Raw genomic sequence first — 284,112 nt, forward strand, 5'->3', positions numbered from 1 at the left:
GCTGATGTGCCTCCCCCATCCCTGCCCCATCCCCAAGCTTCACTAGGCAATCTGGGGACCTGGGGTGCTCTGCTCTGTTGAGGCTGAAGTTGGTGCCACTGATATGCGGTCTGTATCCCTGCCTTTGTCTGGTAGAACCTCTGGGAATTGATGATCTGCAGCCTTTTACTCTGGCTCCTCCTGCTCCTCCAGGGCTCATCCACCCTGGCAGGTAGAAGGCCTCGAAGACTTCCCAGGCTGGCCTTTGCTGGGACTCCCCCAAGGACTTCCCTGAGGAGGGCTGGCCAAACTGTCTGAGCCCCTCGTCCTGGGAGCCTGCTGTCTACCCTACTCATGGCTTGGTTAAGAATCTATCCCTTTGGGCCTGGCGGCATGGCCTAGCGGCTAAAGTCCTCGCCTTGAACGCGCCAGGATCCCATATGGGCGCCGGTTCTAATCCTGGCAGCTCCACTTCCCATCCAGCTCCCTGCTTGTGGCCTGGGAAAGCGGTTGAGGATGGCCCAATGCTTTGGGACACTGCACCCGCGTGGGAGACCCGGAAGAGGTTCCAGGCTCCCGGCTTCGGATTGGCACGTACCGGCCCTTTGCGGCTCACTTGGGGAGTGAATCATCGGATGGAAGATCTTCCTCTCTGTCTCTCCTCCCCTCTGTATATCTGACTTTGTAATGAAATAAATAAATCTTTAAAAAAAAAAAAAAAGAATCTATCCCCTTACCAAGAAATGGGCCAGGGCCCCTGCCTATCTGCTAGTTGTTCTGGCTTGTCTGCCTGACCCTGACCAGCTCGTCTCTCCCTTTGATGTCCTCGCAATGCCCGGCAGAGCAGGGGCAGCTAGTTAGCGCCCTAAAGTCAAATCCACCATTCTCATCCTCCACAAGGGGCATTGACTTTGTTTACAGAAGTGCAGGCCATGCCCCTACTCAAAGCAGGCAGACCTCTTCCCCACAGCCCCGAAGTGGGAGCTAGAAGGGGGTGATGTGTTAGGCAGAGTGGCCCAGAAGTCACTGGATGTCACCAGCAGCTCGGGGTGCTTCTTGGAAGACAGAACAGGGAGCCTGCCAATGAAACACTCGGGGTCTAGGTCCCTGGCTTTTATGCTGCCTGCTTGTGGCAAACAGGGACCCAGCCGCTTATCTCCTTATAACTTTTCTTTTTAAGGTTTACTTATCTACTAGAAAGAGTTATGGAGAGAAGAGTCTTCCTTCTTCCCCAGATGACCACAATGGCCAATACTGAGCCAGGGCAAAGCCAAGAGCTAGGAACTTCTACTGGGGCTCCTATGTGGGTATAGGCATTCGAACATTTGGGCCATCTTCTGCTTTTCTAGGACATTAGCAGGGAGCTGGATTGCAAGTGGAGCAGCTGGGACTTGAATCGACACCCATATGGGATGCAGACACCACAGGTGGTGGCTTTACCTGCTATGCCTCACTGCCAGCCCCTCTATATCACTTTTGTGTCAGAGGTCCCCCAGAACTTCTAGTGGAAGCTGCTCGTCTAGTGAGAGAAAAATCTGTGCTCTCACCAGGGCCTTGGTAGGTGTCTGATGAGTAAAACAGATGCTTGCAAGGCCCGAGTCTTTTCCTTGACTATTTGCTGGAAGACAGCCCACCCAGTGCAGCCTTGTGTCAGGTACCTGGGATGTGAGGAGAATGAGACTGGCTCTCTGCCCCTGGTACTCACTGTTTAGGGGGTGTCCAGGTGAGGGGGGACTTCTGTTTCTTTTAGGCGACCAGATTGATATCAGTAATAAAGACTATGAGGGTATGATTTGTGGGAGGCCAGAAAAGTAGCCTAACAGCCTGGGGCAGCGGGGAGAGCTCCCTGGAAGAGATATCCCTTGAGCTGGGTTAGCAGGAGTTAACCAGGCTGAGTCAATAGCAGGAAAGTGACACAGGCAGAGCATCAGCTTGAGCCAGACAGCCTGGTGTACCTGGGGGTGGGGCTGCAAGGCATGATGGGAAATTCCAGGTAGCCAAACCAGTGGCGGAGCTTTGTACCTCCCCAGGCTGGGGGATGAGCTGCAGGTTGGCTGTCCCTGACCTAAGCCTGCCATCCTAGGGTCTGCAGGCCACCCCTTCTGCTGGTAGAGTCTGTCCATGTTGGAAGGATTCTGAGGACAAAGGGGAAAACCATGAGCAGCCAATGTGAACTGGAGCCCGGGGCTCTCGAAGGAAACATATAAGTGATTTCTTATTTGTGTTTATTTCATGGGAGAGTGGAAGAGAAAGGTCTTCTGTCCCCTGATTTATACTCTATAAATATTCAGTACAGGGCTTGGTGAAGCTAAAGCTGGTAGCCCAGAAACCAACTAGGATCTCCCCTTGGATGTCAGGGACCCAGGTACGTGGGTTGTTTCCTGCTGCCTCTCTGGGTGTGCGTCAGCAGCAAGCTGGAATCAGAAGTGGAGCCATGCCTCTAACCTAGATACTCGGGAATGGGGTGTGGGTACCCAGAGCATGGTGTTAGCCTCTGTGTCCCGTGCTGGCCCCATACATAAAGTTAAAGACTCATTCCTTATAAAGCTTCATAAAGCCAGTGACAGGTGAGCGTGAGGAGGTCCCCAGTGGCATCTCAGCAGGGTGCCAGAACCTTGGAGGTGGCAGGAGATGGCTTGAAGGCCTCTTTGTTTCCTTCTTCAGTTGGTGTCACCTTTCTGAGTTTGTAGAGTTGGCAAGGACTGCCGTTGTGGTTAGAAGCATTGAGGTTTAGGACACATTCTACAGAAAAAAAAAAAAAACCCAAATCATATCTGTAACAAAAACCTAGCTTTCAAATAAAATATAGGAGCTGATATTGTATTAAAACCAGTAAAGCTGTCAGCATTCCAGATAAGTGTTGGTTTGAATCCCAGCTATTCTACTCCCAATCCTGCTTCCTGCTCAGTGCCTGGGAAAGCAGCAGAAGATGGCCCAAATGTTTGGGTTCTTGCACCCATAAGGGAGACCCGGAAGCAGCTCCTGTCTCCAGACTTGCTCAGTTCTGGCCATTGCAACCATCTGGGAAGTAAATCAACAGATGGAAGATTAACTTGCTCCCTTCCTTTCTCCTTTTCTCTCTCTTTCTCTAACGCTACCTTTCAAGTAAATAAATACATATTTTAAAATAAACAAGTAAATAGATAAGTTAATAAAATAGGTATGGAAAGAAATGCATAAAGTGTCAGTGGCTGAGGCCTGGAGCCGTCTGACAGCTTGCACTTTCTGTCTTGGTGGTGTTTGGTACATTCACAACCAGTCGTTCCTGGGATGTGTGGGCCGTTCCTCCGACAGCCTGCTCATTCGTTTCTGCTTCTATCCCCACCTGCACCCCACAGAAGCTTCTTCTAGGCAAAGTCCCTGCCACCTGTGTCCACTTAACCATGCTCATTTGCAGCAGTTGCTGGGATGCGCCACTTGGGTGCCACTTTCAGAAACTGCCCCCTTGTAGCCCAGCTGCCAGGAGTGGGGGAGGCAGACACTCACAGCTACTTCTACCCCTAGGTAAGGCGTCACCAGGTCTGCTGCAGGAGTGGGGGATGGAGAAAGCAAGGCCCAGGCTTCTGGCCTTATGTCAGGGTGCCTTGAAGGCCGTCTCCTCCGTAGAGCTCCCTGTGGGACTGGAGTACTTGTAGGAATCTCTCCAGCCACCTGGTCCTGCTCCCTAAGCCCTCTCATAGTGCTGGTCCCGAAAGAGGTTCCCTAGGCAGGGTCACTGTCTCTGGCATTCCAGCCTGGGTGGACTCCATCACTGTCTGCTCCAGCATGGGTGTATCTTCCTGTGGACGTGTGTCCATGCCCCGTGCCTACCCCTCCAGCGGCTGTGGCAGCCCCAGGGCCAGGAAGCATCTCTGATTATATTCTTTCTGCGTTCTGCCGTGCCAGCACATGGTGTAGAAATGTTTCTGGAGTGAACAAACAATCCCATGAGCCACCTAATCCCATCCCTGAGGAGGCCATCAGCTCTATGGAGTGACCACAGACTGTCACAGTCCTGCGTTCGATAAATATTTACCAACAGAAACAGGATCCCTGCTTCTCACCACGGAAGTCGTTCCAGATGGTGCAGAGCCAACTGTGTGTGAAAAAAAGAGAAGCAGCAAAGTTCTAGAGAAAAGATGCTTCCATTTTAGAAGATGAATTGGGAATTGCGAGGCCTCTGTAACCATGATAGGCAAAATTTGGAGACACAGTCACTACACCTGGCCACAGACTTCTAAGCATTTATTTTTAAAAAAGATTAATTTATTTTAAGGCAGATTTGCAGAAAAAAATGAAAGGGACACACAGAGAGCTAGATCTTCTATCTGCTAGTTCATGCCGCAAATGGCTGCAATGGTTAGCTGAAGTCAGGAGCTTCATCCAGGTCTCCCATGTGGGTGGCAGGAGCCCCAATATTTGGGCCACCTTCTGGTTTTCCAGGCCATCAGCAAGGAACTGAATTGAAAGTGGGAAAGCTGAGACTTGACTGATGCCTATTTGGGCACAGGCATCACAGCATGCCAAAATACTGGCCCTCCACATTCCGGAACTTTATAAAGCAAAAGAAAGATAAACCAAGTAGTAAATAGTGGTAACATCTACGCTAAGACAGGAAGCTAATGTACCTACCACATCAGGAACACTTACAAATCAAAATCAATCTTTAAAATTGAAAAATGGGCAGAGAGCATAGAAAATTGCAAGAAGCCTTATTTATAGCCTATGAAATGCAAATTAAAACAATAACACAAGATAATTTCTCTTCCCAAATTAGCTGATTGTCAATACCCCATCTTGGCAAAAGGGTGCATTCGTAAGGAATTTCACTCACTTTTATTGGCAAAAATGGTCTGTGATATGAAAAATCTGTGATATGAAAAGCCTTTACCTCTTTTGACCCTACAATCTTACTTCCAGGAAGCTGGCCAAGGGCGTGGTTCGCATGGAAGGTACAAAGCCAAGCAAATGCCGCATGGTTGCTGCCGGCAGGAGCAGAGGGCATGCTCCCTCAGTGGGGATGAGACCAAGAAGCTGGGACCACACTGCCCAGTGGCACTCTCAGGGAGACACCTCGCCCTACGCTGTGCCGATGTCCTCTGGTATACCAGCAGGTGCTCGTACGCTTGCACGGGACAGGTCCTGCCTGTGCTTGTTGTGTGAGGTGGGCTTGTCCCTTTGGCCATGGAGAGGGTGGGCATAGAGGTGTGAGAAACTGTGTTGTCCTCCCAGAAACCCCTCTGCAGCCCGTGGCCCCCACACAGTCAGCCGAGGAGTCAGGAATTACAGGAAGTCTTTGCTTCTCAAGTGATGTGTTTCCATCACGTTTTGCTTACTGATAAAGAGTTGACCTTCCTCCGGTAACCTTGAAGTGAAGCCATGCATCAAGGTCTGGAGCACATGGGATGTGGCTGGGGAAAGGCTCCAAGGGCCTGGCCAGGGAGGCAGGAAAAGATGAGGTTGGAGAGCCCCTTGTCCCAATGGGAAAGTGGGGGTCTCTTGGAGACAGTGCCCCTTGGTCTCAGTGCTGCCTCCTCTGCTTGGCCCACCTCTGGCTATGGGACTTTCTGGGGTTCAGTGTTTCCACCTTGGCTCTTGGCTCTGACTTCATGTATATTGCATGTTGGTCATGATCTCTCCATCTTCTCTCCTGCCTGGTCTGCCTCCCAGCACAGGCGTGGGGACATTACTGCCTTCTCAGCACCCCCACCTCACTGCAGCCTAGACGCAGCATGGCAAAACGCCTCTCTCAACATCCCTACTCCATCAGGCTGCTCTTCCTGCTGCCTTCATCCAGTAAACGGTGCTACCCACGCCTTCCCCACCCCCCATGCTGGGCCACACGCTTCAGAGTCCTGTTTGCTGCTCTGTATCCCCATCCAATCCACAAACAAGGTCACCTTGTTTAATTTCTAAGGTAGACCTTAAGTTGTTCCCTGATTTCTACCACGTTTGTGACTCTCAGTTCCAAGTGAGGAACTAATCGATGAAGGACACTCAAAGGAGAGACAGCAGAAACTCTGCCTACCGTTTAAACAACTCTGCAGGAGCACTCCCTCCACCTGCTCACAGCCCTCCCCCTGTGGCTGCTCTGGGACTGCCTTTGTCTCCTGCCCCACCTTTGTGTCCAGCACCCTACCTCGGGAGACCCACCCACACCCCGCCCCTCGTTTGCCCTTGCCTCAGAGACTGTATCTTCACAGTCCCTTCTGCCCAAGTGTCCACCCTTCCCACCTTCCTTTTAAAGATTTATTTTTATTGGAAAGTCAGATATACAGAGAAGAGGAAAGACAGAGAGGAAGATCTTTCATCTGATGATTCACTCCCCAAGCGGCTGCAATGGCCAGTGCTGAGCTGGTCTGAAGTCAAGAACCTGGAGCTTGTTCTAGATCTCCTACACAGGTGCAGGATCCCTGTGCAGGGCCAACCTTCAGTGCTTTCCCAGGCCACAAGCAGGGAGCTGGATGGGAAGCGGGGCCCATGTGGGATCCCTGAGCGTGCAAGGCGAGGACTTTAGCCACTAGGCTACCACGCTGGGCTCTGTTACCTCAGTTTTAATACTGACTATTGAGGGAGCATGCATAGCACTTAAAATTTAAAAATGTGGTCTCAGGCCAGTGCTGTGACCCAATAGGTAAAGCTGCTCTTCGTGGCATTAGAATTCCATATGGATGCCAGACTGTCTGACACTGTCTGTACCAGCAATGTTGGGGCACACTTAGATAAGAGACTGATGGAATTATGACTCCTTATGAAGGACCATACCATACAGAGGAAAACCTGCCAGGGGAGGGGGGCGAAAGCTGGGGGTGGGAATCCCCCCCAAAAAAGAAAGAATCCCATATGGACACTGGTTCAAGTCCCAACTGCTCTACTTGGGATCCATGTCTTTGCTACGTGCCTGGGAAAGCAGAAGAGGATAGCCCAAGGCCTTAAGTCTCTGCACCCACATTGGAGACCTGGAAGAGACTCTGGGCTCCTGGCTTTGGCCTGATTCAGCTCCAGCCATTACAGCCATCTGGGGAGTGACTCCGTGGATAGAAGATTCTGTTCTCTCTCACATATACACTCTCTCTCTGGCTCTACTTTTCAAATAAATAGATAATTCTTTTTTAAAATATTCATTTGTTTTTATTGGAAAAGCAGATTTTCATAGAGGAGAGATGAAGATCTTCCATCCACCGGAATGTCTTTATATATCTATATGTAGATATATATATATAGACATTCTATATATAGATATACATAGATAGATAGAATGAAAATATATCCATTTACTGACTCACTCTTTAAGTGGCTATAACAACTAGGCCTGAAGTTAGAAGCCAGGAACTCAGTCAAGATCTCACACATGGGTGCAGGAACTGCCCTGAGCTACCACCTGCTGTCTTTCAGGTTGATCTTTAGCAAGGAGCGAACAGGAAACAGAGGGACCAGGACTTCAAGCAGGTGTTTCAGTACGGGATGCAGGCAGTCCAAGTTAACATTACACCAAATTCCTGCCCTGAATTTCCATTGCTTGTCATTTTATCTTTAGAAATGTAGAAGTTTCAAGCTTTGGATGAATTTATTGTGTGTATTTTATTGTTGCATGTATCGGTGTGTCACTGGCAGAATTGCTCATGGAGTAAAGCCACAGGGGAGGGAGTAATGATGGACTCCAGTGTGTTTGAGCAGATGGAAGGGTGGTGCTGCCATCCCCTGAGATGGGGACCACTGCGGGGGCACTGAGGTGGGGGAGTCACCCTTGGATGGGGGGTGGTCAGGAGCCTGGGCCATGGAGAGTTTGTATTTGCCTGCTACACAAAGATGTCAAGGGGCAGGTGGTCTCTGTAGATGAAGGGGCTGGGGGAGCCCTGGAGACACCCAGGGGTGGCAAGGTCTGCTCAGGGGCCTCTGCAGCGAGAGGCTGGGCAAGGAGGACCAGCAGTTGGAGCTGAGGATTGGCTGGTGAGGTGCTGTTGGTCTTCCTAAAGAACAGTTTCCCCATAATACCTAGGGATTGGCAGGTGGGAGCCCTTTCCTCCCCAGGCAGGGCAAAGAATGTCCCAGTGTGCCCTGGCAGTGCTAAGAGAGTGCAGCAAGCACTTAGAACACTGAGCAACATCACTAAACTTTGCTTGCCACTCCTAGCTGAGAGGTCAGAGCATCTATGGCAGGGATTAAGCCTGATGATCAGGTAGCCTGGGCTGTGCAGAACCTGCCTGTTAAGCTGGAGCGCTGGGCACTGCCGCAAGAGTGTAGCATGGAGCATGGCACATTGCTAAGCCAGCAGACTGGAGGACGCCTAGACGTCCTGGAGGACAGGGCCTGGAGCAAAAACTGTGATGATAGAGGGTAAGTTTCCAGTCTTCACAAGGTCATGGTTTTAACAGAAATATGGCCTTGTGTTGAACTCCTGAGCCTTGCATTCTGGCTGTGAGAATGGGTCCTCTGGGGTGTGGGTCCTAGCCCTAGGACTATGATGGCATTTGTGGGACCCTGTGCAAAATGCCAATTGTGGGTCCTAGACCATGGAGACTCAGTTATAGGGGCTGCAGTGGACCCTGATTGGTTTGCATCTGCAATGGCGGGCCAGGGGAATCCTGCAGGCCTTGAGGAGGGAGGTGATTGGGCTTCAGAAAGGACATTCAGGCTCATGAAGGACAGGGAGTGAAGCAGAGCAGGGCTGATCAGGGCTCCTGTAGCTGCCTGAGGGGACGGGATGAGGCTTTCCGTGGCTGCCCCCATCCCCGCCAAAGCAGCCAGAGAAGGGATGGGAGGGGGAGTGCGACCCTCTCTGAGGCCATTCTTCATAGCCCCTCTGGTTCTTACTCTCTAGGCCCTCACTGCTTCCCAGGCAGATATTCCCCTGGGACAACTGCTCTGTGCTGCTGGTGGTTCTGCATACCACGCCCTCTGGCAGGAAGGCACACCTGCCCTGGTTCTCGTGTGGACAGCCTTGGCCTCGCTGCACCCTCACCCACGGGATGACTCCTAGCAAGCCGGGCCTGGTGAATCATTCCACCAAAATGCTCACCAGCAGGCCTGGCATGCTGAATCTGTGCCAATCAAAGACAGAAGAAAAGAAAAGAACAATGCAACTTTAAAGAAGGTCATGAGAACCACATCACCCACATTTTGGCAGAAGTGGCTTGGGTACTGGGTGATTGAGCCCTGGGAGTTAGGGGAGGTGGGTGGCGCAGCGAGATGTAGGTGTGCCATCTCCCTGACTCTCTCAGGAGTTGTAGGAGTGGCAGGTGTGTGAACAGTCACAGGAGCAGGTGTCTTTAACAACCCCATTCCCGCCCCGGCATATGCCTACCCGCTGCTCCTACCCCAGCTCTCTGGGGAAAGACAATGGACTGTGGTGGAATCCTAGGCTCTGTGGTGACTGCAATGGGCAAGGCGGAGGTCTGTGGAATCCCAAGCTCTGTGGTGATCTAGATGGGCACGGGGTCTGTGGGTAGTGGCGGAAGAGAGCTTTACCAAGTCTTTGTCTTCTGCCTGGGATAAGATTGACAGGGCCTCCACTTCTGGGAAAACAAGTCCTCCCAGGGTATTCTGTCCAGCCCATGAAAGATCTGTATGTGACCTTGGCACACCCAAATCCTGCACAAATCGTGAGGTCTTTTGGAGTCCTGGGCTAGTAAGGAAGTCCCACGCCTCAGAAAGCCCTCAGTCTAGTGCAAGAAGCATAGAGGACCCAATGGGTTTTGAAGTAGGGATGTGCCATGGTGCAGGAATGAGCACGGGGTACTTGGGCCAGCCTGGAGGTGAAGAAGGGCCGAGGTGACACCTACACCTGGATGCTGAGTGATAAGCTAAATGCTTGGCACCGAAGGTGAGTGGGTGGTCTCCAGGCAAAGGGGCAGTTGGAAAGTCAGTAGCTTTGTGATTCTTCAGGTCTAGTGACCCAGGCTGCATTTCTGGTTCTGCCAGGAGCAAAACCCACAGGTTTTTGCTGACTGCTGTCTGACTCCCAAGGGGTGGGGTTCCAGTGAGCTGATAATGTAGGTGAAAGGACTTCGAAGAGTTTGGAGAACAATAGGATAATGGATACAGCGTGCATGCATCCTAGCACAGGTGTGGGAAGCATCCGGGCACTCAGATCCTCCAAGTGTTGGAACTGGGGACATGCTGGGTGGCCTGCAGGCCGGCCTCGAATCAAGGCCTCTGGAAAAACCAAGGGGAGAGCTTGTCATGGCTTTATCTAGGACTGTATGCTCTGAACATCTGCGAAGAGGATACTCTTGTTAGGCCATACATACAAATTTTATGTTTTGTGGATTTTAGTGTCATTTTTGTTTTGACTCATGTTTGTGGGAATAGATAGCATGCTCTCTTTGGAGCTTTGTCCCTGGAAAGGACATTACATCATCTTTCATTTCTAGTCACTCCCTGCCTTCTTCCAAATAACTTGCCAGAAACAGCCGCCAGCCCTCAGCTCTGTGCCCCGACCCCCATCCGTCACTCCCTTCTGCAGCCTCTGATCCCTGGGAAGCTTCTAGGTTTGGAAAATCCTATAATAACCATGGAAACATTGGCTGCGGTCACAGTGTGCTCACAGGCGCCAGCCACAGAGGCTGAGCCTGGTCTGCATGACAGCCTGTGCTGGCCAATTGCACAGGAACCCCCTGAGGTTCAGAGAGATAAGGTGACTTGGTCAAGGTCACCCTGTGAATGAAGGTCAGAAAGGAAAAATTAAAACCCAGTTTTTGTCTTGGCCACAGCCCTGGCCCTCAAGCTTTTCCTGGGCTGCCTTGTAGAGGCCAGACCCTGAGGAACAAAGAATTTATCTCGTGTAGAGTCTCCTCCTTGCAGAATTGTTTGACAATCACGTGGGACTTCGTATCCTCCTAGATCCTCCACTCAGGTTGCCTTCACAAATCTGTGCAACACCTGGGAGCATAATTTAGCCAGAAAAGAAGTTCCCTTCAAAAGACCCAGCATAAGGGGCTGCCAGAGTGTTAGGCTGCTGCTTGTAACACCAGCATTCCCATATTAGAGCTGCTCTGCTTACCAGTCCAGCTCTCTGCGAGTGTACCTGGGAAAACAGCAGGAGATGGCACAGGTGCTGGGCCCCTGCTACCCACATGGGGTTCCAGGTTCCTGGCTTTGGCTTGTCCTAACCTTCAGTCACTAGTCATTTAGGAAGTGAATCAGTGGATAGAAGATCTGTCTCTCTCTCACTCTGCCTTTAAAATAAACAAATCAGCAACAGTAAAGACCTAATAGAATATTTAAGTAAAATTGCTTCCTTTTTTTTTAATTTGAAAGGGAGATTTTTCAAAGAGGAGACATAAAAATCTTCCTCTGCTGGTTTACTTCCCAAATTGCCTCAGTGGCTGGAACTGGGCTGACCCAAAACCAGGAACCTCCTCTGGGTCTCCCATACAGGGGTAGGGGCCCAAGGATCTGGGCCGTCCTCCACTGCTTCCCAGGCCATAAGCAGGGAGCTGGATGGGAAGTGAAGCAGCCAGGACACAAACTGGCTCTGTTGCTTTGCAGGTAAAGATTAGCCTGTTGAACCACAAATTGGGCCCCAAACTGTGCTCACTAGACTTTATCTTTTTATGCAACATTTGCAAAGCCTTTTCTATCCATTCACTGGACAACTATTCATTTAGTACCTGCTACACATCAAGCACCATTCTGAGTCCTAGGGATACAAGACAACTGGAGAACAGATGAGCAAGCAGACGGTGATGGAGTCAGTGAAGGGATCAAATGAGATGACAAGGTAGTGACAAGAGCCAAGGGGGGGAGGGGGAGAGAGATGTTAGAGAGTCGGGCTGAGCCTATCACCTGCAGAGGTGATACTGGTGTAGGGACGTGAAGGATCAGATAGATTAGAGTGTCTGGTTGGGGCCACCCCAGAGAGAAGTCCCTGGACTTTGTGCCCTGGAGGCGCCTAGTGATTGTCTGAGGAGGGACTGAAGCATGTGAGGCGGCACGTGAGAGGTTAGTGGACAGAGACCAACGGCAGACTGCCTTCCAAGCAGCCAGGCTGTGACTATTCTGCATGGCAGCAGGGCGGCCCTGGGAGGGAACTGGGGACAAGACAGGGTGTGGTGGACAACCACTCCTGCCCCCACACCATCGGGTCCTGTTCTGTGGCCTGGGAGAGCAATACTTTTTTTTTCTTTTCTCACTTTATTTGAAGACAGAAATGGGGAAAGATCTGTCATTCCCTGGTTGGCTGCTCAAATGCCCAGAACAGCCAAGCTTGGGCCAGGTTGAAGTTGGGAGCCCAGACCCCAGGTGAGGTCTCCTACATGAGTGGCATAAGCCCAAGGCATCCCCTGCTGCCTCCCAGGGTGTGCATTCGCAGGAAGCTGGAATCGAAAGAGGAGTAATGGGGACTGACCTGGACTCTGATATAAAATTAGAGTGTTCCAAATGTCCACTTAACTGTTGTGCCAGGGAGCCAGGCTTGAGGCATAATGTCTAAAGCTGCCAACCTGTAATGTTAGCAGCCTACACAGGCACCAATTCAAGTCCCCATTGCTCCATTTCTTTTTTTTTTTTTTTTTAAGATTTTATTATTATTGGAAAGCCAGATATACAGAGAGGAGGAGAGACAGAGAGGAAGATCTTCCATCCGATGTTTCACTCCCCAAGTGAGCCGCAACGGGCCGGTATGCGCCAATCCAATGCCGGGAACCAGGAACCTCTTCCGGGTCTCCCACGCGGGTGCAGGGTCCCAAAGCATTGGGCCGTCCTCAACTGCTTTCCCAGGCCACAAGCAGGGAGCTGGATGGGAAGTGGAGCTGCCGGGATTAGAACCGGTGCCCATATGGGATCCCAGGGCTTTCAAGGCAAGGGCTTTAGCCGCTAGGCCATGCCGCCGGGCCCCCATTGCTCCATTTCTTATCCAGCTTCCTCCTAATGTACCCGGGAAAAGCAGCAGAGGATGCCAAAGTCCTTGGACTCCTGCCACTCCATGTGGGAGAGCTGGATAAAGCGCCAAGGCTGCTGACTCTTACCCAGTCTAGCCCTGGCCATTGTGACTATTTGGGAAGTGAAGCAGTGAATGGAAGATCTCTTTCTTTCATCTCTCCTCTCTCTGTAATTCTACCTTTCAAATCAATAAAAGAATTCTAAATAAAACTAAGCAAAACTGCTGCATCAGGTGCTCACCTCTGTGAGCCATCCTTTGTGCAGCCTCACCCCGGCCTCTGGCGAGAAGGCCTCCAGCCGGCGTCAGCCAAGGGGAGGAAGAGGCAGAAGAGCTGAAGGCTAGAGAGGTTGGCATTGCCCTCTGCCACTCTGGGCTGCAGGGCTGAGTTCTGGGCAGCACCCATGTCCCTGCACAGCTGCCTGCTGGCTGGCTGCCCACTCTGTTCCCTGGCTCACATGAAATGGTTTCCTCCTCCTGGCCCTTTCTGCTCTAGGAGTTACCACTGCCACCCACCATTTCCTTTCTCTCTGGGCACCCTTAACTTTGTAAGTGACCTTTACTTTGAGATCAGAGAACCATCTGAGCGGGCTCTGGTGTTGCCAGGACCCTAACTGCTCACTCATGCTCTCTCTCCCCCACCCCCCGCCCGAACACAGTGGTGTGCACATGAGAGTAACAGGACAGGAAGGGAGAAGATGGCACTGCAGAACTGCAGGCTGATTGCTGGAGTAGAAGCTTTGAACATGAGCCTGCATGAGGGGTGGGATGGAGTCCCTGCCCTAGGCTCCAAGTGGAGAATTCTCCATGGCATGGGAAGAGAGCACAGGGGCGGGAGAGTGCAGATCCTGTCCGATGACTTCTCATTTCTCCATGAAGGATAAGCCAGAACCTCTGCTGAGAGGAGTGCATGGGAGTCTGCAGAAGTAGAAGGAAGGTAGGGAGCGACCTCTGAGCCAATGGGCAAGGGAACTGGGCTGCCAGGCATGAGGCGTGCCACTCTGAGGTTTGTGGACATGCATTTAGAGAGCAGCCGCCAGCAGTGCTGTAGGCTTTTCCAGCCCCGATCAGTGGCTGCACGGACAGCTGAGTTTTACGAGGACTGGGATTTAGCCAGATTCCTCGAATGGTCAGAAAGAGAGAGAGAACAGGTTTACTGTGCATGTCGTCCAGGGAGAGATGCTTACGATGGAGTGTGGGTCTACACAAAGCAGGGAGGGAAGGAAGATGTGAGTCGTTTGTTTTCAGTGATCATCCAAGTGGGAGTGGGGCAGGTGTTTAACCAGTGAATAAAATGCCCATATTCCTGGAAGGCCTGGGTTTCGTTCTGGGCTCCAGCTCCTGAATACCAGCTTCCTGCAAATGCATACCCTGGAAGGCAGCAGGGGGTGGTTCAAGTTATTAGGTCCCTGCTACTCACGTGGGAGACCTGCGTGGTGTTCTCAGCTTTGCTCTGGCTCGAACTTTGCAAATGTGGGCATTTGGGCAGTGAATCATCAAATAGGAGCCATCTTATTCTGTCTCTCTCAAATAGAGGGTTGTTAAAAGTTTACTGTGCAAAATTCTAGGGGAACACAAAAGTTAGAAAGATGAGCTGGGTTGTGGGTGAGGAGGTGGGATTCCATGTGAGCTGGTCCTCCTCCATGAATCGCAATCTTCCTGGGGAGATGCACAGGCAAGGTAGAAATGACAGCCTGTGCCAAGACACCAGGGCAGGAACTCCAGGGGGGGACCCAAGTCTGCAGAGTGAGATGGGGTTCCTAAAACTTATCCATGGCCTGAGGGCTCAAAGATGGCTTGAAGGGGTCTCACAACCATGGAATCATGGGGAATCTGTATCATGTTTTTTTTTCTGGAAAGAGGTTTATTTACTTATTTATTTTTATTATTTTTTAAAATCAGATCCTTACATGGGGACATGAACTCAAAACAGCCTTGGGTAGCAGATAAGCCGGGAGCCCTGTCAGCAGGTCTGGGGCTGAAGGACTTTGTATGGCTTGTTTGGGAATTCAGACTGCATTCTGAGGTCAGCAGGGAGCCTGTGGGGGTTGTTCAGCACTGGGCCTCTGAAGACAGAACACTTCCTATGAGCTCCAGGAGAAGGAATTCCTTCCAGAGATTATAGGGCAAAGGGTGGGCAGCTGTGGGTTCCACAGCCACGAATGGGAAATCTTTGAACATACAGTATCTGTGTGGAACATGGACACGTGGTTTCTCAGCCATCATTTCCTAAACCAGACAGCATAGCCACCATTTGCATGGTGTGAGGTACTGTGAGTAACCTAGAGCTGATACAACATGTGTGGGAATGATAGGCAGTTTCCATGTAATTTATGTAAAGAACCGATCCATCCATGGAGTTTGGCCCTAAGAGGAGTGTTCTGGAAAGAGTCCCTGTGGGTCTAGAGGGGTGCCTGTGCCGAGTACTGCTGCTTGCCCCACAGCTGGGCTCAGTGTGCAACACTTACTGGGGACTCCACAGACAGGCTGAATGAATGGGTGCGCACAGGGGTCAATGAAAATGCATCTTAGAAAAAACAAAACCGTGCATCAATTTCGAAGTTGTTTTTGTGCCAAAATAAACTTATCTCTCTCTTTTAAAGATTTATTTTTTTTAACTGGAAAGGCAGATTTATAGTGAAAAGGAGAGACAGAGAGAAGGCTGACTTACCTGCTGGTTCACTCCTCAAGTGGCCGCAACAGCTGGAGCTAAGCCAATTTGAAGCCAGGAGCCAGGAGCTTCTTCTGGGTCTCCCATGTGGCTGCAGGGTCCCAAGGCTTTGGGCCGTCCTCGACTGCTTTCCCAGGCCACAGCCAGGGAGCTGGATGGGAAGTGGAGTAGCCAGGATATGAACAGACGCCCCTATGGGATCCCACTGCATGCGAAGTGATGACTTTAGACAGGCAGGCAGGTCTTCCATCCCTGGTTCACTCTCTAAATGCCTGCAGCAGCCAGGATGAGACAAGGCCATGCATGTCTCCCGTGTGCATGGCCAAGTATTTTGGGTCATTCTCTGCTGCCTTCCAGGATGCACTCGGTCAAGAATCCGGATTAGAAAAGAAGCTGAGACTTGACTCCAGGCATTCTGATATGGGAGGCAATGTCCCAAACTGGCTCTTAACCACTGTTTAAATGCTTGACTGTCCATGCCCTTAAAAGAAAAAAAAAATGTATTTGTTTGGAAGACAGAGTGACAGAACAAACGAGAAGGAGAGAGAAAGAGGGAGAGGGGCAGGGGGGGATCTTTCATCCACTAGTTCACTGCCCAGACGGTTGCAACAGACAGGTCTGGGCCAGGCCCCCAGGAAGTGAGAGATTCATTCAACTGTTACTACATATAAGGGAACTTCAAGTCCATGGATAAGAAGCTGGTGCTGCGGAGTAAGCTGTTGTGACAGTTGTGATGCTGATCTGGCCATCCTGCTTCAGATCCAGTTTCCTGCTAACACACCTGGGAGGACAACAGAAGACAGCCCACGTACCTGGACTCCTTCCACCCACGTGGGATCCCAGATGTAGGTCCTGGCTCCTGATTGCAGCCTAGCCCATCCCTGGCTGTTGCATGCATCTGGTGGTGAACCAGCAAATAGAATATCTCTGTCTCTCTGTCTTTCAAGTAAAAAAAAAAATGACAAGAAAGGAATAAAACACATCTCCTGCAAAAAAACAAAAAATGTGTTTTCCCCCATGTACTTAGAGAGCTGTGCTTCTAAAACTTGACTATATCCTTTGGGTTGTGTGGGAATTTGGCCAACATATAGGGTATGACTCAGTTGATCTGGTGTGGCGCCTGAGACCGCCTTTCAAGCAAACTTTTGAAAGCCCTGCAGTCGCTACTGTTCCTGGACCACGCTAGCAGTAACAAAGACTTAGAGAAAAATCTAAATTTTCTTCCCATGTCCTACTTTGCCCGGCCCCTGCCCAGCTCTGCCTCATCATCTACCTTTGCCTCTCTCTCTCTCTCTCTCTCTCTCTCTCTCTCTCTCTCTCTCTCTCTCTCTCTCTCTCTCTCTTTTCTGTAGCTGCCATGTCCTTCATTCCATTCCTGGGGTCGGCCAGGAGGCTCCTGCCTTGGGGCCTTGGCGTGTCCTGTTCCTCCCGCCGGGAATGCCCCTTTGCTGGAGCGCTGCAGGGCTGGCTGCTTTGCTTTCCTCTGCTCTTCATTCAAGCTCCGTCAGAGAGCACTTCTCCGACCCCTTATCTAAGGAATGACCTCATCTTCCCAGGCCTACCAGCCACCTGCTTTGTTTTCATCTTTCTCCTCCTCCCAGCATCTGTCACTCTCTGAATTTATCTGGTAACACATTTATTGGCTTGTGAATTTCCTGTCTCCACGTATGCTCCATGTGTTTATGGATTTGATTTCCTTTACTCCGAGCCGCTCCCAAGCTCTCACCACGTGGTAGATACCCTTCTCCGATATGTTGGGCCCTGGCATGTCCATACTTCCAGTGACTGTTGGGACACTGAACTACATTCCAAGCTGGAGGAACTTAAAGTGACTCTAATGGAGATGCATGATTCAGGATGAGGGAATGGGAAGGGAGCAGTGTCTATGCTGAGAAGGATGCTGGAAAAAAAGCCTCAAGCACATCCCAGTTGTAGGCAACGGCTTAGGTTGCCTTGTACCTAGGAAAGTGTTACACTGCTGGGAGAAAAGCAGCCAATAGCTGCTGGGCATCCTGGGCCTGGTTAATGCCAAATTTCTGCTAACTACAGAATAGCTGTTTATTCTATATGTTTTTTAAAGATATGTGTGTGTGGAGGGGGCAGATGCTGGTATGTCAATAGACATAGTCTGGGAACCCGCATGAGAGTGTGTGTGGATCCTGGTTAGGTAGGCAGGGCCCCAGGCTGGTATGGCACACCACCAGTGGACCAGGCATGGGAGGCTGTGGATTGCTCAGGGAAGCGTGTCTGAAGATGTATGGGAGGGAGGATGGCTGAGGGAGACTGTGACAGGTGAGGAGTGACTTCTGGAGGAGTTCCACCAACCTGGCTACTGCACTCACAGGTAAATAAGGGGCAGAGACCAGGTGGTTTAGTGGAGGGAAACTGGAGGATCTTTGGGGGGCCAAACAGATACACCCATCCACAAGGGGGAGCCTGAGCTGGGATTGTTGGTATTAACTACTACCTATAGGTGCATACGTAAGCCATGGCTGGGGTGCCTGCCTGGCAGGGCTTGACCACAGTACCTGCTAGTGAGTGTTGGGCATGGGGTAGACCATGTCAGACTGAGCCATGACACTAACCAGTACTCAAGAGAACTGGGTCTGGGAGCAGATTCTTTTGGAGAACATGGAATCACCCCTGCGAGACTGTCATACAAGCTGGCTTGCTTGAGGGCTGGGGTGGTAATGGGCTGAGCTATGCTTGATCATGGAACTCAATATCACTCATGGGTGCTGGGGTTGGGAACAAGCCGGGCTGGTACTGGCTGAAACATCTACAGACACACCCAAGAATTAGGTATGGGGTGGGCTGGGCCACAACATCCACCAACACACACAAAGGCCAACACTGGGGGACAGACTGCTGGGTAAGGGCCTAGCACCTGCTGGCGTGTGTGAGATCTGCGTCTGGGAAAGGGCCTAGTGGGTTAACTTGGGGAACTCTCCTAATGGGCCATCACTCCCGCTGGTAAGCATGTGATTCAGGCCTGGGTGTTGGTCAGGCCAAGTAGGGTTGCCTCACTTGTCAGCAGGTATGTGCCATGGCTCTGCAGGGGGCAGGGCCAGGCCAAACCATAGCACACTAGCACACACAGGAGCCAGGATGGGGAACAGGTCATGCCAGGCTAGGCTAGGCTAGGCTAGGCTAGGCTATCATACCTACCAATTTGCATGAAAGCTGGGGATGGGGGCAGGCTGGGCAGGGCTAATTGCAGCAACCACTAGTGAGAGTTGGGACTGGGGAGCAGGTCAGCCCAGGCTGGGCTGCAGCATCTAATGGCAAAGGCTAAGCTGGGTTTTGGGTTATGCTGGGCTGGGTCAGAGCAAACACTGGCATGTGCAAGATCTGTGTTGGGAGTGAGCTTGGCTGAGGAGCTAAGGTGATGCCCCTGCTGAGCTCCAGTTCTCACTGGTGAGCATGAAAGCTGGAATGGGGATGGCAAACTAGGCTGGACATGGCTGTAACATCCCTCGGCATGAGTGTGGACTGGGTCTGGGGTATGTCAGACTGGATTAGGCTCTAGCACCAGCTGGTGCTCACAAGAGCCAGGGTGGGTGTAGGACATGCTGGGTTAGGTCTTGGTTCTTGCTGAAATCCCATGAGAGCTGGGTCTGGGGTGGACCAGGTATGACTGGGTTGTAGCACTCAACAGTAACAGCCAGAATGGGCGTGGGCTGGTCATGCATGACTGCTATTCCTGCCAGGACAGGAGGTAGGCCAAGACAAGCTGGACCATGGACCCACTGGTGTGTGTGAGATCTGCCACTCGGGGGTTACCTGTTAGAGGAGATTGGGAAACTCCTCTGTTAGGATGCAGTCCCTGCAGGTGAGCACAAGAACCAAGGCTGGGAGCAGCTCAGACCAAGCCATGTTACAGTACCCGCTGGTATGTATATGGGTCAGGTCTGGGGTCAGGCCAGGCTGGGTCAGTTAACAGCACCCATTGGCAGATGTGAGGACCAGAATAGGGTGCAGGACAGGCTGAGTTGGGCCACAACACCAGCCAATTTACATTAGGGCCAGGACTTGGGGCTGGCTGGGCTGAGCTAGCTGCAGTACCCACCAGCATGAGCTGGAACTGAGGGGCAGGCCAGGCCAAACCAGGCTGAAGCTCCCACCAGCACATGTAAGACCCAGAATGGGTGAAGGGGTGAGCCCAGTGGGGCTTCTTGCTGGTGATAATGAGAGCTGGAACTGGGAGCAGACCAGACTGGTCAAGCCCACAACACCCATTGGTCAATGTGTGAGCTGGGTTAGGGGAACAGATAGGCTGGGCTAAGGCACCATATCCGCTGGTGCATACATGAGCCAGAGTAAGTGCAGATTGATTGGGCTTTGCCACAGCATCAGCTGAAAAGTGCTAGGACTGGGGGCAAGTCCTATCACGCTAGACTATAGAACCACCTGGAAAGGGTAAGATTCAGGGCTGGGAGTAGGCCCAGTATGGAAACTGTGGGTACCTTTCTGATGTTCTGCAACTCCCACTGGTAAGCATGACAACCATGGCTGGGGGTAGGCCTGGCTAGACAGGTGGTGGCACCCGCCAGCATGAGTGTAGGCTGGATAATGAGATTGGTTGGGTTGAGCTAAGTTTCAACATCTGTTGATATGTAGAACTGAATGGGATGTGGGATAGACTGGAATAGTCTGTTGCACACACTGGCATGCAGAAGAAGCAGGGTGGGCCAGTTGGGGTTATTGGGGGTCACCCTGGCTAGGTTGCAGTTCTTGTTGGTATACGTGGGGGCAGAGTGTGTGGTGGGCAGGGTTAGTCCTCAGCATCCATTGGTTTGCATAGGAGAGGTGCTGGGGACAGGACTGATCAGGTGACTGCAACTACTAGTGTGGGTGTAGGTTGATGTGGGTGATGGACTGACCTGGACCCCACACTGGCTGGCACACACAGGAATCAGCTTGGGGTCACCTCTGGCAAGGTTTCTTTGGGCACCCCCCAATTGGATCACTGCATTCAACACCAACCATGGTGAAAATCACAGTCTGACCATAGAGTGCTTGTGCCACAACTGGGTTTCCATGGTTGCTGAGGCCTGTGTAGTGGATGGCATGCTCAAATGCTCATGAGACACATGTCAACCAATTCGTTGAGGCTTGCAAAGGACATCTAGTACCATGGAGGGCAGAATAAATTGTACAGCTCTCCTGGACAAGTATCTGGGCAAATCGAAACTCTCAGGTGGACTATGTCAGCCGGTGGACTTGCAGCAATGAAATCAACAGCATCTCAGAACTATCAAAACCACTTAAGCAGTATCCTCAGAACATGCTCCACATCAGGGACCCTGGGATGACATCAGGTGGACATTCCTCATTCACAGGTGCTGATGCAGTTGGGTTGCTGGGAGTGGTCCTTTCCTCTTCTGTCTCCACTTTCCCCAGATGCCAGAAGAAAAAGGGAGATTGGAGGGAATTGTCTCATCCACTTTCTCCCTTTCCTTGACCCTCCCCGTCCTAATGTGTGGTCCACATTGGGCATGTATCCCTCTCAACTATGTAAACATCACCAAAATAAATTGAATTATTTTTAAAAGTTTTTTTTTAAGTCTCAAGCACCTTGAGATGCTGGGGAGCCTAAGAGTCATCACCTGACCAATCAACTACAGACTCACCCTGGGAGGCTGGGGAGAAAGTAACTAAGAGGAGTTAATACCTTCCTGGATAAACCCTTTGGCAATATGAGCACATGGGAACTGCTAATTGACTAAATAAGTAAACATGCGGAACTTGTTTTGTGACTATCTCTTTGCACAGTTGTCTATCTTTCTCACACATGATCACTGCCTTGGAAATAAGGAGCGGACTCTGAGATTAGGAGACCTGCCCAAGGCCATTGAGCAACTGAGGGATGGAGCTGACAGGGCTGCTTCCTAAAAGAGCCAGGTCAAAGTTGAAGACACCCCTTCCCCCCTCCCTGGCTTAGCTGCCCATGCCACTTTCATTTTATGCCCTTGTCTGTCTGTTGGTTGCTGCCAGGGGGTTGCTTTCCTGGGGTCAGGAGTTCTGTTTCTTCACTAGTGTTTCAGGAGCCCACATGGGCAGGTGCTTAGTGGATCTCGCTGAAGGCTAAGGGCATGAACGATGGGATTATTTTGAAATCCTGTCTTTCTCCATCTCTGAGAGGGAATGCTACAGGCTGGCATTTGCCTGCCCTGAGCTGGGAAGGCAGCTATGGGTCCCTGAATGCTTCGGGCCATCACTGGAAGGCTGGTTTTATCAGCGGGACTGGCCGCTGGGGCCTGGCAGGAGAGCAGCCAGGAAACTGGCATTTGCCCCATCTCCAGGCCTGGTACCACCACCATGGTGGCATGTGTAGGTGTGGATGCCACAGGCTAGTTTTTCAGAACTTGACTGCTCGCATTAAGTGGCCCTGGAGGGACAAGATGCTGACTGGTGGTGATGACAAGCTTGATATAAGTGCACAAATAGGCACTTATCAGGAAATCTCTTGCAAATTGAGTTACTGTGAGTCATTTGCAGAAGCCTGGCAGTTCTGGTTGCTGGACAGATGGAGGGTGTGAGCCAGCCAGGGTGAGCCAAGGCTCATCCCTCAGGCTGGCACTCTGACTGCCCTCTGCCCCATAGCATCAGCACCATCTGAGAACTTGATAGAAATGCACTTTCCCCGGCCCCATCCTCTGACCTGTGGAACAGGAAACCAGGCGCAGTGCCGGGAATGATGTGTTCCCGGTGATTCTGATGCAAGGTCAAGTTTGAGAACCTTGATTACAGGTTCGCTTTCAGGGCAGCTGTCACACTGCTGCAAGGGGCAGGGTGGAGCAGAGGGAACAGACAGAGGTGAGGAGAATCCAAGAATTCACAGGTCCAAGCAGGGATTCTGTTGCAAATCAGTGAAGACTGGGTCAGACACTCCTTGGGGAAGGGGCAAGGAAACCCCTCACATTTCAGAAAAATCTCAGAAGAGGGGTTAGTTTGTAAAAGGAAACTTCACACATGTCATACTTTTTTTTTAAAGATTCATTTGTTTTTATTGGAAAGGCAGAAAGAAAGGTCTTCTACCTGTTGGTTCACTCCCCAGTGGCTGCAATGGCTGGAGCTGAGCTGATCCAAAGCCAGGAGCCAGGAGCTCCTTCTGGGTCTTCCATGTGGGTGCAAGGTCCCAAGACTTTGGGCCATCTTCCATTGCTTTCCTAGGTCATAAGCAAGGTGCTGGATCGGAATTGGAACAGTTGGAACATAAGCTGGTTGCATATGGGACCTCGGCACTTACACAAGGAGGATTAGTGAGTTGAGCCATTGTGTTCAGTTTCAAAGATTTATTTATTTGAAAGGCAAGGTGATGGGAATGGGAGATGAGAAAACAGAGAGGTATCTTCCATCTGCTGGTTCATTCCCCAAATCGCCACAGTAACAGTGTCTGAGCCAGGCTGAAGCCAGAAGCTCCATTCTGGCTTCAGACTTGATATTTATTTTTAAATGTCAAATAACATTAAAAGAATGTTTATTTACTTTAAAGCAGAAAGATGGAGTGACACAGGGAATTCTTCTGTTCCCTGGTTCACACCCCAAATGTCTGCAACAAAAGGCATGGAGTCAAGTTGAAGCCAGGAGACTGGAACTCAATCCAGGTCTCTCATATGGGTGGCAGGCACCCGCGTACTCGAGCCATCCTCTGTTGCCTCCCAGGGTGTGCATGAGCAGGAAGCTGGTATTGGACAGGGAGTCAGGACTCCAACCCAGGCATGCCAAGATGGTAGTTTTCCCAAGTGGTGAGGGCTGTTATGCCAAGCGCCTGTCCTTGAAGAAAGGGTAATGCAAACTGCCACCTGGTACTGAATGCTTTAATGTTTGTCTGTGCTCAAGGGAGAATATGCTTGGGTCCCACCCCCTGTCCAATCCTCACACCAAAGAAAGCTGTCCATGCACACACATACACATCCCCCCTCCCCACATACATATGTGCACATACATGTGTGCACACACACCCTTCCCCCTCACATATATGCAAACACACCCTGCTTACATACACTGGGACACACACACACATTCCCCATACACACACGTGCCTAGACCTTAGCTGTTCTCAGAGATAAGGGGCCTGAGGGCTCTAAGACTCCTACCTAGCGTCCCAGGGCCCCCATCGTGGGCCATGGTAAGTGAGGACCTAGCTATGTGAGGACGAATTAGGGACCTCTGCCATCTAGGAGCTTCCAGAACATTCACAGGGGGAGACACACCTTCTGGTTGGCAAATCTTGCCTCTAAGCAGAGTCTGGCGGCACTGCTGATCCACGCACCTCTACCTGCGCGTTGACGCTCTCGCCTCTTAGGAAGCCCAGGCTCTGGTAGTGCTCTAATCGCCTGCGGGGAGAAACAGGTGCGCGCCTGAGGCCGCACCCCAGGCCTTGTGGGAGCCACCCTCTAAGCCCAGGCTGTGTGCTTGCTGCAGGGCACCGCCAGCCCGGCCAGGGCACCTCCAAGCCTCCGGGCTCGCTGAGCTGCGGAAACGGCTTCCAGAACAAAGTCGGTTCGGCTTTCTTCAGGCCTGAGGGTTCCCATCCGCGCAAATTCAAAGGAAAAGTACTTCAAGCCCCTTCCCACTAGATGGCGGCCCCTAAACCCTCTTACCAACTCAGGGGAACCTCCCCTGCCCCGGGGCTCCAGGGTTCGGCTACCGCAGGGCAACAGTGGGATGTACACCCTCCTCTGCTCTATGGGGCCATGGGCCTCTCCCGGGCCAGACGCGGGAGTGGCGGGAAGAGGAGGCTCCCACCGACCGACCCTGGCGCCGGGGGCGGGGTGCAGGCAGGGGCGGCGCGGAGCAGCCCCTCCCGGAAGGAGTGCTCCCTTCTTCCCACGCCCGCCCGGAGGAGAAGAGCTCGCTGCGCCGTGCGGGGTGGCGGGCCCCGAGGGCGCGGAGCGCGGCAGGTGCACGGTGCGGACTACAAGTCCCAGCATGCCCCGCCGCCCTGACCCGGCCCCCGCGGCCACTTAAAGGCTCCCCCGGGAGCTGCAGCCGTCGGGTCGCCGCGGCTTTCGCTTTGCTGCCGCGGCTGGGCGGGCGGGAGGAGCGAACTCGCCGGCCGGCGCTCGCGGCGTCCCGGCTCGGGCCACGCCGAGGAGCTGTCCTCGCGCAGCCCTCCGGGCTCAGGGCTTGCCTGCCGAGGCGCCCCCCGCCCCGGGCTCCTCGCCTCGGCCCGCGGCGGCCCCGATGCCGAGGCATGGATAGAGCGGCGCTGCGCGGGTCGGCGATGGGCGAGAAGAAGGAGGGCGGCGGTGCGGATGCCGCGGCGGATGGGAGCGCCCGGGCCGCGGCCAGCCGGGCGCTGCAGCAGTGCGGGCAGCTGCAGAAGCTCATCGACATCTCCATCGGCAGCCTGCGCGGGCTGCGCACCAAGTGCGCGGTGTCCAACGACCTCACCCAGCAGGAGATCCGCACCCTGGAGGTAAGGGGCCCGCGGCGCCGGGCTGGAACCCTGCCTGAGCCGGGACAGCCGCCGCCTCCACGCCTCTCTTCCAGCCCCAGCCTCATCCTCGAGCCGGCTCGCCCCTACCCGCCCCTCCTTGCCTCGCCTCGCCTCGCCTCGCCTAGCCTCGCCTCGGAGGCGTCCCCTCCCTCGGCCGCCGGCTGCTGCGGCCCCTGGAGGACCCAGGACCGCCCTCCCCAGGGACAGCGTTTGTGGGGGCGGGGGTGCATGGTGCGGACTGGGATGGAGGTTCGAGGAGCCGGAGGCGGGATGGGCAGCTCGGGGACACCCTTGCCTCTGTCCGCCTCCACCGCATTTTCCAGTTTGCGGGGCCGCAGGGATCGGGTTTACCCCGCCCGGAGTCACGCGCTGGACTTTCCCTCGCGCGCCGGGCACCGGCCGGGTCCCCCTCAAGTGCGAGCGCCGGCCCGCCCTCCTCTCCTTTCCCCTCACGCCGCAGACCCGGTCCTGGCCCTTGTTCTCTCCATCTCCTCCTGCGGGTCTGGTCTGCCGCCTTTCAGAAAGTGCTTGCTCAAGCTGCATTTTTTGCTATTCAGTCGTTCAGTGCTTGCCACAGCGCTTCCCTACTCCAAATGCTGAGAACTCACAGGCTCTCCCCCCCTTCCCCCCCCCCTCCGCCTCCCTCAAACACTGGGTTTTGGCTTAGAAAGGATTATGCCGGGAAAGACAGCCTTGGGTGGGAAGGTGACACTGTCCCAGGGGTGGTGATGGAGGAGATGGCCTGGGAGTGTGAGGACGAAAGGGGATTTGGGGTAACCCCCCCCCGGGGAGGGCCATATTAAAAGGATTTGGAAGAACCAGCTGGAGAAGTGGTTGGGGTCTCAGAACCCCAGACACAGCAGATGGAAGCTGGTGCGGCCCAGTTTTGTCCAGAGACTCAGAGGCCTGTGAGATTCTGGGGACCGCTGAACAGTTTTGAAGGGATGGGGGTGGGGGCGCTCGCTGCACCTGACGGTTGTGTGGCTACTTCTGCAGGTGTCCTCCTGCAGGTGTGGGATGTTTGGTTTTATTAGATCATCACCACCACCACCACCCCCTTGCTAATTGTCTCTGCCAGCTGTCGCAGGGCCAACCCGTGATTGCAGTAATTGTTCACAAGACCAGTCCTCCCTCCTCCACTCACGCGGCAAGACTGACTGCTCCTGTTATCTCGAAGGTGCAAGGGTGACGGTTCCTCGCTCAAATTTTTCTCCAAAGAAGCCAAGCCAGGGGCATGGGCAGGAATGCAGGCCATGCTGGCTGTGAACTGTTGTTATTTTATTACAGTTGCTATAACAGAGCTGACCAGAGCTTTGCTTGAAAAGCAAACTAACAGACCCATACTTCCCACCCGTCCTTCTGTCTGCCCATCGCTTTTTTCCGACTGCTATCGATTTCTCAAACACAGCTGAGCATGTTTGCCCAATGAAGTTGATGTTTCAGCACACACAATAGGGGGCCTGTATAGCTTGGATCTGCGAGGAGGGGGTCGCTGTGCTTGTGAGGCCCTGAGACTACTTGCTGGTGTGGCCTCTGCCCAGTGGCTGTGAAGTGCTTCTGGCTCCCAGGGTGTGATGTAGGAGAGCCGCTGCCTGGCCTTGCTTGGGATGTGCGATGTCTCGATACCACAGGGCCCCATAGCTGGTACCCAAGGGTGCATGCGAAGAGGGCTCCTGGGTGACAGGCTGCGTAAGGCTCTCTGTGCCACAACAGCAGAAGCTGAGTCATTTACTGGGGTGGGAGCCTAGGTGCATCTGAGTGCCCCCAACTAGCTAGAGTGAACTGTGGAGGCCGTGACATCCTTGCCTGCAAACACGCAGCTTGGGAAATTCTGCCAGCCCTCTCAGTGCCCGGGGGTTCCGTGAAGGCGACTTGGGCTGAATGCTTGTGATTGCTTTTAGTCACACCCCTGTTTTGGAGTTGTTTTAAAATCTGGACTTACCAAAATGCTAAGAAAGGGGTTAAGAATGTCAACAGAAAGTTCCCCTCTCCCCCAGCTTTGAAGTTGGTCCTGGTTCCATGTATATGAGCCTCGGGCAAGCTGCATGACTTCTGTCGGGCTTCTCTCTGACATGAGAAAGACCGCACTCATTCCTGTAGCATGCTGGTATCTTGTTGGTCCACGCAGCTACTATGCTCAGATCCTGCTGTTGAGTTTGCCCTCCGGTGAGGGAGCTTCTACCTCTGGCCCCCGTGGCCTAGGGGTGGGCGGCAGGGGCCAGAAGACGGCTCTGGCAGGCAGAGCGGGGGCATCTGGTCCCCAGCAGCATCTTGTGGGGCTGGGCTGGCCAGTGGCTGTGTCCTCTGGCTCACAGAGCCAGGCTCCCCAGAGACGGTGCTTGCAACATTGGATTCCCAAGCTTTGAAGAAGGGCTGGGTTTGCACAACCACAGCCGACTTCTGCCAGCCTCTTAGGAGGCTGGCCCTGATGGAGTGAGCACTCAGGCAGGAAGCCCCTGAGGTGTCCCTGGACTGGGTGCCTGTAATGGCTTTGCTCTGTAGTGGTCTGTCTGGACTTAGCGTGGAAGGGTCAGAGGCTTCATGTTTGTTTCCTGCCTGCCAGGCGGTGTGCTGGTCCCCAGCTTTCAGCTCTCACACGTTGAATGTGCCTGCTCTCCAGGTGTGCTCACAGAGCCGCACACCAACTGACTCCTTCCACCCCCTGGGTCCTCTTGGTGGCCTGCCTGTGCTGGGGAGACAGATGTGCAGAAGCACGCCTTGTGGCAAATCACACTTTGGGGACATGGCAGCTTGGCCTTCTTGCTAGTTTCCCCAGCATCCTGGGAACAGGCTCTACTCCCCGGGGTAGTCGTGCCAGCTTGCACTTGTTCTAGAGGAAAGTCCCCAGGCAAGCCAGCCTGGGAAGACGGGTTCCCCAAGACTCTTGTCCATGAGGTCTCACTGGGGAAGGGCGCAGGGTAGTTGTGGTGATGGCAGTTCCCGGTTCAGCAGGTGCCCTGGAGCCATGAGTCGTCACAAGGAGGTCCTACTGCTGTTCCCAAGGTCAGAGAGGCTGACCAGAGGTCAGGTCAAGTGGGAACTGGCCTGTGCTGGATCCTGGGACTGCTGGGGTGAAGACAGGGCTGCCACCTATACTGGGATCAGGCCCCTCATGGGTGAGGCGTGGACGTAGTCACTTCATACTGATTGGCTTCCTGGGCTTGTCGCTGGCAGCTGCAATGTCCCGAGTTAGGTGGGTGCCATCCCAATCTTTGGGCTCTAGGGGCGGTTTGGGTCTGAGGGGTGAGCCAGGCGGGTGACTGGCAGAACCCATGTTAGGCATCCCACTGACCCCCTGACTGGTCCAGCCTCTGGTTTTCTGGGAAACATTTCTAGAGTGTTGGTGACTTCTCCCGACTCGCCTATTCTTGGCAGCACTGAGACTGAAGGCTGACTTTCCTCTCCCCACCCAGCTGGAGAGTGGTGTTCCTCTGGTTTAAACCGTGCCACGGTGACTTGCCCTGGACTCTGTCCCTTTGGAGTCTGCTGTCGCCTAGGCAGATTTTCCCATGGTCACACTTGCTTTCTGAGTATTCCCCAGAGCCTGTCTGGACGGGGTGGCTGTGGGCCTGGGGAGGACTAGCTGGTGCTGGAGGGTGAGGCTGCATCAGATGTGCAGCCCAGGTTGGTTAGTGGCAGGGAGGCTCTCTGATCTGCTGCCTGGGGATGTTGATGGGTGCGCAGGGCCCTCCCTCTTCCTCCCTCTCCTCCGATGGGTCTGGGTTGGCTCAGAATCCTGGAAAGCAGCATTCCACACTGGCAGCCTTCTGGTCCTGCCTCCTGGCTGTGGTTTAGAGAGGAACCAAAGATCGGCAAGCGCTGGGCTGCAGTGACACAGTGCCTGCACAGGTGGAGGGCAGTAGCAGTCTCATGGCCGGGTCTCTGAGCTGTGCTTTCTAAAAAAGTTGCCTTTTCAAACAGGCTGGTTAAAGGTTTTTTTTTTCCCTGCCTTCAGGTTCAGAGAGAAAGCTGCAGAGGTACATTTGAGGTTATGGACATGGCCTTGGCAGAGAGAAGGCAGCATTGTTGGTTTCCTGTGGTACAGAGTGCTCTGCCGGGCTCTTGGCATGCATGGCTCCAGTGAACACTCACAGTGGCCCTATGAGGCATGCCTCTGCCTTGCAGGTGGGGAGGTTGTAGCTAATGGCTGGAGAGGTTGAGGCCCTAGATGTTGGAGTCTGGGTTAGCTGGTGATGCGCTGAACTCCAGGGTTGTGGGTAGAAACTGGGCTGCTGGTAGGGATTCTGGTCAAGGTCATGGTTACTGAGGATGAGGACAAGGCCTAGAACAGAAAGGGCTGGCCTAGGGGTGTGTAGTGGCTCAAATGATGATTGCTTGGGCTGTGTGGCTTCAGAGTTCAGGCATGGGGCTGCTTCTCTTAATGTCCAGCCTTGCACATCCTCAAAGACCGGGCTCCATCAGCCAACTGTGACGCACCCAGCTCTGTGTTCTGAGAAATGAGAAGCTGCCCCGAGATCAACTTACTCATAATTTTTTCAATGGCCACCTGCTGCCTTTCTGATAAACGGGATAGTCTTTATCTTTTAATTAAAACATTTTAAAAATAAACTGTGATAATGCATTCACTGCTAAGACAAATGGAGGATGGACTACAGAAATCACCCCCAGTGTCCCTTTTCAGAGTTCATTGCCATGAATGTTTAGTTGTGTGTGCATCTGGTCTTTGTGTTCATGTACATAGTACACAGGTAGACTTGTGGGGCATCCTGTGTGCATGGCTTGTCACTATCTTGAGTCCACATCAGCATGGTCACAAAGGCAGCATATCATGTGGTCGGACCATGAAGTCATCCAACTGGTCTGCTATTGGGTCATCTAGGCTGTTTCTAAGTCTTGTTTTTGTCAATCATGCAGCAAGAAGCATGTTCCTAGAAGTGGAATTTTCTGGGTTGAAGTATAAGAACACATTTACTATCAGAACTATTGAGTTTTTTTTAAAGATTATTTGAATAAGTTATGGAGAGACAAATCATCTGTTCATTGGTTTATCCCCAAATGGCTGCTGTTTGTGTAATAATAATTTATTTATTTGAAAAGCAATTAGATTTATGGAGAGAGGGAGAGACAAAGATATTTCATCCACTAGTTCACTCCCTAGATGGCTGCAATGGTCAGAGCTGATCTGAAGCCAGGAACACGGATATTCTTCTGGGTCTCCCATGTGGGTGCAGGGTCCCAAGGACTTCGGCTTTGCTGCTTTCCCAGGCTGTAAGCAGAGAGCTGGATGGGAAGTGGAGCAACTGGGACATGAACTGGTGCTTATATGGGTTGCTGGCATTGAAGGTGGCAGTTTTACCTGCTGTACTATAGTGCTGGCTTCAACACTCAATTCTTTGGGTCTTTCTCCCTCCCGGCAGGACTGTCAGTGTTTATAATGTGACAGCCTCAAGTGTTTATCTTGTATCCCGCTGGATCTGCAGCCATAGTAGCCATAGTAGAGGGACAGGCAGGAGTTTCAGCAGGAGGCAGGCTGGGCGTAGGGCCTGAAGTTTGGGATGTGTGGCAGGAATTAGGAGTCTCAGTTTTGTGGCTGCTTGTGTCTGAGGTTCTGGGTAGTGTGTCGGGGATGGGCAAGCTCTAGCGCTGAGGCTGTCCACAGGGGTGTCCTGCAGCAGGGGAGGGTGCTCGGACTGGCCGGCTTGGGAGACAGCTGTGGCCATAGCCTGGTGGCTTCCGGGCGGTGCCACATCTTGAGCTCTTGAGGCTCAGGAACGGCTCTTCTCGTAACTGTTGTCTTGTTTTGTGACTAACCACAAAGACCCAGCAAAGAACTAGCTATTTGGGGTGCCTGGCTTTGGGTTGATTGGGTCGAGATGTGGGTCCCTAAGGACTGCAGGGGCTTTTGGGTTTTCCATCTGTCCAGCCTTTTGGAGGCAACTGAAGACTTGCAAGTGAAGTGGTTTGTCAACCTGTTTCAGGAAGGTTGGCACAGGGCTGGGGTCAGAGCTGGACCCACACTCGTGAGACAGGCACAGTGCCACCTGGGGCCAGGTCTGCTTGCTGAAGGGAACCAGCAGCTCACCAGTTCCACCCTCTCTGGGATGCAGGATCTCCACCTCCAGGGTCTCCTGTGAGAGGAAGCCGTGGGTTTGCTTTCCCAGCTCCATCTGAAGACTTGGGGCTCTTGACTGGAGAGGTGTTTGGAGACCCCTCTGGGGTTTTGTAGGGGTGCAGTTTTTTTCAGAGTAACTCAATGTGCTGGCTTGGCTTGAATCTATTTCTTTTAAACAAAGTGTTTATTTGAAGGGTAGAATAACAAGGAGGAAAGGAAAGTCAGAGACAGAGACAGGGATTAATCTTCCATCTGCTGATTCATTCCCCAAATGGCTGCAACAGCCGGGGCTGGGACAGGCTATACCAGGAACACAGAACTCCACCTGGGTCTCTCATGTGGACATCTGGGACCCAAGGACATGAGCCAGCACCTGTCACCTCTCAAGGTGTGGTTAGCAGGAAGTGGGATCAGAGACTTAGGAGCCGGGGCTGGAACCACACATTCAGATGGAATATTGTGGGGGTTTTAAGCAATGGCTTACCTACTACACCTAAGCCCACTCTCTGCTCTCTAACTTCGAGAATGCTGTAAGACTTTGTTGTTGTTGTTGTTAAGGACAGATGCCGAGTGTAATGCAGTTATGGACTTGACTGGCCAAGAGCACAGACTCCCGAGTTAGATTGTCATTGTTTTCATCTTGACGGTTTTGCTTTCTGTCGATCTAATGAGAGAAGCTGCTTATGGGAATGTGGGCTTTCTCTGCATGGGACCTGGAATATTTGACTTCTATTTTAGCCAGATAATTTAGTTAGTTTGGTATTATACTCATCATGGGGGTACATGCGCATACAGAGTTTTACAGATGAGAAAAAAACGATGTGGTAAGTGATCCTTCTTATTTTCACTTATTTGATAGGCAGAGATAGATGTGCATCTGTCGGTTCACTCCCCAAATGCCTGTCACCTGAAGACCGAACCAAGAGCTCAGCCTGGTTTATCCTGTGGGTATCAGGGAGCCAAGTCCTTGAGCAGCTCCTGCTATCTCCCAGGGTGTGCCTTAGCAGTCGCTGGAATCAGGAGTGGAGCTGGGACTTGAACCCAGAGACTCCAGCATGGATTGTGGACACCCCAGGCGGCATCTTAAGTGCTGTGCCAAATAAGTGAGTTTTAAAAACAGTCCAAGTGTTCTCATTCGATCATCACCCTTAGTCTGAGACCCTTACAGTAATGCAGTGGTTCCCAGAATGCATTCTGCAAGATGCTCCTTCTGGAGGTTTCTAGGAGGTGACCCCATGCTGCGTTAACCAGGCCCCCTTCTGGAGATCCCACTCTTAAGGTCCTGAGAAGGCCTGCAGCACACTCCTTGTTCAAGGGGGCTACGTAACCCCTGAATGTGATTGGGGAAACACTGCCATTAGCTTCAAGCAGGCTGAGTTTCAGCTGCTGCTGCTGTCTTAATGTCTTAGGCTTTGGTGAAACTGAGGTCCGTTTGTGGCACCAGGTAAAGTCAGGTGGATCAAGCAGAGCCCCGTGTCCCCCAGACTTCCCATCTGGAGAGCTTGCCTTTTGCTGAGGGAGGGTCTTCCCAAAGGGAGGCCCGGCATCCTGTAGGTACAAGGCTCATGGTTCAGGATGATGTCACTGATGCCTTCCCGGGAGAAGAGGACAATGGTCTCCGAAGGGTTGTCACCTCCTAGCTCTGCATGTTGTGGCTAGTGTTCAGGACTGGCTCCGCTCAGGGTCTACCAGGAGCCCGGCTGTCCTGTTGCTGTCAGGCCAGGGTCATGAGGGAGGCTGCTGGCTGTGGAGCCCCGGCTGCCTAGGGGGAGGGCCAAGGCTGTGCTGCACATGAGGAATGCATTTTCAAACAAAAAAGGAAATGCTGGCTGGGAAAGGAAAGGAAGCGGCTTCCTGTCTCTGGTGGGGCTTTCTGAGAGGAGGAGCTCTTTCTGGCTCCTGTGCCCACCACGGGTGCACAGCCGTTGCAGCTCCCACGTGCTCCCAAGGGTCCGGAAACAGGGTGTCAGTTCCACCCCAGTCTATCTTCCCCAGATCACCATGTCAAAGGGATGTGTGGTCTCCAAAACAGACGTCTGCTCCAGCTGTGAGTGGATGTGCTGTGAAAGCCGGCATGGACCACTGCGCTGGAGGAGGGCTGCCCAGCAGCCCCGTTTTACAGATGGGCAAGCTGAGATGCTGAGAGGTTAAGGAGAATTTGAGCTGTGATTTCAACCGGGTGGTCTCATCTCACTTGGGTTTGCAGACTCCTGTCTCCTGCAGCTGGACAGGCTGTTAGTGCCCTGATCCTTGCTGGCCGTGAGACTCTGGGCAGGTTCCTTGGCTCTGTGAGCTTTAGCGTGCTTGTTAGTTAACAGGATCTAAGTTAGGATCTTATGAGGGGTTAACGAGCTATGGGAGCAGTGCTGGGCAGTGCCCGGTGCTTAGAAGGAATCCAGAATGTTGTTTCAGACCCCCCTCTCCCTTTAGCTTGACTCTCAAAGGCTTCCACGTTTTGCTGTTTGGATTGCTGCCGACAGACACTCCAGTGATTCGCCAGAGCATTTTCCGTACTGGGTGTTCTGGTGGTTTCCAGGTTTCTACTGTTAGAAAACCTGTGGCTGGAATCCTTTTTTGGATGTATTTCTTTGTGAAAATTCCCAGGAATAAAATTCCTGGATCAAAGTAAGTGTGTGTGTGTGTGTGAAAGAGAGAGAGAAAGTTGCTGAATTGTTCTCCATTTTAAGATTTTTTTGAATACTGACTATCTTAAAAATTGTGCTTCTGAGTAAATGTCTTAAGTATTTAGTCCTTTTTCAAATAAAAAAAATAATTTCTAAAGAGTGAGCAGGCTCCTGCACACTGATTCACTCCCCCAGATGCTTGCTATGGTAGAAGACAGGATCACAAAGCAGGTCTCCTGTGTGTATGGTGGTGGGAAGCCAAGCACTTGAGCGAACACCCCTGCTGCCTTGATGTGTGTGACCAGGAAGCTGGAGTCAGGAGCCTCAGCTGGGAGCCTAACCCAGGTCCCCTGGTGTGGCCTATGGATGTCTTAATCACTCGACTCAACACCTACATGCGTGCAAATGCCTCTATCTGAAACCGTTTTTGGAATTCCTTTTGGTCCCAGTGCCTTTATTCCCCATACTGCTCCATTTTCTTTTTCCTGCCTTCTTTTCTGTTTTTCCCTGCCTTCCTGCCACCTTTCAGCAAGTGCATCCCCTCTCTTGAACTTGCTGTGTACATCTGTTGGTTGGTTTAGAGGGTGTTGATTGAACCTCTGCAGCATACCTAGCACTGGGGAAAGGGCCACCCCTGTCAGGGAATGGGAAGGATGGTGAAGGATGGGTAGCCTGCAGACAGGTGCAGGCTGGCCAAGGGACACAGAGGGCTGGAGGCAGGATAAGGGCGCTGTTGTGGGTTGGCTGCTTGGGAAGGAAGCGTCTTCTTCCCAGAGATGGAGACGCGTGAGCTACAGGTGAGGAAGCAGCTGTAGCCTGCGAGGCTATCCTGGGCAGAGGGACTAGTACACACCTGCATGTGAGCCCTGAGACAGAGATGAGCTTGGTGCATTTCAGGGTCCAGAGAGGAGGCTCACAGACCTGGGGTGCGATGGGAGGGGGAGGAAGTGGTCAGCCACGAGGTCAGGGAGACAGGCAGGGACCCTGGAGTGCCCTGTGTGAGGCTCTGCACACCTCGCAGCGTGTGCTTGGTAGTGTTCTAGGATGGGCATGAGTAAGGTGTGTTAGGAACCGAGGCAGCCTGGCGGGGGAGTTTGTGGATGAGTAAACCGTAGAAGGTGCTGGGGAGGGGATGGGGGTGTGAAGGAGGGCTCGGCAGGCTGCAGGGCTGACTCATGCCTGCCCTGGGAAACGCGCCTTGATCTGCACCAAGCCACAAGCTGCTGCCAGCCTCTGCCTTGGTAACTGAAACTCGGTTCTCTGAGGCAGCCCTGCATGGTCGGGGGCACCTGGACCTCTGCCAGGCAGGCGGGGGGCGGTGGCGGCGACCTGAGAGCTGAGGTGCCAGCTCTGATGTGGGGCAACTGAGGCCTGCCATGAGTATCGAGGCGCCCACTTCTGGGAAACTGGCCCGAGAAGTAGTGTGGGAAACCCCAGTTCTTCCCAGCCTGCTGTGCCTCTGCCACCCTGATCTGTTGTTAGGAATGTACACTTGGGGCCACTCTGGGGCTTCTTTCCCTCTGGGTAGGCAGGGAGGAGGTGTATCCAGATCCTTCTGGGACAGCTTTAGGATGTAGCGAAGACTGCAAGCAGGTGGGCCTGGAGAGTGTCACCTGGCCCATGAATAGAGGACCAGAGGCAGCATGGTGGGGAGTTTGTGGATGAGTAAACCATAGAAGGTGCTAGAGTGCCCTGATGCCTTTGGATTCAGGACCCGAGTGAACCAGCTCCTTGGATCCCTTGGACCAGAACTTGTGGCTGCATGGGAAGGCCTTTGCCCAGATCCTAGTGGTGGGATCACTCAGGTTCCCATCCCGCCATAGCTAAGGCTAACCTGAGACCTGCCTACCGCAACACAGTTTTAAAGTGTTTTACTGGAGTTTGCTTGGTGAGCGCCTGGGTCACGATAACCTCATGAGCCTGCTTTGGACGAAGAAACCAGGCCACTAATCACACACTCGCAGGTAGAGCCAGGGCTGAATTTGGAACTGCCTGAATTTGTATTTTTGTTCATTTTATTGTATTCTCACTGACCTGGGGAGGGTGGGATGGGCAGGGATTGTGGTGCAGGGAGTGAAGCCCCCACTTGGGACGCCTGCACCCCTTATCGGAGTGCCCTGGGATCGGGTCCTGCTTCCGTTCCTGATCCAGTTTCCTGCGAATGCAGCAGATGATGGTTCAAAAAGTTGCGTCTTTGCCAACAACTTGGGAGACCTAGATGAGAGAGTTCCTGGTTCCTGGATTAGGCCTGGCCCAGCCTTGGCTGTTGCAAGAATGGATGGAAGACATCTCTCTTTCTCCCTCCCCTCCCTGTCCTCTCTTCCCCTCTCTCCCTCCCTGCTGCCCACATTGCTCTGTTTTTCAAATAAACATAAAAGAAACAACACTGCTGACCTTGGGTCCTGTTGGGGGCAGAGTCACTGAGGGTTTTGGTAGCGCTGAGCATTGTGGAAGAGTCATGCTGTGGACAGGGGCTGAAAGTTCCCCTTGGCAGGTCACTTGAAGGGTGGTGTCTGGGCAGGATGGGAGAGCAGAGGGCTCGCCTCTGCGGAACAGGTTGTGGAAGAGAGGAGGTGGAGCCAGAGGTGGTGGTTCCTGGTTGAGAAGGAAAGTGGGGGGAATGGGACCTGTGGATTCTGAGGGCCAGGACCTCTTGTCTGATCCCTCGAGTGCAGTGTCTTTGCCCAGAGGAGTTCACAGCTTCAGAGAGTTCTGGCTAGAAAGGCCATTCAGCGGGTACAGTGTGGGCCCAGTGGGAACAAGACCCCGTGTAGGTGCAGTTGTATTTTGAATGTTGATGACTTAGAGGAGAAAGGAGGTGACAGTTCCTTGGGGGAGATTCCCCTTGATGGCCCTGACTCACCCTGGCCGAAGAGGATGGAACAGGGAGAGGAAGAACCATCGGAGAATGGAAACTGGTCTTTTCTGGGGACAGGAAACCTTTGCTGTGTGGTTGACTTGGTGGTTGCTGAGCAGGGCTGAGTCTTTGAGACAAAGCCCTGGGCCTGTCTTGCAACTGTGGTATTTGACAATTCTGTTTTAGGAAGCCGCTTGAGAAAAAAAAAAGAACAAGAAAAAGCGAAAAAAGAAGCCCAAAGCTCCTGGCTGTGGTGACCATGTATTGCCCTGTGCAGGCTGCTGTTTGGACCACAGCTGGCTCCATGACTAGTGGGTGCCTGCTTCCAACCCCTAAACCAGAGGGGTTTCTGACTGTTCTTAGAAAAGGACTTAAGTGGCCTCAGATGACCGGCCCTCATCTCAGCATTTAACAGCTTAAACCAGACTTCCTCTCTGGCCCCGGTTCCTTTAAGCAGCTTCCTGGCCTGACAGGATTTGTCGTCTAAGTACCCGGGCTGTCAAAGCACCATCCCAGTAGCAGCAGCCGGGCTATATCCCTTTGCTTCTGCCAGACCTGGCTGTGCCTGGGGTGTGCAGGTCAACCCTGCCTCCCCCGGGGCAGGGGGCAGAGGTGGGCTCCCAGGGCCTGCTGCCTGGCCTCAGCATCCCTGCCACCTTTTCCTGCTGTCAGAGTCCATGATGGACACTGGCTTGGCCTTGTTCTGGAAAGCCCTGCTGGACCCTGGCTGCTTCTGTGTTTGCAGGTAGGGCACGGTTCGGCACGGGTTCTCCCACTCGACAACTTGGGTTCAAGATCTGTTTCCCCAATCCGGTAGGCTGTGTATCATTGGATGAGTCAACTGGCCTGCCTGGACAACAGTTTCTCCTCTGTAAAATGGGAAGGACAGGATGAGCACATGAAGCACACTTCTTTGTACTGCCACTGTTGATGTTTTCAAGCATTTAGTGGGCACTGGCTATGGGCTGGGTGCTGTTTTAAGTTCTGGTGAAATATCAGTAAGCAAATAGATATACAAGCAGGCTTTATGCAGAGTGGAGTTGACCGTCCGGCTCATGGTGGGGAAAGGGTGGTGGAGAAGCCGGAGGCAGGAGGAGGTGCTGTTGAATGAGACCCAGAGGGCTTTGCAGAGAAGCAACTTCTGAGTAAGGAGCTGGGAGTGGGAGGGAGGCCACCCTGGGGCTGGAACATAGCTTTACAGGCTGAGGGACGGCAGGTGCCGAGAGCTGAGGGGAGGGAGCCTGGTTGTTGGCATGAGGTGTCCTGAGCATCCCTTTTAAGCAGGTACCCTTGGTGTTCACCTGCCTGCACATAACCTTGAGCCTAGGACCGAGGAAGGGACATGGTGATGAGAAAAGCAGGTTTTAGGTGCTGGTTACATGGGCGCTTCAGCAGCTCATCTAACAGGGATTTCGAAGCTCAGCTCTCGGAGCTTGGGGATCAGTCCACAGACCACTATGAAAGACCATGTTCCTGACTGAGAAAGTTCACTTTCTGATTAGGCGGGCCTGGCCTGCAGCAAACCCTGGCTGTGCCACACACTGAGGGCACCATGGGCAAGTCGCAGGTGGTGGGAGAATCTGGCTGCCCCTGCCTGGGGCCACTTTCCTTCTGTGCCACACGAGGACAGCACAGATCCTTGGCTTTGGCCCATCCTTCCCCAGGCAGGCACTCAACAGGAAAGAGAAGTGGCACTTGGCCAGGTGTTTGCATCAACAATGACGTAGGCACACAGGAGCCAGGGGAAGGGGGAGCCAGGCCATGGCCCAGCATGCTGGGGTTTGGGGTGCACATGGGTGCCAGCACCACACTTTGGATGTCACCATTCATGGTTACATGCAGGTATCCAAGGTGAAATTACGTGCAGCACATGTCATCATGTTATCCTGGGAGACAACTCCGAGTGTGATGAGTGCTGCCAGGGGAGGTTCTTGTGAAAACCCCTGTCTCATGGTTAGACTTTTCATTCATTCACTGAGGAAATGATTGGCATTTAGTGGCTCCAGGACTTAAGGCACTAAGCTGGCTCCACACGTAGATGGGGCAGCCTAGGCCCCGCTCTGGGGTGCCCGGGCCCCCTTGCCTTCTCCCTGTTCTGAGATGGAAGGCTAGTGATGGGATGCACAACTCACCATTTCTGGAATAAAGTGGAGACTTGGCCCTGCAGGTTCTCCCCAAGCTCATCAGGTCTCTATGGAGTCAGTCTCGGATTGCACAAAGAGAAGTTTCCAGAATCGCTGAGGATAGGGAGCTGTTCCTGGGCAGCAGGCCTGTGGAAGCAGGGCCCCAGGTCTTAGCCACCCCAGTGCTGGGTGCTGTGTTCGGGTTCTGGTGGACCTACCAAGGGAGTCCGCAGTGTGAGGGTCTTCCCAGTGGCAGACCCTTCTCCTGCATGTTTGATACTCACAGTGGAGAAGCTGGGCCAGGGTGGGCCCCAGGAAGCTCTTGGTAGACACTGTGGAAACCCAGACAACTGCTCTGGCCTCTGCTACCTGCACTGTGACTGTGTGGCATTGGTGGTGGGAGGAGCTGGGGGACAGCCAGTTGTGGACTCTAATTGACAACTGTGGGACGAGTTCTCGTACAGTGCCGAGAGCACCCTGCCTGGACAGGCCTCACGGAGTAGCTGGAGCACAGGTGTCAGCTCTACTGAGCAGGAAGGAACCAAGGCCCTGGGAGCTGAGTCAGCCTCTGAGAGTGGCAACCACGGTGACAGGCTGGGTTCACGACAGGGTTGGCTGATCCCACTCCAGGTTCTACAGCACAGCGCACTGGGCATGGAGAACAAGTTCCAATGTGGGCTACCCAGGGAGGAACCTCAAGGCAGGGGCCATCTCTGCCTCCCACCCATAGCCCAGCCCGTCACCTGCTCAGGGCCTGCCTGCTCCGAGTCTCTCAGGGCGGGTACTGGAGCCTTTTAGTTGTAAGAGGAAGATTGAGTCTCTCTCTTTAAGGACATAGATTGTGTCTTGAGCTTCTTATGGGGGAGTTGCGGGGCCAAGGGCTGGGGTCTGGAACAGGGTCCATGCCTTCCATGCCTGTGCAGAAGACCTTCCCAGGGAGGGGCCAGAGGTGTGGCCTCGGGGTGGGGCAGCTGCCTTTGAGCCCCAGGGTGCCTGGGCCAGCAACTCTTCCTGGCCTGTGTCAGGTATTTTGCCTCTCTGGGGGCAAGGTGCTGTATCTGCATGCAGCCGGACAGGCGCAGCACCTACGGGGTAGGACTATCAGGAGGATTAAGTGAGTCAGCACGTGGATAAGCTTGGTGCCCAGGAAGCACTTGATCCAGGTGAGTTGTCATTGTCATTTACTGTGACTGTTGTCATTGTGTTTGAGGTTACAGGGAGTGAAGCTTCCAGGGAGAATCCCCCACCTCCGTGGTGGGTGTTCACACTGTGTGTGGCTTCAGTGTCCAGACCAGATGCCCCCACCCTCTGCCTGCCCCACCATGCCCTGGAGCCCCGTGAGGATGCATTTGTTTCACACCCAGAGGAATGAAGGCAGCTCTCATGTCTTTTATTCACCGACTGTCAGAATACCTGACCAGTGTTAATCCTTCCATAATTCTCACTCAACCCAACAGAGTACGTTAAGAAGAAAGCAGCCAAGAGCCAGGACCCACTGAGCAGTTTCAAGAAGTTGGTCACTGTAACCTGTGTGTGTGCTTGTGTGCATACCTGCGTGCCCTCTTTTGTGTGGGCCAGGATAATCCTGGGTGTGTCCCAGGCATCTGTGATTAAGGCTGCAGAACAAAACTAACTAACTTCGATCCAAACAGTTTGTCATGTCTTCAGCTGTTGCTGGCAGTAGTTACTTGATGTTGTTGTTGTTGTTGTTGTTGTTGTTGTTAGGGGTTGAGGGTGGGAATCAAACATGCTAGGGATGGCAGGCTTTCTCTTAAACTGGTGTTTTAACTTTGAGATCTTCAGTGGGAGTCCCATAAGTCTTGAACGTTGTATGCTGCTGGGACTTCTCTGTCAGACCCCCGGGTTGGGATGTGTGGGCCTGGGTCTGCTTTAACTGGCTTTGTGACCCAGTTTCCTGGGCCTTGGTGTCCTTGTGTGTGGGCTCACTTCCTTTGGGAACCGTTTCACCTCTGTGAGTCGGCCTCTGGTGGGCAAGTAGGTCAAGTTGGGAGCTTATGAGCAGTGTGTTCTAGCTAGTAGAGCACATTGCACTTCCACATGCAGAGAGACCCCCTGTATCATGGGTTTGCCTCATGCCTTCCTGCCGTGTGGCCAGAGCCCATGGAACCCTGGCCTTCCTGTTTGGTGCCCTGCTAGCTGACAGCATGATGGTGCCCCAGGGTTAGGAGCGGGTGTATCACTGTCTCCATCTCCTGGTGACCTACCTATACCAGGCTTCAGCATCACTCTGATGCTTGCACCACAGTGACAGGTTTTACTGCCAAGATGTGAACCTGGTGACTTCGGGCTCTGAGTTGCCTTTGTTGAGTCATGAGTGTTGTCTTGCTAGCTGTGTGCATTGGGTGGATTCCTTGTGTTGCACATTATCCTTCCAACTTGTGAAATAAGGCCAAGAGTCTCTCCCAGAATAACTTCAAAGATCTATTTACTTTTTAGGAACTATTTATGTATTTAAAAGATGGAGTTAGAAGCAGAGGCGGAGAGAGAGCTCTTCCATCCACAGGCTTATTCCCCAGTGGCCACCATGGCCAGAACTGGGTCAAATTGAAGCCGGAAGATTCTTGTGGGTCTCATACGTGGATACAGGGCTGCAGGGACTTGGGCCATCCTGCACTGCCTTCCCAACACATTAGCAAGGAGCTGGATCATAAGTGGAGCATCTGGTACTTGGAACAGTACCCATAGGGGATGCTGACACTGAAGCCATAGCTTAATCTGTTGTACTATAGTACTGACCCCTTTTCACAGTTTTCAGATTTTTCTTTTTAATTTGAAAAGTATAGTTACACAGAGAAGAGACAGGGATCCTCCATTGGCTTGTACACTTCTCAAGTGGCTGAAATAGTCAGGTTGAACCCAGAAGCTTCTTCCAGATCTCCCACCTGGGTGTAGGGGCCCAAGCTTCTTCCAGGTCTTCCACTTGGGCCGTCTTCCTCTGCGCACTAGCTAAGAGCTGGACTAGAAGTGGAGTACCCACCCAAGGCATGGCACCCATACAGGATGTCAGTGTCACAGGTGGTTGTTTAGCTAGCTGTACCACGGGGATAGCCCCTATTACTTATTTATTTGAAATAGCAGCAGAAGAGGAGGAGGAGGGAGAGAATTCTTCCTTCTGTTGATTTGTTCCCTAAATGACTGCACTAGGGCTGGACCAGGCTGTAGTCAGGAATTTGGAACTATCTGGGTCTCCAAAATGGGTGACAGGAGCTTGGTCCATCTTCTGCCTTCCCAGGCACATTAACAGGAGCTGAATCAGAAGCAGAGCAGCTACAACTTAAAGTGGCACTCCATTATAGAATGGTAGCATTGCAAAGTGCACCCATTGTGCCACAAAGCTCACTTCTGAATTTAAAGGACTTAGGCTTAATGGAGTATCATTTAGATATCAAACAGACAAAAATATCAGATGTTTCCAAGGTAACCTGAGAAGCAGTGTTCTGTTGTTTGAACAGGTGCCTCAGCATACATGACCCTCATGGGTGAAAGATGTAGCTTTGGGTAGAGTTTAGCCCATCAGCCCTCCTGGGTCAGCAGGGATAGGGGCTGGCTGAGACGTAGTAGGCCTGTGTTTGTCCTGTACTGCAGGCTTATGGAATCCATTACTTAGGTCCAGAAGATCCAAGTTGATAGCATGAGTGTAGGCACTGGGGAATTATGTTAAAGACCAATGAGGATTGAAAAAGGATTTGCAAGTATGGTCAGCATGGTGGGGCAGCACGTTAAGCCACTGCCTGCAATGCCAGCATTTTCTGTGGTTATTTGGGTGCATCCTTGGTGCTTCATTTCTGATCCAGTTCCCGGTCTGCAAAGGTAGTAGAAGGCAGCCCAAGTGCTTGGGTGTCCCTGCTGTTCATGTTGGAGACCTAGGTGAAGCTCCTGATTTTGGCCTGGCCTAGTCCCAACTTTTGCAGACGTGGGGAGTAAACCAGTGGGTAGAATACCAATCTCTCTCTGCATTTCACAGGAATACATACATAGGAGCACGTTCACAAATCACACCTGTGTCCCCTTTGTGTCCTGACTTCAGACTTCTGCTCAGGCAGTCCCCAGTGGTGTCTGAGTGACGGGGTTCCTGCCACGCTTGCTCCCCACATTGCCCCAACAGTCACAGGCATTTAGGCAGGTGAATGCTCTTGGTATCTCTCAAATGAATCAGTAAAACTTTAAATGAGTTGGGAAGATGTTGAGTGACCAACTGCATGGTTGCTAAAATGTGGTCAGTTCATGGGAAAATGGAATGAAAAGATGAGTGTCGCCTGGCGCAGAACTCTCTGAAGTGCACACCTGGCTGTTCCCCATACGCCTTTGTGTGACCTTGAAGTCCCCTGAAGTGCGTGGACTGTCCTTGGGGTGCCATCCTTTCCCTTCCCTGTCGTCCCTCTGTAAACTTTCATTTCTCCTGTGCGGGTAAAGGAGGCAGAGGGTCCCTGATGGGCTTCCATGTATTTGAAATGTGACTTCTCCCATCTCATTTGTGCACAGTGTGACGCTTTAGCCATTCCATGGCCCAGGTCGTGTCCCCAGCCAGTGTCGGCTTACCTGATGTGGCTTTGAGTCTTCACATTGAAAAACCGTGTTTTGCTTCAATCGTGAGAATGAGGGGGGAAAATCTACAGAGTGACTCTGGGGCAGGTGTTTTTGAAGTGAAATGACGTATTCGTTAAGATCATCTGAGACCAGGAAAGAGAACGTTAGATCCTATCAGCACTGTTGTGAATGACATGGCGATAACCGAGGGCGCTTCACCTCCGTGGCTTCCGTGTCACTCCGGAGATGGCTGGACTGATCTTGTGTTGCAGATGAGACCTGAGGTATGACCATCTGAGGAGGCTGTGAGGGGCACCCCAGACCCACAAATCCCTTTAACACCATGGCTGGTCCTGACAGTGTGTCTGTGGGGAGGGTGGGTCATGCCTGCCCCAGCAGTTGCCTTCAGCTGAAGGGAACAACCTCTCCCACGATAGCCCTCTTGCCACCCAAAGTCTGGGGTGCAAAGGCTGACCCATGGCTCTGTTTGGGACATTTCCAAGGCGCCCGTTCCATGCTTGAGTGCCCGTGGACTTGGCCAAGGCCTGGACCACCGGCACACCCCTTGGGGTGTTGGTGCTCCCCTGCATGTGGGTGTCCTTCTTGGGAAACCCTTGCAGTTTTGTGGGGAAGGCAGTGGAGCACCCCTTACTGGCCTCAGAGCTGTGCCTCCATTGAGAGGCGAGCAGATAGCAGCCTGCGGTCTCCTTGCCTGCTTGCCCCGTCCAGAGTATGTAACAGATTCTCAGGTGTGAGATCACATCTTCAGGCTGCAGACAGTGGAGGGGGACCTGTGCCACACCTACTGCTCTGCCCGCCTGCCACGGCTGCTCCTAGAGTGTGATCCTGACCTTTACGGGTTTGTGGATGCCGAGCAGAGGGTCTCCCCTGTGCCCAGGGCAGATGTGTGCAGCCCCTGGGCTGATGGTGCCCCCATCTCAAAATGTCACCACACTCTGTGGCCTCTTGTTAATGGGCAGATGGACCAGGGGAGGATAGGTGCTGGCTTAGCATTTGACTGGAGCTGCTCCTAGGGTGTGCAAGATGGAGTGATACCTCTTCCACGTGGCCTGGCGCTGTACTTCTCCAGCCATCCAGCCCCTGGAGTGTAGGTCTGCAGCCCTGCTGAGCTGTGGTCTGGTGGGGGCAGGCCTGCTGTGGGCTCCTCTCCCTGTAGGGCTGGAAATCCCTCCTCATCTCCCTGGCTACCCCTCATTTCCTTCCTGTTTCCTGTCCTGTCTTTCCCTGGCAGAGAACATGCTGGGTCTTCTAGGCCCTGAGCAGCCATTCTGAAATATTTTTATTTATTTATGTTCACTTTGCTTTGAAAGGCGGAGGGTGTGAGCGAGAGAGCATGAGATGCATGCTGCCACCCATTGGCTCACTCCCCAAATGCCCGCAACAGCTAGGGCTGGGTGAGACTGAAGCCAGGAGTTTAGAACTCGGTCTCATCCCCTGCATGCCTGGCATGGGCCCAAGCACTGTAGCGTCAACTGTGGCCTCCTGGAGTGTACATGAGCAGGAAGCTGGAAGGGAAGTGGAGAAGCGGGGACTGGAACTGGACACTCTTAATAAGGAGGCAGGCATCCCAAGTGGAGAGTTAGCAGCTGTGCCAGACAGCCGCCTGAGCGTGTCCCTAGGGAGCCTTTCCCCATCTCTAGCCTTTGTGTCCCTTCTTTGAAAGTGTTGGGACCCTGTCCTGATCCCTCTTTCACTGTGTGGCCTGGTGTGTGTTCCCAGCCCGCTGTTTTCCCATGCAGATTGCAGACACGTATTCCCGTGCTGCTGTTCCACACAGGGTCCATCACAGTGACACGCCTGCATGGACATCCCCTGGAAGGCGGCCAGCAGGAGGGCTCTGTCGTCTTCACCTGGTGATCTCCTGGTGTGTACGTGGAGGGAGCTTGGCTGGCATCCCCTGCGAGTCCTCGGGGCCAGACCCACAAGGGCCTGACTTGGGGAGCTGACAGAGTGGAGAGCTTCAAGTGGGCTCATCTATCTTTGGGTTGGAGCAACACCCGAGGGGTCCTGTCCAGTTTGTGGATTCTGGAACGTGCTAATAATTCTACCTGCCATTCAGGTAGTGAACGGGTATTGAGCACCTAGTGTATGCCTGGTGTGTGTGTATGTGTGTGTGTGTGTGTGTATATATATATATACACATATGGAGTACTGAAGGAGCCCACCTCTCAAGGAGACTGACCTGTGGTTGTGAGTGAGGGGGAGGACTCCCGGGTTAAGGAGCAGATCGCAGCCTTTGCAGCTCCTGGGGCATCAAGACAGCCAGGCACATGGTGGGCATCCAGGAGCTGCCCAGGGCTGGCAGAGGCTGGGGTATGCAGGGAGTGGTACCTTCGCTGTCTCCCTGTGGGACTTGGAGGTGGCATCACCCCATATGTGCAAGTTGGGACACCTCCCTCAGAGAGGGTTTGTGGTTGAGTCTGGATTCAAACCCAGCTTCTCATGCCCTGCCCACTTCCCCAGTCCAGCAGCACTGCCTGTGCCTGCTTGGAGGGCTGATGCAGCCTTCTTGGCAGCTCAGGAAAGCCACCCTCCTGACCCTTGGACTGTCATGGGGCTGGTTCCATCAGTGAAGGCAAATGTGCCCATCCCAGTCTGTTTTCATCTCTTACTGAAACCTCCTCACAGGCTGTGAGCTTGGTATGGTGATGTGTGTGAGGCTTACCAGAGCTGCCATGGACAGGGCGTGCCACGGATGGGCACTGGGCTCTTGCAAATGCACTCCCTTGCTGTGTTGTCCGCCAGGCTGGCCCCCCTTGGAGAGCCTCCAGAACCGTGGAAAGAAGGCAACTAGGTTGTCGACCTGAGGGCAGAGGTGGGCCCGAGAGCAGAGCTCCTTGCAGGCAGGGGTTGCCTATGCCCATTGGGTGGGGATGGGTTTTGGAGCCCATCAATGGGCCACCTGGTGGCTGTGTTGTCGTGGGTGAGTTTCTTAGCCCCCAAGCCTCAATTCCTCCCTCTGAAAAATGGGTCTTTCCCCATAGGGCTGCTGGGAGGACCCCCTGGGGTTTTGTGTATGGCACCAGCTGCATGCCTAAGGTACATTCAGCCATGCTGTCAGGGTTTCTCAGCATTCTCCTACATACTATCTTTGCTCCCAGTGGAGAGTAGTGTTAGAAACCAACCAACTCAGATTTGTTGGGCATTCAGTAAATAAGGAAACATTTAAGTGTGGAGAGAGTGCTTTCTGGTCAGCCATAAATTCAGCCAGCATGGTGGATTTGGACCGCTGTGAAACCATCCTGTTTTCTTACCTCTCCTGAACTCTGAGGTTTCATGGTTCTCCTGCCCAGCCCAGCAAGAAATTGCCTTCCAGGTCAACATGCTCACTGGGGCAGGGAGGCTGATGGCTCAAGTCTGGTTTGGCTTGGGTGACCACCTGTTTGTTTGGATCTGGCATTTGAGGCCATGGGGATGTCCAGGCCAGTGCTTGGCTGCTAATGCGAAGGCCTTGAGTAAGTACCTGTCACCCCTCAGATTCAGTGATGGCCACTCGTGACCATTCATGGAAATGCCCCACACAGATTTTCTGGGCAGTGATGGGCAGGAAATATCCTGGCCAAGGATGCAGAAATGGCCAACCAGGCTGTCTGTGCAGGGCAGATGGGGGGTGGGAGCTTGCTCCTGAGGAAGGGCCTGGGGCTGTTCCCTGATTCTGCCTGCCTGGTCTGCACCTGCAGTGGGGAGAGGGGCTACAGGTGGGTATGAGCTGGTGGGTGGGTGCTCTACAGGCTGGGCTGCCTTGGGTCTCTGGTGGAAGGTGCAGGAGGTAGGGTCCCACAGGCACCTGTGTGTTGGAGACACAGCTGCCCCCTCCTTGGCCACCGCCTGCTGGCTTGGTGACCTCAGACAGGATACTTGGGCCCTGGGGGCCTTGGCTCCTTCAGCTGTGAAATGAGGAAACTGGCCCCTGGGTACTTTCCTGCTGTGTGATGCTGAAACACCCTGGAGAATTGCCAGCGGCATTTTTTTTTTTTTAAAGATGGGCTGTTCTTGTGTGTGGTCAGAGACTTTGGTTATAAAAGGATCTAGAGTAGAAGGGGGACCTCCCTCTACCCCCACCCCAGCTCCCCTGCTTCTGAGGCATGCCCAGCAGTTTTGAGAGGCTTTCTGTATACCCACACCCATTGCTGTGTGGAACAAATGGATAGGTTGAAGGGTATATGCCCATGCAGCTGTTACTCAAGTTAACAAATGGAACCTTCAGTGCCCAGTGTGCGCAGCCTTCTGCTTGGCTGGGAAGGCACCTATCTGTGCTGTTCCAGCACTTCCTGTGTGTCCGTCTGCCCCCCACCCCCGCCCGAGGGACCTCTAGGGTGTTTCCAGGATCTGGCTATCGCCCACGATGTTGCAATTGATTTTCTGGCTTCCATTGAAATGTGCTGCCACTGCCCTGGCCTCCCGAGCTGTCCATCTTGTCCAGACCAGGGAGGTGACTTGGGGCTCATTACTCAGGGATGTCCTGTGTTCTCAGCCCTACCCCTGCAGTGCCACACCTTTGTGGAAGCCCCATGGGCCATGTCTCTGGGGAAGTACAGGGTCCTGGCTGGGGCTGGATCCCAGGCTAGACCCCTGCCTGGGTGCGCTCATGGGCAGCGTGCCAATGGGAGCTGGGCACAGGCAGGCCCCACTCTAAGGGGGAAGGTTCCTTTTCTTGGATTACGCAGTGTCTCTTCCAGGACCGTTTGCTGTTCTGCTTTTCTCGTGTCTCTGCAGACTCAGTAGTGGGTTCAGGGCCAGGCTGCTGCCTACCAGGGGAGCCTCCTAGGCTTCCTTGTTTCCACTTTCCCTTTTCTCTGTCTTTGATTCTTTCTCCTTTTCTCTTCTTTGTCCCCATGGTAGACTCCACTTCCCCGTAGCCTAGCTCCTCCTGCCATCCATGCGAGCACAATTCTGGCCTCTTGTTTCCCCTCTCAGCTTCTTCTCATTGTCGGTGTTCCCTGAGGTGAAGATGCGGGTGGTGGGCCGAGGTTAGAGGTCAGTGACTCATAGGCGTGGGGCTAGGTCCCCTCTGCAGCTCCTGTCTCTTGTGGGCTGATTCTGTGCCCTTAGCATCAGACTCTCTCTTCTTTGGGGTGTGTGGCTGAGGAGGGGAAGGGCAGATGTGCCCAGGAGGGTTGAGGGGTGGCTGACAGGGGCTTTGAAGGGGAGGCGGGGCAGCCACTTCTCGAAATGACAGTGTTCCCTCAGCTCACCAGTCAGAGCAGAAAGGGGAAACCCAGAGCTTGTTCCCCAGCATGAGTTCAAAGAGGCCAATGGGCTGAGGTCGGGAAGCATTTGTGTGTGAGTGTGATGTGTGTTGAGGCTTGTGTCTGTATGTATGTGTTGTGTGTTGAGTCCTACATCTCTGTGCATATATATATGTGTGTGTCTTTCTGTGTGTGTATCTGTATGCCCAGGCTCCAGTGGCATGTGGTCAGGGGCAGGTGAGTGTGTGGATTCCAGGATTAGCACTCAGGTGGGAACTTGATAAGAATTGCTGCTGGAAGGCTGACCTGTGGGGCAGTGGTTCAGTCACCCGTTTGTTGGGACTTCCATGTCTCCTCTCAGCGTGTCTGGGTTCAGGTTCTAGCCCTGCTCCCAATTTCTGCTCCCTGCTTATCTGCACCCTGGAGGCAGCAGGTGATGGCTTAAGTCATTGGGCTGCTGCCACTGTGATGATACTGAGTTTGTAGTTCCTGGCTTTCATCTGGCCCAGCGCTAGCTGATGCAGGAGTTTGGGAGTAGAACCAGCCGATGGAAAATTTTTCTCTCAACACCCCCTCACTCAGCCTTTCAGCTAGATGAATAAATAAAAATGTGTAAAGGTCACTGCTTGAATTTGTAGCCTTTCTGTTTGTGAGGTGGGAGTGTTGAGAGGGTCCTGGGAAGTATTGTTAGCTCAGTGCTGACAGTGTGTCTTTGGGTAGTCTTGGGAAAGGACTGTAATGGACCAGCTCGCTTGTCATGGAAAGTGAGGCTGTGTGTGTGATGTGTGTGTGTGAGAAATGACTCAAAAGTTTCATGTGAAAGGAACTAATTATCTCCCCCATTATTCAATAATGCAGGGGAAGTGAACCTTAGGGTTTCATTCCATGGTTTTCAGATACGCTGGCTAGAGCAGTCGCCCTGTCGCCCTGTCTGTCTCACCTGGAAACTTAAAGAAAAAGCCAGTATACAAAGATGATAAACTGGAGGCTGCCCAGGTTGACAGGGTGGCGTGAAGGTTGCAGAAGGCAGGCAATGGAGGCCCAGAGGTGTGCCTGTTTTGTGGCAGGGCCCTAAGCACTTGGGTCAGCCTCAGCTGCTCTCCCAGGCACATTAGCAGGGAGCTGGATCAGACGTGGAGCAGCTGGGACTTGAACCAGTGCCCATAGGGGATACTTGTGTTGCAGGCTGCAACTTACCCCCAGTGCACCATGGTGTTACGCCCAACCCAACGAAGCATATGTATGTATATGTGCTTGCATACACTTGTGGACACATAGCGGGGGACTCAGCTGGGAGGGATCTGGACCAGACACTGGCGGCAGTCAGCTTCCTGGGGTACAGAGGAGATAGTCTTGCCTGTACACAGAGGCTAGTCTTTTGGATAGTTTTAGTTTCTAGCTGGTATCTTTATTTTTTCCGATTAGAAAGAAAGAAAGAAAAGGGAATTAGAATTTACCTACTGGTCATCTCAGGGGTAGGAGACAATTTGCAAGAAGGTGGTGGGTGTTGTCCAGGCCTGTGGCTGTGTTCAGAGGAAGAACAACTGCTGGGTGTGTGCAGGAGGAGAGCTGCGGGGACCTAGAGGTGCTGAAGCTGCCTGCTGGAGACAGGTCCTCTGTTGCCGCCTGGGTTTTGCCCCTGGCCGGCTAACTGTGGGTGGTGTCCTGCCAGGCTCTGCTCACCATCTGCTGAGGAAGCATTGTTAGGCTGTTAGCAGTACCTCCCTCCCATGTCTAATTCAGCAGCCTCCGTTCTCTCAATAAGCACCCCCCCAACCCGCCAAGGCTATGGGACCACCCTTTAATTATGTACAAGGGTCAGACAGGGAGGAGGGAGGAGCCTGGGGGTGAAAACAACAGCTCAGAGTGGGTAGCTTCAAAATAGAAGTGCGTGAAGCTGCTAGGAGGGGAATTGGAAGCGCTGATCATCCAGAGCCCGCGGTGTGGTTCAGGGTAAGCGAAGCTGAAGGCAGATGTGTACAGCCTGCTGCTGGCACCTGGGAGCTGGTGGGGGGGCGGTCCGCTCGCTCACCTCAGCAGGCCTCAGACCCCAGCATCTGTGCAAAGTGACACCTGCTTGCTCCCTCTGTTCACGCGGTTCTCAGGGAACTGTTGGCATTTGTTGGAGAGAGATTTTCCTGGCATCAACAAACCTGAGCTCCAGTCAGTCCTGCTGCTGACCCTACCATGTGCCGCTGAGCAAGCCACTTTCCATCTCCTGGGCTGAATTTGAAACACTGTCTCTACCCCTTGAAGAAAAAAAAAAAAAAAGATGTATTTGTTTAAAAGGCAGAGTGACAGAGGAGGGGAGATCTTCCATCTGTTGGGTCACTCCCCAAATGGCCTTAGCAGCTGGGACTGAGCTTGGCTGAAGCCAGGGGCCTGGAACTCATCTATGTCTTCTACATGGGGCCCAAGAACTTGGGCCATCTTCTGCTTTCCCAGGTGTATTAGCAGAGGGCTGGGATGGGCAGCAGAGCAGCCAAGACTGAAACCTGTGCTTTGATCTGAGATGCTGGCATCCCAAACAGTGGCTTAACCTGCTGCCCTAGAATGTTGGCCTCTCATCAAGGGCTCAGAAGAGGTCAGTCCTTGGGTTTCTGACAGCCCTGGCACATGCCATGAGTAACATGGCCATCTGTGCCGTTGGCAGGGAGAAGGTGTAGGAGTAGACAAAGCTGCAGCATTTGAGTTGCCATGCCTTCGTGCTGGTCACTAGCAGCTGTGACTGTGGCCCTGACCTGTGGCTCTTCTACATGGGGACCATGGTCTGGAGCCAGGAGGTGGGACGGGTCTCAGGCCTGGGTCCCTGTCTGCAAAATGGGACAAGCAATCCTTGCCTGGCCGAGTGGTGAGGATTCGTGACAATGTGGGGCAGTTCTTGGTGAGGACTCAGTGGATGGTGGTGTGCGGGTGGTACTGGGCCCTTGCCTCTGTTCCCTAGAGACTATAAATGTCAGGAGGGAAATGGGGGCCACCCTGCTTTACAAATGGTCTTCATAGAAGGCCTCGGCGCTGTACTTGCTGGCCTCTCCCGAAGCTATGCGCATGCTGCTTCATGGTTCTGACAGGGATGAACGTTTGCCCAGCAGCAGCTGTGCCGTGCCTGTGATGACCCTGCCCCTGTCAGCCCTGTGGATACGGACGGCCATTGTTTCACTTGAATTACCAGTGAGGAAGTCTAGGCCCACAAGGTTAAGCGATGTGCCCAGGGTCACGGTGTCAGTCAACGAAAAAGCTAGGACTGGAGCCACATCTTTCAGATTTTAAGAGTCCTTGTTAAAAGTACTTATTCAAAAGGCAGAGAGAGCAGTAGATCTCCCATCTGGTGGTTTACTCCCCAGATGCCTACAGCTGCCAGCACTGGGCCAATTCCAGGAGCCCGGAACTCCAGGACTTGAGCCATCACCTTATGAGGATGCAGGTTAGCCAGGGAAGTTTTGGATTCTGGACATGAGTTCAGTGCTACAATTAGGCCAAATGCTTGCTCACTGAGAGTCCTCTTTGGGTAGCCTAAGACCGTGGGCCTCTGTAACCACATGGGAGATGCAGGGAAACTCTGGCTCCTGCCTGGCCCAGCCTCAACTTCTGCAGCCATTTGGGGAGTAGACCAGTGGTGGAGGATCCCTTCTCTCTCCCCAACTCTGCCTTTCAAATAAATAAAAATAAATGTTGAAAAAAGAGTCCTACTTGTTAATGTTCCTGTGCACTGCCCAGGCCAGGCTGGCTAGGCATAGCTGCAGTTGTAAGGGCAGGACTGTGAAACCCCCGCATGAACTCCTGAGCCAGGTCAGTTTTCGCAGACATGGTCCGCTCCACACGGTGTTAAGGCCTGTCTGGCCCTGTGAGCTGGTGGTGGAGCCTGGGTGGCAGATGGTTTCGTTAGCTGTCTTGTTTATCGCTGGTGACCTTGAATTACCTAAAAGCCAGGAAAATGTGTTCTTAATTTGCCCTTTTCACAATGCAGATTTTCCCCTTCTGACTTGGATTTAAATAACCTTCCTTCTGTGTTGTTACAGGCTTAAAAAAATGGAGCAGCATTGTAGGGAAAAAAAAAAAATCTCAGTTCTTAACTCTCTAATTAGGGGGTCTGGTGAAGAGGGCTGGGCCCTGGGCACGAAATAATGGGCTCTTAGCTGCTGGAGGTTGCACTGGCCTGCTGTTGGTGATGGTCACCACCACGGCCTGGGGGTGTTTGCTGGTGGGAAAGTTAGGAAGCAAACAACCCCACCTCCTGCTGCCTCTGGGCTCTTGTTCGGCTGGGTTTCCACTATCTCTCCCTCCCTCTGCCTGACCGGAACACACCCCAGGAACCCTCAGCAGTTTGCTCCATCGCTTGACCTTGTGTGCTGTGGTTTATTGCAGAGACCTGGAAGGTGCTTCATGGTCTCCATGAACTGGACACAGAGCACCTTCTCTGTGCTCTGTGACAGCCTGTGGGAGGGTGGGAGTAAGAGGGATTTTACTCGTAAAACTCCTTCAGGGAAGACTTAAGTGAAGATGCAAGGGGGTTGGGAGTGAGCGTGGAGGGTTCCTTGGGAGGCAACTGGGCCCTGGATGGAGAGATGTGAGGGGTGGTTTTGCCTGGCAGGCCCACCAGGTGAGATTTCTGGAAGAAAGGGAAAGGAACAGCAGGTGGCAGTAGCTGGAAACTTACCTGGGAGTGAGGTGTGTCCAGGCTTTCTGAAAGTGAAAGGGACAGATTCAGATTTACCTGGGGTTCGAAGTTTGCCTCACAAGGACCCCTCCTGACTTGCTATTAACGTCTTCTGCCAGGACACCACCAGTTACTGCTTTTCTGGAGACTGGTGGAGGGGAAGGACTGATTTTGGGGGGGGGTTGGATTCCAGAGACAAGCATTAAATGGCAATAAAGAGCAGGAAGGAGCTTTCTGGCATTTGCAAGACCAACACTGATCTAAAAAGATCTGTCTGGAGCTGTTGCCCGGCTCTGGCAGGCGATACTGGTCCCTGTGGATGTCCTGATAATGAAGGCTTCCCTAAGCGTGCCCTTGGGCGGGGACTCATCCCAGCCCTCCAGGAAGCTGATTCTGGACCCTGGCCGCTGACTCAGTGTGGCTGGCTTGGTGACTCCCGGCGCTCAGGAGGCGGCCCTGGCAGCAGCCCTGGGCCCAGCCCACAAGCAGGTGCCCCAGGTGAGCCTGCTCAGCCGGCGAGACAGACACAGCACAGGGGTCCCAGGTGCAGCCGAAAGTGGATTGCCGAGCAAGGTCTCAGGTATGTGGAGCGGACGTGAGTCCCTTGTACGGCCCGAGCTGGGAGGCAGCATCTGGCTGTCACCTTTACCTGTGTGGCAAGGACAAAAGCGGGAGTAGCTGCTTGGGAGGAGGCTCCTATGGGAAATTTGATTTCTGCCCTTTATGGGAGAGCCGTACTTGGTGGAGGGGGACTCCTCTTTTCTCCCACATCTCTTCCCTGGCCTCCCCATTATCTGACTTGGCAGAAACATGGTGTTCATACATGTGGCATCTTTGGATGAGATTGTGTGTTTGGTGTTTGTGTGTGAGAGAGGAAGGTAACATCTATGGGTGCATTTTTAATTCAAGAGCCAGGAGTCTTTCACATGGAGGAGGAGGGCTTGTTGTGTAATGGTTTCCCTGGCCCAGGAGCTGGAGGACCTGGGTCCTAGTGCCTGTCATCTCCTTGTGACACTGCCCCCTCTGCTGCCCCCACAGTGAAGCCAGACAGCTTGGGTGGCCATGCCAGGGTCTCTTCTAGCTCTGAAGTCCCATGAGCCATGCCGTGGAGACGGCCATCCCCGCCCGAACTGCAGGGCTGCCGGGCAGGTGCTGGAGCAGCCGGGCAAGTCTCCTTCCTTGAACGGCTCGCGGCCTCATCCATCTTGTGGTCTCCATGGAGCCCAAGCTTGCACTTATGTTTGCCCATGACCGCCTGCCACTGGCCAGGCACATTCTCAGCCTGCAGTCATGGTTTTTGGGTGGAATGCCACTCACCCCTGATGCTTGGTGAGAGTCTACTTGCTAGTCCCAAGGGAACTGTTGGGATGATGCTTTTGGGGGAATGCGAGCGGGCACACAATACTTATAGTTATGACACCCCAGTTTTCCCTCCAGCTAGTGATTGTGACGTTCATGTTGATTGGAAAACCTGGGCAAGTTGTTGAGTTCTCTCTCAGTTTTTCCCAGGTTGGGTCTCTCGAGTCTGCCATGGTCAGGTTTACTGGCTCCCTTACTCACCTGCTGCCTCAGAGGGGAGGTCCCAGTCGGAGTGCTTGTCTAGGTGGTTTCCTGGCTGATGGAGTTGGAGAGGGAGGATCTGAGAGGCAGGTTACAGGTGCCATGGTAACCAGTGGGCAAGGCAGGGTGAACTGCAGGTCCAGCAGGAAGCTCTGTGCCCTCCATGCAGGTTCAGGCGGGGGCAGTGACCCTTAGGATCCCCCAGCCCCTGAAAGGTGCCTTGGAACTCTGGACATAGCTGCCTAGGTCTGCCCTGAGGGTCAGCTTCTGAGAGTGACCCAGAAAGCCATACAGGCCACTTTTGTTTTCATTTTGTGTCAGCAGGAAGCCTCAGGTCCCAGGACTGTGCTGTTAGCTGAGGGTGGCAGCTCAGAACTTTTCCTCCCTCCCGGTAGAAACACGGGGCGGCAGAGCTGCTTGCTGAGGTCAGCAGATGAGGGATTGGGTCATCTGCTGTTTCAGTTTTACTGTGTGCAGTTTGGACAGCAGCCATTGGTCCAGGGCTTGCAGTAACTCTTCTAGGAAGGACAGGGATCAGCCACATTGGTCAAGGACGCCCAGTACCCGGTGCGGGGGGTGGGATGCTATCTTTCGACCATGAGACTAATTGTGCTGATATCCTGGGCCTCTCAGGGCTGCTGGCCCTCCTGGAGAGCCCAGCCTTGGGTAGACCACAAGATTCCTTACTTTAAATCCTGAATGGAAGAAGCTCACTTTTCAGCCCCCTTCCAGTCCTTGAATGGCCTCAAGGACAAAGTCTAAACGCCACTCTCCCTTGGCATTTAAACAATTTTTTTTCATTTGGAAGGCAGAGACAGGTGGAGAAAGATCTTTCATGTGCTAGTTCACTCCCCAGGTACCTTCAACAGTCAAACCTGGGCCAGGCTAAAAACCCAAGTGGCTGGCTGACACTCAAGTGCCTTTTATCTGCCTGCCAGGTGTATTAGCAGGAAGCTGGATCACAAATGGAGTAGGGGGGACTTGAACCAGGCACCCCATTTATGGGCTAGCTCCTCACGCCAGGCAGTGTGACTTGACAGTCACACTAAAAATCTCCCTCTTTTAAATAAGCAGTGTATGGGACCCAAAGCAAATTGACCTCAGCTTTTCAGTTCCTGCAGGCAACAGGGCCCAAGAAACGCAATCACAATTGTTTTGCTCTGGTGGCTTTTGCTTTTCTGGCAGTCTTTGGACAAATCCTGTCCTTGGGTCTCCCCCACTATCCATAATAAAGATACGAAATTTCTTCCAGAGCCTGGTGCTATAGCCTTAATGGCTGAAGCCCTCGCCTTGAATGTGCCCAGATCCCATATGGACGCTGGTTCTAATCCCGGCAGCCCTGCTTCCCATCCAACTCTCTGCTTGTGGCCTGGGAAAGCAGTAAGGATGGCCCAAGGCCTTGGGACCCTGCACCCATGTGGGAGACCTGGAAGAAGCTCCAGGTCCTGGCTTTGGTTCGGCACCGCTCTAGCTGTTGCGGCCACTTGGGGAGTGAATCATCGGACAGAAGATCTTCTGTCTGTCCTCTCTGTATATCTGACTTCGCAATAAAAAATAAATCTTTAAAAAAAATTTCTTCCCTCAGAGAGGGAGTAGATTGAAGGTGAAATATGAGGTAATCGTATTGGCAGCAAGTGCCAAAAGCACCGGAAAGCAATGTGTGAGAAACTCTGCTTGGCTCTTGCAACACATGAACAATGAGGAAGGGCGGCACTTTGGGAAGCCAGTGGCTGGCAGGGAGTGGTGTCTTCCCTCCAGGCCTGGCAGCGCCGCCCACCCACATGCACGCATGCACAGGGCTGTCGCCGTGGCAGCTTCTTTCTGGGACGGGCAGGCAGGTTGCTACAGGTTTTGCCCCACAGATGGGAATGCGTGCATGCCGCCGGCCACTGCCTTCATCTGCAGCAGCAATTAGACCTTGAACCACTGGCTGTGCTTGCACCCAGCTCAGTCTGCAGCACTGCTGAGGGAATTTACAAGCAAGTGTCAGAGAAGTAGGGATCTCCAGGCCATTAGTGGACTACCCAAACCCCCCAAGGTGTGTGGGCTGAAGCCAGGGTTGGGAAACTCAATGTGGGTCTCCCAGGTAGGTGTGAGGGTCCCAGACCCTGAGCCATCACTTACTGCCTCTTAGAGGACCATGAGCAGAAAGCTGGATTCAAACTCAGGCCCTATGATGAGGGTACAGGCATCCTACCTGGTATTCTAACCGCCAGGCCCAATGCCCACTCCAATTTGGGGGATTTTAACTGTCGGGAAGGAGCCTGGGGATTTTGAAGGCAAAACCTATTGGCCAACTCCTTTTTTCCAAATGGCTTGATAGCACATTTTCCAGACAGTGTTTCTCAGGCCACTGGTGGTCAGGGTGACCTGGGACCACCAGGCTCAGGACCTGCTCCGTCCACTTACTGATCTTATTTGCTATGTAGGTGATTTGGATTCCGGTGTACCCAGGGTTGGGAAAAGTGGTTTGGGTGCTGGACCCCAGCTCTGGAGGCCGCTACAATGACCCAGACAGTTTTTAGTGCTGTGGAGGCCTGGACTCTCCTAGAGACTGGGGTGGGGCCTGAGCCCTGCCTGGGTCTTTGAAGATGCTCCTCAGGTGATAGTGCTGTGTAGGCAAAGACCCAGGGACCCTTAGGGAAACCTCGTGTGTGTGTGTGTGTGTGTGTGTGTGTGTGTGTGTGTTTCTTGATGAACAAGCAGAGGGGCCCATAGGGCACTTGAAGGAATGAGTGTGGCTGCAGGGGCCAGCCTGTCATCTGAGCTCAGGCTGTGGAGACCTGTGACGAGGTGGACTCAGGAAGCAATGAACACAGGGGGGCCAGAGAGTGGCCCCAGCTTGTTGGGATGGGATTGGGAGTATGTAAATGGACCCAAAGAGCTCTGGGAGGTTTGTCCAGAGCAAGAGGAGCAAGGCTGTGATAAGCCTGCATCCCTGCAGGGCCATGTACTTTGACCTCTGGAATGTGGAGGCCAGCAGGGCTGTTTGCTGTTAGGCCCCTGGGCAGCTTGGGTCACCAGGGCCAGGGCAAGAGGAAATTGAGGCTGAGATGGACAGAGGCACTGAAGCGCAGGTGGCCTTGATCAGGCCCTTGGAGTCCTTGGGAACCAGGTCCTTGTCATGGGGGCTGTGACAGGTCATTGCAGGGGCTGTGAGGGTAGATGGAGGCTCTGTTTGACTGCAGCGCCAGATTTGCCCAGCTCTTCAGAAGTTAGGAGAAAGTGAATTCCTGATACTATAGTCTATTGAGCTGGACTTCCATTTCCAAGAAACTCCCAGGAAGCACACGAAAGCACTGTCTAATTTCAGAAGGGGCATGCCTGGCTCACCATGCCTGTGCTGGAAGCGGCAGCGCATGCCTGAAAGCACTAGTGATGTCTTCGTGCACTTCCCAGAACGAGTCCAGCCCTGGCTCAGGTAGACACCTGAGAACATCTGTGAAAATCCTTGTGGAAAGACGTTCTCCGAAGTGGAGGCACCTGGTGATATTTGACATAGGGCAGGTACACCTACCTTTGCCTTTCTGTGTTGTGGCAGTACCTAGGATAAAGGCATGTTTTCTGAAGACCCAGGTTTGGAAGGGCTGGGTCAGGCCAGATTACCAGCAGGCTTAACACAGAGTGCAGGGCCAAGGGACTGGTGAGCCAGAAGCCATGTGGTGCAGTGGGTAGAAAGCTGTGCACCTGGTAAGGGACCCCTAGAAGTAATGTCCTTGAAGGCGTCCCCTGGTGTCAGCATCAGAAGGGGGGTCCCAGGGACCTGTGCTGTAACATTGAGGGTGAAGCCCCTGGCTGCCAACACCAGCAACCCCTAACAGAGTACTTGTTTGAGTCCTGGCTGCTCTGCCTCCCATCCCGCTCCCTGAGAAGGAAAGTGGCCCAGGTACTTGGGTTTCTGCTCCTCACGCCTCCCCCGCAACTTAGGGGCACCCAGATGAAGTTCAGGGCTCCTGGTTTTTTCAGTCTCATCCAATCTCGGCTGTTGTGGTCATTTGGGGAGTGAACCAGCAGGTGGAGGTTCACTCTTTGTCTCTTTCTCGGTCACTCTGCTTTTGAAATGAGTAAAATTAGAATAAAAAGTGGCCCCCATGGTCTGAGCACTATGCAGGATGACGCTGGCAGTGGCATTCTGCAGGCTGCTTGGCTGGTGAGTGGCAGGTGTGCAAGCACCGGCCTGTCTAGGTTTGTTGGTGTGGAGAGGACTTGGACCTGAGTTGCTGCTATGCTTCAGGTGACTGCCCGGGGCTGTGGCTACTGGGCAAGCTGAGAACTTGGGGCGGGGGATGGAGGCTGTTCAGACTCCACTGGGGGTCCTTAGCTGGACCAGCCAGGCCCTGTTGGGGTGCCCTGTTCTGAGTGCTGCACTTTATTTTTAGCTTCATTTGGTTAAGTGAACAATCTTTATTTTCAAAGATTATTTTAAAGCAGCAACATGGTAACCAAGAATGTCGGAGTCCCAGGGGCACTTGGGGGAGAGGTCATAAACTTGTAGGCATTTTGGGTGCGGAGATTGGAGGAATGGGAGGAGGGTGACGGTCACCATCTCAGGGATCCTGGGTCTTTTTCTGCCAAGGGGAGGGCAAAGGAGCTGTCGGGTCTGCCCCCCAGCCCGGCCAGGCCCAGCACTACTGCTCCCATAGATTTGTCCCATGTCCTGAGCACGGCTTCCCTAAGAGGAAGGAAGCTCCAGGGTGCAGGATTCATACCTGAGGACAGGCTACTACATGACAGTACAGTGGCCATGATGCTCCAGCCCTGTCCCTGTGCCTGGCATCGTGCTGAGGCTGGACACGTGTGAATCTATGATGAATGGCTGATGTTCAGCAAGCCCCCGTGGGGCTAACCTCATCCTTCCCTCCTCTCATTTACGCCATGTTACAGCCCCTGAGGCAGCATCTAGGCTGTTTCAGTTGCTTTGGGGGCAGGATCCGGACCAAGGCTATTATTAGGCCATCCTCCTCCTCCTCGGGCGATATCCATCATTTCCGCTATGATGGTCATTGTGCCAGGCTCTGTGACACTCATTCACACCCCTAAACAGTCTGGAGATCTGAGGATTGTGGTTCCAGTCTGCAGTTGGAGAACCTGGGGAACAGGTAAACTTCATGGAAGTTACTGAAAGGCGCTCTGTAAGGCAGACCATGCTGGCCAGGAAGCCGGGTTTGGGGAGATTGTGTGGGCTGGGTTCTGCCCACCATGCCTTTCCCCTCAATGGGCACTTACATGCAGTGCTGAGATCATGCAGCCACAGGTAATGGCCCTGAAGGCTGAGGAAGTCAGAGATCTTGGCAGAGTTGCCAGCCAGGAAATGGCAGAGCTGGGATTCCAAGCCAGCTGGTGATTCTGGCATGTGTACACTGAGGCTAAGAGAGAACCGTACGCCCACCAGTACTATCCAGTGTGGCCTGAATCGTCCTAGACCTTGCCTGGGAGGTGGCCCACTCTCAGCTATGCAGGAGGTATTCTTGAGCAGGTGGAGCAAGGGGGGTCCTCCATGGCTCCCAGCAGTCTGGCAGGTGGTTCTGAGGCCCCTGCTCCCAAGGCAGGTATCTCTGAGAACCTGACACTTTCAATTCTGACGTGTCTCTCTATACATTCTTGGCCTTTTTTCTGCTTACTGACTTTAAACGGACACCATCTTTGCCTTGCTGCCAGCCTTGGGTGGAAAGGCAGGGTGGGGATATGGAGAGGGGCGGAGCCCGCCTGGCCACGTGCAGCTTCACAAGCAGTCATTGTTGGCTTTGTGTGTGACCAAGTCCCTTGTCAGGAGACCTCCGGGGCCAGTGTGCTTCTCCGTCATCTTTCTGTGCTTGTCTGCAGCACTAACACGCGCCAGGACCTACCCACAGGGCCTGTGTGATCACTGCACAGCCTTGGCCTTTAGTGTTGGTGGCTGGGGTGCAAATGCAGGCGACATGCTGCAGCTTTTCAGGCTTGGGCATGGGCCAAGTGAGTGGCTCCCTGGCTCTCTGGAAGAATTCTCTGCCTGACTGTGCCCTCTCTTCCACAGGAAAGCAAAGCAGGCAGCACAGAGAAAGGACCACAGTGAGTCCTAACCACTTGTCGGCAAGGATCCGTGGCGGCTCAGGCTCCCATGTGCCACATCCTATGCTGAGTGCTTTGCTGCTATTTGCCTTTTTGCAATTTTCAAGATTTATTATTTATCTGATAGGCAGAGTTCCTGAAAGAGTAGGAGGAAAAGACAGAGCTCTAGCATTCATTGATTCTCTCCCTGCCCCCACACCAAAATGGTTGCAATGGCTGCGGCCGAGCAAGGCCAAAGCCAGGAGTTGGGAGGCCCATGTCACTCATGTAGGCGCAGAGCCCCAAGAACTTAGGCCACCTTCTATTGTTTTCCTGGCACATTAGCACAGAACTGGATCACAAGTAAAGCAGCCGGGACTCGAACCTGTGCAGTTGGCTAAGCTGCCACCTACACTGTAACCCTGTGACATTTGCTTTTCATCCTCACAACCCTTCAAGGTGGAACCAATAGCATATCCCCCATATCCAAGTGCTTGGGTTCAAGTCCCAGCTCTGTTTTCATTCCAGCTTCCTGCTATTGTACGCTCTGGGAGGCAGCAGGTGGTGGCAAAAGTACTTGGATCTCTGCCACTCATATGGGTTTTCTAGAACAAGTTCCTGGCTCTCTGCTTCAGCAAGGTGCAGCCCCTGGCAGGGGGACGGTGGTAAGCCAGCAGGTGGAAGCTCGCCATTTCTCTGCCTTTCAGATACAATAAACAGAAGTTTTAGGAAAGGTGATTCTGAGTAAGTGATCTCGAGGGAAGCAAATGATGTCATCATTTTCTATGCTGCTTCAGAGATGTTATTAGACTTCTTATAAGTCTGTAAGTGGAGGCTCTCCATCAACAGCTGTTTTGTTCCCCAGGGGATGTCTAGAAATGTCTAGAGGCAATTCTGATCATCACAGTCTGGAGGGGAAGGCGTCGCTGGTATCTCAGAGGGAGTGGCCAGGGGTGCAGCTCCATGTGCTGCACTCCTGGTGATGCCCCCGCAGCAGAGAGGGACCTGACCCCAGATGTTGACTATGTGAGATTGAGGAACTCTAGAGCGAATCAGAAACCATGTTCAAGCTTCCATCCCCTTTGGCCTCACCAGCCTCCGCTCGAACCCCACTAAGGAGGGTGGCACTACAGGGCTGTGAAGTCCTGGCTGCCACTTAAGATCCCCACAACCGACGTCAGAGCACCTGCTCTGTTGTAGCTCCACCTGCGCTTGGAGCCAGCTTCCTGTTGGTGCACACTCTGGGAGGAAGCAGACAGTGGCTCATGTGCTTGGGTCCCTGGCATCCAGCTCCTGGCTTCAGCCTGGCAGTGTCCATCTGATGTGGCCATTTGGAGAGTGACATAGCAGCTGGAAGATCCATCTCTGTCTTCCCCTCTCCACCTTTCAAATAAATGCAAAAGTTATAAACTGGAAAAAAAAAGAAAGAAAGAAAAACCCTGCTAAACCACCTATTCCTGGTTCTCTTTGAACACATGGTAAGATTGCACTTTCCTACCTCCTCCAAGTTAGGTGTGAACACATGACTCGTGTCAGCCAATAAGCAGGAAGTCGTGTGACACTTTGGGGAGGAAGCCTTTGAGAGCTGGTATGTCTTGCCATATTCTTTCCTGGGTACTCCCAGTAGATGCAGGTATAAGGCAATGTAGGTAAGGCTGAGCACCTGGTCAACATTCAGTGTGTTAGGCAGGATGAGGCATTACCTCTGCCATCCAACCATCAAGATTTGGGGGTGGTTTGTTCCCATGGCCTTGCCTGTCCATTCCTGCGTGACATTCCCTAGGGTAGAGCCAAGTCGAGGGCAGTTGGGATCTGGAGCAGGCAGCTTGGTGGGAGGGTGTACCCTGTGGCCTAGAGTCCAAATGTTTTGCGGTGAAGAGGCTGTGGGAGTTCAGAGATGATGACCGATCGCCTCACGGTAGAACCAGAAGGGAACTGAACTCACACAGCCCTGTGTGGACCCTCTGAGTCTTCAGGGGCTCACTGAGTTACCCACTCCTTTGTGAGCCCCTGCCAGATCCCATTAGTTATACCAGCCTGTGTGGCTCTGGGAGGCTGCCCACATCAGCCAGACACCTTACCTGGTTGGCAAGTGGCTTACAACACTTGGCTGGTCTGTTTTCAGGGCAGTGTCTACCTTGACTTTCTTGGGCCTCTGGCAGTATCTGCCATAGTGGTGTTTGTGCAGTGAGTCTGGGTCAGGGGAGAGGGTAGGTGGTGAGGGGCATTGTGATGGGGTGCAGTTCAGAGGCGGGGGCTGGGTAACCAAACGACACCACTGTCCTCTGCATTCCAGAAGTGCACACAGCACCCCAGTCACAGGAGACTCTGGGAAGCAGGAAGACACTGGAGAAGAGGTCTTCCCTTAGCAGGCTCCAGCCAGCACCTGTGATCTTCCCCTACCCCCATGGCCATCTTCCTCGAGCAGGCGGGGCCTTCCCTGTAGCACGCACCTGTGAGAGTGACTGTCCCTGCACAAGAAGCACTCTGGAGCCTTATGAATTCTGCTCCTCTTCCTCTGAGGTTCCAGGATGATCATTTAGGGCCAGGAGCATACATTCTGGCACAGAGCCACATTGTTCCCAGCATTGCAAAGTTGGCTTGACTCATGCTCCTGGGCAGCTCTGTGTTCCCGTCTGCCTTCCCCATGGTCAGCAGGGAGATGGCTCTGTCCTGCAGAATCAGCAATGGGAGTTCATTTCCAGCTCAGGAGTTCTTACCTGGGGACAGCTCTGGTGGCACCTGCCCAGCAAGGATGTAGTGGGTAAGACACTGGTTGGTTAAGTGTCCCGTGTCAGAGTGTTCAGCTTCCAGTCTTGGCTCTGCTGTCAGTTCCAGTTTCCTGCTAAAACGAACCCTGGGAGGCAACATACGATGGTTCAAGTGACCGGGCTCCTGCTGCCCAAGTGGGAGGTCTGGATAGAGTTCCTGGCTTTTGGGGGCAGCACTTCCTGGCCATTTTTGGCATTTGGGGAGTGAAATTACTGATGGGAAAGAGCTTACACTCTGTCCCCTCTTTCCTCTTTCTGAACAAACAACAAAAAAGGCCAGGAACTTGTGGAAGTAGGTTGCCTGGAGGAGCCTGTCCTTACACTTCCCTGGTGTGTGAACTTCTGGCTCAGGGCCATCCTAGCTGTGGGCTCACAGTGCACTGCCTTGCCCTGCCAGACAGCCTTGCCCAGTCCCTGCAGGCCTGCATGCCCACATGTGTGTTTCTTGCACGTCTTCTCCCATGACCCTGATGAGTCTAGAGGGATTGGTTCTTTATCCAAGTAGGTGCCAGCAGCCCCTGCCTCCACTGGATGATTCATTCAGATGCTTGCAGCCCTGAGAGGCGCTGCACCACCAAGGGGCTAGGGGCCTTGTGTGCAGCCAGGAGACCTGGGTTTGCCTCCCTGCCTTGCCACTTCATGGCTGTGTGATCTTGAGCAAGTCACTAAGGCTCCCGGGCACAGTCATCTTATCATTGGAATGGGGGTGATGGTAGGGCCTCCCTTCCCAGGGCTGTCACGTGTGGTCACGAGCTAACATAGACACCCTGCTTCCACCAGCACATTGTAAGCTGTTTCTGTTGTGGCTGCCATTCTGCACCAGGAATGTCATCAAGGGGTGGCCATCAACCAGGCTGCCTCCTGGTTCTTCCAGCTAAACAGTTGCTGTGTTTTCGTTCTTACTTGAAGCACCATGCTCATCTAGTTCAAGTCTCACCCACCTACTGTGGGAGGTGTTGAATCCTGTTGCCAAACAACACCCCAAGCTAGTAGGAGGCGTTGCTGTAGCACCCCAAACCTGGGTCCGTCGCTTGGTGTGCAGAAAACCCATCAAGACACTGGGTGGTGGAAGACGAGTAGGTGCTTATTGGGAAGCACAGAGCAATGAGGTGGGCAGCTGTGGCTTAATTCCTGGATTCCCCAAGTTGTGCAGGTTCTTAGCCACCGGAGCTGGGGCTGAGGGGAACATGATTGGCTTGTGCCCAGGTTCCTGCTGGGTCAGTGCTGCTCATGGCCTTCCTTTGATTGGCCAGTGATGCTGTACTCTAGGGAATTTGTGAGGGTCCTTGGCAAATCTGGCACTTTTCCTAATTTCAGCATGACAGTAATGCCATTCTGGCTCACATCTTTGCCATGCTGATGACGAGTGCCTGCAGAGAAGGCTCTGGCTCAGCATGGTTAATGGCCCAAGCCTGCTGCTCACTCCTGGTTATGTGTGTTCACTGGGGAGGTGACAGTTGCTTGGCTGTGTGGATGTAGGTGAATTCCTCCAACCTGCTTGTGAGGTTTGGAGCTTTGGTTATTTCCTGTCCTCTGCTGGAGTGGGGGCAGATGGTGGTGGTGGCAGCTGGGAGTCCCCTGGGGTGAACCCTACCCTTTGCAGCAAGTGTTTGGTCTGGAGCCCTGCTGAGGGTCAGCCTTCACCCAGCCCCATCCTGCTACCTGGGTTTTCCTCTTCAGTGGCCCAGGTATTCATTGAGTGAGCTCCCTAAGGCATAGCACTCTTGGCTCTACAGGTTTCATGGGACCAGCCCTGCCCAAGAAGGAGGAAGAAACTTTTTCAAGCTAGACAAACAGGTATTTCCTGTCGGCACCCCTCTGTGGGAGAAACCAGCCCCTGTGTAATGCAGAGAAGAGCCCCACCCTTGCTCTTGCCCATCCCACATGACCAAGACGTAATCAAGGTGGGCAGCGGCACCATGTTCCCCAAGCCGCTGCAGGGAAATGTGCAGCTCACCTTTTCCAGCAGGGTCGGCATTAGCCATAGGTGGCTGTTACCAAAGCACAGGACTAGTCTGAATCACGTTGTACACTAAAGATAAGAAGCCCTGGCAAATTTATAGCAAAACAGGAACCCTGCTGGATTTTTTTAATGTCGACTTTATGTTGTACATGTTTAATCATGTGTTACAGTAATACTTTGTGTAGGTTTGGGTAGGTCAAATATAGTCACATACCATGTTGGTGATGTTCTGGTTACCAGTGGACAGCATACATCATGGTGGTCCCAAAGATGTTCTCCTGTAGTGACTTGGCTGCTACTGTGGTCCCCATTAACATAAGGCCTAGGCTCTGTGACAGCCACTGTCCCGGAGTCCCAGATACAAGAGTTGCTACAAGGAGGCAGATGTGTTCAGGTGGCCACATGGTAGGGGAAGAAGAGCGGATGCCAGTCTCATATACAGGAGGACTTAAAATGGAAGAAGGGGTGTTGGGGGAGGTCATCAGACAGGTTCCCGGGGCTGACGCTGAGGCTACTTGAGCAGACATGCCTTTAAAGTGAAACTGGGTCTGGCCCTATGGCTCCCTGCAGCCAGCAACTGAATCCTTAGAGCCCCCTCTGCCTGAGCCAACATTTTGGTGTGCATGGGTTAGCAACTTGTTTTGATTCATCTGAATGTGAAAAGGAAAGGAAGATGAACTCCTTAGGTCAGCATGTATGTGGCTGGTGGTGAGGTCATACTGGGAGAGGCGGAGAGGGAAGCTGGGAGGGTCAGGATTTTGGCTCCTGCCAGTTTGCCCTGAGACATCTGCACAACACAGTCGCCTAATGACCCATTTCTTAGAATGCGTCTCCTTGGTGAGTGACACATGACCATGTAGCATCATGATTCATGGCATCTGTTTCTTTGGAATTTTCCGGTGGCTGTTGGAAAATACAACCTCGCCCAGGACTTCCCTTATGTGTCTGTTGGACCACGCTGTTCTGGAGAGTGTGGGCCAGTTTCTTATGCCTGTGCCCCAAGGGCCAGCCTGGCTCAGGGCAGAAGTGAAACTTAACAGGGCCACTCTCCCAACCCCCAGGTCTGCCCACTGTGTTCAAGACCAAGTGCCCCAAAGAAGGTTGTCCACCTTGACTGCTGCCCTGCTGACACACTTGGAGTCCTAGCATCAGGACGTGGGATCACCAAAGGAACTTCTCTCTGGGGGTGGAGTGTCTGGCTTTGAGTAGACTTTAGGGGTGTGGACATGGACATGAGGGCGTCATAACTGGACAGAGGAATCATGAGCCCTGGCAGGCATCCTGGCTCTGGGCAGTTACAGTAATGGTCACATGCCAAACCCTGTGCAGAGCACTTCATCATCCTGCTGAAGTCTCCTACTTGTCCGGGGTTAGAACTGGCACCCATATGGGATCCTTGTGCATGCAAAGTGAAGACTTTACCACTAGGTTACTGTGCCGGGCCCACCAGCTTTAACATTCTTAAAGGGAAAGGGATTGGGAAGGGTGGAAGGTCGCCTGGATCTTCTTTCAGCAGGTATATGTGCTCTCTGCAAGCATCATGATGCAGGTTGTTTCTGTGATCCAGTCCTGGCAGTCCACCTGCCTACCTGTCTATCCTCAGAGTGCCTGTTGCCTCCTGGACACGCAGAGCCTACCCTGGCTAGGCCTTCCCAGCTGCCTAGGGGGATAAACACCTGCATTCATTGCCAACCTTCCATGTTGACCAGTTGACTGGGAAGAGGCTGGCCAGAGTAGAAACAGCCCATGAGGGCAGGAGAGCATGCAAGACCCCCAACTCTGTCCCAGTGGGAAAGGCCTCTTTCTCAGTGCTAGGTGATAGCAGAGGGCAGGTGACACCCTGCCTGCAGTAGGACATGCAGATCACCCTTCTTGCTTGTGCGGTGTGAGCAGTGAGGCACAATGGCCCCAGGGGTGGGGTAGCGCGTCCAGAGTCACATGGTCTAGAAAGGACAGGGCTGGCACTCCCCCGGGCTTGCGTGACCCTGGAGCCCTGGGCTGAACCCTCACACCTGGGTCTTGCAGAACCCCGGCAGGTGTAACAGGCAATTCCATCTGGTTGGGTAAGGCCACACTCAACTAGTGGCTTCTGGTGGCCTACGTGCAGACGACTTCCGTGTGGGTCCCTTGCAGAGGAAGTTTCTGTTCTGTCAAGATCGTGGGTAGATTACTTGAGCAGCCCCACCCCTCTACGTGAGACGGTGGGAGTAGGGGCTGGGTTCCCACTCTCCAAGGGCAACCAATGGGAAAGGACCTCTGACTCAAGCAGGGGATGGCACTGGGGTTGAATCTGCTACTGCCTTAGGGCTCCCAGGGGTGGAGGGATAGGAAATCCCTCCCACCCCAGACCTTCCCTGTATCCATTTGACAGCTGAAGAAGCAGAGGTGCCTTCAACCGTCACTATTTGTTTTTTCTTTCAAGGTTTATTATTTGGAAGACAGAGTTACAGAGAAAGGGAGGGAGAGGCAGAAAAAGATCTTCCATCTGCTGGTTCACTCCCCAAATGGCTGCAATAGCTGGGGCTGAACCAGGCCAGAGCCAGGAGCCAAGAGCTTCTTGAGGGTCTCCCATGGTGGTGTAGGGGCCCATACCCTAGGATCATCTTCCACTGCTTTCCCAGGCACATTAGTAGGGAGTTGGATCAGAAGTGGAGCAGCTGGGACGTGAACCAGTGCCTATAGGGGATGCCAGCATTGCAGGTGATGACTGAACTCATTACATCACAGTGTCAGCCTTCTGCATTGGGTGGTTCTGTGCTGTTGGCATGACTTCCTCTCTAACCTGGGATATGGCAGCTTTGATATCAAGAATACGTAGCCAGGGTGGTGGCAGCTAGTGTGTGTCACATTGGAAATCACAGAACCCTAACTGTCCCCCTAGATGGGCTCTCCTTGGAATAATTTTGTTTTGGAGCCTGGCCCTGTGGGTCCCTCCTGGGAGACTTTGGGTCTGCCAGGTTGTAGGGGGAGTTGCCACTGTGATCCCCTAACCCAGCCATGGATGAGAGTGTACACCCTGCTGATGTCTGTAAATGTGCAATCTCAGAGCCCTAGTGCAGGTAGACACCCTAAGACACCAGAGGGAGGAACCAGGACAGAGGCTTTGGCACAGTCTTGAACCTGGGCTCACCTCCCAAGAGCTCTGCCGTGAGAGTCCACTCTGCATCTGGTTGAGCCCCAGTCCCCCCCACCCCCCGTCCTGGGAGAAGGGGTCAGTAGTCCTTGCTCTGGCAGGCTGCTGGGATATCACAGGTGCACAGATGCAGGCTGGCTATGCACTGTGCAGGGGAGAGGGACTGTAGTGTCAGGCCCTTTGCATGGCATTCCCCACCCCCCCAAAGGCAGAGAAAGAGACTAATTTCCCACGTTCTGCAGATACCCACAACAGCTGGGGTTGGGCCCTGCTGAAGCCAGGAGCTGAATCCAGGTTTCCCACATGGGTGGCAGTGGTCCTGTGACTTTGAGCCATCGCTGCTGCCTCCTAAGGTGCACATTAGCATGAATCTGCTTTTAGGAGCAGAGTTGAGACTCACACCCAGGCCCTTGTATATGGGATGCAGCAGGGGTGTGGTGGGGTGGTAGTGGTGGTTCTGAGCCGTGTTTTAACTGCTGCACCCAGGGTGGAATGTCCAACTGTGCTGGTGCAATCTTTTGGTCTGGCCCTTTCAAGGTAACCACAGGCAGGACTCAAAATGCAGTATGTCTACAGCAGGCTGGTTTGTAAGTCTGTAACTATATGCACTGTGAGTGATGTTACAGATATACGCATGGCCCGGGGCTGCACAAGATTCCCTGTCCCTGGGCCTGGCGGCATGGCCTAGCGGCTAAAGTCCTCACCTTGAACACGCCGGATCCCATATGGATGCCAGTTCTAATCCCGGCAGCTCCACTTCCCATCCAGCTCTCTGCTTGTGGCCTGGGAAAGCGGTCGAGGACGGCCCAAAGCTTTGGGACCCTGCACCCGCGTGGGAGACCTGGAAGAGGTTCCAGGTTCCCGGCTTCGGATTGGCGCGCACCAGCCCGTTGCGGCTCACTTGGGGAGTGAATCATCGGATGGAAGATCTTCCTCTCTGTCTCTCCTCTCTGTATATCCGGCTTTCCAATAATAATAAAATCTTAAAAAAAAAAAAAAAGATTCTCTGTCCCTGCCCCCTCGGAGATAGCTGCACTGCTGCCATTTCCCAGACCTCAAGACAAGGCTCCAGATTCCAGAACTTGTCCTTAGTCACTTCTGAGAGGTGGCCTGGCCTGTGTGGCAATGAAGGGATGTAAGTGATGGCCTGGGGCATGGCCCTCTGCCCGGGTAGTGCCTGTGTCTTGTTAGTGACCAGATGGCCGGGGGTTGGGGAGAATTCTGCTCACCCCCACAGTCCTGTAGCTGTTCACCTGGAAGACTCCCACTTCTGAGCATGCAGCGGGGGGATGTTTAGAAATCACGAGTTCACATTTGGAAACGGCTCAGAGCCCTGCTTGGCACCCGCAGTAAGTGCAATGTCACTAGGGTGTTTGTTAGAATGAAAATAAATAAATAAGTGGAATGTTAATGATGCCCTTGCGGGGCCCAGAGCTGCACCCTGCCCCTGCCCGGCCTCTGCTGGCTATCCTCTTGCCAGGGCACAGTGGGGCTTTGTTCTTCGGTCCCTTTGTCCCAGAGAGGCCTCTCAGAGGCTGTGGCCTGCTTGCTGGCCTCCTGTCCTGAGGGTGGGGGAGCATGCACCCTCTGTATCTCTCTGGGCGAGGGAAGGGGGTGTGAAGGGAAGTCAAGACTCAGTCCTGAGGGCCGTGGAGGTGGCCGGGAGCAAGCAGAGAAAGACCGAGCTTTGGAGACGGTGTGACTCCCCGAGAGTCTGTCATCCTTGGGATCTTCCTGAAATCTGTCCTGTGCCCCGCAAAGAGAGCAGGCTGATAGAGGCAGGTTGGCCTCAGGCCACCTCCCACCTTGGACAAGTTCCACGCCAGTCTCCAACATGGGATTATTGGCCTGGAGACAGTAACAGCCTCCATAAGATAGCCTCTGCTCAGGTTATTGGTTCTCTTGGTCTCCCAGGTGGCGAGCCTTCTTCTACTGCGTTCCCAAGTGCATTATTAGCAGGGGGCTGGATCAGAAGTGGAGCAACTGATTCTTGAATTGGCTGTCATATGGGTGGTGTCATCACAGGTCACAGCTTAACCCTCTACATGCTGGCCCCCAGAATACTGGTTCTTAACCCTGTCTGCACATTTGCATCATGTAAGATCATTTTTTTTTCTCAATAGGTGTATTTTATCTATTTGAGAGGCAGAGTGACCAAGAGAGAAGGAAGGAAAGAGGGAGCAAGGCAGAGAGATAGAGGAAGGGAGGGACAGAGAGAAAGAGAGAGGGAGAGAGGGAGAGAGAGAGAGAGAGATCTTCTTTCCATGGTACTTCAACAGCTTGACCTGGGCTGGTCAGAAGCCAGGAGCCAGGGCCGCCTTCTGGGTCTCCCACATGCATGCAGGGGCTCAAGCACTTGGGCCATCCTCCACAGCTTTCCCAGGTCGTTAACAGGGAGCAGGATCAGAAGTGGTGAAGTTGGATCTTGAACCAGTGCCCATATGGGATGCCAGCACCTCAGGCAATAGTTTTACTCACTACATCATAGCACTAGTCCTGATTTTTTAAATTTAATATATACATTTAAATTTTTATTTGTATGAAAAACAGAAAAAGACAAATCTTACAGTCAACTGCTTTGCTCCCCAGGGCTGCGCTGGGCAGATTCTCATATGGGTGGTAGGAATCCACCTGTTTGAGCCTTACTTGCTGCCTTCCAGGTCTGCGGTAGCAGGAGGCTGGGATTGGATGCAGGGCCAGGTTGCAAATCCAGGCACAGTGATATGAGAGGCAGGCATCCCAAACAGCAGCTTAACCCACTGTGCCAAGCAGCTGTCCTGGAGTGCTGATAGAACACTCCAGATTGACTAACTTAACATTGTGAGCTGGCCTCGGGCCAGGCAACTGTTTGTGTCCTTCCTACACCGCTTTGTGTTGGCACCATGAGTGGGGGAGGCATGGTCGGGAGGTGTGGCCTGGGCTGCTTGTCCCTCCCAAGGCCCCCTTCAGACGGAGGCCACTCTGATAGAGGTGGGGGGGTGAGAACAGGGGCTCCAGATAGGAAGCCTGACCAGAGCCCTGCTGCCTTCTTACTCATGGTCATCGTTGTGAGAAAACAGGCAAAAGGCACGTGGTACTTGTAGGGAAACCAAGTCTAGTTGGCCTGTAACTTCCCCCTGCTCTGTGCACCCTTCATCTTACCATGTCTTCGCTACTGTTTCTTTCCACATAGCCTAGCAAATGCCTGTTTTCCAGGCTGTGAGATTCTTGGAGGAAGTTTCTGGGTTGTGCATAGAAGCGTGGATAGAGTAGGCGCTCACACAGGCTGTGGAATGAAGAGGTGTGGAACAGCAAGGGAGGAGCACTGGGCTCCCCTCCCGGCCCCTGGTTAAGTGGGTCAGGGCAGCCACTCCCCTGCTGTGCTGAAAGTGCACTGCCAGGCGGAGTCGGGAGAACACGAGGACCGGGATGTGGCTGTGAACATGATCCTGGGAATATGGGGCGTACCTAAAAATAAATAAGGTTGCTCACCCCAACCCGCTCTGATCCTGCTGGCTTTTGCAGTGAGCTGGAATCTGCTTCATGCTTGGCAATAAACACAACAGCCCCTTCTTTACCCGAAACTTGCCTTTATCGGGAGACACACAGGCGTCACCACCCGAGATGACATGTTTGTCTTGCATGAGGACTGTGGGGAGAGGAGGAAGGGCACCGTGAGCCTTGGTCCTCTTCTGCCTTGATGTTGCCAAGGAGAACAGAGAGAATCCTGCTACCACCATACTGGGCAGAAATTTGAAGATTCAGATGAAATGCGAGGTACCCTGGAGGCAGTGCAAAATGGGGCAGGTGTTTGGCACTTCCAGCGCCACTTGGGATGCCTGCGTCTCATATTGCAGTGGCTGGTTCAAGCCCCAGCTACTCTTTTTTCCATCTGGCAGCCTACTAAGGTGCAGCCTAAGGGGCAGCAGGTGATGGGTGACTCAAATGCGTGGGTCCTCGCCACTCCATGGGAGACCTGAATGGAGTTCAAGGCTCCTGGTTTTTGCTTGACTCAACCCTGAATGTTGGGGCCGTTTGGGGAGTGAACCAATGGATGGAAGATCTGTCTTTTAAAGTGAAAGTCAGTAAATAAATAAATACATAATGGTTTTAAATGAGTAAAAAATAGAACCAAGAAGTGAGTGGAGGGAGCACATTTAGCTTCATGGTGAAGATGTCAGTTGAGGTGTGTGAGTCTCAGGTAGGAATACTTTACCTCTGTCCTTTGCTGCAGTCCCGTTTTTGTGCTTGTGTGGACCCTGGGAGGCAGGTGACTGACTTCCTGCTACCCATGTAAATTGAGTTCTTGGCTCTTAGCTTAGGCCTTGGCTCTTGCAAGCATTTGGGGAGTGAACTAGGAGATGGATGGGAGTGCCTGCTCTCTCTTTACCTCTAAGTTTTAAAAAAGATTTACTTATTTGAAAGGGGGTGGGGACTGTCATTGTAGAACAGCAGGTAAGGCTGCCGCCTGCAGTACTACATTCCATGGTGTGGGCACTGGCTTGAGTCCTGGCTGCTCCACTTCTGATCCAGTTTCCTGATAATGGCCTGGGAAAAGCGTTTTGTGCCCTCTCTCCATGTGGGAGACACCGATGAAGCTCCTGGCATGAACTCTCACTGTTGAGGTCACCTGGGGGAGTGGACTGGTGAATGAAAGATTTCTCTGTTTCTCTCCCTCTCTCTCTACCTCTGACTTTCAAATAAATAATTTTGTAAAATACAGAGTTAGAGAAGAAGAGAGAGAGAGAGAGATGGAGAGAGGTCTCTTCCGTCTGCTTGTTCATTTCTTCCATAACCACATGGCTAGAGCTGTGCTACTCCAAAACCAGGAGCCAGGAGCTTCCTCTGGAGCATCCAAGAGGCCCCAGAGCATTTGGGCCAGCCTCACAGGCAGTATTTTAACCCTCTTCCACTACGCTGGCTTGAAGAAATATTTTAAAATTTTGTAAAGAGAAGTATTTTGCAAAATAATGAGAAATCTGGGTGTGATTTCTCATAATATGCGTCTTCTGTGAGCCTGTTGGAAGTCTCTCACATGCCTTGGCCAGGGAGAAGGTTGCTGTCTCATCTCACGCTGGGCCTGGTGGGGGGAAGGGGTGCAGAGTGACACAGCCACTCCCCAGGGGGACTTGACCTTATCTGGTAAGTTTAGGGGTGCCCATCTCCAGTGTTTGTGTTGGAAAGGTGACCCCGTTAATGCTTGGAGGCCAAGGTTGGGGGTGTACCCTTAATGCTTTCATTGACTGGAAGGGGGAAGCTCCTGCATGCTCGTCCACAGGACACATGTCACTAGATGATGGGCTGTTCTCACAGCATGGTGCTGTTCAGCACTTCACGGATGGGTGTGAGTTGGCCTGGCTGCCTTAAAGAATTGGTAGATAGTCAAGTAGCAGACTATCTCTAGGAATATTACCATTTCTGTGAGTTAAAATAGAATACTTAGAAGAAGTGTAAACTATTCAATAGAATGAGTATTGTTTTTACATATTTGAGTTGTTTATTTAGGGATGGCCTTGTGGCACGTGGGTTAGATTCCCGCTTGCAGTGACGGTATCATTTATGTGCGTGCCAATTTGAGTCCTGGCTGCTCTGCTTCTAGCAGCTCCTTGCTAATGTGCCTGGGAAAGAAGCAAGAAGATGGCCCAAGAGCTTGATCCCCTGTCCCCAGCATGGGAGGCTTGGAGATGCCTCCACAATCCTTGCCTTGGCCTGGCAGAACTTTGGTCATTGCAGCCACTGGAGGAATGAATCAATAGTGGCAAGATTTCTTTCTCCCTGCCTCTTCTTTCTATATGTCCCTCTCTCTGCCTTTCAAATAAATAGAAACTTTTGAAAAGTCAATTATTGAAAAATGAGGAATGTGTTTCCTCGTCAACTTGTTCATAGTGTGATTGGGAACTGACAGATGAACAGCTGTGGCTTCCAGACAGTCAAGGTTGATGTTACTGGCTGCAGGAGACCAGTGTGGACAGAATGCTAGTTGAAATGAGGTCACATAGCAGTAGCTCAGACAAGTCAATGTTCTTCATGCATACATTATTCCTAAGGTGTGTTCACAGGGTTACCAGGAAATCAAGACTGCTTCCAGCTTACCCCTCTGCCATCCGTGTCCTTATGTTCCAAGGTGGCTGCTGGAGCTCCGGTGACTCTTCAGCATCCCAGACAATAGGCCGGTTAGACGTCAGCCTCCTGTTAGGAAGGAAGGAGGCTGTGAGGCAGGAGGGGACTCTGATGGCGGGTGGAAGGCAGTAAATTGGCTTAGACCTGTTGAAATTGAGGTGACCCTGGGCATGCATTCGGGAGTTGGGTCTGGATTGGCAAAAGGGCTAATTTCAGAGTTTCTGGGTTGGAGGAGTGTGTTGATATGGGTTGTAGGAGAGGAATCCTGAGCTGCCAGCAAGAGGTGAGGGAGGCCTGGAAAGTTGGGCAGGCACGATGTCTGGGAAGAGAGATTGTGTGAACACCCTGGTGAGGTCACGCAGGATGAGGTCGGGACCCAAGCCTGGGGGACTCTCACCACAGCACCTTGGGGAGCGGAAAGGCTGGGCAGCGGAGTGCTCCATAACTTTCTGCTCAAAAAGAGGGAGGGAAGGGCTTGAAAGCTAGAGGGACTGGGGGAACAGTGGTCCCACCTGCTCCCTCCTCTTGAGGAGAAGGAGGTGTCAGAGTGCCAGGTGGGGGATGAGTGAGTGGAGGGGGAGGAGACCGGTGACCACCACCATCCGGTAGGGCAGGAAACTGGCAGGAGGTCAGATGGGAGCAAGCAGAGGAGCTGCTCTGTGCCGAGCGGCCCAATCCACCTGCACATGTAGTTTTCTCCAGTAGCAAGTACAGGGACCAGGACGCTGCAGACTGGCTGGCAGGGAAAGACAGAAGGCTCAGACAGGTGTTGGGAGCCAGATGGGCTGGGTCCCCACTGCAGCTCTGCCTATGACAGACTCTCCCGTGGCTGGCAGTAAACAGTTGAGCAGGTTGTGCATTGCACCAAGGGGTGAGGGGCTACAGAGACCCAGTCTGGGCCGGGGGTGGGGCTGTGCTGGGTCAGTGCAGGAAGTGATACTCTCTTCCAGCTTGCGGACGGGCACTGCACGAGCTGCTTCTGCCCTTGACCTTGGACCAGATGCTTAGCCTCTGTGTGCTGGGTTTCTCTAGGAGGCACATGGACCATCACATGTTAAGTGCTTGGGTGACCAGCCCAAGGTGAGGACTGTGGTCAGGGTCAAGTGCTAGGACTGTGTTAGTAAGGGTGTGAGTGTGGCACCCTGGCTCTCTGCCTCTGAGCTCATGCAGGCTGTGCTAAAGCCGGCTGTTAGTGAAGACTTGGCCCAGATGCTGCTCCTGGAGGGTTCATGCTAAACTTCAGGCTTTGCCAGGGTGCAGTTTTCTACTCAGGTGGCATCTGACTTTGCTGTTCCTGATGCCCTCTGTGTCTAGGGAGAGCAGGGTGCTTAGGGTCAGGGACACCCCAGGGGTCAGTGACAGCCCAGGCTTGGCCTCAGTTCTCTCCCCAAGTGTGGGACTGGAGGTGTGCCATGGGTGTCCAGGAGAGTGAGGCAGCACTGTACCGTCCTGAAGTGTTTCCGTGGGAGATGGGGCCACTCCCCTGCGTCCTGCAGGCCTGTGTGGGAGTGCAACCCAGCTTTCTGTGGGTTTCCTCATTTAGGGCACACTGCAACCCCCGTAGAAGGCACGGAATATTGCTCACGTCTCGGGCTGTGACCCAATGTCATTGCCACATTAGAAGACATTTCCTACACCGTTGATTTGGAGTAGATGTGTTGGCTGGTTCAGCATTTCTGATTTCAGGATGTAGCAGCTTGTATGTCTCTAACTGGATACTGCTCTTGTTTTCCCGGGACCCTCCTATTGCATCCATGGCCAGTTCCCACCTAAGCATCCCTACCTCACCTGTGTGTGTCCTGCTGGATCTTTGTTCCATAGAAAGGGCTCTCAGTTTAATAACTCTGGAGAGTCCATGGCTCCTGGCCAGTGTCTTGGGCAGGTGCTCTGAGTCGTCGAATGATGCTGAAGTTCAGGGCATGTGGGAAGAGCTGGGTCAGGGGGTGGCGCTCTGCTCTCTCCGACAGAGCACATCAGCTGCTTGGCTCTGCCTTCCGCAGTTTGCTACCTTTCACTCTGAGTAACGTTTTAGGGTCACACAAAGGCCCTTTATAGAAAGCACAGAAAAGTAGAAACACTAAGTACACATCCTCTGGTTCCAGTGTCAACATTTTGATATGTTTATTTTGCTTTCAAATGTAAATTGACCTCTGTGAAGTTTAAAAAAAAAAAAAAAAGATATATTGAGAGGGCAGGCCCTTGGCTTATAGGCTAAGAAACTGGTTAACATCCTTACATCCAGGGCCTGGTGCAGTAGCCTAGTGGCTAAAGTCCTCACCTTGCATGGGCTTGGATCACATATGAGTGCCAGTTCTTATTCCTGCAGCCCTGCTTTCCATCCAGCTCCCTGCTTGTGGCCTGGAAAAGCAGTTGAGGACAGCCCAAAGTCTTGGGACCCTGCAAGAGGCTGCTGGCTTCATAGCTCTGGCTGTTGCAGCCACTTGGGGAGTGAATCAGCAGATGGAAGATCTTCCTCTCTGTCTCTCCTCCTCTCTGTATATCTGACTTTCCAATAAAAAATACATAAATCTTTTAAAAAATATTTTAAATAATAATTACTAATAAAAAAAAAGGTTCTTACACCCAGGGTCTGGTGTGATATCCTAGTGGCTGAATCCTTACCTTGCATCTGCCAGGATCTCATATGGGCACCAGATTGTATCCCAGCTGCTCCACTTCCCATCAAGCTCCCTGCTTGTGGCCTGGGAAAGCAATAGAAGACAGCCCAAGGCCTTGGGACCCTGCAGCTGTGTGGGAGACCTGGAAGAAGCTCCTGGCTTCGGATCAGCTCAGCTCTGGCTGTTGCAACCACTTGGGGAATGAACCAGCAGATGAAAGATCTTTCAGTCTGTCCTCTTCTCTGTATATCAGTCTTTCCATTGAAAAATAAAATAAATCTTAAAAAAAAAATCCTTACATCCAGGGTCCGGTGCTGTTACATACCTGGCAAAGCCAATACCACCTGTGGCACCAGCACCCCATATAGTTACTAGTTCCAGTCCTAGCTGCTGTACTGATCCGGATGCTGAGGGTCTGGGAGAGCTGCAGCGGAGGGCCATCCCTGTAAGTCTGCCATTCAAATAAATAAAATCTTGGGGAAAGAAAGAGGCAGGGCAGTTAGGATACCACCGTAGGGTAATCATCTGTCCGTGGCACTGGCGTACCATATGTGCGCTGATTCATGTCCTGGCTGCTCCATTTATGACGCAGCTTCCTGCATATGGCCTGGGAGAATGGCTCAAGCCCTTGGGCCCCTGCACCCACGTGGGAGACCCAGAAGAAGTTCTAGGCCCAGCTCTGGCCAACATGGACATTTGGAGAGTAGACCAGTGGATAGAAGTTCTTTCTGTCTCTCTTTTTCTCTGTAATTCTGCCTTTCAAATAAAGGTAAAATAAATAGAGAGAGGTGCTTACGTTTTTGCATGGGCATGCCTGAATTCCTGTCTGTTCCAGCTTCGGGCTGCTGCACAGCCCCAGATGCAGCAGGTGGTGGACTGAGGAGTTGGGCCCCCTGTGTTTGTTGCAGGCATCTGGGATGTGAATTAGCACATAGGAGCTGCTGTCTTTTTGCCTTTCCTATAAATTTCCTATATATCAGCAATTTTTTTCTAATATTGAGATTTTATCCTAAATGCAGCTTTTTTCCTCTGGAGTGATGAACTTACTCTCACATCATGGGCATTGCCTCATCATTAAGCAGTCTTGTAAAGTGAGATTTTTTTTTCTGCCTTGCTACTTCTGTGTGTGGCTGTGTGACTCCATGAACAGCCTTAGGCACATGCCTCGTTATGTTTCTTCGGGACTGATTCCTGAAAGTGGAATCACTGGCTCAAAGCACATGAACCATGTTGTCAACCCTCTGACTTCCTGTTTCTCTGGCACTCTCTGGGGAGCTGCACCCCTCGGCGCTCCCAGCTCGCTCTAAGCTGCCCCAGGGACCGCACAGAATCTGCCCTGTGCTGCCAAAAGTCTCGGCCTGTTTGCCATTGATTTCTCGTTCCTGGGTCATTCCTATGGTGGAGGGGCCTGACCTGACAACTGGATTGATGACTCAATTTCAACAGGAAGTGGATATGTCTCCTCAGGCTGTCTCCGTGCCCTCTTCGTGATTCCTGCTCGTTCTTCAAGACCCGCCTTTCCCACAAGCCCTTTCCTGATACCTGGATTTAATCTGAAGTCACACTTAAAAATACATTTATTTATTTGGAAAGCAAAATGATAGAGGAAGAGAGAGCACTTTCCATCTACAGATTGCTTTTCAAATTGGCTACACTGGCCACGTCTAGACCAGGCCGACGCCAGCAGCCCCGCCTCTGTCTGGATCTCCCGTGTAGGTGGCAGGGACCCAAGCACTTGGGCTGTCTTCTGCTGCTTTCCCAGGAGCATTAGCAGCAAGCTGGGTTAGAAGTGAAGCGTCAGGCCACCACTTTGGTATGGAATTCCGGCATTGCAAGACACAGCTTAACCCGCTACACAAGCATGCCTCAGCGGCAAGTCTGTTAAAATTTGCATCCAACGCCCTGTGTGTTGCAACTGGGCCTTACTGGTTTCTGTCTTACCCACAGGGTTCTGGGCTGAGTAATCCCCAGGCACTTTGGAAGGGATGGGTAGAAAGATGCAGTGCTCACAGAGGGAACACGTTTCAGCAGCGCAACTTGGACCATCTGAGCAGGTGTTTTTCTTCCCTTCCTCCTCTTTCCCTTTCAAATTAGTGCTATTTGGCTCCATTTGCAGATCATACAGGGCAGGGGAAGCTGCCAGCACAGCCAGCCTTGGTGGGAAGCCTGGGTCCATCCCCAGCCCCAGCCCCAGCAGGGCTGCTGGCTCCCCAGACCTGCACACCTTGCCGACAGCTCAAAGCGTGTTATTCTCAGTAACAGCCTCATGAAATCAGCACGTGGCAGTTGCAGAACATTTGGAAAACAGAAGTAGAAGAAAGAAAATGATCACCTGCCATCTTCCCATTCAAACCCCACTCCCTCGTGATTGACATGTCTTTCAGTGGCATTTTGTTGCTGAAAAGCTGAGTTCCTCCCCCTGACACACACCCAAACACACGCACATAATTGTTGCTATCAATTGATTGTGCCATTTTCTTGTTCCGGCTTTGTCACTCTGGAAGAGCTGGGGACACTGGCTGTGCTTTTGTAAGTTTGTTCTGTGGTCTGGTGAGATGGTCCCTGGTGGTGGGCCCTAACCAACTCAGCAGCCCTTCTGCAGTGAGCAGCCTCCACCATGTCACTCTTGCCAGCCCAGGATGGTGGGCCCGTGTGGGGCGCCGCGATCTCTCCCACTCTGCCCCCTGCATGCTGCTCCCCTTGGGGAGCCTTGCCTCGTGGCTTGCGTTTCTCAGCATCTGCATGTAGCAACCTGTTGAGAAACAGCTTCCTTTTTCTGGAACATGATGCACGTTTTCAAGCCTTGGGGAGGTTGCGCACTAGAGTACAGAATCGTGTTGTGAGGCCAGGGTATTGGCATTACACGGCCGGCTCCACCTCCCTTCATGACCCAAGACTGTGGGCAGACAGTGGCTGCTGGCCGGGTCCCTGGCCATGTCACCCTTTACTGGCATCAAGGGAGGTGGGTCCCTACAAGTATGGAGAGTGCGAACACCTTGATCTATTTCTATGTTAACGTGTATTTCTTTACTCGGAACGCAGAGTTAGAGAAAGGGAGGGGGAGAAAGATAGAGACCTTCCACCTGCTGGCTCACTCCCCTGCAGGGCCACAGTGAACCAAAGCCAGAAGCCTGAAGCTCAGTCACTATCTCCCACGTGGGTGGGGGGCCCAAGCCTTTGGGTCATCCTCCTGCTGTTTCCCCAGGTGTGTTGACAGGGAGCTGGGTCCCAGACATGGCTTCTTGGTGGCAGATGGACTCTGAGTTCTGATTGTGAGTCTCAGAATGAAAACCTTCCTGTGGGGGCTGTTAGGGTGCACTACTCTGGAGTTGTCTTCAGCCACCACTGTGGGGGACTCTAGGGAGCATGGTGGGCTGGCTGGCAGCTGCCCCCCCTCCCGAGGGGCTTAGGGAAGGGAGCAGCAGCACCTGGGGTCACAGCCTACCCCGACACTTCCTCCATCTCCTGTCTGACTTGCATTTCCACGTGGGCCTTGGTAATGACACTGATCTCCCTGGATGAGATGACTCAATACTCGTACACTTTTTAAGGCAATCTCTGAGGTGTTCGATAAGATCAGGCAGCCCACAGGCCAGCTCAGCGGCTTCTCACCCAGTGGGGTTGAAGCCAGGCCTGTGCCATCCAGCGGGGCGAGGGCTGGGGCTGTCCCAGAACTGCCCTTGACTCTGTGGAATGTGACTTGACTGCTGCCCCTCCTGGGGCCCCAGTGTCCCCGCTTGATGTTCATCTTTGAGATGACCTTGGAGGAACTTTTATTCTTAGGACATTTTTGGATTTTTGTGATGGCAGGGTATTTCAAGGATGTCAGCCTTGTGGAGCACAGCAGGTTTGTGACACTTGCATACCATGAGGGCACCATTTTGTGTCCCAACTCTTCTACTTCCAATCCAGCTCCCTGGTAATGCATCTGCGAAAGCAGCAAAGGAAGGCCCAGGCACTTGGGCACCTGCACCCACACTGGGGACCTGGATGGAGCTATTTGGGGTTCTCAGATGGACTCAGTTTTGTTGGCAGCCCTTGCTGGGAATGTCAAGACAGACAACAGGAGATGCCCAGCCCTTTGGGGTTCACAGGTGAGCTGTCTGCCCCTGAAATGCTCATTAGTGCCTCTGGAACGCACAGGAATGGGCTGTGGGAGAGCTGGACACTGCGGGTGGGAACGTGACATGTGTGCCATCCTGCATGGCAGGGCACAGCCAACCATGCCAGCTACAGTGTGGCATGGCTCCCCTGGGCTTCCTGCATGTTCCCCCGCCATTCCCTGCCGAGGTCTGTATAGAAGAGAAACCAAGACTTGGGCAAGGTAGAGAGCCTGTCTTCTCATTCAAGCTGTTAGACCAGACAGTTCAATACACACAGCACCTGTTCATGGGACATAAAACAAAACTGATCTTCCTGCTAATGCGGCCAAGTGTGGGAGGGGGCCAGCAGGTCCTCTGCCCAGGCTCCTCTGACCCCCTGAGCCACTGAGGTGGCACAGCAGCCTGAGTTTGTGTAGTGGTGTTGAGTCCTCCTGCCCTGTTGCTGGCCGAGTACAGCAGCGATGGTCTCCTGGGCACCAGGGCCTGGCAGGGGGTGTGGCCGAACTCAGGCTAACCCAGGGTCTGGAGCTGGGAGCAACCACCTGGGGTTCACTCTCTGCAAAAGTGCAAGTTGGTTGTGGTATGTACCAGCTGCTGGTGATGCATTGGCTCTTGGCCTTTGAGATCCTTGATCATAGGTGTGAATGCTGGGACCAAGATGCCAGGCACTGGCCCTGGCACAGCAGGTGCCCCATATATGTCATTCCTTTGAAGCGGTAGCTGTAGTCTCTGTGACCGCCAAAACCATGTGGGCCGCAGTTCTCCCTGCCACTTGCCAACTGTGGGACTTGGAACTGTTCCTGGTCCTCAGTTTGCCCCTCTGTGAGTGAGTTGGTGGCAGGGCGGCCTGTCTTCCAGACTCGTTGCAAGGAGTCAGCAGAGTCATGCGTGTGGAGCCTGCGAGGTTGTGCTTGGCACCTGACCAGCACCTTGTCTGTGGGGCCTGCTAGGGTTGTGTTTCTTCAGTGGATGTGGTCATGCTGGCGTCTGGGAAGGCCTGCTGCCCTCTGAGGCTTTGTTTTTGTTTGAAATGGGTCCCCTGGACACAGCTGCGTATGTTTGTGGTATGCGTGCACGCATGCGTGTCTGAGCTGTGCCTAACCCCACCCCGGACCCGGAGAGGAGCTCCCGTTACAACCCCACAGCCTGGGCCCTCCTCGGGTTGCGCTGTCTCTGTAGCTGTCCCGGTTTTCCTGGCTCTTCTGCTCACCGTCTGGTTTGGGACTGACCTGCTCTTGACCTCCTAGGAGTGAAACTAGGGCTGGGAGAATGTCTGCCAGAATGGGTGTGTTCACCATGGCAGGCCTCATCTGCACTGGCTCTGTTTCAGGGAATACACGGGCATCGCTTGTGATTTACGGTGTCTGTGAGTTTATCCTGTGGGCCCATGCTTAGGAATCTTAAAGGAATACTCAAATCAGGTCCTAACTGCTTTCAGAGATGACCAGGTGATGGGATTTTCATGAAGGAGAGGACTGAGAGTGAAGTTCTTAACTTGCCAGGGCTTGTCTCTCTCGACCCCCATTCTACAGATTGGGAAGCTAAGGCACCAGTAGGTTGAAGGACTGACTGTAAGTCAGCAGAGCTGGGCTTTGACTCTGGACCCCAGCACCAGAGCATCCCTCACTTGTTCACGTCAATGTCATCCTGTTGGTGACCTTAGCCTGTGGTGACTATGTCTTTCGAGGTGCCCAGGGCACAGACTGGTGCTCTATTTCTTCCAGAGCTGATGTTGCCTCAAGTCACCTATCCTGCCTTCCCTGCATGGGACTACTGCCTGTTTGCATCATCAGGTGCTGTGTTGCCTTGCAGAGCAGATGGGCCCCTAGGGGGAGGGTGGTAAGGATGTTCGCATGGAGCAGGCTGTGGCTCATCTGTAGCCTCGGTGACTCTGCATCTGGCATCCAGGTCAGACTGCCTCAACTGCCTTTCCCACGGGGCGTGTGGGGCCCCTGAGGTCACAGGCAAGAGTGACCTGGGTGGTGTTCACTATTCAGGATTGTTTGGTTTGTTCTACAAACTTAAAGTCATACTTCCTTTTACAGGGTTGATGGGGAAGGATGGCGGCCTTGGAGTGGGTGCCACTGAGTGGCTAGGTTTGCTGCTTCTGATCTTGGTTACCCATCACTATAGCCCACCAGGGTGTGTGTGTGGATGGGGGTCCGGGGAAGTGCCATCTGACGGAGTGCTCTGTCAGCTGTGAAATGCCATGGCCAGGCATCCACTGGGGTACAGTCAGGACATGTCTGCATGTGCCTTGTGGCAAGAAGAGGAGGCTGCACCACCAGGGGGTCACCATGGTTCCTGGGGCCACTGCTTGGTGGCTTGGCACAGGGGTGTGCCCTGTGGACTGTGAATGAGTTAGGGTCAGGGCTGGGCTGGCTGCTCACCTCCCAGTGCCATCCTTCACTTACAAGTCCCCCCGCCAGTCACCTTGTTCCCTGCCCTTTGCCAGGATTCAGGATTCAGCATAGGAAACAGGCTCTGAGAGATTGCACAGTGGTCCTGGTCCTTAGCTGGTCGGAGACGGGTGAGATTCGAACTGAGGTCCTTGTAACTCTAATCCCCATGATCTTTCCAGTTAAGATTGCTCCCTTTCATTGGCAGTAGATAGGGAGGAGGACAGAACCCGCAATCCCAGCTGGCTACAGGTCTGGCTGTCTCCCCTGCCTTTCCCTTCATTCTCTGGGATGTACCTGCAGGGTCATGGGAAGAGCTGGAGTCCACCTGTCAGAATGCGGGGCTCCCCTCTGCCTGGGAGGCAGAGCAGGCACAGCACCCTGGAGTGAGGCAACAGTTGGCCTGGGAGCTAGCTGCTGGCTAAGGCACTCTCCCTGGTGTGGACCTTCAGCACGAGGACTCCGCCCCCACGAAGTGCCAAGTTCTAGAAAATCAAACAACCGAAGACCCAGCCCTTCAGCTTCCTGCATTCCAGGCTGCTGGTATGCCAGCAATGCCCGGGCCAGGCAGTAAGGGAAGTCTTGGCTTTCTTGCAGAAATGCTAATAAAACAGCTCTTGAATATACTCCTTCCTTTCCGCCCACACTGCCACTGACTGCATTACCTTTTGTTCTCAGCTTTTGCTGAATTGCCATGGCTTCTTAATTGATTTTCCTGTGTCCCCCACACCCACTTCAATCTGTCCTCCACATGGTTTCCAGAACGTCAGTTGCTCAAAACTGAAGATATGATCACGTTTCTGCCTTCACTGCCCTCCCCACGCCTGCAAGATTGAGTGCAGATGCCTCACAGTGGCTTTCCAGGACCTTCCAGAACTTTCCAGAACTTTCCGGAACCTGTGTCAGCTGGCCCTGGGCCCTGGGTGAGACTTAAGTCTCCTGCCCCTCCCTGTCTGGCCTACAGCTATTCGCTGTTCCCTTTGAATAAGAAAGATGTTTTATGACTTTGGTCCGGTGCACATGCCACACCCCACCTACAGCACTGTCCCAACCCTCTTATCTTTGTCTGCATGCCATGCCCTTGGTCTAGCTCCTTGAATCATCTCGAGGATTGCCTCTTCTGGGCTGTGGGTCTGTCCCAGCTGTTCTGCCTCACAGAGGGTCTGTGTCCCAATGTCCTGCTTTGGGGAACTCAGCAGGCCCCATTCCAGCACTTGGCACCTTGTTGAGGCACTCTGTGTGGCCTCTGGCTGAGTAGTTGGACTTTGGGAGATGCTGCACTCTTAGGCCTGTAGCCTGGAAGAGTGTGAGATGCCTTACAGCCATGGTGAACCCACCGTGGCCACTGCCCAGTGGGGAAGGTTGCCTGTCCATGGGGTGGGCTGGAAGGGGTTCTCAGGTGTCCCAATATCTTTTTCCAAGTCTGGCTAGCCCTGGTTTTCTGTGGGTTTCACAATTGCAGAGTCTACCAACTGTGGACTAAAAGTACCATCCCCCTCCCCAGAACTGTACCTGTATTGAGAATGTACGCATTTTCTTTCCCCCAGCAGCACCGAATCACAGCTGTGTTGCATTCGGTATGATGAGTAATCTGGATAGGAAGGTGTGAACAGGTCACATCCAAGTATTACAGCACTGTACAGAAGGCTGGGAGGGCGGGGGGAGGTCCTGCAGCCCGAGCCCTGCGGGTCCTCAATGACAACTCTGCATGTCTACGTGACACTCTAAAAAAATGGGATTATTCATGATAGCACCTGTTGGAGAATGGATGTTTTAGATGAGATGATCCATGTAGGGTACTTGCATTAAAGCACACACACACATTCTCTCTCTCTCTCGGAGGGAACAGTCCTGGAATACAAACACCAATTGAAAATGAATCATGGACCTAAACAAACAAACAAAAATCAGAACTTTAAAATTTTTAGAACTTAGAGCAACTCTGTGAATGAGACCTTGGGGAAGATTTCTTAGGAAATAAAATGCACAAACTAAAAAAAAAAAGTTGAGAAAGTGGACTTGGCTAACACATTAGCTCTGGGAAATTCAGAAGGACTTTTGGAAGGCCTCTGGTTCCAGGGGAGGAGGAAGAGGCACCTTGCTTTTCCCCTTGTTGGTTTTCCAGAAGCTGACAGAAAGTCTTAATGTGAGCTTTGGAAGGAGGCTCGGAACAACTCAGGCAAGTCCTCTGTTAGGCGGGGTGGCTGCAGGTCGCAGGTAAAGGCACAGGTGGCGGGATCTGACAGTCGTGTTTCTGCCATGAGGAGGTTGGAGTTGGGTGTGCTAGCTCAACTGGCATCTGTGATTTTCTGGGCACCTGTTGGCCATTCTGAAAGTTCTAGACAACTGCTGCAGCCTGTCCCTCTTTAGAGCAGCCAGGGCATGCCCAGAGGCTGTCCTCCACTTTGCCAGCAATGAGACACAAAGTGTAGACCGAGACCGGGTCATCATGGCAGCATGCTGGACCCTCTCCTGGGGCTATAATGTGAAAGCAAGTTGAGAACCCCCAGCCTGAACAAGTTCATTTCCAGCAGTGTGTCAAACCCATGTGAAACTGGGTTCTGTGAGCCAGGACGAGGCCTGGGTAGATATTTGGGATGTGGGGAGCAGTGCCTAGCACGGGACTTGGCAGGAAGTGCTGGCATCCATCATCATTCTAGGGGGAAGTCTGCCATTGGACAACTTGCCCCTCTTGTCCAAAGTGCCCATCTGCCTTTGACCGCTGGCTCCTTGCACAGCCCTGCATCCTTTACCATGATGGTCTGGGCTCCTAGGCCAAGTCATATGTTTTCAATGGAAAGCCGTTTGCTAGGGTTAGCATTGTGATGCAGCAAGTGAAAGCTGCTGGTGCTGCCTGTGAGTCCGGCATTCCATATGAGCACTGCTTTGAGTCCTGACTGCTCTGCCTCCCATTCAACTTGCTGCTAATGTACATTGGAAGGCGGTGGAAGATGGCCCAAGTCCTTGAGCCCTTGTACCCATATGGGACACTGGATGTAGTGCCAGGCCCATTGCCCAGTTCCAGCTGTTGTGGTCTTTCCAAGAGTGATGCTGTGTGTGGAAGATCTCCCTTCTCTTTGTCTTTGCCTGTTGTGTACATTCTGCCTTCCAAATATGTGTGTGTGTGTGTGTGTGTGTGTGTATAAAGCCCAGTTCTCCTGCAGCACCTGGCACAGCCTCCTGCTTGCTGCACATGCTCATAGATCAGTGTAAAGTGGGGTCCCCACCCTACCCCCTCCCTCCCTGTGCCTTCCAGGGTTCAGGTCTTAAGGAGCTGGGGAATGGGGGTGTATCTGTTGGCAGGAGTCCGCATTTGCCATTGGATGTGGCCTCTGCCTGTTCTGAGGGCCCCTGCTTTATAATTCCCAACCAGGTGTCTCCCAGAGTATGGTACCGGGGCTGCTCCAGGATTGCCTGTTGTAATGGGGCTGTTGAGGGGTAGGCTTCAGTAGACTCTGCCCTGGAGGCCCACTGCACTTCAGATAGGCACAGGGAGTCTTTGAACTTGGATGCAGGCTGTGTTGATGTGGGGTCAGGCTTGTGGGCAGTACCACCCCCATCCATGGCTGCAACCCCTGGACTGGCTCTGCCCTTGGTTCCCAGCTAATGCTGCCACCACTGGGGCCGCTGTGTGAGGGATACTCAGGGATGGGCACTGCTGTTTTTATATCCTGAGGCAGGGGTGTCTGTGGCTACTTCTGTCCCTCCTGCGTCACTACGACCGTGTCCTCTGTGCTCACATGGAGTTTCTTGCATGTTGATTGGATGACTTGATGGTAACCAAAGTTCTTTTCTGTCGCCTGTGTGAGGGCCAGGGCAGCTGTCATGGAACTAAAGTGGGTTTCTTGACTTCTCATGATGTAGTCCTCTGTGTACAGCTGGCTCTGAGAACCCTCAGCATGCTGAAGGATTGCAGTCTTGAACTGAGGCAGGAAGCAATCCAAAAGGGCAGAACTGAGAGAGGTCACTCGTTGATTGACAAGCTAAGGCTTGTTTTCTGCAGAGCCCCTTTCTCTGCATGACTCACCCGGCTGCCCAGGTGGGAGCTGAGTCAGACTGTGGAGGTCAGGGGGACACCTCCTTCTCGAAGGATCTGCATGGAGCATGATGGGTCCATAGGTGTCTGTGAGAAAGGCAGGGAAGGCCCTGAGCTGCTCACGCTGGTCCGTCTGTAAGCCCTGTGTGGTGCAGAAAAGCTCTATGAGCTCTTCCAACTGCCTCATGGCTTCACCTCTCCTCCTCCAGCCATGGGCTCAGTACTAGGGTCAGGAAGTGTCATGTTGTCAGGAAGTGTGGTCAGTTGCATGCTGGAGCAGGCCAACCTGTCAGTGCTTGGGGCAGGGTTTCCCACCACCCCATGGGCACCCACTGCAGAGGCTGGAGACTGGACTTGTTTGGTCCACACTAGGGCTGCAGCCCCACACCAACCCCCATATGCAGTGTGGTGTCAGGTCCCTGGAAGCTGTGGCTGTGGTGGAGCTGAGGCCAGGGCAGGCAGCCCTGAGTTCCCAGCTTCAGCTGCACTCAGCCCTGGCCTCCTTGGGAACTGCTCCACTTGCGGTCTGGGGCAGACTTGTTTGTTTGTGTTTGAAGTTCCCCGACTCCAAGTTTGACGTCAAGGCAGGAGGGCTGGTGCGGAGTCTGGCGGGGAGGTTGTCTGTGACCTGGCAGCCGCCCCAGCCAAATGCCTAGCTCAGGATTGAGGTCACCTGCACTTTCTCCTCTCCTGGCCCCACTTGCCCTGGACCTCTGTCTCCCGCTGCCCCTTGCACGCTGCTGTCAGCATACCCCAACCTGTCCCCTCCTGCCTCCCCTGCAGCTGCCCTGGAGCCGAATACTGAGCTTAGCCTGTGCAGGGAGCTGTCAGCGACCAGTGCCTCCTTGCGTTCTTAAAAATGATTTTGCAACAAGTTGGCCATGACAGCCAGGCCCAACTGCTTAACTGGCTGACTTGACAGGAAGTCCCTAGAGGCACACTCAAGCCTTCGGAAGGAGGTAGTGGAAGGGGACTGTCCCAAGGCCAGAGCAGAGGAGCCAGGAGGAGAGAGGAATGGCAGCTCTAAGGAGGAGAGAGGGTAGGCTGAACTGTCAGGAGGTGTTGGGTGACTTCCTCTAGTTTGGGATGGCCTGGATGAGGAGTTGACCCTCACAGGGACTGCCTGTGGGTGACCACCTGAGAGTCCAATGTGGGCTAGCATTGTGGTGTGACAGGTCGAACCGCTACCTGTGACACTGGCATCCCATATCTTAGCAAAGGTACAAGTCCTGGCTACTCCACTTGTGATCCAGCTCCCGGCTAATGCACCTGGGAAAGCAGAAAGCAGGGCCCAAGGGCTTGGGCTCCTGGACCCACATGGGAAACCCAAATGTAGTTGCTGGTTCTTGGCTTTGACCTGGTCCAATCCTGGCTTTGGTGGCTATTTGGGAAGTGGGACAGCAAATGGAAGAGTTCAGTTCCTCTCTCTTACTCAGCCTTTCTAAAATAATAATAATAATAATAATAATAATAATAATAATAATACCTAACCTTTGAAAATGAAAACAGTTCAGTGCTGCCCCCCTCACAAGCAGGAGCCAGGGCCCTGGGGGTGTTGGTGGGTGGGACCTGTTTGCAGAGCTGTGACTGCCAGCTGCAGTCTCCCCAAGGCTGGAGGAAAGGGGCAGTCAGTGCCTTGGCCTTCCAGGTGCTTCATTACCTGTGCAAAGCATGCTGGGACCTTCTTGAAAGGGGTGCCCCTAGGGACTGGGCAGGGTGGGGCTGGTTTTACTGCACTGAGTGCTGGTTTCGAGCCAGGGTGCCATGTAGCCTGAGGGTGAGTTATTGCAAAGTGGGATCAGAGGCCATGGCCCTGGTGGTAATTCAGCAAGGAAGCCTGTGCTGGAAATCATGGGATTCACTGCCCAGGACAGTCTGAGAGATTGACTCTGCCCACTGCCGTACTGCTGGTACCAGTGGGGCAGCCTTAGTGGGCTAAGTGGGGTGGGCAGCAGGAGCCTCTATTTGGGGCAATGATACAAGGCTGTATGTGGGAGTGAGCCTCTTCCTAATGCATGTGGATTCCAGGAGGTTGTCAAGCTCTTGAGGGGCCTTGTGGACAAGAAGCAAGATGAGAGAGATGATGCACTGTGACATGGGTGTAACATGTGGTTCCCTGTTTGAGGGGGACATTGATGAGCACTGACTGTCCCTGCTGCTTACAGGCCAGGCAGGCATCCTAAGCCCCAAATGAGGCCAGCTGGCCACCTGGCAGCCCCCCTGTGCTCAACACTGGGTACTCAATGCTGCCCAGCAGAGGCCTGGGAGGACCTGCAGTGCTCCCTGCTGGACATGGCTGTTCAGTGAATGGAGTGTTACGACTCAGAGCCAGCTTGGGGCTTTGTGCGTGACACTGCCCATGATTCCTGCCTCCTGGGATTTCTGCTGAGCACCCAGGGAGGGCAGGTGATCAGGTACAAGTGGGAGAGGCTAGTGACAGCAGGTAGATGGTCATCAGTGTTGTTTCCATCACTGAGGGAGCCTGTGCCACGCTTGGGGGCTGCTCTCCATCTTAGCCTACGCTTTGGGCTCCATTTGTCCATTTATAGCTCATCATGGGTCTGTCTGCCTCTGTGCACTTAACCTCCTGCCCTGCTTTGAATACGTGAAGACCTGGGCGGCCAACTTCCAGGTGAGTGTTAGGGTAGTAAGTGCCTTGGCCCCTGGCCACTCACATAACCCTGCATGGATTTGGGGGTCACCTACGGAAGGGATCACTCCTTTTCAGATCCTGGAATTGTAGGGGTGGAGCAAAGTCCATTTTCTGGAAAGAGATGTTTTCTGCAAAAGTGCAAAGAAGCTGAGGGAAGGCGAAGTCTTAATGGCACCTCCTCTCCCAGGCGGCTCTCATATGGTCCCGTGTGGCAAGTCCTTCAAGTGTTCTGCGCAATGGGCTAAGTGTTGGTAGGTGTGATTCTGTAGTGACTTCAGGAATGCTGTGTAGCCCATGCTACCTTCTCCACCTTGCGGGTAGAGAAACTACAAGGAAATAAATGAGCTTTAGCCACACTGCCACGTGGTGGCACCTGCCAGACTGATGCTTCCTGTCAGAGGTGGAACGGTTAACTCCTGGGCATTGCCCCTGACCCCTGTGAGCAGGTGTTCATAGTAGACAGGAGGTGTTGGCATGTGGTGTGCATGGGTGGGATGTTTGGCCAGCGTTCACTCCTGTACTGCTCAGTTAGTCCATCACAATGGCTGGCCCCAGGCCAGCGCCCCTGGAGACCTCTGTGAGAAGTTTTGCTTGGAGCTGGCAGTGCCCTTTCTCTCTCTCTTGGGGAAGAAAGGCAGCTCCTCTGTGGCAGTTTCTGGGGATGAGTGGTTCTGTGGGTGCAGGAGGGCCTGGGGTTCCAGTTCGACCTGGCCTGCAGGTGCCTGGGTGGCAGTGGGGTGGCAGCTTTGGGGAATCAGGTTTTGAAAAAAGTGAAGGAAGAATGACAGGGGAAGGCCTTCCCTCTGTGAGGGTTTGGTCTCTGCAATGTCACTGTGCTAGGCCTCATGTTCCCTGGCCTCCCCGGGGTTCTGGAAGCCATCTGCCCCTCTCAGTCAGGGGCATGTGCTTTTTAAGATTTGCTTATTTATTTGAAAGAATTACAGAGAGGGAGAGATCTCCCATCCACTGGTTGACTTTCCCAAACGGCTGCAGTGGCTGCTGGAACTGAGCTAAGAGCCAGGAGATTCCTCCAGGACTGACACGTCTGTGCAGGGGACTAAACACTTGGCCATCTCCCATAGTTTCCCCAGGTGCATTAACAGGGACCTGGGTCAGAAATGAAACGGCGCCCAAATGGGAGGTTAGCATTGCAGTTGGTGGCACTGCCCACTGCGCCATGGTGCTGACCCCTGGCATGCGCTCCTGAGACCAGACCTGTTCACCCTGCACAGCATTTGCTGTGTGCCCTTTGGGGCTGGCAGGCCTCACCACTGTCAAAGAGATGCTTCTGGCAGCCTTATTTGATGTCAGCATTTGACCTTGATCAGGATGCTTGGGGTTCACCTGGGCACACCACATTCCTGGAGTTGGTGCCACCCTCCTCTGGGGTCTTATTGGCGATTTCCCCCAAGATCCTGGACCTTTAGTTATATATGCATTTTCTTAAGGTTTATTTATTTTTATTACAAAGTCAGATATACAGAGAGGAGGAGAGACAGAGAGGAAGATCTTCCATCCGATGATTCACTCCCCAAGTGAGCACAACGGCCAGTGCTGTGCCGATCCGAAGCCGGGAACCAGGAACTTCTTCTAGGTCTCCCACACGGGTGCAGGATCCCAAAGCCTTGGGCCATCCTCGACTGACTTCCCAGGTCACAAGCAGAGAGTTGGATAGGAAGTGGAGCTGCCGGGATTAGAACCGGCGCCCATATGGGATCCGGGCACGTTCAGGGCGAGGACTTTAGCCGCTAGGCCAATCCGCCAGGCCTATATATGCATTTTCAATTAACTTGAAAGGCAGAGTGAGAGCTCGCATCCACTAGTTCACTCTCCAAATGGCCACAGTGGGCAGTTCTGAGCCAGGCAAAAACCAGGAGACAGGAGTCTCTTCTGGGTCTGTCATGTTAGGGGGCAGAAACCCAAGGAACTAGGGTTATCATCTACTGCTTTCCCAGGCTTATTAACAAGGAGCTGCATGGGAAATGGAACAGCCAGGACATGATCCGTGCTCATACCAGATGTGGGTGTTACGGGGGGTGCTGAACCTGCCATGCTTATTCTTAAACGCTGGACTGGGAGCCTGGGTCTTTGAGTCTGGGACAGTTAGTGTGCGCCTGCTGTGTACAGTGTTTCTGTAAGCACCCATCCACTGGGGGCTGCCTTGGTGTTTTCCTCTTCTTTCTTTACTGCATCCCCTGTCCAGGCATGGTGGGGCACACAGGCAGGGAGCCCCAGAACGTTGCTGGGGGAGCCTTCAGCATGCTCAGGGCCCTGCTTGTTGTGGCCTGCTTCCTAATGGCCCTCTTGGTCACGCTGCCGCTCCCGTCTCGGAAACCCCAGGTGCTTTCCTATTCCGGAAAATTTGTATCTTGTGGTTTTTGTGGTTAAAAGAAAATGACACCACTAATGTGAACTGTCCCCTTGGAGGCCCTCGGGGCTGAGCTGGCCGACCTGCTGTGGTTAGGCTGGGAAGGTAGCTCCGGTGCTCCTGGGACTGCAACCAACTTTCCGAAAAGCATGAGTGGCCTTCTCTCGCCCTGGTGGGAGCCATTTCACCCTGGGGCCTCACTTGTTCTCAACTCCACTCTACTCCACGCAGATCCCAAGCCTGTTGCAGTTCCTTTTGGGTACCCTCGCTACCCTTACAGAGACAACAGCTTGCCAGCTCACCGGGAAGCAGGTCCAACATATGGGCTCCTCTCCCTTTCTGGTCTTAGGCACAAGCTGCCTGTTTTGGGAGCCAGGTCCTGGGTGCAAGAGGCGGCCCTTTGGGTGATCTGGTGGAGCTCTTCAGTGGCCTTGAACTCCAAACCTGCTCCCTCCTCCTGTCCAAGACGCTGGGCCTCCTAACTCAACACTTGCCATGCAGGTGTCTGCTTTCCCACTCTGGCTTTGATAAATGCCCAGCTAGACTGTGTTGTGTGTGCATTTGTGCTTCTGTGAACAAAGCTTTGAAAAATCCAACACTGTGCCTCTTCATGGTGACAAGAAGCGCAGACTGGGATGCTGGCCTCACGGAGTTTATGGTGAACAAGGAAACAGCAAAATCCCTAAGTGTAAGGGCTGGAGCTGTGGTACAGCCAGTTAAGCTGCTGCCTACACCGCCAGCAATCCATATGGCTGCTGTTTCAAGTCCTGGGCTGTTCCACTTCTGATCCAGTTACTTGCTAATGGCCTGGGAAAGCAGTGCAAGATGACCAAAGTGCTTGGGCCTCTGCTACATCCACATGGCAGACCTGAGTTAAGCTCCTGGCTTCAGCCTGGCCTAGTCCCAGACATTGTAGTATTGAGGATGGCCCAGCAGATGGAAGATCTCCCTGTCACTCCTTCTCTCGCGCGCGTTCTCTGTCACTCTACTTTTCAAATAAATAAATCTCTTTAACAACAGTTTACAAGTATGGTATGAGGTTTGAGCTGGACACTGCCCAGCTAGGGGAAGGCTTCCTAGAGGAAGGACTATTGAAGCTGAGCTGTGCAGACCCAGTGGTCACTAGCAAGAGCCCGCTTGCTGGAGGGACAAGAGCCCTGAGCTAGCAAGGGCTGGCCAGGTTGGAGGGGACTGGAGATGCCCTGGTGCTGGCCCAGGCTGAGGCCAGGTTGGCCATCTCTGCGGGCTGAAGCCTTGTGTAGAAGGATGTGTTGTGAATCACTCCCAGAGGTGTGGCCCCCGCATTGCTGACAGATGGTCTTGATTGCTGTTGCTGTGTCGTGAGCCCAGCCTCCTCTGCTGAGGTGGAAAACAGTGGCTTTTGAGTTTGCACAGCTGTTTGGTTTGTGGTCCTGTCTTTGATCAGCCCTTTGAAGCTGTGGTCTGAGTCCTTAGGGTTGGAAGGAAGGACCATCCGTGGGGCGCTGGAGGCGGTGGGGGGGCAGTTCTAAGTGTGTCCTGGGCCATGTGCAGTAGCAGGTGGAGGTGTGGTACAGAGCAAGGGGAATCAGGGTCCCTGTCCCAGGCTGCTATGACAGGGGAGCTCACCTGTTCCCCCAAACTTCCAGGCTGTGGCTCTAGGGGAGCTAGTCCTTCCCTTCACAGATGAGGGACCCCAGTCTGGATCAAAGGAAGTACCTCGAGGTTACAGCTAGTTTGTGGGGTGTTCAAACCTGCTTCTGTTCAGCTTGGAGGCCTGTCCAGGCACTGGGTCTCCATCTGTTGAACAAGACCCTAATCACAAGTGCCCGCCTTGGGTGCAAGGCACCCTGTGGCCTACAATATTCGTAAACCACATGTTGGGAGTGGAGAAGGGGGCCTGATGCAATGTGGGGAGTCTGGGTGCGGGAGGGCCTGCTAGCCGGAAGTCTGAACAGGGGCTTGGGGTGGAGAACTACAGAAGGGCTCTGGTAGGCACTAGCTGTGGGTGTGTGTTTGAGGGCAGGGCCGTACCCGGAGCAGAGCGGGCTGGCAATGAGCCCGGGCTAGCAAGGTGGGGCCCTGATTTGGGAATTTGCCTCTGGTCATTCCCTGGGGGTGGGGATGGCAATCAGTGTGGGGTGAGCCTGGGTGAGGGAGAGGAGTGTCTGCTTTTACCTGTGGGGTTAGATCCTATTTGTGAGCAGAGCACCAGGTTCTGTGACAGCCGACTTCAGAGCTGTGAGCCTCAGCGGGGTATGCATGATTGATCGATTAGCAATGCCTGCCATGGGTGCCAGAGGGGTATGCAGTTGCAGGTGTGGCCCTGGATTGGCCCTTGTGTGCCTGATTTCCCCAGACTGTCTGCAGTAGGAGGATTCTGATTCCCAGCAGGGTTGGCTCTCTAGTGGTCGTCATCGCTTACCTCTCAGCCCCCTGGCAACCATGAGTGCACAGGACCCACACGAAGGGGCCAGTAACCCTGGGTGGGAAGAATCTGGCTCCATCAGCTTGTGAGTGAGCCTGGAAGGCTTCAGAAGGGCGTCGAGGAAGCAGGTGCTGTCATTGTGAGTCTGATAGTACCCTTGCATCTCTCCGGCCATGCATGGGCGGGTGGGGAGTAGTGCCTGTGGACAGAATTCAGGGAGACCCGGGCTGGATGGGTTGAAGTGTTGCTTTGTTCCCACCAGTTTCCGCTGGAGTTTGTTATGTGGTTCAGTTGGGTTTAGACAGGTCACATCCATCTTTGCAAGGACCAATGGCTCCGTCTCCAGTGTGAATCACAGCTATTGTCTTATCACGTTGATACCAATCAGCTTTTTGTTACTTGAAATTACCCCAGGGAGGGGCTGGCATTGTGGTGGAATGGGGAAGGCTGCCACCTACTGTGCACACATTCTGTGTGTGCACTGGTGTGTGTTCTGGCTGCTCTGCTTCTGAGCCCTGTCAGTGCACCTGGGAAAGCAGTGCAGGACAACCCAAGTGTTTGGGCCCTTATGCTCCTGTGGGAGACGTGCAAAAAGCTCCTGGCTATGGCCCAGTGTTGGCCGTTGCTGCCATCTAGGGGGAACAAACAGCAGATATAAGATTTCTCTTGCTGTCTCCCTCTCTCTCTCTTTCTCTCTTCCTTGCTGCATAAATCTGACTTTCAAATAAATAAATAAATAGCCCATGGGAGGTTTTTTGGAAAGCAAAGATTTGTTTGAGCTCACAGTCCAAGACAAAGTTCAATGGCCCCAGAGTCCTGCAACTGGTGGAGGCTTCTCCAGGCGGGGCCACCCAGTGAGGCAGGAAGGAGCCAAGGCCTCTGATGAGAACCAGCCTCTGAGGCCCCACCTGTTGGAGGGTCCTCCCTGTCTCCGTTGAGCATTGTCATGAAGACATTGGAGTACGAGCAACTGTGTGAGTTTTAGGGAGACTAGCCCTGCTATGCTTGTCACCACAGGAAGGTTGTTGGTTGTCAGAGCCACTGCTAGTTTTATTCATACTTTATAAATAAGGTTCATTGCTATTGTCACAGTAAGTGGCATTTCCATCAGTGCATTTAAGCATAATTGATGCCTTTGTCCTCTTCTGCTTTGTTTTACGTGCACAGTAGCCTTGTTCTGGAGAGACTGTGGGATTCCCCAGAAACTGCAGTGTTTCCAAGGGGGCTGAGTGACTTCTCCAAGGTAGGGACTGAGCCTAGCCCAGGAAGGCAGGAAGCGTTGTCTTGAGAGGAGGGCTGCCTACCTGCTGTGGACCCCCACATCTTCCCCATTCATATTTCTGCTGAGACCCCAGCAGTGAGGTCTCTGTTGGCCTGCACAGCCCATTACTTTCTTTGGTCCTTGTGGTCCTAGGATTGGGCGGTGACTCCCAGGCTCCTTGCTTGCCCTGTTCCTGCCCTGTTCCGGGGAGTCTGCCGCATACCAGTTTGTTGTCTGTGTGGGAATGCCCCCATAGCTGGCTTGGGTGGCCGTGTGCTTGCGTGCTGCGCCATGACTGAGGTTATTCCTTCTTCTCCCACAGGCCAAGCTGGTGCGGTATATCTGCAAGCAGCGGCAGTGCAAGCTCAGTGTGGCTGCCAGTGAGCGGACCCCAGAGCTTGACAGCTACCCCCGCTTCAGTGACTGGCTCTACATCTTCAATGTGAAGCCCGAGGTGGTGCAGGTATGTGGGCCAGGATGCAGGTGGGGCTGGGGCCATGAAGGGCTGGGTAGAGGAACCAGCCAAGGTCTGGCTTCACCACAGCTGAGACCCGGGGATGTGTGCTTAGAGGGGGGCGTGTGAGAGGGGAGCAGACAGCAAGCAGGACTAGCCTGGGAGCTGCCACTGTCTTAGCCAGATCTGCCTGACCACTGAGCACTCGACAGACAGCGGCCAGATTTTCCAGAAGCACAGGCTGGGTGACAAAACACAGCCTGGATAATCTTACTTCCGGCAAAATCCTACATAATGCTTACTGCTATTTGGCATTTTAAGCTTAAGGAAATGACAGCACAGAATGGTTAAGTACTTTCGATGATGCAGCTAGTTGGAGATGCCCCTGTTACACTCACGTCCTGTAGCAGAACGGGTGGGTTTGCGACCCAGCTCCGCTTTGGGTTCCATCTTCAGGCTATTACACGCCCTGCGAGGCAGCAGCAATGGCTCACACAGGTCAGTCTCTGCCAGCTGCATGGGAGACCTAAATTCAGTTCCAAGTTTCTGACTTCGACCTGGCCCAGCCATCACTGCTGTGGGCATTTGTGGGGAGTGAACCAGCAGATGGAAGATCTCTATGTCTTTGCTTTTCAAATCAATACATAAAAATTATACAAATCCTTTTGTAAATTGAAAGTCATACAACTAGTGAGTGGTAACTTTGGACAGAAAGAATGAGAATTTAGTTTAAAATGTGTCATTTTTCTTCCTTTTGTTTTCTCTCCCATCCATCTCTGCTACCCATTACCACCTGTCCAACCTGTTGTCGGTGAACATGAGGGTATGCAGTGCCAGGCTCCCAGTCGCTGGTTAATTGGCACCTGGGGTGGCTTGCTTTGTCCATCTGGTAAATCCACTCCTTCCAGGCTGAACTCCGAAGGCCAAGTTCAGGCTATGGTGTAGAAATGTGAATGCGTTCTAGCTGGACCCCCTACAGAACTAAAAAGGCAGGGGCAGTCATTGCATACCCAGCACTCAAGGAAGACTCACAACCATTGAGCTTTCTGTGTTCCCTCCTAGTCTTTTTCTCAGTTTCCTAATGCAGGAATCTTTTTTGAAATTGCTGCTAGCTTAGTGCTGGGCTGTCCCATGAGGTCAGCACTGGCTGTGTGCGGATCAGCACTGGGTGCAGGACTTGTCCACACGGAGACGTGCTGGAACACCGGCCGTGTGCTGGGAGATGTGCCCGGCTCTGACATTTATGCATTCCTTTATTTGAAAGAGCAACAAAGAGGGAGAAGAAGGTGTTGCATTCACCACACACTCTTCATGGCTACAGTATCCAGGGCTGGGCCAGATCAGGCCAAAACCAGGTGTCTGGAACTCCACCTGGTCCCCCACGTGGGTGGCCAGGCACACAGACAGGCACAGTAACAGGGAACTGAGTTGGAAGCAGAGCAGCCAGGACTCAGATGTGGGATTCTGGTGTCGCAAGCAGTGGCTTGACCCGTTGTATCACATGCCTCATCCCTCTCATTTAAAAAAGAAAAAAAAAACCTTTTTGAAATACGGCAGCCTAAAAATTAAAATGTTAAGTATGTGGCTTGCACTAGATTTCTGTTGGGCAGCCTTGATTTAAACCATCCTGAAAAAATAATTTCATGTTTTGTTCTTGTCATTTGGCTTGCTAGTCAGCGCATTTTTCTGTTTCATGTTGTATTTATTATTTACTCATGTTTTATTGAGCACATATGATGCAGTCACCAGGCCTGGGTTAATTCCAGCTGTGGCTTTTAGCTCTAACCCAGAAGTGAATATCATCTATGGAGCTATTTGTATACTTAAGAATTTTCCCTGGCAGAGATTCCTGGGCAGCAAATGACATCAGCATCAAAAGTTCCTGTCACGGGGAGTGAGAGGGTTAAGTGAGGGCCCCATGGGGAAACTCAGCACCCAGAACACTTGGCACCTCAGACTTGCCTGGAGCTTCCCCAGTCCCAAAGGACCCTCCCATCTGTGACACACGCCAGCTGCCAAGCAGCAGGTGGGGACACCGTGAAGGTGACCAGGAAATGGTGCCCAGCAAGACAGGTCCCATGAGCCCTAGTAAGCAGCCCCACACATGCCCGTTTGGGCCCATGTGGGGAGCAGCGATCCCGCGCTCGCTACCCAGCTGCCTGCCTCCTTGTACCCTGTGTGAGAAAGATGCTGACGCTGCAGTGGCGAGACCCTGGCTACAGATCTGTAATCCTGGACTTTGGAGACTAGGAAGAACTGGGCGGCCTCCCAGCCCGGTCCCACTCACCACCTCCCCTCCCTAGAATGCCAGAGAGAAAACAGCTTCTCACAGTCACATCTTTGGCCTCCCACGGCCCGTCAGAGCCAGTAGTAATGAGAGCTGTGGGGCCCAGGCCCCAGCATGCTGGGCTCCAAGCTGTGGCACACTGGTGTTCTTGGCCTTCAGGCATCTGTGGCCAGTGACCTTGCTCCTCAAGGGTTTTTCCTTCCTAATGTAAAGCATGCATGTGGAGTAACACAGCTCCATCCAAGCACCTCTAAGGAGGTTGGCTGTCAGGGCTGTTTGGGCCCTGGAAAGCTGTGTGGTGACAGCTGGGACCTGGGTCTTCCAGCCAGGCCCAGGGCTGTAGTAGATGCTGAATCAGGCATGTTGGTTGCACCAAGTCACATGTAATAAAGTGGAACCAGTGATCAGAGTAAGCGGTCAGCAAGCTCATTTGTATCCAGGGGCCAGGCAGGCAGGACGACCGAACAGCCAGACAGAGTCTAGGAGCCAGGGGCTATCCTAGCGTGGGGAAGTCAGCAGAGAGCTCCAAGCTCAGGGCATGGCAACAGGAGCATCCCCAGCTGCCCTATAGTCTATGCTTAGAGACAGTGAGGCAGCTCAGGCAGGGCTCCAGATCTTTCCTGGCAGGCGGGCAGACATTTGTGCACTCTCTCTCTCCTCTCTCTCCCCTACATCATCCCCCACCTTTGTACATGGTCACAGCACTCTGCCAGCGGCTCAAGCTACAAGCCCTCCCTGTCTGTCCCGTTGCCCTCACTCTGCACAACCTGTGGCTCTCCTCCTGAGACATTGTCCACCTGTCCATCTCTGTCTGCATCAGCACAGCACGGTGGTCCAGGCTGCCCTTGTCTGTGGCCCCAACCCTTGCAGCAGCCTTTCCCCCTCTCTCCGTGCTGTGTACCCCCTCATTCCGTTTCATTGAACAGACGAACGCTCGCTTTCAACCCTGATCCGGTCTCGTGATTTCCCCTCTTGTTTCTGCCAGAGTGCCAGGGGCCTCACACAGTGTAGCTGCTGTTGAGGCTTGCTCACTGCTTCTCTGCTCTCGGGTCCCACCCTGGCTCCCACCACTCTCCCGGGAGTCCTCTCGATGACGCATTCATGGACACCCTCCTCGTGTCAGGTCCATTGTCTTCCTCCAGCAGGCTTCCCTGTGGATGCTAGTGAAGATCACCCCACCCTTGAGTCTCTGCTAGTGCACCATGCTTTATCCGTTCAGTGACCTTGAGTGCTGTCTGGGAGTGTCTGGCTTGCTCCTTGTATCTGGTCTGCTTGTCAGTCGTGGAGTCAGCTCCTTGAGACAGAACGCTCACAGCTGGGGTTTGTTTGACCCAAGGTGGCCTCTGGATATTGGGCCTGTAGGACAATCCCTTGACTGAGATTCAAACACAGATGTTTACCTACAGAATGAGTGACTGTCTTGTCACTGTGGGTGTGGTTCTGTGAGAGTGGTGGCAGGTTCCTCTTGACTTTGGCTTTGAGCCCTGCAGGAGTGGCCGCTGGAGGCACCATGGCCCCAAAAGGCTGCCTTCCTGCCTGTGCCCTGATGCTCTTTGGCTACCTCCAGGAGGAGCCTGGGAAAAGTTGCTGGTTTCTGAGCTGTGCCTGTGTGGGATCTGGGGCCCTCCAAGCCACCTGCTCATTCCACCTGCAACCTGACACGTGGCTCACATCTGGTGCGTGGTGTGAGGTGCTCTGACGTTCCACATTGCTGTCCTATCAGCAGGTCCCACTTCCTCCACTCCACAGTTATAGAAATGGGTCCAAGGGGTGTGTAATAACTCACCCAGGCCCTCAGAGACAGTGAAGGACAGAGCCAGATGCACTCACCTGCCCCTCCAGGGAGATGTGACTGCAAGTCCTGTCTCTCGCCATCTCTGCCTCCCTCCTCTTAGGGTACCTGTATTCTGAGCCTGGCTCTGGGAACCTGGCACATCCTTCCACCAGCCTCCCCCAGTGCCAGGCGCCTCACACTGTTTAGCTTCTGGTAAGCTTGCTTACCTGTTCTCTGCTCTCTCAGATTCCAGCCTTGCACCAGCCCCAGTTTCCACCTCTGGAAGAGAGGAGAGAATTCATCACCACCTGCTGGTCCCCGATTCGGAGGGTGGAGTACTCCAAGGCACAGACATAGTCACTGGGGTGAAGAAGGCAAAGTGAGGCGGTATGCCCACCCTCAGCTGCGGTCCATCCCAAGCGAGCACAGACCCTGTGGGAGACATGAGAGGAGTGGGCTGGGCTGCCAGGCTTCTGAGCTGGGGACAGTGGGAATGGGAATGGGCTGAGCAGGGGACAGTGGGAGTCAGACCCAAGCCGAGGACAGCAGGCTGAGCGTTCACTTCCTGTCGCCTCACCACTGCCAAAGGCATCTTCCCACATAGCATCCTCACTTGTAGGGCTGGAGGGGATGGCCCCAGCATCCTTGGCCCGCAAGGACCCACTGGCTGTGTGTCTGTCTCCTCCCCCCCCCCCCCAGATTTCTTGACTGGTTATGTGGAATGTACTACTGAGCTGCTTGCCTTGTTGCCCAGGTGGCTTCAGCTTTGGCTGCTGGGCGCTCTCTCTCTCGGGTGGGTCCCTGTGTCCCTTCACACGCTCTCATCTCTGACCCTGCGAGGTGGTCCAGCCTCTTCCTTTGTTTCAGTCCATCTGAGAACCAGCTCCATCCCCAGCGAGCCATGGCTTCACTGTACCTGTCGGTATGTTTTCAAAAACACCTGTGACATGAAATGTGCCATTTTAGTCATCTCTAAGCTTGCGGATCAGTGGTGTTGGGCACATTGGCATGGTACTGGGCTGTCATCACCACCAGAACTTTCTTCCCAAATGAACCATTGCTTTTTTCTTTCTTTCTTTTTTTTTTATTAAATGTATTCATTAATTACATTGTGTTGTAATTACATAGAATCTGGGATTCTCCCCCCCACTCTCCCCCCATGGTGGGTTCCTCCACCCCGCTGCATAACCATAGTTCAAGTTTAGTTGAAATTCCCTCCCTGCAAGTATTTGCCAAGCATAGAGTCCAACATCCCATAGTCCAGACAAGTCCAACTACTTATTGGGAAGACTCTCTCTGGTCTGAGGGCAGAGTCAGCAGAGTATCTTCCCGGTCAAATAAAAGCACTAATATACCATCTGCAACAATTAACATCGTTATGGAATTAATTGACATGATATTGAGCAGTCAACATGTTAAAAATAAATGCGATTTCTTAACCACTTTCTGTGACCCCCCCATTCACAGTTCAATTTTAGTTTATATATAGTACAAATGACATAATATCCATAACATAACATGATATGCTTAACATCATATCATATTAAATTAAGCCAAACATGTGGTATCTAACCTTTTGGGATTGGTTCATTTCCCTTAGCATTATGAACCATTGCTTTTTAAAGTGTCAGTTTTGTCAGAAAAATAGGTGTTGATCATGTGGGTGGAGGGGAGTTTTGAGAAAGAAGAGGAAGAAGTTATGCACCGCCATTTCGTGGCACCTGTGTGTCCTTACAGCCTGGTCTGGTTCTTCTTCGTCTTCTCTCTCTGACCCGTTTTGCACATAGGAGAGGCTGCGTCAGGTGAGGTGGGCTGGGGAGGAGTCCTGCCCGTCTCCTTTGGCCCCCTGACTTTGCTGGGTCTGTTCTCTTAGCAGTGGTGGCACTGCTGTCCCCGTGGGAGGGATTTCCTAGCGCAATGCTTCTGCCACCAGCCACGGGCATCACATCTGTGTCCCACACGCCAGTGAGCAGCCCTGCCTGCTGTTGCTGGTGATGCTGCTTGCTGTTCCCTGGGCCCCCGAGTCAGGTTTCTCTCCCGTGAATTTGGGGCACATCTGCCTGTGTGTGCTCCCTCACTGGTTTCAGCCTGCTCGGGGAGGGATCAGGAGCTATAAACCGTTTGCTATAACAACCACACTTGCGTGTGTTACAATTCAGAGGAAGCCCTGCTCCCCCATCCCAGTCCCACTCTCAGGGGTAGGTGCCATGTGGTCAGAGTTTCTCAGGAGTAGCCATGTTTGAGGAGTGCCTGCCTGCCTCTATGGATGCACCCGATGCTGTATGCATTTGCTGAGTGAAGGTGTGGCTGAGGAGCCGATGGAAGTCACTGTGGGCTGGAAGCTGGTTGTGCTGGACTTCAGTAGTCTGCTCCAAGTGGCAGCTCTCTGTCATGCTGTGAAGGACTGCAAATCTACAAGCTCTGTTTCCTTTGGTTCAGCCGTCCTTGCTGAAGGACCCGGCCGGGAGTGGAGGGGGCAGTCAGCCCCAGGGCGGCACCTTGCTGCCCCTCAGGGAGAGCCACCTGCAGCTCTCTTTGTCCTTTGGGCCTCTCCAGGTTTGCTCACCTGTGCTCTTTGGCTTGCTGATGGGACCCTGGTTTTATCCCCCCTCTTAGGAAGATACATGCCAACCATACAGGTGTGAAGGTGTGTGTGTGTCACCCACCGCCTCCGGGGCTGTCAGTCTGTGTCCTCCAGGAACCACCTCACAGGCAGGATGGCCACAGGACACATCTGATGCATCAGTGGTACCCAGACATCCTCACATCAACCTTGCACCATTTTCAATGTTAGCAAGAGTCACTTCTCTGATTGCCTTCCGTAAGCAAAAAGTCAGCCCTTGGGTTTCAGTGGGCCCTGCTTCCTCTGGGCAGGCAGCAGGGGTGGATGCTGGGAGTAGATGGTTCAGGATGTGGCCTTGGAAGGTGGACAGAGCCTAGCCCTCCCCTGCAGAGTGGCCTTGGCCAGGGCCTTCACTGCTCTCTGCCCACTGCTGCTGCCGGGAGCCTGGTGTTATTCCTCCCTGTGTCCTCAGCCACACCTTCGGCCAATTGGCAAACCCCTCAGGTTCTATCCTAGTCAGCCACGTGGTATCCATCACTGCCACCTCCCTACCCTGCTCTTGCTCTCCTTATGTGTCACTGATCATGTACTGGGAGTCATTTTATTTTTCTTAAAACCCACATCCACGCATCATGTTTCTCTGAGTTAAATCTTCAGTTGGTGTCCTGACATGATTAATATGAAACTCAGACCTTTCCTTGTGGCCTTCAGGGCCCCTAGTTCTACACCTGCTAGTTCTGCCTCAGCTCCCCCCTCCCCTCCCTGTGCCCCTCGCAGGGATGAGGTGGGCTGTTTCCTGTCTCAGGTATGTTTGCTCAGCCTGGAAAGCTCTCTGCCTGCAGGGTTGGCACCTCCTCCTGCCCTGATGGGACTAGGGGGGTCGCCTCTTCAGAGAGGCCCCCCACAACCCAGGCCTGCTGCTTCGGTGCAGCAGGTGCTCGCCTTGCTGCTGATTCCCAAGCGTCAGTGGCATAGTTTAGTTATTATTTTTTAGTCCCATGGTTCTTCCTAGAGTGTGAGGGAAAAGGCTGTTGTGTTTATTGCTGCATCCCAGGGCCCAGTCAGGTGCCTGCCTGGCACGTATGTGGTTGGCACTCAGTGGCTGCTGACTGACTGGCTGAAGAAAGGAGGTAGTAGTGGGATGTAGTGTAACCAGTTGTAACCACTTTCTAAGTCAAAGCTGTTACATTCTGCAGGAATGGGCAACCGTCTTTCTGTCAAGGGCCACTAGGATATTCATAACATTACTCACAGCCCATTCGTAGTTATCAACTCAGAATGCAGCCTTCTGTGCAGGTTTTGAATGTCTAGTCCCACTTGCCGTTGCCTTGAGAGACCCAGACCAGATGATTTCGTAGCTCTTAACCGACCTTGTGGGCTGTGGGCTGGATGGTCCCCACCCCAGACTTACAGTCATTGCAGCCTGGGAGGCCCAGCCAGTGCTGTTGGCACCCACTCCCTGCGGGCGTGCTCCACCTGGCAGATGGCAGACACATCAGCAGCCACGCCTCTTTCCCTTCCTCTCTAGTGAATGGTGGCTTCCCCCAGGAGGAGGCCTTTGATTGGCTGGACCTTGGTCACATGCTCCTAATGTAACCAATCCCAGGAGGCTAGAGCTGCATGGCTGACTCTTGGGGCTCAGCCATGGTGGAGGGCCACTGTTGCTGAAACACCAGGAGCTGATCCCTGCCTGCCCAGAGAGGTGGGCGTGCCCCCTCCCTCGGGTGGTGCCATTGCTGCCACATTGCCTGGGGACAGGGGTCCCCTGGGGGTCTTGAGGAGGCTCTTCTGCTTGTCAGGGACGAACTCCTTGAGCTGGAGATCTGTGTGTGGGTGCAGAGACCCTGTTTCTAGAAGTCAGCAGGGCAGCTGATTCCCCCCAGCTTTTGCTTTAATAATGTTTTCCATTCTATTACTGAAGGAACGGTGACTTTAGAAGACAGAGGAAAGGGAAGAAGATGAATGTCCCCAAATCCTGCTAAGTCACCAACTGTTGACATTTCAGTTTTTTTCTTAATAGCCAAGTACAGAAATGATGGAAAGCAAAGGTAGCTACCTCTTACTGATGGCTTATTCCATGATCCTGCTACTCAGCAAACTTTAAACATTTGGGTGCATTTCCATCCAGTGTCTGTCTGATTCCCACTCCCACCCTCACTCCCCTCCTTCCTCACTGCCTCTCTCTTCCTTTCTTCTTCTCCCCTCCTCTCCCTTCCCTTCTTTCTTGTGGTTGAGTCATGAATTTATTTACACCATGATCAGTTAGTGGGATTCCCAGTATGGCCAGGACAGAACTGGCAGCTTCACCTGCAGTATCTCATCCAACCCTCGCATAGCTGTGGGGCAGCATGGCTTTCCTGTTCAGGCTGCCGTGGAGGCGGAGAAACTAGGGGATGATGTCACTAGCCTGAGGTTCCCTTATGGTCAGTGGTGGAGCCAGGGTTCATGTCTCCCTCTGAGCCCATCCTGCCAGAGCTCAGGGCCATCTTGTGCATTGCCTCTGTAATGCCTGAGCACGTTCCTCTTAATTTTTTTTATTAGCTGCTTTCTGAATGTAATTATAATGCAGAAAACTCAAAGAATGCAGGCCCTGTCTGATCACCCTCCCCCTCCGGCCCCAATGGCCAGTATTTAGTAGTTTTTACCCTTTGTACTGGAGTCTTGAAGTGTGACCATGGCCTGTCCTTTTGTCCATGTTCCAGGGGCTCTTCCTGGGGATCTACAAACCACCTAGGCCCAACCGACTGTAAGACTGCTACTGGGCACTGGGCACTGGGCCTGGCGTGGAGGTGGGGGCTCCCCGCGTGATTCCCTGGGAGAACTGAGATGACTCAGGTCCTGCTCTTTGGAGGGAGGCAGCGAGGCAGGGAGAACCCCTGTCCGTGCCCCGGCTGGCAGGTCCCAGCCCCTGCCACGAGGCCGGCCTCTCACACCCAGCACCTGCTGCCACAGCTATGTGCTGGCGCCCCAGCTCCCAGGCATGGACTATTTTTGGCTGTGGTGACTGTTCACTAGTCATGAAAACAGACAGCCCTCTCCCAGCCTCACTGTGTTGGGCCGCCGTGCACCGACCACTGGGGCTGCTGGGGCCCTGGGCTCAGGCCTCTTGGCCATGGATTGCCTGTTTAGCTGGGTGCCAGCCAAGGCCTCCAGGGGCACAGGGGTCCAACTGCCTGGGATGCTGAGAGAAGTTCACGGCCTGAGATACTCTGGGAATGGCCAGGTAGGCACCAGGGCTGGGCGAAGGAATGGGCACATTGGGCCACGCTCGGTCGCTGCTGTGCCCGCTGACATGGAACAATCTGGACAAGTATGCATGACTCTGTTCCTTTGTCCCATGGCTTGTCCTAACGATATGGTGGCCGGGAAGCTCCTGAACTAGGTTCTCCCCCTTCCTGCTGGGGAATGGCCCTGGGGTTTCTTCCTGCTTTTGTGGGCACAGAATGTGTTTTACATGGGCCTCCTAGCCCGTGGCAGGGACAGAGTGGGCTGAGCCAGCCCTGCCTGTCCATGCCTTTGGCTGGCCAGGCCAGGGGGCCACCATGCATAAATTCTGAGTGCTGACTTCGGAGTTCATGGACTCGGCTGCAAGTACATGCGCTGTTGCTGTGTCATCAGACGAGTGATTTCATCTCTGTGGACTTGGGTTTCGTGGCTCCCAGCCTACTACATGGCAGTGAGTGGTACCAGGGGCTGTTGTTGTGATCACACTCTGGTTGTGAGCTAAGGAAGCATGTGGAGAGCTGTGTGGGAGTCCAGGGCTGCAGCCCCGAGACTCAGGTGGAACCTGCATGTCTGGGTGTCACCGATGATGTGGGCTTTGCTTCTTCCATTCAAAAAGAAGAAAAGTTGGGGATGGGCAGTGGGGGGAGAGTTGGTCCAGAACATGGGGGAGAGTGTCTTCCCACCCCTGGTCTTCTGGGGTTCTGGACAAGGCCAGGCATGCAGCTCTCTGTGACTTCCGGACTTCTTGGGGCTCTGGCCCACGAGGCTGGCACATGGCTTCCCACAGACCCTTGGCAATGACTCAGGGCAGACCTCAGGGGAATTCCCACCTTGGTGGCTCAGGAAAGCTGGCAGGAACAAAGCCTTTCCCTTGGGGTACCTGAAGCTACGGGAAACCCGGGGTGTCCCCCCAAGGGCACTGTATGTCTGATGTTGGTTGCTGGTCCTGGCACTGGTTCCATTGTTTGGAGTGACCCTGGCAGGTTTGCCACTCTCCTCCTGGGGTCTTGGTTTCCTCCTCTCTGAAGTGACTCTTGTGGACAGTCTCTGAGGTGTCATCCAAGTCTACCATTGACCTTGGCAGAGGTGGAGTTTCGTCTTGCCTCTTGTCCGCAAGACGAATGGCCGTGGCCTCCCTGGTTTGGGGCTCTGCTGGAAAACTACTGGAAGGAGCTGTCAGCTCCAGCAGCTCCTGTGAGATTTCGGTTTCCTGGCTCCCAAACAGCACAGCCTTTGTCGTGGGGAAGAGGAGCTGACTCTCAGGGCTCTAGCTCTAGGCTAGCTTCTGGAGGCCCAACTCATCCCCCACCTGGACAGGGGACAGATAGCCAAACCACCCCAAATGACAAACCTCACGCGGCAAACCCTGTCACCTGCTCGTCTGGTCAGGAGGGTGAGTGCTTTGTCTCCTGGCCCCACAGAGGACCTGGAATGCTCTAAGACCTGGACAGGCAATGCCCTACAGACTGCTGGGTGGTGTGGGCAGCCCCTGGTGCAGTGGCTTCCCTGGTGGGCTCGGACCTCTCTGCCCTCGAGAAGAAGTTAGGTACAGCAGTAGAAGGTTGCTGTAGATTCCCCTGGCAGCACCTTTGGGACTGGGAACACATGGACAGGGCTGGCGGGCGTGAGGGAGATATTAGGGACCCATGAGCAAGACATGTGCCTGGGGACCTGAGTGTGCCGGGTGTCCCTGTTGATTGCTACCAGAATGTTATCCCTCAGGCAAGCGGGAGAGCTGGGTGTCCCCACAGGGAGTGCATTTCATGCCACATCCCACTCCCTGCGCTCTCTGCGAAGGATCATCCAGGCCTGTTGTCCCACTCCCTGTCTCCTTGTAGCACCAGTGTTGCTGTGCGCCTGGGACCCCACTTGCCTCCCTGCAGCTCCTGGTTACCCTGCTGGTTCCTCTTCACACCTGCTGCTTGGTGAGGGGGGGTCTGCTGCCACCCTGGCTGATGGGGCTTCCACAGCTCTCACTGCTCCTGGTAGAGGGAGCCTACCCACCTCCTGTCCACCTTGGGCACAGTGTGGCGTGCACAGCAGCAGCCCAAGGCTGGGACCCATGTCCTTCTGTGTGGCCAGGTGGAACAGCTGTAGAAATGTGTGTTGGTGATGCAGAGGATGGTGGTACAGGCCACACCCGCCTGGATGGCCAACACAAACTGGAGACCACCATGAGACTGGCACCCCCAGAGCAGTGGGGCCAGCCCTGAAGGGTGACAGTAACTGAAGTTGAAACTGTGTTCCAGTCACAGTGGGAAGTACCTGACTTTATAGTGGCTACAGGAAAGGAACTGGTGTGGCAGACCCCAGGGAATTCAGAAGGTAGTGGGGGAAGTTATGGGGCAGGGAGATGGACAAGCGAGAAAGGGAGACCTCGGCAGGGAACCTCCCTGTAACCACTTGCAAGCCACTGCCAGGGCTCACCCCACTGGGCCTAGGGGCTTAGTCATGAGATGGGACCCGTGACCCCAGATAAACTCTCATTGTGTGAGCTGTCAGGAAGGCAGATAGGCCACCTTGCAGGCCGTCGGTGGAGATAACCATGCCCAACCCCACCATGTAATCCTGAACAAGCTGTGTAGTCCTGAACAAGTTGCTCCCACTCTCCCTTCTCGGACCAGTGAGAGGATTGCACACGCTCACCTCTGCAGTTGCCTACCAGTGCCCATCTGGCTGGCACCCAGGAAGCACATAATAAATGCTCACCAGTAGCCTTTCTTATCTGCCCCTCCCCAGTCTTCTTGCCTTTGCGCTCATCCCTCCACCGGCACCAGCTCCTGCTCCTGCTTCAGCACCATACTGTCCTTCTGAAGCTTTCAGTCCCAGACAGCCCAGTGCAGTGGCCAAGGATAGTCAGCCACCGAGGGTGCCGACCCTGAGCGCCCCTGGCCCAGGAGGAAGGGAAGTGTCTGGAGAGATAGGAGCAGATATGTGGGAGCTGGTGCTAGGCTGGGCTGGAGCACACAGAGCATGGGCCTCATGAGGACAAGCTCCAGGCCACAGTCCTGCCCTGGCTGCTCCTGCCTTGTGAACTGGGCTGTCAAAGACCCTTTCTTCGCTGGACTCTGTTGGTCACATCAGAAGCCCCACAGCCTCTCTGCCCTAGTGGTCCCCAGCCCTAGAAATTCTGATGTGGTTGATCAGGGCCAGGGCTCAGTCATCAAGGTTTTTTGTTGAAAGCTCCCCCAGGAAATTCCAGCATGTAGCTGGGGTTGAAAGCTTTTGGTAAAAAAAAAAAAAACAAAAAAAAACCAAACTTGTATCATAAAATGATAGTAATAATAAATTTTAAGAATCAAAAAAAAAAAAAAAAAACTTTTGGTCAGGGTAAATCCACTCATTGTATAAATGAGGAACTTGAAGTCCCAGTTGGGACGAGGACTTGACCAGAGCTAAAGGGGTTTCAAGGCAAGGACCACACCTGGCCCCATCCTTCCACTCTGTTTTCTACTGGGCAGCACATCTGGAGTTGGCCTGGAGGACATACTGTCTGCTCACAGCAAGGCTGTTCTCAAATTCCTGCCCAGGTTGGGACGAGCAGAACCGGTCTCCAAGCAGTTGCAGGCTGGCTGCTGGTCTCCATGCAACCCCCAAGGCTGCGCACTTCTCAGGCTGTAGTTGCTGGAGCCTCATGCTCCCTCTGTTTCCTGCCAGCACCCCTGACTCCTAGCCAAGTTTCTCTCCTCGCTTAGTTCCCATGGTGAGGAGCAGGCAGGCAGGGACACCTGTTAGGGGCTCCTTGCCATCCCAGGGTATGTTGCCTCCCAGCCTGGGCTACTATGGAACACGCCCCCTTCCTCTTCCCACCTTCCCAGTCTCCTCGGGCCCCACTTCACAGGGGTATAACAGCTCCTCTCTTGCTAGCTATGGATTCTGGGGGTCTGCCTTTGACCTCTGGTGTGGGCAGCTCCCAGAGACGTGTCCCTGGTCGTAGACTGTGACCTGGGGCCTCAAGTGCAAATGGTACCTGTGGAAAGTGGTGGTCCCTTCTAGACTGACTGCTCAACATCCTAGATCCTCTGTGGGTTCGCTTCTCCATCTCTGGGTTCCTCCCATTTCTGGCCTGAACTATGACATGATTGGGTGGGGGTATGTGGCTCCCAAATAGTCCCTACCCACCCCAATAGTGCCTGAGTGAGTGTGGATGGCTCACGCTGCCAACTACACTGTTTCAAAATATGGCCCCCAGGCTGCCCATGGCTCCTACTTAGCTCTGGGGACCACTGGACATCCAGCGTGGCCTGCAACCCTGCCAGCTGCCAGTGACCACACTGCTGCTTCTGCTCCGGAAGTTGTGTGATTGGCACAGATGGCAGTGACCTCGGTGCTTACTGGGACTGCTTCAAATTGTCAGCATGGAAAGCGTGGTGTCCCCACTGACAAACTCCAGCAGAAACAGTGGGAAAGGGTTCCTTGGCCATCCCACTCCGTCCCATGTTCCTGCTGCCCCACTCGATACTCCCATGCCAGCACAAGGCTGGTTGCAGCCAGGGCTGGGCATCCAAGTCTTCTGCTCTTGGTTTCTAGATCTGTTTTCTCTGGAAACAGAAGCTGGGGTGGTGTTAATTCTCAGAAGTCATCTGGCCTCGCAGCCGCCCTCCCTTCTCTCAGAGCAGAGTGCACTCTTGGAGAGGGACAACGTGGCACCTTCTCTGTACCCCCAGACAGTGGGGCTGCCTTCCTGGGGCATGGAAGTCTCTTAGACCCGAGGGTCTTTCAGGTGGCTTGGTCTGCAAGTTCACTTTCTGGCAGGTGCCGGGGCAGAGCCTCTAGTTTGCTTTTGGTTTAGAGATGACCCAGATTGAGTGGATTCTGTTGGTTGATAATCACTTCCCAATGCAGACATAGCTGTCTGTCACTGTGGCTGATGGGGGTTGGGGAGTCCCAATACAGGGAGAGACTGGAGCCACTGCAGTGTCCTCCATACTGCCACAGTCCTCCCCAGGGAGTCGCTTTGTCTGAGGCCCAGGCGGGAGCTGAGGAGCTGCGTTGTCTTTGTACAGTAATTTCCAACACATCTGCCTCATGCATGATCTTATTCTGATGCAAATAACTTCAGTCCCAAGGCAGTCATAGGAGGGAGTGTGTGTGTGTGTGTGTGTAGGGGTGCACTGTGTTGGCCAGGTGGGTGGATGCTGGCTGGGAAGGCCTGGCCACCAGAGTGCCCGGTGCTGGCCCCTGCCCCCTCCTAACTGACCTGTACCAATACAGCTTTAGAATCCGCCAGAAGCACTGGTTCTTCCTGCACACTCTGGCCTGCTGGCCCCCTACAACCCTAGATGTGAAATATTTGCACAGATTTGAACTACTTGCCAATAAATAAAGGTCAGCCATTTAAAAACAAATCGGATCTCAGTAAATCGAGATTGACATCCCTCCTTGTCCTCTTGGTGGGTCCACCTCTTAGCACTGAGTGAGGGCCCAGGTCAGTCTCTCTGACTGGCATCTCCATTACCGCCATGACTTTGTTTTTTCTTTTCAAGAAATTAATCACTTTATTTTCAAAAAAAAGAGTTTCCCCTCATGGTATCTGCTGCATGCACCTCAAGGTGGTGCCAGGTTAGCAGTGACAGTGTGGCATCCTGCAGGGGCTCGGTGACTCAGCTCATGGAGGCTCAGTTCTGGCCTTGCAGCCGTGGCAAATTTGAGCCCCCCTGGGAACTGTCCTGCACCTAAAGGCTTTGCTGGTTGTGTTGTGCGGAGGGGAACTGGCAGCTGGGAGGCAGTGGGCATGGTGTGCTGGCGAGGTATGTTGTAGTAAATGCAGTCTGAGAGACTGAAGTTTGGTGTGGGTCAGGAGGAGGGCTTCTCTGCATTGGGGTTAGGTTGGGGTTGAGGTTTCAGGCCTGGGTCCCAACTGTTTGCCACTGTTCTAAGAAAACCACCCAGTTGCCGCAGCCTTGAGAAACCGTGTGTGTGTGTGTGTGTTTACCTGTGTGTGTATCTGCCGTGTTCACATGTCTTCCTGAGTGTGCCTCTCCCTGTGCACACATGTCTACTGTGTGCCCGTGGCTGGCTGTGTGCCTGTGTCTACCTCTGTGGGAGTTCCTTTGTGCAGTAAAGATCAAAGGTCACTTGCCTTGACCGTATGGCCCAGTTGCTTCTTATATAAAATGACATCAAAACTGCCTTAAAAATAGATTTATTCCTTCATCTGAAAGTCAGTTAGGGACCTGGCGCGATAGCCTAGAATAGCCTACCTTGAATGCGCCAGGATCCCATATAGGCGCCGGTTCTAATCCCATCCCCCATATGGGCACTGGTTCTAATCCCGGCAGCTCCACTTCCCATCCAGCTCCCTGCTTGTGGCCTGGGAAAGCAGTCGAGGACAGCCCAAAGCCTTGGGACCCTGCAGCTGTGTGGGAGACCTGGCAGAGGCTCCTGGCTCCTGGCTTCGGATCAGTGTAGCACTGGCTGTTGCACTCACTTGGTGAGTGAATCATCAGACAGATCTTCCTCTCTGTCTCTCCTCTTCTATGTATATCTGACTTTGCAATAAAAAATAAAATCTTTTAAAAAAAGAAAAAGTCAAAAGAGACAGAGCTCCTTCATGTGTACAGTGGCCAGTGCTGGGCCAAGTCAAAACCGGCACTTCATCCAGTCTCCCATGTGGGTGACAGGGCCTGTGCACCTTGGGCCATCTTATGCTGCCTTTCCAGGCTGTTAGCAGCCTGCTGGGTCAGAAGTAAAAGCAGCACTGGCATGACCTGGCACCCATGTGCGATGCCAGTGCTGCAGGTGGTAGCCTCACTTGCTGTGCCACAATGTTGGCCCTGCAGCTTTTTTTTAAGATTATTTATTTTATAGGCATAGAGAGACGGGGAGACAGAAAGGAGAGGAAGAGGAAGGGCAGGCTTCTATCTGTTGATTCACTCTGCAAATGGTCGTACTGGCTGGGACTGCGCCAGGATGAAGCGAGAAGCCTGGGTCTCTCCTAGGCACGTTATCAGGATCAGAAGTACAGTAGCCGTGGTGCTCCAGACTCAGCCTGCCCTTGGCCGCGTGAGGCTTTGACCACTGAGTCTACGAGTTACAGCCTTGGGGATGGCCTGTCGATGGGATTGCCCTCTCCAAGACAAACCATACCTGACTCCGCAAAAAGTCCCTGAGAAGCGGTTTGCAGTCCTAAGAGCTGTGGGATTTGTAGGAATTGTTTCACGCAGGCTGTCTGGCCTCAGCTGTTATAGAAAATCTAGCAAAGGGGCAGAAAAGTTAAAAAGAGGGAAATACACCACCCTGGTCTGGTGCCTCTGGTCTTGGAGCTCAGGGCTAACCTGTGTCTGAGGGCTTTGCAAAGGCTGCTTCTCCTGCCCCACTCCGACCCAGGCTGCAAGCCGGCTCAGGCCGGGGCCTTGTCATACCGTCCTTTGCATTTGCATCAGGCCGTATGTGAGCCAAGGGTACAGGCTATGAAGTCAGCTGGGCCTGGAGCCAAACATTTGTCCTGCGGGTTGGCTTTCTGTGACCGCAAGGCACTCGTAGCACCCTGAGATGCTGCGTATGCGCATGTGTTAACTCACAGTCCACAGGCTGTGGATCCCGGGGGTCTCACAGAGGCCACCAACGCAGGAACTTCAGGGAGCGGTCCATTTCCGCATTTATTTAGGTTGTGCTCAGGATCTGGTCCATGCACCCATGGGGAGAAAGGAGGGGCTGGCAGTGGAGAGGAGGGACGGGCAGGAGCCATGCCTCGGGACCATCTTGTCATCACGCACCTGCTCACAGCAGGTGACCGAGAAGCTGATGTGCCCCATTTCCAGGAGTACGGCCAGCTTGGGTAGGTGTGAAGAGTGACCAGGGGAGTGAATGGCCCCCAAAAGTAGCAGTCAGATGGTACCAAGGTTCTCTTGGCATGTGAATGAGCCCCAGGAGCTGGCCATCGTCCAGGCGGGCATGGGGGCGTCGTGTCTCAGTCGAATGAAGCTGCCATGAGCTCTCGGGATGTACACGGAAGGCAGCTGTGTCATCGTTTTGGCAGTCGGGTCTTCATGTCCGGGAGGGAGTCCCAGAGAGGCCCTATCCCTCTTCTTGGGAGGTCAAGGGTGAGGTGAGGTGACAGGTACCTTGAGTCTCAACCTGCTTTGGGGACCTTTTCATTTCCTTTAGAACAGATGCCAGATTGGGGGTGTTATCCTCTGAGCCCCAGCACAGCTATAGATTGAGGTCCCCACTTCTTTGTCAGCTGGGGCCACAGGGGTATCTTCTCCCGTGGCCCTTCAAAGCCAGCATGGAACCCTTTACACATTTTCTCCCCCTGGAGCAGCCCTGTACCTTGAAGGGCTCCTGTGTGTCAATTAAATCCACTTGGATACCTGTCCCCGATGTGTAGTGTATTGCACCAGAGAGTGCAAGTCATGAAGCCACCCAAAAGCTCTGCCGCCCCGACCTCCCATTCCCACCTGCGTGACCTTGTACAGGTGCCACGGCCTCTCTGAACCTGTTTGTCAGCCAGCAGAGGGGCTTGCCTGGGAGTTAAATATAGTGAGGTGGGAGGTGAGGGTCCCGTCCCCTCTGTGTCCCACCTTCCTTTGTTTGGAGCTGTTTATATCTTGACAACTTTTTTTTTTTTATTGGAAAGGCAGATATACAGAGAGGAGAGACAGAGAGGAAGATCTTCCGTCCGAAGATTCACTCCCCAAGCAGCCGCTGTGGCTGGAGCTGAGCCAATCCGAAGCCAGGAGCCTCTTCCGGGTCTCCCATGCGGGTACAGGGTCCTAAAGCTTTGCGCCGTCTCTGACTGCTTTCCAGGCCACAGGCAGGGAGCTAGATGGGAAGCATGGCTGCCGGGATTAGAGCTGGCACCCATTTGGGATCCCAGCGCATTCAAGGTGAGGATTTTAACCGCTATGCTATCACGCCAGGCCCTCTTGACAACCGTTAATTGAGGTGTGACAGTCCGTCATAAAGGGCCATCTTGGTGGGAAGTACTTAACATTCTACAAAGTCCTCACAAGCACACTTCTTGGTGCTGAGAAATGTTGAGGACCAAGGTATCCCAGGCAGAACCCATCTGGCTTTTCCCCCTGCCCCTGGCCCTAGAGTGGCGATGTGTGCTCTGTGTCAGCTGCTGTCCCAGACCTGCCGAGGGTGGGGGCCAGCACTCTCTGCTCTTGTCCTCAGACAGAGGGCGGCTTCTGGTGGGAGCCAGCCCGGCCAGCAGCTGACACCTGCCATTCAAACGAAAGGCTGCGCTGGCCCAGACCGAGGCTGCTGCCCAGGCCAGCCTGCCTGCTCACCGAGCCCTCCCGTCCCTTGTGTGCTCCTCAGGAGATCTCCCACAACCTCACACTGGACACCCTGCTGGAGATGAGCGAGGCCGAGGTGAAGGACACGCTACGGCACTGCAGAGCCGGACCTGAGGACTGTGGGCGCCTGCAGCAAGCCCTCGCCTGCCTGCGTAAGGTCACGGGCCTGGGTAAGTGGGGCCAGCTGGCTTCCCCTGTCCCTGCCTCTGGTCGGGATTCAGGGGAGGGAAGAGACGTGTACCTCTCTCCAGGGCCGGCATGTTTCCTTGGGCTGGAGCCCTGCCTAGGTGGGGGATGGGGCGGGGCAAGCATGACCTAGGGTTTCTGGGGGCAGCTAGGAGAGGCCAAGGTGGACATTCAGAACGTGTGTAATGCCCCAGAAGGCAGGCCTCCCGGGGCTCCGTGGGTCTGGCTATTCTGGACATGATGAGACTGGAGCCTGCTGGGAGGGCCTGGGTGACTTCCCTCTGGGAGGACCGTCTGCAGGGTTTTGTGCTTGATCCACCAGCTTCCTGCGTGTCAGCCCCTGGACCTCTCCTGGCCGGCTGGGCACCCACCAGTGCAGGCTTAGCCTGAGCTGTGTGTGTGTACTCCCGGTACTGGGCTGAGGACCTGGGAAATTATTTGCAGACTTTCTAGATCTTGCCTTGGAAACAGAATGCCTGTCCTGAATTAGTCCTGTTTGTAATGATCCGAGCCATAAGAGGCTGAGGCTTATCTGCAGCGACCTGAGGCTTAAGGAAAGCCCTGAGATGTCTGTCCTCCTTAAGCACCCCCACCACACCCCACCCCAAAGACTGGGCTTCATTCACCCCTGGACCCAAGTCCTTGGAACTCAGAGTTCATGCTGGGATTTGACTCAGCTCGGAAAGTCTAGACATGCCGGGCCTTCCAGCAAGATGCTAGACAGAACAGGACAGAGGTGTGTTTAGAGTTCTCATCTCATTTCCAGAGGAAGCTAAGCCCAGGGAGGGGAAGGGGCCCAGTCTAGGACACTCAGCAGTCAGTCACAGAGCCAGGTTTCCACCCATGGGAGGGCTGAACAGTTTGCCCCTAGAGCTGAGATCCCTAGGGTAACTTGTCAGACCTCCCCGCCCCGCTGCTCCTTATGCAGGGATTTCAAAGGGGCCAGCTGTGGCGTGGTAGTGACCTGTTTGTATCATGGAGGCTGCTGTCTGCCTTCCCCAGATGCCAAGGTGGAAAGGCAGGTTACTTAGGTTTTAAACCCCTGCCGTGTATCTGGCAAGTGACACACATGTGCGGTTGCCACACCCTTTGAGAGGAGCCACAAGCTCATTTGGTAGTGCAAGCACCTGGGTTCTGTGGGCGTTAGCAAGGGTGTCTGGGTTCCCACATCAGGCCCTGGGCAGAACTGGCCTTGGAGCTCCTCAGAGGGTGCTTTGCCACCATTCCAGGGGAGAGTGTCAGCCCCTTGGGCCCCTGCATCCCCAAGAGATCCTTGAGCACACATTCCAGGCCGGGATGCAAGCCTCTCATCCTCCCTGGCCATGGCCACACTTCCCAATGCGGTGCCTGTGTTCAAGGATCCACAGCCAGCACATCTTCACGGCCCCTTGCCAGGGACGTGGTGAAAACAGCCAGGTCCCAATAAAATGGCCTGTGGAATCAGGCTGTCTGGCCACTCAGAACCCAGGGGACCTTGGCCAATCACTTGGCCTGTGTGTTTCTATAACGCAGTGATGATGAAAGGGGTTGAGGCAAAGTAATCTAGACCACAGCCTGCCAGAGCTTAGGTGTCCTTTGCCACGTTAGGCCTGTGGGATGATGGAGATGCTGCCCGCATTGTGGTCTCTAGTTTTGGAAGGTGAGTGAAGGGTGCTGGCTTACCAGCGATGGCCATTCCTGCCGATGCTGCCCATGCTCACCCACAGCAGTCATCACTAATCACGAAGCCTTGCACGGAGTGACTCCAGCATGCTCTCAAGCCACTGCCAGTTGACTGGCACTGGCCTGCACACCAAGACCCATTTGCCATCCCAGAGCAGCCATAACTTCACAGACAGGGTAAAGAACTTGGGGGCTCCTTTCCCAGACGGCCAACTTGCTCACATACCCCTGTACTCGGTGCCTACGCCTGACCAGTCGATGAGTTCCTGTGTAAGTCAGTCTTGGCTGCAGCCACACAGGAGCCAGTGGTGTGCTGACGCAGGGCCTGGGTGACCCTTCCTGCCCACGGGGCTCCAGGAATCACTAAGTTCCCATGTGGTGAAATGGGAGAGTGTTGGAATTGGGGGGTAGAAAGTACAGGACAGCTAAGGTACAGGGAAGGCTGTGGGTGGCGCTGGAGAGCTCACTGCCTCCAAAGCTGACCCAAGACAGGTCAGAACCCGTGGCATTATGGGACGAGACCCAGTGCTGTGGTCAGGGCCGAGGGGTGCAATGCCCATCCCACAGACCTTGGCAATGTAGGTGACTTCTCTTGGGTTTGCATGGAGGGCAGCAGAAGTCCTTTACGGTCCCTCCCTGGAGGCTGTGGCTGCTGGTACCTCTGGTTGGTCTGTCCCCAGACTGTGAAATGGGGACAGCAGCACCTGCTCCAGTGGCCTCACTGTGAGCTAGACCATGAAAGGTGATGTGTGCGTGTGAGGGATGCTCTTAGAAACCAGGGCAAGGCTGCTATCTATTGCCCTGTTCAACCTGGGACAAAGCTTTAACTTCTCTGGACCCCACATTGCCTCACCGTGTCTTGACTCCATCCAACTCAGCCTCTCGGCCCGCAGGCGGAGAGCACAAAGAGGAGCCCAGCTGGAGTTCAGCGGATGCTCGGCGGGAAAGCGGCTCTGGGCCTCCCACGGACTCCCTGTCCCCCGCCAGCTCACCCTGGCTGCCAGGGAGCGCCCCTCTGGGCAGAGTGGGCAACAGCTTGCAGGGCCCGCGCTCCGTCTCCGTGTCAGCCCTGCCTGCCTCCGACTCCGCGGCCCCCGGCCTGAGTGAGGGCCTCTCGGACACCTGCCTCCCACTGCACGCCAGCGGGCGGCTGACCCCCCGCGCCCTGCACAGCTTCATCACGCCTCCCGCCACGCCCCAGCTGCGCCGTCACGCCAAGCTGAAGCCGCCGCGGACACCCCCGCCGCCCAGCCGCAAGGTCTTCCAGCTGCTGCCCAGCTTCCCCACGCTCACTCGGAGCAAGTCCCATGAGTCGCAGCTCGGAAACCGCATCGACGAGGTCTCCCCGATGCGGTGAGTGTCCCTGTTGCGGCCCCTGGTCCTAGGAGTTTTTCTAAAAGATTTACTTCATGTGTTTGAAAGAGAGCATGAGAGCACTTCCAAGAGCTGGTTCACTGCCCAGATGGCCGCAACACCCCGGCCTGTGCTGAGCTGAAGCCAGGCACTCCATCCAGGTCTCCCACGTGGGTAGCCGGGGCCCAAGCACTTGGACTGCAGGAGAAGCAAACAGATCCCAGCTGCTGAGTCACCCCCTGAAGGCCCACAGCAGCTGGGGTGGGGCTGGGCCCGGCCAGAAGCCCTCAAGCACAGGGCAGGGTGTCCCACGTGGGTGGCAAGGTGCTGGAGCTGGCAGGTGAAGCTGGGACTCAAGTTCACCCACTCCAAGTGAGACCTGGATCTTGACCTCTAGGCTGAATGGTGGCACCCACGTTAATGCTCCAATTTTTTTTTCTGTTTCTGTATTTTGAAGAGATGATCCAGTCACAGGTGTCTGCTTCTGCTCTCTGTGAGGATACCAATGAAATGTTTTGTGTTGTTGCTGCTTTATTTTAAATTTGTTTACTTGAAAGGTAGAATTAGAAAGATCTTCCATCCACCGGTTCACTCCCCACGGCTGGGTTAGTCTGAAGCCAGGGGCTTCGTCTGGGTCTTCCATGTGGCAACAGGAGCCCAGGCACTTGGGCTGTCCTGGTCTTGATCTGGCGCTCATATGCTTTGCTGGTGTTACAGGCTGTGGCTTCACCCCCTCCCCCTGCCACAGCAGCACCCTCTAATGACGTGTTTTTCCATTTATTTGTCTGGTTTCCCATTCAGGAGCCTCCTATATTACTGATTTTTCTTTGAGTCACGCCTCAAGCAGCCTTACTTAATCCAGCCACATTGCTGCTTTGTAGTGCCTCTGGCTCATCCTCTCTTGATGAACATTTTTATTTATTTTTAGGAGTGATTTATTAATTTGAAAGAGTTACAGAGACAGCGGGGAAGAGAGAGATCTTCTCTCCACTGGTTGACACCTCACACAGCCACCGCCACTGGGGCTGGGTCAGGCTGGGGGCTTTATCCGGGTCTCCCACATGGCTGGCAGGAGCCCATCTCTGGCCTTTCCCAGGCCATTAGCAGGGAGCTGGATCAAAACTGGAACAGCGGGGACACAGGCTGGTGCCCATATGGGATGCTGGCCCACAGGTGGCAGCTTTACCTGCTAGAGCATAGCACGGGCCCCCGGGTGCACATTAAAGATGTTTGTATGTCAATTGCCCCCATAAGTTACCCTCATTGGGAGGACAGGAGAGAAGGATGGCATTTGCTTACCTGCTTCTACCCACCCCGAGGGTTGGGATATACTCGGCTTCCCTCCTGCACCCCAGCACCCTTTCCTGGGGGCTTCCCTAGGCCTGGTCTGCTTAGTTGCTGTGTGCTGGTGTAGGCTCTTGTGGAGTCACTGTAGTCTGGGCCCTGGGCAGCCGGGAGAGTTTGAGTTTGCAGGAGGAATCCATGAACTTGCAGGTTTGAGCCAGCAGGGGGGATCCTAGTGTCCCCCCACCTCTACCTCTTGCCGCTCTGATCCTGCCCAGAGGGGCACCCTGGCCCTAGGGGCCTGCACTGTGCCTTTGTTTCTTCCCCCTTCTCTCCTGAGAAGACAGCTTGGCCACCTTCCGGGCAGAGAGCAGGGCCATGGGCAGGTGACACCAGTCACCACCACTGATAACACACAGGGACGCACAGGCACCTCACTGCCCTGGGTTATCCTCCAGGGTCTCAGGGAGCTGTGGCAGCCCCAGGGGTGACATGGCTGAGAGCATGTCCATACTTCAGCCTCATCACAGGGCCACTTGTTCTGCACACAGCTGTCCTCCCCTCCCTCTTGGCCCGACCACACTCTCTCCAGCAGGCAGGACCCTCCTCCCGCCTGTGAATTGGGTCAACTTGTGGCTATGATGGGTAGCTGGCAGGGCTCAAGTAAGCTAATGCATTAACATGCATGACACAGGGGTAGTTTCCCTGCCCCTGGGAAGGCTCAGGCAGGGCCATTCCTCTCACGGAAGAAGTGTCCCTATGGGGCTCTCCATGTTCCCACAGTCATTTCAGAGCCTGGCCCCAAGCCACATCCCAGCCTCTTGCCTGGTCTCTCCTGGGAGGAATGTTCTAGAACACGCTGACCCAGCACAGTGACATAATCCCTCTCTCTCTCTCTCTCCTTTTTGTCTCTTTCAGGTTTGGTAAGGGTGATTCATTTTGGTTCCTTATGCCGCCCAGGAGTCGTGTTCGTGTTGCTGTCCCCAGTGGAGGTGGATTTTCCTGACCCCCCTCCTAGCCCACTGGGCCTCTGTGCAGTCCGGGAGTGGAGATGCTTGCCACGGCAGCCCTGGGGGAAAGAGAGGTGCTGTCCAGCGCCTGCGTCGCCAGTGGCCACGCTTTGGGGAGCAGAGCCCTCATGCGTGCCCCTGTATGGGGACCACCCCGGGACAAGCCCCTCTCCACCTGTACCCTCAAGGCGCAGGGGCTGTGTTCCCAGGGCTGGGAGGGAGACTGCAGCCGTCTCAGGACCCCTCCCCGTAAGAGAAAGACATCCCTAGAAACAGCTTGGAGTGAGACCCCAGGAGCTCTGGGGGTGGGAGGGGGAAGCCCCCAAAACCCTAGACCCCCGCTTCTACCACCCCTGGCCTGGGCCCCTGCCCCTAGCTGTGTGGCTGGCTTCTCCCTCAGGAGATTGGGCTGTATGCCTGAGTCCACCTCCAGCTGTCCGCATTCAAATTCTTTACGTCTGTTTTCTTCCTGGACTAGCAGAGCCAGCCATGTACCTGGGACACAGTCTCTTTTTATATGTTTTTTTTTTTTTTTTTGAGATTTATTTGAAAGAGTTGCAGAGATAAGGAGAGTAAAAAGAGCTCACCTCTCCTCTGGTTCACTCCCCAAGTGACTGCGGCAGTTGCGGCCAAGCCGTTCCAAAGCCAGGAGCCAGGGGCTTCTTCCAGGTCTCCCACATGGTATAGGAGTCTAAGCCCTAGAGCCATCCTCTGCTGTTTTCCCTGGTGTATTAGCAGGGAGTTGGATCACAAGTGGAGGAGCCGGGACTTGAACTTGCACCTATCCTGGATGCTGGTGCCACGAAAAACAACTTAACCCGCTATACCACAATGCCTACCCCAAGAACCAGGTCTTGTTAGCAGAGTGCCTGCTTTGCCATGATGTAGCTGGTGGCAGAGTCCTGGGGAAGCAGGGTGAGAAAGAGAAATGCCATGCCCCCTCTCCCCGGGGCACAGACAGGTTCCCAGGGCTCTGGACACAGCCTTGAAGGAAAGTCAGCAGCCCAGAGCCTGTCACCTTGCAGTCCCTGCAATCACTCAGGACAGTGACCGTGCAGCTGGTGGCCCTTAGGGCCAGTATTCCCATGTAGACTAGAGGGTGGACACTGGACACATATGCCACCCCACCCTCCTGTCTGCATGTGTCCGTGGTGAACGTTACAAGTCACAGCCCGCACCCATAGCTGTGCGGCTGCAGCCTCGTTCTATTGTCAGTCTCTCCATGGCTGGCAGATAACCCATGTGGCCATGGCTGCTACAGGTGGGCTGAGCCCCAGGCAAAAGCTGGGCCATGTCCCGGATGTTCCAGAGAGCACAGGTCCTAGGCATGTAGGGCCTCTGGTCACCAGAGGGCAGCATGGGGTGTGTCCTCTCAGGATCCCCTGGGTGTGGACAGTGCTGTTCCTTCAGCATGGCCTCACTCCTCATGGTTGCATCTGTGCTTCTTGGCTTTCAGTGAGCCAGCATTTTTTAAGCACCAGCTGTGTGCAGGGCTGGTGCTTGACCGAGAAGGGGCAGTGGCCACCCAGCAGGGACTGCTGATTTGGGGAACACAGCTGGCTCAATCTTCCTAATGGGTCCAGATCTCAGGCCCTTTGGTCCCTGGGTGAGGGTGTGGCTAGCCAAGGAGACGCCCACAACATCCTGATGACCGGGCTGAAGGCTTCTCAGATCGCTGAAGCCTGCCCGGGACCCTGTAAGACGGTGCCTTGTGAGTGGATGTTGAGGCTGCCGGTGGGCAGAGCTGGCTTCTCACTGCTCTTGCCTCACTCAGGCCTATGTTGCAGAAAACACAGCGACACCTCTTCCCATGAGAAATTCACGCAAGCCCCCACATTGCCCCCCAAGGAAGCAGCCAGGAGGACAGCTCTTCTCACCCCCTAAGGCAAATTTACAGAAGGGAGAAAAATCTTCATGCGCTGTTTCACTCCCCATATGGCTGCAGCGGCCAGAGCTGAGCAGCCAATCCAAAGCCAGGAACCAGGAGCTTCTTCCAGGTTTCTCATTTGGGTGCAGGGTCCCAAAGCTTTGGATCATCCTCTACTGCCTTCCCAGGCCACAAGCAGGGAGCTAGATAGGAACTGGAGCAGCTGGGACACAAGCCAGTGCGCATAAGGGATCCCACCACTTGTCAGTGGAAGGCTTAGCCAACTGAGTCATCGCACTGGGCCTCAGAAGGGCATCTTGAAGTTTTATAGCCCTTCTATCAGCAGTCACAGGAGTGCCCAAGATAGCCCCAAAGGTCCTGACCCAGGCAGGGCTGACCCAGTGGGAATGTGAGAACCTGCAGTGCCCAGGCTCTGCCTGTCTGTGGCATCTGGTACTGGGATGGGAGAAGGGATGTTCAGGTGCCGCTGGCTGCAGAGGGCCCACAGAGCCCCACACCTGCCCCCGACAACCCAGTCTCTAGCCACGCGACAGGCAGTGACCCCAGTGAAGCCGTCAGATTGGTGGCCCACAACCACACCCAGGAGGGTGTAAGGGAGATTGGGACATGGGCTTGCCTTGGCCCTTGAGCTTGCTGGTACCAGTGCCAGAGGCCACCCAGACCAAGCTGACTGGGCTGCTGCAGCGACTGAGCAGTAACATGACTTAGGGAAGCGACAGGGAAACTCTGCCACTTCGCGCTCCAGCTTGCCTGTCCTTGTTCTGATAGCTCACCGTTCAGGGAAGCATCCCTGTCCATCATCTGGCCTGTGACCTCTGAAGTGGGAGGTCCTAGGCCACCCAGGCTGGGGTCCCTTACTGCCCCACTCAACGCCTTTCCCTGCAGATCTCCAGCATGGATCCCCGCAGCTGGTACGAAGGGACATCGGACTCTCGGTTACACACAGGTAGGCACTGCCACCCAGGTGCGGGGCGTTGGGAGTACAGTGCCGGGCAGGGACCTTGGGTCTGGTGCCCAACTGTGTGAGGGCTGACACCTGCCTTGAGCCCTTCCTTGCCTCTTCCCCCAAAGCCCTGTGCTGTGGCTGGTCCCTCTATGGCGCCCCCTTGCGTTTCTTCCTCACTATGCTGTCCTGCCTTCCCAGGACACATAGGGTCCTCGCCACAGGGAGGAAGAGCCAGATCCCCTGTGTCCAGTGTGATGTCAGCAAGTTCTAAAACTGGCCCCGTGCTGGAGGCCATCACCGAGCTTGCTGGAAATCCAGACCAGGGCCCTCCCCTAAGCTTTCTGGCCTGGAAATCTGGATTTCTGTTGGCTTCTGGCAACCCTGACCTCAGGCTCACCGGGAAGGGCCGGTAGGGCTCGTGACAGGGAGTGCTCCTCAGTGTCTGGCAGCCCTGGGCTGATGGTGTCTCCGTGACCCTGGCCACAGGAGGCCTGCGCTCCAGCTGCACCTGTTCAGGTCTGGTGTAAGCGCCACTGGAGGCTCACCAAGGCCTTCCCATTCCCTGGGATAGTGCTCGCCTGGGCTACAAGCGTTGAGGACCATGTCTGAGCTCATACCACGTGAGGCAGTGCTGGTACCCTGGAGGTGCCTGGGGATTGTGTTTGGAGCCCTGTGAGGGCTAGGGTGCCTATGTCCCAAGTCAGGGCACCCAGGACCCTCCAGGAGCAAGCAGAGAACAGCCACAGCTGAGATGTCCCATGTCATCTTGAAGTTGGGAACCTCATTTGTCCCCGTGTGCACTGTAGGCGGGAGCTGCTGAGAGCCTCAGCCTCCCCATCCACAAATGGGAAAGCAGTGTCTTCCTCCCTGTCACGTAAGGGTGAGCGTGCTGGGTGTCACAGCTCCCTCTGCAGGAAGGGCTCCTGGCCCAAGAGGCTCCCAAGACACAAGACTGGTGCATCAACCTGTTCTTTCTCAGTGCCCATGTGGCTTCCTGAAGCATTTGGGCCAGCTCTAGCGTAGCCCTAACTTAGCCCCAGCCTAGCCAAGCCTGGCCCAGCTTGGCCCAGCCTAGCCTAGTTTAGCCCAGTTTGACCCAGTCTAGCCCCAGTCTGGCCTAGCCTAGCTGAGTCTAGCCCCAGACTGGCCCAGCCTAGCCCCAACCTAGCCTCAGCCTAGCCCAGCTTAGCACAGCCTCACCCAGTTTAGCCCCAGCCTAGCCCAGCCTGGCCCAGCTTGGCCCAGCCTAGCCTCAGTCTGGCACAGCCTAGCCTAGTTTAGCCCAACTTGGCCCAGTCTAGCCCCAACCTAGCCTCAGCCTAGCCTCAACCTAGCCCAGCTTAGCACAGCCAAGCCCCGTTTAGCCCCAGCCTAGCCCAGCATCTCCCAGTCTGCTGCTTCCTTCCTCCAGTGGCTGCCCATGCACAACCCTGCTCCCATCTGGCCAGGCTGCCTAACCCACCCTGAGACCTGGGGTTGAGATGATGAGGTCATGGTCACATCCACCCATGACCCAGGCCTCTCAGCCAAGAAGTCTGAAGTGTTTCAGTTTAATCATTTAGAGCTGAGGGGAATTGTTCCGGGACCCTTGGCTGGTCCGGGAATGCTTTAACCCTCCCCCCACCTCCTAGCCCCGCTCCTCCTCAGGCCCAGCCTGACTGTCGTGCAGGCCTGTTTTCAGGATCTCCTAGTGGAAAGCACCTCAGGTACCTGCGTGTGTCACCCATATGTGGAACATTCTAGCACTGTCCCTATCCACGGCCCTGGTCTGTTTCCCCTGATGATATGATTTGGTGATCAGAATATATCTGGACCAAAACAGCTTCCCTATTTCATGTTCTGGCTGGAGAGTGTTCCATTGTGGAGATGGGCTGCAGTCAGGCACCTGTTGTCAATGGCACACGGGTGACTTCTGGTGTTTCTTTGTCGGGAGGAGCTTGTCCCTCCATGTCATGACAGCGTGAGCATGTTAGGGGTGAGTCCCAAGGCTGGGGTCACTGGGCACAGTGGTCATCCTCAATGCTCATTCCAGGTCTGTGCCAGCCCAAGGGTGTTGGCAGTGAGGATGAAGGCCTGGGGAGAAGCTGTGGTCCCTGAGGATCCGTACCCTCCCTGGGGTGCTGGTTGGGGCAGCTGTGCTGGGCCGGGCCCTGAGCTGAGGCTGGGGTGAGTGTGAGCATGAATGTGGATCCTTCCCTGCAGGTTCTCAACCAAGTCCTGGCTGTCACAGGTGTGCCACGTGTGCCAGAAGAACATGATGTTTGGAGTGAAGTGCAAGCATTGCAGGTTAGAATGAGGGGCCGGGGTACTGGAGCTGAGTCCACCAGGCAGTCTGAACCTTGCATGGTGACATGTACAGGCGTGGAAGCCGGAACAGGCTATGGTCCTGAGGTGACAACTGCAGGTTGAGAGAACTGCTCGCCCTGGGGAGGAGAGGGGCCTGGCAGGGCAGGATGAGCAGAGAGCAACCTCAGCTCTCCAGCCCCCCTCCCCACGTGGAGGCAGCCCTGGGGTCTGGGCTGCCTGTGCCTCCACAATTGCTCTGTGATCTGAAGTAGGTGGGTAGTGTTAGGGTCTCACTGCTGCACCAAGCATCTAAGCCAATGTGTGGGATAGTGTCCCTGGACCGTTGCCTGGACCTGGCACGGGTTGACCCTGAGCCCCAGGCTGCCCTGCAGGTACCCTGTGAGGCTGGTAGAGCAGCAGCAGGCAGGGCCAGAATGAGAGAACCCAGCTCTGTACTTGGCCAGCCCAGTGCTGACTCAGACTGCGCTGGGCCTCCTGGGTCCCGTTCAGCAGTGCCAGCATCTGCCTGCCGGTTCTGCCTCAAGCTCTCTGAACGTGGGAGGAAGATCGGACAGACGTGTGTCCTGTGACAGGTGCTGGGGTGGCACAGATCAGACCTGATATCCAGGAGCAGAATGTGCAGATGCTGGGCGAACACTGTCCAAGCGTCAAGTTCATGGCCATCGAGGCAGTCACAGGGGGAGAGGGATGCCTGGCCAGGGCTTCCACACCGTCATACGTACCCCTCTGCTCACTAACACCGCCTCCTTTGCCAGGCTGAAGTGTCACAACAAGTGTACGAAAGAGGCCCCTGCCTGTCGGATCTCCTTCCTCCCACGTGAGTTCTCCCCCTCCTGTTGCCTACAATCCAGCTTTAGGGCATCTAGCGCCATCTGTACCCTGCTGACAGATCTCTCCTCGATGCCTGCCCCTTCCAACAGTAACTCTTCGGAGGACAGAATCTGTTCCCTCAGACATCAACAACCCAGTGGACAGAGCAGCTGGACCCCACTTCGGGACCCTCCCCAAAGCACTCTCAAAGAAGGTAAGCTGGCCAGCAGCTGGAGACAGACAGGCGGCTCTTGTCTATATGATACCCTGCCTGTGGAGGGTCAGTGGCCAAGGGCATTGCACTCATGGCCCTGGATGGGGTGGCTTGGGGGCCCTGTCCTCAACTGTGGTCATCGCCTTCACATGCAGCAGCAGGTACATGGCCAGCTGTGAGCAGCTGCCATGTGCTAGTTGCTCCTTCCCTCGGTGTACCCCCGGAACTCAGAGCTATGAAGGGCAGAGGCTGACAGCACCTCCACTGTGCAGAAGAGGAACCTGAGTCTGGGGTTCCCCCAAGAGCAGGAGGCAAGCCCCAAGTGCCAGGACCTGGGCCCCAGGTCCCGGGAGCCAGTGCATCCCGGGATCACTCATGCCTCCCTACCTTCAATGCCCTTCACTCCCACAGGGTTGATGAGATGGCCCAGCACTGCCAGGCCGCACATGAGTGTGGGTGACTGTGAGCTGGCTTCAGGAGGCTCCCAGACATGACACAGGGACCTCTGAGTGGACAGAGTCTCCTCCTGGCTTCTTAAGCTGCAGCCAAGAACACTGCCTCACTAGTCTTTAATAAACCAGGTGGCAGCAAGCTCATGGCCCCGGATTGGCTGGCCATGAGAGAGAAGGTGGCAGTTTGCTGGTTTTAACTCTGTGTCATGGATTCCCTTCCCCCAGAATAAGTGTTTCTCCCGAGTGCCGTGGCCATGACTATGTAAAGTGAGTGCCTGTAAGGCAGTAGTGGCTCCCGTAGAACCTGGTTAAGTCAGAAGCCACCAGGACTGTCACCTGTTGCCATGTGGGCAGCACTGAGGTGGCAGCGGCTCTGCCCACTGTAAAGTTCAGGACTGAGGGCCCTGGGAGGTAAAAGGCTTTGCCACAGGCATAGGTGTTGGGCCTGGCTAGCTCCTAGCACCGGTCTTCGGCTTCCCTGGCCCCAGCATGGACCCCTAGGAACTGCCCCAACCTTTCCCAGCTGAGGGCAAGAGCCAGGGAGAGGGGGTGGCAGCGAACCCTGGAGAGGGTGGGTGACGAAGGGTGTTGGCAGAGAGGAGACCCAAGCCAGGCTTGTGCAGGTGAGGGGAGCAACAGCAGGCCTAGTGGCAGGCAGACAACAAAACATAGGTCTCGGCCAGCTTCTCCCGCTGTTAGCCGGTGCCTTTGGGCTGCGTCCTTCACCTCCCTGAGCTCCCATGTCCTCAGCCTTGGCATGAAAATCCCAGCACCCGTGATAGAGATATGGACACGCGCAGGTGAAGTGTACATAGATGAGTATGTGGTACACAGCAGGTGCCTCATAAATGCTTGCCCATGTGTCTGCATACCTGCTGGTTGGGGCTACCCAGTAGTTCAGGCCCTAGCAGGGTCCTCGGCCCACCCAAGAGAAGGCTAGAGGCAGGCATCTGTGCTTAGTAGGGCCCTGGGTCTGGCCAGTGCATTCCAGCTCTGGAATTCCTGACACCTCCCGGAGCATGGCCTCCCAGTCCTCGGCTAAGCATCATCCAACAAGCTGCAGGCTGGTCCCTGAGGCCCTGCTGGGCAGCCCGCTCACTCCCCTGGGCTTTGTCCTATAGGAGCATCCTCCAGCCATCAACCACCTGGACTCCAGCAGCAACCCATCTTCCACTGCATCCTCCACGCCCTCCTCGCCGGCACCCTTCCCAACATCGTCCAACCCCTCCAGTGCCACCACGCCGCCCAACCCCTCGCCTGGCCAACGGGATAGCAGGTTCAACTTCCCAGGTACCTCCGGGTTCTCCGGAGTTCTCAGAGCCAAAGTCAGGGCACTGTTCTCAGCAGCAGTCCTGGGCTGCAAGTCGGGCAGTGCCAAGGCTGTTGAGAGCTGCCATTCTTGGGGCACCTGGCATATGCCCCCAGCACAGCAGCTGTAGGGTGCACCCATTTTGCAGATGGGGATGTTGAGGCTTGGGAGAGGGAATGGAATGTCCTGACTTGTGGAGCCTATGAGCAGGAGAGCCAGCACTGAACTCAAGTCCCTGTGACATGAAGCTTGGTTTTGTCACAGTCCCCTCGTTGTCCCCCTCCCTGAGCATGGGGTGACTCTCTGGGTGCTGCTCAGCACAGTGTGGTGATCCTGGCCCTGGTGCCTGTCTGCTCTGTGGACAGGCCCTGCTGCTGCCAACTTCTTCTTCCCCTAGAACAAGGAGGTCACATGGAGTGGGCATTAGGCTGTCCCCACCGAGGCAGCAAGGGCCTGTATTCTGTAGGAGTTGCCCAGGGCAGTGGGGCTAGCCTCCGGCTGCTGTGCCAGCCTGCCCTGCCAGTTGGGGAGCTCGGGGAAGCTTCTCACCCCCGACCTTGCAGAGGGGCTCAGCCTGCTGGTCTCCCCAGGCTGGGTCAGGCACAGCTCTTCCTGTGCCAGCAACACCCTCCTCCCAACCTGGCCAGGACTACACACAGCCTGCAAGAGGCTGGGCCCAGCCTAGCGGGGTTCCTACCAACCCATAGGACATGCTTTCTATTTCACTATCCTTATGTCTTCACGTACACGTGCTGGTTGCCCTCCACCTGAACGCATCAGCAGAGCACCCCAGCCCTCTCACGCCAGAGCCACATCCCTCGATTAACCTCCCTGCCCTGCCCGGCCTCTTTGCTGCAGCCCCTGAAGGGAAAACGGCAGCGTTCATCAGCTCAGCTTCTCTGCTTGCCCTGATGCTCCAGGACGTGGCCCTCATAGTGCCCCGGGAGGCCTCGCACCCTCACCTCCTCCTTTCCCCATCTTGGAAATGCCAAGGGCACCAGCCGCCTGGGCTATTGTGACGTCTCTGAGGCGGTAGTGCTTCCTGCCGCACACCTGATTTATCCTCAGGGATAAACCTGGGAGAGGGCCAGGCATACCCCTTTCCCGGAAGGGACAAGCTGGAGAGCCTGGGAAATGATGACCTCAAATTGGCACATGCCACAGAAGCTTCTAGAACCCCACTGTACCCTTTGCAGTCCCATCTGAGGGAAAAGGTAGAGTTTTTTTGGGAAGGAAGTGACGGTACAGGTGAGAATGGGGAAGGGGCCGCCCCTGCGACTGCAAAGGGACTTGACAAGATCTCCCCATGTGGACAGCCCTCTTGGGCTCATGTTGCTGGGAGCCTCAGCTGGGCTCTGCAGCAGTGCGGCCACGGGCCTGGGTTTCAGGACCCCAGTCCTTCTGTGCACACCCCATTATCCTGTGGCTCCTGCTGGCCTTCCCCCACCTACCAACTCCTGCATGGCTCAGCCAGACCCTGCCAGTCCTGCTGCCTTGGGGTGGAGCAGGGGGCCCCAGCTGTCCTGGCCCAGTGACAGCCCCTGTCTGGGGTGCCTGCGCGCCCTCCCCATCACTGCATTTGCTGCTCTGTGTGAGACTCACCTCATCTTCTGTTTAAAGCTGCCTACTTCATCCATCATAGACAGCAGTTCATCTTCCCAGGTGAGTCCTCAGCATGGTCCCACTAACCGCCCCTTGCTCGCCCCTGCTGTCCAGCTCGCCCAGCCACCCTCCCCCTCTGAGCTGACTGTGCATTGAGGCTGGCCCGGGGCGGGACAGGACAGGTGTCCCGAAGATAGGTTTTTTCCCTCAGGCAGTGCCTATACCACCCGTCCTGCCTCTTGCATGCAGACTGCAGGCCACACAACTGGGAGGTGGCAGGTCAGGGCTTGCAGAAAGGAGACAGGACTTCCGGCTGGTGCTTGAGAAACAGCTGTCATCCCTGCCCTCCCCTCCATAGTGATACAGAAGGGATTCCATCTGGGAAGATGTGCCAGTTTCATTTGTCCCACAGGCTAGCCTCCCTGTCTTGCTGTATACTGCCACCTGCTGGCTGCCAGTGGAAATGCTGCCTGATGGCCAAGGGTTTAAACGAAATGTTCAGTTCAAGGACAATCCGTTGATTGTCATGCACACCCCTTGTTTTGCACACCTGCCATGTGCCAGCATTTACATCTGACTGTATTCCAGCCTCGAAGATACAGGTTTTTGTCTCTAACTGCAAGCAACAAATGCTGGCTGGCATTAGAGGTTTTGGGCAAAGCTTGTAGCCAGTGGGTTAACTCCTAGGTTAGACAAACTCTCAAGTCACAGTAGTTTGGTCAGTGCAGAATTTCCTGTTCTCCAGCCTAGCTCCAGGAAAGGGCTGACTCAGAGCATTGGTGGAATCTTGCAGGACCACCCCAGTGGCTTTGCCCAGGCTTGTGGGTACTGACGGTCGTCAGGGGCCTGCTGGGGAGGTGCTGGTCCCAGGGACCAGCCTGGAGCACTGGGAAGACACTAAGCCTTCTTCCCCAAGGGCCCATCTTGCCCTGAGGCTACATCAAGGGGAAGGAAACGCACAGATCTCTCGCCCTCTGCGCAGAGGGTGGGCTTCAGAAGCTGCGTCTTCCTCCTGTGTGTGTTTTCTTCCCAAGTCTTCCCCCACCCAAGCTGGGGTTGACTGAACTGCTGGGGGGGGGGGCTCCACCTGGCCATATGTGGACATTCTGGTGTCCTGGTGTCCTAGGGGTTGTCCCACAAGGTGGCAGAGAATACTTGAGCCCCGAGGCACTAGACCAGAAGCACAGCTGGAACCCAAACCCAGGCACTGCAATGTTGGATGCAGGTGTCTCAAGCAGTATAGCAACTGCACCTCACACTGCTTACAGTCAACCCACGGGGGGACCTTACCCACATGGCTAGTCCACAGGAGCCCAGTCCATCTCCCCATTTGGAGGAGGGGGCAGAAGGGCCACGGAAGATTAGAGTTGGCTGAGGCATCTCGCCTCCCCGACCCACTCTTCCAGTTCAGAGCCAGGTGGGCAGCAGCAGGTGCCACTGAGGCTGAAGCAGTGGAACCAGGCTTGGGAACAGAGGCAGATGCCTGGGCGAGGGCCAGCCCAGCACCTGCTGGCCTCACATGCGGGGTCTTTGGGATGTGCAGCAGTGGTCTCAGGCTCTGTGTCTGCTTCCTGTTCCCTACAGACATCTCGGCCTTCCCACAGGCAGTGCCGCTCCCCGATGCAGCCAACAGCGTCCGGTAGGCGTCCCTGTCCCTCCCATGGCCCCAGACCTCCCCCACCCTCATCTGTATGTCTTCAGACTCTACCCTGTGCCTGGGCCAGGCCAGCCCAGCTAGAGGGGGTTCTTCCGTCCCTTCTTAGGGAACTCAGCACTGGGGGACCTGCATGTTAAAACTGGGAAGGCTTAGAGACTCGGGAAGGGTGGAGAGGGCATGGGGAGAGACCCCCTGAAGGCAGCTTCTGGCCAGCATGGGACAGTGCCAGGGGCTCAGCCTCTGTTCTCTGCAGTGTTGCTGGAACCCTGAGAAAGTTGTCACACCCTCAGTTCGCCTGGCCCAAGGGAGGGGCCAGCTCTCCAGGGCCAGGGCTGCCAGAGCCGGGGTCAGAGGAACCCTGCCCTGAGGGTCAGCCAAGAAAGGGGCATCGAGGCTCCTGCCCATCCCTGCACCCTCTCATCCCCTCAAGCCAGCCTGGGAGGACTGAGGCTGGGCAGAGGGCTGCTCCTTGGCCTCCACCCACGCTGTCCTATGGCCAGGTTGGCCAGTTCCCGCCCCTACCACCTCCATCTCAGAGCTTCCCCACCTCGTGGAGCTCCCTTGACCAAGCCCGTTTCACTCCTAGGCCAGAGGAGCCGCCCCAGACGGACGTGCTGGATGCTCACAAGGCAGAGGTGAGTGGGGAGGTCCCCCTTCTCTCTGCTGTCCACTCCCCTGCTCGGAGCCTGCTGGTGATCGGGACACTGGCCCTCCTGGTCCGCGCAGATGCAGGGTGGGTGCCTGATGGGGAGTGGGGAGGAGGTGCTCAGCTGAGCTGGGCTTCCTCCTGTGTTTCTGAGACTTCATTCTGGGCACTAGCCTGAGAGGCTGACTCGGCGGGGGTGCCAGAACCACAGCTTATCCTGAAGACAGCCAGGCCCAAGAACCACTGTCTTGAAACTGGAACAAGAGCCTTGGCTGAGTCTGGCCCCGGGCCGCGTGGTGCAGCACAGCTGCCTGACTCCTGCCCACAGAGTCAGAAACTGCATCCATATCCAGGGAAGCCCAAAGGACGGATGTGGCTGCATCCCCCTGCCGGGCCTGCTGGCCCCTCCCCTAAGCATTAGATGTTCCTTGTAGGTAGACTGTGGTTGAGAACACAGGGAAGCCAGGTGGCCTGTCCAGGAGCCTCAGCAAGCCAGAGCCTGGGCTCCGCTGTGTCCCCAGGCATCTGCTACATGGTCGGCCCACCCCCCCCCCCGGGAGCAGCAGAGAAGTGGCCCAGGCCAGCCCTGCTGCCCTTCCCTCCCTATTCTCCACTGCTTCTCTTTTAGGCCGAGGAGCCAGAGGCAAGCAAGTCAGAGGCAGAAGACGATGAGGACGAGGTGGACGACCTGCCCAGCTCCCGGCGGCCCTGGCGTGGCCCCATCTCCCGCAAGGCCAGCCAGACCAGCGTGTACCTGCAGGAGTGGGACATCCCCTTTGAGCAGGTGGAGCTGGGCGAGCCCATCGGGCAGGGCCGCTGGGGCCGTGTGCACCGCGGCCGCTGGCACGGTGAGGTGGCCATCCGCCTGCTGGAGATGGACGGTCACAACCAGGATCACCTGAAGCTGTTCAAGAAGGAGGTGATGAACTACCGGCAGACGCGCCATGAGAACGTAGTGCTGTTCATGGGCGCGTGCATGAACCCGCCCCACCTGGCCATCATCACCAGGTACCCCAGGAGCTCCGCCACTCATGGGGGAAGGGTGAGGAAGTATGCATGCAGAGATCCACAAAGGAGAAAGCCAAAAACGGGGTGTGAGCTCCCCACTCCCATACCCCACTGACATGAAGACATACATTAGGGAGAAGCCAAACATTCCATAAAAGGTGTACAGTTAAAGCCAGTCTCCCCAACTCCCGGACACTTCTCCCCCCAGGCAGACGCACCCACTGTGCTAAGTGTGCCTTCCAGGAAGAGACTATTTATTGCTTGCTCATTTAAGATTTTATTTATTTAAAAGTCAACATTAGAGGAAGAGACAGGCAGATCCTCCATGAATTCACTCCCAAATGAGAGCTCGATCTAGTCTCTGGTTCACTCCCACAGACGGCTTCAAAGGCTGCGGCTGGGCCAGTGCCCGGCTGAAGCCACCTGCCGCTCCTGGTTCTCCGAACCCCGCGATGTCATCCCCAGCCCTTGCCCAAGTTGGGATGGGCCGGCGTCTCCCTGGGTGTGAGCTCATCCCAGGAGCAGCTGGAGCGCCCGGGATCCCAGCGCCCCTCCCCCATGCTTCCTCTTCACACTCCTTTATGGCAGGAAAGGTCCTGTGGTAAAAACACAGCCCCAACAGCTCCAGGGATTCCTGGGGAGCCCCAGTCCCAGCTGTCTGCCTGTAGCCCCGAGGGGCCATGCATGTCCTGGCCTATTGCCTTGAACCTGCCAAGGACAGCTGCTCAGAACTGCCAGGTGTCCTGCTGTAGAGTGTGTGCACGCACATCCAGGCCTGGCCCCAACAGGAATGACATCCAGTTTGCTGAAAAACAAATTCTGTGGCTGAGAGTCAAGGGGTGCCAAGGCCCCCAGAGGCAGGCAGCCTGGGTGCCCGGTGGCGGGTGAGGCGGCACGGCCCCAGACCTGAGCAACCTCCACCACCCTCAACAGCTTCTGCAAGGGGCGAACGTTGCACTCATTCGTGAGAGACCCCAAGACGTCCCTGGACATCAACAAGACAAGGCAGATCGCTCAGGAGATCATCAAGGTAAAGGGGCGTCCTGGCCGCCAGGTCAGCGAGAGGGGTGGGCTGCTGTGCAACCTAGACTGGGTCAGCTGTCCTTTCTGAGCCACAGCCATCTCTGTTGTAAAATGGGGATCTCCGGTGCCCCCTGCTGGGTGGGTGAGCAAAGGAATGACCTGCAGTCATCCATGGAGGGAGCAGTGTCCAGCCCTCAGTTTGATGATAGGACGGGCTTGGGCATGGAATTGTACTTCCGGGGACAGGACCCCTGAACACTTCCCAGATCCAGGCTCAACACAGGCAGCCTTCCCCCCCCCCTTTTTTTTTAATAAAAACTATGCCTTTCAAATCAACAGAAATAAAGATCTTACATCTACTGGTTCACTCCTCAGATGGCCACAATGATCAGGGTTGGACCAGACAGGAGCCAGGAGTTTCTTCCAGGTCTCCCACATAGGTGCAGAGGCCCAAAGACTTGGACCACCCTCTGCGCTGTCCAGGCTTATTGGCAGGGAGCTATGTTCAAAGTGAAGCAGCTGGGACTTGAACCAGCACACATACAGGGTGCTAGTGTGCAGGCAGCAGTTTTACCCACCACATGACAACACTGGCCCCTGGCCCCTTGTCTGTCAACCAGGATGGCATCACTGCTGTATATGCCACTCCCTCCTGGCTCCCCACCCACTGCCACCCCTTGGCCATCACCCTCAGTCAAGGGTGGTTGAAACCAGCATGTACCACACTGTTTTCCCTTGTGGTAACAGAACCACACCCTACCTTACTTGTGACTGAAGTAAGGGGGTTCAGACAAAGCTTCCAGCCCTGGACCTGGTTTCGTCCCTCGTGGTCCCATGCCCCTGATGGGCGCCTCACTCTCTTGCAGGGCATGGGCTATCTCCACGCCAAGGGCATCGTGCACAAGGACCTCAAGTCCAAGAACGTCTTCTACGACAATGGCAAGGTGGTCATCACAGACTTCGGGCTCTTTGGGATCTCGGGCGTGTTCCGAGAGGAGCGGTGAGTTGGCCATGGGCCTTGGGGTGGGCCACAAGGTGCTGACAGGCACAGGGTCCCACCACAATTCCAGCCCTTGGGCTGTGTGTGACTGCAGAGCAAGTTCCTGCAGGACAGCCTTGATAACCTGATTCCCAGGCTAAGCTGGGTTCTTCCCTCCCTGGCTGACCCCCAGCTTGGTCAGAGGAACTGGGATTCACAGACCTGGGGAGAAAAGAAGTGTTGAAGGTTACTCAGATCTTGAAGAAGCCAGGAGTTGGGGTTCAGGCTCCTCCTGGGCATGTGGGGCACCCCACAACATAGATGGCAGCCACTGCAGAGCCAAGTAGATGCACTGCCTTTCCTGGGCACCAAAGATTGCCCAGGTGGGTACCTCACCCTGGGTAACTAGGCATCTTCAAGGGCCCTGCCAATTCCCATGTTCTGGCCACTTTCCTGTGAAACCTGGCTGTGACTTCCCAGTAGCATCCCCAGTACCAGGGGAGGGCCCGTGTGCTGGGTCCGGTAGTCTTTCTGCTGGCCCAGGGATGTGGGGAGTTCGACAGGCTGCCTGCTGCCTGCCTAAGAGCCCGGCCCCTGGGCCTGCAGGCGTGAAAACCAGCTGAAACTGTCCCATGACTGGCTGTGTTACCTGGCTCCCGAGATCGTGCGTGAGATGGTGCCTGGCAAGGATGAGGACCAGCTGCCCTTCTCCAAAGCTGCTGATGTCTACGCATTTGGGTGAGCTGAGGCTGGCGGGGGAGGGGGGGTGGCGGTGCAGGCCCTATAGAAAATAACACGAACCAGGAACAATGCTGCAAGCTTTCCAGGGGCCACATTAAGAAAGGGAAGCCAGGGCAAGCAGTTCAACCAACGTTTAGCTCAGTGTATGGAAAATGCTGTCATCTGAATGTTGCGTCAACATAGAACATAGAATGAACAATTCCCTGGTCTTTGACGAAGTCTTCAAGGTCCGGCTGAGTCAGGCTTACCTCCAGCCCCGCTCCACTGACTCAGGGTGTCCCTCCCATGGAGGTAGACTAGTTCTGCTACCGTCTCCCTGAACTTCAACCTGGGCACAAGAGGTGCCAGGCATTGGGCTTGGTGGTTTTTGGCCCTTGTTCAGCAGCTTTGTGACCCGCAGTCAAGAGAGGATTTGGGGCTGAGTCCTGGTAGAACTTGCCTTCTGCTCAGACAGCAGTGTGTGACTGAGCACTCAAGCCTGCCCATCCTTTGGATTCCCAGCATAGCAAGAACATAGACCCACCTCCCCGGGAGCATCCTAGACCTGGAGCAGGAGGAAGGCTGGAGGAGGAGCCTGGGGCTCTGTGCACAGAGCGCCCACCAGCCAAGCAGGATGATCTGGGAGCTCACTGTGGGCCTGGTTCCCTGCAGGACTATCTGGTATGAGCTGCAAGCAAGAGACTGGCCCTTCAAGAACCAGGCCGCAGAGGCCCTTATCTGGCAGATCGGCAGTGGGGAAGGAACGAAGCGCCTCCTGGCCTCCGTCAGCCTGGGCAAGGAAGTCAGCGTGAGTAGCTGTCTGCTGTCAGGTTCTGCTGCCCAGAGCTTGGGGCAGGTGCTCAGGGCAGGGGTTAATCTGCACTCCAAGGGGAGTGTCTGGTTCATGTCCCAGCTCTGGGTCTGATGGCAGCTTCTTGCTGATGCACACCTTGGGGGCAGCAGGTGCCAACCACAGGAGGTCCAGCTTGCATTCTGGCTTCAACCTGGCTGTTGTGGGCATTTAAGGGAACCAGCAGGTAGGACTTTGGTCTGACTCCAGGGAAGGCCTGGAGCAGGGCAGAGCTTGGGACAGCAGGACCAGGGCTCAGCACCAGCTTTAATTAGGAAACATCTGAGTTTCATAAAGCTCCTTGGATCATTCTGGAATGCAGCCAGTGTTCTGAACTGATGCAAAGGCCGGCACAAGGAGGAGGCCCAGCAGCAGCATCGCTGACAGGGTGTCCTTCCTGACCTTGCCGTTGGGGGGCTGTGGCCAGTGGCATGCACGATTTAGAGCAGGGAGAGCCCCTCCCCGTGTCCCTGCAAGCAGTTGACCAGCAGGCACTTGTAGGCTTGCAGGCAGCTGCGGAGTCTTTATATGAGCATATGGCACACAGGGAGAGCCCCGAGGGCCAGGGGGCAGGTATATAACACACCAGGCACATGTAGCATCCCACCTTGTCCTTGCTGGGGTGATTTCATAAAAATGTATCTGAGTATACTTCTGGGTGTTTTTCTCTTCCTTTAGTGAGGACTCCTGTCTCCTTTGAAAATTCCTGGAAATTTTTTGTTTTAATTTCCTCGATCATTTCTCAGCCTGTGATTTGTTTTCTGTTTTGAGATTCCAACTAAACATTTGGTCCTTCCTAAGTGAGCCCCCATCTCTGTTACCCTTTATTATTTTCCCTCTCATTCCAAAATTGGGTCCACACACTGCCGAATTTCATAGTTGATTCTCTTTTTTTGCATATGTGTAAGAGAGACAACTATTGCATCTGCTGGTTAGCTGCAACAGCCCAGGTCCAAACAAGAAGCCAGAAACTCTATCTAAGGCTCCCATGCGGATGGCTGGGGCCAACTTTCTGGGCCGCACCCTGCTGCCTCCCAGGGGGCACAGCCTCTGGTGACAATCTTACACTCTGTCTCTTGCATCCCTGATACGCAAACAACCCCATAGGATGCAACTGTATTTAAGAAGAAAAGTTCATGTTGAAGCCTCTTCCCTCGAGGCCATAAAGGGAAAGGGGTACTCACCTCAGCTCCTGTGTCGCCGCCCTGCTGGTCAGGCCAAGGCATGGGTGTTCAGCCATTGTGCCTCCTGACTTCTGTCCCATGGCCGCTCTGCTCAGCACAGGTCCTGTTCTCAGGCTTGCAGGGTGAGCGCCAGGCAGAAGGGAGGAAGCCAGCTCATGCATTTCATTCTGAACTGGAAGCACATGAGCGCTTTCCAGACGGCCATTCCTCAGCCCTTCTCTTGCCCAGCAAGGACCGCCTCAAGAGCACAGCAGGCACCCTTTGCAGGCCACCCCGACCCCGCTGACACCCGCTGTGTTTGCAGGAGATCCTGTCTGCCTGCTGGGCCTTTGACCTCCATGAGAGACCCAGCTTCAGCCTGCTGATGGAGATGCTGGAGAAACTGCCCAAGCTAAACCGGCGGCTCTCCCACCCTGGCCACTTCTGGAAGTCAGCTGAGTAAGTGCCCTGCGTGCAGCTGGCACCTGTCTGCCGCTGTGACTTTCATCCGGGGAGTACGTAAAACTGATCAAGTTTATTTCGACGAGTCTGTGTTAATTTAAAACTCTCAGTCTGTGTCTATGAAACATCAGAAATCACTACTCCCAGCCCAGCCCTGGCCGCACCACAGGCAGAATCTGCCCAGGAAGGGGCCAAGCAGGGACCTGGACATGGCCAGGGTCATTGAAAGAGAGCAATATACAAGCTGTCCACTAGGGGTCTACCTCCCTGGGGTGCAGGTGGGCATCTCCCTGCCTGTGTAAACACCCGACCCACCCTCTGGGCTCTGGAGGCTGCTGTGCGCCCCCTGCACCGACTTACCCCTTGGTTTCCCGCAGCACACTGACTTCTGCCTGATTCTCCTGGAGAATCTTTACAAGTCCAGGCCCTAGTCACTGTGCTTAACAGAATACGTAGGTGTGGGACCACATCCAGGGTAGACAGCCTTAGGGCACCGAGGGTCAGGCCATCAGTGTTTCAGGAGCTGCAAGACACAGGGAAGTACAAAGTCTGAGTGTCACCATGACTCAGCCCTGCTCCGACACGGGGGGAGCCACAGGGCACAGCCCGTCAGCGCAGAGTTGGCATTGTGCCCGTTACAAGTACTTACACAAATATGTCTCCTGTGACTTTCTTTTCCCTGTGGTCATTTAGAACCATGAAAACCACTCAGACATAGGTGCAGGCTGCACTCTTGGAGGAGATAAATAGTTGCACACTTTAAGGGCCAGCATGCATCACCCAGACACAAGCCCAAAGTAGGAGAAATCACAGAAGTGTGGATACCGTGGCTGAGTTAGACCAGGAGCAGGGTTTGGGGATGCTCTATTTTCTAACTCAGTGCCAGGTGCAGCATTTTGCTCTTCAGGTGGCTTGGAGGCCGCTACAAATATAGAGCAGCAGAATATAGTCATAGTCATAGAGGTGTGGATTTTTCCTCAACCATTGTTACACACCTGCCCAGGATACAGAGATGGCCAAGGCTGGCTTCCAGCTGCTGGGAGTCTGGTCTCACTAAGGTAGAGACAAGCAGATACTCACTGCAATGAGGCCTCCACCAGAAAGGACAGCTCCTGACACAGCCCTACAGCAGTTGGGTACATGAATGGATGAGCCAGTGATTACAGCATGCTGCATTGCAAGTCCAACCAGCTGAGGCCTCTCCCTGCACCCCAAGCCAAGAGGAAGGTCTGCGTCCTCCCCCAGAGCCTGGGCGCAGGGGTTTCTCAGAGTTCTGTTAGGCCTTGGGCACCTTGGTTACGTACCTGGACCCTGGCCTTCCCATCCACCAAAGAGAAGGCTGTACTAGGTAGGCGCTGGCATTAGAGATGGGGAGGTCCAATTTCCCTCTCATCTCACAGATGGGAAACTGAGTCGGAGAGGGCGTCACCTACCCAGGGCCATGAATCCCAGCCCCTGACAAGACAGCTGCCACAGGCCCTGAGTGAATCTTTCCAAACTGCCTATTCGTGATTTCCACCTTCTGCTCTATCTCTAATTCTCATTTTCTCTTTTCTTTCCCATCGGTCCTGTGGATCTTTGTTCTGGGGGGTGGGGGTGGCGGACACGTTGGCCTGGCTGTCTTCATTCCTCCACTGTCCATCGGGCACCCACGGGGACTGAACCGTGCCCTTCCCCGACCTACCTGGGGCACTGGCAGGCGCTGGCGGAGCCGCTACTACGGGAGAGGACGCTACGGGCATAAGAATTGCTGTCCGGCCCTGGAGGAATAGTGTGTTCTCTGTTGTTTGCCGCATCCTCTGCCGCTTGTGGTGCCCTCTGCATCCCAGCCTCCCCCCCCCCTGTGTGTTTCACTCCCACGCAGCTGGAGGGGCCACGAGGGAGGGACAAGGGCTTGGCCATTTCTCTCAATAGCTGAGAAAAGACCACAGCATGGGGCAAGGCCTGCGCAATTGGCAGAGGGGCTTACCCCTGGGGACCCATGGATGCTGCAGCCCAAGAGAGAATCCAATGAGGGCAGTGGTCAGCTCCAAGAAGTCTGCATCAAGGGTGCAGAAGCGGTGGCCCAGTTGCTTAGCTGTGGCCTGGGGCTGCCCTGGAGGGGGCTGCCACAGGTCCTCGCTCCCTCCCGAGTTTGCTGTGCCAGCAGACCTGTCCCTGCTCTGGCCTCTGACCCCTGGTTCTGACACTGCCCTTCCCTCTTCTCTCTCCCTCCCGTAGGTTGTAGGTCTGGCTGCCTTGCATGCATCTAATCAACAACCCGGCGCTGGGATTCTACTAAAACGCACCACGAGACGCGGGCACTAACCTGAGGGGTGCCCTCGCTGCTGCTCCAGCCTTCTGTTGCTCTTTTAAACCAGCCCTCCCCTCTCCGCGTGTGCCGAGTAACCCTCACAGAGGACCCCACTAACTGAGCTCGCCCACAGGGCAGTTGCAGCAGCTTCTAACCGCCTTCCTGGATGGGACTTTGATTTCTGCCTCCTCCTCGCTCCACCCACCCGAGGGCTGTCTGGGTTGGGTGGGGCTGGCCTCTCCCACTACTAACACCCTGGTGGGCCGTCTCCCTGCTGGGTGTGAGGAATTTTGCTTGGCTTGGAGCCGGTGGGGATCGTGTCCAACAAGGAGTGGGTTAATCTCAGAGCTGCCTGGAGGCCAGCACTGGGGTCCCAGGATCCCCCTGCAGGGTTCCTGGCTCCCCGGCCTGCTGTGGGGTCAGGTAGACACATGCATGGCTCTGTGGCCGTACAAGACGCCGGCTCCAAACAGTTGTATGCTGAGCCATGCTCCCTGAGAAGTTGCGGCCATTTCATTAATGAAAACCATGCTGTACAGGCCAGCGCCTGAGGCTGTGGTCAGGCCGGCCAGTCATTGCACTGCTAAGTGCAGATTCACCTCCACCCACCCACCCACCCACCCACCAGATATACAGCCTGCTCAGTCCAGATCTCACATTTGGACCTTCAAAGGCTGCATCCCAGCCTGCGTCCTGGCAACCCCCACTGTTAGACAGCCAAGTATTGGAGCGTAGGCTGTCACTCCCAATCCTGGGAGCCAGATCTCCCCTCCTCTCCCAGTTCAACCACTGGGAACCCAATTGAGACAAGAGCCCATGACAGTGACCATGTGGGCTGGGTACTGGGGCCCTCGGGGTGAACGAGCCACATCGCTGCCCTCCACTAGGGGCCAGCAGCTCTGCCAAGGCCGTGGGCCGAGCAGTCACTCTCACTTCTTGATCAGGGCAGGGTCCCCCCGCAGAGCTTCTGCAATCTGCCCAAGTGTCACCTCACGATCCTCCAGACGAGCGGGACCATGACCCATGTCTTTGTTCCTCTTTGCAGCATTAACAGCAGCAAAGTCGTGTCCCGCTTTGAGAGGTTTGGCCTGGGGGTCCTGGAGTCCAGTAACCCAAAGATGTAACCGGCGGCACAGCGTTTCAGCTCCCAACGGCCTCCCTTATTCAAATGTGTTTCTGACACACCCAGACCAACGCCACGACAGCCAGACACTCCTCACCTCTCGCTCCAGACCCCTCATCCACAAAACACTTGGGTCTCTGGGCTGGCTGGAGCCACATCTGCTGCACCCCGGCCCTGATTCCACCTGTTCTGACCGACAGCCAATGTTTACATGTATGTTCTGCCTGTGTCCTTGGTATCTTGCGATAAGTAATAATAGAAACTGGGCAGAGGCAGGCAGGCGCCAAGGGGCCCAGATCATAAGGAAGCAAAGCCCATGATGGGGGGCTATTCTCTACACAAGCCCTAAACCCCCACCCTGGACAACAGCCCACCTGTTTCATCAAAGCAGCACTGTTCCTTCCTTGTCTCACAGAGGAGACCCTGGTTGGGAAGGACTCTGGGTGTTGGTGTGGGTCAGGAATTCCCAGAGAGCTCGGTTCCCCTCTTGCCCTCGGACCCAGCTGCTGGAGTTCACACAGTGTCTTGGTTCCTAGTGCTGTGAGGTGACACAGCCACACCGGTGCACATAAAGCCTCCAAGTGGCAGCTCTCTAGAGCCTCGGCTTTAGACACAGCCCCATCCCAGTGCCCAGAGTGCAGGGCTGCCCAGCAGTTATGCTAGCAGGAAGGCCCGGTGGGTAGGGGAGCAGCAAACAGTAGCAGGCCCCTGAGCCCCTTCGCAGTCATGGTCCAGTCAGAAGCTCCAGCATGGCCTACCTTGGCCTCAGCCCAGGGTACCCCAAGTTCATGCTGGATGTCTCTGCCTGTACCCTGACCTTAGGTGGCCCTCCCTGGCGCCATCAGGTCTCCTGTTGGTTCCCCTTTAAACCAGAGCAGGGGTCAGGGGATAGAGGCCCCCTCACCTGCCCATGACAGCCAGGAAGGGAAGGGGTGAGGGGATTAGCCCCTCAACTCTGCTCTCAGATCAGGTGGGGCCTGGGTCTGTGCCCCTCAACACCCCTCCCCACCCCCCTGCAGCAAGGCCCTTCCCAGATGCTGGCTGCATCACCCCATACGATGGGCTCACCCCCAGAGGACATGGTGAGCATTGCACACGTACCTGGGCCCCTTCACTCTTCCCAGCCACTGGAGAGGCAGAGAGAGCAGCAGTGGGCAGTGAGGACTGTACTCTGCCCCTGGTGCTGGGCCACGGCCTCTGGCTGGGTCAGACCCCTCCCACATATCTGCACCTTTCCAGGGCTTGCAGCACTGGGGTCTCGCCTTGCCACCTTGCCTTCTTTCCCTCAGCCTTCCCTAGGATGAAAACAGAATCTGTGGTCACACCAGTGAGCCTCCAGGCTGGGCCCATCCATGTCCTCAACTTCCGGCCCCAGCCTGCACTTAGCTTCCTCTCCTGAGTGCCACAGGGCAGGAAGCTTGCACTAAGCACGTGCAGTACACCGTGTCTTCTGCAAGCGCTGGGGGCCTGAAGGACTGCTTAAGGTGCTCAGTCAGGCAGGGCACGATGCCTGCCCGCCACCTGGAAGCCCCTGGGGGCCCAGTTCCCCATTCCCCTCGAAGGTCCTGAGCAGCTGCTCGGGGGCCACCTCTTCTTACACTGCCTATTATTTAAAGACAACCCCTCCCTAAACTCCCCACCTTGCCCTCTGTATCGAAGTAACTGTGAATAGGGGTGTGAAGGACATGCCTGCCTTGGAAACACGCGGAGGACAGATACTGTGAATTCAGCCCTCACGGCCAACTGTGAAGAAGGTAGAGAAGGCCCCAGTGGGACACCAGGCCTGACGGTGGAGCACCGCCACCCTTGATCGCAGCCTCACCTGAAGCCTTCAGCCCCACCCCAAGCCACGGCCCCAGGGTTTCCACCAAGTGCTAGGGACTGAACCCAAGCGGTTCAGGGGTCGCTGTGGGCAGTGTGGCCAAGCTGGCTTTTGCTTGTCACCAGGTCAAACGTCCTCTGCCCCTGCGTGGTGTTCCTTTTTGTGCTCACGCAGGGCTGCAGCCAGTCCCGCGAGCCAGCTCTGTGTCGGAGACCTCATCGTGGGGTGGCTGGGGAGTCTCAGTGTGTGCAAACCACGCATCCTGTGCACCCCTGGGGCACACACTTGCATTTTTTGAATGTGATGTAAAAATTTGTACAGGAAAAGTTTTTATATTTTCTATCAACTGCGTTTGTCTTCCAGAAATGCTATTAATTTAAATTAAAAGGGTTAGTATTAACGAAGAAATGGGCTGTATGGTTTGGTTTTATTGCCACTGGCAAGAACACACCTGGCGAGCCACTGGGCCAACCCCATGTGTATGGTGGTGAAGAATCAAAGCCTGCCAAGTCCTGGGGCTTGCAGGTGCTCTGGGTGGTTCTGCAGTGCCCGGGGCAAGATGCTAGAGTGAGATCAGGAAGAGAGGGGTTAGGGTGTGGATAGAGCAGCCTGCAAGCAGCCCATGATGCACCAAGAACGTCAGCTTGTACTGGTCACGGGGGCAGGTGCACACCCCGGGCCGGTTGCTCTCTCCTTGGCTGGAAGGTTCTGGGGTGGGGAAGCAGCATGTGTCTAAATCTCATAGTGCCAGCTAGAATACAAAGGGACTGAAGGTAGGAGCAAGCAGCAGAGGTGCCACCCTAACACAGGGCCTTCCATGCCTGGCCTCACCTTCCCTCCCTCCAGCAAGGCCCTGGGGACAGGAGCGGGGCATCTCAGCTGAAGATACAACATGGAGGTAAAGGGATTCACCTAAGACCATGTGGTTACAGGTCCAGGCCTTGCCTTGGCTCTGACCTCCCTCTCATCAGCAGTCAAGGCCCTGGCTGGTTGGGTATACTCACTGAGCGCCTACTGTGTTCAGAAGGTAGCACCAAGCCAGGGACTCTGTCTTAGCATGGACCATAAGGCAGGCCACAAACTGAAGTTTCATTAGAGTTTAAAACGATATCCTGCAAAGTGTCTCTGATTACAATTGAATGGAATTAGAAATCAGTAATCAGAAGATTGAAAAATGCACAAATCTGTGGGAATTAAGCATATACCTCTCCAGTGTCTAAGAAATCACAGGGGAAGGCCTGGTGTGGTAGCCTAGCAACTAAAGCTCTTGCCTTACCTGTGCTGGGATCCCATATGAACACTGGTTCTAATCCCAGTGGCCCCACTTCCCAGCCAGCTCCCTGCTTGTGGCCTGGGAAAGCAGGCAAGGATGGCCCAAATCCTTGGGACCTTGCACCCACGTGGGAGACCCGGAAGAGTCTCTGGGCTCCTGGCTTCAAATCAGCATAGCTCCAGCTTTTGTGGCTACTGGGGAGTGAATCATCAGATAGAAGATCTTCCTCTCGGTCTCTCCTCTCTGTATATCTGACTTTCCAATAAAAATAAAATAAATCTTAAAAAGGAAATCACAGGGGAGCGGGAAAATACTTGCAAGCAATCAAAACACAGCATAGTAATGTTTATGATGCTAACCAGGAGAACTTAAAGCTTTAGATCCCTATATTCACAAAGATAAGCTTAAATAGCCTTCTTTACAAATTTAGGAACCAGAAAGAGAAATAACTAAAGCTAGCAAAGAAAAAAAACAGCAAAGCTGCAAATATAAATGCAGAAGAGTATTAGAGAAAATCAATGAACACAAAACTGAAACGACCAACAAAATTGATAAACCTTTTACAAGATGGACCAACAGAGTGAAATGATTAAAATCAGAAAGTAGAGAAACCACCACTGGTTCTTCAGAAACAAAAACGGCCACAAGAGTGAACAGTCATATGCCAACAAACTGGAGAACCAAGGTGAACTGGAGAAATTGCTGGAAACACAGAAACTTCTGAAATTAAATCACAAACTGACTATGCATGAGTCATCAGAAATCTCTGGACAAAAGCCCCGGCCCCAATGGCTTCATGGGTTCCTTTATTATCAAAAGGAATCAACAGATTCAATACAACCCCAATCAAAATCCCAACAACATTCTCTTCAGAGCTAGAAAAGATTGTGCAAAAATTCATCGGGAAACAAAAAAACATGAAAAAGCTGTCTTAAATAATAAAAACAAAATTGGAGGAATCAAAACCAGACTTCAAGATGTACTAATCGAAACAGTCTGGTACTGGTACAAAAACAGAGCTCAACAAAGCAGAAGAGAAACCTCAGAAGTGAGCCCACACGTGAACAGCCAACTGATCCTCAACAAGAGAACAGAGTAACCCACGGAGAAAGATTGATCTCTTCAACAAATGCTGTTCGGATAATTGGATATCCTCTTGCAGAAGAAACAAGACCTCCACATTTCACCTTATACAAAAATCAGCTCTAAATGAATCAAGGATTAAATTTGCACCAGAGACCATCAAGTTACTAGAGGAAAACATAGGGAACACTAAGACACAGGCATAGGCAAAGACTTCTTAGAAAAGACACCAAGACACAGGCAGGCACAGCCAAAATAAACATCAAATGGGCCTCCATCAAATTAAGATGCTTCTGTACAGCAAAGAAAAACACAAAAAGCAAAGCAGACACCAACTGAACGGGAGAAAATCTTTGCACACTACACAACAGCTAGGAGACCAATACCCAGGATTTACAAAGAACTTCAGGAACTCAACAGCACAACAGCCCTGTTAAGAAATGTGCAAAGGACAAATGGGCAATTTTTTGAGATTTATTTATTTTTATTGGAAAGTCAGATTTACAGAAAGAAGGAAAGAAAGATCTTTCATTGGCTGATTCGCTCCCCAAGCAGCCACCAACAGCTGGAGCTGAGCCAATCTGAAGCCAGGAGCTTCCTCCAGGTCTCCCATGTGAATGCAGGGCCCCAAGGCTTTGGGCCATCCTTGATTGCTTTCCCAGGCCACAAGCAGGGAGCTGGATGGGAAGTGGAGCAGCCAGGACACAAACTGGCACCCATAGGAGATCCTGGCACACGCAAGGTGAGAACTTCAGCTACTAGGCTACTGCACCAGTGGGCAAATTTTTTCAAAAGAGGAAATTCAAATGACTGATAGACTTAAAAAAAAAAAATGCTCAGACTCCCTAACTATCAGGGAAATACAAATAAAGTCCACACTGAAATTCCACCTACCTCCAATAAGAATGGCCTACATGTAGAAAACAACTAATAACAATTGCTGGCAAGGAAGTGTGGAAAAGGGTACCTGAATCTGTGATTAGTGGGAACGTAGACTAGTACATCCACTATGGAAGTCAGTATGGAAGTTGAAAATTGATCTGTCACATGACCCAGCTATCCCACTCCTGGGACTATATCCAAATGAAGTGAAATCTGCAAACAAAAAAGTGACCTGCAACCCTGTATCTATTGCAGCATAATTCACAATAGTGATGACATGGCAACAGCCCAGGTGCCCATCAACAGACGGATGAAGAACTGTGGCTCATCAACACTATGGAATACTACACAGTCATAAAAAGAATAAAATCCTACCATTACAACAAGAATGGTCCCAACTTAGAGACCATGATGCTCAATGTAATTAGTCCCATAAGAATAAATATCAGTGTTCTGATGTGACAGCCTTTATGCAAAGCATAAAACAGATCTAGATAATCAAGCATATACATATATTCTCACAGATTAACTGTAAAATGGAGAGATAAAAATATGCTGCTGCAGTATGTATCTCTACTCCTGAACAAAAGTAGGACTTCAACTGAAAAATTAAATCTACTTTCACAGTATGATACTAAACCTTTCATGTTTGCCTCTACCTACCATGCCATGGTACATTTAAACACCACAAAGTCAAACTTGCAACTGTTACCAAGGGACTATCCTATGACAACTTGGGGGGAAATGACAGAAGGGGAAACAAAGAGATGGGAACTCACATACTGACAAAACTGTTTCATGGAAAACAGTCCTTTAAAAAATTATTTATTTTTATTGGAAAGTCAGATATACAGAGAAGAGGAGACACAGGGAGAAGATCTTCCATCTACTGATTCACTCCCCGAGTGGCCGCAATGGTCAGAACTGAACCAGCTGAAGCCAGGAGCTCGGAGTCTCTTCTGGGTCTCCCACGCGGGTGCAGGAACCCAAGGCTTTGGGCAGTCCTCGACTGCTTTCCCAGGCCACAAGCAGGAAGCTGGATGGGAAGTGGGGCCGCCAGAATTAGAACTGGTGCCCATATGGGATCCCAGCGCATGCCTCTAGGTTACCTAGCCTCTAGGTTACCACACCAGGCCTGGAAAATAGTCTTAAAAGAACAATCAGCGGCCAGCACAGTAGCTTGGCATGCTGTATAATGCCATCATTCCATATGGGCACTGGTTCTAGTCCTGGCTGCTCCATTTCTACTCCAGCTCTGCTTATAGCCTAGGAAAGCAGTGGAGGATGGTTCAAGTTCCTTGGACCCTGAACCCACATAGCAAGTCTGGGATAAGCTCCTGGCTCTTGGCTTTGGATCAGTTCAGCTCTGGCCATTGTGGCCATTTGGGGAATAAGCCAGCAGATGGAGGATATCTCTCTGTAAATCTGCCTTTCAAATAAAAATAAGTCAATCATTTCTAAAAAGGAGAACCAGTGCCTGCACTTCTGACATTTCTCTGAAGAAACTGATGGGGAAGGGACACTGAACAGCTTATCCTGCAAGGCTAGTATCACAGACGCCAGAGCCAGGTGAAGGCCCGGCACACAAGGAAAACTAGACCGACATAATTTGAAGATTTTTATAAAAATGCTCAACGTAGTAGTAGCAAATCAGACTGGGCAGCATACTTCAGGAGTAGTCACCTTGATCAAGTGGGATATATTCCTGGAAAGCGAAGGTGGTTCAACACATAAATGTAAATGATGTAATTGACTACACGGACCAAATGAGGGGGAGGGAACCACATGCTCATCACAGCTGATGCAGAGAAAGCACCTGGTAGGGCGGCATTATAGCATTAACAAAGCCTTCAACACCAGCACCCCGTTAAACACAGACTTCAACACCAGCACCCCATTAACATGGCCTCCAACACCAGCACCATGTAACACACAGCCTGCAACACCAACACCCCGTTACACATACCCTCCAAAAACGGAACCCCATTGACACACAGCCTCCAACACCAACACCCCGTTAAACAGAGACTCCAACACCAGCACCCCATTAACACGACCTCCAACACCAGGAACCTGTTACACATACCCTACAACACCAGCACCACATTACACACAGCCTCCAACACCAGCATCCTGTTAACACAGCCCCAACACCAGCACCCAGCTACACAATCCTTCAACACCAGCATCTTTTAACACAGTCTGCAACACCAGCACCCTGTTACACACAGCCTCCAAAACAAGCAACCCATTAACACAGCCTTCAACACCAGCACCCTGTTACACAAGGCCTCCAACACCAGCAACCCATTAACACAGCTTCCAACACCAGCAACCCGTTAACACAGCCTCCAACACCAGCACCCGGTTAACACAGCCTCCAACACCAGCATCCCATTACACATAGCCCCAAAGACCCTGTTACACAAGACTCCAACACCAGCAACCCGCTAACAAGTCTCCAACACCAAAAACCCGTTAGACAGCCTCCAACACCAGCAGCCCGTTACACACAACTTCCAAAAACGGCACCCCATTAACATACAGCCTCCAACACCAGCACCCCGTTAACACACCCTCCAACACCAACATCCCATTAAAACAGCCTCAAAAACCAGCAACCCATTAACACACAGCCTCAAACAGCAGCATCCCATTAACACAAGCCTCCAAAACCCCATTAACACAGCCTCTAACAAAAGCAACCCGTTAACACAGACTTCAACACCAGCACCCCGATACACACAGCCTGCAACACCAGCATCACTTTACACACAGCCCCCCAAAATAGCACCCTGTTAGAGCCTCCAACACCAGTACCCCATTACACAGAGCCTCCAACACCAGCACCCTGTTACACACAGTCTCCAACACCTGCACCCCATTAACACAGCCTCCAACACATGCACCCTGCTACACAAGCTTCCAACACCTGCACCCTGCTACACAAGCTTCCAACACCAGCACCCCGTTACAGCCTCACACAACAGCACCCCATTAACACAACCTCCAAAACCAGCACCCCATTAACACAGCCTGCAACACCAGCATCCCATTAAAACAGCCTCCAACACCAGCACCCGGTTAAAACAGCCTGCAACACCAGCACCCCATTAACACAGCCTCCGAAACCAGCACCCCATTAACACAGCCAACAGGAGCACCCTGTTATACACAGCCTCAGAAACAGCACCCCGTTAACACAGCCAACAACACCAGCACCTCGTTACACACAGCCTCCAAAAATAGCACCCTGTTACACATAGACTCCAACACCAGCACCCCCATTACACACAGCCTCCAACACCAGCACCCCGTTAACACAGCCTCCAACACCAGCATCCTGTAAACACAGCCTCCAACGCCAGCACCCCATTCCACATAGCTCCGAACACCAGCACCTTGTTAACACAGAGCCTCCACACCAGCACTCGTTACACACAGCCTCCAAAACCAGCACCATATTACACATAGCCCCAAACACCAGCACCCCGTTAACACAGAGCCTCCAACACCAGCACGCCGTTACACAGTCCCACAAACGCACCCCGCTACACAAGTCTCCAACACCAGCACCTTGTTAACACACAGAATCCAACACCAGCACCCCGTTAATACACAATCTCCCAAAAATAGAACCCCATTACACGGCCTCCAACACCAGCACCCCATGAACACAGCCTCCAACACCAGCACCCCATTAACACAGCCTTCAAAAACAGCACCCCGTTACACACAGCCTCCAAAAACAGCACCCCATTAACACAGGCCCCAACACCAGCACCCCGTTAACACGCAGCCTCCAACGCCAGCATCCTTTAACACAGCCTCCAACACCAGCACCCCGTTAACACACAGCCTCCAACACCAGTATCTCATTATACAAGACTCCAACACCAGCACCCCGTTACACACAGCCTCCAAAACCAGCACCCCGTTACACACAGCCTGCAATACCAGCACCCCGTTAACACACAGCCTCAAACACCAGCACCCTGTGAAACAACTTTCCAACATCAGCACCCTTTAACACAGCCTCCAACACTAGCACCCTATTACACACAGCCTCCAACACCAGCACCCATTAACACAGTCTCCAACACCAGCACCTCGTTAACACAGCCCCAACACGAGCACCCAGCTACACAAGCCTTCAACACCAGCACCCCATTAACACAGCAACACCAGCACCCCGATACACACAGCCTCAGAAACAGCACCCCATTAACACAACCTCCAAAACCAGTACCCCATTAACTCAGCCTGCAACACCAGCATCCCAATAACACAGCCTTCAACACCAGCACCCCATTAACACAGCCTGCAACACCAGCATCCCACTAACAGCCAACATCACCAGCACCCCATTGACACAGCCTCCAACACCAGTACTCCATTAACACAGCCAACACGAGCACCCCGTTACACACAGCCTCCAACACCAGCACCCGTTACACACAGCCTCCAAAACCAGCACCCCATTAACATACAGCCTCCAACACCAGCACCCCGTTAACACAGAGCCTCCAACACCAGCACGCCGTTACACACAGTCCCACACATGCACCCCGCTACACAAGTCTCCAACACCAGCACCTTGTTAACACACAGAATCCAACACCAGCACCCCATTAACAATCTCCCAAAAATAGCACCCCATCACACGGCCTCCAACACCAGCACCCCGTTAACACACAGCCCCCAACACCAGCACCCCATTACACACAACCTCCAACACCAGCACTCCGTTACACACAGCCTCCAAAAACAGCACCCCATTAACACAGGCCCCAACACCAGCACCCCGTTAACACACAGCCTCCAACACCAGCATCCTTTAACACAGCCTCCAACACCAGCACGCTGTTACACACAGCACCCAACACCAGCACCCCATTAACACAGCCTTCAAAAACAGCACCCCGTTAACACAGAACCTCCAAAACCAGCACCCCATTGACACAGGCCTCCAACACCAGCACCCCACTACACAAGCCTCCAACACCAGCACCCCATTGACACAGCCTCCAACACCAGCACCCATTAACACAACCATCCAACACCAGCACCCTTTAACACAACCATCCAACACCAGCACCCTTTAACACAGCCTCCAACACTAGCACCCTATTACATAAGACTCCAAAACCAGAATCCCGCTACACAAGCCTCCAACACCAGCACCTCATTAACACAGCCTCCAACACCGGTACCCTGTTACACACAAACTCCATAACCAGCACCTTGTTACACAAGTCTCCAACACGAGCACCCCATGAACACAGCCTCCAACACCAGCACCCCGCTACATACAGCCTCCAAAAACGGTACCCTGTTTACACAGCCTCCAACACCAGCATCCCGTTACACACAGCCTCCAACACCAGCATCCCGTTACACACAGCCTCCAACACCAGCATCCCGTTACACACAGCCTCCAAAAACAGCACGCCGCTACACAAGCCTCCAACACCAGCACCCCGTTAACACAGACCCTCACACCAGCACCCTGTTACAGAAGACTCCAACACGAGCACGCTGTTACACGAGAATCCAAAACCAGCACCCCGTTACACAAGAATGCAAAACCAGCACCCCATTACACACAGCCTCCAAAACCAGCATGCCGCTACACAAGCCTCCAACACCAGCACCCCGTTAACACAGCCTCCAACACCAGCACTCCGTTAACACACAATCTCCCAACAATTGCACCCCATCACATGGCCTCCAACACCAGCACCCCATTACACACAGCTTCCAACACCAGCACCCCTGTTACACACAGCCTCCGACACCAGCACCCCGAAGCAAAGCCTCCAACACCAGCATCCTTTAACACAGCCTCCAACACCAGCATGCTGTTACCAGTACCCCGTTAACACACAGCCTCCAATACCAGTGCCCTGTTAACACACAGCCTACAACACCAGCATCCCATTAATCAGGCCCCAACACCAGCACCCTGTTAACACAGCCCCACACAAGCACCCCGCTAAACAAGTCTCCAACACCAGCACTCCATTACACACCCTGCAACACCAGCACCCCGTTAACACACAGCCTCCAAAACAAGCACCCTGAGACACAACCTTCCAACACCAGCACCCTTTAACACAGCCAACAATACCAGCACCATTTTACACACAGCCTGCAACATCGGCACCCTTTAACACACAGCCTCAAACACCAGCACCCTGTTACACATAGTCTCCATAACCAGCACCCCGTTACACACAGCTTCCAAAAACAGCACCCCATTACACACAGCCTCCAACACCAGCACCCCATTACACAAAGCCTCCAACACCAGCATCCTTTAACACAGCCTCCAACACCACCACCCTGTTACACACAGCACCCCAACACCAGCACCCCGTTAACAGCCTCCAACACCAGCACCCCATTGACACAGGCCCTAACACCAGCACACTGTTAGCAGACTCCAACACCAGCACCCCGTTACACAAAGCCTCCAACACCAGCATCACATTAACACAGCCCCAACACCAGTACCCCGTTAACACAGCTTCCAACACCAGCACCCCGTTAACACAGCCTCGAACACCAGCACCCTGTTACACACACCCTCCAAAAACAGCACCCCATTAACACACAGCCTCCAACCCCATCACATTAACACGGTCCCCAACACCAGCACCCGGTTACACAAGACTCCAACACCAGCACTTCGTTACACAAGCCTCCAACACCAGCACCCCGTTAACACAGCCCTCAACACCAGCACCTCGTTATACACAGCCTCCAACACCAGCACCCTGTTAAACACAGCGTCCAAAACAAGCACCCCGTTAACACACAGCCTCCAACACTAGCACCCTGATACACACAGCCTCCAACACAAGCACCCTGTTACACACAGCCTCCATAACCAGCACCCCATTAACACAGCCTCCAACACGAGCACCCCATTACACACAGCCTCCAACACCAGCACCCCATTACATACAGCCCCCAACACCAGCATCCCATATGCATACTGGTTTGAATCCCCGCTGCTCCACTTGTAGCTCCCTTCTAATTTGCCTGGGAATACAGCAGAAACTGGTCCAAGTGCTTGGATGCCTGCACCCACATGGGAGACACAGAGAAAGCTCCTTCTCTGGTCCAGGCCATCCCTAGCCATTGTGGCATTTGGGAAATTAACCAGTGATGGAAAATCTGCCTCTGTCTCCCTAAGTCAGTCTTTCAAGTAAATCTATCATAAAAAAAAATTGATGAAAATGAACAACTTTTCATGATAAAACTACAAACTACTTCGTTTTAAAGAAAACCACATATGAAAAACCTCTTATTCATACACCACCAGCAGAACTTGTATGTTGTATTTAAAAATTAAAAATGGATGAAAGAGGACCCAGTGCTGTAGCCTAGTGGTTAGAGTCCTTGCCTTCATGCGCTGGGATCCCATATAGGCGCTGATTAGTATCCCAGCAGCTCCATTTCCCTTCCAGCTCCCTGCTTGTGGCCTGGGAAAATAGTCAAGGATGGCCCAAAGCCTTGGGACACTGCACCCGCATGGGAGACCCAGAAGCAGCTCCTGGCTGCTGGCTTCAGATTGGCTCAGCTCTGGCCATTGTGGCCACTTGGGGAGTGAATCAGCGGTCAGAGAATCTTTCTGTCTCTCCTCTTCTTGGTAAATCTTTCCAATAAAACAAATAAATAAATCTTTAAACATATATATAGGATCAAAGATATTTGAGAGCTAACACCGGGCCCAGCGGCGTGGCCTAGCGGCTAAAGTCCTCGCCTTAAACGCCCCGGGATCCCATATGGGTTCCGGTTCTAATCCTGGCAGCTCCACTTCCCATCCAGCTCCCTGTTTGTGGCCTGGGAAAGCAGTGGAGGATGGCCCAAAGCTTTGGGACCCTGTACCCGCTTTGGGACCCTGCACCCGCGTGAGAGACCTGGAAGAGTTCCTGGTCCCGACATCGGATTGGCACGTACCAGCCCATTGCGGCTCACTTGGGGAGTGCAACATCGGATGGAAGATCTTCCTCTCTGTCTCTCCTCCTCTCTGTATATCCGGCTTTCCAATAACAATAAAATCTTTAAAAAAAAAAAAAAAAAGAGCTAACACCATAAAATGTAGGAGGCTGGCATTGGTGGCCTAGCTGGTACAGCATTTCCTGCAACACCAACACCTCATATGAGTGCCAGTTCAAGTCCCAGCTGCTCCACTTCTGATGCAGCTCCCTGCTAATAGCTTGGGAAAGCAGCAGAGGCTGGCTCAAGGACTTGGGCCCTGCCACCCAGATGTGAGATGCAGACAGAATTCCAGGCTCCTGGCTTTAACCTAGCCCAGCCTTAATGGGCTCTCCCTCCTTGTGCTTCTCTAACTCTGCCTTTCAAATAAATGAGAACAAATCTTGAAAAAAATTTCTCAGGAGAAAACACAGAGTAAATTTTCATTATGCTATTTTGGCCATTTCTTAGATGTGATATTAAAGGTATAATCAGCAAAAGGAAAAAAAATAAGGGCCTGCATTGTGGCATCACAGAGTAAGCCATGGCTTGCAACATATCGGAGCGTTAGTTTGCCGCAGCAACTCCACTTCTCATCCAGGGCCCTGCTAACACACCTGGGAAGACAGCAGGTTATGACCCCAGTGTCTGGGCCCCTGAGCCAACATGGGAGCCCTGCATGGAGTTCCTGGTCCAGCCTTGGCTGCTGCAGAAATCTGGGGAGAAAACTAGTGGATAGAAGACTCTGTTTCCCCCTCATTCTGTAACGCTGCCTTTCAAATAAATGATTTTTTAAAAAACCAAACAGGCAAATTGGACTTTTTGAAAAATTATAAATTTTTGCATCAAAAGACAATATAAACAGAATAAATGGCAGTCCACAGAAGGGAGGAAAATACCGTTTATCTGGTAAGGTATTGACATCCAAAACAGGGAGCTCCTCAAACTCAACAACAAAATCAAACCACCTGATTTTAAAATGAACGAAGACCTTGAATAGACATTTCTCCAAAGAAAATAACATAAATGGCCAATGAGCACATGACAAAATACTCAACATCAGTCATCACCAGTTACAGACATGCAAATCAAAGCTACCATAATACTCATCATCATTAGAATAGCTATTTTTTTTAAGGCATTAGTGAGTGTGAGGAATTGGAGCCCTGTGCGCTGTTGTGGGAACATAAAATGGTACGGCTGCTATAAACAACAGTATGGCAGTTCCTCAGAATGTAGAAACAGAGAATGGCCATAGAATCCAGTTCTGGATGCGGTGTGATGGCTCAATAGCTAAATCCTCCCTTTGTAGGCACTGGGTTCCCATGTGGGCACTGGTTCATGTCCCGGCTGCTCCATTTCCCACCCAGCTCCCTGCTGATGGCCTGGAAAGCAGTCATAGCCCAAAGCCTTGGGACCTTTCAATCCGTGTGGGAGAGCAGGAAGAGGTTCCTGGCTCCTGGCTTTGGATCAGCTCAGTTCGGGCTGTTTGAGGGTGAACCAATGCATAGGAGATCTTTGTCTCTCCTTCTCTGTAAATCGGCCTTTAAAAAATAAAAAACAAAAAAGAATCCAGTTTTCCTTCTGGGTATGCATTCACAGAAATTGAAAACAGTCTTGAGACACGTGAGGATACATATATACTCAATTGGTAAAACATGATCACAACCCAAGTATCACAGATGGATCAAGGGATAAGTGAAAGGTGGCCTGCATGTTCCAGGGAATAGGATTCAGTCGTAAAAATGAAAGCAGGGGCCGACATCAAGATGCAGAGTGGTAGGCCGCCTGCTGAACACCAGCATCCCATGTGAGTGCCAGCTGGAGTCCCAGCTGTTCTACTTCTGATCCGGCTCCCTGCTCATCCTCCTAGGACATGGTGGTCCAAGTGCTCACCCACCTGGAAGAGCTGGCTGGAGTTCCAGGCTCCTGGTTTCAGCCCAACAATAGCCATTGCCTTCTCTAACTCTGCCTTTCAAATAATCTTTTTTTTTTTTTTTTTAAATAAGAGGAATTCTGCAGTAGACTACCATGAGTGAACCTGGAGGACTTTATACTAAGTGAAATGCGCGGCTCACAAAGACAAATGCAATATAACTGCACTTGAGTCCACAGCAGAGACAGACAGGAGAAAGGCGGTTGCCAGGACCAAGGAGAGGGTGGGAAAGTGAGTTGCTGTTTAATGGAGTTTCACAAGATGAAGAAAGTTATGTGTGAGTAAGAATGACGATAATGACAGCACATTATGAATGTAATATCAAGAGAAATATCAAACATAATGCTTAAGATGGTAACTTCTATATTGTTTGTATTTTAATATCATAATAAAGGAGGCCAAGGGAGAAGTAAGAGGGAGACCCAAGTGCTGAGACAGATGAAAAAGCAGCTCCCTCTGGGTTTAGGAGTGAGCGTGGGAGAGGGAGCCTTGGGCTACCTGCAGGAGGTAAAGTGGGAGCTCTCTGGAAGGGTGAGTGAATGCACCTGCTGTGTGTATGCAGGGGGAAGACTTCTGCCTAGGACAAGCATGTGCCCAGCCTGAGTTCTGGGAACCCTGGCCTTCCTGGGGACCTGGGAGCAGATCCTGCCATGCTTCACCATGGCAGCCTAGGGAGCCACCCAAACTGCTGAGTAGGGGGTGGTCACAAGCAGGTGAAGGTCATCGGAAACAGAATGAATTGGCGGAAGGGTGACCAGGGCAGGAGGAGGGATGGGCAGAAAGCTCTAACTGTGAGACCAGGTGGGAATCCAGGCTAGCTGTCCACTTTCGCCACGACATCGTTCATGAGAGCGGTGGGGTCCTTTGGGAGAGGCACGCTTGGGGGACATCTGAGTGACAGCTGCAGCGGGATGCAGGGGATAGAGCCCGGGAGACAGGTGAGCTTGAGAGTTAGCATCCTGCAGGCCCTGGGAGGGCATGAGACTGATGGGAATCAGTGCTAGCTGAGATTGCTAGTTCTTGCCAAAGCTCACGTGTCCTCCCTTCTCACTTCTGTCCTCAAGAACTGAGTGAGCCGTATTTCCCAGCCTCCCTTGCAGGTGGGTGAGTTCATGTGGCCAATTTCCACCCCATAGGATGTGGATACCTGGCCCGTAAAACCCCAACCCCCAAGCATATGGTTGATGGACCTGAGTTAGGGGGCTGAGAAATTCAGCAACCAGGGACATTACCAACAGAAAGGTTGTACTCAGAATGTGCCCTTGTACACTTCCTGGGCTATGCATTAAAAAATGCTAACACACAATGATCCTGCCAGCCCAATCTATTAATTACTCCAGTACTACAAAGAGAATCCTGTCTTCACACAAGAAGGGTCCAGCGCAATAGCCTATGGCGAAATCCTCACCTTGCATGCGCCAGGATCCCATAGAGGCAACAATTTGTGTCCTGGCTGCTCCACTTCCCATCCAGTTCCCTGCTTGTGGTCAAGGAAAGCAGAAGAGGATGGCCCAAAGCCTTGGGACCCTGCACCTGCGTGAGAGACCAGGAAGATGCTCCTGGCTTCAGGATCACCTTAGCTCTGGCCATTGCAGCCACTTAGCGAGTGAATCAGCAGACAGAGGATCTCTGTCTCTCCTGCTCTCTGTAAATCTGCCTTTCCAATAACAAAAACAGAAACATAGTGCCATCCTGTGAGACGGCACCATGCACTCTGTCTACAAAGTCACACCCATTTATTTCACTTCATTGCCCTACAACTTTCTTTTCCTCATTTAAGAACACGTGGGCATAACTCATCAGTTACTTACTGCCAGGCAACAAATCATCCCCAAAACACAGTGACTTAAAACCACCACCATGTGCTTGCTCAAAGTCTGTTTCTGGAGCTAGAGTCAGCTGGGTGGTTCTGCTGCTGCCCTGACCAGGCTTGCTCCCACGCCTGCATTTACCTGCCGGCAGCCTTGGGGCTGAAGGCCTGAGATGGCCTCTGTTGCATGTCAGGCACCTGGCTGCTGCCTCTCAAAGTGTTCTCGTCACCCACTGAGCTACTTCCTGAGAGGGAAACAGGCATTCCTAGAGATCAAAACCAAGACGTTCATCTAAGCTGTTGACCCGGAACTGGACACTTCACCACAAGGCCAGTCCGGATTTGGGGATGGGAAAGTAGATCCCATTTGTGAGGGAGGGCAAAGACACACTGCTAGCCCAATGCGGTAGCCTAGAGGCTGAAGTCCTTGCCTCACACGTGCTGGGATCCCATATGGGCGCCGGTTCTAATCCCGGCAGCCCCACTTCCCATCCATCTCCCTGCTTGTGGCCTGGGAAAGCAGTCGAGGATGGCCCAAAGCCTTGGGACCCTGCACCTGTGTGGGAGACCTGGTAGAGGCTCCTGGCTCCTGACTTCAGATCAGCTCAGCTCAGCTCAGCAACGGCTGTTGCGACCACTTGGGGAGTGAATTAGTGGAAGATCTTCCTCTCTGTCTCTCCTCTTCTATGTATATCTGACTTTCCAATAAAAATAAGTAAATCTTTAAAAAAAAAAAAAAAGACTGCCCAGTGTGGAGACACAGAAAAGCGCAACTGCTTGGAGACCAGCTGATAAGCATACAGGTGAGACCATTCCAGAACTAGCCCTTAGAGTTTCAGCTCTCAGGAGACAAGATTCCATCTTGTAGATTGATCTCAAGGAGGCCATGCTGGGTCCGCTTTGCTGCTCGGCAGGGCAAGAGCTAGACACAGGTGGCCCAATGACAACTCCCTGAGCCTCTGGCATTTCTTCCCTTCCTCTGCCAGTATTATCTGTGAAGCTCAGAAATTCCAGGTAAACATCACTTGGTCATTTGCTCTGTGCCAGGCCCTACTATAAGCACTGTTCATGATAATATTGCATCTACTCACACCTCTACCTGCCTGGCACCATTATCACAGCTTCATAAAGGAGAAGGAAAATCCAGACGTGAAAACCAAATTCTTTGTTCAAGCTCATGCAGCCACCAACATGGCCTTTAACTTGGCAGCCATGGCCCCGATTCAAACGTAAGGTTTTGGGTACTGTGGGTATGGACATGGAGACTGAGCAGGATCCAAACCTCAACCCTCTCACTATACAAACCAGCATGAGTTCCTGCACCTGCTGGACCCTCAGTCTCCTTCTCCTTAAAGAAACAGGGATCCTGCTACCTGGTATAGGTTGTTGCAATGGCCAATGAAGTATGTTCTTAGCACACAGTGGATGCTCAGAGCCCAGCAGCTACCCTCGTCCAACCACCATCTTCACCTCTACTGCAGCACCAGTCCTGTCCCCTGGAGAGGAAGCTATGTATGGACCCCAGGGACCCTGTCACATCCTTCTCTCCAGCCCACGTGGACCCTAGCATGAGTCACCTTCCACATTCACAGCATGTGAATGGCCGGTGAGATTCTAGTTTCCAGTGTGGATGGAGGTTTGTGTGTGCCACTTCCATCCTGCCTCCAAATTTTTAAAACACCTGGAGTGGGTGTAGTGGCACAGAGTTTCATGCCCTTGCCTGGGATGCCCACATCCCGTATCTGAGCCTGTGGGATTGTGTCTCCCCTTGCACTCCCAATCCAGTTTCCTGCTCATGTGCCTGGGAAGCAACAGGTGATGATGGCTCAAGCACTCAAGTCTCCCTGCCACCTACTTGGGAGATCCACATGGAGTTCCCTGCTCCTGGCCTCAGCCTGGCCCAGTTCTGGCTACTGCAGGCATGTGGAGTGTGAAGCAGCACATGGAAGCTTTGTCACTAACTCTGTCTTTCAAGCAAACCAATCTTAAAACAAAATTAAATAAACAAAACCTAACCTGTAAGCCTTTTGGTAGTCATGTCAGTGCATTTCTAGGCTGGGAGATGGTGTGACTTTGGAAACACATACACATGTGGCCCATTCACCTTCTCATCGCCCATGGGAGAGGGGTGTACATGGACTCCTCCTTGGGTACATGGCTGGGTGACCCCTCGGGACTGGAGGTCAGCAAAGACACACAGGAGGCCTGAGTTCTGAATCCTACCCTTCCCCTGCTTACTGGGCAGTTTGAGCAGGCCTTCCATGGCAGTGTGGAAGGAAGCAGGACCTGAGTTCTGGAGGGAGTAGCCTGGGATCTGCCATGTTTCTGGAACACCACAACCATCACCGTTCACAGTTGACCTTGTTCATTACCGTGAGCACTTGGAGGAGGCTGAGGGACAGCGGCTACTTACAGAAATAACTGTAGGACTTTAGCTGTGGGAACCACTGCCAACAGTCATAAGCATGGGTTGCATTACTAGAAGTAGAACGTCTAGAAACAAGGGCAGTGAAAGCCTCATGTTAGGATCCATTGGCTAGATTCCTTGGAACACGTGGTCTGGTTCTGGGCACACAGCAGGAGGCCAGGGCAAAGGGGGAGAAGATGCTCTGCCTGCTGTGTGGCAGGCCCACACTCGGCGCTGTGCTGTGTCCTCTCATTTCCTATCACTCCCACTTACAGAAGGGCAAACCAAGGTGAAGGTCCCAGCCCGGGTCAGCCAGCCAGCAAGAGAACCAGCCTAGATCTGCGGCAGGATGTAGCCAAATCCACAGCATCAACCTTTGCATCAGCACCTGTCTTCTCCCATTCCCTCTCCCAAATAACTGCCACAATTAATAGAAAATACTATCTCATGCCACACTACATTCTTCTCAGGAAGGCTCTGGACACAAAAGAGAACAGAACCCTAGTTCCTGCTCCTTCAGCAGAGGGCCAAAGCCCCCCAGCATCAGACCTGAATAGCGAGTGTAGACAGCACCGGCGCTGAGCCACGGCATTCTGGGCTTCCACCTCCCCAGCACAGAAAACACTGCTCAATACTGAAACCATGAGACAGTGCGTGGCCAGAGCCCATTTCACCAGCCTGGGGCACAGAATAGTCACACAGGCCTGTGTTCCCTGCCACAGAGCCCCCACCCTGCCCCGGGTGAGAAGAGGCAGGGCAAGCAGTGATTAGCACACTGGGTTGAATACCTCTGCTGGACTGCCTGGGCCCAGCCCTAGCTCTGACTCTGTGTGATCTTGGGTAAACTGCACCAGCTCTCTGTGCCTGCATTTCTTTCCCTATAGACTGCAGACAACTAACTCATTGTATATACTAACAAAAAAAAAAAAAAATGACCTGGGATTGAATGTAAGGCACCCACACTACAGAAGCAGGCAAGAACCTTACCAAAAATCTCTTCCCAGGCCCTCCTTTATGCCCACCAAACTCAGCTGTGTGCCTGTCTTGCCCTTTGGAAGCAGAGCTGCTCTGGGCAAGAACTATGGCCAAGTCCTCCCCAGACCCCAGTCAGTTCCAGGAGGGACCCAGGGCTTGTTTACTGACTGTGACCGACCTTGTACTTCTCACAGATTTCTGGGTCCACTTGCTATTCCCTATCAGAAGGCGTGATTGCCCCTACAAACAGCACATGGAGGGAATAGTGCTGCAGGACTTTAAGACTGGCTTAGCAAAGGGATCCAACTTCCACCTGCTCTCAATCAGAATGCTCATCCTGCAGCAGGGTGAGTTGCTTGGGCCACCCAAATCATAGATTACAGCGCCTGCCTCAAGTCCCAGCTACTCCTGTTCCAGTCCAGCTTGCTGCTAATATATCTGGGAGGCAGAAGGTGATAGCTCAAGTTCTATGTCCTGTCACCTATGCAGGGGACCCTAGCTCTTGTCTTTGGCCTGACCCACCCTATCATGGCCATCTGGAGAGTGGACCAGGGGATGGACAATCTCTCTCCTTGTCTCTCAGTTTTTCTACCTCTCAAACAAAATTTTAAGGGGGGGAAGAGGAGCATTTGCCCTTAGGATCCAGCTGCCATACTGGAAGGAAGCCCCAGGCTTTGTGTTACCTATAGGAGTTAGGGGAGGTGGTGCTCCAGCCCATAGCTCCGGCTAGCCACTTAGCCAACAGCAACCAGCATGAACCAGTGAATGTCTAAGTGAAGGCGCCTCCTGGTGACCCAGCCCCCGCCTCCAGCCACCCAGCTGCTTCCAAGCACAGCAGAGCTAAGCTCTCCCCTCCTGGCTTTGCCCATATAACAGACCTGTGAGCCAAATAAACGTGAAATCAATTGTTCTAGGTGACTAAGTTTCAGGATAAGGTTTCACATAGCAATAAATGAAGGCTAGAGGAAATCAAGCAGGAGATGTCCAGCTCAGCAGAGCAGCAATTTGCTGGTTGCCCTGGCAACCACAGGCCACATCTTCAGCTAAGACCCAACTGGGCACTGGGCAGCCAGGGACCAGGCTACTCTGGTCCTCACCCTGCTTCTGGGGCTGCTTCAGGGCACAGCCCCGGGCACTACTCCCATTTCTGCATTCCTCTGATGTTCAGTGGGACAAGGCCTGCCTGGAGCTTGACTAGAAATGACAGATGTAAAAGCCCTGGCCATGGCAACCTCTCATCCAGTAAACACCACTTCCTCTCCTGGGCAGGATTTACTGTGAACAAGGAGGAACCTTGTTCCCCAAAAGCCTGGTGGAAAGAGGAAGGATGAACACCACCAGCAGTGCAGGTCAGGGATGGGGAGGGCATGGGCTGGCGCTAGGGGCTACAACCAGACCAGGGGCACCACAAGTGACAAGAATGCCTTGTGGCCATCTGCTAAGTCCAGCTGGCTTAGGAAATGGACCCAGAGGTGGGCTCATGCAGAAGCTAATAAAACCCCAGCTCCAGGGCCCCTCATTGCCTTGGCAATGTCCTCACATGCTCACGTTTAAAATCTGCCAGAGTGTTCATTTAACATATTTGAGAGGCAGAGGCAGACGATGTCTTCCACCTGCTGGTTCAATCCCAAAGCCTGCACCAATCAGGGCTGAGTTCTGAGCTCTGGGAGCGCCCCCTACTGCCTCTCAATGTGTACAACAGCAGGAACTGCAAGCAGAGCGAGGACCCAGGCAGGAAGTCCGCCATTTGGGGAGTGAACCAGCACATGGAAGATCTGTCTCCCTTTCTCTGCCTTTCAAATAAAATTAAATTTTAAAAAATCCTGAAAACAAATTTAAAGCATGGAATTGTTCTAGTGTTGCCATTTCAATGAGCAACCGGTTGACATCATTGATTTGGACGACTGTTACTGAATTATGTCACAACTTCCCTATACATATCATTTTTAGAAGTTGGAGACTTGGGGGCCGGACATGATAGCCTAGTGGCTAAAGTCCTTGCCTCACATGCACTTCCCTTCTAACTCTGTTTGTGGCGTGGGAAAGCAGTCAAAGACAGCCAAAAGCCTTGGGACCCTGCATCTGCATGGGAGACCTGGAAGAAGCTCCTGGCTTTGGATCAGCACAACTCCATCTGCTGTGGCCACTTGAGTAGTGAACCAGCAGATGGAAGATCTTTGTCTCTCCTTCTCTTTGTAAATCTGACTTTCCAATAAAATAAACACATTTTAAAAATAAGAAGTTGGAGACTTGGGGAAATGCTGGTGGGTTTCTAATTTTTTAAAAAAATTTATTTGAAAATCAGAGCGAGAAACTGATCTTCCATCCACTGAGCCACTACCCAGATAGCTCCAACGACAATCCCAGGGCCAGACCAAAGCCAAAAGCTTCTTCTGGGTCTCCCACATGGGTGTCAGGGGCCCAAGCTCTCAGGCCACCTGCTATTGTTTCCCAGGTCATTAGTAGGGCGCTGGGACACAAACTGGTACCCATGTGCAATGGGGACATCACAACTGGTGGTTTTACCAGCTGTGCCACAATACCAGCCCCTGGGCATCTAATTTCTGACTCCTCTAACCCCACAGTTTATTTCACTGAGCCCACTTTAAGAGCACGCCAGGGGTCTTACTAAGATTAGGCCTTTCCTAAAAGGCTGAGGCTCGTTCTCTGGCTCTCCAACTCCAGCTCCAACATCAAGGGTCTGCAGGTAGGCTATCCCTCAACATGTCTGTTCACTGAAACAAGGAATACTGGGGGCTCTTCGATCCAAGCTGCTCCATGGGGTCTGCATTAGCCACACACCAGTGTTGGCTGGACTCGCCCCAGTGCTGTATGTTGGGCCTTTCCAGACCACATGCACTCAGGGGGAGGGGCAGAGGAGACCACTGAGAGCTGACTGTTGTGCTCAGAGATGGGTTAGGGGGTCACACACTTGCCAGAAAGAACTGTGGTCTCAATATTGCTTCCTGCCTCATCAGGCTCTATTCCAATTCTTCTTCAATGTTTTATTTTTATTGAAGGGCAAAAATATCTATATCATTCCCTCCTTAAACACCTGGGACAACCAGGGTCAGGTCAGGTCAAAACTTAAACTCGACCCAGGTCTCCCACAAGGGTGGCAGGATCTAAGCACTCGAGCCTTCCCCTGCGGCCTCCTGGGGTGCCTCCTGGGGTGCATGTCAGCAGGAAGCTGGGTTAGAAGTGAAGCTGTGACATAGCCCTGGCACTTAGGACATGCAGGCACCCCACACAGTGGCTTAACTTTTATGGGAAACACCTGCTTGCTACTGCGATTCTTTGTGATGACTCGCATTGGGTTGTGACACGGCGCTTCATAACACCCACGGCTTCTCAACAACCTCACCTCCATCCCGAGTTCATGTCTCCCCTTCCCACCAGCCTCCTGGCTTCTTATCTGACCCTTCCAGACAGTCCGTCCCCCTTTCTGCTACGCAAATGACCTTGCTAAGATATAAGATACGTCATCCTATGCCACCGCTAAAACAAACTCAAATTCCTTGGCCTCATCATGAGGGCTCCCCGTTGGGACCCGCCTACCCTGCCAGCACCTTGTGGCTCAGGGCCTCTTCCTGACCTCTGCTCATCAGTCAACCAGATGCAAAGCTGCTTGTCTTTGCCAGAAACACATGCACGCGCATGGGTACACACACCCACGTGTACACACACGTGTACACACACGGGGACACACTTGAGTACACACTCACACACGCATGAGCACGAGTATGTGCACACACCTACCTGCCAGCTCCTCGGCCCCAGGCCGGCCTCCTCCAGGCAGCTATCCTGGCTTCGCCTTCGCAGACAGATCTGGAGAAACAGATGGAATTGATCAGGCGCTGACAACTGCCTGACAGGCTTTAGCCCATTGAACTCTCCAAAATGGCCTTCTGAGAGAGGGCTTGTCATTAGCTCCATTTTACAGATGAGAAAATTGAGGCCTGGAGAGTTTCACCAACTTGCCTGGGTTCACCAAGCCTTTGTGTATTCCTCCCTACCTCGCTGAACACACTTCAGAGACATGGCTGTGTGTAATGACTGCCGTACCCACCAACCCTCTTGGACGCGGGTGCCTGGAGCCACGCTCAGGCCCTGTGCCTGGCAGACACGCAGTAACCACTGCGCATGAAACGCAGGTCTGGGCCCTGCTCTCCCTGTGTCAGCATCCTCTGGCTACAGGGCCCTACCAATATGGTCATGGGTCACTCATTTCTGTAAAAGATCTGTTACTCCATCTGAGATGGGAAGCAGATGTCCCCAGTGGTCTCCTAACTATTGGGCCAAACTTGTGCCCCAGGTTCTTTTTCTTAAACATGCTCCCCCAAGTTTGGGATCTATGTGGCCCACAAACCCTGGATCCGTGTGGGATGCTCCTTTAAACACCCAGATTCCCAGCCCTAATCGCAAAGTCCTGAACTTCCGCATACTAAATGCTCTTCCCCACCCCTAGGACCCGGCCTCCAGCTGAGCATACCACCCCCCCACCCAATCCTTCCCCACCCTGCCTTTTCCTGGAAACCAGCTGATGCTGGAGGAGGGATTTCCTGTGCTGCCAGGCCCCACCCACCCACCAGAATTCAGCTGGAGGGACAGCCAGGATGGGCGGGCAGCCCTGAACCTCTCTCTGCGTTATCTAGGGTCACTTCTGCCCTTCCAAACCAAGCTGCCTTTCCTCTCCCCGCACCCTGCAAGCAAGTGCTCTCATCCCAGGCAGCTTGCCCTGCTGCTGCTGAACAGGAGCGGCAGGCCTGGGATTGTGAGTGGGGCCACCTGAAATCCTTCCCAAGGAAGCCTGGCTGTTTTTTGATTTGCCCCACGTGCGACCCCGCTGCAAGAGCCCGTGTGAGCTTTGGCCAGAAAGAGACCAAGACATGACTGTAAGAGCGGCTTCAACTAGACAGTGGAAAATCTGGAGGGAGTTGGCTCAAGGAATTAAAAAAAAAAAAAACACTTTAACATGTATTCCTCGGTAGCGCCGAGGCCCCATGGGATAAGCCCCAGTCTGTGTAAGCTAGCATGCCACAAGACACCCAGCTGTTCTGCTTCTAACCCTACTCCTCTCTAACGTGCCAGGGAAAGCAGAGGAAAACAGCCCTTAGTGCACAGGCCCTTGCCCAAGCGACTGGGTTGACATGGACAATGAATATGTCCATTTCCAACCGGGGTCCTCCTCTCCCACCGAGCTGGAGACGCCAGGCAGAGAATGTTACCGTGCACCAATAGGAACAGAGTCTGTGCAACTCCCAGGAAATACACATACCTTCACAGGTGAGTGCAGGCTGCCCACGCAGAGACATACTCATCCTAAGTCAGACGGCAGCATGAATGAGAGGAAAGAAACACCGGGAACATACTCCCAAGCACAGGAGGGCAGCGCACGCTGACTGCTCCGGGAGGAGTGAGCTCTCTACCTGCCTTCCCCTTCCACTAATAAGGAATGACCAGGGCATGTGCCCTGGTCCCAGATGCAACTGGTGCAACCTGGGAAGGTGGGTCTTTCAAGCCAACAGTTAAAGAGACAGCAACATTTCTCAGGGCTACAAGAATCCCAGCTTAGTGAGCTGTTGTTGTAGCACAGCAAGTAAAGCTGCCACATGCATTACCAGCAACCTAGATGGGCACTGATTTGGGTCTCAGCTTCTCCAGTTCTGATATTTTTAGATTTATTTATTTTTATTGGAAAGTCAGATTCACAGAGTGAAGGAGAGACAAGCATCTTCTGGCTCACTCCCCAAGTAACCGCAACAGCCAGGAGCTTCCTTGAGGTCTCCCACACGGGTGCAAGGTCCCAAGGCTTTGGGCCATCCTTTACTGCATTCCCAGGTCACAAGCACAGGGAGCCGGAAGGGAAGTGGAGCAACCAGGATATGAACCAGCACACATATGGGATCCCGTGCATGCAAGGTAAGGACTTTTAGCCACTAGGCTACTGTGCCGGACCCTCCACTTCTGATCTAGTACCCTGAGGAAAGCAGAAGATGGGACAGGTGTTTGTGCCTTTGCACCTATGTGGGAGATATGCAAGAAGTTCCTGGCTTCAGCCTAAGCCAGCTCTGGTCATTGTGGAAGTGAACCAGCAAATAGGTCTCTGTCTCTCCTTCTGTAAACCTTTCAAAACAAACAAATAAATCTTTAAAAATAGAAGTAATTCCAGTTTCCCTAAACCTTAACTGTCTGGTAATACCATATCAGACAGCTCCACCCAGCTTGCCCCCAGTTCCAGCTCATGCTGGTGGGTGCTCCAGCCTAGCCCAGCCCAGCCCAGCCAGTCCCCAGTCCCAACCTGAATGTGAACTGGCTGGTGTTGTGGCCCAACCTGGCCACACCGCTATCCTGGTTCTCTCATCTGCCAGTGGGTGCATGTACTAGCCCGGCTTGGCCCGCCCCCAGACCTGTCCCACACATATGGAACTGTAACCTGGCCTGGTCTGGGCTGCTCCCAGCTTTGGTTCTTGCACTCACTGGCGGGAACTGAGTCCTGCCACAGCAGTCCTCCATGCTTCCTCTATCAGGTTACAGATCTTGCGCACACTAGTGAGTTCTTCGCCCAGCCTGACTTGGCCCACCTCCTGTCCTATCATTAAGGTACAGCTGCCTTGCCTGACTGCTGGGGTCTGTGTAGTAGGTGTGAATAACACGAAGGTGTGAAGAGAACAGGTCCCCTGCTTGGCAGGGCCCAGGGGAGCTTCCAGCTGTTTGGCAGGGCCCGGCAGATTTCCCTTTGAACACCTTGACACAGTTTCACCCCCTTTTTGCATGGACACTCAACCACCCCACTAAGAATTTTGTTTGCCCCTGTGAGATGGCTTTTGCAACCAACACAAGCTTGAGAGTTAATGTTATTGATAATGTCTTGGTGAGTGGGCCTTTAACTGCACACAGGAGTACAATTAAACCCATGCTGTTTCTGGACACCTTATTGTGTGCCTGCCCATTGCCCTAAAATCTGGCCCAGACATATAGCATGCCTTCTGGGAAATGGCTTGGTAAGAATTTTACAAACTAATGGAAGTGATGGAAGTATGGGCTGAAACTGCTATGACAAAAATTATAGCTACTGGGACCCTAAAGGCTGAGCTTGCAGGCCTAATGGCCAACTATGTCAATGACCTCAATCCCCATAAACCAATGCCCCAGACTTTTTAACCCATACATAATTCAAGATAGGGGCCTGGTTGTCGCAGGCGGCGCCAAGGATAGAGCCCAGACTTGAAGAGAGCAGGTGGGGGCTGGCAAGCCAAAATAAGCAAGGAATGTGTAATCCTCCCTCATTCATCTCTCAGGAAGTCATAAATTGTGCCCCCCTAAGGCTATGTCAAATTGACCCTAAAAGAAAACCTTGTACTGCTTCTGTATAAATAAAGCGGACAGCTTTCTCGCATTGTCCACAATGATCTTGGAATTGTAGTGGTCCACCTCTTCTCTCTACACCTATTTCATGCACCCTTCTTGAGCTCTGAACTCAGCTGGAGCTAGACTCCGGCACCCTACCAACCCACACCTATTCTGGCTTTTACTGATGGGTGCTATGGTCCAGCCCCACCTGGCCCACTCCCAGACCCAGCTCTCATGTGGCTCAGTGGGTACTGAGACCTAGCCCATCCCATCCCACACCCTCTCTGGCTCTCACATGCACCAGTGGGTGCTGGAGCCTAGCCCAGTCTGGCACATCCCAGAGCCAGTCCATACTCATGCCAAGGTATACTGCAGTCATGTCCAGCCCAGTTTGCCATCCCCTATTCCAGCTCTCATGCTCACAAGTGAGAACCACAGCCCAGCTAGGGTGTTCCCTTAGCTCCCTGACCAAACTCGCTCCCAGCCACAGATCTTGTGCATGCCAGTGGTTGCTCTGACCAAGCCCAGAATAACCAATCACCCATTTTGGCTGTTGCCACCATATGCTTCAACTTGGCCTGGCCCAGCCTGCCCCCAGTCTCAACTTTTCCTGGTGGGTACTGTAGCCTAGCCCTACCCAGCCTTCCCCTCATCCCTGGCTTTCATGCAAACTGGTAAGCGTGATAGCCTAGCCCGGCATGGCCCATACCCCATCCTGGCTCCTGCGTATGTCAGTGTGCTACAGTTTGACCCAGCCCTACTGGTACACTCCCTTCTCACTTCCCCTACCCCCAAGTCAACCCTTATATGTGCCAACAAGTAGAGCAGCTTTCCCTGGTCTAACCAACACCCAGCCCTAACACACACTCACCAACAAGAGCTACAGCCCACCAGGGGAGTTCCCCCACCAGGTCCACTCTGAGACTCAGATCTCACATGTATGGGTGGGTGCTAGGCCCTTACTCAACATAGTCTGCCCCCCCCACAGTGTTGGCCTCTGTGTATGCTGGTGGATATTGCAGCCTGACCTGCCCCACACTCAATTTTTGCGTGCACCTCCAGTGCTACAGCCTGTACCAAACCAGCCTATTCCCAGCCCCAGTTCCCATAAGTGTTGGTGAGTTCCAAGGGCATGCCTCGCTTGGCACGTCACCACCCCCAGCTCTGGAGCAAAGCAGCAGGTATTGCAGTCCTACAGGGGTGAGCCCACAAATCCTTCAGAGAATCTGTCCCCAGACCTGTTTCTCTCATATGCTGGTTAGTATTCTGGCCCAGTCTAACATGAGCAACACTCACTGGCGGGTACCGTGGTCTAACCCTGCCCTAGCTTTCATGTACACCAGTGGTTGATGCCAACCAGCCCAGCTTTGGTCTCCCACATGGGCGGGTGCATTGGTTTGACCCAGAAAGGTCCTCCAGTTTCCCTCCTCCAAACTGCTCAGGCTCAGCCTCCTCTCTTACCTACAAGTGCAATGGTTTGGTTGGTGCAAGTCCCCCAGAAGGCAACACTCACCTGCAATGTACTGCCTTAGAGCTATCCCCTCTCACATATCCCCACACTCCCTCCCTGAGCAACCCACAGTCTCCCTACCTGCGAGTGCATGGGTTCCTGAACCTGGTCTTCAGGCAGGGTGATGTGCTGGCCACCCAACCAGGAACTAAGCACACGAGCAAGTCCCCAGGCCCATTCTGGCAGCCCCTGCAGAAGCCAGCCCCGTCAGAAGCCCCATACCCCAACATTTACAATTCTACCATTTCACTCTGCCCATGAGACTGGTCACAGGTGCTGCCAAAGCCACAGAGTTATTGGCTGAACCACAGGAGCAAGCCTGGGCTCTGGCAGCAGCACCTGCTTTCTTCCCTACCAAATATCTTCTACCACAGCAGCCCGGAGGTGTGGCTTTGAGCATGCCCTGGGTTGGGGACAGGGAAGGTCAGGGCTCCCTTGAGGGAACAAAGCAACTCAAACCCAGAGAGTTGGGCCCAGAGAATGCGATCTTTCTATCACGCAACACAGACATCCATAGGAGATCCTGGGCATCACCCAGCTCTGCAGTGTGATCCGAGACCATCTGTGTCTTACAGGCCAGGGACACCCTGACTTTTGTCCTGTTAGATGAAGGCAACAGGAAGAGAGGCTGCAGGCTGGCCAGCAGGTGTTGACTTTCTCTCTGAGACGGGGCCCCTGTGTGCTGCAAGTTTGTGCACTCTGCTGTGGCAGTGGCAGGGGTCAGGAAGTTCTGCTTCTTGGGGGTACTGACTCTTAGGAGTTGGTCTGATGGGGCCACTCACCAACCTCAGAAGACACCAAATGAACATCTGCTCTGGCCTCAGAGTCCATCATGTGGAACTAGGTGGTCCACACACAAGACAGGACAGCCAGCCTCTTTGATTCAACAGAGGACCCTGAGTGCCTCTCCACAAAATGGAAAGAGCAGGCAGAAGAGTGCTACACACCGAATTTTCCACCAAGCATCTAAGGTTATGAACATACCCAGACACAGCCAGCAAGTTGTATCTCAGACCTGGCTCAACAAAGACACAGCATCTCAGAACAACTAAGTCAAGTCACATATTCAGGAAATTCTTCCCCCATCAGTGTCCCTGGGATGAAATCAGGGAACCATCTCTGCTCCCTGGTGCTGATGTGATCTGGCAGCAAGGAGTGGCCTAACACCCACCTCTCTTCCCAATTCCCTCCATGGTCACAAAAGGGAGGATGGGGAGCTTTTCCCTCACCCACCCAGGGACTTGCATAGGTCTATAATCCCCTCACCTATGTAACAAACATTAAACACAAATAACTCTGCTTGCAATGCCAGCATCCCAGACTGCCAGTTCAAGTTGCAGCTACTCCATTTCCAATCCAGCTCCCTGCTAATGAACCTTCAGAGACAGTGGAGAGTGGTTCAAGTAGTTGGGTACATCACCCATGGGGGAGACCAGGATGGAGTTCCTAGCTCTGGCTTGGGCCTGGCCCAGGCCTGGATGCTGGGACCATTCAGAGGGTGAACCAGTAGATGGAAAATCTTTGTCTCAGTCATGCTGCCTTTCAAACAAATAACTTTTACAAATCCGTGTCCCCCGCCCCCTGAGACTTTCCATTGCCTTTAGAGCCAGGCCTTGGCTCAGGTGGGTCTGCCCACCCATGGGAGCTGGGCCCCTCCACACACTCTGCCTTGACTGGGCCTCAAACAGGCCACCAGGATGCTGCCCTTGCTGTGTCCCTGAGGAACCTCAAAATCAGGGTCCCAACCATTTGCCGTTGCTCATTGCTAACTGCAAGATTTTCTGCTTTTGCGACTCCTGCTTTGCTTGCTTGGCTGAAGAAACTGTGAGAGCTCAGCAGGGCTGACAGTCCCTAGCGTGCCTTTCAGATACAGAGGCCCAGGGCAAAGCCCCCTAATGTGCCTTTTTAGATTTGCCAGCTCAGGGTGTGCCCCCATAGGCGTTGCCCTGTAGCCTGCCAATTTGCCTTGTTTGAAGACTGTAAGTGTGGGTTTGAAAAACTAACAATTGTGACCGGTCAAATGTAATCGATCAATTGTGAGTGCAACTATGTGGTACCCCTCTGAGGTGTATAAGCACCCTGCCTCTGTCCTGCCTCGGGGCTCACTCTGCACCGCAGTGAGGTTGGGGCCCAGGCTAGCCTGAATAAACCGCCCTTGTGTGATTACATCGACGTCCAACTCCTGGTGATTCTTCGGGGAACCTGCCTGAACAGGCGGCTGCTGCAGATCAGAGCTGTAACACTGCTGCTGCTCCCACTCCAGCGGCTGTGGCAGATCCACTGTCACCGCGGAGCTGCGGCCCTCGGCCACTGCTGTAGCAGCCGACCAGTGACGCATCCACGGCGGCTGCCACCACCGGGGCAGGCCCAGGCACAACAGTCCCCACGACAGGAAAGTTCTTCCCTGGTTCTTCTACCCAGCCTATCCCGACAATCCAGCTGAGAACAGCTGCCTTTCCTTTGCAATGGGAACACCTGGTTCCCCAGGAGCCTTCCTGCTGGCCCTCCCACCCCTCTCTCCCAGGGGTCCTTAATCCCCTGCAGCAGAGAGACTGGCCCATCCTTCCCACCTGACAGGTGGTGCCTGGGGAAGGCCAGGAGGACCCAGCAGAGAATCTGGGTCAGAGCTGAAGCAGAGGTGACAGCATTTAGCTACAGGTGGACACAAGAGCCAAAGCGCACCATCCTTTCCAATTCCTCTTTTTAAAAGCATTTGTCTTTATTGGAAAGGCAGATATATAGAGAGAAGAGATACAGAAAGATCTTCTGTCTGCTGTTTCACTCCCCAGGCTGCCACAATGACCAGAGCTGAACCCATCCGAAACCAGGAGTCTCTTCCAGGTCTCCCATGTGGGTTCAGGATCCCAAGGCTTTGGGACCTCGACTGCTTCCCCAGGCCACAAGCAGGGAGCTGGATGGGAAGTGGAGCAGCCAGAACATGAACCGGTGCTCATATAAGATACATGAGATCTTGGTACATGCAAGGCGAGGACTTTAGCCATTAGGCTACCGCACCAGGCCCCATCCCCTCCAATTTCAAGTCTAGCACTGGGTCGCTAAGGACACAGCTTGTGATGCAGCCACCACCCATGACTCTGCCCCCTTCAGCACCCACCTTATTTCCTCCCTCTTCCCAGCCCGAACAGCCCCCACCTCCTTTCTTCCCTCTGACTTTGACTCCTCTGGGGAGCGCCTACACAGGGAACCTTGTTGTGCTCACGCCTCAGTGACCGGAGTTTTGTCACGTGGCCTGGCACCTTCCGGTTCTTCAGCGGGACAGTGTGACTCAGCACTTCAGTCCTTTCCAAGGCTGGGTGCCATGGTGATGCTGTGTCTTCACATCCCATTCACCACCCGGGTATTTCCGCACTGTTGCTATGGTGAGCAATGCCACGAGGCCCACAGGTGTACACAGAGCTCCTGGAGCCCCTGTTCTCACTACCTTTGGGAATATTCCCGGTGGGGGAGTAGCTGCATCACATGGGAATTCCAAGTTTCAGGTTTGGAGGGGTGCCAGCCTGCAGGTGCACTTTCCTGCATTCTGGGAGACGTTTCTTTTTGAACAGTATTTTACTGAGACACAGTTTATACAGAGGAAGGTGTGCAGGCCCTGGCTTGCTGTGTGGGTAAATATCTGTCTGACCACCACCCAAAATCGAGAACATTCCCAACCTCTAGGAAGTTGCTCAGGCCCTGCCCAGTCAGCCCAAGGGTGACCGCATCCTGACCCGTTGTCTGGCTTCTTGCCCTCAGCAGGCAGTTCCTCTGAGCTGCTTCCTGCCTGCAGGTTCCTTGAAGAAGAGTATTGCTCCGCTCTATTACACCAAGTTCACCAAAATTGTCTCCGTTGTGAATACCTCTGCTCCTTCCAGCCTGGGGCTAAGCCGAGTAAAGAGGCTGGGAACAAATGCATGAGGTTGCCTTCCTCTTGGGCCACCACTGAGAGGTGGCACAGCGGGGACCTGGGAGAAGCAGATGTCTGACTGTATTCCAGTTCACCGTGTGACTTTCCTAAGCTGCACTGTTTTACTCTGCGACCTGCAGTTTGGGAGTGTTCCAGCTGTCCCAGGCACATCCGGATCCAACTGGGTCCAACTGGATCCAGATCAGGTGGGAACTCTGCAAACACGCGTAGCCAAATCAAGTGGCAACCTGCAAAGCTGTCTTTGATGTCACCTTCTTCCTCTCGCCCCAGCTGTGTTGTCTGTTCCTTCCATGCAACCCACATCTGCTTGAACCAGAAACACAAAAGGGACAAGGTGCCCTTGGCCCTGAGATCTAGGAGAATTTCAAAGATGTTCGTCTTGTTGGACTCTGGGACATCTGGGCAGAGTGCAAGAAGAAAGGAGGTACGGGCTCAGAGATGGCCAGCCATGCGACACCTCCCACCCACTCGGCGCCAGTGAGGTACGTCTTAGTCTTGACCCCAAGGACCACCACAGACCAGGGCATGGTAAGCCGAGAAAATGGGTCTTTCATGGCTCTGGGGCCAAGATGTCTCTCAATAAGATGCCAACGTCCAGTGAAAGCCTTCCCGACACATCCTCCCACGGCATAAAGCAGCAGACAGAAGGACCGTGAGAGCAGGAAATCAAGCTCACAGCCTCAAGCCCTTTGGTGTCTGGCACAAGCCTGTGGGGAGGCTGGAGGCCTTGGGGCTTGGGGCTTGGACACGCACTTCCACCCCCATCCCCATCATCGGCCCCCTCACAAAACTGGTGCACTGGGGGTAATCTTTCCAGGAACTTTGAAGAAACACGTACAAACCACAACCATGTTCAAGTTTGCCGCCCACGCCTCACAAGCAGGCTCTTCTGCTAGCACGTTGCATGGCCTGGCTCCATCCCCACCCGCCCCCAACCATCCCACAGTTCTCTTTCCAATTTTAGTATACGTGCTGCCAAAGCGAGCACACAGTTGTTTCAGCCAATGGCTTCTGGTCCCCAGATGCAGAAGCCAATGAAGAGTCATTTATTTCACACATTTCCTCTGACCTGTGTCATCTGGGAGGTTCTCTCACATCTCAGACATCTGCTCCACTCCACCCTCACCGTTACCCTATCCTGAAGTCCAGAGAAGACCGGGAAGCAAAGGGAGCAAATAACCCCACACCCAGGGGGATCAGAAGTTCCTGGGACCACCACCACACTCTAGAAACATGACCTCCACTGTCAGGGATGGTGTTGTGGCATAGCTACTGCCTGCAGCACCAGCATCCCAGGTTTGAATTCAACTCTGATCCAACTCCCTGCTCTGGCCTAGGAAAAGCAGCAGAAGATGGCCCAAGGGCTTGGCCCCTGCCACTCCCATGGGAAACCCAGATGAAACTCCTGGTTCCCGACTTGACATGGCCCAGCACTGGCTGTTGTGGCCATCTGGGCAGTGAACTGGCAGATGGAAGAACTCTTCCTCTCCCTCCCTCTCTGTAACTCCTACAATAGAGAACTCTGATAACTCCAATAATACAAAAATTATGAAAAAAATCCATTTCCATCATGTTTTTCTTACAAGACACTTCTTCCTGTATAATTCTGTCTTCCCACATGGATAGAAATGTAAAAGGGATGAATTCCTAAGCATTCTCCACTAGTTCAGACTGTCGCTGACCATCCAGGTGGCTTCCTGTGTGTCTCCTAAGCCCTTTGGGCCCCAGGCCTCCTGTGTGCATAGGGGTGGAAACCACCTTCCCCAGTGCACAGCCACAGGTTAAGTCCTTCTCAGGCAGTATTATCTAGAACTTATAGTCATACTGAAGCACTTTGAACCTGTACAAACCACAAGTGACCTGGTCCTAGGGTGGAGCCCAGATGGAATGAGCCATGGAAGGTCCCTATGGCTGGGAGTGGCCATCTACCTCTCCCAGAGTCCCTCCACGCCAGCCCGTCTCTCTCTCTCCTGACATATGTTCAGCTGCTCCTGGCTCCTCCCCGTTGGGTAGCTGCCAAACTGCTTTGGTTTCTGTTTCCTCACTAGGTCCCTTCCGGAGCACAGCGCTGCTCAGCTGGTGTGAACGGCAGTCGTGGCCCTGGCAGCAGTGAGGAGACAATGGCTTTCTACCGTGCCCAACCTTCCTATATGTATCCAGTGAGTTCTGCGGTTGCAGCCATGGGCCTCTGGCGGGTCTGGGCTAAGCTTCAGGCTCCAGGGAGGGTGGGGAGACAGCATGGGTGGGATGAGAATGTGATGGTTTATAGAGAGAGGAGTGAGCCAGTTCCTGGGGAGGGGAGCAGACTATCATAGCTCTGGGGCACTAACTTAGGAGATGGCCTGCCTGGAGTCAGCTGACTGACCTCAGACAAAATAAGTTGTCTCTGGGCCTCAGTTTCCATAAAGTAGGGATAATACTCAAACCCATCTCCCAGGTTGGGGTAAGGATAAAGTAAGGTCTGGCACACTGGACAGTAAGCACTCTGCAGGGGGTGTTGGTGTCGGGACTCTGGGGGCCATGGGAAAACCTCCCCAGGACGTGTCTGTGCTGGGACCGCTGGGGAAGAGAGTTTACATGGCAAGGCTGGGTCCAGGGTCTCAGAATTGAGAAGGGTGCAGGGACTGGCCCATCCTTTTGCATCTGTTCGCCAGTGTCAGTTCTGTCAGCAGAGGGCCTGCTGTAAACCCTCTAAGGTGTATTGTCCCCTTCATATGTGGATCAACTGAGGCCCAGAGAGGTGAAGCCATGGGTCAAATAGCTCCAGTGGGTGAGTGGCAGGGAAGGCAGGGGCCCTGATTTGCCACCAGCAGAGGGGGTGGCCCAGGGACACAGCAATAATAGGAAGAGGCAGAAAGCAGCAGCTCTAGGCCCTGGGCCATCTGAGGGCCTCATGCTCCAGGCCAGGTCTATAAGGAAGCTCCTCTCGGCCTTAGCCAAGAACTTCCCTGATGGCCTGAGCAGGTGCTGGAAGGGGGTGAGGTTAGGCCTCTTTGCAGTCGCCACTCTGGGGGTCCCGTAGGTGGGACTTATGCCAGGTACACAGGGAGAAAAGCACGGGTGGCCAGCACCACACAAGGAGCCTTGGGGACAGGGGCTCCCACCTTGGCTGCATGCCTGCTCCCTGATTATCCCAGGACCTGGCGTTTGATATCTCAGGTGACTGGCATTCGCTTTCTTAATTGTGGAAACAAGAGGAAAATTACGCTGTGAACAGGAGAGGGTAGGCTCCAACAGGGCCAGGAGGCCAGAGGATGGGCAGAGGTGGCAGAGCCATAACAGGCCTGGGGGAGCCGCCCCCGGGGCCTCCCTTGGGCGGTGGGAGCCCTGCGGCTGCACATTGCTGCAGGGTCACAGTCAAAGGGCCAAAGGGAAGTGGTCAGTCACCACAGTCCAGATGGGACCAAGCAGGGGATGTGGGTGAGACAGAAATAAAGATGTTCTGTGCTTCTCCACGGGACGTGTCTGGTGTGGCCACCAAGATCCAGCTCACTGCCGTGTGACTCCGGTGAGGTCTCCTCAGCCAGGTGCACAGCGAGGGCGAGGTGCGAGAGAGAATGAGCATAGCCAGGAGGAGGGGCTTGGAAGGCTGGCCAGCTCCCAGGACAACACCTGGGCAGGGTTCCCTCCGGTGCCACTGAGTCCAAAAGCAAGCTGCTCACATGCTGGCCTGCGGTAGCTGGCCTCGCTGTCTGGGCTTCCAAGGAAGGAGAGTGGGTTGGAATGGGGGCAGCCAGGAGCAAGGAGCACATTCTGAGCTCTGGGCAGTGGGACTGGCTCAGGAAGCCATTCTGCCCAGGCCAGTGCAAACCAGGGGCTTTCCTCTAAAAACATCTCAAATACCACAGCCCTGCTGGAACTGGATCACAGACATACAGACCGGCTGAGGGACACATCCCCGCTGCTGCCCATGGTGGGGGAAGGAATGCAGGCCTATGTAATCTCAAAGCCAGGGCAAAGCTCCACTGGGGCCCCAGAGTCTAATTGCTGGCAGACAGGGGTCCAAATTCCACCGCAGCCTCAACTGAGACAAACTGATCCCTTACCATCCTGGAGGTCACAGGCCAAAAACCCAAGTGCCGGCCAGTGGCAAAGCTGTTTCCCTCTGAGGTAGACAAGGCAGGGTCTCCCGGGGGCAGCCTGCAGGCCTCGGCCCAGGCCACTCCCGCCTCTCCCAGGGATCTTTGTGGTTACCTTGGACAATTCAAACAACCCAGGACGCTGCTCCTGTCTCAAGATCCTTAATTTCATCACAACTGCCAAAGTCCCCATTTCCAGGCGGGCTTACAGGGAGAGAGGGAGGGTCCGAGGGAGGGGTTGGGCAGTGGGCATTACTCACTCCACAATCCCTTCTGCACAGTCGGCCTGTGTGGCCAGCTTGCTGTCGATTCTTCCAGAGAGATTCTATTTGCAGATAGATTGATTCATGTACACAGGCCTCCCGCACCCACTGGGTATACAAATGGTGGCACCGGGGCTCAATGTACTTCCTCCTTTAAAAAAAAAAAAAGCAAAAGAGAAATCTTCCAATGTTGAAAGCTAATTGACTTCCCAAGATGGACCAAAGAGCCAGGGCTGGGCCAGGCCAAAGTAGGAGCTTCTTCAGGGTTTTCCATGTGCACGCAGGTGCCCAAGGACTTGGGCAATCCTCTGCTGCTTTCCCAGGCCATTTGTTGGGAGCTAGATCAGCCAGGACACAAACAGGCACCCACATGGGATGCCAATGTCACAGGGTTTACCCACAACACTAGCCTTGAACCTCAATTTCAAATATAGCTTTTCAGAATTGAAGGACATGTTAACATTGCATTAGATGTTCAGGTGGAGTGTAACCTTGGAAATGAACCCGTAATATACCGTCCCTGTGATCTGCACCCTTTCTTCTTCCACTGTGGCTCTCCCTCCATGACCCCACGTCCCCCTCACTCTGCTCTCCTCCTTTATGCCTTGATGTGAGTATGCTTCAGGACAGGCTGCCTGCTTCCCACACGTGTGAGGGGACTTCCAAAAGGCAGCAGGAAACATGGATTAAAAGGTGAATTGGAGCAGGTATCTGGCCTAGCAGTCACAGGGCCATGTTCCCTACTGGAGTCCCTGGATTTTGGTTCCCGATGGCTGCTTCCTGTTGATGCAGACTCCAGGAGGCAGCGGGGATGTCTAAAGTGCTTGGGTCCCTGCCAGCCACGTGGGAGATCTGGATGGCGATCCCCATGCCTGGCTTCCACTTGGCCCATTGTGGGCAACTGGGAAGTAAACCAGTGGGTAAGAGCTCTGTTTGTGTCTCAAAACAAACAAACAAAAAAACAAAACAAAACAAAACACCCAACTTCACTGCAAAACAGTTTTGAAATTCAAACATTATATTTCTGTTCCTTTGTTAAAGTCAGAGAGAGAGAGAGAGAGAGAGAGAGAGAGAGAGAGAGAGAGAAATCTTCATCTGCTGGTTCACTACCCAGATGGCCCACATAGCCAGGGCTGGACCAGGCCAAAGCCAGGAGCTTCATCAGGGGCTCCCACGTGTGTGTCAGGCTCCTAAATTCTTGGGCCAATCTCCACTGCCTTTCCCAGGTCATCACCAGGGAACTGGATGGGAAGTGGGGCAGCCAGGATATAAGCTAGCATTTCTATGGGATGCCAGCATCCAAGGCAGAGGCTTTACCAGCTGTGCTCCAACACCAGCTCCAACTGTTTTTTTTTCCTAAATATTCATGTTTCATGAATCTTTGAAGATCTATGCATGGAGTCCACATTTTGCACCCAAGCATAATTGGGCAAGGTGTTGTGGCACAGCAAGATAAACTGCCATCTGGGACAGCAACACTCTCCCATATCAGAGTTCTGGCTACTCTGCTTTAGATCCAGGTTCCTGTTAATACACACCCAGGGAGGCACAGCCCGAGGACATGGGCCCCAGATGGAGTGCCAGTCTCATGCCTCTGATTTGGCCCAGCCTGGCTCTTGGGGGCACCGTCTGTTGGTTCCTCCCTGAACACCTACCCCACTACAGCTCCTCCCTGCCTCCTGTTAGTTTCCGTAGATAGCTGAGCTAAAGGAGATGCTAGAGAAGATGTGAACAACTTGAAAACCATGAAAATAAGCTCAGAGAACAATGCTTCAAAGCAGACTGCAGAAGCCCCTTGGCTATTGGGCATTCTGGAAGCTTTGAAAGTCTGGAAGCAGAGGCAGGCAGCCAAGACAGCCTTATCAGAGGGTCTGGGTTCAAGTTCAGGGCTGGCTCCCGGCTCCAGACTTGCTGCTAATTCAGACCTTGGGAGGCAGCAGCGATGCCACAGGTAGCTGGATCCCTGCCTCCCACAGGGAGACCTGGCTGGTGTTAGCACGTGGGCCATTGCCAACTCATTCTCATTGTCTCTTTCTCCTCTCACCCTCACCCAAAATAGAAAAATGTTACAGAGAGAGGGGGAGTAGCTACTAGTAATTTTGTTCAGAAAGATCAAGGTAGGTGGGCGAGAAGTGGGCAGAGAGGCACCTGCTGGGCTCCAGTCTTGGTCACAGACTGTTTCACCATCAAATCATCAACCGTGCATGTGTGTGTGTGTGTGTGTGTGTGTGTGTGTGTGTAGGGGAATTATCCTTATTTTACAGATGAGGAAACAGAGGCAGAGAGAGGTTAAACAAGCTCCCCACAGTCACTCAGGAGTCTCCTGACTCCAGGTCAACATCTCCCCATGACTCAATCCTCCTGGGAAGAGGAGGGGCCACAAAGTTGCCCAGGGCGGGGGAACCAGGAAACCAGCAGAGGAGGGACTGCCCATGAGGGAGGGCACTACCCCAGGGCCTAGCAGTCATTTCCACATGGTGGAGCCGCAAGAGGGGGTGTTGTGAACTCAGGGTTGTCAGAGGAATGAGAGATTGGCCCAGGGCACTAGGTCAGGCCTGGTAGGGGTGTGTGGTGGTGTGCATTGCCAGCTGACCAACAGCCCTTTCCCCACAGGCTGTGCCCTTTACTGGGGAAATACAAGGAGGCCTGCAGGATGGACTTCAGATCACGGTCAACGGCTGTGTCCACCCTGGCGCCAGCAGGTACGTGGTGAGCCTTTGTGGCCACTGGGCCTGGGAGCTGGGGTGGACTCCACCAGCTGCCTTCCAGCTCGTGTGTGCCCACCTGTACCACCTGGCACCACTCCACAATGCCAATCACACCAGCCAGGCCACTGACAGACTCCACAGCTAGGGGGCTCCCCGAAGACTCCTGGCCTGTACCTCCACCTCCCAGTCTAAGCAGAAATACAGAATGGCCCACAAGTCACACCAAGGGCACGGGACATGGAGCTTTGCACAATCCAGGGCTGCAAACCCAGAACTCCCTTGGTTTCCTGTAACAGGGCCCTCATTTTGCTAATGTGGAAGTAGTTCAAGTTCAGCTGAAGTAATTCAGTCCCTATTGGTTTCAAGGTCCTTTCTGGAAAACACTGCTATTTCAAAATATCACCATCTTATCAGTACTGGTGGCCTCCCCTCTGTCCCCACCTCCCCCAGGCAGGCTGTCTGGGAGCAGCCAAGGGTTTCCTGGTGACCCCAGGCGCTGTAGGGGCTTCTGACCAGTACATGGGCCTGGCCTGCCTCTGTGAAGGAGCCCACAGGTGTGTTGTGGCCCTTACCTGGTCGGCTGGCGTCTGCAGGGCGTCTGCCCTCTGCACTCCAACCGAGGTGGTCCTGTCGGTGGTCCTGTCGTTGGAACGCCCTGGAGCCCCTTCACGCCTCTCCCAGGTCCTTGCTCCACTTCAGCTGGGCCGTCCGGGTTCAGGCGCTATTCCTGCTCCACCATGGCCGCCTCTGGGCTAGGCATGGAGGGGCCTTGGGTGGCTGGCAGTTCAGCGGGTTAGCCTGGGGAGCCCGCGGGGTTCCCAGGGAAGCAGGGAACTTGTCCCCCGCGAGGTTGGGGGAGGCTGAAGCTGACACAAACGCCTCCGGGGAGAGCCTCCGCTGGAACTTGGTTTGGGGTAGGAGCAGGAAGCCTCTAAGGATCGGCAGAGCGCCTCTAAGGATCGGCAGAGCGCCTCTCGGGCGAGCGCCTCTCGGGCACAGGCTCGGGCAGGGCCTGCTGTTCTCACACCGCCTGTTACAGGCCACACCTGTGCCCAGGGACGGTCAGACGGAAGGACCCCCGAGGAGAGGGGTGGGGCTCAAGCTTTACTTACACCAGGGGCTTCATCTGCACGCACGCACCCACGCACGGCTCCCACAGGACCGTCCCCTAAAGATGGCCTCCCCATGTGGGTGGAGCAACTTGGGGATCACGCAGCCCTGAAAGACAGCACAGAGCGGGCGTCTAAGCCCTGGCTCGCCTGGCCTGGGGCCACCACGTTCATATCTACCTCACATGTTCTCCAAAACACATGGCCGCCTTCACTGGAGGGAGTCCGGACCACACAGAGGTGGCTTTCATGCCAAACACCCTGCTTCTACCGGGAGGCCTTCCCTCCACTCCCACCCCCCCTCCCGCCCCCATTTCACACCATCTTCAGGCCTGTTCTCTCTCCCAGGCTGAGGCCCCGGCTGACCTCCCCAGCCAGGGTGCGCCAAACGCCACAGGCTCTCTGCAGGCGTGCTAGAACCCTCTGCCCAGAATGGCCATTTGCCAGCATTCCCAGCATCTGCGCATCTCGGGACAGGTGCCACCACTTGCCCCCTTCCTGCTTTCCACTCTGAGACAATCATACTGCAGGTGCAAAAGCCAATCATTGCTCTAAAGCCACTGGGTGAGACAGAAAGAGGCCCAGGAGCCACCGAGGGGTTGCCCGGCCAGCGGGTTACAGGCCCCAAGCTGCGGGCTTTCGGCAGACAGGCAGACACGCGGCGAGCTGTGCAGCAACCACCCCGGTTTCCCTCTGCCTAGGTTTGCTGTGAACCTGCAGGCTGGCTTCAGCGAGAATAACATCGCCTTCCACTTCAACCCGCGGTTTGAGCAGGGCGGGTATGTGGTCTGCAACACGAAGCAGAATGGCCAGTGGGGGACGGAAGAGAGGAAGATGAGCATGCCCTTCCAGAAGGGGGTGCCATTTGAGCTGTGCCTGCTGGTGCAGAGCTCCCACTTCACGGTGAGCCCATTGGTCCCCACCTGCCTCCTGCTGCCAGTCCCCCAGCCCTGCCAGCCTGGGGAAGGACCTTTGAATCATCGCATTCCTTGAGATGAGGGCCTAGTCGCAGCCCCAGGTAGAGGCCAGGAGCGTCTTCTGGAAAGGCGACACCTGTGACTACACGGGCACCTCATATACCTGCAGGTGCACTTACTGCTTCCTTCACTTTCTAGTTGTCCCTGACATACATCACCATGCTGCCTTTTGGTCTGGGTGCATTTTTGTATAAAAAGGTAAATTGATTTATTTGAAAGGCACATCCATCCTTGATTCACTCCCCATATGGGCACATCGGCCAATACCGAACCAAGCCAAAGCCAGGAGCCTGGAATTCCATCCAGGTCTCCCACGTGGGTGGCAGAAGCCCAAGGACTTTGGGCTGTTCTCTGCTTTCCCAGAAGCATCAGCAGGAAGCTGAATCAGAAGTGGAGTGTCCTTGCATCCGACTTGTCTCCTGGGAGCACCGCTCCCTGCGTATATTTTTATGCATGTATAAAGAACACCCTGGGTGAACTCTGATTAGAAAGGCAAACTTTGCCACAAGCGAACAAGCAACCATAATAACTAAACAGCGGCCCCTAGAGCCAGGCAGCGACCAGGTGGGTGTCCTTCAGAGCCCGCACCCACTCAGGATGGCTGCCGCTCTCACCCGGGAGAGGCTGGCTGTGCAGACCACAGCCAGGGCTTCATTTCTAGAAGCAGGGGCTTCCTCACCGACCCACACACACTCTTTCGGCAGGTGACGGTGAACGGGAACTTCTTTGTGCAGTACCCTCACCGGGTGCCCTTCACCAGCGTGAATGCCATCTCCGTCACTGGTTCTGTGCAGCTGTTCTACATCACCTTCAAGGTCAGATTGTTCACCCGGAACCTGGCCCAGGGGTTGGGGTGCAGGACCTGAAGGTACCAAGCTCAGCCTCCCCGGACACTTGGGGACACACCAATTCCTTTGCCCTGGTGTCTGCCACCCTTGTCCTCAGTCAGTGTGTCCGTCCTCATGTCCTGTCTCTGTCAGAACACTGCATGTGCCAGTACTAATGCTTCTCTCACGGCGCCCCTTGTGTTTAACAGAACCCCCACGTGGCCCCTGCCCAGCCTGTCTTCTTCACGATGCAGCCCTCCCAGCGGCTCCGTTTCCCCAAATCTCAGGGGCGCAAACCCAAAGTGAGTGAACAGTGGAGGTCCGGGGAAGCTAAGCAGGAAGGATGGAGAGCCAGAGAGGCCGGGGTGCTACGTCTCAGCGCCCACAGGCTCCCTCGCCCTCCCCCCGCTGCTTTTAAAAAATGTACTTCCTTATTTTATTTGGAAAAAGACAAAGAAACATATACAAAGATGAGAAAGGCAGAGAACGAGATCTATCTGCTGGTTCCCTTCCCCAAATGCCCACATCACTGAGCTCTGCCCCCACTGTCCCTCACACTCACCACTGTGTGACATGCCTAGACACACATCTGATTACACCCCTCCCTGCCCTGCCTCACTTACAAATCTTGTATGTATATATATATATATATATATGTATGTATGTATTGAGTTGTGTTTATTTACTTGAAAGGCAGAGTTACAAAGAGAGTGATGTTGCACCTGTTGGTTCACTCTCCAAACCGCACAACAGCCTCAAAGTCCAGAGTCTGGGACACCATCCAGGTCTCCCACATGGGTTCAGGGACCCAAGCACTTGGGCTGTCTTATCCTGTTTTCCCAGGTGCATCAGCAGGGAGTTAGGTTGGAAATGGAGCAGCTGGACTCAAAGCTATGCTCCAACATGGAATGGTGGTCTCGCAAGCAACTGCCTGCCCCCCTGTACCACAAAGCCAGCTCCAATCCCTGATTACAGATTTTAAAATCTCCAAACCCCAGATTCCCGGCAGGACATCTGAAATCATCCCCAAAGGCACCCTTTCCCTTCCCGGTTGCACCACCACCATGAAGCTCACATGGCCTGCACTGCCCCCTGGAGACCCATGGATCACATTGTCCCCGCACTTGCCATCCCACTCTGCCCCCAGCATGCTCCCAATTGTCCTCCCCTGCCCTACTTGAGTGCTGCTTCTCTGGGCACAGCTCCCTCCGAGCCCCCAGGGCCTCTGCACATGTCTGTGCCATAACCACGTCCACGCCCTGTGGTAACCGTGTCTGCTTTTTGTCTCGTAGCCCCTGCCTCCACCACCTTCCCTATGCCCTGGGAGGCCTGGGACAGTGGCTTGTTCATGGGTGTGCCTGCAGTCCTCTGCATAGGAGGCACTCATGGATGAACAGGGCATGTCATTCTCAGGGCAGGCAGGTGCTCCGCCAAGGCCACAGCAGTCTGCTGAGCATGGCAGGATCTGGGAGGGGAAGGCAAGCTCTCCTGCATGGCCACTCAAGCAGTGGACACTGGGAGAGGGAAGTCCTGTCTGCACAGCCATCCCGTGGCCCAGCTTGCTCCCAGCAGGGCACCTGTCCCAACACGGGTCAAGCACTAAGGGACCTTGGCTGGGTAGCCCAGCGTTGGTCCAGGCTTCGTGTGTATGTGTGTCTGTGTGTGTGTGTTGTAGTCACACAGCATAGGGCACCGTGTGGAACTGCATCACTTGCTCCCTGGAGAGCCTGGGCGACTCATTCAAGCTTTTAGGGCCTTGCCAGTGAAGCAGGGACCCAGAATGTTTTGCTTGTGGGGAAGCACGTCCACCGGGCCTTCAGGAGCTTAGGGTGTAATGGCTGTGGGAAACCCCCCTGCCGCCCTGCATGCTCTTGTTCTGGGCGCTAAGCCGAACATCGTGGCCTGAGCCTGGTACGCCATCCCCACTCCAAGGAGGAGCCGACAGGCATCTTCCTCAGCCCCCTTCCTGGTCTCTGACATACCTGGGGTTGGGGACAGGAAGGAGGGGGAGCCTGCCTGGAGTGCGACATCATCTCCTACCCAACAGTAACCAACATTTTGGTTTTTCTCATTCCTTTCAGCCTTCAGGCAGTGGCCATGCCAACCTGAACCCTGTTGTAAGTCTCTGGCTCTCAGTGGGTCCTTATCCCTTGGGGTCTTCTGGTGGGTGGACAGGAAGAGGCAGGGCCAGGCATCGGTCCCTCCCACAAGGAGGGTGATGCTGGGGAGGCTACACCCGCTGACCACTAATCTGGCCTGGAAGCTGCTGGGAGCTGGGCATAAGGATGGTTGATTGATCCTTGAATAGCCACTTGTTTGCCCAAGCCCTATTGGTCAAGGTCTCACATTCATTTCTCCCTCCTGTTGAGCTCAGAGAAGTTTCTCTTAAGAAGGGCCAGAGGTCACGGCTGTCCAGGGAGTCCTTGTTCCCCTTCACAGCCTGCAGAAACCCCTCCATCTACCTGCGGGGATGGGTGTGGGAGGCGTCTGCCTAAGGTGAATTGCCTCAGAGAAGTGCCCCATCACAGGCGCCCCCTGGTGGTCCTCACTGGGACTGTCTCTTTCTTCCAGACTCCGACGGTCTTGCCCTCCACCGCACAGAGTCCCCAGATGTTCCCCGTAAGTTTGAACCCTCCGCTGGGCTCCCAGTTCCACAACAGCCACCTTCCCTGGGAGCCCTGGGGTCAGGATAGCAGTTTAACAAGAAGGGGGACCACAGAGGTTGGATCCCCTCCCCCCCTTCAGGACAACAGCCTGCAACAGGTGGGCTGAAGGGACGGGCCCCTCGAGGACAGCAGGAACCCCAGGCCCCAGCATCCGCACAGTGCCCTGTTACCCGAGGACAAGACCTTCCCTGCTGCGATGTCTCTGCAGCCTAGGGAAGGGCAGAGGGGCAGGTCCCAGCAAGGCGGCCGTAACAGAGGCCAGGGCTGAAGCTTCAGGACCATCTCTCGCCAAAGCAACCGCTCTAGTAGATGGGTAAGCTTTTGGTTTCTCTCCAACAGACTCCTGGAATCCCACCGACAATGTATCCCAGCCCAACCTATGTAAGTGACTTCTTGGGGAAGGGGCAGGGGTGACCTCTGACCCTGTGTAGTTCAGAGCAGCTCTGTGTGGAGCTGAGCAGGTGCCATAAGACAATGCTGAAAGGCACCTCCCACTTCAGTGTTGCCCTTCACCCTGAGCGGACTCCCTGGCCTTCCCTTCCTGCCCCAGAGCACCCTGGTATCTGGCCCAATCCTGTCACCGTGGGGATGCCTGGCAGGTTTTCCCAGATGCTGTCCTCTCAGCCCCCGGCAGTGTGTGATCACACAAACTCCGGGGCACCACTGACTGACCAGTCCCCCTCTCCTCGCCCGCAGCCCATGCCTTACTTCAGCAGTATTCCAGGCGGGCTGCACCCATCCAAATCCATCATTGTAGTGGGCACCATCTTGCCCAGTGCCAAGAGGTGAGCTGGGGATGCCTGGGCCTGGCATGGAGGACCGGGTCCTCTGAGATCACCTGGGCCAGGCTGCAGGACAGAGGGAGGGGCTGTGCCCCTAGCCCAAAGAGCAGAGAGGACTGTGAGCCACGCACACCCCAGGTTCCACATCAACCTGCGCTCGGGGAGCGACATCGCCTTCCACCTGAACCCCCGATTTGACGAGAACGCCGTGGTCCGTAACACCCAGGTCAAGGGCAAGTGGGGGTCCGAGGAGCGACAGCTACTGCGGCCTATGCCCTTCCGCAGGGGCCAGGGCATGTTGGTGAGTGCTGTGGGGCGAACAAGGCCAGGGTGTGCTCGGGACTGGAGACCCTCCAAGTACAAACATGGGCCTCTCTGCCAGGTGTGGATCATGTGCGATAGCTATTGCTTCAAGGTGGCTGTGGACGGCCAGCACTTGTTGGAGTACAACCACCGCCTCAAGAACCTGGCGGCCATCAACAACCTGGAGGTGGATGGTGATGTCCAGTTGACCCACGTGCAGGCCTAGACAGGCCCCCAGTGACGAGGGCTGGGGCATGCATGCCGCTGTCTGGGCTGCCTCACTGCCACCTCCTGCCCCCTGCCTGCCCATCCAAGGCCCTGCTGCTGTGGAGTGCTGACCTTGGCTAGACTGGCTTCTGGCCATGGTCAGCTGGTCTGGGAGGAAGGGTGTAGCTGGGGGAAGAAGGCAGGTGGAGTCCCCCTACCCCAACCCTGCCCAACTACCTATAAGGAGGGGCCGTGGCAAGCCTCCCATCAGGCCACTTTCTCCTGTCACCCATTCAGCTGCACTGCCATCCCAGGCCACCAGCTGTCTGCCCCGTGGCCTCCCTGTCCTCTGGCCTTTTGTCTTACTCCCTCATCTTGCCCCACAGCATCCTGCAGGCCCGCCATGGACCACAGCTTTCTCAGGAGTGGACTTTTTCTCTCTCCTGTGTACTGGAAATAAATGTGCTTGTTGGAGCATAATGTGAGGTGACCATGGGCTCCTGAGTATGTTTGGAGTCTGTGGAATTGAGGGGCTTTGGAGTGGAGTGGGAGGACAGAGCCTGGGTCCCCCCAACAACCCCATCTCCACCCTAGGCTGCCAGGGGAGCCGGTCAGAATGCTGGCCTCCAGGGTGCGAGTAGCTGGCATGGGAGCCCTGGTGAGGGGCCCAGGTGATGGGGAGGTGAGTGCGGGTCATCCCCTCCAACACTCACGGTGGAGGATAGTCCCTAACATGAAGGATTTAGAGGGTGGACACATACACCAGCTATGGGATGTAACTCTTGAGACACAGAAAAGGCAGGAAGGGACAGAGTTCCAGTGCAGGGTCATATTCCCCACCTGCCGCAGTGGGGGGGCTAGGCCAGGCCTCAAGGGGGTAGCCTCAGTTTAGGTACTTGAACCAGCACCTGCTTCCTTCCAGGGTGGGCACTGCCCAGAAGATGGAGTTGGGAGTAGAGCCAGGCCTTGAACTCAGGCGCCCTGACATGGAAAGCCCACCCTGCCTCCCCCAGTTCCATGGTACTTAGAGGCTGAGACCGAGGCCAGTGCTTAGGGGTCCACAAGGTCATGGGCAGAGCCCTGGGCTGTAGTCTGGTGGCTTTTTCAGGGCAGGGATGTTGCCTGGAGACAGACCTGTGAGCTCCCTACCTCAGTGCTGCCTCAAGACCCTACCAAGGTCACTACCGAGGATGGTCACTTGGACCCTGACCCCAAACAAATCTCTCTGGTAATTTACCTAGCCTGCAGTGTGTGACAGACAGTAGAAATGGACTGAGAATACTGGGTGGACCTTGGACACATCCCACCCTTCTGGCAAGGGTGAGGATTTACACAGGGCTCTGAGGATGGGACAGGCAGGGCCAGGAGAGGCCCATGGGGAAGCAGTGGCAGTGAGGGCGTGAGTGGGGACGGGGACTCCGTGTATGGGATGTCCCAGCCCCAGGATAGTGTGTGTCCATGGTACCCCAGTTTCCCAGGGACTTTCAGCAGCCGTGTGGCTCAAGAGCCTTTTAGGAATGGGGGCACTCAGCCCTGCACCCCTCAGTTTGCACTTTAACAAGACCTCAAGTAGGAAGAGCCTTGGTTCCTTCACTGACACTCCCAGTCCAGTGGCTCAGGGGTGTGGCTATGCGAAATCAGACCCCACACACCAAACCCTTGGCAAAGTGCTCCCCATGGGAGGGGTGACACAGCTCGGGCCCCCTCACTCTACACCACAACACCCCCATCTCCTGCTCCTGTCTCTGGCACCCAAGTCAGACAAGCAAGATGGGGCCAGTGCGCCCCCTGGTGGGCGATCTTTGTCCAGACTATGACACCACCAGCCTCCTCTTAACTACCTGGCCTAGGGCAGCTTTCCTTACAAAACACATAACATCACAGGATGTTGTTAGAATAAAATGCATTTTATATAAATATTTTGTCAAGGAACCATAAAGGAAAATCCCGAGAGTCCCCTTGGGAGCACTTTGGGGTGCGTGTGTTTTAAATACAGAGGCATAAATAACTTACAGCGGCCCCTGGTGGCTGCTCAGAGCAGTGCAGTCAGAAGAGGGCAGGGTCCCACTCAGGAGGGAGAGGCCACCCCAGGTCCTCATTGCCCAAGGGAAGCTGGGCTCCAAACAGAGAAGAGGCTCCACCTGATGCTAGCTGCCACCTGGCAGTGGGAGAGTGAGGACTGACGGCGGGGGGCAGGTGGCAGGACCACTCCCCTCCACCTGTCCTGTCCCCGGGACCTCAATCTGTGTGACTGTCAGAGCCTGGTGTTGCCCGGCTGTCTTGCTGCCCCCTCCTGTTTCACTTCATAGGGGAATGCAGCACCAAAGATGTCTTCGTGGTAGCGCTTCTGGCTCTGCAGGGAGACCAGTGGGAAGCGGTCAGAGATGTTGGCCCAGTTACCTTGCCCTTGCTGTGTCCTAGCTGGGACGAGCCCTACTCCCTCACACAGGGACTCAAGGCATCCACCCTCTCCACTTGCCACGCTGAGCCTGCACTGGGATTTGGTGCCCATGCTAATGCCAGCAGCTCCACACCTCCCCATGTGGTACGGGGGAGGATGGCAGCCCCCAGCCTGCCCAGAGCTTGCCCTGTAGGACATGTAAGCCCTGAGACACCTATGCCTGTCCTCTACCCCAGAGCCTTTGCACATGCTGTTCCCCTATTCCCTAGAAGGATCTACAGGACTTCAAGCCAGCAGGCAACCAGAGCAAGACACACAGCCAGATCTGCTAAAGCCCCACCGCCCACCGATGACCTTCAGTCAGCACTAGGATTTTTTAGAGCCCACAACAGTTCTAGGCCCAACTGTCCCTGGCTCTCACAGCCCTGGTATTACACACCAGCCACCATACCTTAAGCCGGAAGAAATAGTCCTCCACCTGCTCCTCGCTTAGGCCCAGCTTGGCAGCCACCAGCTGCTTGAGGGTATGGGCCACGTCCCGGGCCATGCCCACACCCCCGCACACATAGATGTGGCCTGGCGCCTCCAAGAGAACGCGGAGCACCTCGTCGGCCAGCTTCTGCCGCAGCAGGTCCTGAACGTACACCTAAACCAGAGAAGATGCTGGGCCTGGTCCCTGCGCCCCCAGCCAGGGCCTCCCACGGGGACCAGGCTCAGGCCGAGTGCAGTGACAGCCAGGGTGGGGACTGGGTGGGGGGCTGGGGCTGGGAAGATGCATGCTGCCCTTGAGGCACTGTCTGCTCAGACAGGCTCTGAATTCTAGAAGAGGGAGTCCCTCGGGACAGGGCCTGTCAGGTCCTCAGCCGTCACTCAGGACAGAGCTGCCGGTTCCTAGGCTCCCCAGGCTCACGGAACAGCAGGGAGCTGGCTGGCCTGGGATACTTCTCCCTGCAGTGTGGTCCGGGGCTGGGCTCGAGATTCACCCTCCTGCCATCATGGTCCACCCAGGGAAGGCCTAGTGCTCTGCCCAGCATCCCCCAGGTGTTGTCTAATGGCCTCTGTGTGGAGATGGTCCAGAGAGGGGCAAGGCTGGGAGCAAGCCAGGGCACAGCCTGGTTGTGCACTTGGAAGGGGAGCTCACCTTGGGCTGGCCAGGCAGGCGAGAGTAGGCCGTGTGCACGTCATGTAGCACCCCCTTCTGCATCATCTCCAGCTCCTCCTCCCAGTACAGGTGGTCCTCCTCTGGATGTCGGCACCCAGACACCAGGATCATGCGGCCACCCCGAAGTCCTGTGGGACCCAGCAGGCTGCAGTGAACAGCATGGCCACCAGAGGGTTCCCCATTGGAGTGCTTGTTCCTTTCTGGCCAGAATGTGATCTGGCACTCTCCCCATTTCATAGGAAATACAAGTCCTGACCCACAGCTCCATGACTGAAAGCACAGACCCAGGAGTCCATTCAGCTCACCAGAGGTCAAAAGCAGGGACTTTTCCCCGTCACCTCCACCTCCACCCCCAAGGGCCTGCAGAAGGGCCCTTGGTTCCAACACCAAAGGCAGGAAGCCAGCTGTTCTAACCTCCCAAAGGCCCTCCTATAGGCTGTGGCACTCTGCAGAGGGGCTGGGGACACCTCTGAGTGATGGTGCAACTCTCCCTTGGCCCCCATTCTTCTCCCAGGCAAGAGCTGGTCACCGGCTGTCCCCTCTCCTGGATTCCCCTCCAGGAAGCCCAGAGCTGTACCTGTGTTTGCAGAGTCATAGAGTCGCTGCTGCCAGAAGCCGCGGAAGGGGGCGATGCCTGTGCCAGGTCCGATGAGGATGCAGGGCAGAGAGGGGTCCTCGGGCAGCTGGAAGCCACCAGCACTGCAAGGGTCAGAGGAGGGAGGGTCCCTGTCTCAGACACTGCTGCTGGGGTCCTTGCACAGGACAGTGACTAGGGTGCTGGGTGTGTGGGGAGGCCAGAGAAGACAATGAGCTCACGGTTGACTTCCCAGGCCTGCGGGCCACCCATGCCCCCATGGAAAGGCTGAGCTCACTGGGTGCTGCCCCCTAGTCACCACCCTGCCAATGTCACTGCTGTGTCTGATACCCTAGGATCCTGGTACCCTCTCTAGGGCTCAGGGGCCCTGGGTGGCATCAAATCCCAGGGTCCCTGACCTCACTGCAGTAGCCCAGGGCTCAGCTGAGGGTGAGGTTACCTCCGCACAAAGCAGGGCACTGGATCTTGGGGCTTCAGGCTGGCGAGCCACGTGCTGCAGACTCCATGGTGCAGGGGACCCTGGCCATCTGCAAGGACAGCACAGACCTGGTAGCCTCCAGCCCTCCACTGGCACATCCCCGCTGGTTGTGCCAGCCGCACGGCAGCACCTGTTCCCCCTCAGGGCCTCTTGGGTCAGGGAGGGGCTGTTGCAGCTGCAGGTGTGGAGACCCGTCCTCCAAACGTGCAAAGCTGGGGAAGGCGGGAAATGACAGAGATGTAAGTCGCTCCTTTTGCCAGGGCACAAACTGTCTCGGGTCACAGTGTCAAGGCCTCTCAGGCCACAGGGGAGCCAGGTAGGTGGACAGCTCAGGGTCCCCGAGGCCTTCCAGAAGAGCTTCCCCAGGACACAGCCACTGCCACGTGTCCTCTCCAGGGTTAGTCTTGCTGGTGGGAAGCCTGGCTGATGGAGACCTGAGCACACTGCCTGCTCCAATGTCTTACCCTGTCCCCCGGTGGCTGACTCTTCCTGGGCCTGCAAGGACCCCAGCTCCCCGCCTCCCCAGCTCCAGTCCTTCCCCACAGCCAGACTCTGAAGCAGCTCCCTCTTCTACTCTGAGAAGTCCTCCGGTGTCCCCAGGATGGGATCTGGCTCTCATCAGTCCTACTGGCCACCCCTCTGAGTATAGACACAGGGTGTGGGTGAGTGCATCCTGGCTGAACAATCAGGGCATCTACCACATTCTGACAGACTGAGTGATGCTGTTTCACAGGGGAGAGGTGTGTGGGCCTGCTCCCAGCTTGGCCAACCCAGGCCAGGTTTGGCTATGGGGACAATGGACGTCCTCCTCAGCGTGGTGACAGTCATCACGTCCACGCCCACCTCTCACTGGCCCCTGTGATGACCCTGTCTGCTCAGGGCTTGTGCACCTACTGAATGAGCCAACAACCACTGTGGCATCACCTGTGTGAAGGCCAGGCTAGCAGCCAGCCTGAGAATCACTGGGCTCCCACTCAGCGTGGGAGGCTCTGCCCATATAATCTGTCATCCCAACAGCAGCAGGGCCATCCAGCGGTCCAGAACTTGGACTTGGCCATTAACCCAGGAGGGTCAGAATCTCCACTCTGCCTTTACTGATATTGGGGCTTTGAACCAATGGTTCTCGGCTCTGTGCCTCCGTTCCCTCACACACATAGGGATCAGATAAGCATCTGGTTTTGAGCGACCTCTTCCACACACACCTCCCTGTGCCTTCAGCAACCCTGAAAGGTGGACGTTACCCCCTTAGCTGCTCAACTGGAGCTCGCGCCCCACCCTCACCTCGGGAGCGGTATGTGACCACGGCCACAGTGAGGTGCACCTCCATGGGTGTGAGGTCCTGGGAGGAGCTGATGGAGTAGTAGCGGGGCTTCAGGATGGGCAGCTGGGACAGCAGGAAGGCAGCAGACACCCGCAGTGACGGGAACTCCTCCAGCACCTCCAGGAATGTGGGACTGTTGGTGAGCTTCCACTTGTTGTACTCTGAGGGCTGCAAGCCAAAGGACAGTGTGACGGTCTTGGGGTGCCTGCCCCACCTTGGGGTAACGGGGCCGGCAGGACCAGTGTGCATTCATTCATTCATTCACATTTGGGCAGCACCTAGCACTGTCCAGGGTGCTGACACAACCCAGGTGGAGAGTTAAGTTCCTGTTCTCTGAGTGCCTGGAACTCTACTGCAGGTGACTAATGGGTAAAGGTCTCATTTTTTTTTTTAAGATTTATTTTTATTGGAAAGTCAGATATACAGAGAGGAGAGACAGAGAGGAAGATCTTCCATCCACTGATTCACTCCCCAAGAGACCGCAATGGCCAGAGCTGAGCCAATCCAAAGCCAGGGGCCTGGAGTCTCTTCCAGGTCTCCCATGTGAGTGCAGGGTCCCAAAGCTTTCAGCCGTCCTTAATTGCTTTCTCAGGCCACAAGTGGGAGCTGGATGGGAAGCAGGCCACTGGGATTAGAACCGGTGCCCATCAGAGCCGGGGAGAGATGCGATACTCATTGGTTCCAATAGAGGTCGGGGCTCAGAAGAGAGCCAACCCAGGGGTTAAAACCATCAGCTGATCGGAGTGATGGACGGTGGCGAGCACTGTGCTTACTAGTAGTACATGTAGGAGCCTGGACTGGGAATGCCTCAAAGTTTTTTATTAGGGGGATTCCCCTGAACAAAATGGAGGAATCAAAGCATTAATCAAAAAAAGATGGAAAATGGAGTAGATCAATCAACCACCTCAGCTTTATGCTTCCAGCGGAAAACTGGACAAGGGGAAACCCTAAGACGGACTATGTCAATCAGTGGACTCTGCACCAGCCTCATCATACCTGGACTGTTGCTGATGATATGTTGGAGCTTCTAACTGATTGAGGTGACGCTCTGCTGGCTCTGCCTACAAACCTGAGAGGGCCTCCCTAAGAGGCCGTTGAACTTGAACTGGACAAGTGGGATGCTGGACTCTGTATGGTGTAAACTTTTAATTAGGGAATCTCAACGGAACTTGAGCTGTGGTTATGCATCAAGATGAAGGAATTCATGATGGGGGAAGGGTTTGGGGTGAAGGGGGGAGGAATCCCAGTACCTATGAAATTGTATCATGTAATACAATGTAATTAATGAATAAATGAATATATATATAAAAAAAAGCAATCAAAAAAAAAAAAAAAAAGAACCGGTGCCCATATGGGATCCTGGCACGTGTGAGGCAAGGACTTTAGCTGCTAGGCTATCGCACTGGGCCCAGGGTTCTTATTTTTATTATAGTCCAGTTAGAGGCAAGCCTCCAGAGCCAACCAGGCTTTGAAATCATGGCCAGATTCCTTTACTGGCTGTCGAATTCTGCCACAAATACTTTAACCCTTACATGAGGGGAAGAAAGCAGTGCATACCTTGTGGAGGACAGTGTGAGAGTTAAATGAGAAAACATGGGCCAAGTTAGTACAGCAAAGCCACAGAATAATGGCAGTGGAGGTGGCTGGACCCGAGACACTTAGCAATCATGATGATGGCAGCAGTGACGCCCAGTGCTATTTGCAAAGACTTGGGCCCAGAAAGTGGCAAGTGAGGGAAAGCATTCTCTCATTAGCCTATTGATGCACTACCCGTTGGCCACTACAGATATTGACCCCTTCATCCACACTGTCCATCCCCCAGGAGTTCCTAGATTCCAACTTTGGCTCAGGTTTTGGGAATACTAAGAGGGGAGCACACAGGCTCCCTTTCCAAAGGAGGCATTCTTTGTTTGCAGCCTGCAGACCCTCAGTGGATTTCAGTTGAACAGCACTGTGCCTAACAGAGGGGCAGCAGGTGAAGCCTGCTTCCTGCCAGCTGCTGATAAGCTTTGCTTTGGAAACCTGGGGTGGGTCATGCTAGGAGGTGTAAGATCGGCTCTGGGCTCTGGTTTGCCCCCCATCCCCAGCTCGGGGATTTGCCCCTGCCTCCCCCATCAGCCCTGACCTGCATCTGAGACAAAGTCAACAGCCGTTGTCTCTCAGCCTCTTCGGTGGCCAGTCGGGCAAGTTTCTGGAGCAGCAGTTGGGTTGGGGGGGTGGTGATGTCCAGGAAGTAGGTGAGGGCTTGGCTGAGGGAACAGGGCGGCAGCCTCTTGTCCCTGACCCAGTAGCTGCCTGGAGGGAGAAAGAAGATGTCAGAATGGAGGGAAGGCCCCACTTGAGCTTTTCTGTGGGTGATATGGACACTGAGGTGGCCAGTCCCCATCCTCCCTCTGTAGGGGGCAGGAGCCCTGAAGTGCAAAAGGAGAAAGAGAATGGTGCCCAGACATGGCTGCTAAGGTCCCCTATCAACACAATCCCAATGGGCCAACCTTGGCTCTCTCTAGCCTAGACTTGAACTCTGCAAGACATCTGCAGGTGTATGACGGACTCCTGATGACTAAATCCACTGCATACTGCTGTGTGTTCCAGAGCCCGGTCACTCATTTAGAGACCAACCTGTGCCTCTAGTTCCCTGGGGCACTACACAAGGAGTTCTGGGCAAGCAGACGATCAACCCAAAGTGAGGTGGCAAGTACTACAGCCTGCCCAGAGGCAGAATGCTGGTGGTCAGAGCACAGACCTTGGGGCCAGCAGACCCAGGCTCAGCTTCTGGCTACATGGTGGAATGCTGCAGGCTCAAGTTCCTTCCCTGTGAAATGGGTATGAGAACCAAACCTACCCCATTGACAATGAGTGCCCAACACACGTGTGGACAATAGCCAGCATGGTGCCTGGGACAAAACTCTTCAATTGGGTAAAAAGACGAAGAGGTCATTTCTCTGGGTCAGAGAGGCCTGATGAGCTGTGTCTGTGTCTCTAAGCCACCAGGACTTCTCTGTCCCCTTCTCCCAGACAGTGGGGTGCATCACCCTACAAGGCTTCTCCATCTTTCCTCCTTTGCCCTCTGTGGCAGGGAGCACATTCTCTGCTAACAGCATCACCCCTGAGGGAACCAGGGCCACAGGACAGGGCTGCTGGCCAAGGCAGGAGGGAATGGGGGTGGGGTGGCAGGCTCACCACTCTCATCCAGGGTCTCCAGGGACACGGTGTGGTGGGGGGCAGGGCTGTCCACAACTCGCTCCAAGATGCCCTGGACCAGGGCAGGCTGGTTGCTGGGGCAGACCCCGAGGTGTTCCCCAGGCAGGTAGCTGGGGCCCAGGCTGTCTTCCCAGGACAGCTGCACCAGGAAGGTGGCTCGGCTGCAGAAGGAATCAAGAAGGTTCTGCTTGGCGTTGTCCGGATTTCCTGCAGCACTCCCTGATGGGCGGGCCAGTTTCCCCAGGAAGTATGCCCTCTCCTTCCAGCTTCCTGTCCCAGTTCATGAACTTGGGTTGCTGGCTCGAGTTCAGCCCAGGGCACATGCTTAAGAGAGCTTAGGGCCAACCTGCTCTCAGGGGAGCAGTCATCAGACTGCACCCAGCTGAAGATGTGTGGGCATCAAGGGCATCTCAAGAAAGCTTCCTCGCCCCCAGCCCAAATCCCATCCGTATTGAACAAAAACCAGGCTTCCAGGTGAACAGGGGAAAACCCAGATATGCAAAACATACAGAAAATTCATGACCCTCGCTTGTCTCAGTTGGAAAATGGCCTGGTCCTGTCCACACTCTTCATGGAAGTTCTTATGACAAAGGCAAGTGGTTTGAGTCCCTTTGACCTCCTCTTGTAGTGGAGGAGTTCAGTGAGGAAGGAGTGGCTCAGTGTTGCAGGTGCCTGCCTCTCACGCTCAGGGGCTGGATGCCAAAGCACAGGTGGCTGTCAGGGCTAGCTGGTCTTTCCTGAGGTGCCACTGCCAATGCTGTGGGGGCAGTTCCCTCCCTGCCTCCCAAGTAAAGTGAAATCTCTGGGAGACCCACTGAGAAGCCCTTGCTCTTCTTACCTGGATTTTGGACTCTGCAGATTCTGCAGCGATTTGAGCCTCAGGGTGAACACATTCTTGGCGTGCAGGCTGCTGAGAGCTGTGGGGGAGCAGGAACAGGAAAATGGCAGGAGGAGCTTGGTTGGGGGGGCCCTGTGTTTGAGTCCAATTTGGGTCCTACTCTTGGGGCATCTAGAGGACTTTTCTTTTCCTTGCCATTTCCAGCTGTTTCTGACTTGCACACAAAGCCCCTGGTTCGATAGAATGTGGCTGTGCAGTGGCCAGGCATGGAGGAGTGGAGGGAAGGGAGTGCATTTAATAGATACCGTAAGAGGTGAGCCCCGGGACACCTGCATGGCTCAGAGCCACAAGAGAACATAGCCAAACCAGAGATACCTCAATCCTGCAGTGGTGCTGGACTCCCCAGTTCCGGCCCCACACACAGAGCATGCAGAGTCAGTCCAGGGTTCACCCACTAGAGCCACCTCAGAGAAGCCCTCCCGACCCTCACTGCCTCCAGAACTTGGCAATGTGCTAGTCTTGTTTCTCCAGCTGAACTGCAATCTCTCCATCCATGCCTCTTTCATGAGTTTAATGTCAGGCCCACTGAGCCCACATGGGCACAGAACCCACCCAGCACCTGGCAGATAGATGACGGACCCCTCCTCTTTCTGCCATCCTCCGCAGGCTGCCTGAATCATTCCCTTTCAGAGCCTCCAACAGGCTCAGGAGCGACACGAGGGATCCCTGACCGTCCCTGGCCAGCTGTGTCTATCCAGAAGGATTCCCTCAGAGGCCATAGGCTCAAGGAGCCCTGCTCTGGCAGGAAGGGCTAACAGGTGCTGCGTGGTGCCGACAGGCAGGTACCTTTGTGGAGATCCAAAGGCTGTGAGCCCTGCACAAGCCTGTAGTGGTGCGGCTCCCAGGCCACGCTAGATGTGTAGAGTTTGGGGATGTGAATGCGGTCTTTGCCTCGGATGCCGAACGTCTCACAGGCTGCCTGGAAGAAGACAGGGCAGATGGGTGTCACAGCCATTGTCATCACAGGGGCCACCCTCACCAAGGGCCACTGCCTGCTCTTGTGATGGGCTATTGTGAAGATAGACAGGCACAGGCTAGACACCCCATGGCTCTGGCTGATACTGCTATTACTGTATCACCTTCATGTCTATACCGCAAAGGCTATGGATTGCTTGCTTGTGTTCCTGCTGTGGTATCATTTGGAGTAAGTTGGGCTTTGGGACCAAGCCTGCCTGACCTCAGCAAGGAATGCCCCCCTGCCACCGGGCACCCCTGCTGAGTCTATGATGCTGAGTCAAGTGAAATTCCCCTAAATCAGCAGTCACAGCCTGGAAGACCTGTGCAAACCCAACAACTCGGGTCCCTGCCCCCACGCTTGCTGTGGCTAGAGGACTACAATAGGACAAGGGTGCCTGAGAAAGCCTGACACCAGATGCTCACACCCCAATGACAGGAGTCAGCTTGGCCTCTTCTCCAACTGGAAGCCACATGCACAGAGGAGAGTTGTCCCAAGGACTATAGGAAAGCTGCAGCAACCTCAGGGGCCCAGCTGTGGCCCATGCCTGGGCAATGTCTACAGAGCCTGGCAGTGTACCACTTCACCCCCTGGAACTGACCTTGAAGGTCTGCATGGCCCAGCTGCGGAAGGCATCCTCCTGCCCACTGAGTTCATCCCCTTCTCCTGTCGGGGTTAGCTGAGAGGCCCCCAGGTGGGACAACTTCTGGTCAACGTCGTGAGCAAAGGCGCAGAACCGCGGGTACATGCTGGAGCCGAGGCCAAAGACAGCGTACCTGTCCGAGGAAGACATATGCTGGAGGCTTGTGCCTCCGGCCAGCAGCCCCCAGTGTCCAGCAGCCACAGTGCAGCAGGCGTGCTTCTCACTGCCCCTGGCCCATCCTCCCCTCCACTGGGCCTCAGCGCCAAGTCTCATGACCAGCGCTTGGCTGGCAGAACATGGAGAAAAGCTGGGCTTCTGTGGTATGGCCCTCAATACACCTGTAGGACACACGTTAGCCCCAGGTGCTTTCTGAAGCTGTACCTCTCCCAGAAGGGCCCTGCACACACCCAGCTCCACCTCCCTCTCCCAGACTCTGGGCTGGGGAACAGCTGTACCTGAATTTGTTGGTGAGCTCCTTAAGCAGGAAAAGAGACCGCTTCAGCTTCTAGAAAGACAAGGAGCCACAGAGCTCTCAGGGCAAGATTCATAAATGTACTGTTTTCTTCTCTCCCGGTGGCCCATCTGCAAATGGGCCACATTGGCAGAAGGCTGCTTATCTTGGTCCCCAGTGGGAGGTGGTTTGTAAGTGTGGGGCCACCTGGCCAGGGCTCTAGTTGCCAGTTGCCAAGTTCAGTTGTCTATCAAGGTCTGGATTAGGCAACACTATGTAGTTAACATTCAAAATCTTCATTTGGGGACAAGCAAGATAAGCAGCTGTCTTCAACACCTACATCCTATGTGGGGATTCCAGTTCAAGTCTTAGCTGATCTGTTGCATTTACTTTTTATTGGTTTTCACTTGTAGGATTGATGCTTTCCCTTTAAATATGAATTCATAAATATAAACCAAATGTCATAGGCAAGATATCCATGTAGGTACTTGTGAATCAGGAGGCAGGACAATGCTCACAGAACTCCCTCCCAAGCCTTCCTCAGGGAATGACAAGCCCAACCCCCCAACCCTTTCCTGAGTCCTCCAGGGCGAGACCCCAGGCCACTCACCTCTCCATTGCCGGGGGAGTCTCCATTGCCAAACGTGCTGGTCACCACCAATAGCAGCTGCTCCTGCTCCAGGCTGCTTAGCCTGTACTCGTCCATGCAGAGGACCTGGGCGGCACCAACATGGACTTCAGCCCTTGGTCCCAGGCCTTCCCCACACCCCCCTGCTGCCCCCACTCTCTCAGGCTAAATGCCCCTGGTCATATCTATCTCCTCTGGTGCCCAGCAGAGGGTGGCATAGAAGAGGCAGATGAATAGCTCTGGCCACAGAGGCTTTGTCACCAGACCCCAAGTCTGAACAGCTCTCAGCCCTTTCATGGCATCCCAAATCCTTCATGGTGGACATGTGTCCCACAAACCAGAAGGAGCAGGTGAGAACCCTGTCTGGAGGCCACATCAGGTGCCACATGTCATTGCCTCCTTGTTCTCCCAGCCTGCCCAATCAGAGACACGTGGTGTTCCACCACCGCCCCTTCCAGCTCCAACCCTGGGAGCCATCCGGCTAGACCAACCTGGTTGCTCACACTCCTCCCCAGGGGCTGCATGGATCACAGCACATCCCTCACGGCACTACATGGGCCCATATGCCATACCCCAGGACAGCAGGGTCACCTCTGTTTCCTGGAAGCCATGTGACCACAGAAGAGCCACTTGGGCTGCCTAACCCCAGCTCTATCCTCTGCATTCACAGCTACATGGACCTCTACCTTCTTGGGCTTCCCACCATGGACTGCAGCCTCAGAGTCCAGGCTGGCCCACTGAAGGGTAGTTCTGCCTTCAGTGCTGAAAGCAGGGGGTGTGGTTTAGTCTCGTTGGTTGTTTAACGTGTCTGCATCATGGTCCTTCCTGGCCTCACTCAGCCCTACACCCTGCTTGGGAGGGGTTCTGTGACTGTGAACCAACTCGCCAGGAGCAGCCTATGTATACATACCACACAGCTTCATTAGAAAAGTGCTCCTCAAACTGTGTTCCCAGGAATACCATAGAAACCAGATTTGTTGGCTCAGTTTTGGCACCCCTTGCACAAAGGCACAGCCCAGGCTCTGAGATTTCCAGGAGCACAATATGCCTTACACCCAGGCACAGCAAACCAGCCCAAACCAGTCCAAACCAGCCTAGCCAACCTTAGGGTTGAAGGCACAGCTGAACAAGATGCCCAGGTCCCGGGCCAGCGCTTCTGACTTTCCCGTCTCCGTGGCAAAGAGGATTGTGGCCCTGATGCGGGATGCCATGGTCTTGCGCATCAGCACGGAGGCAAAGAGAACGGATCTGTGGGGACAACACAGACCCACAGGCACAGCGTGAGGCACGCCTGTGGTGCGATGAGGGAACCAGTACCAACAGCAGAGCAGGTTGAGGGCATGAGGACCCGCGGTTCCCACCTGCCCTACACCCTCACTGGCCATTGCCACCTCCCCTTGTCCGTCCTCAACACCCTTAGGAATAAAGAGGAGAGAAAAGGCTATGGTCATAATGACAGGGGACCCTAAGATTTGGCACCCAGGCCTCTGTGGGCCAAACACCCTCCCGCCAGGCTCCCTGCCCTGTGTGGTCTGGAGGTGGGGCTGAGCAGAGGGAGAAGGGTGCTTGCAGGGTAGGGGTCAACTACGGCCACCCCACGCACCTCACCAGGACCCTGAACTTCAGGCCTCTCCTCCGGGGCCTCTTCCGCTCGTCCTGCCACGTGTGGGTTTTCCAGGCCTCCACCTGCAGCACAGAGGACCAAGGGTAGGGCAGTGTAGGGTCCTGGCTCCACCTGGGCTGGGGAGCACACGAGGTCCAGGACCCTGTCTCCCGAAACTGCCACCCCATGAGCAAGCCCTGTCTGCTTATCTCCCTGCCAGTCAAAGCCTGTGTGTCACATGGTACATTTGGGTCTCTCTCTCTCTCTCTCTCTCTCTTTTAAATGTATTTTAAAGGCAAGAAGTCAGAGACAGAGTTTCCATCTGCTTGTTTACTCCTTAAATGGCCACCACGGCCAGGGTGGGGCCAGGATGAAGTCAGGAGCCAGGAGCTCCATCAACGGGCCCCCATGTAGGTGCAGGGATCCAAGCACCTGAACCATCTGCTTTCCCAGACATGTTAGCAGGGAGCTGGACTGGAAGTGGAACAGTCAGGACTTGAATCAGGGCTATTTTTTTTTTTTAAGATTTGTGTATTTTTATTGGATAGGCAGATATACAGAGAGAAGGAAAGACAGATCTCCCATCTGCTGATTCACTCCCCAAGTGGCCGCCAACAACCAGAGTTGAGCTGATCCGAAGCCAGGAGCTAGGAGCCCCTTCTGTGTCTCCCACATGGGTGCAGGGTCCCAAGGACTTCAGCCATCCTCCACTGCTTTCCCAGGCCACAAGCAAGGAGCTGGATGGGAAGTGGAGCATCTGGAACATGAACTGGTGCCCATATAGGATCCCGGTACATGCAAGGCAAGGACTTTAGCCACCAGGCTACTGTGCCAGACCTGAACTAGTACTTCAATGTCAACATCACAGGCAGGGCTCAACCTGCAACAACGTAATGCTATAAAATATATCTTAAGAAATAAAAAGAAAGAAAGAAAGAAAAGAAGAAAGTGAAAGTAGCTAAAGTCAGCAGCAGGGGCTAGGGATTGAACTTGGGCACTGTGATATGGGTCATGGGTGCCCTAACTGGTCAGTAGCTTCACTGTTAGGTTAACTGGCAGCTCCGGCAGGTGGTTCTAGTTCTCACCAGGGTCCTCCTAGAGGGACAACGCCACGCTCCCTTCTGCTTTCCAGGCCCAAGCACAGGCATGCCATATAAGGTGTAAGACCCACACCTAGCTGTCTTCACTGAGCAGGAAATCCCACAGCAAGCACAGCCTGCCCTGGGCCAACCCTCTTCCCCGCTCCAGGGCGAGGAAACTCATCTCCACACCTGACCTAAGTCCTCTGTGACGACAGCAAAACTCATTTCCACAGCCAGCAGCTATTGGCTGCCTTCTGGGCTGGGCTCTCATATGCCATGTGACCCATAGGACTTCCCACAGCAGAGTCTATTCCCATCCCTTTTAGAGATGACAAAATCAAGGCTGAGAAGAAAGGTCTCTGCTGGGAAGTAGCAGAAACCACAGGGTGTGGCTTGGTCTTCATGCCAGTACTGCCACCTCTCCTGTGGAAGTGGCTGTTGCAATGGACTTCCTGGGCAGCTAAACCTTGTCAGAGGAACAGGTGTACACACACACACACACACACACACCACACCAACACACACCTAAGCTCTCAGTGGGAGAGCAGTGGCAGACCTTTCCCTACCTGGTAGTAGTAGAAAGGGGACAGGACGTAGTTTAACATCTCCTGGTGGAACACGGGGGTAATGCTCCCGGCGATTGGAGGGACCAGCCAGACCCAGTCGGCAGGACAGCCCCCGCGGGTGCGGTACTCGCTCTGCATGTGTTTCATGAAGGACTCGGCCGCCGAATGGTGGTCCATGATGGTCACGTTCTGCTTCTAGATCAGAGGGCGGCAGGGAGGCAGGCTGAGACACGGGGTGGGTAAGGAGCAGGAGGGAAGCCTCCCAGATGGCCACCTCTGACCTGCTGATGATAAACACGCAGGGCCCCCCTAAAGCTCCTGAAGAGGCCCAAGAATCACTAGTGCCATGGGCAGCCCGCAGGCCACACCTGGCCTCCTGGGCCTTCTTGGAGGGCAGTGTCTGGCTTCTCAAGCCTACATGTCTCCGCACTCTTAGCAAGTGGCTCTCTCTGGATATAAATAACTCAAACCACACAGCCTTCTTACAGGTAACAAAAACACCATCCTGTGAGGCATGTGTTGTGATGCTGTGGGTTCAGCTCCACCTGTAGTGCTGGATTCTCATACCAGAGCACCGGTTCAAGTCCCAAGTGCTCCACTTCTGTCCAGCTCCCTGCTAATGTGCCTGGGAAAGTGGCAGAGGATGACCCAAGTGCTTCAGCCCATCACCCACGTGAGAGACCCAGATGGAGTTCCTAAATCCTGGCTTTGGACTGGTCCAGATCTGGTGGTGAACCAGTAGATGGAAGATCTCCCTCCATCCTTTCCTCTCCCTCCCTGTCACTTGGCTTTTCAAATAAATAAACAATTTTTTTAATACCATGCCATGTATTTATTGGGCATTTCCAGAGTTGCCTCCCAGGGTAGAGGCTTGTGGGTTGAGAAGGGAACTGGTGCCTCTGGGGGAAAGTCTGGACCAGTGGGAAAACAAATACCCCACATCTAAGACTTGTAGCTTGGGTCTCAGGCCATGGAGGATGGCCCAATGACAGCAGCTTGAAGCTCAGACCTAAGGAGCATGGCTACAGGGTAACAAGCACAGCCGAAATGGACTGTCAACACCTCGGCTCATGGACCTTCCACCTGCATTCTCCTCTACTCCTGGCAAGATGCTGGGGAGCGAGGATCCTCTCTAAACCTCACTTAGCTGGTGAGGAGCCAAGGCCGAGGGTTTGGAACGCTCTCCTGGAGAGCGAAGGAAGTCCTGGGCCTCTTGGAGGAGGATGCAGCCGGTGGAGGCACGGCAGACTCCCTGGGACACATCCGGGATGTGAGCCCCCGTGGCGGCCAGGATGTGAGCGCCAGGGCCAGCCCTTCCTTTCCTGAGTCAGGCCAGCCTCAGGGGGCCTCTTCCTGTCCCACCTTTGCTCAGGACCCAGAACCCCTCCTCCACAGAGCTCAGGCTTAGACTGCCTTGGGGTGACCTAGCTGTGGGGAGCAGCGCGTGATCAGACACATTCCAGTCACCACTCACATCCCTGGCTGTGGCACATGGCAGGTGCTCAACAAAACTCTCCAGAATGTACAGGTGAGTCTCTGCAATAATGAATGGCTCTGCCCAGGGTTCTGATTTGCAGGGTACCTGCTAGCTTTGTTTGAGAAGGCCCCAAGTTTCCAAAGTAGTGTCTTCCTACATTTCAGCTACCTTCCCAAGGGGCAAGGAAGTGTTGATGGAAGGGGGAGCAAGGAAAGGATCCAAGGGCTCTGTCCCACATGGTATCCTGCTGTGTGGGGGCCCAAGAGGAGGCAGTGAGAGTGACCACTGCCTTGTGATGGGGTTAAGGCAGAGGGATGGGTAAGTACATGGGTCCTGGGGTGGGAACCCTCTGGGTAAGGTAGAAAAGCAGCAAGCATTCCAGCTCCACCAGAGGAGTAGCTGGGAACAAAAGTCAGGGACTGCAGGGGCTGGGAGAAAGAAGTGGTGCCAGAAGACAGGAGCTGGCAAGAGTGTGAGGCCTGGGGGTGGGAAGAGTAGCCACGTGGGTAACAGCTTCCTTCCTTCTGAGCTGGATGCTGGTGCAGCCCCTTATCACATGGCCGGGAAGGACTCAGCACGGAAGAGACATGGCAGCAAACCCCTAGTGACTGAGAACACAGGATGCAGGGCCCAAGACAGGCACTGCTGGCCTTGAGGAGCAAGGAACTGCTGGGTGCTGCCAGCTAGGGTGAGCAAGTCCTTACTTCTCTTGCTTGCTAGCACCCAGCACAACGCCCTGCACATTTGGGTGCTCACCACAAAAGGACTTCGTGGAAAAGGGAATGCAAAGCTGAGCTTATTGTAGTGCAAAAAGAACTAGGGGGGGCCAGTGTTTTTCATAATGTGCCATCTCCATGGATGCTTAGAATCCCCTCAGACCTGCTTGATGCACGTATGCACAAACTACACTGTCACAGGAAAACCAAGGCATGTGGCCGGAGCAAGGACATCTATCTGACCAGGAGGATGTACCTGGAAGCTGTGCAGCACGGCTACATTGATCTCCGTGACGGCTCGGTCCTTCCACAGGGAGGCTAACCGGTGCGTCTCCAGCCCCATCCGCCTGCCAACTTCCTGCAGATCCACAAGAAACCAGGCTCAGGCAGTCCCTGGACCCCTGCCCGCTGCCAGGCCAAGCCTTGGAGGCAGCCCTCATTACCTCCAGGATGTTGTAGCGTTGGGCATCACAGAAGTCCCGGGCCCCGATCTCTGTACCCATGTACCAGCCGTTGAAGGGGCATGCGGGAAACTCGAGGCCACCCGCCTCCAGCAGCATGTTGGCCACGGCAGGCAGGGCATACCACTTCAGCTCCAGCTCCCGGAACCATTCATACCTGTCAGGCGGGAAGAGCCAGCTTATTCCTTTGCCCCCACTCCCCTACAGAAAGACACCATCTCCAAGTTCCTCCCCCCAGGAAAGCTGAACTGGATGCAATGGGTGGCATTCATTCCCTCATTCACTCCAGCAAACACATCCTGTGGTGAATGCTAAGATTCAATCATTCATTCTCTCTCTTTTATTCTTTCTACAGATTTGAAATGCAGGGAGAGACAGAGAAGTCTTCAATCCACTGGTTCACTCCCTGAATGGTCCCAACAACCAGGCTGGGCCAAGCCAAAGCCGGAAGCCAATGCTGAGATTTTAACATCACATGGTGGTTGAGGACTTGGGGTCAGCAGCCTGGAGTTTACATTCTGCCTCACCACTGGCTAGCAATGTGACCTGGAGCTTTTTCTTTTTAGCCTGAGCCCTATCCATCAAAATAGAAATAACAGTATCAAACACAGGATTATTATGAACATAATAATGTCATGCAATGGAACACATTCTACATTGTCAGATGTCCTACTAGGCATTGAGGATTCCAGAGAGGCAAGATTTCTATCCTCAAAGAGCTTCCCGTCCTGTTAGACTGAGGGTGATGGGTCTACTTCTAGGACAGCCCTCTCAGAGGGGGTTACACTACAGGAGACACCTTTCTGCAAGAAGAAATGAATCTTGTGGAATCTGAGGAAGGGCGGGTCAGCCAGCAAAACAGCCACCGCCAAGACCTGGAGGCAGGGCTGGACAACAAGAAGAACAGCTTAATTGCTGCAAGACAGGAAGGTTCTGCAATCACATGACCAGGCCTAGAGCAGGGGCTGACCCAGGTGATCTCCTGGAGCCCCTAGAGGAGTGGTCACAAGGCACACTGGTTAAGACAAGACCGGGACTCCCACATCCCATCTCAGACAGCCCGGGGTTCAAGCCCTGCCTCTGCTTCCCATCCAGTTTCCTGCTAATGCAGACCCTGGGAGGTAGCAAATATGGTTCAAGTCCTTGGGTTCCTGCCACCCACATGGGAGACCCAGATGAAGCTCCTGGCTCCTGGCTTCAGCCACAGCTCTTGTGGACACTTGGGGAGTGAACCAGCAGATGAAATATCTCTTTCTATTTCTCTGTCTCTCTCTCTCTGACTCTGTCTCTGCCTTTCAGATATAAAGATGAAAATAAGTAAATAAAAAGGCAAAGTCGGGCCTGGCGGCATGGCCTAGTGGCTGAAGTCCTCGCCTTGAATGCCCTGGGATCCCATATGGGCGCCGGTTCTAATCCCAGCAGCTCCACTTCCCATCCAGCTCCCTGCTTGTGGCCTGGGAAAGCAGTCGAGGACGGCCCAAGGCTTTGGGACCCTGCACCCATGTGGGAGACCCAGAGGAGGTTCCTGGTTCCCGGCTTCGGATTGGTGCAGCACTGGCCGTTGCGGTCACTTGGGGAGTGAATCATCGGACGTAAGATCTTCCTCTCTGCCTCTCCTCCTCTCTGTATATCTGACTTTGTAATGAAAAATAGATAAATCTTAAAAAAAAAAAAAAAAAAAGGCAAAGTCATTCCAGCCCTATACATCCCCCTAGAGGGCAGCGGGACAGCTTGGACAGTGGGCAGGAAGCCAAAAGACCTGGACCACTCAGTTCAGGAATCCCAAAGGGACTGTCCCCCAAGACCATCATTTCCCAACTCCTGGGGCCTATCCACCTAAGCCCCTGCTTGGCGCTCACCTCCAATGCACTCTCCTACAATGGGAGTCAGAGAGGCAAATAAATGCAGGGTTGCTACAGAATGCAAGAAAGACCCACCCACCCACCCTGAGGTGTCACCTGCTGCTGGCTGAGCTGTGGGGGTTGGAGAGTCACTTAGGAGGGAGGGACATGCACGCATGCATGCACACTGGCTCAGACACCCCAACACTCCCAGATCACTCACTTGGGATGCTCCATGGGCACCTCAAGTACCAGTTCAGGGGGGATTTCGAAGAGCTCAGGATCCTGACCATTGGCCTGCAGGACTAGAGGCAGTACATCGAAGCGGCCAAAACGGGGCTTCCAGCCCAGGTCGATGCACAGCTAGGAGAATGGGGGTGAGACAGACCCAGTGAATCTGCAGACCTAGACACCAGGCTGCCTCTGAGTTCCAGCTGGCATCCTCCACCAGGATCCCTATCTCCAAGGTAGGGCCAGGTACCTGCGTGAACTCAGCATTGGCGGGGTCCCCTTGGATGGTGCCATCAGGCATCTGGTAGCCCGCGTAGCGGATGAGCTGAGTGTTCCAGATGCGAAAGTCATGCCTGCCGTCGCTCCGCTGGGGGAACACAGTGATGGCCGACCTTCCCAGCACAGGATAAAACTGATTACCACCTGGCCCTGGTCGGGGGGTCACTAGCCACCCCCAATGACCTACCTCTCCCTCCACCCTTGCTGTCCCACAGCCCCTGCATCAGCCTCTGACAGTCCAGTAGCCCTCCTCCCATCAGCTCCAGTGTCCCTTCAAGGCCAGCACAGGGACCATTCTCTGGGAGCCCCCTCCCCCAGTCCTCAGTTGTCCTTCTCAGCTCTCAGCCACCCGACACATCTATTCTTGAGGTAAAGTTAGCTGGGTTGGTCTCATGCAAGCCATGGGTTCACAGTGGGCTGGAGTAGCATCTTAGAGGCTTAGTCAACACCCATGTGCCCCTTGCCTAGCTTGTGCCCAGACCCCATATAAGAGGCTCTGAATGTTTGCTAGGGGAGGCAGGAGTGGCCAGGGGTTGAGCATACTGGTGGAGACACACAGAGATGGGCAGCAACTTTGCTATCTCCAAGCAAAACACCACACAAGATCATCCACTGGAAACTGACTCCCTGCAAAAAGTTGGCAGCCCTAACCCTGAACAATAGTGAATGATGACCAGTCTCCAGCTGGAACCCCAGACAAAGGTCAGTGTGTAGGTGTAGCTCAGGACCTTGGAGACCCCAGAATGAGCCTGAGTCCTTCTTTGTCTTTCTCCCTGGCTTGCCTGGAGAAAGAGAAGGGTCCCTGAGACGTACGTGCAACCTTTGGCAAAGACCAGGCAGCACAGGCCCATGGCACCCACCGGATGTTGCCATGATTGGTGGAGTAACGCAGGTGTCTGCAGATGTGTTCGAACATTTCCTGGGCAGTGGAACAGCTCCGGGCATCAAAGACCTGCACACAGACCATGCCTGTCAAGGGCTGTGGGGCGGAGGCTTCAGGAACAGCCAGAAGCACAGAGAGCTGAGCAAGCAGCTGTCTACCCAACCCCTCGAGGCCCCAACAAGGGGAAGAGCAGATGTTTCCCTCTCCGCGCCCACAGCTCCCACCTCAGCTGCCCCATCCAGCCTTCTCCCACTCTGCTCAGGGAACACAGGCAACCTCACTTGGGGAAGTCCTCAGCAAAACTAAAACACCATCTGCCCCTCAAAACCCGCCCCTAATCAGGATTCTTGTCACCCAACCTGGTCCCTCTGCTGTAGGAATGCATGTTTCCCAGCTAGTCACTTCTGAAAATACCCAAGTGTTAAGGATCTCCCAGGGACAAGATAGGCCAGGTGGCAAGGGTAGATACAACATTGTCTTAAAGCCAAGAATCCACACCCTGAGGGGCTAAACAACCTTTCTTGCAGCACCTGTACCCCAAGAAAAATACAGACAGGCTGAGGCTGCTGGTTGATTTTGTGATGGCCTTTAGTGCTCTGAGTATAACACAGGGAGACTGGTCAGTGAGAAATCCTGATGCTGAGGGAAGACTGTAGACTTCTGGAAGGTTCTTATTGCCCCACCCCCACCTGCGTCCCATGTCATGTTCAGGGGAGACTTGGGCTTATGTCCCCTGTACAGCTCTGCTTGGATGTTCCAGAACCCCGTGCTTGGGGCTGACTGCTCCCAATCCCACCCCTCCTCCCTGCCCCATGCTGGGGACACATGAAAACCACCTGCAGGTTGGACCACTGGATCCTGCCAATACAGCGGGGAGCGTTGCGCCAGGCCTGCTTGGTGGCAAAGATGAGCTCATCCCCTGTGAGCTGGTAGGTTCCTGTTGTTTCTATCTCCGTTGTCACCGCTTCCACTCTGGCCAGATGTTCCTCTATTTTTGCCCTGAGGAACAGGAAGACATCAGGAAGATCAATAGCAAGATAGCCTAAAATGGTAGGGGGAATTAAATCTACAGAGCAGGAACTGAACCAGGCCACCAGAAGGGCCAGCAACAGGTCTCAAGGCAGTGGCTGTCCCCTCACACACTCCATGTTGACAGCTCTGAAGCCTGCCAGGAAGAGGAGCCTGCATCTTCACATTCGTGTAGGGTCCTGCACACCCTGCAGCCACTACTCTCAGTTCACCCCAGAGAGGCCACAGTCCTTCTTGGGACCCTAAAAGACTTGGGCGTCCTGGCACACCGCAGTGAGGCGCAGCCTCTCTCTCTCTCCACTTTGTCACTTGGAGGGAAGATGGCCAACCCCTACATACTGAGCACTCATGGCAGCAGATGCTGAATGAAGCAGCTCCAGGCAGGGGGTGTGAGGAAATGAATATCTCTATTTTAGAGTTTGGGTCTCAAGCAACCAAATGTTAGGTACCAGGCCCAGGCTGCTAGGGCAGTGAGGAACAACATTGGCACGTGGCTCTGGGTCCCCAAGGCCAGGCCCCAGCTCTTAGCTGCCAGTCGGGTGACCTTCTACCTTCCACTCTGGGGTGGGAGTTGGAGCAGGGGTGGGTCTATGAGCCCTAGGGGCCTGTTCCAGATCAGATAGAGAGCTGGCCACAATTTCTATATCTACTTCTCCCTCCTGTCCCAGATTTCGCAAATATCCCAAAGGGAGGGATTCTGGCTCTGAAACACACACCCTTGCACACATCCACACACAGACATGCACTCACACACACACACAGCAACCTTGAAAGTCTCAATCAGCTCTAAGGCAACAAAAGTGTTGAAGGGCTTGGCTCCCGATTAGCCGCAGGGGACACTCAGAACAGAATGGCCTTTCTAGGTTGAAGGGTGTCTCGGCAACTCTTCCCTGATTAGAGCAGAGGGTACAGAGACAAAACACGTGTTACTGGACCTCAAGGACAATTGCCTGCTGCAAGGGCTACAGGCCAAGGCAGTGCCTCTCAGGCTGGAGGCCCTGCCTTCCCAGACACCACTGGGAGTGATGCTCCAGCCTGCAAGCGGCAGCCGCCCCAGGACGCCCCTGCTTCCAGCACCCGGGTGGTCATAGGGAATCCCAGGAAAGAACAACTCTGTGTGTCTGCCTGCCCCTCCCCGCCCCATGCCCTGAGAGATTCATAATTCTACGCTTGTGTTACTATGGCCCCACAGCCCAGACATGCCCTTGGTACCCTTAAGTTCTAAGGTGAAAAGCAGTAACTTTCAATGCGGGAGACCTGCAGGTAGCCTTGGCAAGACACAACCTCGTAATCTTGTAAATATGCAGTATCTCCATGGTGGCAGTCTGCCACTCATCTCTCATACGCCACCTCCCCCGTTCAGGTCCACCTATGTACAAGGGGACCTCAGAAAGTTTGTGGAAAATAGAATTTTAAAAATTAGCTTTTATGTAAACAACTGGTAACTTCTTTTCTTTGTATACGTCTTCCACGAATGTTTTGAGGACCCTCGAAGGACATGGATTTCCATTTGTTTTGCACCAAGAACAGCTTATCTTTCAGCCCCAGTTTCAGTGAACTTCTTGGCGTGCCTCAGTGTTGTGACTGTGAGACACAAAGCGCCCCTCTCCATCAGCCATCAAGCACAGCCTTGTGGCCTCCCCCAAGTTGCCATCCACACTACAGCAAGGCCCCCCGGCCCAGAACACAGTCCCAAACCTGCAGGCCAGAACTTGGGGCTAGAACACTGAGCCTTTTAAAAAGCAAAGGTTCTGAGGGGCTGACACGGTGGTGCAGTGAACTAATCCTCTGCCTGTGATACCAGCATCCCATATGGGCACTGATTTGTGTACCAGTTGCTATACCTCCAACACAGCTCTCTGCTGGTGGCCTTGGAAAGCAGCAAGGATGGTCCATGTCCTTGGGTCCTTGTACTCACATGGGAGATCCAAAAGCTCAAGGCTCCTGGCTTTGGTCTGGCCCAGCTCCAGCCATTGCAGCTATTTGGGGAGTAAACTAGTGAATGGAAAAACCTCTTCGTCTGTCTCTGAAATTCTGCTTCTTAAGTAAAATAAGTAAATCTTTTTTTTAAATGCAATGGTTCTGGTGCCAGCTTCCTGGGTTCTGGTACCAGTTGTAGGATTGTAGAGCATGCAACTTCCAGCAAGTTCTGTCTCCTCCAAGGACTCCCCTTGCCTTACCCACAGTGCTACACAATCTCTCCTTGGAAGATTAAGCTAGGCATGTCACAACAACAAAACTGGCAACTGATAAACGAAACAGTTCGTATTCTAGGCTAGAGCCGACCTGGTGCTTGATGCTTGTCTGTCAACTTGGTGATCATAGACACAGAAGAGTCCCAGCACCCCACGCATGGATGCCTCACTGGCTAGAAAGCAAAAGCAGAGAACCCCAGGAACGCTGCACCTACAAGGCCCACACTCTGGCTGGGGCATGGGGACTGCAGGGGCCTCACTGGGTTTCTGTGTTCACCCCTGTGGGAGTAGTGGATAGGCTAAACTGTCTCTAAGAGTCTTTCTCTAAGACAAGGGTACCTACTAACTCTTAATCAAGGTTACCAATGTGCCAGGGCACTTTCTTAGTCCTCACAATGATCTTAGGAGCCAGCTTCTATTCCTACATCCAGCCTACAAACAAGGGAGTGGAGGCCCAGCCAGGGTACACAGACTTCCCACAACCAGTGGCTAATGGTGGGGCCAAGACTCAAATTCCACTCATACCTGCAACTGCCATCGCCATACCCAACTCCACACCAAGAGCGGTAGGGTTTTTAGCCCTAGAACCAGTGCAAATCTGGGAATGGAAAGGGTCTGGGCTGGGAGGGAGGCCCACCCAGAGGCTGGAGATGAGGAGAGTCAGCGACTGTAGGAAGCAAGTCTTACTCTTTGCAGGAGCCATAGTACTGGTTGACAAATTCGATGGCTTGTGGGAGCAGCTCTTCTGCAGGAATGGGCCTATCTCTGGGCCCTCTGGTCATACCCTTGGGGCTCATGATGGCACCTTGGCAATACGTGGACTTGCAGGTGGAATCCTGGAAAGAGAGAAACAGGTAGTAAGAGCAGTACAGTTCTCCAGGCAGCCACAAGGGGCCCAGGGCAAACTCCAGCTCAGTCCCTGGAGACATCTCTTCTACCTCGTCCTAGGCCTAAGCTGGATGTGGCTCCTGTGGGTAGATGATTTTGGCATTTAGCCAAAAAGGGAATGAAGTGTGGGAAGGCACATCCCAGATTCCCAGGGTAGCACAGAAAAAAATTACCGGAAGAAAGTACGTATCTCAGTGTTCTGGGTATTTTTGACTCTTTACAATCAAATCATATATTCTAAAGTGAGAACAAAATATTCAGAAGACAAAGAGGAGCCTCAAAGGACATCTAGCCCAGCCACTCACAGGGTGCCAGGACCCTTCCACCATCTCCCCGTCAATCAGCGCTGGAATCTCTCCAGCAACCAGGAGCTCATTACCTTATGGTACTGCTCAGTCCAGCTTGGGGCAGTTCTGCTGGGAAACTCTCTGACAAGATAATGACTTCTAAGAAGAACACTAACTTGTTCCTGTAAGTGTTTGACCAAACTCCCACACTACCCCTGGGGCAGGTAACGGGGAGTCTCAGCAATAACTTCTAGCTGCCACCTGCAAGGAATGCAAATCTCCTTGTCAGGGCATGGTGTCCTCTGGTCTGCCCAAGGGCACTCTGCTGGCCTCGCTGGTCTCACCATCTCGGGACACAGGCACTGCTCTCAGCAGCCCCACACAACCTACCTCTTTGGCCTTGAGGTGAAGGGTGTCTTGCAAAGTCATCCCGTTGCCCCAGTTCCGGATCCTCAAGTGCCGTGGACAGGCTGATGGGGGTGCATCCAGCTTGCCCGGGGAGTCAGGAGACTTCTGAAGGTGGTGGGAGTGTGTGTGTGGGGGAAACAGCAGGGTTTTACAAGTGCTGACAACTCCAGGACCCCTGTCTCTTCCCCCAGGCATTGGCTTGGGTACAGCGAGGAGTTATGGATAGGTGCACAAGATCTGTTCTTCAGCCCTGTCCCTCCTGCCTTCACAGCAGCTGGGCCAGTTGGGTCAGGGCCCGCTGAGCACTCCAGGTGCCTGGGCAGTTGGCCAGGCATCTCTCTTCACCAGAGCTCTGCCAGATGCTTCCATGGAGGGAGGGGATGCACTAAGAGACTCGGGTCAGACACAGGGAGCTTATGGTCACAGGCAGTGCACTGAAAGCCCAGACCAGAGTTAGAGCTGACCTACCCCTGGGGCTTTTACAATGGACACCTCCATCTTCCTTCCCTCTCCTTCCCACTTCTCTGGATTTGTTCCAGGTGGGATGGGAATCACTTAGGGCACATAGAGCCCCTGAGAGAGGAGCTTGGGATGGGGGAGATGTGTGAGTACTGGGACTAACGGCTCAGCTGCAGAGTGTGGACTATCTGGGAATGTCCTCCTTCTCCCTACTCCTGCATGAATGGTCTTCAATGTTCCCCTTGCTAGCTCACTCTGGGGTTGGCCACCCCCATTCTCCCAGAGGCCCTGTGCCCCCTGGCCTCGGGGCTCTCCGCTCTCTCCCAGACTTGTTTCCTGTGCCCACACCTGCCTAGGCCAGGGCAACAGGGGCTTCCCACTCCCAAGCACCTCACTGACCTCGGCTGCCACTGCGGGGGGTTGATCGTGGTGCTTGCTGAGGCCATGACGCTTGGGCTCATCCTGTGTCACTGGGCTGTGGAAGGAAATAGCTATCATGAAATGGAGTTGGGGACCCTCCAACAGACCCCCACATGTGACAGATGGGTGAGATGAGGTCCAGAGAATGGGGGTGAACTGCTGGTGGCTTCCAGTTAAGGAGGATGTGTGGGCGGAGCAGCTGGTTCCCTCACAAGGACCACACATACTCCCTCCCATTTCCCTCAACTACAGAAGACACACAGGAGCTGAGCCAAAGCTCCAGACCCCAACAGTTCTGGTCTGCAGAAGCCGGTGTGCACAGTGCATGGGGAGGTTGTGGGGGGAGGGCGTGGGTAGCAGGACAGCTCAGTCTACTCTGTCCTTAGTCTTTCAAACGCTGGTGGCCGACCTGGGCTTGCTGGCTGGCTCACTGCACAGTGTCATCAAGGTACATGCTAAATACACTCAAGTAGAGGGAATAGAGGAAGAAACTCCATCAGCTCTGCCTGTACCAGATCCAAACCAGTCCAACAATCACTAACGCCCTGCCACTCTTGTCTCAGTCCCATCCTGCTTGCCCCACACCCTTGATTCCAATGCAACTGGAGACATCTTATCACCTTGTCGCCTAGTATAAGCATACTTTCAAAAAGACCTATTTGTGGCTGGCATTGCTGGACAGCTAAGCCACAGCTGGCCACATGGTCCTCCCACAACCAAGTGTTCCTTCCGTGGCTGGCTGCTCTGTTTCTGACCTAGCTCCCTGCTAATGAAACACAGCTGGTGATAGAGCAAGTGCTTGGGCTCCTGCACCCACAACAGGAGACCCATAAGGAGTTCTAGGCTTTTGGTTTGAACCTGGCCCCAGCTTCTGCAATCATTTGGGGGAGTGAAATCAGATCTGATCTCAAGGGTATAGCAGTCCCAGCACTAAAGGGAGTGGAGAGAATCACAAAAGCTCCTTAGTGCTAAAACACCCACAGTTCAGTCCACACGGACGCCTGGCTGGGTGCTGGTGGGGCTCATGGATTGCAACCTCTGACTTGCCCTCCTCCGGCAAATTCATCCACAGCAGGGAAGAGTCCAACCCTCCCCGACTTTTCTTGGAGCCGGTACCGGAGCAGACCCAGACTTGCGGGGAATACCTGGCTTGGGTGGGGCGGCAGGCGGGCTTCGGCCGTAGGATCCTGCGCAGGAACCGACAGAGCCGCGGACGGGCCGCGTCGCACGCCGCGCTTAGTCCTTCGCGCATGGCCCCGGCGTGTGCAGCTACAGGTGTCTGTGCTTCCCGCCGCGCCCGCTCCTTTATTACTCCGGGACCCCGTAGCCCCCGCCCCGGGGCGGGGCGAGCAGGCGGAGCGGCCGGGAGGTGGGCTGCGGCCGACGGCGGTCCGCGGCGCTAAAAGGGAGGTCTGTGCGCCGCCAAGGGCCCGAGCTGGAACCGGCGGGAGACGGGGGATGTTTATCCTGCGACAGGAGCCTAGCCGATCTTCACCGCGCCTCGCGTGTTCCGGAAGGGTTTGGAGGCCCCTTACTGAGCCCGGTGAAGAAGGCGGCGCTAACATCCCCACTTTGCGGAGGAGGACACTGGGGTCCCCTCGCCAGTTGAGGTTCTCGCTCAAGGTCTCAGAGCAGCCCGGGTGTCTGCACTCCAGAGGTGGCGGGAAAGAAAACCAGAAAGCCTGGGACTGCGGAGTGACTACCACTGGGTAAATAGCAGGGATGGCCAGAGACCCCGGTCTAGGTAGACCCCCAAAGAGCACAGGCCTGGTGTTTTGGCTCTGTCTGTAAGCTTCACACTTCGCATTCCCAGCACTTTGGCTGACCTATAGGATCCTACCCAGAGCCCACCCACCTCCCGGCACCCCAATGCAAACACTGGCGGCAAGAGAGCAGATGTTTATTCCAGGTCTACTGCTGAAGCAACACAACTTCAACCAAGTGTTCCTTTGTCTGCCTGGTCTGTAACACACACACACACACACACACGCAAGCGCACACACGCAGTTGCCATGCTTCTTAATCCTTTGTCTACATAACTTGTAGACCCGTCAGTCCAGACTAGGTTCTTGAACTTATTGCACCAGAAGAGATTTGGAAATTACTTTGGAAAGGAAGATCTTATCAATTGGCTCCCATTGCTTTCAGGATAAAAATCCTGCTCCCTCTGGCTGTTTTCCTCTCCTAGGACCAGCCTCCCCACCTCCACCCCTCTTGGCTAAACTGTAGCTGCCCTGCAGGGCCTTGCCTCCACAGAAAGCCACCCCCTTGGGGACAGGATTGTAACCTGACAGATAAAGCTGCAGCTGGTGGCACCTGCATCCCATACAGGCACTGGATCTAGCCCAGGCTCCTCCATTTCTAATCCAGCTTCCTGCTAATGGCATGGAAAAAGGCAGCAGCAGATGTCCCCAGTGTTTGAGTCCCTACACCCTCGTGGGAGATTGGATGAAGCTCTTGGCTCCTGGCTTCCGCCTGGCTCAGCCCTGGCTATTGCAACCATCTGGGGGAAAGAGGGCTGAACCAGTGGTTGGAGGATCTGTCTCTCCCTGTGGTTCTGTTTCCCTGAGTTTCAAATAATAAATCTTTAAAAAGAAAATAAAGACAAAAAGAGCAAGTAAACCATTTCCTCCCCACCCCATGTAACAGCCATGCTAGGTCCTCTGTCCACCCTGATTATAAAGCTTCCTGCCTTCCCATTCTTCCCTGGGTCCTTCCCACACCAGTGAGAAATCCACCCGGCATTTCCCTGGGAACTGCAAGGTAGAAATCAGCCTCCTTGATGTGAGAGAGGGGCCGGAGGAAGACAGACCACCTGTGGATGAGAAGGGGCGCTGCCTCCCAGGTGGTCTCAGCTTCCCTTAAGGAAGGCACCCTAGGGGAAACCCCTCGGCACAGCCTGCTGTTTCACACCCAAAAACCCCTTTGTCCGAGGAGAGAGCGGAGAGAGAACTGGATCCTAAAGCATTGTAAGTCCCAGTCTGAGCACAGACCGTACACGTGCTCAGGTGTTTCCTGAGGCACCTGCCTGGTTTGTCAGGTGCATTCTCCTCATCAAACCACATGACCTGGCTTGCCACAGTCTGAATGGTCAGGTGTATTTCTCTCCTTCTCTCTGTTCTGAGAGGGAACAACACAACCTTGCTATCTTGCTTACTGCTGCTCCTCTTTCTCACACCTGAATTCTTTGTAGCTTGAAGAACCCATTCCACCTCCCTCTGCTTAGAGAACCAGGACTTTTTCTCCGACTCACAGCCCTCAGGCAGGGTCCACAGAGCTAGAGGGCACAAGTTTGAGCTTGGTTCAAACCTCATCTCCTCTGCTTTCTAGATGTTGGCCTAGTTGCATAACTTAAGTCAAGGATGGTGACAGTTCCTGCCTTGTTAGACTCACTGAGAAAGGTACTGTCAGTGTTAGGAGTTTTAGCAGTAGTTTCGGCAAGGACTCAATGTCTCCAACTATTGGTGGATACACAGAGTGGTTTGGGTGACCTCTTGACTCCCAGGACAGGCCCTTGAGGCTCCTGTGTGTCACTGTGATGAAAGGGAGCATGCCCAGGGCCAAACGGGGTGGGCATGTGGCATGGTTTCCAGGCAGACAGCTCAGTGTGAAGCTGGCCATCATTCGCTGACTCTGAGATCTTAAACATTACTGAGGGATTTTGGCCTTCAGCATCCTCACCTCTAAAACAGGAAGATAACAAAAGTCCCTCCCTCGTGGACTTGGAACAGTTAAGTGAATTACTACATATCTTCTGACCATCACCTGTAGTATCTGAGCCTTTCTGCCGACATAGGCCAGTGCAAAGAACTAAGACAAAAGATCAGGTTTTAGTTGGTGATTCTTAGCTGGTTCTCCACCCCGCTAGTCCAGCTGTGCTGTGCCAGGGGGTATGTGCCCTCTGTGAGGTAGGGTGGTCATGCAGAATGTTGCATGCAAGTTATAGCATGGGCACAATGGAAATCACAGCCAACGCTAGAGAAGGAACATGGCCTGCTGGAAGTCAAACTGCAGGCATAGGAGTCAGAGTGGAGGACTGGAAGCGGGGTGCCAGCTGGCAGGGGCTTGCAGTGCTGGGGTGAAGCTGCTGTCAGACTGTGCAATTCCAGCAAGACAGCTACAGATGGCTCAGCCCCGGGTCCTCGTTGTGTGGGTCAGACTGGATAGGAGGCAGTTAGGGTCTCTGGTTCCTGGTAGAATTATCCTTTAAAATATAAAGATGGGGCTTTCCCCTATTTCCATACACTTCCAGGAGCACTTTCTCCCTCTGAAGAGGGCACAAAGGAACAGAATCAACATATCAATCCCCAGCCACAAACTTCCATTATTTGTTATTGTAGACTCATATCTCTCCCCACATGAGCTAGACCTGGCCTCCAGTGCAAGCCTGCAAGCCGGAATTCTTCCCGTATCCTCTTCGAGCCTGTCCCCAAATGGACCACTGACTCACAACTTGGGAGTGCCCCACGCTTGGTGATACTGATTGGAGGATGGCTTCAGAAAGAATCCACACTTTGCGTTCAAATTCCAACTCTGTGATTCCCAGTCTAGTAGACCGCCATCTCCGGGACTGGGGGTGGGGGCAGAGAGACAGGGAAGGACAACTAAAATGCAAAGCATGTGAACTGCCTGGTGTGGCCCTGGCCCAGAGCGAGGCTAACAAACCTCACTGTTTATTAAGCCCCTGCTGTGTGCCTGTCACTGCATCAACACAGAAGGCGTGGTTCTTCTTTGGTGTCCTCCCCTGCCACAATGATCACACTGCAAAGCTCAGGTAGCTTCCTTCTCCCCAGATCACATGACTAAGCACGCTGTACTCTGATATTCAAAATATCAAACCACTACCAGGCAGGCACACACACTGGCAAATCAGAATGGATGCTGGCCACTAGGTTGCCCTGGCCTACCACCCTCTCCTCTTGTCACACAAAGCACCTTCCCACAGGGATTCAAGGCCAGCACTGTGGGCCTGGTCTTTGCCTTGCGTAGTGACAGGCACAGAGAAGTGACCAGTGAAGAGGCTGCAGACAGCCAGGAAGCAATGAGGAGACTGGACCTCAGGCTCAGATCACCACACCTCAGCTGAGAGCAGTCAGCCCTCAGGGGCACACCTGGGAGCAAAGCAAATGTTCTGAGTGTGGCCTCTATGGGCATTTAGGAAGGCCAGCCGGCAATCAACCGAAGCACTTACCTGGAGAGTACATAGGTGACCTTCCCCACGTTGTTGTTGATGTCCTTTTCCTCGGTCAAGTTGCACTGCTGGGATTTGGTCTTGAACAGAAATCTCCAGGGACACGCCATGACTGCAGCTCCAGAAGGCAGGCCCCTTCTGTGGATTCTAGCTCAGTGGTTCTTGGCTGATGGCTGAGTGAGGAAGAAGAAGGGGTCTGAGGGAGGGCTGGAGAGTGGCTCTCAGAACTCAATCTGGTTGCTTTGCCAAAGCATCAAGAGGAAAGGGCAGGTGCTTGGCCTGGTGGTTAAGATGCCAGTATCCCATGTTGGCATGCCTAAGTTCACGTTCCAGCTCCCATTATCAGTCTCCTCCTAATGCAGACCCTAGGAGGTGGCAGCTGGTGGCTCAAGTAGTCCTTGCCACCCACATGGGGGTGAGTTCTGGGTTCCGGCCCGAGTCTTAGAGGACACTTGAGGACTGAACGGATGGCTTAGAGCTAGCTCTGTCAGACCATCTGTCTCTCTGCCTCTCAAAGGAAAAAAAAAATGAAAAGAATGAGAAAGCTAACTTGAGCCTTGTACAGCCTCTTTGCATCCTCTGCTCCTCCAGGGAGGGCGCTGTGGACGTCAACCTCAGTCCCACAAAGCCAGGAGCCATCAAAAAGGCAAACAACAGCCCCACAGTACATTATCTCCCAGCGACAGGGACTGGCTGTTGGCCCTGGGGCCTCCTGTTACAGCGAAGGGGCACCCACTTGACCTGGACAAGCCTCTTCACTGGGGCAGGGATGGGGTGGGGAGGAGTCAGGAGGTAATCTAAACTCGTGAAAACTGGACGCACTTGCCCAGCCTAGGGGCAGGTTCCAGCAGCAGCTTTAATTAGCAGCTGCTGCCATGCACCTGCTCCCGGAGGAAGCCCCTCAGGCTGCCGCCGATCCCACTCTCCTTAGATTGTGCAACTGTACTTCAGTACCGGTCAACAATACTTCCCATTCCTTTCTTGACATTCAGGAGATGGGGAAAAGGCACGTAACTCACGCACAGTGACCTGGGTCTGGTCTGGGCTTGCTTGCAGCAAGCCTTCTTGGGAAACTAGTTCTGCTGGGCAGCAACATGATCAATACCATGTCGGGATCTTAGAATCCCACTGATCGGGCCCAGCGGCACACACCAGGATCCCATATGGGCGCCGGTTCTAATCCCGGCAGCTCCACTTCCCATCCAGCTCCCTGCTTGTGGCCTGGGAAAGCAGTTGAGGACGGCCCAAAGCTTTGGGACCCTGCACCCGCGTGGGAGACCCGGAAGAGGTTCCTGGTCCCAGCATCGGATCGGCACGTACCGGCCCGTTGCGGCTCACTTGGGGAGTGAAACATCAGATGGAAGATCTCTCCTCCTCTCTGTATATCCGGCTTTCCAATAATAATAAAATCTTAAAAAAAAAAAGAACCCCACTGATCCACGTGTAAATCCCAGCTATCTCAGCTCTACTAGTTAGTTGATTCGGACCAATGATTTAACTGGAGTTCATTTCTTCATTTATAAAATGGTCTTGATAATAATATACATCTTTTCTTTAAAAAGACTTTTTCATTTTTACTGGGAAGGCAGATTTACACAGAGAAGGAGAGACAGAGAGATCTTCCATCTGCTGGTTCACTCCCTAAATGGCCACAAGGGCCAGAGCTGAGCCAATTGGAAGTCAAGAGCCAGGAGCTTCCTCTAAGCCTCCCACACAAGTGCAGGGTCCCAAGGCTTTGGGCCATCCTCCACTGCTTTCCCAGGCCATAAGCAGGGAGCTGGCTGGGAAGTGGAGCTGTGCTCTTACGTGCTCTTAGGTGTGCTTATTGAGTAGCGCTTGAAGGCAGAGGATTAGCCAATTCAGCCGTTGTATTGGGTCTGATAATACCTACCTTAGGGGCTGATGTTGTGGCATAAATGGGCTAAGCCACTCCCTGCAATGCTGGCATCTCCCTATTGGAGTGCCAGTTAGAGTCCCAGATGTTCTGCTGCTAATCCAGGTCTCTGCTAATGTGCCTGGAAAGTCAGAAAACGGCCCCCATGCTTAGGCCCCTGCCACCCACATAGGAGACCTGGATAGAGTTCTTGGTCCTGGCTTTGACCTGGCCCAGCCCCTACCGTTGTAGTCAGCATTGAACTGGCAGTGAAATATTCTTTCTCTTTCTCTATCTTTATGTGTGTATCGATCTACCTCTCAAATAAATACAATAAATCTTTAAGAAAAAAAAAATACCCATCTTACCCAAATCCTGGAGTTGTTTTGGGTGAGTTGAGGGTTGGTAGGTACATGCTATAAGAACTGTATAAGATAATCTATGTTTAAAATATTAGCAAAGATTGGTGCCATGGCTCAACAAACTAAACCCCCACCTTCAAGGACCAGCATCCCATATGGGTGCCAGTTCATGTCCCAGTTGCTCTACTTCCCAGCCAGCTCCCTGCTTATGGCCTGGGAAAGCAGTGGAGGATGGCCCAAGGTCTTGGGACCCTGCACTTGTGTGGGAGGCTTGGAGGAAGCTCCTGGCTCTTGACTTCCAATTGGCTCAGCTCTGGCCCTTGTGGCCATTTAGGGAGTGAACCAGCAGATGGAAGCTCTCTCTGTCTCTCCTTTTCTGTGTAAATCTGCCTTCCCAGTAAAAATAAATACGTCTTTTAAAAAAGTTTGTAAATATTCCCACCTATCCCCATCCTGACTTTTCCAGAAAATCTTTATAATACAGCAACCACCGCAAACATCTACAGAAAAGAACCCTGCGCAAAAATGCCCTGAGCCTACATTTCTTCCTCCAGACGAGCCAAGGGCTTTATCTGTGAAGCCTGAAAATCCCTGCTGCTTTCTGAGCCTTCCTAAATTGGAAGGGGTCAAGTCTTCTCATAGAATGGCCACTCACCACAGAGCTGGCCAAGCCGCCTGGGGGCCAGGAGCTGCGGGGCTGCAGGCAGCTGCTTGACTGTTCACCTCTGTGGTTGCCAAGTCTGCAGTCCTCTGGAGCCACAGCCTGAGCCGCTGACTCGCAGTCATGACTGCACGGTGGCAACGCTGTATTTATACTTGCCCAGGCTGACCAGGCAACCATTTTATTATTATTTTTGGCACAAAGGTCTTTGTGTGTGTGTGTGCTTTCCAAAAGGGAGTTCCCTGGTTGACTGTATGTTTAGCTCATTTACGACTGGCACTTCTGATCTGTGGGTGATCAGGTTCTGCTGTTACATCACTGTGCATGGTGCATCCTTTGTGGCCCCACCCCTTCCCGGTACTAGGGTGGAAGGCAGCAGCCCTGCAGCCACATGGGGGTTCTGCTAAGCGGGGCCATAGGTGGTCGGCCGCAACCACACTGCCTCACTGAACATCTGGGGGATTTTTCCCTAGGCAGTGAGTTCTCTGCTTTGTTCCTGCCTTTTCTCTCACTTTTCCATTTCACTGAGGGAGTCCAGGAAGCTCAGGCATGTGGACCATGTGGAAAGTGCTGGAAAGCAGCCAGGGGATCATGGATGCCAAATGATGGCAGGGTTCTGGGCGGGCCCCAGAGGTTTTCAGAAAAGAGATCTTTGGCCAGGTGGGCCTGGTGGATGTCCATGTTGCTCATGTCTCTTAGCTGAGCTCATGTGCTGTGACGGAGCGGCTGCTCAGATCATTTCCTATGGGAGAACAATTCTTTTTCTCATAATAGAAGCTATCTTAAGCTATCTTAAAACTTCTTTTATGGAAAAATCATGATTTCCTATATTACTTTGAATGCTGTCTTCCTGTATGGATAGTTGTTCCATTGTAAAAGGAAAATATCAACTCTCTTAGGGCTAGGTTGGGAAACAGTGGGGGAAGGCAACTACCCTTGACCCCACCATCCTAACACCTGCTCACACACATGCCCTGCCCATGTCTCCAAAATGCAGTTCAACATCATTGTGTATGGAACTAGGCTGAGACAGATGAGGGGTGGCAAAGCAGCTTTGTGGGGTGAGCAAGTGAGGGAATGAGTGACAGGAGGCGACTGGAATGAGCTTCAGCATCTCCGTTGAACTCAGAGAAATGATTCTTTTTTATTTTCACTTTGAAAGGCAGACACACACAAAGAGAGAACGGGATCTTCCATCTTCCGGTTTGCTCTCCAAATGCCTACCACAGCCAGGAGCCAGGAACTCAATCCAGGTCTCTCATGTGCAGGACAGGAACCCAAGGACTCGAGGCATCATCTGCTGCTTTCTAGGGTGAGCTTTGGTAGACAGCTGGATCACAAAGGGCATAACCAGACTCACGCCCAAGCACTTGGGGCTGGGACGTGGGAGTCCCAGGCAGCAGCTTAACTCACTGTGTCAGATGTCTGGTCTAGGGAAATAATTCTGAAGATAGACTCAGGGCGCCCAGCCTCGGGGAGCCCCAGAACTAAATAAATGAACAGGTGACAGAGCCCAGCGTGATGGCTCAGTGATTAAATCCTCGCCTTGCATGCGCCGGGATCCCCGGCTCCAGTTCTTGTCCCAGCTGCTCCACCTCCCAACCAGCTCCCTGCTTGTGGCCTGGGAAAGCAGTTGAGGACAGCCCAGAGCACTGGGACCCTGAACCCGCGTGGAAGACCTGGAAGAGACTCTTGGCTTCTGGCTTCAGATCAGCTCAGCTCCAGCCTGTGTGACCACTTGGAAAATTTTTCGCTCTGTCTCTCCTTCTCTCTCTAACTCTCTTTCCAATAAAAATAGATAAATCTTAAAAACAAAAAAACAGAACAGGTGATGACAGTGTAGGTGAATCCCTGGTGATGGAGGGGATGACAGGGGCTGAAAGACCTGGTTCTGCTTTGCTCAGGCCAGGTTCATGGAGCAGAGGGTTTTGAGGTATGATTAGGAGTCTGCCCTCATTTCTATTACACTCCTACACACTTTGGCTATCCCTTCAACAAATACACATACTCATTTAAGTTCCACACTTGAAATTTTCCATTTGTAGAATCCTCTAGAATCCCATCTGCCTGGCTTATTTGGCTCCAGAACATATAGTTATGGGGCTATTTAATCTGTCAGTCAAACACATGAGAGCCAAGCTGGGGAAGCATGGACAGTGGAACTTAAGCTCAGCCCCTCTGTTGCTCCCACCCCCAAGGAAGAGGACCTCCCACATGCCATGTCCTGGTGGGCCTGTAGTCCCCTCACCTTTACAAGGACCCCTCTCATACCCCGTGCGTCCCCTGTGTAGTAGGATGTGCTGTAACTATCCTCTGCTTTGGTGGTGGTGGTGCGGGTCCTCGGCCTCTCCACACAGCTGCAGGTGAGTCACAGGCATTAGTTGGAATAGCGGATGAAGGGTGGAATGCCCTCCCAGGGGCCTGGCACTTGCTAAGGGCTTGGCAGCCATCCCTCCTCCTTGGCAGCCTGCTCCTGGGACCAGCCTGGGCTCCTTGCCTACCATCTCCTACTGCCCAGCATCCACTGACCATGCAGTTGTTGGCCTGTGGCAAAGTGAAGGTCAGCAGTTACTATGTGTTTGGAGCCCCAGGCTTTGAGGACCCTGCTGCCCTGCTACATGACCTGGGGAAAGCTGCCTCTCCTCTTCACGTCTGACTTTTTAAGGTCAAAGGGAGTCAGGAAGACACAAACAAGGCTCTGTGCTCTTGAACACAGAGGCAGCCAAGCAAGGGTCAGGAATGGGAGAGCATCTGTTTCCTTTGACTAAGCAAGTGGGCGGCATCCCCAAGGGTCCTCCAGATGGGCAACCATCTACCACAACACTTGCCTGTACATCCTATATTTCTTCTCTCTCTCTCTCAAATTCGTTTATCTATGTTTTATTGGCAAATGATTTGCATGTGAAATTTACCATTTAAAGTGTAGTGGTTTTTCATATATATACAACACTGTGCTGCCAGCTTCATCATGCTTGTGTAGCAAGAGGAAAGGAAGAAAATTCATGGTAAAGGAATGTGAGGGCACCAAGAGGTTAACACACCCACCGCGGTCCAGCAGCAGACAGCCTCCACGTGGGGATGATGTCTGGTCCACAGCTTGTGCCTTAGGATCCAGTGATGGAATTCATCTTGGATTTCTCTCTCCAGGTCTCCCATGGCTTCTGCACCTCCCCCTTGGCCCTGCTTCCCTGACGGGCCCTATTCCTGGGCCTCCTGCAATGATGGACGTGCAGGTGAGTTCTGCTGGGGAAGAATCAAAAGAGCATTGTGAAGGGCAGACAGGGACAGGTGGCCCCCTGGAGGGAGACAGTGTTGTGGGAAAACGGCTGCTTCAGGCATCACCAGGGAATCTTGGGCATGGCGTTTCTCAGCCTGGCCATTCCGGGATGAGCAGCTGTGCCCCATGCCAGTCCAAGAAGATGGTTCAGGCCAGCTGACCCTCGGGAGTTAGTGGCTTTGAAGCTGTTTCCACCAGAACAGTATTCAGGGTTGACATTTGCTGAGCAAGGCACATATGTGTCCCCGAACACTGAACTCATACAACAGTTCCATGTGCCAGGTGTAATTGCCAGCTCCATATAATAGATGGGGAAATTAAGTGCACCAGCTTGTCTGAGATCACACAGCCAGATGGTAGCAGAGAAGACCTGGCGTCCTGCTCATAAGCAGGACTTCTTCAAGGCCAGAGCCAGGCCAGGAGCCCAAGGGAGCCTGGCTCCATGACCCATGGCCCTTGCTCTCCTGGTGTCTCTTTGTCCCATGCTCTCCCCCAGGCAGAATTCCCAGTGATGGGAACCCATTAGCTCTCCAGGCATCACCACAAGCCATCCTTCCGTGGGGCTGTGTGGCAGATATTTTTTTTACCCGACTTTGTGAATGAGGAAACAGGTGCAGCTAAGGTCACCTGGGAATGGCGATGCTGAAGCCTGACCTACGTCTGACAGCCAGGGTCCTTTCTGGGAAGCAGAGGACTCTATGCCTTATAATCATTCCTGGGCCAAGGAGGAGGAAAACAGGAAAGGGGAGGAGACCCAAGGCCCAGGTGAGCATTGAGGCTTCCCCAGGATGGAACATTTTCCTCTGGGTGCCAGGTACCTGGTACCAGCTCAGAGCCATGCCGTGGGTGAAGGAAGAGATGATGGACAGGCTGTGACTCCCACCATGCAAGGCCCACAGAACCCTCTGCCAGTGCCTATAGAACACTGCTGGCACAGCTGCTTTTCTGTGGAGTCCACAGTCCGGAGGGGGCAGGGAGATGCCTGGGTCACACAGGAAAGAAAGGCAGGCCTGAAATTGTGGCTCAGAATTATCAGCCTCCAAAGGTCAGGTTTCTCCCATGCCAGATACTTCTGGGGCACCTGTAGACAGTACAGTGCAATAGTGGGCAGAAGAGCCATGCCAAGATCCAACCTTGTCCATAGGAGTGGCAACAATGGGAAGGCAGACTACCCTTGATCTGACTCAAGCTCTCCAAAAATGGTGGGGTGGGGCAGAATAGCATGGGGGGTTGGGTCTCACACCTGTCTCTGCAACATTGTGGCCACAGCAGGGGCTCAAATCTGGGTTGAAGGCAGGATTTGTACACTGATTTAACACACATGGCATATCATTGAACCTCGTGCCTTCCTGCATGCATAGTAAACATCACTTGCAGGGCATTGAGTCTCAGAGAGGTAGTTTACTGGCTTAGGACCCCATAGGTGTAAGCCTCCAAGCTTCAAGCTCCAAGGCCAGGTCACTGCACTGGCTCCAGGGGCCTGTGACATGCTCAGCAGCCAAGGGTCAGGGATTCCCTCAAGCAGGCTGAAATTTTTCTGGTGACAAACAGAGGCATGGAAAGGACAAAGGGGTCTGTAAAGGAGACCCAAGAGGGCATCTTGGGCCGGGGCTGGCATCTGCATCCACTGCTTCTAACCAACATGGTCACCATCTCTTTCCGAGCTACTTTTCTCCTGAAGCCACAGGAAATTTCCTCACTCTCATCCTGGAAACTTCAGCTGGTCACCCCAGGCACCTGGTGACCCAGATGGCAATAAAGAAAGCAGAGGTGTGCCTGTGCCATTATCATGGAGACAGTTTATGAGGTGGTCTGGATGGCCACGAGAATTTCTCAGGAGCCCCCAGCTCACTCTGAGCCAGCCAGCTAATATATAGCTCTACTGTGCCTGACAGCCAAGGGTGGCATTTCTGCAAGGCCTGATCTGACCTCCAAGTGTGGGTGGGACTGGACCGTGTTCCAGTCCCAGTATCCCCTGGGCAACTTGACCAAGTCCCTCAACTGTAGTTGCAAGATGGAAGCAATAAATAGTTTTTCTGTAAAATGGAATTCTGCTTGCAGAGCCCCTGGCACTCAACTTGTGTTCTCTTCCTGGGGTAGGGAGCAGTGGGTAGGGGTAGGCAACTATAGCCTGAGAGTGACTCGCTCCCTGGTCTCCCAGCCAGTCATGCTGGACCACCGCCAGTATTCTCTGGTTAGCCCCTCCCCCTACTTACCAAGGCTCTCTTCAGCTACCCCACGAACCCTGCAGTACCCTTGGCACCTGCTCAATGGTGGTGACACAGCTGCTAGCATCGTTGCCACAGCAACATCTTACAATCTCAGCACTCTGCACACAGTGGGTGCATAGGAGACATGCTTGCTAATGATGCTAGGTGCCAGGTCCATTCCTAAGGGAAGCCAGGTTTCCCAAGGGGCGCCCCACATACCTACTGCAATCTAGGGAGAAATAGGGTGGAACCGAGGTTGACGTACTCCTTGATGTGATTAATGTCTGTGGCAGTCAACTGGTTTTCCACTTGTGGAAAATGATTTTTTTTAATTATTAGAAATTTGTTTATTACTGAAGTTAAAGAACCAATGTTAGGAGAATGCAATAGCAAAAATCAAATAGTAATACTAATATGAAAATTAATACAAAATACTAGCAGAGGGGGTATGCAGGTGTGACCAAAAAATTACAAAGGATGCAAAGCAGCACGCACCAGAGAGCTCACACACAAGCTGGCTCTTTGTCTGCATCTGTGTCTGTGTGACCTATGCAAGTCACATGTCCCGGCAGGATCAGGCCACTCTCCTGTCAGAGGAAGCTACAATGAAGAGTCTGTCCATCACCGTTCTAACATATTGATCTACATTCCCCAGGAGATCACATGTCTTAGGATTTATGGGATATAACGTGCTATGTCAAGACTTGGACATAGGACCCAGTGAGGTAGCTCAGTGGCTAAATCCTTGCCTTGTATGTGTCAGGATCCCATATGGGCACTAGTTCATGTCTCAACTGCTCCACTTCCCAACTAGCTCCCTGCTTGTGGCCTGGGAAAGCAGTCGAGGACGGCCCAAAGCCTTAGGACTCTGCACCTGTGTGATAGACCCAAAAGAAATTCCTGGCTCCTGGATTCAGATTGGCTCATCTCTGGCCATTGCACCCACATGGGGAGTGAACCAGTAAATGAAAGGTGTTTGTCTCTCCTTCTCTCTAAATTTGCCTTTCCAATAAAAATAAATAGAAAAAAAAAGATGGACACAATATGTAAGGGTCAAATCGTGGTGCCCAGCAGTTCCATCTCACATCCTTTCCCTATGTTTGAAGCCTTCAAGTGTGTCTTCCCACATCTTTGTAAAAGATTTGTGTTGTCAGGCCCGGCGGCGTGGCCTAGTGGCTAAAGTCCTCCCCTCGAACACCCCGGGATCCCATATGGGCACCGGTTCTAATCCCGGCAGCTCCACTTCCCATCCAGCTCCCTGCTTGTGGCCTGGGAAAGCAGTGGAGGACGGCCCAATGCATTGGGACACTGCACCCGCGTGGGAGACCCGGAAGAGGTTCCAGGTTCCCGGCTTCAGATCGGCGCGCACTGGCCGTTGTGCTCACTTGGGGAGTGAATCATCGGACGAAAGATCTTCCTCTCTGTCTCTCCTCCTCTGTGTATATCTGACTTTGTAAAAAAATAAATAAATCTTTAAAAAAAAAAAGATATTTGTGTTGTCGTGACCTGTGGTCACTCGCTATGCAGTAGACACAGCATAATTCTGCCTCAGAACTCGGTCCTCATAACTAACCTAATCTCTCTCCTCCCTCCCCATGCCCATCCAAGCCTCCAACAATTGTTACTTATTTTTGTTTAGAAGGCAAAGAAGGAGGGAGGGAGGGTAGAGAGAGATGAGAGAGATGAGAGAGATGAGAGAGAGAGAGAGAGAGAGAGAGAATCTTCCATCTGCTGGTTTGCTTTTCAAATGCCTGTAACTGCTGGGGCTGGGCCAGGTGGAAGCCAGGATCCTAGAACTCCATCCGGTCTCCCACATGATGTCTGCTCACATCCCTCATTCCAGAGGTGACAGGGGCTGAAGCACTTGAGTTACAGGCTGCTGCCAGCAGGGGAGCTGTATTAGCAGGGAGCTGGGATCAGGGGCCACGACTGGAGCTGCCCTGTGATCACAACTTCAGGTGTGGACTGGATCCCTTCACAGAGTCGTGTCACTGTGGCATGGGGGCCATGCTAATCTTGATTGCACTGTTGCAGTTGTGGTGTATGTACTGCCCAAGCAAGCACACCAAAGAGTCTTTGGGATCCTTCCGGTCCTGATGTCCTCTTTGCTTTTGGTCTCCTGCCCAGAACACCGCGTCATTCATGAACTGACCACTGGAGGGCATGAGTCACACAAATTTGGGTAACTGAGGGTTCCCCAGGTTTGTACCACCTGGCATGACTTAAAGATAGATGACTGACATTTGTCGGGATTTTTGCTGGAAATGCCCAGGCCCAGGGTGGACGAGGAGAAGGAAAGGCTTATGCTGGTTAAGCCTCTGCTGTCTGACTCATGCTGACTGGCGTGGGATGGATCTTCACTGGCCAGACCCAGGCTATGTGTGAAGAGCTGGCCAGGCAGGTAGCCTGCTAGTCAGTAGTTGCCTTCCGGCCAGGAGCTGTCATTCAAGGCCCAATTCCTTGCCCATGCTCCTCGGAATACTCTCTCTTCCCTGCCTTTCTGTGGTGCTTCCTGGCTAAGGAACAATAAAAAGTGCTACCTAGGCTAGTCCCTCAGTGGGATGGCTTAGCCAGTACAGATTTGAGCACAAGTCAAACACATGGGAGGTCTAAGTACATCAGCAGGATGCTGACCCAGCTGGGACTCAGCAGGTGCACAGGGTGAACAAGAATGTAATGGACAGCACTGCTTCTAGTGGTTTAGGACTGGGCCAAACAGAGGACAGTATTAGGCTTCTCTCTAACCCCAGCCTTAGCCTCTGCATGTTCTGGAACCTGATCCAAGAGGTTCCAGCATCCTTCCTGAGCCAAGAATCCTCTGCATCTCTCCCTAGGTGACTGTATCTCTTTAGTTGGGCCACATGGGCCTTTTTTTCCTCAATGAGGGTTCCAAGTGCCTCCTTTTCAGCACTGCCCCCTGGGCCTGCTGGGCCACCTGCTTCTTCCTTCTCTCCCCACTGCCCCACTCTCCCTGTCTTGTCTCTGATGTCCTTGCCTGTCATTGTGCCTATCAGGAACATGCAAGGGCTGAGATAACTGAAGACTCCTCCCACTTGGGGTACTGAGATATCCATTGAATTGCTTGTAAACATCAACAAAGGTCCAAGAGTTCATCATTTGAGGAAGCTCTGCTGGGACAATCTCACAGATTGTCCAAGAGTCCAAGAATTCTTTACGACGAAGAGAGATGTGTGTGGCATTAATAAAGATCTAGGGGAGAATGATGTGAGAAAAGCTACACTTGGGCTGGTGTGGTGATGCAGGGGGTTAAGCTGTTGCTTGTGATGCCAATATCCCATATGGGCACCAGTTTGAGTTCTGGCTACTTCACTCTGATCCAGCTCTCTGCTATTTGGGCTCCTGCACCCATGTGGGAGACCTGAAAGAAGCTCCTGGCTTCTTGCTTCAGCCTGATCCAGCCCCAGTCATTATGGTCACTTGAGGAGTGAACCAGAAAGTGGAAGATCTCTGTCTCTCACTGCTTCCCTCTGTAACTCTTTCAAATAAGAAAGTTTTTCTTTTGTTTGTTTTGGTTTTTGTTTGTTTTTAGTGAGGAAACAACAGTAAAACACAACAGAATGGTGGGGTCACAGGGAACAGTGGCCCTTCTGTGCCCTTCTCTAGACTTGCCATGTAGACACGTATTGGATTCATAATCAGAAAAAAAATTAAAGATTGACTTTTTAAAATACTATGTTGAGGGCCCGGCGATGTGGTCTAGTGGCTAAAGTCCTCGCCTCAAACGCCCCGGGATCCCATAGGGGCGCCGGTTCTAGTCCCAGCAGCTCCACTTCCCATCCAGCTCCCTGCTTGTGGCCTGGGAAGGCAGTCGAGGACGGCCCAAGGCCTTGGGACCCTGCACCCGTGTGGAAGACCCGGAAGAGGTTCCTGGTTCCCGGCTTCGGATCGGCGCGCACCGGCCCGTTGCGGCTCACTTGGGGAGTGGACCATCGGACGGAGGATCTTCCTCTCTGTCTCTCCTCCTCTCTGTATATCTGGCTTTCCAATATAATAATAAAAAAATAAACAAAAAAAATACTATGTTGAGGGCCCAGAGCGATGGCCTAGCGGCTAAAGTCCTCGCCTTGAACGCCCCGGGATCCCATATGGGCACCGTTTCTAATCCCAGCAGCTCCACTTCCCATCCAGCTCTTTGCTTGTGGCCCGGGAAATCAGTGGAGGACGGCCCAAAGCCTTGGGACCCTGCACCTGCATGAGAGACCTAGAGGAAATTCCTGGTTCCTGGCTTCAGATTGGCGCAGCACTGACTGTTTCGGTCACGTGGGGAGTAAATCAGTGGATGGAAGATTCCTCTCTGTCTCTCCTCCTCTCTGTACATCTGACTTTGCAATAAAAATAAAATAACTCTTAAAAAAAATACTATGTGAGCAAGTAAGCATGCTCATGGATTATTTTCTACTTTTTTAAGATTTTTTTTAATATTTGCAAATTTTTTTGAAAGGCAGATTGTATAGAAAGAGAGACAGAGCGAAAGATATTCCATCTACTGGTTCATTCCCCAAGTGGCCGCAATGGCTGGAGCTATGCTGATATGAAGCCAGGAGCTTTTTTCTGGGTCTCCCACATGGATATAGGGTCCCAAGGCCCTGGGCCATCCTCTACTGTTTTCCCAGGTCAAAAGCAGGGAGCTGAATGGGAAATGTAGCATCTGGGACATAAACTAGTGCCCATATGGGATCCTTGTACATGCAAGATGAGGATTCAGCCCCTAGGCTGTCATGCTGGGCCCTTTACTTCCTTTAGTTCATATGAATGTGTATATATATATTCATATGAATATATATATATATATATAATTTGACAGAGAGCAAGCACTTCCATTTGTTGGTTCACTCCCCCAAATGATGGCAACAGCCCCAGGCCTGGTGTCAAAACTGGAATCTGGGAACCCAGCCCAGGTTTCCCACTTGGGTAGCAGGAGGCCAACTGCATGAGCCATCTCTGCTTCCTGCCAGGATCTCCAATACCAGGAAGCCAGAGCAGGTGCACTCAGGTCCTCAGATACAGAATCCAGACCCTTAACTGTTCATGTTGGTCTTTCTGGTTTATATCGTTATTTCAGGAGACAGAGACAAGGCAGCCACCCCCTGATTCCTGCCTGTTCTGCATTCATTTTAAATGCCACGTTCTTGGAGTATCATTGGCAAGTCAGAGCTGGGTGTGCCTTAGGTGAACAGCAGCAGACGAACTGCATTGGTCCAATGACTGGTGCCATGAAAGCCAGGAGGATGGGTGGGGAACCCCAAATCCCAGGAAGTCTGGCAGAGCAGGTATGCTTCCTCTTGAGCCAGAAGGGACAGCTAGAAGACTGGGAGGAAAAGAGGAGGAGAAGGGAGAGATGGAGAGATGGTGGGTGTGGAGACTACTCTCTTCACCAGCAAAATTGTCTGTGAGTTTCCAAGCCGTTCCTCTAGGCTTCAGACGTCTGCTCTGTGAAAGGGGCTGTGGTCATGGCTCCTCGGCCTTGTGCCTTGATGAGGACTAAAGGAGCAGGTGTGAGCCCCCTGCCCTGCAGCCAGGCACCTGTCCACCACCATGGCTTTCTCCAGACAGGGAGCTGGCCTGCTGCTGTAGTTCTCCCAGCGGCTGGAATGTGCTGGAGCCCAGCTGCTCCCTGATGGACAGACGGATAGTGCACATTATCTCATGGGTCTCCCTTGAGAGATGCTACATCACCTTCACGGGACAGACTACCAAAATGATGCTCAGAGAGGGCAACAGACGCTCCTGAGGTCATCCTGTGAGCAGAGCTGCAGAACAACAGCTCAAGCCCATCTGATTCCAGAAGCACCAGGAGGAGCTTTGTGGAGTGGCGGGAGGAAGAGAAGCAGGGGTGAAAGGTAGCCCCCTCTCTCTTGAGCCCTCCATTTCTGGGAAAGAGACAAGAGAAGGGGGACAGGACCTGTCAACCCTTGTGTGGTCAGGAGGAAGGCCTGGCCAATGCTTGACAGTCCCCTGAGTTCGAGGGCCTAGGAGGCGAGAGGGGTGGGGTGGCTCTTAACTGGGCTTGTAAATCAGAACCCAAGGAATGCCTTCCCAGCCCTCAACAGGAAAGGGAAGGTGTGTGTCCTCCTGCCCAAAGCAGCTGAGGTTGCCAGGGTGGCACCACCCTGGGCCTTCAGCATTTGACACAGGCATCCCCACCTCAGTGCCCTTTTCCCAATCCTGGGGAGCTCCCCAGCAGGTCATGCCTTTGCATACACGGTTCCCTTTGCTACGACGTCTTCCCAGCCACATCCTGACCCTCAAACTCTGTTCGGCTTCAAGATTCTATCCACTCCAGAGGGTTCACTGACCCTCCACACCCAAGGCCCAGGGTTCCCAAGGCAGAAGGACAGACTGAGATTTCTAACCACTGCTGATTCACTCCCCAATTGCCCACAATAGCAGGTACTGGACCAGGTCAAAGCCAGAAGCCCAGAACTCCCTCCAGATCTCCCATGTTAGGGGCAGGGATTTCACATCTTGAGCCAACCCCTGCTATTTCCCAGGGTATGCCTTAGCAGGAAACTGGAATGGGAAACAGAGTTGGGACTTCACTGCAGGTGCTCTGGTAGGAGCTATGGGCAGCACCTTACAAAGGCCTGCCTGCTGCTGTTTTAGCTGTGAGCTCACTTGCTTGTCCCTTGACAGACACGTTTCCCAAAGCAAGAGCCTATCTCATGCATCTCTGCAGCGTGGAAGAAGTGAGCAATGGAGTTTTTATGGTAAATACTGTTTGTCATTTTTTAAAATTTTCACATAGTAACTGATCATATTCACGGGATAGGTACAATGTAGCATTTCAACATATGCTCACGGTTAATAACCAGATTAGCATCATTGCCTTATACAATATCTTCCTTACCTTTTTTTTTTTTTTTTTTTGGTGTTGGGGATTTTTTTTATTAAGAGGAAATTCAAATTTAATGAAACTTTTCTTTAAGATCATACAATTCAGGGACCAGCACGGTGGCTCAACCTTCCACCTCCAAGCACTGGCATCTCGCTGCTGCCCGATTGCTCCACTTATAATCCATCTTCCCTTTTAATGGCCTGAGAAAGCAATAGAGGATGGCTCAAGTCCTTTGGTCCCTACAGCCATGTGGGAGACCTGGAAGAAGCTTCTGCCTCTTGGCTCAGCTCCAGCCATTGCAGCCATTTGGGGAGTGAATCAGCAGATGGAAGACTTTTCCCTCTCTGTTTCACCTTCTCTCTGTAAATCTGCCCTTTAAATAAAAATAATAAATCTTGGGCCCAGTACAGTAGCCTAGTGGTTAAAGTCCTCGCCTTGCACTTGCAGGGATCTCATATGGGTGCTGGTTCTAATCCCAGCAGCCCTGCTTCCCTTCCAGCTCCCTGCTTGTGGCCTGGGGAAACAGTTGGGAACGGCCCAGGGCCTTGGGACCCTGCACCCATGTGGGAGACCCAGAAGAGGCTCCTGGCTTCGGATCAGCTCAGCTCTGGCCATTGCGGTCACTTGGGGAGTGAATCAACGGATGGAAGAGCTTCCTCTCTGTCTCTCCTCCTTTCTGTATATCTGACTTTCCAATAAAAAAAATAAGTCATTTTAAGAATAAATAAATCTTTTTTAAAGTACAATCTAGTGGTTTTTAGTCTATTCACAAAGTTGTACAACTGTCACATGTCACTTCCATTACCCCAAATACAAACCCCACACCCATTCACAGTCACACTCCATTTCTTCCTCCCCTTGACTTCTCCCAAGGACTAATCTTTCCATTTGTAGGAATTTGCCTATTCCAGAGACAGTGTATCAGTGGAATAAGATACTAAATGACTTTTTATGTTATCTCATGGACTTAGCACAATGACTTCAAGGTATATCCAGCATACCACCTGTTTTAACTGCTTCTTGGTTTATTGCCTAGTAAAACTCCTGGCCTTTCCTGTAAATCTCCTCATCAGTTAGGAGTGTCTTGCTGGTTTCACTTTTTTTTTTTAAGATTTATTTATTTTATTACAAAGTCAGATATACAGAGAGGAGGAGAGACAGAGAGGAAGATCTTCCATCCGATGATTCACTCCCCAAGTGAGCCGCAACGGCCGGTGCTGCGCCGATCCAAAGCCAGGAACCAGGAACCTCTTCCGGGTCTCCCACACGGGTGCAGGGTCCCAAGGCTTTGGGCCATCCTCGACTGCCTTCCCAGGCCACAAGCAGGGAGCTGGATGGGAAGTGGAGCTGCTGGGATTAGAACCAGCGCCCATATGGGATCCCGGGGCGTTCGAGGGGAGGACTTTAGCCTCTAGGCCACGCTGCCTGGCCCTGGTTTCACTTTTTTATTACTAGGAACAATGTTGCTATAATCACACATTTCACTTCCAGCTCACCTGGGTGTAGACCTCTAGAGTTGCTGAGTTACCGGGAAGGAAGCTGCCTGCTTAGCATTTTTAAGAAACTGCCAGTTTTTCAGAGTGACCTCACTGTTTCGCGTCCCCACCAGCAGACTATAAGGGTCCCATCACACCATAGCCTTGACGACACTGTCATAGACTGTCCTCCCCACGTATCTCCTGGAGGGTGTGAAGTGGCCAGCAGACTATGGATGAATGAATGAGTGGCATGCCACCGATGGACAGGTGGACACATGGAAGAGGGTGCCAGGCCCCAAGCTCTGAGTTCTGGTCCCAGAAGGAGAGCAATTCCCTGCTAGTCCTGTGTCAGGGTAGACACAGCCATCAGCAGTTGGACCTTGACTGTGGTTCTAGCCACCTCACTACAAAGCCCACAGGTGGCCTAGGCTCCCTTAAGCCACAGACGGCTTGAGCTATCATCCCTTTCTGGAAGCTTTGTAATGCCCCTGAGCCCCAGTTTTTTTTGTTGTTTTTTTTGTTTTTTTGTTTTGTTTTTGTTTTTGTTTTTGTTTTTGAGAAATGGAGATACCACGCCAGCTTGTGGGGTGAGAGTAATTCCACACAAATTGCCTGTGTAGGGTCCAGCACACAGAAGGCTTCCTGGTCACAAGATCTGTGATGTCACTTTACTGCTATACTACAGAAACTAGCTCACAGGGGAGGGAGTGCACCAAGGGGATGTGGTTCGTCACCGAGGGCATGGGAGACAGAACAACCCCAGGAGGATCACCACAGGCCTCATGAGACAGCTTCCTTCCAGCTATTTACTTCCAAAGCACCACTCTCTGTCCATAGACCTGAGTCTCCTTGGTTACCCACCAGAGGTTCTCTGACTCACGGCCAGTAGAAACTGACACCAGGGCCTTGCAGTACAGTATGTTGAAACACAGCTTGGGAATCCAATGTCCACATGGGGTGCTTGTGGCCGAGTCCCTCCCTGACTTGTGATCCTGTTTCCTGTTACCATGTACCTTGTGAGGCCAGCAGGTGACACCCATGTGGGAGACACAGAGGAATCTTCTGGTTCCTGACTTCAGCCTGGCCCAGCCCCAGCTAGGTGGGTATTTGGAGAGTGATCCAGTGGACAGAACTCTCTCTCTTTCTCACTTTTTCTTTGAAATAATTAATAAACATGAAGCCAATGTTCAAGTCAGACAGGGTTTGCTGGGGTCTCACACTTGCACCCAAGGGCCCAGGAGAGAGGCTCCACTCCCTGGCTCTCCAGAGGGCTGAGCAGGGGTTTTTACTGGGCTGGGGAGAGGCAAGGCTGGGCCCTCTTGGTCTCTGGCTTGTCTGCCGTGGCACTCCCAGCTTCAGTCTGCACCCAGATCTTTCTTCTGCACATGTGCTGATATTCTTTTTGCACAAGATACACTCACAGAGTGATGGTGTTGTCTTGGTCACCTCTAATCGGCAGGGACTGTTCTGGACATGAACTCCATGTGTGGAGTTCTTCTGTGGTTAGAGTTTAGGGGCTTCTGCATTCTGTTTGCCTGGGTAGGACTACCTGTGGCTGAAGCCAGGCAAAGAATGCAGGGTGAGGTTTGGATATGGCCCACATAGGGCAGGCTAGTGGGGGAACCATGACTTGGGGAATCTAGTCGGGTTTCTATCCTGTCTCCCTTCCAGCTGCCAAGCCCCAGGCAAACCTCACACAAGGGACATCTTGACACCCAGACAGGTTGGCACATGGGTGCTGACTGCTTGCCAGCCTTTATAGGCAAATAACAGCCATTTTCTGTTTGTCTGTCTTTCAAGTGAATACACAGGTCTTATTTTAAATTTTTTTAAAAAAAGAAAGAAACCTATAGTCAAAGGGAAACAGATCTTCCATCCACTAGTTTGCTCTACAAATAGCTACAACAGCCAGATCTGGTCCAGATGGAAGCTAGGAGCCCTGAACTCCATCAGAGTCTCCCATGTGGGTGGCAGAGGCCCAGCACTTGGCTCATTTTCCACTATTTTCCTAAGCACATTTGCAGGAAACCTGTTTCGAAACAGAGCAGCCAAGACTGGAACTGGCACTCCAATACATGATGCCTGCAACACAAGCAGCCACTGCTCCTGCTGTGCTATGCTGGCCCCTGGCTTTTCCCATTTCTGAGGGCCTGGGTCTTTCTGTTTGTGTCTCACAAGACCCCTCCAGTTGATTGGACAGCGGTGAGCATGTCACTCTGAGGCAGCCTGATGGGTGGTTGAAAGCAGAGATGCCATCCAGAACCCTCAGAGAGAAGGCAGGGAAAGGAGCCCAGGGACAGAAGCAGTGAGGGAGCAGAGGGCAGACTGCTGGAGGAGGGGCAGGGCCAAGCAAGGGCCTACGACCAGGATGCTTAGCCAGGCCGTGTGGAGAAAACCTGGGCCCTGACAAGGACTGCCTTTGGGGTCCCAAACTTTCTCCCAGATTATGTGATTCCTGGCCTTGGTCTGACTTCCCAACTTCCTTATTACCTAGCACTTCCTACAGTAAACTCCAATTCCCTGAAGGAAGACCTGTGCGCTTGCATTTCCATAGCTACATGCAGACTCAATTGCTTTATTGAGGCTCATAAAGATTGTAGAAGGTTGTGTATGTGTGTGGTTGGGAGGCAGACACCAGAGACACCATGATTTTGTATTAACTGGAGTACCAGGTAGTGGAGAGCGTTTCTGAAATCCTGTATTCCAAAGTAGGGCCTCATTTTATGACCTTGAGAGCTTCCATGAGCTGGTGAGGAAGCTGTCTGTCTCATGCAGACTATAGAGATCCCAACTGTCACCCCCTGAAGTGAAAGGTTAAATTACCTGTGCAAAAAATTAGTTGCACAGCATTCACTGCTTAAAATTGGCTGACGTGCTCTTCCTGCTATAGCCCAGAGGATAAGGGTAGAGGGTGGGAAAGCAAAGCAGAGAACACCTGAACAGAGTCCGGGGTGCTGTTTACAGTGAATGCTGACTCTTTGGTTTATGTTTTGTTTTGCTTTCAGAGTACTGTGATCAGTTCTGACATATGTATGAACTGAAATAACCACCACCATACTGGGGACAGCTCTATCACCTCCAAACACCCACTCATGAGGACAGGTGATTGGTCTAGAGGTTGAGACGGCTGCACCCCATGTCCCATGTCCCAGAGCCTGGGTCCAAGTCCTGACTCTACTCTTGACTCCAGCTTCCTACTGAGACACACTCCTGGAGGCAGCAGTGATGGCTCAAATAGCTGAGTCCATGTAGGGCTCTGGATTGAGTTCTGGGCTGCTGACTTTCCTTGTGGGCATTTGGGGAATGAATCAACAGTTGGGCTTTTTTTTTTTTCTCTCTCTCTCTCTCCCCCTCCTAAGTATGTAAACATTTTAATAAAAAACAACAACAAAACATCTCCTAAGCTTCTCTTTCACAGCCCCACTTGACCGCCAAGGCTGCTCCCAGCACACACTGATGGTGTCTCCATCCTCAGTTTTGCCTTTTCTCGACTTTCATGTTGATGGAATCGCACAGTTGAGACTCACTTCCTCTTCCCCAGCAGAGTGCCTCTCTGAGAGTCACCCACATGGTAGGTTGGTTGCTGGAGAGGTCTCCACGGCACGGCTGGGCCAGTTTGGCCATTTCCCTGCCGAAGCGCATGCAGCTGGCTTCCAGCTTTTAACAGTTATGAGGAGAGCTGCTGCAAACACCTGTGAACAGGTTTGGATGCGAATGTAGGATTCATCTCCTAGGCCACACACCCACGTTGGGCTGCTGGGTGTAGCGGTGAGTGTGTGAGGCTGCTGTTCTGGGAGGGCTGACACTTTACTGCCAGCAACATAAGACAGTTCCAGTCACTCCAAGGGCAAGCCAGCACCTGGTACTATGGTCAGGTGTCAGTTTGGCTAAGTTAGCAGGTTAAATTGAGGTCTTCTGGTTTTGTATTTCCCTAACAACTGCTGAGGTGGAGGTTCTTTTTATAGGCTTATTTGCCATCTCCATATCTTCCTTGGTGAAGCATCTGTTTAGTTACCTTGCTCATTCTTTAAACTTGTTTGGTTTTTTGCTTCTGAGTGTTGTGGGTTCTGTATAGGCCTTTGTCAGTTATGTGGGTAGCAAATATTTTCTCCTAATTGCTTCAGTTTCTTCCAAGCCTCTCTTGCCAAATCAGTGTGTTGGATTGTGATGAAGTACATTGCAGTTTTTATTTTTTAGAAGCTATTGAGCAAGTTTTTAAAATTATTTATTTGAAAAACAGATGGACAGAGAAAGGTGGAGACAGAGATCTCCTATCTGCTGGTTCACTCCCCAAATGCCCACAACAGCTGCCAGGCTGAAGCCAAGAACCCAGACCTCAATCTGAGTCTCCCATTTGAGTGACTGGGACTCAAACACTTGATCCATCATCTCTTGCTTCCCAGGATATGCCTTAGCAGGAAGCAGGAATACAATGGCGCCAAGACTCAAATCCAGGCACTCCGGTATGGGATGTGGGTGTCCTGTGCCAAATGGCTAGACCTTAGGCAGGGATTTCTCTAAAATCAATTTTTGTTTTTGTTTATTTGAAGGACAGAGCAACAGAAATAGAGATGGAGATAGAGAAATCTCCAGATCACCCACACAGGTGATAGGGTCCAAAGTCTTTGCGCCATTATTCACTGCCTCCAAGTGCGTGCTTTATCAAAAAGCTAGATCGGAAGCAGGATATCTGAGACTCATGCAGGTCCTCCAATATAGGATACAGGCATCCCAAATGGGCAGCTTAACCTGTTATGCCATAACACCTGCCCTCTATGTTTTGTTACATGCTTTTTATTCTTGCTCAGTAATATAAGTGAATGCATTTCCATGTCATCCTACCACTGACTCACTTTTTGGCCAAGATTAGTTTTCTTCCTGTATTATATCTTAACATAATATTTCATGTCTTCAAAGTCAAGCTGGTTACATTAAAAGCATGATAATACTACGCTTAACCATGGACAAGGAGCCCGAGTCACACTGTCATCCCACACAGCACTGTGTGTCCGGTTCTCACTGGGTGACACGCACTGTACTTCACGCGTAGTAACTGTCCTGTACAGGACTGCTGTGATCTTCCTGTCACTACGGGGCAAGGCACAGGGAGGCTGACCAGCTCACCTGGGGCCACGCAGATCGTGAGCAGTACAGGCAGGGCTGGAGCTTTGGGAAGCATGAGCAACAGGACTTGCTGATGGATGGGCACGGAGCAGAGGCATCAAGGTGACAGCAGCTGCCTGGCTGTTGCGGCTTGGGGCCGGGCAGGGAGGACCCTCACTAAGATGGGGAAGGCAAGAGAGGGAGATGGTTTGGGGGTAGGAATTCAAAGTTGGCCAAAAACCTATGGGACATGAAAATGGAAATGAGTGAATGACTTTGGCATGGATAAGGGGATGAATGGCCAGCTCCCGGGTAAGGACATTCAGAGCCCAGCAAAGGACAGCTATAGCCAGTGGTGTCAGGAGAAGCCATGAAGCCAGGAGCTGGACCATCAGAAGGATTCACAACTGCCTCCAGAGGCTTGGGGTGCTGAGGATACACACGGGCCCTGGGAGCAGGTTGTTCTCAGTGAGGGTTCTCAAGTACCCAGGGTCCTGCTCCATCCACAAATGGCTGGCACTGTGTCTCTGGGACCAGATTTAGGGTGAAGGCTACACCCAGAGCAGAGACACCCCCCCCACCCTGCCACTCTGCTGAGGACAAGGCACACTGCTCAGTGAGCAGGAGGAGGGGGAGGGAGTGGCCTGGGTGGCATTCAACCTTCCTTTTCTAGACACAAAGAGCTCTTCATAACTTAATTAAAATGTCCATCAAAGAACTCAGAAGCTGGGATGAAATAAAAATAGTTGAAGTGGACACATTACAATTTAATTTCATTCCACGGGGCATCTGTGAAGCTCTAATATTAGAGAGCCCTAATCCATCACTGCCTTCCCGTCTGTCCTGTCACACGGGGGGCATTTCTGAAGGTCCCAAATCCCACGGTGAGAGGTCCAGAGAGCCTACTGCCCTTTGCTTCCTGGTAGGAGGGGAGCTAGAGGGGGTCAGAACATCTGCTGTGTGATAGGCACTCAATGAACTTGTGTGTGGAAGGAAGGAAGGAAGGAAGGAAGGAAGGAAGGAAGGAAGGAAGGAAGGAAGGAAGGAAGAAAGAAAGAAAGAAAGAAAGAAAGAAAGAAAGAAAGAAAGAAAGAAAGAAAGAAAGAAAGAAAGAAAGAAAGAGAGAGAGAGAGAGAGAGAAAAGATAGAAAGGAAAGCAAGAGAAGGAGGAAGGGAGTGAGGGTGCTCCTTCCTTCCTTCCTCCAGCTTTTGGACTTAGAGTGCCCTTGGCCTTGGAGGCAAGTCAAAGCCTGAAGATCTCTGCATGAGACTGTTCCTCCAGATGCCCCATGATGCACCTGCCCAGTTCCTGCAAGCTTTGTTCCTGAGTCGCATCCTCGTTGATGCTGGCCCTGACACCCTGACTGCAAATGACAACCCCTCTCATCCCCGCCCCTCTGCGCATCTCCCTTTAGGCTTTCCTTATTGTTCACGGTCTGCTTTCCTCCTGGAGTTAAGAGCAGGAACTTGGGTCTGTTTCATTTACTGCTATAGTCCCAGAGTCAACCTCTATCAGTGTTGGATGTATTGATCTATATGACAGAGAAGAAATTATTTGGTCATTGCAATTGCAATTCTAAGAAAGTGGACCCCAAAGGCAATCACCCCAGGCTGCTGGAGCCCAGGGGTCTGAAGGTGCCTTATTCCCAGCCACAGATGCCCTGTAGGCTCCGGGTGCTCAGGGAGTGAAATTCTCTGCCAGCAGCCCCTAAAAGGTCAAGGCCCTCACCCTCATGCCCACTCTGGCTCACTGGCCACCAGCCAATGCCAAACCCCACCAGGTAGCTCCCGCTCGGGGAGTGGTACCCAGTCTTGAGTATAAGTGCCATGCCAACAAAAGTAGCTTTCTTGCTCCTTGCAGATGGCAGGGCGACTGCTGGGGCTCACGTAGCCAGAGAGAAGGGCCCGGGGAGCAGTCCAGAAAAGCCCTGGACAGCAGTCATCTGTCTGGAAAACATGAGTCTACAGTCTGATGTTTGGACAGCTTGAGTTGGGACACACTTTCTCTTTCACAGACAGAAATAAGCAGTTTTTGATCTCAAAACACACAGGACTTTCCCCGATTGCTGCTGCTGCCAGCCCTAGCTTACCAAGTTGGGGGCAGAGTCTTGCTCCAGAGGCAAACACTGGGGCCGGGCACCCAGAAGAGTACCAAACACATCTCGAGAGTCAGGCTGGGCTTGTTTTTCCAAGGGGAATTTCCTGGAAATCTCCAGTATTCCAGCCAGAGCTGAAAAACTTGAACCAGGGTGACATCCTTTGAGGGGATGCTGGGCAGTCAGGGCATTTCCCAGATGAGAACAACATGTATACTCCCAGATGCCCCCACCTTGCTGTGGGCAGCTCCGCATGGGCCTGGCCTCACCCCTTCATCCTCCTGTGTCCCAGGCTACAGAGACTCTCCCCAGTTCAGAACATGGTCCAGGGTCCTGTTATATACAGTGGTTCAGCATGTAACACAGTTGCAGAGGGAAATATGGTTCCTTTCACTTGATGGTCCCTGATCAGTTGGATTCCTATACAGCATAAAATGAACTTGTGCCCTATCTCATTCTATCACAAGTATTAATTCAAGATGAACTCCAGCCCTAGATATAAGAGCCCAAATGATATTACTTCCTGAATAAAACCTGAGAGACCAATTGGATTCCCATACAGAATATAATGAACCTGTCCCCTACATAATACAAGTGATAATTCAAGATGAACTTGTCTTAGATATGAAAGGTCAAATGATAACACTTCTTGAAGAAACCCTGAAAGCATGTTTCACGATCTTGGGATGGGCAAGGATATCTCAAATACAACAGGAAGAAAGCACTAACTATAAAAGAAGAAGATTGATAGGTTGAACCTTTAAAAATTAGAGATTTCAATTCACAAAAGACGATATTTTAAAAAGTGAGGGGTTTGGCATTGTGGCATAGCATATTAAGCCACTGTCGGTGATGCTGGAATCCCATATGAACACCAGCTCAAGTCTAGCAGCTCCACTTCAAATCCAGCTCCCTGTTAATGCACCTGGGAAAGCAACAAAAGGTAACCAAGTAACTGGGCCCTGCACCTACATGGGAGACCCAAATGGAGATCCTGGCTCACAGTACTGGTCTGAACCAGCCCTGGCTATTACAGATATTTGGGGGAATGAACCAGTGCACAGATCATTCTGTCTGTCTCCCTCTCTGCCACTCAGTGTTTTGGATAAAGAAATACATGTGCAAAAAAAAAAATAGGGCCAAAATAAATAAATAAGCAAACAGGGCCAGTGTCATGGTATAGCACTCTAAACCTCTCCTTGCAGCACTGGCATCCCATATAGTTCCCAGTTCAAGTCCCAGCTACTCCACTTCCTATCCAGCTCACTGATTATGGTCTGGGAAAGCAATAGAGGATGGCCCAAGGTCTTGGGGCCCTGCACCCATGTGGGAGACCCAGAAGAAGGCCCTGGCTTTGGATTGGCTCAGTTTTCACCATTGTGGCCATTTGGGGAGTGAACCAGCAGATGGAAGATCTTTCTCTGTCTCACCTCTCTGTAACTCTGCCCTTCAAATAGCAAAATAATAACAAAATAAATAAATATAAAAATAAATAAAATAAACACAAAGAAATGGGAAGCCTCTAAAAGGATGGCATGTGAATCAAAACATCAGAAGGAGCTCAGGACAAAGTAACAAAAGACTACAAATATAATTAGTGCAGGTAATTGGGCAGTGAACCAGCAAGTGGAGCATTCTCTATCTCTGTAACTCCTGCTTTTCAAATAAATAACTTTTTTTTTTTAAAAAAAGACTTATTTATTTTTATTGGAAAGTCAGACATACAGAGAGGAAGAGAGACAGAGGAAGATCTTCCATCCTCTGATTCACTCCCCAGGTGGCCACAACAGCTGGAGCTAAGCTGTTCTGAAGCCAGGAGCCCAATTCTTCTTCTGGGTCTCCATCGTGGGTACAGGGTCTCAGGGCTTTGCGCCATCCTCTATTGCCTTCCCAAGCCACAGGCATGGACCTGCATGGGAAGTGGAGCACCTGGGATATGAACCGGTGCCCATATAGGATCCCAGCATGCGAAAAATGAGGACTCTAACCACTAGGCTATTGCACTGGGCCCATAAATGATTTCTTAAAGCATGATATTTAAAATTTAAGGGGAGATAAGAAGGCACAGTGGATTAAGCCACCACTTAGGACACCCTCATCACTTATCAGAGTGGAGTCTCGCCTCTGCTTCCAACCCAGCTTTCTGCTACTGCATACGCTGGAAGGTAGCAGATGATTGATTCCTGCCACCCAGTGGAGAAACTTGCATGGAGCTTCTAGTCCCCACCTTTGGCCTTGCCTTGCCCTGGCTGTCCTAAGCTAGTGGGTGGGAAATGTCTCTTTCACCAGTCATAAATAAACACACTTTTAAAAGAACTTGTAAAGGCTAGAAGTTATTTGCCATGCTTATATCTGACAAAGGATTCATATAAAAATGCACATATAAAAATGTTTTTAAGATTTATTTATTTTTATTGGAAAGTCAGATATAGAAAGAGGAGGAGAGACAGAGAAGGATCTTCCATCTGTTGATTCACTCCCCAAGCGGCTGCAACAGCCAGAGCTGAACCAATCTGAGTCCAGGGACCCAGAGCCTCCTCTGGGTCTCCTGTGCGGGTGCAGGGTCCCAAGGCTTTGGGCCGTCCTTAACTGCTTTCCCAGGCCACAAGCAGGGAGCTGAATGGGAAACAGAGCTACCAGGATTACAATTGACACCCATATGGGATGCTGGGTGTGCAAGGCAAGGACTTCAGCTGCTAAACTACTGCACAGGGCCCTATCAATCTTTTAAAATATTGTTTATTTATTTCAAAGACAGAGAGAATTGTCCCATCTATTGGCTCATTGCTCATTGCTCAAATGTCCACATTAGTCAGAACTGGGCCAAGCAGAAGCTAGGAGCCCATAACTCCAGCCAGGTCTCCCACTTAGTTAGCAGAGCCCCAAGAACTTGGTTCATCATTTGATGCCTACCTAGACACACTGGGAATCTGGATCGGAGGCTGAGTAGCCAGGCCTCAAGTCAGCCCTCAATATGGGATGGAAGCACTACACCACTGTACCACAGCACTTGCCCTGACACTTTTATATACTAACAATAAAAAAAAAAAAATCAACTCTATTTCTTAGAAGTACTGAGAGACTTTTTCCTTTGCAGAAGGGAATATCCAGTTGGCAACAAACATTCGAACAGGTGCCCAACACTGTTAGTCCTCAAACAAGTGCAAGTCGAAAGCCACTGCAAGCAGCCACGGCCCATCCACCGTGCTGTCACTGAGGACACGGGACAGCGTTCTTGCTGAGGGCAGGAGGCAGCTCTGCTGGCAAGATGGGTGCTGCCACAGCTGCTGGGGGACCCTGTGGGTAACACCCAAGTTCCTTCTCTCAGGCCCTCCCACTGCTGCACAAAGTGAGTGAGTATGGTCACCAAAGCACTTAGCCCATGGGTTATTTCCATTCCTGGAGACTGTTACTGGGCTGCTAAGTGCTAACAGGCTGGTCTTAGTGCCCATATCGCCTGTTGGCGATTTCTCACCTGTGGAGTACCTGTTGCTTCGTTCAAGCTACAGTGACAAGGCTGAACTCTGGCAACAGACACTGCATGGCCTCCACAGCTAAACATTCACTGGCTCTTTACAGAGTTTGCAGACCCTTGTTTACAGCAAGGGGAAAAGAAAAGATTTGGGACTATAGGCTGGTCATCCAGACCCAGAGTGCCGAGGACTGGAAGGATTTCAGGGTCCAGATTTTGGAATCTTTGCACATATATAATGACAATCTTAGGGACAGGACCCAAGGCAAAACACAAAATTCCTTTACATCTCACACCCTAGACACATAGCCTGAAAGTACTTTTCTCAGACAGTATTTTTAGACTGCCTGCATTCCAACTGTAATGTGAGATCAGGTGCAGAATTTTCCATCTGTGCCCAAAACATCATGGAGTTGTGGGTTTGGGTTTCTGACTTAGGAAAGCTCAAGCTACAAAGGCAGAAACCTGGGTGAACCTCACAGACATGGTACTGGCAAGAAAGGCCAGACATCAAAGAGCATACCTCGTGTGATTCTGATACAACAGGTTCAAAGCAGACAGAAGGAATGGATGATGATAGAGCTGAGGGGAGGCTGCCTTGGGGCGGGGAGGAGTGAGGCTGAAGAGGGAGGGAGCCATGCCGCACTTTAACGGCTCACAGGTGTACATCGTCTGGAACTTCCCCTCAGCGTTGGAAAGGAAACAAGAATGCTGGCCTTGGAAAAAAAAAAAAAAAAAAAAAAAAACACCTGCCTGCAAAGCAGAGATGGGCCGCTTTCTTCTTTAACTCCAAAGCCTGGCTGGATGGTGCATCCTCCCAAGCAGAGCCATCAATCATGGTGAATTTCTCACCCATAGCCAGCACGCATAACACTGCTTGATCCCATCAAGCTGTAGTGCCCTTGACGTCTCCACAGAGTCGTTTGGCAACACTGCCAATGTGTGGTTCCTTCAAGTCCTGGCTAGGCTCAAGAAAGCATGTGGACAACCAGTTCTACAAGGCTTCTGTGCAGATGAGCATGTCTCCAGAAACTCAGCAGGGCAGCTGAGGCAGTTGTATGAGGACCAGGTGGGGAAGCAAGAGCCTGAACTATTCTAGAGAGAAAGAGAATGTGGACCAAAGAGCCTGCGTGAGGGCAACCGTGTCAAAGAAACTCATGGGCCTCGAAGCTGCGGCAAAGAACACAGGGGAGCTTTGTGTGCCGAGATGCAATCCCTGAGCAGGCACATGCTCACCTTGAAAGGGCTGGGGTTGGGGAGTACTCTAAGACTAACAGTTAAGATGCTGGTGATGATAGCTGAGCATGACACTGCAGTACCTGGCTTCAGTTCCTGATTCCTGCTGTCAGCTAATGGGGACCCTGAGGAGACAGCAGCGACGGCTCAGGTAGCTAGGCTCCTGCCACCCACATGGGAGACCTAGGACTGAGTTAGTAGCTCCTAGCTTCCACTTGGCATAGTTCTGACCATTGTAGCCACTTGGTGGTAATGGTGGCGGTGGGCAGTGAATCAAAGGATGGGGGTTTGCTCTCTGTCTCTCACATGGAAAAAAAGAAAAAAGCAAAGTGTATTAGTATTCTGAGACTTGTGAGAAAGCAATGGGTGGGTGGCAATCTGTATGCCCTTATGCATTAAACGCCGTGGAAGACACAGGAAACTAGAGCAGTGGTGGGCTCTAGGGAGGGAAACTGAGTGTAAGAGAGGGAGGGAGGCCATTTTCATGCTGTACCTGGATACTGTTTGGCATTTTTTGTCCTTTTTAACATCTTTTTTAAAAAAATCTTTTATTACATTTTCTTTGAAAGGCAAAATGACAGAGGAAAACAGACAGAGAAACTGAAAGAGTTCATCTTTCCCCTGGTTCACTTCCCAAATGCCCACAATGGCCAAGCAGACCCTACATAAACTATCTACTAAGAATATTGAGAGGGGCCCACAGGTTAAGGGCCACTTGTGATGCCAGCTTCTTATATCAGACCACCCGCTCAAGTTCCAACTGCTCCTCTTTTGATCCAGCCCCCTACTCATGAGCCTGAGAAAGGCAGTGGGTGGTGACCCAAATATTTGGACCCCTGCCACCCATGTGGGAGACACACATGGAGTTCTAGGCTACTGGCTTCAGCCTGGCTCAGCCCAAACCATCAGAGCCACTTGGGAGAGTGAACCAGTGGATGGACACACACACACACTCTCTCTCTCTCTTTCGCTGTGTCTCTGTCTTTCCCTATCTCTCTCTTGTTGTGACTTTAGAATAAACAGTTAAGGGACCAGCATGATGGATCAACTAGCTAATCCTCTACCTGCAAGTGCCAGGTTCCCATATGGGCACCAATTCGTGTCCCAGCTGCTCCACCTCCCATTCAGCTCCCCTCTTGTGGACTGGAAAAGAAAGCAGTGGAGGACAGTCTAAAGCTTTGGGGCCCTCTGCCCACATGGGAGACACAGAAGAAGCTCCTGGCTTCTGGCTTTGGATCAGCTCAGCTCTGGCTGTTGCAGCCATTTGGGGAGTGAACCAGCTGATGGAAGATCTTCCTGTCTGTCTGTCCTTCTTTATATAAATCTACCTTTCTAATAAATAAATAAATATTTTAAAAAGGAATAAATAGGGGCTTGGTACAATAGACTAAAGTCCTCATCTTGCATGCACCAAGATCCCATATGGGCGCCAGTCATAATCCTGGCAGCCCTGATTACTATCCAGCTCCCTGCTTGTGGCCTGGCAAAGCAGTCAAGGACGGCCCAAAGCCTTGGGTTCCTGCTCCCACATGGGAGACCCAGAAGAGGCTCCTAGCTCTTGGCTTTGGATCCTCTCAGTTCCAGCTTTGCAGCCACTTGGGGAGTAAATCAATGAACGGAAAATCTTCTTCTCTGTCTTTCCTCCTCTCTGTATATCTGACTTTCCAATTTAAAAAAAAATTTAAAAATAATAAGTAAATAATAAATCTTTAAAATATGAATTATCTGTTAAAATGGAGGCAGAAGCAGAGATGAGAGAGAACTCGAAGAAGGCAGTAGAGGAGGTATCAGGTGAGCCCTTCTTCCTGAGAGGGAGGCTGAGAGGAAGATTTCTTCCAGGACAAGAAACCCTGAAGACCATCAGAAAATGCAGCTTGTGATGGAATGAGACGGATGTGAGTTGGGAGTCTGGGAATGCGAGGATCACACTGTATGACCAAGTCTGAGGTTAGCAAAGCCAAGCCCAGGGCCTTGCCCTGTGATGAAGTCCCCTGGCACATTCTGGAGATAGCAAGGCCCTGGAGGCACATCCTCTCTCCCTAACTCCTGGATCACAGCGATCCCCTGATGGCCCTGGAGACTTTAATGTCAACAAAATTGTCCCCAGGATAAAAGCTGGGTTCCTCTGGGCTTAGCCGGAAGGAATCTCCCCAACCCTGTCCTTTTTAGTCTTGTCTCTTTGCTTCTCGATTGCATGCTGCTCCCTCTCAACCCTGTTCACCAGGACCCACTAGCCATCAAATATGCATGTGCCTCTGGCAAGAAACCTCACTGTTAGTTTGTATTTACTGTTTTCTTGGCAGATTGCTCAGTTGAACAAACTTGTAATCACTCTGAGAGTCTAGAAACTCCGTCTAAAAGGAGGCACGACAGAAGCATCTAGGGTGAGAGTGCCTCCCGCTTCCTTACCTGCACACAGGAATCAGGAAGTAAATTTTCCCCGCAATGTTTACTTTTTGTTGCCTACTGAGTGATATTATTCTTTCTGGTTTAGGTTGAGCCCTGGTCTCACGTTGTGATCACCTGTTGGTGTCCCACCTGGGTGGTCAGATTAAGCTAAGAAAGCCGCAGTATCCTGCAGTCCAGTGCAACTGGACCTGGTGTCGGAGCTGGCACTTGAAGAAGAAAGATTGCCTAGAGTGAACATCGTCATACGCGAGCAAAAGCAGGAGTAAAACAGAATCAAGCTGTGATACAAACACAGAGTCCAGAGTCACAGAGCCCAAGTCTTATGCATGGGTGATTTTGATAGCTAGATTACTAGGGGCAAGTATCTTACTACAGAAAATAAATAGTATTGTAGAGTGCTTAAGGAGTCACTGACAGCAAAGGGAGTTGACGTCATAGGAAAAGATTTGGTGGCAATATTGTCTACAGTATTTGAGTTATAACCCTTGGTATCATACACATGGAATTTCAGATTTAGCTAAATGAGAAAAAAATATATGGAAGGAAAAAATTAAATAAAAAGATTTATCAGCAGGGGAGAAAAAAAAACCCTGCCTCTAACTACATTCTCTCTGCAGGTTCACATAAGACAGGTCCTGGAGTCCTTGCAGCTGGAGGAGAAAAGAACTGGTAGGCTACAAAGACTGCCACTTCGTCCCACACTGCTAATCCCTCACTGCTCTGACTCCAAGAGGTCAGGCTTTGTCATTTGCTAAATTGTAAAAATTTTCTGGCCCTCAATTTACGATTTGTTTATTCTCCATTCATCAATATATGCCCTTTTAAACTATAGAACCTTAAAATATATAAAGATCCCCAAATTACCTCTGATATAAGGCAACCTTCATACAAAATATAAGATCCATAGCCCTTTCTATACTGCTTTTGCTGCATCTAATGGGTTTTGATATTTTTGCTTTTATTTTCATTTCTTCAAAATAGTTTCTTTGCTTTTATTAAATTCTGCACTGACTCATAGGTCATACAGTAGCATCATTTTTTCCAAGAAGGTTTTTTACTTTCTTTTTCATTTCTTCAGCAACACATTGGTCATTCAATAGCATTTTATTTAACTTAATGTCGTTGTTAATTTTTTAAACTTCTTCCTGCTGTTGATTTTGTTTTAAGGCTTTTTATTTAAGGGAATGTATAGTAACTGTATAATAGAGACTATAATATCCAGATGTGAAAATACAATGCAGTATGCATCTCTACTTCCAAATCAAAGACGGACTCCAATGAAACTGTTAAAATACATCTTGACAATAGGTGCTAGACTCTCTACCATTGTCCGTACCCACAATGTCAGGATACACTTTAATAGCAGAATGATGGGCTTAGGACTGCTTATGAAGGACTATACTATTGTAATAATACAGGGGAAATCAGTAGTGGGGAGGGAGTTGGAGAAGTAGTGAGGGAAATCCCAGAGCCTATGGAGTTATAGCATTTTTAAAAAGGTGTATATATATATATATATATATATATATATATATATATATATATATATATATATATATATGTAAACTTGCTATACTACCTAAAATGGTAACTATTTTTCCATCCACGATGTGAGTTTCAAAAGTATTATGTCTTGAAGCAGGCAACATGGCATAACAAGCTAAGCTTCCACCTTCAGTGCCAGGATCCTATAGAAATGCCAGTTTGAGTCCTGGCTGTTCCACTTCTGATCCAATTTCCTATTTAAGGCCTGGAAAGGCAGCAGAAGGTGGACCAAGTCCTTGGACCCCTGTACCTCTGTGGGAGACCTGGAGGAAACTTCTGGTTCCTAGCTTAGGATCAGCTCAGCTCTGGCTGTTGCAGCCATTTGGGGAGTGAACCAACTGGTGGAAGACTCTCTCTGTATCTCTCTTTCTTTTTATAACTCTTTCAAATAATAATAATGCACTATGTCTTAATGAAGTATTTTTGGTATTATACTTCAATGTCCTGTCTTCTAAGTTAAATATTTCCTAGGGACTCCTAGTGACTGCAATACTTTGGTAAAGTATAACTGTATATAAATAATTTACCTAGTTCCTACATGGATTCAAAAACTGCTTAAACATCTTCAAAATAAAAATAGCTTTAAGGAGAAACTATTGATTACACTGACACAAGTTCTTTTAAAATATTTTCTTTCTTGGGCCCGGCGGCGTGGTCTAGCGGCTAAAGTCTTCGCCTTGTAAGCCCCGGGATCCCATATGGGCGCCGGTTCTAATCACGGCAGCTCCACTTCCCATCCAGCTCCCTGCTTGTGGCCTGGGAAAGCAGTTGAGGACGGCCCAATGCTTTGGGACACTGCACCCGCGTGGGAGACCCGGAAAAGGTTCCAGGTTCCTGGCAACGGATCGGCGCGCATCGGCCCGTTGCGGCTCACTTGGGGAGTGAATCATCGGACGGAAGACCTTCCTCTCTGTCTCTCCTCCTGTGTGTATATCTGGCTGTAATAAAATGAATAAATCTTTAAAAAAAAAAAAATATTTTCTTTCTTAATTTAGAGGCATTGAAAATGATTTAACTTAAAGAAACCAATAGATGGGAAGGAAAGTTATGGGAAAAACTATAAGCATGAGAATGTATTCCTGGTGATAAAAGGTTAAAAATGCTTTGATGAAAGAAAAGTTTCTGTAAGAGGCCATTGCTTTTTTTAATCCAATTACAACAACAAAGTTTTGGGTTCAATGTCAGGTCCAGCTGCACTGTACTGACAGAGCTGGCAGAGGGCTTCACAAAGGATACTGCAGTTTTCTTAGCATAATCTGACCACCCAGGTGGGACACCAACAGGTGATCACAACGTGAGACCAGGGCTCAACCTAAACCAGAAAGAATAATATCACTCAGTAGGCAACAAAAAGTAAACATTGCGGGGAAAATTTACTTCCTGATTCCTGTGTGCAGGTAAGGAAGCGGGAGGCACTCTCACCCTAGATGCTTCTGTCGTGCCTCCTTTTAGACGGAGTTTCTAGACTCTCAGAGTGATTACAAGTTTGTTCAACTGAGCAATCTGCCAAGAAAACAGTAAATACAAACTAACAGTGAGGTTTCTTGCCAGAGGCACATGCAAGAACCCAGAGTGGGACTCATTCTCTACATGGTGCCAACCTGTCCTGCCAAATACTGTGCAAGATTGATTTGGATGAGATGAAAAGAAAATTTTTACATTTAGCTCTTTCAAAAAAACAACAGGATTACCTGGTTTTCTTCGTTACATGATAATTTTTTTAAGTTTTTTTTTTAAATTTGAAATGCAGATTTACAGAGAAAAGGAAAAATGGAGAAAGATCTTCCATCTGCTGATTCACACCCCAGTGGTTGCAATAGCCAGAGCTGAGCCGATCTGAAGACAGGAACTTCTTCCAGGTCTCCCACATGGGCACAGGGTACCAAGGCTTTGGGCCATCTTCCATTGCTTTCCCAAGCCACAAGCAGGGAGCTGGATGGGGAGTGGAGTAGCCGGGACATGAACTGGTACCCATACGGGATACCCGTGCTGCAAGGTGGAGGATGAGCCTATTGAGCCACTGTGCCAGCCCTGAAATGACATATTTAACTGTCCTATGTAATGAGTTTACATCCTAAAAAAATCACATGCTAATCCTCTCAGTTAAAGTTTTTGTTTTGTAACTGACATAGGTAACAAAGTTCTATGCATCTCAGAAGTTTTCTATTACATTTATTGAGTTCAATTGCTTTAAAACTGAGTCTTAAAGAAGTTAACTTTATAAACGATTAGTACTAATCAATATGTTTTATTAAAATGCTCAGGTCTTACTTACTTTAACCAAATTACTTAAATCTGACAATTACTCTACACATAAAAGTCTATTTTTTTAAAGATTTATTCATTTTTTTATTACAGCCAGATATACACAGAGGAGGAGAGACAGAGAGGAAGATCTTCCGTCCGATGATTCACTCCCCAAGTGAGCCACAACGGCCGGTGCGCGCCAATCCGAAGCTGGGAACCTGGAACCTCTTCCGGGTCTCCCATGTGGGTGCAGGGTCCCAATGCATTGGGCCGTCCTCGACTGCTTTCCCAGGCCACAAGCAGGGAGCTGGATGGGAAGTGGAGCTGCTGGGATTAGAACCAGCGCCCATATGGGATCCCAGGGGCTTTCAAGGCGAGGACTTTAGCCGCTAGGCCACGCTGCCGGGCCCTACACATAAAAGTCTAAAACTGAGTTTTTGACCCTGCAACTTCGAAGTGGATCCCTGGAACTCTTGAAAGAAGGTTCTCGGGGCTGGCCTAGTGACTCATCAGGCTGATCTTCTACACTGTGGTGCCAGCATCCCATATGGGCGCCAATTCTAGTCCCAGCTGTGCCGCTTCTGATCCAGCTCCCTGCTTGTGGCCTGGAAGGCAGCAGAAGATGGCTCAAAGCCTTGAGACCCTGAGCCTGTATGGGAGAGCCAGGAGGCTCTTCTGGCTTTCAGATCAGTTCACCTTCAGCCATTGTGGTCATTTGGGAAGTGGAGCAGCAGATGGTCCACTCTTTATAAGCTGGCTTTTCAAATAAAAAGAAATAAATCTTTAAAAACGACAAAGCTGTCAACTGAGAGAGGTTTAAGTGCTTTATGCTGTGTGTTATCCAGGACTAAACAACAAAAAGCCTTCGAGCCCCAGGCTATACTTCAAACAACACTCCTCCAAAAAGTCTACATTATACCAGAGACCCTTAGAACAACCTTGGAAGACCTTAGGACCAGAACAGCCATGGTCCCCATATCACTAACAGTTAAGAAGAAGGTAGAGCCAAATCCTTGGTGAAATGAGAAAGAGGGAGAGCTCAGGGTTCTGTTTCTCCCCCAAAGCTGTCTTTGCAAATACCAAATGGTACTTCCTCTAAATTTCTAGTTTTATCATGAGAATAGAAATCAATAAGCACTATGAACATAATTTTTAACCCACATGTTCAGACTTACTCTCCTGCTCAGAACTTAAACTTAACACGGTGCATTTCAAAAGATTCTAATCCTCAAAATCAAATTATAATACTTTAATGACTGGGGTGTATCTGGCTACCTTGTAGTCTCAGAGCCCTGAGAAGCCCAAGAAACATATCAGATGATGAGAGAACTTGCTGAGATTTTAAGGACCCACCATGAAGTTTCTGGGCATGCTCAGGCATGGGACTGGTGGCATTAGTGGGTAGTATAGCCTCAGTCTCTACCGCTACTGTCTTTAACAGCTGTCCAGGCCTCAGGGTTGATAAATTATCTACAATACAATGTGACAAAGTATCAAAAGATCAACATTCCATATTGAATTACAAGCTTCGAAGATACAGTCATGTGGCAAGATAAAGTGCGTATCTTAGATTTAAATACGTTATTGCGTTGTCATTAAGCTTTTTCCGTCATTTGTGTCAGTAAGAACTTCCTACGTAATGATTCAGTGCATTCCTGGGAGCAAATTAAGGCTCACCTGCAAGAGGTGTGTCATTCCCACACTACTTCCCTGAAGACAGTTGATTTACAAAAAGAAATTATCTATCTTCAAAATGTCCACCAAGATACCTTGATTTACAAAACATGGGACTCCATCAAATAAGCATTTTTAGTTACCAGCCCTTTAAATCAGTTTACTTTACCTTTTTTAATGATCTGTATGGCACAGGAGTATTGGAAAACAAGAGTAACTCATTCAGCAGCTTATCCCTTCAGCAACAAGTGTTTTTCTCCTTAACCATTTGAAAAAAAAAAAGTTAAAGAAAGGGTTGGGGAGAAGCCAGAGGCCACCAGAAAAAAAGATCTGAATAGCTTGAGATGGAGTGAGAGGGGTGTGGACTGGGAGTCTTGGAATGATAGCTTCCCTGGAACAAGAGTGATGCTGGTGTCCCGTGACGTTAAGGTAGCAAAGCTACGCCTAAGGCCATGCTGCAGAGTCAGGCTAAAGGCAGGTGGAAGTTCTTGAGATCACAAGTTCAAAAAGCTTAGGTATCCTGAGACACCTCCCATCATTTCTCTCCTTCCTCCTGATCGCCCCGAAGACATTTTCCCCAAGAAAAAAAGCTGCTGGGGTGAGGCTCAGTGAAGGTTCCTCTGCTTGGCACCAAGCGACCCTATTCCCCAGCCTCTTACTCCCCAGCTTTTACCCGTATCCTGTCTCTGACTCTTTTTCTTAATTGCGCATCACTCCCTCTTCAACCACGTTCACACTGCGCAGGCTACAGCAAGAAGGAAGCCCAGGCCCTGGAAGAATCTCTGCTGGTCACTGCAGTTCCCCGGCCAGCCTCCCTCCTCCATCGCTGCATCCACTCCCTGGGTGCGAATACAGCGATGTGAAGCTCCACAGCTTCTCCAAGCACTGTCCAGGTATCCAGAGACTCCCCTTAGGCTTAAGTGTCCAGGTTTTGAAACAAGGCTAAAGGGCAGAAGGGGCAGACACGGAAATCACACTCAGGGCAGGCTGTTCAGAGGACTTTGGCTCATTGTCTGAGTGCAAAGGACAGAGTGGCAGGGCTAGAAGTCAGGAAGGCCACAAGCCTAAGACCTCCTGATATGCAGCCCCAGTGGTTCCGTCTAGAGTCAACAAGAATGCTGGGAGCATCCCTTCCTCTATGTAAAGGACAGACTGTACCGTGGAGGCTTGCAGTGGGTGCTCTGTGCATGGGAGCAGGTGGCATTTTAGCAATGCCTGGCACTGAACAAAAGTGCCATAACTGTTAGCTGTGAGAGGCCTTGCCTCTTGTTTGTAGTCTAACAGCACCCTGTGAGGCAAAAAGAGATTATTGGTGTGTTTTACTATGAGATACCAAAGTTTTATAAGGCCTCACAGTGGGGTCTCTGAAACCAAGCCGCAGTTTGCTGTTACATCAGCATTTCCTAAGCTCTGTTGCAGCTGACAGTTGTTTCACCAACACCTTGATACATGTTTCTTCAACAGGGACTTATGAGTACTGAGTGGTACATGAAATTAGGCAGGTTATTGCCCACAAGATTTATCAGGACCTTTGAGGTGTTAGTGTGCCTGTGGCTCTAAGCAGGGGCACATCGCCCTGGTCACTGGGTCAGTCCACGTTTTGCACGGGCAGCACTTCAACATCTACAAGAACTTGAGGGGTGTGTGAAAAGTGGCTCTGGGGATTAAACAGGTATGATTAGAAGAAGGCAGAACTGTTCAACATCTGTTTTCTGGCCAATCTCCATCAAAGCGAATTGGAGTGTAAAACACACTGGGGCATGGTAGTTAAGGTGGAGACCACAAATGTTGGAAAGAATTTGAGGAAACACTGATGTCTAGGTTCAAATATGGGTTCCCCTAGCAAGGTTGGGATCTTTGTTCTTGGAGAACCTCAGCCACGAGTAGAATCTACTTCCTTTTGATTTAAATGTCAGTGCCTCTGAACTGCTTGCCACATGAGGATTACTCATAGTTGGTTTCCTATCTTTATCATTTAGAATGTTTGCCATTGCAAATAGCAGGTGGCCAAATTTAAACTGGCTAAAAAAAGAGAGAGAGAGAGAGAGAGAGAGAGAAAAGACTTTGCCAAAGTAAACAGAAGTTCAGATGGGTCTGACCAATTGATGAGGTCATTAGAGTAGGTGGGGGGAGTTGTACCACCAGGAAGCTTAGTGACCAGCCCCGGAAACACTCTAGACTGATCACTGATTACACGACCTATGTGACTTTGATCTCAAGGGACCAGTACCCATCCCCCAGGAACAAGTGGCCTGCAGGTGTTCTTGTCCCCTTTCTCCAAAGTAGACCACCTTGGATGAGTGATGCTCAAACCAGTTTGGCAGGCACCCTTATCAGCTACCAGAATTTCTGGAAGGAGTTTACAAAAGCATAGCCCAAGTTTTGCAATTTTAACAGGAAACACAAGTTCACCAGAGCTCTTTGAGTGACACAGATAGTTTTAAAATGGCAATAAATAGTCATGAAATGGATGGGCATTTGCACAGCAGTGAAGATGCTGCTTAGGACACACACATCCAGCACTGGAGCCCCTAGGTCTGAGTCCTGCTCCATTCCAATTCTAGCTTCCTTCTCATGCAGCCCCTAGGAAGTAATATATGATGGTTCAAATCACTGGGTCTATGACACTCAAGAAGTTCCAGAATCCTGGCTTCAGTTTGGCTATTGGGAACGTTTGGGGGTGAGTCAAAAGATGGAAGATCTTTCTGTATCTGTCTCTTGACCTCTCAAAAAAAAAATTAACAGCAGCAAAATTAATGTAAGTACTTTTGCATCATAACTGATTTAGTACTAAAGACAATCTTTACACAAAAGAATCATTGCATAGGACATGGGTACAAAGAGAACAAAAGTTTGAGAAGTGCTACCATGAATATAGTGTGACTACCATACAGAAAGGACAATGCACATCACCTATAAAGGATGAACTGGAGGGGCTGGGCCTGCTGCTGATGACAGCTGCCAGTCACAGAAGCACAATGGTTCCATGCAAGACATGTAGAATTATGAGAGTTCTACTAAATCACAACTGTAGATTTCATATTCAAGTGTATTAGCTGCATGTATAATGCTCAAAGAGCTTTAAACAAAATGAAAAAAAAAGGAAAAGTTTGACTATTTACTTGAGAGGCAGGGAGAGAGGGAAGGTGGAAGAGACAGAGAAAGAGAGAAATCTTCCATTGGCTAGATCAGCTAGTTCACTCCTCAAATTGCCAGGGTAGCCAGGACTAGGCCAGACTGAAGCCAATAGCTGGAATTCCATCTGAATCTCCCATGAGGGTGGCAGGTGCCCTAGAAATAATTCAGAAACAAGCTGTGAAATGTTTACACCCTAGAGGGCTAGAGCAAGTACTTTACAAAGATTTGCATTTATGAATAATAATATTCATTATAGCATGATGTGTAACAGTGAAGAAAAACTTGGAAAGAACCAAACACCAAAAAAGAATATTTTTAGGCCCGGCATTGTGGTGTACTGGATTAAGCAACTTGCACCATCAACATCCCATATGGGCACCAGCTCAAGTCCCAGCTGTTCCACTTCAGCTCCAGCTTTCTGCTAATCACCTGGAAAAGCACTGGAGGATAGCCCAAGTTCTTGGGCCCTGTACCCATGTGGGAAACACAAAGAGGCTCCTAGCTACTGGTATCAGCTGGGGCTGGGGAATTGTGGCTATTTGAGGAGCGAGCTAGCAGACGGAAGATAAAATACCTCTCCTCTTTCTGTCTCTTTTTCTCTGCAGCTCTGCTTTTCAAATGAATAAAATAGACCCTAAAAAATATATAAATAATGTTCTGGGGCCCAGCACGATAAATCCTTGACTTGCATGCACCAGGATCCCCTATGGGCGCCAATTTGTGTCCTGGCTGCTCTACTTCCCATCCAGCTCCATGCTTGTGGCCTGGCAAAGCAGTCAAGAATGGCCCAAAGCCTTGAAACCCTGCACCTGCATGAGAGACCTGGAAAAAGCTCCAGGCTCCTGGCTTCGAACTGGCTCAGCTCTGGCCAGTGTGGACACTTGGGAAGTGAATCAGTGGATGGAAGATATTTCTTTCTGTCTTGCCTTCTCTCTGTAAATCTGCCTTTCCAGTAGAAATAAATAAATCTTTTTAAAAAGTTTCAATAAATCACATCATGTCACATATGATGAATTAATAAAAATTAAGTGTTTGAAGCTGGCAGGTCTAAGAAATCATTTCATATTAGCAACAGTATATCAAGCACGAGGACACCATAAGATAAAGAAAAAATAAAAACGTGCATTTCCAATACAGGGTAGAATTAAATTCAATAGTAATTCTGGATCAAAACTAGATGAAAAAAAATGTACTATTCAAAACCTGAAATTCAAAGCTCCATCCAAAAACCGGACATCAAAGAAGTCTGACAACTAGTGCATCCTGGAAAACTCATGCATTGTGATCTCCATGTTTGCAGTCTCATGGAGTTTCCTCATCACCTAAAATCAACCAGATAGTTGTTGCTGACATCCAACTTAATGGTCCAGTATTGAACACTTCTTTTGAATGCTTTATAGATTTATTTATTAAAGGTCAGGACTATAGAGCAAGAGGGGGAGAAAAAGATCTTCCATCTACTGGCTCACTCCCCGAAAGGCTCCAGTGGCTGCTCCTGGGCCAAGCCACTGCCAGCAGCCAGAAGCTCCTTTCAGGTCTCTCATGTAGGTGCAGAAGCACTTGGCCATCTTTTGCTGCTTTCCCACACCCTTAGCAGGGAGCTGGATTGGAAGTGGAGCAGCCAGAACATGAACCATAATGGGATGTCGGCGTAATGGGATGAACCATAATGGGATGTCAGCATCCCAGGCAATAACTTCAGTTACTATGCCACAATTCTGACCCCTCTTGAATTTCAATCTGAGACAAAAATGTCTACTGTTACCAATTGTGCTCAACAGCTTGCTGGAGGTCCTAGCTACTCAAATCAACTAAGAATAAAAATCAGGGCAGGTATTTGGCACAGCAGTTAAGACACTGGGTTGGGATGCACACCTCTTATGTTGAAATGTCTGGAATCTAGTCTGCTGTGCTTTGCTCCTGTTGCTAGCTTCCTGGTATCATAAATCCTTTGAGGTGGTAGGTGACGGCTCAGAGCAGCTGGGTCTCTGTGTTCTGGGTGCCTGACTTCAGCCTGGCCCAGCCCCAGCTATTGCAGGCACTGGGGAAGTGAACCAGTGGATGAAAGATCTCTTTGCCTCTCTTTCATATTAAGTGATTTCTTAAAAACTACTAAGAATCTTTCTGTTTTATAATCAAAGAGGAAATGGCAATAAACATTTTAAAATAATCACTGGACATGTTTCTTTCATTTTTTAAGTGATCCTGAGCCCAGGATGAGTCAACAATGGAACAGAATGCTCTGCCAAAAAAACTAACCCAGCTCATAGCCACAGGGACAGAAGCAGAGTCCTGCAAACCGGAGGTGACAACCTTGGGCTCTGGATGACTCAGGCTCTTGTGGACCCTTGCATCCAATACAGGAAACCATATTTTAAGGACATTGGGCCATAGTCAAAGAAGATCATAGGAAGCATGGATGATACATCATTCATTTGCTGATTAATTTCATACCTCCAACCTTCCAGGCCTCATTCAGCATTACAGGATGGATTGCAATCCATTTGGGGGACCCAAGAATTTTCCACAGTACTGAATGGTTTGCTGAGTGAAGGAGAGAATGAACACTCAGTGACATTTTGTAGGCAGAACACATGGAGGACATGAGAGCTACAACAGGTCAGCTTTCATCTCAAGAGAGGGAAGAGTCTGGGTTTTGTTGCTGTTGTTTTGTTTTGTAAGTCAGCAGCCTCCAGCAAGGGAGTCACAGTTCATCCTTTGGATGCACTTGAGCTTGGGCTGTTAGGGTCAGGTCAGGTCATGGCTGAGTATGTGAAAGGTGGAAGTTGGGTCTCTCAGGGCATACTCCCACCCCCAGCCCCACCCTGTGACACTAGGGCTGCTGGGTTGGCCTCCTCTGCCGGGTGTTGGTGCAGTGCAGAGCGGACTCTGCCCTGGATTCAGGAGAAAGGTGAGTCTTTCATGACAGCTTTCCATTGTTTCCCCATCAGACACACTTCTGTCTTTTCAGATTACCAAGTAGACAAAGCGGTGAACCATGCAAGGCCACTTAAACCGTGGGTCAGAAATCCTCAAGAGTGGGGTGACGTGACCTCTGCTGTTGGGTAAGTGACAATATACTTTGAGAGAATCAAAAATCCCAACCCTTTCTTCATCTTCCTGATTCTTCCTCACCATTACTTCCTCCACCTCTTTCATTTCACAAGTGATCTGTGGGAGCCAGAGGGATCACAATACCGGGTGAAGGTGAGTGCCTGGCTTCCGCCAGCATGGGTGGGCTCATGGTGTCTTGGGGTGTGGGCTTGCAGAGGGCCTGAGAGATAGCACCAGTGGGGGCATGCAGGGCCCTGGGGGCTTGCACCCAGGCAGGCTGAGCAAGCCTGGTGATTTCCACATGTGCTTGACACAAGGAGGAGAAGGGGAGAAGGGAGTGGAGGGGAGAGCCCTAGGTTAACATGCTGGCTTGGTGTGTTGGTGAACTAGGCTTGTGGAACTGTGAACGTGCTTGGATCTTGGGTAGGTGGAGGGGTAGAGTCCCAGGCCACCATATGTGCAAGCAGCTTGGATCTCTGGTGGGTGACAGAGTTCCAGGCCAGTACACCATCCCACCAGAAAACTAGGTTTGGGAAAACAAGGCTGGTGAACCCATGGGCTCCAAGGCACAGGAACTGTGGATTACTCAGGGAAGGAGGTATGGTGATGCGTGGGAGGGAAGACTGCTGAGGGAGTATGTTGCAGCTGAGGAATGACTTCTGGTGGGCTTCTACCACCCAGGTCACTGTACTTGCAGATAAGCAAAGGAACTGTGGTTGAGTGGTTTGGAGGACAGAAGCTGGAGGACCTTTCTGGGTCAGACTAAAGCACCTACCCATGTAGAAGACCTGAGCTGGGCTACTTAGCATCAACCATCATTGACAACCACCCACTGGTACACACTAAAGCTAGGGCTAGGGCTAGGGCCTACCTGGCAGGGCTAGATAACAGTGCCTGCCAGTGAGTGTCAAAACAGGGGACGGGTAATGTTAGGTTGAGCCATGACACTAACCAGCACTCATGAGAACTGCGTCTGGGGGTAGATTCTGTGGGGGATATCTGCTGGTTTGCTCAAGGGCTGGGGGTAGTGACAGGTTGAGCTAGGCATGATCATGAAACCCCCAAACACTCATGGATACCAGACTTGGGAACAGGCCAAGGTGGTCCAGACTGTAGCACCTAGAGGTGCACCCAAGAATAGGGTGTGCAGTGGGCTGGGCCACAACATCTGCCAGCTCATACAGAGACCAAGACAAAGGGGGCAAGTCTCTGTTGTATAAGGGCCTAGCACCAGGTGGCACACATGAGATCTCGGTCTGCAAGTGGGCCTGGTGGAGGAACTAGGAGAATTCTCCTAGTGTACTGTAGTTCCCACAGGTGAACATGTGATTCAGACCTGGGTATTGTTCAGGTCAAGCAAGGCAGTGCCACCCCCTGGCAAGTGTATGGGCTGATTGGGGTGGTAGGGTGGGGCAGAGCCAGGCTAAACCTTAGCATACTAGCATGTGCAGGAGCTAGGATGGAGTGTGGGTCTTGCTGAGCTAGACTATCACACCTACCAGTTTACATGAAAGCCAGGGATGGAGGCAGACTGGGCAGGGCTAGGGTGTAGCACCCACCAGCAAGAGATAGGACTGGGGGAAGGCTGGTACAGGTCAGGCTGCAGCAAAGGCCAAGACAGGGAATGGGTTATCCCAGGCTGGGTCAGGGCAACCACTAGCACACCCAAGATCTGTGTTTGGGAACAGGCCTGATCAAGGAGCTAAGGAGATGCCTCAGCTGGATTGTGGATCCTACTGGTGAGTGTGAGAGCTGGAATAGGGGTGGTGAACTGGGCTGGACATGACTGTAGTATACATCGGCATGGGTTTTACTGGGTCTGGGTTACACTCCAGCACCCACTGGTGCTTGCAAGAGCCAGGGTGGGTGTAGAATTGGCTGGCTAGGTCTCAGCACCTGCTGAACCATGTGAGAGCTGGGTCTGGAGGTGGACCAGCCAGGGCCATAGCAGCCAAAAGTAAGAGCTAGAGGGGGTATTGGCTGGTTGAGTAAGGCTGCTATAGCTGCCAGAGGAGAGGGTGGGCCAAGTCAGGCTAAGCACCTACCAGTGTGCGCAACATCTGCTACTGGGAGGTGACCTGATAGAGGAACTTGGGAAACTTCCCTGTCAGGATTCAATCCCTGTAGGTGAGCAGAAGAATCAAGGCTGGGAGCAGCCCAGACCAGGCCAGATTATAGTGCCCACTGGTATATGTTGGATCAGCTTTGGTGACAGGCCAGGCTAGGCCAATTCATAACACCCACTGGCAGATCTGAGAACCAGGACAGGGTGGAGGACAGGCCAGGTAGGGTAGCAACATGAGCCAGTTTACATTAGAGCCAGGATTGGGGTCAGTCCAGGCTGGGCTAAGATGCAGCACCCACCACATGAGCTAGAACTGGGGCAGGCCAGGTCAGGTCAGGCTATAGTACCTGCAGGCAAATGACAAAGTGAGGTGGGCCATGCCAGACTGAGTTGCAGCACCCATCAGCACATGTAAGACCAGTGGCGAGGTGAGCCCAGAAGGAGGACAGCAAAGACTCCCCTGCTAGGCCACCACTCGCACTGGTGAGCATGACAGCTGGAATCGGGGGCAGATCAGGCGAGCCAGGGCTACAATACCCTTTGTTCTGCTAATGAACTGGTTTAGTGGGAGAGTCAGGCTGGGCTAAGTGACTATATCTACTGGTGCATGCATGGGTCACACTAAGAGCAGGCTGGTAGGGTTTTGCCACAGCATGAACTGACAGGTGCTGGGAATGGGGTCAAGTCCTGTCAAGTTAGACTGAAGAACCACCTCGAAAGTGCAAGATCCAGGGCTGGGAGTGGGCCTAATATGGAAACTGTGGGTAATTCTCTGATGGGCTACAACTCCCACTGATGAGCATGAGAACTAGGGCTGGGAGTAGACATGGCTGGATAGGCAGTGGCATCCACCAGCCTAAGTATGGGCTGGATAGTGGGGTTGGTTGGGCTGCACTAGGCTGCAGCACCCACTGGTGTATACAAAAGCCAAATGGGATGAAGGACAGACTAGATCAGTCTGCTGTACGTACCAGCATGCACAGAAACCAGGTCTGGGGGCGGGCCTGGTGGGGGTAATTAGGAGTCTCTCTAACTGGACTGCAATTCCCACTGCTGTAGGTGAGGACCGAGTGTGTGGTGAGCAGGGTTGGGCTGAGCCATAGTCCACTGGGGCCTGCAAAGGACATCTAGTACCACAGCAGAGGAAGGGTGGCAGAACAAATTGGACAATTCTCCCAGCCAAGTGTTGACAGCAAGTATCCGGGCGAATGGAGACTCTAAGGTAGACTATGTCATCCAATGGACCTTGGAAGGATTTCCTCATCTTTGGAGCCATGAAGTCAACAGAATTTCAGAACTATCAAACGCATTTGAGCAGAACCCTTGGAACAAGTTCCACTTCGGGGATACTGGGATGGCATTGGGTGGCCATTCCCCAACCCCAGGTACTAATGCAAATAGGATGCTGGGTGCAGCTTCTTTCCTTCTCTCCCCTCCTCCCCCAGATACAAGAAGAATAAAAAGAAAATTAGAAACAATGGTCTCATCCACCTACCCCTATTCTTTGGCCCTTGCCACCCTAATCAGTAGCACACATGTATGCATTCTTCTCAACTATGTAGACATCATCAAAAATAAAATTAAAATACCTGGTGAAGCAGATGTTATGATGAGCAATTATACTGATGAAGCAGTGGGACTAACACTTCAATGACTAGGAGCCAGGGGCTCTAGCTCTGACTCTGCCTCTACCGGCTTATGACCTTCAACGAATCAGTTACCACTTTGTGCTTCAGTTTCATCATGTTTGAAAATAACGTAATGATGTTTAAGATTGTTTCTACACAACTAAGTGTCAAATAAATGCAATATTTAAAAAAAAAACTGGTACCACAACACAGATGAATCTGGAAAGTATTTTGGTTAAATAAGTCTGATACAAAAGGACAAATATTACATAAGATGCCTAGAATAGTCATCCAGAGATCACTTAGAAAATTCAGAGACAAGATAACTCAACCAGAGAGACTCAAATAACTGAAATCAGAAATAAGTGAGGAGACATTACTACTGGTTTTACAGAGATAAAATTGTTATTTAAAAAGTTATGAGTAATGGTACACCAACAAATTGGATGACCTAAAAAAATAGAAAAATTCCTAGAAACAAATTCTTTACCAAGACTGAATCATAAAACATACAGAAGATCTGAACAGACCAATAATTTTAGCACATACACTGACTCAGTCATCAAACAGTTCACAACACAGGATCAGATGGCTTCACTGGTGAACTCCATCTAAAATTTAAGGAATTATGACCACAAATCCTTCCCAATCAGTTTCAAAGAACTTAAGAGAACTGAATCCAATTGCATATTAAAAGGATTTTACTAGAAGTACTAGCCAGAGCAATTAAGCAACAAAAATACACGAAAGTCATCTGAATTGGTAAGGAAGAAGTAAAATTATCACTATTCATAAATGACATGATTGTACATGCAGACATCTCTAAGGATCACATATACGCAGTTAGAATTAATATGCAAATGCAGCAAAGTTCCAGGAAACCAGTAACACACAAAAGACAGGTGCATTTCTGTGTGCTAACAATAAACAATCTGAAAAGGAAATTAACAATTTCGCTAAAAAAAAAAAGCATCAAGAAGAACTACCTTATCCAAGGAGGAGAAAAGTACCAAAATAGTGTAGAAAAAAAAAAAAAGAAAGAAGCAGGACACCATTTAAGTGGAAAGACATCCTGTGTTCACAAATCGGAAAACCTGTTATTGTTAAGAGGTCAGCAACACACAAAGTGATCCGTAGACTTACTGGATCCTGTCAGTATCTCAAATGATGACTTTGGCAGAGACAGAAACATCTAATTGAAAACCAACATGGAATCTCTTGGGGCCCTGAATAGACAAAACAATTTTAAAGAGAATAATGAAGTTGGAGCTTTCACAGCCTCATCACTGTGTGGCCTTGGGCAGGTATAACAAAACTTCTCTAATCCCAAGTTGTAGCAACACTGCCCATCTTACAGAACTTTTACAAGCATCAAAAGAGTAGATGCCTGGAAAGGGTTTAGAACAGAAGTTGGAACAGGTAGGCACTCTACAAGGAAAGAAGATACATCGTTATTTTTTTATTCTATTTTTACTGATATTGCTCCTTGGGCTTCTTGGGAGTCTAGAGAAGTTCAGAAGGGGTATTCAGCTCCGGTGTAGGTGGATCAACTAAGTGATGCCCATTTCTGAGAAGCATTTTTTTTTTTCTAGAGCTAGGTCAAGACTTACAGCTGAGAGCCAAGAATGGAAATTAGCCTGAGAGAAGTGACTCACTCACTGATCTCACCCAGTCAGGGAAAAACCCCACAGTGATGGTGCTCAGAACTACACAGGGTGCCTCAAATGATGCTGGTTGAATAAGCCAGCAACACGGGGGAGCTTGCATCCAGTCATTGCATTTGACACTGGCAGCAAAGCGACAGCCCAGCCCCTGCCTCCCCAAATCAACTCTTGCCCCTCTGATCACTAGAAAACAGCATCATGTCTACAGAGGAGATGGCCACTCAGGGCTGCTGCCATTCCCTTGGTACTCAAGGGAGGAACATGTGCTCTCCAAAGGGAACACACCACTGGAAAGGATCCTTGGCCAAGCAGTCCTCCAAGTGGAAAAAAAGAATTCTCATCCAGAGGGCTGGAAGCAACAGATGGGAAGCAGCAGTCTGAGACCCTCCCTCGTAAGAACCACTGGCCACCTTCCCAGAGAAATGGAAGATCCCTGGGCCTGACCTACAGGAGCAAGAAGGGGTCAGTGAGGCCATGGCAACGTAGATTTTTGCAAAGAAAGGAACGTATGAGAGAAGGCAGTGCAACCTGCAGCTGTCAATCAGAAAACGTATTTTTATTAACAAAGCTAAGCACTGTACCTGGTGGTCAGCCTGTCTGCAGATCCAAGAGCAGGACCAGGACACTAGCCTTTGGGCAGGAACCACTCTTTGAACAGATGCCAGACCTAGCTGTTTCCCATCATCCCAGTGGGATCATAATGCAAGTGGCAATGCAGGAATGTGTACACCGGGAATTTCCAACGTGACAGACCATTCAGCCTATAAAGTCAGTACTGGCCTGTGCCTGCACCTTTGCCAAGACTCTCCTGGTTAGTTCACTTTCTGGACAGTGTCCGCCAAGAGTCAACACAGTCTTGAGCAATCAGTGGAAGAAGGCAAGGGGGACTTTCAGGAGAGTTGCTCAGTTGGTTGGTTTGTGGTGCCTATAATGACTTGTGTCCCTAAAACACATTTTTCTGGGAGTCATTTTGAGAATCCCCAAACCACAGGAAAAAATAAACATGACATGTCATGAGGCATGGATGCAGCGGCTTCGTTATGTCCCTAGCACATGTTGTCACAGACATCATGATAAGACCTAGACCACTTCAGCTCTGGGAAACCAGAGTGAAACACATTTCTGAGCAAGTTGTCCCAAGCCTCCTGATGTATGAAATCTGATCTTCTGGTAACGTAATGCCAGGTTAGTGCTTCTTCAAAGATTCTTTCAAAAATAAAGCGACTGCTGCTGCCTTTAAATCAGATACTGGATGTCCTGTGGCCCCTGTTTTGCCTCCAGTGTTAGGAAGTACAGGGTCAAATTTCATACTCCAACTTTGTACACATCAGCCAAGAGGATTTTCCCACTTTGCCACAGTTCTTCATTTTCACCAGCAGTAAAAGCTATAAAACCTCCTTTGTCCTTTTTACCATAAACAGACAGGATAAAATTAATCCATTAAACCTGACTTCAGGATTCATCTCCAATCATGTGGCTTAAAATAGAACTGAGTGGCTAATGTGTTCTAAGGACTGCTAACAGCTGCTGTTCAGAGAAAGTTGTTTCTGAATGAGGTTTGGAACCCTGATCTGAATGTGTTTTGTTGACTCCTTTGTGAGAAAGGCTAGCATTCTGCATCACAGCCAGGATGGGAGGGGGCAGGCAGGTGCGGTGCCTTAAAACAACCTTACTGCTCTCACCAAAGAGCTTCTCACACCTACCTATATCCAAATGCTTATCTTTCAAAACAGACTGAGATTTCTGGCTGGAGCAACTGTATGGATGCTGTTGCTTTTAATGAGACGAGAAGTTGGCAGACAGGTCAGGAATGGGGGACCAGCAGATATATTCTGGAAACCTCTGTAGGAGTGAGATCACAAACTAGGACAGTGTGGTTTCTCCGAAGATATTATTGGAGGAAGAGGGGTTAACTTTGCCAGATACTGCTGATAGATCCACTCAGGGCTCTCAGGGCACTGGATTCAGCAGCATGAAGGTGACTAGTGACCCAGACAAAAGTATCACTAATGACTGAGTTCTCAGGCTCAGCACCAAACACAGGAGCTCAGAATTAATTCCAAGCTGGGGAAGACATCAGAAGGAAAAGCAAGCAGGGAACTCCAGTTCCGCCAACGTCTTGGAGCAAGCCCCACCCTGACCTGCAGCGCGAGAAATAGCACACTAGAATGCAGAAAGTGGCTCACTTGTTAATGCTCACAGGGCTGCAAAGAGCAGGGCTTCAAGTTCTTAGTCCATTCACTGGCTCCCAGATTATGTGAAAAAGGCCAGCAATAAACAAATCATATCAGTCCAGAAGCACAGCACTATTGAAAAAGCATGGCCAGTGGCTATTTGACAATGTTAGAAACATGATCCATGGACCCAGCACAATGACTCGACTGGCTAAACCTCCACCTTGCAACTGCTGAGATCCCATATGGGTACCAGCTCATGTCCCAGCTGCTCCACTTTCCATCCAGTTCCCTACTTATGGCCTGGGAAAGAGAGAGGATGGCCCAAAGTCCTTGGAACCCTGCACCTATGTGGGAGATTTGGAATTAGCTCCTGGATCATGGCTTTGAATTGGCTCAGCTCCTGCCATTGAGTCCATTTGGGGTGTGAAGTAGTGAATGTAAACTCTGTTTCCTTCCCTCTGTAAATTTGCCTTTCCAATAAAAATAAGTGTGTGTGTACCACCTCCAAAAAGAAACAAGAATTAAGTGGGAAAGTATTTGGTCTAGCAGGTAAAGTGCCACTTGGGTCCCCTCCATCCCATATCACTTTGTGTGGGTCTGAGTCCTGGCCCTGTTGCCAATTCTACCTTCCTGCTAATGTGTACTGCGAAAGGTAACAGGTGATGACTCAAATTCTTGTATCCCTTCCGTCTACATGGGAGATTGGGAGATTGGATTCCTGGCTTCTAGCTGTGGCCTAGCCTAATCCTGGCTGTTGCTGGCATTTGGGGAGTAAAGCAGCTGACCAATCTTTCTTTTAATCTCTCTTTCTTTCAGATAAAATAAATGTATATTTTAAAGGAATAGTTACATGGGATCCTTTAGGGCAGGGACTCTGCTTCAGAAACATACCCCCATGACTGGTACACAATAAATGCACAACGGATACCTGCTTGTTGATTGGCTGATTCTGGGCATCTAATATGTTATCTCCACAACATTCTTCAATATCTTAGAGTGCTAATAGGAGACATGCAGATAAGACACTTCAAACACGTGGTCAGAATAAGTTGTGGTTAATGTAAGTAAGAAGAGAAAGGAGAATATATCATTTATTTCATCTTTTTTTTTTTTCAAAAGATTTATTTATCTATTTGAAAGGTACAGTGACACAGAGAGAGGGAGAGACAGATATTTTATCTGCTGGTTCACTGGCCATAGTAGCCTGGGCTGTGCCAGGTTGAAACCAGGAGCCATGAACTCTATCTGGGCTTTCCATGTAGGTGGTAGGAACTCAAGTACTTGAGCCATCATTTGCTGTTTCCCAGGTACAATAGCAGAGAGCTGGACTGGGACTCACACAGGCATCCCAGAGAGCAGTTTAATCCACTGTGTCACATAACAGACCTCCCCCTGATTCATTTATAAGTAGTGATGGGGTAAGGAAGAAGTACAAAAGACTGATAACTCTTGTCAGGCACACTGCCAGGTAGTTCCTGACAAGACGAGTACATTGAGCATTGTCTCAGTGCACTGTGCACTGTCATAATTCTCACAGCAGTGCTCCAAGGCAGGTGCTATGATTCCCCATGCTAACATGAGGGAAAATGAGACTCAAGAGAGTCAAAACAGCTTCTTCTAAGTCAGCAGGCTGAATTCTGCCTAAACAATAGACTATATGGGAAAAGAATACAGTAAGATAAAGAAGATGACAAACCACACAGGGAGCAATAGAACAAAATTAAACCATTAAACAGATACAGTTACTGTGAACAGAAATGGTGGTCAGGCAGCAGGGCTCAGCAAGAAGGATATTGATTTTAGAGTTATACAAGCTTGCATTTGAACCCCAGGTTCACCGTTTCCTTGGTGAAAAATTCTGGGGCAATCATTTTCACTTTCTTTGAGCTTCAATTTCCTCACCCGCAAGATGTGGCATTAGCAATTACTCAGAGGGTATTGATTTGAATTAAATAAGGCGCTTGCAAACTTGTAGATACGCGGTAAATGTTATTTTTCTTTCCTTAAGCCATCAGTCAAGGTCAAAGGGCAGAAAAATAATTACACAATGTTTTTTACATCCATACCTCACTCCAGTGGTTCTCAAAGCACCACTGCTGGTTCAAGGGCATCACCTGGGAACTGGCTATGGTACCTAAGCACTCAAAAGTTTGTCCTCCTAGCTAGAGTGGCTGGTTCAGTTTGGACAGGCTGCTGCTTGCTTTACAGACCACACACCCTTACCCCCACTTGCTATTTACTGGTCACTCTATGTGTGTGCCTCCTGAAACAGCCCTGTAACCATCAGTTGCAGACTTATGATAGAAAAGAAAAAGATGAAGGATCAGGATTTGATCTTTGGGATTTGAGTCTAGTCAAGTCCACATATATATGTACCTTTCCTTCCCAGAGTCTTGAGTACCACCTGGTTTCTTTGGTTTCTTGACTGTAACAGTTAGCTAGGCAGACTCCCAGGCACTGACCACACCTGCTGCATCAGAAACTCCAAGGGGGACCCAGCAGCCTGTGTTCCAGGAGCCCTCCCGGTAAGGGCTCTGTGCATGGAGAGTTGAGAACCAGTGCTCTGTTCTGTGATTTCCCCATGGCCCTGGACACAGCAGTGAAGGAAAACTGAGCTGCCAGGAGAGGCAGAGAGATGACCCTTAGTCACAGCAGTCATCATTCCATGGGGTTCTCCGGTGGAACAGTGCTCTAACTGGGAAGAACAGACGTCAGTACAACACAGATATCTGTCCTACATTTGCAAATAGGGACTCTTCCTGTACCTGTGGACTTTTACTGATGGGATTAAGAGGCTTGGCTCATGGCCATTGCTTCATTCCTGTCCCTACCTGAATCTATGCCTCATGATAAACACTTAACACACCTCTGCTCACTCAGTGTAAGGGAAAGTATATTAACATGCATAGATATGACACATAGTAAACAGCCCTGACAAAATAACCATGCTCAAAATAAATGTTACTGAGAAAATTCTCTTAACAGGAAATCAAGGTGTCCTATAAGCTCTCTGTGAGGCTGAATATTTGAGGCCATGCGTGAGATCTGGGTCTGGGAGTGAGCCGAGTGGGGGAACCTGGGAAACTCCCCTAGTGGGTCATAGCTCCCACAGGTGAGTACTTGGTCCAGGCCTGGGAGTCAGGCAGGCTGGGCAAGGTAGCTCCATCTGTTGGCAAGTATGTGGGTTGGTTTTGGAAGGGGGTGGACCTGGCAGGGCTGAGCAAACGTTAGCTCACTAGCAGGTGCAGAAACCAGGCTTCAGCACAGGTTATATTGAGCTAGGCTGTTACGCCTACTAGTTTGCATGAGCCAGGGATGCGAGCAGACTGAGCAGGGCCAGGTCCCAGCACCCACTAGTGAGAGTTGGGTCAAGCCAGGCTGCAGCATCCAAAGGCAAAGGTCAAGACAGGGGAGAAGCTATGCCAAGCTGGGTCAGAGCAACCACTGGCACACACGAGATCTGTGGCTGGGAACAGACCTGGCTGGGGAGCTAAGGGGACACCCTCACTGGCACAAGGGCTGGAGTGGGGGCTGTGATCTGGTCTGGACATGGCTGCAGTGTTCTTTAGTATGAGTGTGGAATGTGCCAGACTGGGCTAGACTCCAGCACCCACTGGTGTTCATGAGAACTAGGGTGGTGTAGGACAGTCTAGGCTAGGTCTCTGCTCCTGCTTAGCCTTGTTGAGCTGTGTCTGGGTGTGGACCAGGCTTGGCTGGGGCTTCGGCACCCAACAGTAAGAACTGGAATGGGTGAGATCTGGTCAGGAAAGGCAACTGTTCCTGATAAGACAGGAAGTAAACTAAGCAGGGCTAGCCCATAGACCCACCAGTGTGCATAAGATCTGGCGTTGGAAGAGGTTCTAATGGAGCAGCTTGGGGAACTCCTTTGTCGGGACACAGTCCCTACAGGTGATACAAGAATCAAGACAGGGAGCAGCCCAGACCATACCATTTGGCTGACATACATTTGGCTCAGGTCTGGGGCAAGCTAGGCTGGGCCAGTTCATATCACCTGCTGGTAAATCTGAGAACCAGAATGGTGTGTGGGTCATGCCAGTTTGGGCCGCGATACCAGCCAGTTCACATTAGGGCCGGGACTGGAGATTGGCAGGGCTGGACTAGGCTGTAGCCCCCACCAGTGAGAGCTGGAAATTGGGTTGGGCTGGGCCAGGCCAGGCTACAGCACCCACCTGGCAAATGCTGAGGTGAGGCAGACCATGCCAGACTGGGCCACAGTGCCCAACCAGCACACGTGAGACTCCAAGATGGGGAGAGGACAAACCCAGTAGGGAGGCTGCAGGGGGCTCCACTGCTGCACCACTATTCCCACTGGTGAGTGTGAGAGCTGGGATCAGGGGCAGACCAGGACAGGCAGGGCTGCAATACCTGTTAGCCTCCATGTGGGCTAGATAAGGGGAAAGTCAGACTGGGTTGACTGTACCTACTGATGCATGCATAAGCCAAAGTGGGTCTGGGTGGGTTGGGCTTTGCTGCAGCATCAGCTGGCAGATGCTGGCATGGGGGGTGGGGGGAAACTCTGTCAAGTTAAACTACAGAACCACCTGGAGAGTACAAGATTCTGGGCTGGGAGCGGGCCTATTAGGAAAACAGTGGGCACCTACCTCTTGGATTGCCACTCTCACTGGTGAGCATGAGAACCAGGACTAGGGGCAGGCATGGCTAGACTGAGAGTGGCACCCATTGGCACCAGTTTGGACTGGATAATGGGATTGGTTGAGTTGAACTAGGCTTCAATGCCCATTGACATGTAAGTGAATTGAATGGGATGTGAGACAGACTGAACCAATATGCTGTACATACTGGCAAGCATGGGAACCAGGGCAGGGGGCAGGCCTAGTGGGGGTTATTTGGAGTCTCTCTAACTAGGTTGCACCTCCCATTGGTTTGTGTGAAGGCCCAGTGTGTGATGGGCAGGATTGGGCTGGGCTGCAACATGCATTGGTTTGTGTAGAAGACGGGGCTAGAGACAGAACTGACCCAGCAATTGCAACCACCAGTGTGTGCCTAGTCTGATTTTGGCAACAGACTGTGCCAGATCCTGTACTGGCAAGCACACACAAGAATCAGGTCTGGGATCATCTCGGATGAGGCTTCTTTGGGGATCCCCCCAACTGAATTGTTGGATTCAGAACTCCAACCATGGAAAGAATTGTAGGTTCCATGGTCTGACTGTGGAATGCATGTGTCAGGGCTGAGCCTCCTCAGTGGCTTAGAGTAGTGGACAGCATATCCAGATGCACATGGAAGATATGGCAGTACACTGGAACCTGCAGAAGACATCTGGTACCATAACAGAGGATGGAGGGTAGAACAAATTGGCAGTGAGTATCTGGGCAAACGAAGACTCTAAGGTCTACTATGTCAACCAGTGGATTCTGGAGAGATTTCATTGTGCTTGAAGTGGTGAGATCAACAGCAATTCAAAACTGCTTAACTATCAAAACCACTTGAGCAGGACCCTTAGAGCATGCCCCACTTCAGGCACCCTGGGATGGTTGGAAGGCTGGATGTGGCATCTCCACTTATCTCCCGCTTCTCCAGATAGAGGAAGGAAAAAAGAGAATGTGAGGCCCGGTGCGATAGCATAGTGGTTAAAGTCCTCGCCTTGAACGCGCCCCGGGATCCCATATGGGCGCCGGTTCTAATCCCAGCAGCTCCACTTCCCATCCAGCTCTTTGCTTGTGGCCTGGGAAAGCAGTCAAGGACGGCCCAAAGCCTCGGAACCCTGCACCCGCGTGGGAGACCCGGAAGAGCTCCTGCTCCTGGCTTCAGATTGACTCAGTTCCAGCTGTTGCGGCCACTTGGGGAGTGAATCATCAGATGGAAGATCTTCCTCTCTGTCTCTCCTCCTCTCTGTCTCTCTGCCTTTCCAATAAAAATAAATAAATCTTTTTTAAAAAGAGAGAATGTGGAAACAATGGACTCACCTACTTTCTTCTAACCCTTGACCCTTTGAGCCTAATCAACTATCTAAAAATATCAAAAAAAATTTAAAGACAAAAACATTCTCTCTCCTTCACCTTCTCTTTTATAACTCTTTCAAATATATATATATATATATATATACACATATAATGTGTATACATATACATACATATAATCCTGCAATCCACTTTTTCTGAGTTACATTAAGCCAGTAAAAGCAACACAGAAAAACATTTTTTCTTTTAAAGACTTTTTTTTTTTTATTTGAAATGCAGAATTAGAGAAAGGGAGAGACAGAGAGAGAGAGAGATCTTATACATGATGTTTCACTCCCCAAACTCCTGCAGTGGCAAGGTCTAGGCCAGACCAAAGTCAGGAGCCTAGAACTCCATCCCAGCCTCTGATGTAGGTTCTCAGGCTCCTAAGTACTTGGGTCATCTTCCACTTCTTTCCAGATGCATTAGTAGGAATCTGGATTGGAAGTAGAGAAGCCAGGGCTCCAGCTAGTGCTTAGGTGGGATTCCAGGGTTTCAGGGGACAACTTAACTGCCACACTATGCTGCCAGCCCCTGAACTGAAGTATTTTGGAGTGAGATGATTAGGCCTAATGCCACACAGCACAGAGAATTCTTAGGAATATAATACTGGTTTTATTCTTTGTCTCTAGTCTAAGGATACAGTACTTACTGCCAAGTCCTTTAATTATTATTATTTTTTAATTTATTCATTTGAAAGAGTTACAGAGAGAGAAGGGAAGACAGAGAGACATTTTTCTACCTGATGGCTTACTCCCCAGATGACCACAATGGCTGGGTTAGGCCAGGCTGAAGCCAGGAGCTTCATCTAGGTCTTCCACATGGGTGGTAGTGTCCCACACACTTCAGCTATCCTCTGTTGCTCTCCCCGGTCATTAGCAAAGAGCTGGGTCTGAAGTGAAGCAACTTGGACAAGAACTGATACACACATGGGATGCCAGTTTCACAGGTGGCAGCTTTACCTGCTGTACCACAATGCTGACCCCAAATTCATTCTTTTTCACCTAAAATTATCTTGGGAACTTTAAAACCTCCTAATTTAGGAATAGGACAAGTTGAGTACATGTGTTTTAATATTATATAACTTTCGGGCAGGTGTGGTAGACTAGCGGTTAAAATCCTCGCCTTGCAAGCACCAGGATCCCATATGGGCACCTGTTCTAATCCTTCCCATCCAGCTCTCTGCTTGTGGCCTGGGAAAGCAGTCAAGGACAGTCCAAAGCCTTGGGACCCTACACCCATGTGGGAGAACTGGAGGAGGCTCCTGGTTCCTGGCTTCAGATTGGTTCATCTCTGGCCATTGTGGCTGCTTGGGGAATGAATCAACAGAAGGAAAATCTCCCTCTTTTCTCTCCTCCTCTGTCTTTCCGCCTTTCCAATGAAAATAAATAAATCTTTAAAAATACATATTATGTAACATTCAATGTTAAAAATGCTTACCTCCCTATTAACATAACTTATTTCTAAATTAGTTTTAGCCCCATATTTTATGTTAAAAGTCATTTGCTGTCGATAAAATAAGGCACTAGAAGAGTAGGAATTCTGTCTTGGAACATTTATAAAACTGCTTACAAATGCTGAGTGTTCTCTAATGGCCTCTTTGTCCTGTTTAAAAGCATGTATTGTCTTAATTACTTGGAAAAATGCTATTAAAATTTAAGATAAGAAAAAATGTAAATAATAATAAATTCTTACCATACAGATTTTGACTTAATGGGTGTTAGTGGGACCCAGGCGTGACTTGTCAAGCCCATGCCCCAGGTGATCCTAGAGTGCAGCCTCCTAAAAGCCACTGCAGACAACGAGGTGCGGTGTACTTGTCAGTTGTCTCCACTATAATTCTTTGTAAAGGAGAGAGGCTAAATTGTATTCAATGCTTACTTATTTCCATCTGTTTAAAAGGCAGAGCTACAGGGAGAGCGAGATCTATTCCATTCACTGGTTCACTCCCCAGACACCCTCAATATACCTGAGACAGGCAAAAGCCAGATGCTAGGAACACCATTTGGATCTCCCACAGTAGTAGCGGGGGCCCTCACACTTGAGCCATCTATCTGCTGCCTTCCAAGCATATCCATAGGAAGTTAGACTAAAAGTGCAGGTGTTAGGATTCCACTGGCACTCTAATATGGGATGGGCCATCCCCAAGGGGATACTTTTTTAAATTATTTTTAAATTTTTTTATTTTTATTCTGAATTTTTGAATTTTGTGGTACGATTTTGGAGAGACTGGGATTTTTCACCCCCCCACACACAAAATCTCACCACCCGACTGATTTCCCCCATGATGCTACAATAGTATAGTCCTTCCTAAGGAGTCATGATTCCATCAGTCTGTTATTTCAGTGTGCCCCAACATTGCTGGTACAGACAATGTCAGACAGTCCAGCATCCTACTGTCTGCACATTTCCAACAGTTTCACTGGGAGTCCCTCTTTGGTCTGGAAGCAGGGATGCATAATGCATTGTATCCCCACATCTGGATATGGTAGTCTCTATTACTCCATCACTATACATTTCCTTAAATGAGAAGCCATGAAATAAGATCAACAAGCAGGTATGAATTAGAACAACAACAAAATTACAGCACCATAGAGTTGAAAAAAATGTGCCACTGAATGTGCTGGTTATCCCAAGAGGATACTTAACCCACTATACCACAACTTTGGCCCTAGAAGGCTGACTTTGGTTCACAGCTTCTAAAGTTCATATAGCCCAAGTTTTCCCAGCACCATCAAATGGTTGGGTACCTGGCAATTGTACCCCTGCTGGCAGCCTTGAGGTGGCACAGGGTGCACATGGCAAGAGATAGCACTGTGCACATGTCTGTGTCCTATGGTCTCTTACAAAGGCTCCAGAATGTAATCACAGCAGCTCCACTCCAACAACCCCATGCAACCCAAACCTTCTAAAGGCCCCATCTCTAAGTACCATAATTAAATTAGGATTTGCACAATTAGTGTTAAGACTTTAGGGACCAAACTCCATAGCTCAAAGAGGACCAATACTCAAACCATCGCCCCCTACCCCAGCCCCTCAGAACTCATGTCTTCTTGACATATACCTTTAAGCCTTCTATCTCTAGTATGCCAGCATCTTGACTCAATCCAGCACGAATCCAAAAGCCCAATGTTTTATGTGAAACTCAATGCAAACTCTCAACTATGAATCCCTATGGAACCTAGTATTGTGACACAGTAGATTAAGTCACTGCCTACAATGCCAGCATCCCGTACGAGTGCTGGTTCAAGTCCTGGGTGCTCCACTTCCAATCCATCTCCCTGCTAATGTACCTGGGAAAGCAACAGAAGATGGCCCAAGTATTGAACTCTTGCTACTCATGTAGGAGACCTGGATGGAGTTGCTGGCTTCAACATGGTCCAGCCCTGGTTTTTGAGGTCATTTGAGGAGTGAACCAGCCAACAAAAGATCTCTGTCTCTTTCTCTCCATAACTCCACCTGTCAAATAAATACATCTTTTTTTAAAAATGACATATTTCCCAGACCCAGTGATGGTATAGACACAGGGTAAATATAATTCCTATTCCAAAAGGGAAGGAAAGATAAATGGGAGGATAAAAAACCCAAAGCAAGACCAAAGCTCAAAGACAAACAGTAAATCTTAACATGTGTCTAGCTCCATGGACCATGTAGGAGGCTGAGCTCCCAAAGGCCTGGGCAACCCTGCCTGCTGGATTTGCTGGTGCAGCCCGGAAGGTTGTCCTGTGGGGCTGCACACAGACACCTGCAGCCTTCCCTGCTGGGTTCTGTGAGCCACGGCTGCCTTCCTAGCCTTTCCTCTGCAACTTCACTCTCACACCTGCACTACACATTGTTCCATCAAGCCCCAGCCCAGCACTCAGCTTAAGACCTGTTTTGTTTTGGTTTTGTTTTTTAAGTATTTACTTGAAAGTCAGAGTGAGGTCCAGGTGAAGCCAGGAGCCATGACATTTATCAGTCTCCCATACAGGTGGTAGAGGCCCAAGCACTTGGGCCATCTTCCACTGAAAGGCAAGTGAAGCAGCTGGGACAATAGATGCCATCGCTGCAGGCAATGTGGCTTCACCTGCCATGCCCCAACAGTGCCCCTGGCTTAAAATCTTGGCAAAGGCTGTCATGACCCTATAACCCCCCATCAGCAAGAGCTGTACCTGGGCCCGCTGGAACCAAGGCTGTGAGCTGCAGTCTTGGGTTTAACTCAGGAAAGCAAACCTGAGGCAGTCCTAAAGGAGTCCTTGGAAAGTACCCTAAGGCTGTGTGAACCTTTGGACCTGAAATGGGAGGCACAGCCCCCACAAGAGCTACTCTTCCAGTCTTTGTCCTGCTCTTCTGCCAATTAGCACATACTGACTAGCGCTAATTTCTCCATGTCCCATGTGTGCATTTTCCACACTCCCTCTCTGGCCCTGTCATGTTTTCCAAATCTTTCCAGTCTGTTCCTTTTTGTACTTGACTTACTGTAAAACTTGCTGAAAGCAGCTAATAATGCACCTGCTGCTGTCTGAATGCTTTGCTGTTTCACACAGTCTCCTCTGCCAAATAAACCAGTCCAGTCCTTTTAAGGTCCCACAGGGGATGGACACAGCACAATACCATAGTGTAACCAGCATGGCCTTTAGTCCAGTTCTCAATTGCACTTGTGACTGAAAACCTCATCAGTATGGCCTTTGTCGTTCCCCTGTGTGTCCGCATGCTGTTCTTCTGAGCCTCCTCAGGAATGTTCTGCTCATGGCACTCCAGGCCTTCTCCAGTGTCCTCCAACCCCTGCCAGAAACCAGCTTCCAAGATGTCTCCACATTTCCAGGTCAAGTTCTGATCCTGATCCCAGTCCACAGTAACAATTTCCTGCATGTGTCAGCTTTCATTGCTACAATGAGCTGTGTGACGCCATCACAGTGCGGCCTAGCTTTACAAAGGGAGGAGTCTTACTTTGGCTCATGCTCCTGGAAACTCACAGGTCAAGCCTAGGAGGCCCCGTTACTCAAGGAGATTGTGTGGCTCAGATTTGCATCTCAGGTGTGTCTGGCAGCCACTGATCTATTTTCTGTCACTCTAGGCTTGCCTTTTCCAGAAGGGCAAATAAATAGAATCATGCAGTGTTGTAGGGAAGAGTGAGAGGGTAGGGGAGCTATTTTTTTCCTGGCTTTTGCCTCATACCTTGAGAAGCATTCTAAGTGGAGATGCATATAAGGTACACAGTTTGGTAAAGTTTATTTAAAAGACAAAAATGTCAGGGTAGGCACAGCCACAAAGCCAGCTCATCTACCCTGCAGTGCTGGCAATCCCATCCCATTAGCACTGGTTCATGTCCCAGCTGCTTCACTTCTGA

The 284,112-nt window shown here is 52.6% G+C and overlaps 3 protein-coding genes across 7 annotated transcripts; 2 read left to right on the plus strand and 1 right to left on the minus strand.

Moving 5' to 3' along the window:
* The first annotated feature begins 24,541 nt into the window (after positions 1-24,541).
* On the plus strand, positions 24,542-143,165 carry KSR1 (kinase suppressor of ras 1). Of its 3 annotated transcripts, XM_058676557.1 has the most exons (21): positions 24,542-24,936; positions 96,770-96,910; positions 116,021-116,168; positions 118,740-119,199; positions 121,402-121,406; positions 124,267-124,327; positions 126,530-126,613; positions 127,390-127,451; positions 127,555-127,658; positions 129,232-129,400; positions 131,040-131,081; positions 132,606-132,660; positions 133,265-133,313; positions 133,953-134,332; positions 135,266-135,362; positions 136,222-136,355; positions 136,941-137,072; positions 137,727-137,862; positions 139,393-139,526; positions 141,229-141,300; positions 142,868-143,165. In XM_058676557.1, exons 1-21 carry the CDS (start codon positions 24,712-24,714, stop codon positions 142,944-142,946), a joined length of 2,769 nt encoding a protein of 922 aa, XP_058532540.1. In that variant the 5' UTR covers positions 24,542-24,711; the 3' UTR covers positions 142,947-143,165. The 3 variants fall into 3 exon arrangements, with proteins under 3 accessions (XP_058532540.1, XP_036352034.2, XP_036352035.2); XM_036496141.2 differs by lacking the exon at positions 141,229-141,300 and having other exon boundaries at positions 24,544-24,936; XM_036496142.2 differs by lacking the exons at positions 131,040-131,081; positions 141,229-141,300 and having other exon boundaries at positions 24,544-24,936.
* Positions 143,166-177,911: 34,746 nt separating this feature from the next.
* Positions 177,912-190,308, plus strand: LGALS9 (galectin 9). Of its 2 annotated transcripts, XM_058675980.1 has the most exons (11): positions 177,912-178,066; positions 182,863-182,951; positions 184,768-184,969; positions 185,748-185,858; positions 186,080-186,172; positions 187,952-187,987; positions 188,442-188,489; positions 188,876-188,917; positions 189,233-189,321; positions 189,457-189,619; positions 189,701-190,308. In XM_058675980.1, exons 1-11 carry the CDS (start codon positions 178,028-178,030, stop codon positions 189,845-189,847), a joined length of 1,059 nt encoding a protein of 352 aa, XP_058531963.1. In that variant the 5' UTR covers positions 177,912-178,027; the 3' UTR covers positions 189,848-190,308. The 2 variants fall into 2 exon arrangements, with proteins under 2 accessions (XP_058531963.1, XP_058531964.1); XM_058675981.1 differs by lacking the exon at positions 186,080-186,172.
* A 1,412-nt stretch (positions 190,309-191,720) lies between these two features.
* NOS2 (nitric oxide synthase 2) lies at positions 191,721-225,605 on the minus strand. 2 transcript variants are annotated; one of them, XM_058676154.1, is made up of 27 exons: positions 225,468-225,605; positions 222,578-222,750; positions 217,366-217,441; positions 216,490-216,612; positions 215,612-215,760; positions 212,537-212,699; positions 211,678-211,769; positions 210,789-210,930; positions 210,531-210,670; positions 208,449-208,623; positions 208,262-208,363; positions 205,813-206,007; positions 204,165-204,247; positions 203,665-203,809; positions 202,544-202,648; positions 201,938-201,987; positions 201,441-201,615; positions 200,671-200,803; positions 199,825-199,903; positions 198,966-199,147; positions 197,911-198,080; positions 195,746-195,953; positions 194,426-194,513; positions 193,969-194,090; positions 193,371-193,519; positions 192,681-192,875; positions 191,721-192,181 (listed from the first exon to the last, which is right to left on the minus strand). In XM_058676154.1, exons 2-27 carry the CDS (start codon positions 222,685-222,687, stop codon positions 192,083-192,085), a joined length of 3,450 nt encoding a protein of 1,149 aa, XP_058532137.1. In that variant the 5' UTR covers positions 222,688-222,750; positions 225,468-225,605; the 3' UTR covers positions 191,721-192,082. The 2 variants fall into 2 exon arrangements, with proteins under 2 accessions (XP_058532137.1, XP_058532138.1); XM_058676155.1 differs by lacking the exons at positions 222,578-222,750; positions 225,468-225,605 and adding an exon at positions 218,532-219,078.
* Between the last annotated feature and the right edge of the window lie 58,507 nt (positions 225,606-284,112).

The sequence above is a fragment of the Ochotona princeps genome, chromosome 17 (assembly GCF_030435755.1).
Source record: "Ochotona princeps isolate mOchPri1 chromosome 17, mOchPri1.hap1, whole genome shotgun sequence".
NCBI lineage: Eukaryota > Metazoa > Chordata > Mammalia > Lagomorpha > Ochotonidae > Ochotona > Ochotona princeps.

Coding starts and splice junctions, on each gene's coding strand:
- KSR1 (XM_058676557.1), top strand. CDS start 24,712: ATGGATAGAGCGGCGCTGCGCGGGTCGGCGATGGGCGAGAAGAAGGAG. Junction 96,911..116,020: donor TGAAGCCCGAGGTGGTGCAG/GTATGTGGGCCA, acceptor TGTGCTCCTCAG/GAGATCTCCCACAACCTCAC. Junction 134,333..135,265: donor CACCTGGCCATCATCACCAG/GTACCCCAGGAG, acceptor CACCCTCAACAG/CTTCTGCAAGGGGCGAACGT.
- LGALS9 (XM_058675980.1), top strand. CDS start 178,028: ATGGCTTTCTACCGTGCCCAACCTTCCTATATGTATCCA. Junction 184,970..185,747: donor TGCAGAGCTCCCACTTCACG/GTGAGCCCATTG, acceptor CTCTTTCGGCAG/GTGACGGTGAACGGGAACTT. Junction 186,173..187,951: donor CTCAGGGGCGCAAACCCAAA/GTGAGTGAACAG, acceptor CATTCCTTTCAG/CCTTCAGGCAGTGGCCATGC.
- NOS2 (XM_058676154.1), bottom strand. CDS start 222,687: ATGGCGTGTCCCTGGAGATTTCTGTTCAAGACCAAATCCCAGCAGTGC. Junction 212,700..215,611: donor TACTATGGCTCCTGCAAAGA/GTAAGACTTGCT, acceptor CCTGTTCCTCAG/GGCAAAAATAGAGGAACATC. Junction 200,804..201,440: donor GGGCCATGCAGACCTTCAAG/GTCAGTTCCAGG, acceptor GTCTTCTTCCAG/GCAGCCTGTGAGACGTTCGG.